The sequence below is a fragment of the Ylistrum balloti genome, unplaced genomic scaffold (genome assembly GCF_031769215.1).
Source record: "Ylistrum balloti isolate Yb309-2 unplaced genomic scaffold, AGI_CSIRO_Ybal_v1 Utg369674, whole genome shotgun sequence".
In the NCBI taxonomy this organism is placed as follows: domain Eukaryota; kingdom Metazoa; phylum Mollusca; class Bivalvia; order Pectinida; family Pectinidae; genus Ylistrum; species Ylistrum balloti.
In genome coordinates this window covers 382,518-670,875 of record NW_026781918.1, presented here as the reverse complement: position 1 = coordinate 670,875, position 288,358 = coordinate 382,518, and the positions used below count along the sequence as shown (strand labels likewise).

Sequence of the window (288,358 nt, the reverse complement as noted above, 5' to 3'; positions counted from 1 at the left end):
GGAACCAATCGAAAAAGTACTTCCCTTGTGTCTTTACTTTTGCCATGACATGATCCAGGGGTGGAGAGAGCAAAAGGGATCGTAACCCCTGGATTATCGAGGATGGACATAACCTAGAAACTTTCTTTATCATCTGTTTATTCAATATTCGCTATGGTTTATCGGCTTAACGAAAGTTTGAATACAATAAAAACTGAAGACTTTGTTTTGCTAAATTGTAGAATCTTTCGTTAACGTGATGTCTGGATTTAACGTATCCTCATCAGTTATAATCGACAATTTGGGCGAAATATATTAAATACTTTGACTCCGCTTCACGGATAAGATAGTTTCTTGTGATTAATGTGTTTTTGTCTAAATCTAGTTTTAATTTTCGCAGAAAAAGCGATGTAGAATGTAAATATACATTGTACCTTTTTTTGTTATGGCATTTATGAGCGTTATAAATGACAAAGTTTTGTAAGCAAACATACCATATTGCTCTAGCAATGCCAGTTCTCAAACAAGGTTCTGTCATTTATATTGATATTCATCACTGCATCACAATAACAATAAAGTTCAATGCTGATATATCTCCGTCAGCCATGCTGGTGAGGTACAATGCACATGCGGTATGTTTATGTTATTGGTTAAGTACGGGAAGCAACGTCGGCTACGGACAGGAGTTGTCTCGCTTGACATAATCTTTACAATATCTTTCATTCAGTGCATTTTTTAAATACCAGTTCTGTTTAAATTCACATTAAAAAGCAAGCTGCAATACTAACCATAAAATTAGGAAACTTCTACATTCCTACACTGATTAAAATATTCATATTTAAAATATCGACTTACACACCGTTAGTACTATTGTAAGGTAGTCCATAACTTTAGATTGGTATTGGATTAGAGTCGTTAAAAGGATTTTTAATTTAACGGTAGATCTACTTTCACCATAATAAACACATAAAACACATATGTTACCACATTACCGCTATTACCAAATTCACTTTTATAGATGCATATTTCCGATCTGCTGATTTGAATTTTGATAATTTTTAAGGAATTAATTATTTTGTTCAGTTAAATCCCTTATAAAACATAATAAATACAAACATATCGTAAAATATATTTGAAATGCATAATATAAATCATAAGTATTCCAAAGAATTTTTATGTTTTGGTTATGAAAATCTGTTTCAGTTTTACTGTTTCCGGCTTTTTCAGTTTTATTGAGACAACCATTTTGTTCAATTTCTGTTAAGTTAATGACAAAAATACATAAACAAATGAATAAATAAACAAATAAAAAAAACATACCACGCTGTACTTTTATTGCGATTACAATCGGTTAAATTTCTGATACTTCATTTACAAACTTTAACATCATTTAAGAATTTTGAGATTGTAAAGAGATATAAAAAAGTTATGGAAAGCATTGTCAATTATTGTACATTTGTAAAACACAACGATTGGGCGATGATATTTGATGGTTTGCTATATAGGTTATAGTTAATGTATATATTAATATCCAGGACATATGTAATCCAATAAGTATTTGTTTACATCTCTAAGGTTTTGTTCTGCTTTGATCTACATGTATACGATATATATACAGAGAGCCGGGGATGCAGACATCTTACACACTGTTAATGCTGATGTCTGTTAACGTTTCTGTAAATGTTACGTAATTAACAACCCCAACAACATATTTTATGATGCTGTTTTTGTTTGTGTTTCTTTTTTCGGTGTGTCTAGCAGTATATATCTACTCGTAATGGCAGATATGGACGCTATTGCCGACGTAGAGAGGGTCTTAAACAGACAGAAAGAATTATTTATTCATTGTTTGTCTGTTGGTCAGTATCTCATTTATTTCTTTCATACAGCTGTTTGTATATGTTTGTATTTACGTACAAAGAGAATGCAGACAAAACATTGTTGGGGAAGGCGGTGTAATTTAAGGACAGACGAATGAGGATAAGCAATGAGTTTGTAGGTAAGATGAATGAGTTGACAGACTCTGTATTTCACTGAGTGATGAGTGTCTGACTGTATTGGGGGTGGGGATAGACTTAGCAATTGAGGGACGGTAGTAAGAGATACAACCACACTCAATGCTATGCTGTTTACGTTTCTTTGTGACTGAAGAAACACGTAGATATGTCTTTCATCAGATTGTGACGTAAAGGGCCCGTGCATATATTCTCCGAACTACGGAAGCGTATAAGTGCAACTTCAAAACCTTTTTATTTTATGTTTTACATACATTAATCTGTAAGTTTTACACTTTTATCTGGATTTTTTTTACTTTAGGATAGGGTTATGGTTAATGTGTGAAATTTACAAACAATTTTTACAGATTAAAGAAATAAATTCAGATTAAGGGATAAAATTTACAGATTAATGGGTAAAATTTATAGACTTAAATGTAAAATTTATAGATTAAAGTGTAAATTGTATAGATTAAGGTGTAAAGTTTACAGATTAAAATTTAAAATTTACAAATTAAAGAGTAAAACTTAATGATTGATGTGTGTAAAACATATCATTGCACTAATACGCTTCCATATCCGAATCGCTACACACTGACGCTTCATGGGAAAAGATGTGGTATGATACATGACAACATAGGTTTTTCTGCATTCCACGTCACTTGGTATAAATGCAACAAACACGACATTTGGTAAACATATCCATTAAGTGGTACAGATAGGTCGTCTTACCGATCTAGTTATACATAGACAATGGTGAAAATTCGGTCAACCAATGAATCTGTTTCTTTGGCGGATACTTTCATCATCTTAATGAAGATCTACAAAGTTTTTATTTATCTGTGTTATTTTTTTTATTTCGTTTAACACAGCTATTACGATGCCATGAATTCTGTGTAGTGCATCTCCCCGTTTGGAATTTTATATTTCTTTCCGATTACATTGGAGTTTTCCTTACTCGCCTCCTAGGTTTCAACGTTTAATCCTTTCGAATCACTGACGAGTTCTAGAAGGACGAAACATCTGTATGATGTAACATCACTGACGAGTTCTAGAAGGAAGAAACAGCTGTATGATGTAACATCACTGACGAGTTCTAGAAGGACGAAAATGCTGTATGATGTAGCATCACTGACGAGTTCTAGAAGGACGAAACAGCTGTATGATGTAGCATCACTGACGAGTTCTAGAAGGCCGAAAATGCTGTATGATGTAGCATCACTGACGAGTCCTAGAAGAACGAAACAGCTGTATGATGTAACATCACTGACGAGTTCTAGAAGGACGAAAATGCTGTATGATGTAGCATCACTGACGAGTTCTAGAAGGATGAAACAGCTGTATGATGTAACATCATTGACGGGTCCTAGAAGGACGAAACAGCTGTATGATATAGCATCACTGACGAGTTCTAGAAGGACGAAACAGCTGTATGATGTAGCATCACTGACGAGTCCTAGAAGAACGAAACAGCTGTATGATGTAACATCACTGACGAGTTCTAGAAGGACGAAAATGCGGTATGATGCAGCATCACTGACGAGTCCTAGAAGGATGAAACAGCTGTATGATGTAACATCACTGACGAGTTCTAGAAGGACGAAACAGCTGTATGATATAGCATCACTGACGAGTCCTAGAAGGATGAAACAGCTGTATGCTGTAGCATCACTGACGAGTCCTAGAAGAACGAAACAGCTGTATGATGTAACATCACTGACGAGTTCTAGAAGGATGAAACAGTTATATGATGTAGCATCACTGACGAGTCCTAGAAGAACGAAACAGCTGTATGATGTAACATCACTGACGAGTTCTAGAAGGATGAAACAGCTATATTATGTTACATCACTGACGATTCCTAGAAGGACGAAACAGCTGTATGATGTAGCATCACTGACGAGTCCTAGAAGGATGAAACAGCTGTATGCTGTAGCATCACTGACGAGTCCTAGAAAAATGAAACAGCTGTATGCTGTAGCATCACTGACGAGATCTAGAAGAATGAAAAAGCTGTATGATATAGCATCACTTACAAGTACTAGATGACGAAAGCTAAAACGGCTGACGGAGAATTAATTGAAGGACTGGAGAATAAGAAAACAGAAAAATTTAGATAATTGTTTGAAGAAATGATATTTTGTTGAAGGACGAACGAACGAATAAGAAGACAGTTGTGGTATCAAATGAATGGTTAAAAAGAAAGCAAACATTACAGTTTGAAAGAAGGGAGTGGGAGACTGGTGAGGAGACGAAGATATTTTATGGACGGACGGATGAGAAGACAACGATATTTTATGAACGGTGTCAGAGGTATTGCAGAATGCAATGGATGGAGAAAAAATGTTCATTCATGCAGGAGTTTTTTTTTTTCGTCTAATGTAGTGACCTAATTATTGTATATCATTAAGCGACGCTGCAAGGCGACGCTTGAAAACAATAAATATGACGTCAGACCGTAAAGTGTATCAACGCACGAGTCGCCAGAACACGATGAGACGATACCCGGACACGGGAGGAGTCTCGGAGACGGAAAACCTGTCAACCAATCAACAGTTGACCGAACACTGACGTTCGTCGGTGAGACGATGAGGACTCGTGGAGACGGAAACCCTGTCAACCAACCAACCAACCAACAAACCACGTCATACAGATAGCTCATTCGATTTAGTTAGCTTCGCGTTTATGCAATTTACCGCGTGCTCTACTGGATTTATTACCTCATAAACAAAGAAAAAATAAAAGATAATACTTTTATTTACAATTTTTACTTTCAAAAATAATCCAGTTAAACACTTTCAGTTTCGACATTTCCAAGTTATTAAATACGAAAGCGAAAGTGACGTTCCATTCCGTTGAATTCCGGGAACAGCTGCCAAGACAGCTAGACTCCGCCCACTTTTTTCTCCTTGGAAACCAAACAAATAGTTCGTCGATTTCAACTATTTTATTCAATCATCATCAAAGTCAAAATCGGAAAGATCCATATTTTCTTTGTCATCCGGTAGCGAGAGATCCGGTAACGAAAGGTTAAAATTCCCAAATCCAGCCATTCTTACCGGCACCCGTTGAGCAGACGATCATCTCCGCGTGCAGCGATATTTATTTCATTTCATTAAATCAAATTATTTTTATGGCGTTTGAGATCTTTTAAGACCTTTTCAAAGATAAATTACAAAACCAATATTTTATAAAATTTAATCACCGTTTATTTAAAAGTCTCGTTTGGTCGTAACTAGCAATACGTGGTGTTTGTTTTTAAATATAAATGGGCAGCAACCTTTGACTTCTGTGTAAATGTATTCCTACGCCAATATTGTTACGTCATCGTCTAGCACGTTCTGGACTAAATTTATTGGAACACAGTCGATATTCTTATGTTTTATCAGCGGAAAACACCGCAATTGTAAATAATTGCATATACATATTCTACTGGTATGTAGTGGCCGAGTGGGTGTTGATCATAACAACCTTGTCAATAAAAAATCTTACTTCATTTCTGAAATTTATTTTTGTTTTAAATGTGTAGGGGTTGCTTTTATAAAATCTTTTGTTATTGTTTTCTGTTTCATTTGTCCTCTTTGATTTTCAGAAAAAAATATAGAATAATGGCTCCCAGTGATATAATTTTAACACTAATATACGGAGTAAATCTTTGTACGAATCTGGAACTATGCGTCTCTGTCATATTTTGCTGTTTGGTGAAATACAGGATAAAAACAACCGACCCATGACCAGTACATGACTTCTCCATGTAAGCCTCGAACCCATGACCTCGAGGTAGATAAAACGGTCAACCACTTTAACTTTTCGGCCTAATATCTAATATCTAATGATATTTCACAGAAATATGATATAAAGATGGAGATGTATATATTTATTGTTTTTTATGTCAATTTTTATCTACTTTTTTTTTCATCACTTATGATCATAAATACCAATAGCCGTATGTGAAGACATAATGGAAATGCACTGTTAAGGTACACACACACTAATTTTAATGTCTTGAAGTCAAATGCATGTGCATAACGTCTGACAGTAAATTTTATTTAGTAAGGTTCTGTGTGTGTGGTCGAGAACATTTTAAGATATATGATGCGCATGAAGGGTTCTACAATATTCACTCGATTAAATTGCCCCTTATTCTATTTTTAATGTTGATTAAAAATTACCATAAAACTTATTAGTCATTCTAGACAGATATTCAAAACCAGAAAAGTAAAAAGTCTCCCTTTGACTGGTTGTTTGTGTCAGATGTAACATGCTGTATCGGTACGGATTCGAATATAAAATTCGTCACGAATGGAAATTTAATGAATGTTACATCAATATATTAACATATTACAGTTTTAAAAATTGTTAAACAATAAAATGAACAACATGTGAGGTTGGAGGGGGGGGGAGGAGGGGGGGGGAGGAGAGCAATTTTGAAAAAAATGTTTTGTTCTTTCTTTCTTTCTATCTATCTATCTTTCTTTCTTTCTGTTTTTCTTTCTTCTGTCTTTCTATCTATCTTTCTTACTTTTTATCTTTCTTTTTTTTTCTTCCTTCCTTCTATCTGTCTGTCTGTCTGTCTTTCTTTTCTGTCTTTCTTTCCTTGTCAAGTGTTACCTCTATACGTAACGGTAACACTAGCATAAAAAAAGTTCTGCTAAGGCTTCAGTAGATGATTGGAAAACAGTGAACGAATGTTGCTGAACAACAAAGACAACAAATGCGTTATAATTCTGTCTGTCTGGAATTACTTCATTGACGCGTCTAGGTGAGTACATATATTCTACCATTTTTGTACAAGCCATACTTACATTGAAACACAGTCGTGGTCATTCTGTGACTATAGTGAATGGACGAATCCTATGATAATTTATAATAACAAGTAAATTGTCTCCATATACATATCTGCTGTAAGAATTTTCTGTGGTACGAAAACAAAATGCCTTAGCAGTGTGTGCAATACACAACACAGACTGTCTGAAGCCGTGTGTATATCACTGGTTTGAATATTACGTGATGGAGAATTCCTCTTAATTGTTACAACGATGACCGTCGGATCTGACAAGCCGCCACGGGCTGTAAATGTGAAGACAGATTTTAGTGCCAACTCCAAAAAAGAGTTTTAGAGGTTAAGAAATGTCTCCCTATGCAGTTAAGTCTTCAGAAAGAATTAATCATAACAGATATCATATTTTGTCATGCTCCAAAACTGAATTAACAGCTGTTTACTCATCCAGGGAACCGAATGATATCAGAAATTAACAATAGCTAATGATCAATGACGAAACATCACAAACGAAATAAAATACGCGTTGTTGTATCAAAGGTCAATAATGATAATAGTACAGGGCGTAACGTATAAAATGGCTTAATATTGTGAAATATTTTACATACGGCATTATGCGATTTCGCCGTAAAATTCATAACTTCCTAGATTTTTATCGGCAAAGTGATCATTCACAGACATTATCTTAAGTATATTTCTTCAGTGATTTGCTGTAATACCTAGTTACATGTAGTTAACCACGTGATGTCTCACCCTGTGTCCCATTGGACATGACCATTACACTACACAGATACAAGTGTATCCCTCACATTGGACACGGAACACATACAAACCACAAGCTAGATCCAGAACTCATTCACACTACACATTGGGCCCGAAAAATATACACAACACACATTGGACAGGGAACACATACACAACACAGATTGGACACGGAACACAGACACAACACTCATTGGACCCGGAACACATACACAACACACATGGGACCCGGAACACAAACACAACACAGATCGGACCCGGAACACATAAACAACACACATAGAATCCGGAACACATACACAACACACATTGGACCCGGAACACATACACAACACAAACAGGACCGGAACACATACACGACAATTCATTGAAGCCTGAACACAAACACAACACACATTGATCCCGGAACACAGACACAACACACATGGGACCCGGAACACATACACAACACACATTGAACCCGGAACACATACACAACACACATAGAATTCGAAACACATACACAACACTCATGGGACCTGGAACACATACACGACAATTCATTGGAGCCGGAACGCAAACTCAACAGACATTGATCCCGGAACACATACACAACACAAACAGGACCGGAACACATACACGACAATTCATTGAAGCCTGAACACAAACACAACACACATTGATCCCGGAACACAGACACAACACACATGGGACCCGGAACACAAACACAACACACATCGGACCCGGAACACATAAACAACACACATAGAATCCGGAACACATACACAACACACATTGGACCCGGAACACATACACAACACTCACTGGACCCGAAACATCAACACTAAACACATTGAACCCGGAACACATACACAACACAAACAGGACCGGAACACATACACGACAATTCATTGGAGCCGGAACGCAAACACAACAGACATTGAACCCGGAACACATACACAACTCACATGGCACCCGGCACACATACACAACACACATTGGACCCGGAACACATGCACGACATTACATTGAACCCGGAACACATACACAGCACAAAGAAGATCCGGGACAAAAACACGCCACACATGGGACCCGGAACACATACACAACACACATTGAACCCGGAACACATACACAACACAAAATGGACCCGGAACACATACACGACAATTCATTGGAGCCAGAACACATGCACGACATTACATTGAACCCGGAACACATACACAACACATATTGAACCCGGAACACATACACAACACACATGGGACCCGGAACACATACACAACACACATTGAACCCGGAACACATACACAACACAAAATGGACCCGGAACACATACACGACAATTCATTGGAGCCGGAACACAAACACAACAGACATTGAACCCGGAACACATACACAACACACATGGGACCCGAAACACATATATAACACATTGGACCCAGAACACATTGCCCTCGGAACGCATATACAACACTCAATGCACATGGAACACATACACAGCACAAAGAAGATCCGGGACAAAAACACGCCACACATGGGACCCGGAACACATATACCACACGTTCTGCTAAAATCACGTACATACCACACACTGGGCTAAAATCACGTACACACCACACACTGGGCTAAAATCACGTACACTCCTCACATTGGGCTAAAATCACGTACACACCACACATTAGGATAAAATCACGTACACACCACACATTGGGCTAACATCAAGTACACACCACACTTTGGGCTAAAATCACGTACATACCACACATTGGGCTAAAATCACGTACATACCACACATTGGGATCAAATCACGTACACACCACACATTGGGCTAAAATCAAGTACACACCACACATTGGGATAAAATCACGTTCACACCACACATTGGGCTAAAATCACGTACACACCACACATTGGGCTAATATCAAGTAAACACCACACATTGGGCTAATATCAAGTAAACACCACACATTGGGCTAAAATCACGTACATACCACACATTGGGCTAAAATCACGTACACACCACACATTGGGCTAAAATCAAGTACACACCACACATTGGGCTAAAATCAAGTACACACCACACATAGGGCTAAAGTCAAGTACACACCACACATTGGGCTAAAATCAAGTACACACCACACATTGGGCTAAAGTCAAGTACACACCACACATTGGGCTAAAATCAAGTACACACCACACATTGGGCTAAAATTAAGTACACACCACACATTGGGCTAAAATCAAGTACACACCACACATTGGGCTAAAATCAGGTACAAGCCAAAAATTCGACCCAAAACACACTACACATTCGACCTGGATCAAATACACGCCACATGTTCGACACAAACACGCAACAGACTTCACGTTCGACCAAGAATACAAACACAACACACATTCGACCAAGAACACGTACACACCACACGTTCGACCCAAAACACATACATGCCAAATATTCGTCCAGAACACACACAAAGCACATATTCTACCCAAAACACATTCACTCTACACATTCGACCAAGAACACACTGTCCTCGGAACGCATACCCAACCACGCATTGCCTCCGGAACACGTGCATACCACTAATTAGACCAGGGACAATGATTGTTAAACACTATACGTTAGAGGTATGTTGTGTTTTGTATTTTGGAGTCGCGCCAGGAGAAAGAGCTAATCAGAATTATCATTTTAAACTCTCGTTTAAAAAAAACATTAATAAATATAATTAATAATATATATGGCACTTAGATATGTAAACATGGTTGATGTGATGACGACACAGGAGGGTTCCAAACAGAAAGATGTACGTTAGGTACAGACCATATCGTACATTACGCGATAGTGAAGTGTGAAGTGCTTTTATGCCAGACATCACATATACTATTATTACTGATATAATTTCACTCGTCAAATAACACCATTGTTTAGAGGCTCTTCAAAACATAATTATTATTATCACAATAAAATACAAAATGATATTGTTCCGTTTATTAATTTGAAATTAAACGTAATAGGCATGTAACTGACTCATAATTACAGCTGTTTTGCGCTTTTGAACTGCAGCCAGTCGGCAGGGAGCAAAAGGTATTTGAAGTACATACACACTTGTGTAAATCGACTTTCAACCACAGTTCTGACATTATTATAGCAATCCAAGGCCAATGATAGAACATATGTCTAACTTCCTGGTCGTTGATCGTATCAAGTATTGACGCTGTTCTATGTAAATCGTACAACCGTTGGGGAAAGTATCCTTTGTGGCAAAGATGACAGACGATTTAGTTTTACATAACTGTAGCAAATTATAGTACTTAAGTACTTAAAATTTACCCAGTCAAACTTCATGAAAACACTTTATTTTGAAGACGAGAATTTAAGGAATGTCTTGATATAAGTTAAGTTTGATCTCCAGTTACAAAGATCCAATATAATATAATATATATTTATGGTATATTAAATACAAATTTTATATCGAAGGCGACTCCGTAAGTAATAAAGACTAAGTACTGTATAAGGGAAACCTTTCTTCAGATAGTGCGGAATTGACGTCATGTCAGGCCACTATGACAATTACAAGCTGTGAATTGGTTTTACTTATCTAATAAACGAGATCAGCTTATTATGTTAACTTCTATGCCCTCGAATAGTAGTGGTACTTCGAAGAAGGTAGCTTATCTGTAGCGAGACATGAGTCCGGTGATGTTTTTACACTGTACAAATAACGCTTTTGAGAGTATTTATCATATATAGATAAAAGAAAGACGTTAATCAAATGATAAATAAGAACCCGGATAATAAGGTGGTGTGTGTGTGTAGAAGGGGCGGGGCACGAGGGGGGCGGGGGCCATTTTTCACAATGAAATACTAACCTTTACTGAATTTAAGAATAAGAGGACAACAAAACCATAGATTAAGATCTGTCATAATCACCAAAGTTCCATTTCAGTGTTAAGTTTCTAAATAATAGGTACAACTTATCATATCCCCATGCATCACTTATTTTGGTGTGGCGTTAAATACCGTTACTGTAACATAGGGCGTGTCGTCACTAAACCTGTGTGGGTACGGCATCTTTTTCCTCTGTCCCCTTACCAATCTAATGATGATTGATTGGCCAAGAGACAAGACAGACCGCCAGCAGCAAAAGGTCAACATTCGGCTTGAAATGTAACATAAACACCGTGCTTTTGTCTTCAGATATGATTTTTTATGTGAATCCAACCTCTCTTCTGAAAAAAATGGAGATGTCATAACATGGATTGTTTAGGTAATTCTATACCAAGCATTCCTATACTCGATGGAAACAAAATAGGCCTCCATTGTGTAAAGAGGAATTTCATTTTTAACAAGTATGTATCAATTCATTTTAATATGTACTTAGGTTTTGTGACCAAATTGTGTGTTTGTGAATGGTTATAGATCACCAGCCCAACCTCGGATAAAGTTAATTAGACAGTTACACACTGTAACGACAAGATAACACCAAGAACACATTTTCAATCAAGACATTGTCCTCAGGACAGAAGGACATCAGATATCGGTCAGTGATGGTCATTGTTGTCTAGATTAGTTCAAAATACCTAATAACGAAAATATTTCCAAGTCATCACAATCAGTTATGTGAAAATCCTAAAGATATCGTTCGCATATGGCAGTCAAATTAATACGGTGCTGTTGTATTTGTCTCCTAGAAGACCATATTCCTTTACAAGCATCAATAATTGTCTATTTAGAATCGATTGACACAGTCTGTGGATTATACCGTGGCAATTGTAAGATGAAATTAGAGTGGATTTCGCCTTGTTCCTGTGGTACAAGCTCAGGGATGTTTGTAATGGTCATCCTCGATATACAAGTGAAGAATAACTGAAATGTTTCCGATTGTTACGCATGGTTTGATACTGAAAGACAACTTTATATCTCTATAATCTAGAAGAAAAAATGATCAATGTGCCATGACGAAATTGTCGGCCGATAAAAATGACACTAATTCATAACATATATTATCTACCACGGTAAGTAAGTCTAGATATAATTAGGTTTATTTCTCATGTCTTCAGAGCCAGGCAATAGCAACGGTTTAATGACGTAAGATATTTGTCTTCATGCTTTAAGTGCTTCTTATATACATCAACACTGATAGAGAGGAATCTGGCTACTTCAAAAGGGAGGGGGTGGCGATTATTTCCTATCAGCAATGGTTGCTATTTCGTCTACTAACGTAACTTTATGATATTTAACACTGAAATAGTTTGATATAAACCTCGAGTCCCTTACAGAACGCAATATTATCTGTCAATTTGTCTATCATTGTTTTGTTTTTCTTCTCCGTGTTCGCCTTGCCTAAATCGTCTTATCTCCACGTAACATAATCCTATGTGTGTTACCCAATTCTGTCTTGCTTTGACCTCCTTCTCGATGTAAACATTGGTATTGAAGTGTGTCTCTCATCTATCGTCCTTCATCGTTTGACCCTTCGTCCTTTACAAGGTAATCTTGTCACTATATGTACAACCGACATGTCTCGTGACGTAGCACGTGTTTATCGAGCATAATTCTCCTTTTCTTGTATGAACTACATGTGTATCTCAGCACATCACATTTACCATAAATGCTAATAACTTAAAACGTAAAAACCAGATTGTTATTTTCTAATTTCCAAAATAAATTTAGGGCCCTTTACAAACAGTCAGAACAGTTTGATTTACTTAGCCATAGCTTTACGTCCTATTAACAGCCGGGGTTATTTAGGGATGCGCCAGGTTTGGGGTAGTGGAAGAAACCCGGAGTTTCTGGAGGGGAAAAAACCACCGACCATTAGAATTTACGAAAGGAATAGTTGGATAGCATATTTGACAGTCCACATCAACTCCTGTATGTACTTGGCCTATTGGAACCAAGCGTTAAATAAGAGCGATGGATAATTAGTTTAATTGGCGAGACGTTCCGCAAGAGCAATAGAATTGCTTTGATGGGAGGTAAGGATTGCTATTAACAGGAGATGATGCTAAAAACAGACACCAGGATAAAGTAGTGTTGAATATCTGAAAGATGATCTGCTGCTTTGTTGTTTTTTCATAAATATTTGTACCTGGTAGTATATAAGGTAATTATTTGTGTAAATACACAGAATGTTTGTATAAGTGCCTTGTTTTAGCTGGAGGACGCTTGAGCCTGATCAGCTACTACAAAAACAGTATTTACAATATCGCAGAACGCGTTGTCTTATTTACATCAATATACCAATTTACAGCAATTTGCAATTGCAACATAATCTTGATTAATGTGCATAACCAGCAACATACCATCTGGTTATGATGATAAATGATGATTTACTAGGACAACAGGTACGTGCATTGTATACAAAGAGAGGTGTAGCTGTGATGAGGTTGGGGCGGTCAGGCGCACGAAGGACGATAGCTATAGAATTCCTCGATACAAGGCAAATTAATCATCCGGGTTTTTTAAATTAGGTTTAGTTTTTTCCTTTCTTCCCCTACAATTCTAAACGTACCTTCGAGAATTGCATTTACTTGCATGCCACGATCAAATTCATTCGAATAGTGGCACGGCTTGAAATATACACATATACTTGGCATTGTTCTGAAACCATCAGATATATGAACATTTATTATTTGAATTAAACCATTTTTTTGCTAGTGCACGGTTTTTGAGCAAGTCATGTTCATTAAGATTATTGGCTAATTCAATAAGTTTAAACTGAGGGTAACAAATAAAGAATTTATTACATAACACAATGACCTGCACCGTATTGTTCAATGAATGACAAACACTAAAATGCATACTTTGTCGTTTTATTTCTCACTAACAATGTAGATCATTATCGTTTCAGAAACGGGTCTAAATGCGCTTGCGTAAATAGACAAAACATGCAAGAGACCTTCGTGTCATACTACACAAGTGATATCATTGTGGCTCTGTCTGTCGTATTCACATGTGCGTGTATGATGTCAATAGTTCAGTTTTTTACGTAGTCTGAATGCCGTCGATACCTAGGAGCCAGACGACGCGGCATTTACCAAAGAACACTACATATTCTAAGGTAAACACATAACGACGAAGTTTGCGCTTAGTAAATAGAATGATAATTACGTAAATAAGAGGCCGTGACATTGTTCTATATTGAGTTATACAATTCGGGTTCATAACCCTATCGCCATGACGACCAACGTGTGTACCCGATCAAAGTCCTGAATACCTGAAAACAGATTGCATGACAGATTAATGTAAACACAATTATAAAACTTTAAAACAATATTACTTAAGCTTCAAAAAGAGTCTTCCTGGCATTTGTATTGAGCTATCATTTATCCATCCACTGCTTTTAGCTGTTTTCAAAGTATGAACCGGATGATTTGTGTGAAAACAAATATTGCAATTTAAAGATATAAATACAAAACAGCTGATTAGGCTAGGAATGGTAAGGAACGTTGCTTTGATTCGCGAAACTGGATATTCTGTCATTCTCATAAATTTACCATTGAATCTTAATCATCGGCTCCAAATAGTCTACTACAAAACGTTCAAAGTGTATTTGTCTTGTATCTTAAATTATATGCTATCGTTTCGTGTCATGTTTCAGTTGTCGTTCTATCAAGTCTAATTTTGATTTCTTTGAAGTGAACGTCTGACGTATTCTAAATAAGAGTAACATGTGGTATTGTGATGTAGATCTATGAATACTTATTGTTTAAAAATATTAAAGAAATATTATGATTAGAAGGATTATCAATCATCAAGTATTTCTCATCAAAGTGACATCCTCATATGAACTGATATTCGTATTTACCGGGTTGGACTTATCTAATGATAATCAAAGTGATACCGGATTGGAGGTACGTAGTGTGTGGCATTTCAAAAACCAACATCCGGGGTCTTATCCTACCAATTTTGACACTTGTCTTGTTTGAAAATTGATCATACACATGCCTAACCGACTAATAGAACAAATAGTCACGTTACCAACCACGTGAAGTAAAGCTTGTTATCATGTGATACTAAGTGCAGCCAGTTGTTTCATTTTTCTTCTGAAAATAAAATAGGTGGTAGAAAAAAACAACTGTTAATGAAATTCGAACTGTATTTTCTGATATAACACCAATTTACTTATTCTGTTTCAGTTATACACGCAGCCATTTCACTGTTACATCACAATTCTTTATATCAAAGGTGCTCTTCATTTGCCTAATGAATTTTTAATGTACTTGTCCATCTTGATGTTTTACTTATATTGCAATTAATTTCGAATATTTTCCTCAGGCGCCTCCTAGGATTCAATAATTAAGACCCGTATTATCTCTGATGAGTCCTATTGATGACGATGTATAGGAAGCCACCAGTTTGCTCTACTGTATGCACTGTAACTTATATAAATTTTGGTTGATGTGTGCAATTAACTTTTATGACTTTTGTACAATCTTCATAAATGTAATATAGACAAATACATCTGAAGTTAAAAGTCCTCCCAAATTAACTGAAATTTATTTCATTCTTTAGTCCCTTTATAAGATAATATATATGTTTTGGACATCCATGATGTTGTAATATCAAGTACTACTTTCAATTACATGTTTCTAGGCACGTGTTAGAGACTGTTGTTCCCATGTATGTGAATTATTGATGAGGAACTGACGGTATAGATTCGGAGGCTAGCCACTTGTTAAATATTTACAACAGATATTTGAAACCCGTACAGCGAGCCAAGAGTAACGGTGATGTTTGTCTATTATTTACTCTCCGTCGTCATAATCAGGTCTCCTTTAGCACCGTTACAGCGTAAAATTGCTCTAGGGTCAGCAACGAAAGCAGCATGTTTACAAAAAAGAAAACTGACAGATTGCAGAAGTTATCTAGATATAGACCACGCACATTTCACAAACAACAAATGAACTACTGAACCGTCAATATATCTAGAATCGTGATTCCAACTTATTTCTACCAAAAGCAAATGACAAATCTAAGATTTTCACGGAGACAACTGAAGTCCATCCAAGGAAATAATAGCACTTTCCCAAATCACTTTTAAAATAGAGTTTTCCCTCAAGAGAGTAAAATATGGCAGCTCATGATCGCAATAGTGGTCCATCTTGTGTTTGAAACAAAATACAACATCAGATAAATTCTAACTTGTTTCACAAACAAGAATTTGACACAGTTTTGTAAACATGACCGATATGTGTTACTTATTTTAGAATAATTTTTGAAACCTCAATAAATTTATATTTTGTTAGTAAGATGATTCTCATGTGAGAATGTGAAATAACAATGCTTAAATGAAAAAAAGCACAAACAAGAAACAGAAGACGCTTAACCTTCCCGAACACCAGGTCTTATTTTCCTCCTACTTTTTCAAGAGTGATCTATTTGTAAGGTTCTCGACCTTGTAGCGATAGTTATTAGTGGTTCCAATGACATATTGGTAAGAGAATGATATTTTGTATGATACTGAGTGGAACACTAGTAAATAAAGGAGCTCTACTTTATTTACTCCATATCGAAGTAAATGGTGAACTCCATTCATTCCCGTTTTGCCTTGGGCTATCATACAAAATACACCCGGAGAATGAAAAAAAACAACAATATTTACTATTCAATGTTTAGGTGGTTGTTCAACGCCCGGCAAAGTTTGTGTTTTAGAAGTATTTCCGTATCTAAACCGTTTTGTATTTGCATATGAAAGCAGTTTAAGGATAGACTTAAAGGTATAGCAAGTTTCTGGTTTCTCTCTACAAGACACCTGCAATATCCTCCTATCCTTAACTTCAACTGTATACCAATTTCCTACTAGATAGAATGTCATTACTTTACACTCTGGTGAGTATTGTCGTGATTAGACTAATTTATTTAACACCTGTGTGTTAATCCTAGATTGCAGAGGAGAAGTATTAAATATATCAAATATCCTCCATCAAATGTTGACTTATCTTCTACTTGTACTGGTCATTTAAGATAGAAAGTCATTGGAGAAGTGTCCCTGATTGTGTTGATTTACTGACAGTAAGAAAACAAAAGATAGAATAATTGTCACTTTGATATTTCGCGTAATTCAAATGAACGAAAAGCAATTGCCCTCGTGAGCACGTGTGTCGGAATATAGAACCTCTTTCAAATGAAATCTCACTTTTATAAGCCAAAATCAGCTAATGTTTTGATTCATTTTTGTGCACCTTTGATCTTCGAAAATTAAAATATTGTACAAAACTGAAAATTGAGTCCCTAATGAACGTGAAAGATGAGGAAGTCTATTGCATTCCTTGCATTCACGAAAATTGAGAATGGATCTATCAAGTGTGAGAACTGAGGAAATCAAATGTGAGAATTGAGAAACGGTCTAATTTGGTGTGAAAATCCAGAAAGGCCCTTCCTGATGAGAACTGATAAAAGTCCATACCTGGTATGCGGATTGAGAAGGTCCATATCTGTTGTGGAAATTATAATACAACCTATAAAGTGTGAGAATTGAGGAAATCCCTTCATGGTGTGAGAATTGAGAAAGTCCCTACCTGATACGAAAACTGAGATAGTCCTTATCTGGTGTGATAATTGAGAAACGCCCTTCATTTTGTGAGAATTGAGAAACTCACTACTTGGTATGAGGACCGAGAAATTCCCTATCTAATATGAAGATTGTGAAAGTCCTTATCTGGTGTGAAAATTGAGAAACGCCCTTCATGGCGTAAGAAATGAGAAAGTCACTTCTTGGTATCACGATTGAGAAAGTCCATGTCTGGTATTGCATGAATTTTGCCATTATTGATGAGATACAGTATCAACTGAAAAAAAATGATCAGAGTATAAGCTGCAATGTTTCTGTGTATTAATGGAATAAAAAAAAACAACAACCTGTTTTTATCAAAACACTTTTTTCATTTGAGTAAAATATTTGTAACATTGATGTTTAAACATCAAAATGAGCGACACAGAAATATTATATTTGACAACGTCCTGTATTATAGAAAAATCTAAAAAAAATACGTATTTTTTACACTGGCCTTCTTTTTACATTGTTTACAAATTCTGCTAAATGTGATCTCAGCAACAAAGGCATGTATAAACAGTGAGACTACAATCTTGTTAACAACAGGAAAATTCCATTGTATTCCATGCATGACTATATTTGTAAAGGCTTGTTATGTCCTGTGGTTCTTTCTTAGCGTAAAACCTTCTCAAAAGTATTTATCTCTTTTAAGATCATTTTAAGAAGTCAATTTTAAACGATCTAGTAACTTTGTTCTACCGGTTACTTGTCAGATCTGGTCAAGTATGTAGAACATTTATCACTGACAAGGATTATAATAGTTACACACCAGCTAAGAACGTCCCAGCTAGCGCTTTGAACATAATATCTTTGAAACTTTCGAATAGTAAATTATTTCAGTAGTATTCGAATGTGTCGATAATTGAGACTAAATTGATACTTGGTAGTGATCAGAGACGTAGTTGGAGCATCTGATCTTTAGCCATGAATGTCTTCGTTACAGTGAACATTTTTTACTTCATCGATCGCACATAGTACGCCATTACTGTTCTCTGGGGAACTTATTTCCGCTGTACAATATTGATTAAATGACCGTTTAGGCTAGTCAAGACAAACCTAATTCTACGATCAATTTATAGACATATTAAACATAATTGATGAATGCCTGCTCAGTATAACGTAGATCATTACATAGTAGTTGAGTAGAAAAGATTAAAACTCTGTTTAGACTAAATATAAGTTATAAAACTGTCTAGTGTTGATTGTTTCACATAAATTATATATGATAGTTCTACAGATAGAGTGGTTCAGTTTAAGTGTCTCCTGACAGGACACAAAGAAACCTTGTAACGAGTAACTCAAAGGTTTACAATTATGACATACGGGGATTACAGGACGAAGATATTTTTTATATAAAAACCTACATGGTCAGGACCGAAATCGATACTCGTATCTAGAAAACCCGACCGTGTTGTAATCACTAATTCCATCTGAATGGAATACCTAATCTTGTCTAACCCTCAGGATGGGATGTAGAAAGTGTTGGTCAGTATCATTAACGACTAGTGCCAGTGCTAGATTATATCATTCAGCTTTTCCAGTCAGTAATATCTTTTCCGGTCTGACATATCTGAGTACCAACGTTAATGGAGAGGAAATAGTTGTGAACGTACATATAACAAATATCGATTGATTTGACCGTCAGCTGCAACATGTACAACGTGTATATTTCCTTCTAAATAAAAATGACCATCCTTACGTGTATCTTATTTATTTACTTTTAGTTTCAATCGCTTGGATAGGTATTCTGAGACTAGTTTCCTGCTTTAATTCAAGACACGTTACTGATTTGCTTACGTAATAATGGCTATGGAATACGAATGTGAACATCTAAATTATTTATAGCGTAAAACAAGCCTTGCTAGATTCCTCTGTCATAGTCTTTAAAACAGAATTATTGGTAAAAGTCCAATGGGACGAGCCAACACTAAGTAACCGCCCTTATATTTCCATATTGTGGTTTCGTCGCCCGCTATCAGTGGGAAGCTTTTGTGAGAAAAAATGTTCCGTTATTTATGTCCTTTTTGTTATTGAAAACTGTTCTCTTATGAAAATAGGATACAAGTCTTGTCTCAGCATTATTTGTGTCTTTTATCAGCCAAAACGAATTCTTGTCTCTTCTCTGAGGTAGATTTTTACTTTTCCACCAACACTAGTCCCTTTGTTATCAATACAGAAGTATTTTTGACTGGAAACAGCGTTAGCGGTAGTCTAGAGGTTAATGCGTTTGGCCGGCGTTGTGCAGTCGTCAGGTACAGACCGTAGATCGATGTCCACAACCAACACCTAGCACGTCCGTAAATTATGCCGGCTGTTAAAACGACGTAAAGCAACCAATAGAGCTATCACGTAACTAAAAAGATTAATGCAGCAAATCCTCGGCTTCCATATACATCACAACGTTCTCGTGTCAACAACTTTAACACAGATACGTTTGTACACATCACATCAGTCTCATATTAGTAACTTTAACACATTGGTTTTTCGTACACTAGGGAGGAGGGGGGTAGGTAGCTTTCGTCACAAAGGACTTTAACACGGGGTTTTGCAGCCAACATGAACGTCTTGCGACAGCAACTCTAACACCAGTCATAATCTTTTACACGGCGTGAAAGGGGAAGAGTAGGGGTAGCAAACACCACAAATGTTTTGTGTCAGCAACTTCTAGAGTTTTTTTACAAAATGAAAGTCTAGTTACAGCCAGCTAGAGTCTAGAGTCTTAAGCAATTTGTTTTGTAGACAACACAACAGTCACCGTCCACCTCGACTTTAACACGGAGGTTTTCGTAGACAATAAAACATGTCAGCACCTTGAACGTCCTTTCATCAACAAAAGCCTCATGTTTGGAACATAGACGTTTGCTTTTTGTACACAACATAGACGTTTATTTAACTGTGCATAAATAAGTAAATGTTCCATCCAACTCGCTACTCGATACCACGTAATAACGATTAGCTGTCGTCCATTTTCTTGTGACCTTGGAAGTCGACCGCCATATCGATTTTCCGGTGTTGGGCTGACAAAGCGCGTTCTGTTATTGACATGACCGTCAACTCCACCACGCCACTGATACTACTAACCGATATCCTTTTTGAGTATGTCCTCAATCTCGTGATGGAATCCGATTTCCACTCCCGGAACGAATTGCATTAGATTATCTATCTCTAACTATGCCCTCAATCATCCGACACATATTCATTATCTCATCTATGATATCACTTTCCAAGCAAAAAAAATATAACGCATTACTTATTTGGGCAATAGAAAATGTCTCGGTATTTTCCATCACAACTTCTTCCACAGATGATTAGTTGATGGATCTGATAGTATTACGTATTATTTAAAAAAAATGTCAGTATGTCCTCGAAAATATATTAGTACCATTTAAGTTTATTTATTTATCTATTTATTGTTGTTGTTTTTTTCATTTTTTTGTGTGTGTATGTTTTGTATCTATATATAATTCAAATAATGATTTTGTTTTATTGACTTGCGGATGAATGTGTTGAGGTAGGATTCCACTTCTTGAAAAACAATTTACTATCATTTCCAAAAGCAGACTCTTCTTGACGCTTCAAGCAATAAAAAGGAGAATTTTCAATTCGGTTGAATTTATTCTCTTTCACAGGAGAAGAAAATAATTACACAACTATTTTCAAAGGAACATGTAAAAAGTTCGTCGGTGGGTTTTCTTAACAAAAATGGAAACTCACCAGCATCGGGATTATTTTAGGCGTTTTTCCATCGATCGCAAAACAAATGTTTCTGTGATCACAAAATCAACCTAAATGCAATCAAACTGATATTTTTTTTCAACCTAATATTATTGGCAGTAGGCCAGCGCTATATAAATATACTTATCTTACTGACGTCACTTTGGCTTGTTTACATGTAAAGTGTCCCGTAAATTATGTGGGTGTTTGTATCAATTGTAGGGTATTTTTCTCAGGGGTATTTTGTAACAAGATTATATTCTGATGTTTTAACGAGATAGAATGTCGAGAAACTTAATTCTTTACGACAAACAAACATGTTATGCACTTACATAACAGGCATTAATGCACTTACATAACAGGCATTAAACTACCTTTTACAATGGCAATACTGGTGTCATGTTTATCAAAACACCTTAATTTGATCCTTGAGGCTCAAATTTAATTATATGACTAGCCTATTTCTTTTTGCATTTTTTGTGTTTTCTGAAATTTTGTTATATACCAAATGAATTAGGAAACGCCCAAAAAGAAGTATTCTTCAAATCGTTGAAGCAATAGAAATATTAATTATATCAAGCAAAATATATGCTGGATGCGTCACTGAATTTGGCCCCGGAGGTTGTATAAATCTGCATCCCAGTGGAGGCATGCCTTTATTAATGGCACCCTATTCAATTTTAATATATACAGTGTATACAGGCGTCTCAAGCTTCATCTGTACCTTTTAAATCTTGGTCAAATTCAGAAAACATCACTAATTCAGATTTGTGAAACAACTAGTTACCTTATATACATTAAACCTTATGATATTGCTTATCCTAACAATCCATCTGCAAAAGTTCACCTTGGTGATTGTGATGGTGACACCAAACCCTTTGATATCTTTTACGAAAGCCGTGATATTTGAAGAATTATTTAATGTCTTTGAATGTCAAATGATGTGATAAATGTGGAGTTGTAGATATATGGTAAATGCAATATACTATCAAGAAATGGAAAGTTCATGATCGAGTAAGGGATATTCATATCAATAGACATCTTAGTAAATCGTCTCTGATGCTCATGCTTTAAGGTCAACAAATGTGCAGATAAATATATGAAGAAGGATGTATGAAATCCATGCCATAAATAGATCATTTCGTTTAAATTGGTAACACAGCAACAATATATGTTAAAACTTGCGCATGAAATACACAATGTTTGAATTTCAACATATTCTAAAATAATTGTTATGTATTGTATCTTTTTATTGGATAATGGTCTTATCCCCGATATACTCAAGAATTCTGACTGTAGCCCAAAGTGAGTTCTTAGTTCATCTCAGAATGCCGTTAAACGTTGTGATATTCTTAATCCGGGGATCAACTTCAGTTATTTTATCACAACTAAATATAGTAACGACACACAATATATTACTGATAATGATATAGAGAACAATACATTAATCCCTATCTCCATAGGAAATAAACATACTGGCTACTTCAGACGAGTTTAACTCCATGATGCTTGTTGATAGCCGACCGTTATTTTATCATCCTACTTCAGTGAACAAATGCATTTCCTTCCAACAAACCTTCGGTATACCTTTGGGAACTGTCTATACTCCAATGCTGGCTGACTTGTTTTTGCTTTCATATGAGGCTGAATTTATCAAAGAACTTATAAAAACAGGCCACAAGGACCTTGCAAAGTCGTTTTATTTCACTTTCAGATATATTTGTGACTTCTTGTTTAACAAGAAATTGATAGCAACACCCCTGCATCCCCAACATATTGTGTTTACATGTAACAATTATGGTTTTACGATAAGTTAAAACAATTATGGTTTTACGATAAGTTAAATTTTACGATTTAACGTGATAGTGACCACAACAAAAAATATACTATTCCTGTATGCGTTATTACGCTGAAAGCTTGCCTCTTGGTTCCGTTGTTGTATACCTTGTTTTCATTTGCAAATGTTTCATAACCTACTTGGATCGACCAATGTTTACATGACCGGTCAAGCAGAAGACGTTTACTCTTCCGGAATACCTGGTCTTATTCTCATTCTACTTTTTACAGGAGTCTCCGTGTAAATCTTTCTTTTATTCATACTTTGTCCTAGTTTTATTCAAACTGAGTTTGGATTATTACTATGTTGACATATTTGTATTCTCTGCTTTTTTTTTTCTTTACCATTCAGAAATAGACAGGACGAATGACAGGTATGTACACGTGCAATCAATATAAAAATATTAGATAGATTATCCAGGCAGAGAAACATTTTGAGTTTCTTTTTTAGAAATGCTTCGAGCTACATCCTGAACCGAATCTATCGACAACTTGACTGGAAAGTGTTCAGAACATCTATGTCATCAATTGTTGAAAGAAGTGTTTTGATTGGCATTGTGAAGTACCGTTTAGAAAGAAAAAAACTGTGCAGGTCTTAATTTTTGTTGAATTCGGTTGATATTGCGATAATAACAACACTTTTAGACTCAAATTATTTCAGAATGTGAATAGAATGCATGTTTATGCATACACCGGATAAAAGATAATGAATTTGTGATTTAACACGAGACGCAACATTTTATTCACTAAATATGCAAAGAAGTATAACATATAATATTTGTATTACAAAATAATATACAAAAACTTATTACATTGAGTAATTCTTTTACAACATAATATACAGGGATCACAACAATGTATTAATTACAACGGTACACAAAGAACATATAGACAACATCATAATATTAAACGATTTTATGTTAAACGTAGGCAAGACACAATAATTATTTAAAGTTTTGGAATATACTTCAATCGTTGTACCTTTCACAGTCATCTCGATCTGACAATATATACTTCTATGAAAGTAATTTTAATATATATAGCTTCAGATCACGGTTATTTTTCTTTGTGTAATACGTTTTTCCCATCAATATATTACATTAGTGATGCGTTTAGTAATTAGTGCATATGGGTCTGCTATTTCGAACACCGATATAAAGGTGAGTCTATCTTTTTTTCGTAGAGGGGGGGTGTTTTGTTTGTTTTTTTATCAATTCTTTATTCAAGGAAAGGTTATTATCCTTCTTTATACTCCACTAGAATAAACGTTTACATAATATACAGATTTCCCGAGTGACGTCTCCAAGTATTTCTGACCTGTTAGTGCAGACAGTTTTAAAATTTATATCTATGTTTTGAGTGACCACAAATGAGTTAAATATCTAAAACACTTCACCATACTATTGCTGCAACAATAGCTTTCTTTTTGTTAACAAAACTGATTTATCAGAAACCTTCATCTCCTGTACACTGTTATGTAATCGCTAGCATTCTTTATCTTTAAACGGCTGAGTCACATGTACTGTTCTTTGTTTTCAATGTTGAGTCGATGTAGCTACTCTTCGTTTTACTGTTTCAATGCTGAGGTAAAGAACATAGTTTTTATCTTTACAATATTGAGCCAGTTTTATGTTCTCTATAATATTAATTGTATTTACAACAACAAACAACAATACATTTGTTATATTTCATATTTCCATAATACTTAATCATGACAAATTTCTTTACTAGAATCATATTCTACACCAAACGGCGTATTAATGGTAGCGTGATGTAATTTGACATGTCCCCGCCACCGACAACCGAACCCCTACCTTAACCTCCCTACCGCCTCCCTGAAAAATGGCTCACAGATCAATGTGACACCACAGATCATGATCTTTTACAGTCTGGTCGATAACAGCAAAGTCATATATCAATAACATGGCACAAAACCAAAGTCCCTGGTAAACAGAAACGAGTGTTCCTAATGTAAAACTACCTCGGAAATGAAGGTCATTGCCATGGAGTGAGTTTTGTAATCGAATCGAGACCAGAACCTAGTTAATGTTGTTAATGTACACATGCCCTGTTATGAAATATATGACAAGACTGCTTACTGTCGTGAAATGTAAAACCAGTTTGTTGTTAAATCCCATTTGCGTGTTTATGAAAAGAAAACCATTGCAGCTGTATTCATTCGTATAAAGGATATTGCGCTAATTATAAAAGAAATATTCTTCTTTATTCAAATAAGAATTTATTGGAAAAGTTCAGATTTTAATTTTCTTGTTATGACAATAAAGCAGTCAAGCATGTAATCGTACTACCACCTTACAACGCGATGTTTACCTCTGAAGATCTGTCATTTATAACGACCAAACTATTATTAATTACATTCTACACACCCTTATCACCCTATCTTATGTAACTTAATTATGAAACAAATTAGTTGTTCCTTACGAACACTGTCCAGGTGTACAGCCTTTAAGACGGTGCATGCTTCGTTGCCATTTCTATGTCAACAGCAGTATGGACGTCAAAATGGTCACATACTTGGTGTATTTTAAGGTACTTTAGATACATATCTGTCTATCAGTCAAAAGCTTGGAGTATATATATACATGCAATACTAGCAGGCGCTGATCTGAGATAACTATCTATAGAAATAGCATTGTCTTACAGTAGGTCTCATTTGCTCAAAACTTTGTAAGACTTAACCAGTATTTAGTGGACATTTTTTAGTATTACCAGTGAATAAAAAGGACCTTCAAAGAAAAAAATGGCACACATGATATCAATCTATCCAGCATTTTTCATAGTCTACAGATGTGAAAAGATGAATAATGTTTTCAATTTTGTTCGATTCAAATTGAATTTTTTAATACTAACAACTCGTTAACGGTAATAAAGCTTCATTAATGACGTCTTCAAACAAATTTATTGACCACGTGCATCGTGTATATCGATCAGAATTGGAAATCAATAACAGGATAGATACACTTACATCAGATGCTTATCTCGATCTTTTCCTACGAACGTGATGATTTCTATTTTCCAAAAGTGAGTTTTTCCTTTCTGGATAGCAATATCCCACACCTATGGTATTTACATCTCACAGTTGATGCGATATTCAAGGGCCTATCCCTATAATCACAATTTCCGTGCTAGAATTCGTCAACTGACAGACAAACTCGTAACACAGATGCCGGTTGTCGAAAATTATGGGGAGAGTTTATGGTCGCTATAGAAATTTTATTTGGAAATATTCTATTTCTTTGTTTGATATGGAGCTGGGAGTGTTTGATGCTCGTTAGTTTGCCTGTTCGTTCCATGTTGTCATACTTTGTTCTCATTTGAGAACGTGAAATTACTTACTTCGACTGACCTAGATTTACATAGCTGGTGTCGTTGATGAAGCAGATGACGCTTACTCTTCAAGAACACACGGTCTTATTCTTCTGTATTTTTTCAGGAGTCTTCGTGTACATATTTCTTTTGTTAATATTTTGCTAGCCTTATTGAATTTGAGTTTGGATAATGATTATGTTGCCATGTTGGTATTTTTTTTATATTTCTTGGACTACTTGTCCAATTACTCAAAAGAAAGTTTTACCCGCAAATTAGTGAAATATTAGTGTAATTTTACACAAAACTAGGGACATCCTTTTTAATTTCACAGCTGTAGATTTGTCGATACAATTAAGCCTAACATTTTTTAGTTCTAATTTGTTTTAAAAGTCCTGTTTTCTTCAATGGCAGCAACTAATTTTTTTCATAAACCATTCGTTATTTCTAACCAAGCTTTTAAGCAACTGTCTCCTGGGGTCTGATTGGCAGCTGATGTTTGATCTAAATTGTCTATGTGATAAGCTATTAAAATAATTGTTCACATGAACTTAATGTCGAGGTTGCGTTACAATATCTACAAAGTCACATTTGTATACAGAGGGGCGTGAGAGAGTCTCTAGTCCGTGTAATAAACAGGATATTTTTGGTATATTGTTTAGTTGTTTATCTCCATTTTAGGACTACATGATAAATCAGTAAATATAATATTGTCGTCCGATTAAAGCAATCAGAGCAGCAAGTTAAAGTACGCTATACATTAAGTACATTCACGTTTCCCTTTGAAATTGCATAAAAATTATATCTGAAATAGCTATTTATATATTATTTTTCCTTTAAAAATATCTTTTCTGATGCTATGAGATTATCATGTAAATAAACAACATGTGAATAGAATTATAATTCAAACTTAGATGCAATACAGCTAGGTAATATCTACACAGAGAATCCTAAAAAAAGTACAACTAGATTAAGACCGGGCCCCGGGATCTCGAAACTTCTTAAATCCGTTTTCAGTGCTTAACTTTCAGAATATGCATAGAATTTGGAGTTGAGTATGGGGATCTTAGAAGTTCCATGATCCCAGACCCAGGTGTCCCGGAAGAACATCAGGGAGATGATCAATAGTCAGCTACTACCATAGCTTTCCGTTGTTCGTTTTTTTATTTTAAACAGATGTCAAAATCTATTTCGACGACGTTGTTACTGAGGAATCGTTGAGTCAACAATAAATAAATGATGATGTGTACAGTGTTTTTTTATTATCTGTAACATCATTGTTAATTTGTTTTTCAATTGATATTTCTTGCGATTTAAGAAATCTATGTCAGGCCATATGAAACACAAGGTCATCAAATCGAGACTTTACTTAATACAATTATATCATCAACTGAGTATCTATTTACGTAGAAGCAGGTGCTTAAACTGTGTTTTTATTGTACATAAAAATATCATTTGTATTAGTCACCAAAACAATGTTAGATTAATATTTTAGTTTGCCTTATCTATTTCCTATATTCCTATTTCGAGGTATAAAGACGAAGTTTGCAAGCAACGTATCCTCTTAAGCAATTGATGAACAGTCAAAGTATTGGCGATAGATATGTAAATATCAGTAGATTACGCAGAGAGTCGAGCTATCATGATAAAAGCTAGTCCAACGTTTTGAATATCTGTCATAACAAAAACCAATCGATCAGAAGAAATTGGTTACAACTGAACATAGGAACAGTCTAAATGTAGCTACCATATAAACAGAAAAAGAAAAAAAGGAAATATGAAAATGAACGAAGTGATGAAAATGTCAAACATTATAGACAATTTTTAACGTTACAAAGAATGTTTTTTACAATGAAGACTCGCCAGCAAGAAATCACATGACTTTCTTATGGTTTGATTTCTTGTTTGCACATGTATCTGTCTGGAAAGACTACCCAGGACATGTTTAATTAAATGGAATTTTTTTCCTTCTTCGTTTTAATGAAAACATTTAATGAAATATATGATTTACCGAGCTGTCAATATCGTTATTAGATGTGTGTAGGTCCGTGACCATGAGAGTTAATGAATGAGCCCTAAGCCAAAATCCTTTCAGAATTTTTTGCAATGTTCAAAAAAATACCAGGAACCACTTCACTGCTTACCTGAGTTTATGCAAATAATGATTTCTCTGATGTTATGTAATTGCTTTCTAATGGATGTCATCGACTTACCAGGACCTAGGACACAAAGCCTTTTTTATCAAGTTTGATCAAAGTTTTGATCAATGAGTTTTAAGTTTCAAAATTTAAGGGATATACAAAGGTAAATCTTATAATGAACTTAATATTTGACATTTTTCGTGTCAGAAATGTAAGACTTATCATTTTATTTATAAGGTTTACAAGGGTTGTCATGATGCCAATCATTAAATGCGTATATCTGTCCAATATTATGTCTATAGGATGAAATAAGAATTGAGATCCGATTTCAAAATGTTGATGGGGATGTTTAAGTAGATCTAAATACGTTTTACATTACGGCTAAGTCCCATTTCAGGAAATCATGAAGTCTTTTCAATTTTTATCTGTGTCACTCCGAATTTCTGTCATCTCTAAACCTGCTTTATTTTTTAACCCGCTGAGATAAAAAAAGATAAGGATTGTTTTATTTCGTTTACGCAAGTGTACGCACATAATTATAAAATATTAAAAATGAAGCGCTACCAATTTTGTATGCCAAAAATGCCACAGACTCAGTACTTAGCACGGCATTGAAAACAAAACCAGGACGAGTTTTCCCTTGGGCTATACTTCATATAACAAGATTTATTGTCTCTATTCAGATCGATTAGATTGTGGAGCCTTTCACATTGCCCAGACAATCTCTAGGGAAGGGCCTCCGAAGATGTGTATATATTTTCTTATCTATGTCCAATGATGCCGTATACAACGGCTCCAAGACAGACCATTGGTTTCTCTTGAGGAATGACATTCATTCTAAAAACAGCAATGAAACGGATAAAGGACATTTCACTCAAAACGAGACAGTGAAGCGATTTTTATTTTTGTCTAAGTACTCACGAAAGGAAAAACAGAACAACAACTGATTTTTCTTTAACAGAAAGAGGTCATGTATCTAAATATTTTCCTGAACAGGGACACATCACAACCAATCATTCCCTTTTTATCAAATAAAGTGTAGTTTAATCAGCAAATTACTCACTCGAACAATTTTTTCCCGTTGTACTCGCAGGCTACTTGGGATGGTCGGCTCTCGCCTTTTACCAAGCCGTTTGGGGTTCGATTCCCCAAATGGATGTGAAAAGGTATGGGGTCACATGCCCGACCACGTGGGTTTTCCTTGGCTAATCTGGTTTCCTCCCACGGTATAACCACTCGCGCGCTTGCATTCGGGCAAACAAGAGTTAATATAAGTTGAAAAAACCTGTGTCGCAGTTGTTGTAAATATTTTAAGTTTATTCATATTACTTAGATATTTTAAATCGTTCTTTTAGCTAATTTCTGTGCTTGGTATCACCGATGAGAGTGCATTTGTTTTTTTGACTGCCATGTTTTTTATCATCGATAGTCCACTCGGATATTTACAACAAGTATTTTATATCTATAAGATTACCCGAAGTATCCAAGGTAAGAACATGTCGACTTACCGGGATCACCTGAGTTAGGACGACCTCCAAGAATGACTCGAGGTTAGAATATCACGTTCTACCGAAATATCCCGAGGTGAGAGCTAACGACTTACCGGAATAATCCGAGATAAGGATATTACGACCTACCGCAAAGACCCGAGTTCAGAACATAACGACTTACTGAAATGACCCGAGGTAAAACGACATGCCGGAATAACCCGAGGTTAGAACATTACGACCTACTGGAATGACTCGAAGTAATAACATTACGACCTACTGGAATGAGGTTAGAATATTAACGACATAACGGAATAACCTGAGGTTAAAATATTATATCTGAACACCCCGTGAGTTAAGCATTACGACCTAGCAGTTTAATTGGAGGAAATGATATAACGACCTTCCGGAATGACGGGAGGTTAGGATATTACTATCTACCAGAATGTCTCGAGGTTAGAATATTAACGATATACCGAAATGACCTTAGGTTATGATATGAACGACCTACCTGAATAACCCGAATTTAGAACATTACGACTTCCGGAACAACCCGAGTTTAGGACACTACTACCTGTCGGAATGACTGAAATAAGAACATCAGGACTCAAGGTCAGATCATTAACGATATGCCGGAATGACCCGATTTTAGGACCGGAATGATTCAATGTACGAATATTACGTCCTACCTGAATGACCCGATATTAGAATATTATATCCTACCTACCGAAATTAACTATTTTGGAACTATAAGACCTACCGGACAGACTCGAAGTTAGAATATCGTAAATTGATTTAGTAGGTAACATTTCACCTCTTTCTCTGTGTGGTACTTGAAAAATAAACCTATTTAATAACATTTGTATATCCAATGACCTCTGATACCTGTGTGGTTACATGATTTGTTTTGTCAAATTTCAAAGGTTTCCTATTTCCTGTGTGGTTACCAGACTTTTTTTTTCAAATTCCAAAGGTTTCATGTTACCTGTGTGGTTACAAGATCTTTTTGTTTCAAATTGCCAAGGTGTCCTGCTACCTATATGGTAACAAAATAGATCTCCCAAATTTCCAAGGTTTCCTAATACCTTTTTTTCAAATTTCAAAAGTTTCATATTTCCTGTGTGGTTACAAGATATTTTTTTCAATTTTCTAAGGTTTCCTATTTCCGGTGTGGTTACAAGACAATTTTTTTCTCAAATTTTTGAGGTTTCCTGCTACACGTGTAGTTACAAGATCTTTTTTTCTTTCTAATTTCAAAGATTTCTTGTAACCTGTGTGGTTACAAATTCTTTTTGTTTCAAATTCCCAATGTTTCACAATACCTGTGCGTTAACAATGTCTTTTTCAGTCATATTTCCTGATAAACATAGCATGAAGTTGACCTTCCGTATATGTACAAAAAGCTAAAAATGTCATTCGTGTTATCAAAATAGGCCCAGCTGTGCTTGTCACTCTGGACGTGTAAACCATCATTGTGCCTACATATAAATGTACAGTTAAGTATAACCTAAACCACTCTACTTTTAGCAAAATATTCCTTTAAAATTAAAATCCCTTTATTAAATTGGACAAAATTTGCTGGTTTTCCAATCCTGTAAGTATACACACATGAGATGTACTGATTGATTGGTATTCAGCATAGAAAGAAATCTGTATCGGATAGATGATATCTTTGTAAGCCTTGTCAGCAATGATCTGCGTCTGAAATATCGAAAATGGAGGACAAATTAGGACTTCAACGAGTTGAACTATTGTTCCCGAGGTCAACTTACCCAATAATTTCATAATTTTCACAATGCTTTATACTATGTTAGTTTTAAAAGAACATAAAGTATACACGTTATGTCATTGAGATAAAGATTAACATTTATATTTCATTATATTCAGATAATTCTCATTATCAAGCTCTGTCTGATATATCTGAAAAAAAAACACCATTCCTTTCAAAGCATGTAATTTGCAATCAATTATCGAGATATATTAATTTAATTTCTCTGAATACGAGACGCTACAACCAAAAGCCTGAATAATTTATTACTCAATTTCGTCAATTTTCTTTACAAAAGTCTTATGTAATTCACACCAACAACACTACACACGTTGCACATTATGCACAATACATCTGCTTCACACGCATACGCAATGCACACGTGAATCGGCCTGGCAATCATCATGAAAAACAAGTGCCGATAGATATACTGGCTCTTCTACCTTACACACCTTACAAACATGCACATAAATCATTTGAGCAGGGAGGATTAAAGGGTTATTGACCATGTTTGCAACCTTGCAAATTTTCTTAAAATTCACTTTCAGATATATTGAGGTTTTGTATTGAAATAACAAGAGAATCATTAACCATGTTTCATTGTATATATCATCTAGGATTGGAAAAGGACATCAATGTAGCCGCTTAGCTCTATATTTTCCTGTAACGAAACAAGCACGGACAACTTTTATAAAGCTGTATGATAGCCGTAATGATTTCAATTTTCCTATTGTTAAGTTTCCATTTCTGAAGTTTATCATGCATGTCGTAGTTGATTCGATATTCTAAGGCTTGTTTTTTTTTGAGAGATGCAGATTTATGAAGATTATGGGGAAGGTTTATGGTCGTCATAATGATGTCTGATGTTCGTTGATATACCTAGAGGTTCCGTTGATGTATACTTTGATCTCACTTTGGAACCTGACACTACTTTGATTATCAAGATTTTCACAGCGGATGTTGCCGATGAAGCGAAAGACGCCTACCCTTCCTGAAAACCTGGTCTTTTTGGAGAATCTCCGCGTAAATCTCTCTTTTGTTCATATTTTGCACCGATTTATCATTCAAATCTGTGTTTGAAAGTTGATTACATAACAGCTGTTTCGACCTTTCAGGACTCATCAGTGATGTTAAGGGCCTAACTTAAAAACCTAGAAGACGACTATGGAAAATACAAAACGATCAGAATATCAGAATCTACATGGCGAGGTGCACTTGCCCCATAATTCCGTAAATTTCGTAAATTTCACATAATTTTAGAAGATTGCCGGGTTAATGTGTATATCCTGTATATTCTAGACTATGCCAATGTTCATATGAATGAAAACGTGGTATACACGTTACTTTAATACACACATAAAGAATGGATAAGTTCACAAACCAGTAGCATTAGTGTAATATGCAAAACAACGCCAATTTGACACTGTAACTTTCGCCATGATACAATGCGTTATGATTCTTAAGTCAGACACTCTCATAATTTTGCCCAGACGAAGCCTGACTGTGTGTCAGAAGAAATAGGAAAAACACTGTTTTAGGATACAAAATTACCATTCTGTATGCCGAGCAATATCATGAAGAAAAGTTGCAGTGCCACCTGCACGATTTGGTACCAGGTAAAATCCCACACCCTAACTCCAGTCCGATACAATTCAGGCTACCAAGAATGATTGATAATAGCTGATAACTTGTTTATTGTAAAATAAATAAAGTTTAACTACAACTACAAATTACTTTAAAGAAATGAAATGAATGAAGATAAGCCTAGTACCTGCTCACAAAGGACTATGTAGGCCGATAGTTGATTGATGACCCTGATGTATTACTGATGATTAAGTCAAACAAACTTGATAACAATTGTATATATAACCGTATGTGTAACTAACACTGCCTCTTGGTTTAAACAATATTTTATTTTCAGATTTTCATTTACAACATACACATACTTAAATTATAACTTGAAAATGGATCTGGCAACAAGATTATAAATAATCTTATATTAAGACATCTCCAAACACTGCCTCTTGTAAGTACTGTATTAATGGAATATATCCTATTATAAAAGAAACGTCAGTTGATAATTGGGAGTTCTTGGAGACAGGAAAGGCATAGAATAAAGGTTTTCTAACAATAGAAGCAAAGAGAGTTAGCCATACCTATAGTTGTGTTTTATTGTTTTTATGTTAACTGGAGGTTTGGGATACGAATGTCGACACCTACAACCAACGCCAAGTAAAGTAATCATAGGTGATAGCTAACATACTACAATTAATACCACTTCATAGAAAATTTTCGATTCAACTTTTTTTTTCATCCAACTGTAAAAGAAATGGGCACAAGTTTCGAATTTATTTCTTCTAATTGGAGGAAGGTAGTCAACTATAGCAAAAGAATAGGCTTGATTTGTTTAATATTAGTTCAATATGTCCATGGAACTGTCCGAAAATGAGTTAAAACTGATTATCTTTTCAAATTCAGTTAAGGGACCCTACCATCTGGCCTGAATCTTCTCACAATACAACTAAACATCAACTTTTACTTCAATTTGAAAATGAGAAAATGAGAGTAAACTGATCATTTATTTAAATTTTCCTATTTTCTGTGTCATAAATATGGTTAACAATATTGCAGATACCCATCCTATCATCGCAGATTAATAATTTCATCAAAGTTTCATGGAAACAAAAATCAGTTGACCAGAACTAAGATTTAAATAGATACGATTTTTCCTAGATGATGTAAGGATTAAGTTGCGAGTGAGGTAACAATAAAAACTGACAACGTTTTTGACGAATTTCCTGGCAGAATCTTCCTAAAGATTGTTAGAATACCAAAAGTAAAAAACGTCCCTCTCTCGCTTGCTTTTACTTTGATAGGAAGCCAGATGTTCCACATAATTCATTGATCAGAACACTAAAGACCATGCCAAGTCTTCCAGTTTCATTTTTGAGCTGGATTTATGATGATTTCAAATAACAAGAACTTTATTTACCGTGCCAGTTGGAATTATCCTATAAACTTTAATTGAATTACACAACATGTTCGGTCGGATGTTACAGCAGAACCATCAGACAGTAGAAACTTTCAGTTTTCTTCAAGCGGATAATATGATTTGATAAACCAAAGACCAATTACTGATTCTGGCGTAAGCGATCAAAGACATCAGAACGGATATTTCTATGAATATCCTGACTCCAGAGGATGTCTGATTGGAGAATGACAAATGATGTGACATGTACTTTTTACTATGGTCCAATAAATAATTTATTTTTCCCAGTTTCTTTGACTTCTTAGACTACATAATAATGGTGTTTAATTTGCCCTGAAAAATGTCAATGTTTTTATAAAAATAAATATAACCTTAGAACTGTTCTTGCACAAATGTTGTCATACTGATATCATTTAGGAATCACTTCCCTATTAGATATAGACGTGTCCGATGCTCGCTAGGATATATGAAAGTTCCATTGTTGACATTAGTCTTCATTGAAGAACATGACATTACAAGGTATTTGCTTGTTTTGAACAAGGTATACATGGTGGCGTCGTCGATGAAGCAACGAGAGTTTACCTTCCACAACACTTGTATTCCTTCTTAGTTTTCAGAGGTCTCCTTGTTTGCTTAGTTTTCTTTTTGTTTCGCTCTACATCCATCGATTTAGGATTGGTATTCAGATTCTGTCGGTTTGTCGATATTTCCTATGTTGGTTTTGCATTACTAGATATACCGCCACCCAGTTTTATATACACAGTTACATACACAAGATTGTCAGCTTGGAATGCTTACTTGGTGAATTTTGTTTTGTCTATTTTTGTTACAGTAAATATTTCAGACAATGATAAGTCCGCTGCTGATAAAATCGACAATAGGTTTCTTTTCTGCCTGTTCGTCTGTCCATTCGTCCGTCTCTCCGATCTCACTTATACTATACTTGTGGGTCGCATTCACTGTTTGTTCCGTACTCAAGTTTAATATGGGTTCCATTCATTTGATAGAAATCTTCCTTCCATACACCTGTTTATTTCTATTTTATTATCCACTGCCCATCATTAAACTAAAGTGTTCATATGTTTTAGCGAGGGAATTAACGGAAATTTTAACGATGATGTGTGGTGCAACCCTCCCAGAAAAAAACACTCGTCCTTCTGTCTGCTATTTTGTCAGTCCCATATAATGATGTTCGTTTTAATGTCTTCAGATAATGAGTTGAAAATTCAGGTATCGTGTTACAGATCAAGTAGTAAGCAGGAAGCCATCGTACCGATGTTTGGATATCTAAACAATGCCGATTATGAGCTATAAGCTGTAAGTAAGTTTTTATTGACAATTAGTAAATGACAAGAAAATAAACTATTGGTTCCATGTACTATTTTTTGAACAGAGCAAACATTTGAAATGTTGGAAAGTATTCGTTGTTCAGTAGAATTTTCTTACCATATTTACAGATAATGAGATAATGAACTGGAATTCTCTTTTGATATCAACTTACAAACCAAGTTTATGGATTATTCCATTGTCATCCATTGTAAATAATTTGAAACTAAAAAAGAATACTTACATGCCATTTGATAACGACATGAAGTTTAGTAATAACAAGCTACAGGTCAGATTGATAGTATTTTCTTAATTCCCTTTTTGAACCAGAGTTATGACCTTTTGAACATAAACAAATAAAAAAAAACAAAAACAAAAACAAAAATTTCTTTTTTTCCGAGGACTTTTCTTCATATCAACAGATAATGACCTGAATTTTGATTCGTGTCCTTAGATAAGTAGCCACTGCTCACGTTAATTTTTCAGCTCTATAATTTTACAGATTTAATTTTTGGATTTGTTGATTTTATTTCTGGTTATGCTTATGTTTATGATTGTGTAGAAATAGGTTTCAAGCATTTAGTAAATATAGAGACCTTGTTTCATACTTAACCAATCCCATTTTATATCCGATATTCATATCTTATGTCATACTGTTCACCTATCATATCACTCTGTTTGGGTAGCGGAATAAGCACTGGAGGTATAATACTACAATACTGTTTTATATTGGTGACCATGCAGAGGCCAGTTTCCTGACATGCTTTGAACTTATTCATAACATAATTTCTTTATTTGAGATACAGATTGAGGGAATCGAAAACGAAAAATATTAACAATTTTAGAACGAATCAATACTTTAATGTCTTATTTAAATGTACATCTCTCGGGAAGAAGATCAGCGTTTTTTTCTTTAACCAGGAAGAGATATTTGGAGGCCACTTGAAGGGGATAGTTTTAGAATATGTATTTTACAACATGATTCGTACAGACTGCTTCGCATGACAACGAAAATACACCAAATTTTAATTCTCCGTATTCCCTGCATTGTACCAAACTGGACACCATTGTCTCTGAAAGTGACTTTACTGGACAAGTCTTAATCATTTCGTTGTCTTTAAGATCTCCAACCGCCGGTATGGAAAGTCTGTGCTCTGGTTCTAACTTAAACCTTCCCCTTGCCTGCTTTATCTAATTGATTTATGCATGACCTTTATAAAGTTCACTTTGCTGTCGAACATAAGTTTGATTCATTTATCAGAGTTCAATGGTGATTTTAACGTCTGTATTATTGACAAATTTATTTCATTTGAGGTCATATCTAAAGGAATCTTTCTATTGACAATGTTAACAAATTTTACAGAAGTGAAGTGTAGAGACAACATGAAATGGCGAGGAGAAGATGGATAGAGTGGAGCAATGCGATATGACTATTCTGATTTAAACTAACAATTGACTTTTAAAAACAGTGATATTACATGTTGATTTACTTGAAATTCTATCATGAATGTTCGCCCTTGATGATAGCGTTGTAGAGGTAAAAGTGTTGAATTTATTGTCCATAAAGCTGTTGTCTAGTCCAGTCGTCACCGACTGATTTACATGAAAATATGAAATATCTTGCATATCAACACCTAATTAAAAATAAAGGGTCCTTTACTAAAAGTGAACATTCATATTTACATATGTCAACAGTCCTGGGCAAAATGTCTGGTTGGAAACTCTCCAGCTTCCGGTATAGAGGTATTAAAAGGTACTTGTTGGGTGTTGAGAGAGGAATTGTCTACACACGACATCTTTTGATGTTTGGTGTGTCAGGAGGTAGAACATCTTTGGCTCTTCGGTGTGTCACAACGCACGACAACTATTGGTAAGATTTATCACCAGGCACGACATCTTTTTGATGTTGAGTGTGTTACGAGGTATGATATCTTTTGCTGTTCGGTGTGTCACAAGGCACGACAACTCTTGGTAAGATTTATCTCGAGGCATGACATCTTTTTGATGTTGAGTGTGTCACGAGGTATGATATCTTTTGCTGTTCGGTGTGTCACAAGGCACGACAACTATTGGTAAGATTTATCTCGAGGCACGACATCTTTTTTATGGGTGTGTCAAGATGCACCAGGTCTTTTGGTTTTGTGTGGGTCAATCGGCAGGATGCACGACATCTGTTGGTGAAGGCCACTATTTTTGTTTTTGTTGAGAGTGTTACTGGGCACGCCTATTGGTGTTGAGTGTGGCATGAGCCATCTCTGTTGTTGTATTTGTTAGGTCACGTTGATAGTCTCTTCCGTTTTGGTTATGCATTCAGGTTGTGTTGGGGTAAAGGGTATTAAATATACATGCTTGAGCAATTAATATGTTAAAGATTGTTTAATTCCTACCTTGTTAATCACCCTGCCTGTAATTGCGTTTACCAAGTTGTCGTTTGTTCTCACTTCTTTCTCCTCCAATGTCCTCTTCACACTATTCAAAGTCTAAACACTTGATGCAGATGTGAATATAAAATATGTATGAAATATAATATGTTAAATGAAAGATTCACTACCGATGTCATACTTATCTTTTAAGTAAAAATGACTTTTCATTCATTCAATCTACAAACATTCTCTATCAAGGTTTGATCTGCATGACAACTTTCTGGACCAGGCACAGAATTGTACTAGCTTATGGACAGATTGAGTCTGTAAATGCCTCCACTTAAAGGGACATTTAGTGCACGTGCACTCATTGATGATAACAACTAATGGTAGTGTTTCTTTCACTCGTTCTCATTTAAACCTACATTATATATCTATTCTGATTGTCAAGTTTCGCAGGACCTTGATTGCAAAAATCGGGGAGAATGCATGACGTGATGTTGATCTGCTTGAGACACGAGTAAATTGTATACAAATACCTGTTAGAGAAAGGAGCGTGTTTTTAGATCAAGGATCTTTCTTTACACTCGAGATACACTCTTAGATTGTCATCAGGACGGACGGGTGCTATTTCATTTAAGTCAATGTTGATATTGTCTGAACCAATCTAGTAGCTGATTATTTTTAGTTTAATTGTGACAAACAGCTGGCAAACATCTGTTGCTTTTATGCATTTTAAAAATAACAATCTGATATAACGAGAGAATAATAAGAACGTCTAGTGTTGGTAATAAATATCTTGATCATCTCCGGAACAGTAACATTTTTGTAGGTATCAAGTCCTTCTCATACAAAAAGGAAACGTATCTGTGTGGCATCGTTCAAGGCAGAGACGGAGACAGGATACCTTCGGTTACTGTAATGAGGGTAAGAGTTAGGGTTAGGGTTAGGAGGTGATCACAATCAGCAACATATCATGGAGATGAAATGTAAATAGATATACACGCAATATCTCATTTAGCATAGGGAAAAGTCTCAGGTTTGTTTTATAATCCTAATGGTTGTCTTTGAAGGAAACATTTTGGATTGTTTCAGTCTGACTTGAGTTTTGGAAAACAGTGTTTTCCTGATGTTGCTTGGTAGAGGTAATTGACTGATCAAGTTTAATGTTGTTTTACTGGGAGGAGAGATGACAACTTGAGACATTCTACAGCCATTAAGTAACGTCTTGTCTTTCAATGACTAGAAATTAATTGTCATGTTTATTGTATATATCCATCAAAACTGGAAATCAAAGATACGACTGACTCTTTCCAGCAAGTTGTATGATAAATGTGATGATTTCAATTTCCCTATTGAGAATTTTCCATTTCTTGATAGGAAATCCCTGCATCTCCAACCTATGGTATTAACATGTCACAGCTGATTAAATATTCAAGGGCTTGTTCCCATTTTCACGACTTTCGTGCAAGAAGTCGTCAGCTGACTTCCAAACTCGTAACACAACGGTTCAAAAGATGCAGAAGGATGAAAATTATTAGGAAGTTTAATGGTCGGTATAGTGATCTCATTGAGAAATATTTCATCTCTTTGTGCGACATGCTCGTTAGTTTGCCTGTTGGTTCCGTTGTTGTATAGCTTGTTATCATTTGAGAACATTATATTACTTACTTGGATTGACCAAGATTTGCATGACGGGTGTCATCAATGAAGTACAAGATGCTTACTGTTTCGAAACCCCTGGTCTCTTCTCTTTGTACTTTTTTCAGAAGTATCCGTGTAAATATTTCTTTTGTACATGTTTTGCCATACCTTTATGGAAACTGAGTTTGAATTATGATTATGTTGCCATTTTGTCTTGCAGGGAGATATTTCAAGGTAAGTTACAAATAGTTTGTTGTTCGAAACATCAGATTTTGTGCAAGTTTTGTTCTTAACATAAAAGATTTCTGGTTAGTAGGAGATCTGTAAGTACTATCAGTGACAAAATCTTCTTTTAATTCACCTGATCCGAATTACCGATGAGTCAATGCAACGGCATGGCTTCCGGCGTGCCTTAGTCAACATTATCTAAAAATATCCACTAGTCATATCAAATTTGGTCAGAAGCGTCCTTAGTGGAAGGAGGCTCATTTTGTATAAACGTTGGGTCCTACCTCCTGTAGGAATCATTATTATTGCAAAAATTAGGTCAGAAGCAATCTTGAAAGAAGGGAAGTCAATTTTGTATAAATAGTGGGTATTGGCCCACGTGGGCCACAGGACTGTGACTAATTGGGGAAATACACCAAAGTCTTTAAAATTATTGTGGATAGGATTGGTTTCCCCAAAGCAGATTGTAACTGTAAATAGGATTGGTTTCCCCGAGACAGAGTGTGACTGTACATGGGATTGGTTTCCCCGAAACAGATTGTACCGGTACATAGGATTGGTTTCCCCGAGACAGAGTGTGACTGTACATAGGATTGGTTTCATCGAGACAGATTGTAACTGTACATAGGATTGGTTTCCCCGAGACAGAGTGTGACTGTACATAGGATTGGTTTCCCCGAGACAGAGTGTGACTGTACATAGGATTGGTTTCATCGAGACAGATTGTACCGGTACATAGGATTGGTTTCCCCTAGACAGATTGTACCGGTACATAGGGTTGGTTTCCCCTAGACAGATTGTACCGGTACATAGGGTTGGTTTCCCCTAGACAGATTGTACCGGTACATAGGGTTGGTTTCCCCGAGACAGATTGTACCGGTACATAGGATTGGTTTCCCCTAGACAGATTGTACCGGTACATAGGGTTGGTTTCCCCTAGACAGATTGTACCGGTACATAGGGTTGGTTTCCCCGAGACAGATTGTACCGGTACATAGGATTGGTTTCATCGAGACAGATTGTAAATGAACATAGGATTGGTTTCCCTGGGACAGATTTATCCGTACATATTATTGGTTTCCCCGAGGCAGACTGTACAGGTTGATAAGATTGGTTTCAACAACGTAGGAAATATAGGGATGTTAAAATAGCAAATGCTTACTTAAATTGTATTATAACTACTGGTAACTTCCATTTGAAGATGAAGATACTGCGTCAGTTCACGAAATTAGACCGGAGACTCAGTTATGTGCTATTTGTATATATGCGCTTGAGACATCTGTGCTGTTTAAAGGGACGCTGGAAACCTGTCCGTTGTTTTTAGAGACGTTTGAGACATATGTTTTGTTTTAAGAAATACTGTAGACATATGTTCTGTTTTAAGAGACGCTGGAGATATATGTGCTGGTTTTAGAGACGCTGGAGACATATGTGCTGGTTTTAGAAACACTGGAGACATATGTGATTTTTTTTGAGACGCTGGAGACATATGCTATGTTTTTAGAGACGCTGGAGACATATGTGATTTTTTTGAGACGATGGAGACATATGCTATGTTTTTAGAGACGCTGGAGACATATGTGATTTTTTTGAGACGCTGGAGACATATGCTATGTTTTTAGAGACGCTGGGGACATATGTGATGGTTTTAGAGACGCTGGAGACATATGTGATTTTTTTTGAGAAACTGGAGACATATGATCTGTGTATAGAGATGCTGGAGGCATATGTGATGGTTTTAGAGACGCTGGAGACATATTTGCTGGTTTAAGAGAAACTGGAGACATATGTTCTGTTTTAAGAGACGCTGGAGACATATGTGATGGTTTTAGAGACGCTGGAGACATATGTGATTTTTTTTGAGACGCTGGAGACATATGCTATGTTTTTAGAGACGCTGGAGACATATGTGATAGTTTTAGAGAAACTGGAGACATATGCTCTGTGTATAGAGACGCTGGAGGCATATGTGATGGTTTTAGAGACGCTGGAGACATATTTGCTGATTTAAGAGAAACTGGAGACATATGTGATGGTTTTAGAGACGCTGGAGACATATGTGATTTTTTTTTGAGAAACTGGAGACATATGCTCTGTGTATAGAGACGCTGGAGGCATATGTTATGGTTTTAGAGACGCTGGCGACACATGTGATTTTTTTTGGGACGCTGGAGACATATGCTATGTTTTAGAGACGCTGGAGACATATGTGATGGTTTAAGAGACGCTGGAGACATATGTGATTTTTTTGAGACGCTGGAGACATATGCTATGTTTTTAGAGACGCTGGAGACATATGTGCTGGTTTTAGAGAAACTGGAGACATGTTCTGTGTTTAGAGACATTGGAGACTTATGTGCTGGTTTAAGAGAAACTGGAGACATATGTTCTGTTTTAAGAGACGCTGGAGACATATGTGCTGGTTTAAGAGAAACTGGAGACATATGTTCTGTTTTAAGAGACGCTGGAGACATATGTGCTGGTTTTAGAGACGCTGGAGACATATGTGCTGGTTTTAGAGAAACTGGAGACATATGCTCTGTGTATAGAGACGCTGGAGGCATAGGCGATGGTTTTAGAGAAACTGGAGACATATGTGATGGTTTTAGAGACGCTGGAGACATATGTGATTTTTTTTGAGACGCTGGAGACATATGCTCTGTGTTTAGAGACGCTGGAGACATATGTGCTGGTTTTAGAGACGCTGGAGACATATGTGATTTTTTTTTGAGACGCTGGAGACATATGCTCTGTGTTTAGAGACGCTGGAGACATATGTGCCGGTTTTAGAGAAACTGGAAACATATTCTGTGTTTAGAGAAGCTGGAGACATATGTGCTGGCTTTAGAAACACTGGAGACATATGTGATGGTTTTAGAGACGTTGGAGACATATGCTCTGTTTTTAGAGACACTGGAGACATATGTGCTGGTTTTAGAGAAGCTTGAGACATGTGCGCTGTTTTTAGAGACATTGGAGACATATGTGCTGGTTTGAGAGAAGCTTGAGACATGTGTGCTTGTTTTAGAGAAGCTGGAGACATATGTGCTGTTTTTGTAGACACTGGAGACATATGTGCTTGTTTTAGAGAAGCTGGAGATATATGTGCTGTTTTTGTAGACACTGGAGACATATGTGCTGGTTTGAGAGAAGCTTGAGACATGTGTGCTTGTTTTAGAGAAGCTGGAGATATATGTGCTGTTTTTGTAGACACTGGAGACATATGTGCTTGTTTTAGAGAAGCTTGAGACATGTGTGCTTGTTTTAGAGAAGCTGGAGACATATGTGCTGTTTTTGTAGACACTGGAGACATATGTGCTTGTTTTAGAGAAGCTGGAGACATATGTGCTGTTTTTGTAGACACTGGAGACATATGTGCTGGTTTTAGAGACACTGGAGACATATGTGCTGGTTTTAGAGAAGCTGGAGACATACGCTCTGTTTTTAGAGACGCTGGGGACATGTGTGCTTGTTTTAGAGACGTTGGAGACATATGTTCTGCTTTTAGAGACGCTGGAGACATATGTGCTGATTTTAGAGACGCTGGAGACATATATTGATGTGAAGATCTAACCCATTTTGGGAAGCGTTCCATGTTGGTCTTTGTAGAGAGTATTTTTTATGGAAACAACTTAACACTTTTCGTTACATACCATTGACTTATCAGATGATGTATGCTTTTGAGGTTTTCGTTATCTTCGCAATAATAATTTTGTGGACATCGTTTAATGCCTTGTATAGCGACCAATTCACATGACTTATATTTGTCAATATGAATAGCTCTATGGAAACAAATTTAACACAGAGGTAGCATGACGTCCTTCTGTAGTTTTTTTTTCTAACAAATTCAGAGAGGAAACACTCCGTTGTGAATATATTCTACTCAATTGTAAACAGCACTTTGAGCGATAATAGAGAAATTGTCGGTCAATTGTCTTTATCAACTGCACAGAAGTTCCTGTTTCCTTTATACGTAATAAGTGATCACAAAGAAACAGACATTTTATTGTCACTATACATATTCAGATTTATCCCTAGCACAATAGCATTGTCACTCGGAATACAACAGGCGTGTGTATTTTAATAAAACCTGTGTAATGTTGAATGGAGAACAAATTGACGCCCAACGTTAAGCCATGTCCCCATTTTCCCTGTAATAGTCCTGTTCAACAGTGTACAAACCTAACAAAGGACGGCCTTTGTGTGAGAAATCGAACTTCACTAACGTGTATCTAAGTCCGCTCTTACTATAATGGATGTTGGTAATTTGTCAAATGGAGAACTACCTGGCTTAAGCAAATACACTAAATAGAAAGGACAGGTCCAATGGAGATATTTCAGGACCTTGATCCTAAACAGCAAGTACAGGTATTTATGTGTAATCGTGGTAAACAGCACACCGAGCTGTTTTGTAGACACATTGCATGTAATTGATCGTACTGACATACGTGAAGATAAATATTCGGGAGTATTAAAAATCAGTCATAGTCACAGCCGTAGTTACAGTCGTAGTCACAGTCTTAGTCATTGTAGTAGTCACAGTCGTAGTCAAATTAGTAGTCACAGTCATAGTCATTGTAGTAGTCACAGTCATAGTCACAGCCGTAGTCATTGTAGCAGTCACAGTCATAGTCACAGTCGTAGTCACAGATATAGTCACAGTCGTAGTCACAGATATAGTCACAGTCGTAGTCCCAGTCATAGTCATTGTCGTAGTCATTGTCGTAGTCACAGCCGTAGTCATTGTCGTAGTCACAGCCGTAGTCATTGTCGTAGTCACATCCGTAGTCATTGTCGTAGTCACAGTCGTAGTCATTGTCGTAGTCACAGTCATAGTCACAGCCGTAGTCACAGTCATAGTCATTGTCGTAGTCATTGTCGTAGTCACAGTCATAGTCATTGTCGTAGTCACAGTCGTAGTCACAGTCGTAGTCATTGTCGTAGTCACAGTCATTGTCATTGTCGTAGTCACAGTCGTAGTCACAGTCGTAGTCATTGTCGTAGTCATTGTCGTAGTCACAGTCATAGTCATTGTCGTAGTCATTGTCGTAGTCACAGTCATAGTCATTGTCGTAGTCACAGTCGTAGTCACAGTCGTAGTCATTGTCGTAGTCACGGTCATAGTCACAGCCGTAGTCATTGTCGTAGTCAAAGTCCTAGTCACAGTCGTAGTCATTCTCGTAGTCACGGTCATAGTCACAGTCGTAGTCATTGTCGTAGTCACAGTCATAGTCACAGTCGTAGTCATTGTCGTAGTCACGGTCATAGTCACAGTCGTAGTCATTGTCGTAGTCACAGTCGTAGTCACAGTCGTAGTCATTGTCGTAGTCACGGTCATAGTCACAGCCGTAGTCATTGTCGTAGTCACAGTCGTAGTCAAAGTCCTAGTCACAGTCGTAGTCATTCTCGTAGTCACGGTCATAGTCACAGTCGTAGTCATTGTCGTAGTCAAAGTCGTAGTCACAGTCATTCTTCTAGCTTCAGTAAAAGACATATCAATAGTCACAATAAAAATCACAGTCACAGTCATAGAAATAGTCAGTAACAGTTACAGTCACAACCGTAGTCACAGTCACAACCACAGTCACAATCACAGTCACAGCCAAAGTAATAGCCAGAGTCATAGTCACAGCCATAGTCACAGTCAGCCATCAACTAATTTAGCGGATTCGAACAGTTGAAGAAACAACTCATTTTCGTTTGAATTATTGATTACGTGAATGAATCATTGTGGTCATAACTTAATGTAAGATTTTTTTTTATATCCATATGTTGTTTCAAGCGTATTGGTATAATGGTGATACAGTTCCATTCCACGGTAATTTTACCTTCACCCATTAAGGAAGATGGCTTACTGTGTATTATCAGGGGAGTATGTATGGTCCGTAGCAGGTGTTGTGTAGGTGTGTCAGGAGGGAAATTGTGTATGACTAGGGTTGATATGGTCGGGATTGGTTGATATTTTATGGGATTGAGTGTATGAGTGATTACTTTGTGTGTATGGTCGGGAATAGGTATATATTTTGTAGGTGTGTGTGTGGTGCGGGGGGGGGATGTAGGGGGCGGATTTTTTTATTATGAGTGGAGAGTACGTTATGTGAAGGTGTATTGGGAGAGGGTTATTGTATGTTACTACGACGAGGAGTGTGTATGGCCAGGTTTCGGTTAATGTTGTGAAGGTGTTGTGGTGTTAAGGAGAGTTACTGTGTGTTATTTTGGGGATATACATCGTCGGGAATAGGTTATGAAGCTGGGGCGGTGTTGTATTATTATTTAAGGGGTATGTTAAGTTGTATAGTAGTATGTATCGTTGGCGGGAGGGGGTTACTATGTATCATTAGAGGGGACGTATGGTCGGGATTAAGGTTTATATTGTGTAGTGTGTTAGGTTTATATTGTGAAGGAGTGGGTGTGGGTGTGTGGTGTGTGGGTGTGTAGGTGTGTGGGTGTGTGGTGTGGGTGGGTGTGGTGTGTGTGTGGGCGAGGGGGGGTCAGTGTATTACTAGAGGAGCATGTAATGTCGGGAGTTGGATAAGGAGTTTATATTGTGTAGGTGAAGGTGTGTGGGTGTGGGTGGTGTATGGGTGTGAGGTGAGGGTGTGTGGTGTGTGGATGGCGTGTGGGTGTGTAGGTGAGGGTGGGTGGTGTATGTGGGGGGCCTGTGTATTACTAGAAGGGTATATATTGTCAGGAGTTGGATATGGAGTACATATTGTGTAGGTGAGGGTGTGTGGGTATGTGGGTGAATGGTGTGTGGGTGTGTGGGTGAATGGTGTGTGGGTGTTTCGGTGTGTGGTGTGTGGGAGGACTGTGTATTACTAGAGGGGGCACATATTGTCAGGAGTTGGGTAAGGAATACATATTGTGAAGGTGAGGGTGTGTAGGTGAGGTTGTGTTGGTGTGTGGGTGAGTTGGTGTGTGGGTGTGTGGTGTGTGGTTATGGGTGGTATGTGGGTGTGTGGTGTGGGGTGTATGGATGTGTGTGGTGTGTTAGGAGGGGAGGGCTGTGTATTACTAGAGGGGCATATATTGTCAGGAGTTGGATAAGGAGTACATATTGTGTAGGTTAGGGGGTGTGGGTGTGTGGGTGGTGTGTGGGTATGTGGGTGAATGGTGTTTGGATGGGTAGTGTATGGGTGTGCGATGTATGTGTGTGTGGTATGTGAGGGTGTGTATGTGATGTGTGGGTGTGTATGTGGTGTGGTGTGTTGTGTGAGGTGTATGGGTGTGTGGTGTGTGTGTGGAGGGGAGGGCTGTGTACTACTACAGGGGCATATATTGTCAGAGTTGGATAAGGAGTACATATTGTGTAGGTGTAGGTGAGGGTGTGTGGGTAAGTCGGGTGTGTGGGGGGGGGGGGGGGGGATGAATGGTGTGTGGGTGTTTCAGTGTGGTGTGTGTGTAGGGTGTGTGTGTGTGTATTACTAGAGAGGGCATATATTGTCAGGAGTTGGATTTTTGTGAGTGTGTGGGGTGAGTGGTGTGTGGGTGGGTGGTATTTCTGCAAATTGAAGAATAAGGAACACATATCACGTGGTAAATTCATTAGGTCAATAGTAAATATAGCTGTTGATAATATAAGTTGATGAGAGAGGAGAGGTCGGTGTAGAGTGGAAATGGGGTAGCTAGAGGTATGTGCATCTTCCAAAAAACCTACCAAATACTTGGGACGCCTCATAGTCCCTCCACTACATAATAATGATATTTAATTATTTATAGAGTTTTGTCATGCAAGGAATTTGTGTGTGTGTGTGTATGATGAACATATGGCTGGGATTCAATAACCGCCTGCCCTCGGTTTACAACCCGAGGTATTGTGCACGTGGATTCAATTGAATTGTATTGTGTGTTATAATCAAACCGTTATCGATAAGTCAGTGCTTCTAGATTCATTCATTGAGTCCAACAATAAAATCTAACATTTTGAACAACGAACGCTACTTTGAATTGATAATTTCCAGACGGTTTCCATAGTAACACGAAAGGGTTGTATATATTATCTAAATATATATATATCTATGTAAATCCTCCATGACCAGAAAGGTTTATATAAATACTTAGCTGATTACAAAATCGCCTTACAGTATAACGCTCATATATTTAACCTTTGACAGAGCAGCTAAAGCGCTTCATATTGAACCCCAAGCGTGCGTCGTTACTACACGTGTGCGCCTGCACGCCTGTCTCGACTACAAATACATAGTACCACGAGTGCCGGGCTCAGTTTAAACACGTGCTCCGTAGCAGCAGGTAACACATACAGTAGTGGAAAACCGCACTTATTTCTTCTTCTCGACTCGGCTTGTACTGTGAAAATATCGAGACTAATAACTTGGTGTTGTTTCCGCATAAGAAACATCGGCTGGGATATTGGAGTGTTTTATGTGGAGGTAAGTTGTAACGATTTTAATGTATTTCGTCGCAAAGCCATTGTGTTGGGAAATCGACAATGGCCTCTGGTTATACCGTTCATTGTGTGATACCGGGGATTTTAGCATGAATGAGTCAGGGGGATATCGGAGGTTTGAGTAAATCATAGTGTTTTTTCTTCTAGTGAGCTATGCGTCACAACCGTTACGTAACACATGCAATGCACGTCATGCATTTTTATCACGTACATGTACATGTCGTGTCAAAAAATTGTGTGCAGTATGTTAATTTATGTTAACAAGGCTTGTCCCTCCTTCGATTTAAACATATTGACATGTTTTGTAGCATATTATGATTCTCGTGCTATTTTTCTATAAAATTCACAGACGTCATTGTATCTAAAATAATTTATTGCAATATAGAATATTTCAGAAAATTGGATGATACATTTATTTTACTCGTAGGCATTTCTTTGTCTGTGTAGACATGGGAAAAAGTTTAAAGTTTCTTAGTTCATGTTTTTCTAGTACATCATTAGAGTAGTTCATGCTGTTGGTAATATTTGACCTTATTACAAGGTCATTGATAAGTGATAGATACTGTTTAGCCAGTTACTCGTGCAGTATAAATTAATTATCAAATACACATACGATATAATTATATAAAGTGCCCATGTTACAACGCTACTGTTTTCATGAATTTTAAGCAGAATTCTGCTAGATTTGTCAGTCTTCTTAAATGTGTGGACTGATTCTAATCCTTGAACACTTAAAGCGTAGGAGTCGCTAATGAATATAATTTAATCGGATCTTGATCCAAATTTGGTCGCAGAATTCATGGACATGAACTGGCTATGCTATTACACGTACATTGTTGTATCCTTTCGAAGGTGTGGCCGAATCCCATTGGTCATTTCAAGAGTAAATGTCAATTATTGAGTCGGGCTAAACATAAGCGGTATTCTTACTATTTCCGCCCAACTTCTTACTATTTTTATCATAAATACACGCAGATCAGTACTATATACACTGGTACAGTGGCATCGCTCGGCAAGTCTGTGAGTGTATATATTAGAAGCTGGAATAGGCAGCTTTCGTGAGGTCTTTATACGTAGTAAAAACAGTAATTTTAAGGTTCCGGGAACACTCCATAATAAGGAAGCAAAATTTCCATCCTTGGTTAAATCGGTTGCCGATAAGCAGATGTCGTTGTGATTGACGTTGTCTGGATTCAGATCTGCTTTCAGAGAAATAAATAAGCATGTCTGGCACTAAATACATAGTTTAGAGTTACAACGAGTTGAGTCTGACAGTATTTGATGGGATATCTCGGAAAGATGGAGTCGGTGCTATTTCGTTTTTCTGTGTAGGAAGTTTGGTGGAAGGTTCTGTGTCAATCCTGGTGAAGTCATATATATATATATATATATGTTTATGTCTTCGTTCTTTTGGAATCTTTTGTATAGGGAACGACAAACGTAAAGCACTCTCAACGCAGTGTTTTCCAATGTTAACTTAAAACAATGTCAATTTGTAATGATCTTTCTCATTTTGAGATCATTAGTGATCGTGTCACGTCAGTCAATTGGTGGTCATCAACGCCATGTTTACTGTTGTCTAATAAAAGGTCACTCCCTGAAGTACAATATTTCTCACGATCTATAACTGGCTTCTTGCCAACTTGATGGAAAGGATAACAATATGCTTTCTGGAATTTCTGTCCATTTTTATTCACCACCACTTCGTTTGCCAGACCAAGAACAGCCCCTGCTTAATTGTCATTTTGTCAAGATGCATGCATCATTGTTCATTTATATATATAATGTTACAGCTGTGATGTACTGCTCATCTACAAAACCACTAATTCAATGTTTCTACGTCATCGTTTGTAAAACCTCAACGTCAACATTCATTTCCATAGATAATGGAAACTTAAGACGATAACATTGATAGGACTGACTCATGAAAGATCACGTACCTCGGGACATATTTGAAGTTCGCTCTTATTAGTGTTCAACTTGGTGTATAAATGAGAATTTTCAAATCGTAGGGAAAAGTCATTTTGTTGCATTTCGTTTCAGAATTTTTTTTTCGTGGTAACTAGCTTTTTTTCACTCTGTAGAAGCTCGGGTCTAAACAATGATAACATCTTTTGGACAAAAGTATCTTAAGTTTAAATTATTTACCTGCAAAGAATGACACGCAGGATTGTTATTTCTAAGCGACTGAATGTTGGCCACCACACATTATCCAATGCAGCTTTTCAACGTACCATTACTATCGCTCCACTCATTACTCGTGGGGACATTTCCAACGTAGTTTCAGATAAATGGTAAAAAAAATCACCTTTGCAAATTGCACCCAACTTAACTTGATAAGGTTCGAGCTAAACGCCGTTCAAATTTATCCAAAGACCAATTTCATATTACAATTAATTCCAAAATGTATATAGTTTAGAGGTGGCTTTTCGCCCAGACCTGCTTATCGGATCAATATTTACGGTCAAGGAAAGGGGTAATCTTTATAATGAGCGCAATACCAAGAATAATTTGCGATGCATATGTTAAGATATTTTGATTTCCGAAACAGAAATGAGACGAATGTTTGTATAAAAGGTCCATATTGATTTGATGAGTCAAATATTTTACATATAATTATTAGAGAACAATTAAACTTAATTAAATCAATTATTTTATTTACAAACGCACGGCTTGAGTAACTGACCTTCAAAGCGGATCGATAAAGTCAAGTTTTTTTATTTCTAGTACACTTAATTCCCTCGAATTCAGGCGTCAAAGAAAATAATTCCTATTTGTGATATCGTAAATGACGTGACCTCAAAAGGTCAATTAAATCCCTGCTTCACTTCAGTGCTACTGGCATTACAAGTCAAAGACATGATAACTCTGATATATATATATATATATTTTTTTTTTTTTACCAACACATAATATGCCGTTAGTAACACAGATATCCGATACCCGAACGTTTACTATGTAAATCGCATTATTCTATTGACGGCTTAACTTCATGCCTTCAAACATATATTGTGTTTAATTATTTCCGTTACCTAGTGGGAGGTTACTGTGATAACAGTATCTTCGATTTATCACTATGGGGCATTAACCTTTAGTTAAAGAAAACCACGTGCGCAGTGCGGCGAGCTCACCTGCATACAAAGCTATAGTTAATGTGTTTTTAGCCACCTTTTTATGGTTAAAATAAATCTTTAAACTGTCGAATTCGACGTGGAAAAAAGGAAATTATTCAGGGCATAGGATTCAAGAGCAATAAATTACTGTTGTGTAAAACAACAGGGACTTGACACGAATTCCCAGCCCATGGTCCATATGCATGTATTATAATGACAGGGGTTGTAACTCCCGAGAAAAGAAATATGAAAATTGATTTTTTTCTGTTTATTATGTGTATACAGTCACAAGCGCAGATTTTATCGGAGTAGTTATTGATGTTCGCATCAGAGACAGGAAGATGTTTCAACGGGGCTAGATATGTCTGCCAAGCAATATCTACATATAATTCCGATTTCGTCAGGTCCTAACTTAGTTAATACTTGGTCAATCTCATTAATCAAATACCCATTTGAAAGATAAACCATTCCTCTTAAAAGTAATTATGTATTACTAAAATTTACGACCCATAGGAAAAAAATCCAAACAGCTTAATAAGGAAAAAACATGTTCAGTTGTCCCTTTTATGGAGTTATATCCCTTGTCACTATATTCATGTAATTATGGAGGACGGGTATTTAGACTTTGTGCCAAGTCCTTCCCTGTGTGTATACAGCTGTCCTATTGAGGAAGTTAAAAATATAATTTAAGCTGTTATTGAATACTTTAACAGCGCGTCCATTCACGTTCGTCTCGATCAAGGTATATCCGATTTCCTTATCATGCTAACAAGCTGTATTTTTGTCATAAAGGACTGTTTCCGTTATATCTAGGTTAATGAGATAATCTTTGTCAGGATAGATAATGCTCTATATTGAAGTCAGTGTGTTTTCGATTCATTGAAATTTTAAGCTCGCGTGAATGGTCTCGCCGAGTCGGTTTGAACCTGCTAAGAGATTAATCTCAGCTCTTTTGTTCCATTATTTTGCGCTGTTACAAATCTTTAAAACCCAACGAGTGTCTTAGATCAATCTTTTTCGTCGTCATTGTGGTTTATTTTGTAACGGTTGCCGGGCATGTAAACAGAAGGAATCCTTTTAATGATCTAAACAGATTGTTTGAAGATTAATATCTATACAGTTTCTGATTTATCGAGGCTAATAGATTCACAAGATTGACCGGGTTGGTTGAACTTTAAAGTCTTCCCCAGTACCGCTCATTGTGACATTTGTAATTACTAATTGATCAGTACAGCACAAACAGTCACGTGTTATATACGTCACATATACCGTTTGATAAATGTCGCGTGCGTTGTTAGCGTAACGCGCTCTGTTAACATCGCGTATAGCGTTTACTACGCACGAAATAATGACGTCACGACTTCCTGTTTATGTAATATGATATCATTTCGTGACAACAGCTTTAAGACTTTCAGCGGGCCATACATACTTCCTTCTCCATGTCTTTCGAGTTTTTTGTACAATAAAGTGTGTTTATTTCGGTAATTACAAAACACAAACAAATAAGTGTTATGCTCTACCTTTCCACTGAAAATATGCGCTGTCAATGAAAACGGATATCGTTTAAGTAATAGGGTACCTGTCAGCGGGTATCATTAAAGATCTTTTCCTTAGGTACATATATATATATTTATTTATACTTTTGAATGATCCTGGGATGTCTGAATTCTTTGATGACGATTTGCTAAGTGATGCATTTTATATATTAAAGTAGCATTTACAATTTGAATAGTTTTAAAAGTGTTGCGCTTGGGCTGTTTTGAAATGGGGTTGTTTTATGGAAGGGTTCAGTTATTTATGTAGAAAATCCATCTCGTGTACACGAATGATGCCGACATACGTTAATATTAATTGGTGATATCTCAATTATTATTATTAGCGTGGGGACACCAGGGAAATACTTGCAATAACACTAAAATCTTCCTGCACAACAGTCCGTTTTTATTTGCAATGCTAATCCACTTGAGCGTGTTCTGTAACTATACAGTGTTCAGTGTACCGGCTATAAAGCGATAGTACAAAAATAAAGTCCGTCACATGTCGAGGTGATACGTCTACAGTTGATAGAACAACTTACTTATAGCACAACAATCATATTCATATGTTATCCTTAGTCCCTGTATTCTGTTACTTTGTTGTTCCAGACCTAAAAATAGTTTGCCAGTCTGCCGGTACCGTCACTACGGTGATACTAAACGTGACCGCCTCTGTAACGACAATATAAAATGACCATACAGTGGTCCCATCATCACTGGATACAGTTTCTATCTCCGAAACATATGAACCAGTCTCACCTTATTGGCTTTGGGCCACGTGACATGAAATAGGCATGTTGGCGGAGCGATTGGCTGATGACCTTTTTTAACAGGGAACTCTCCACGAACTACGACCTTGTGAAATGAGTTTGGGAGATAACATCTATAAGCTGTCTGAACAGTAGTGTACGGTACCAGTATAGTCTAATGAAATTAGTTTTTGCTTTCTTTTAGAATGCTTATTCCACTAGTAGAGTTTTTAAATGTACAAATTCGTTTCCGAGAACTACCAAAAGTCATTATCAAGTTTTTATCGTCTCGGCTTCGCGATCGATAACACCTTTCGCTTCTCATCTTATTGCCTGGGAGATTTAAAAAAAAAATGGAAAAATCCGAGGATGTAAGTTTAAACTTTTGATTTTAAAACACATGAGAGATAGGGGACGAAATAGGACAGAAATAAATATAGCGTCTCTGTCTGAAAATATTTAAACAGGCAATTAACTACTTGGTCTAGAGAGACTTGAAAGAAAATAAAATTTTAAAAAATCGCCAATGGCTTCTCTTCCAGATCAGATTTCAAACACCTTTAGATATATCACACGGACATAGCATGTTTAACATAAGGAAGTCTTCAGATATTGGTGTAGAAGTGATATGATCAAAAGTCATGGTAGCTGTGTCAGATTTGTGTAACAAAACCAAGACTTAGCCCAAACAGGAAAAGCATTTCACACATTATAATACAGAATATATTTGTCTGTGTATTAAGTAGCAATGAATGATATTGATCTAAAGCAAAGGTCTACATTATTTTCTTTTTTTTCCCCATTTTTTGGAAGTGTTAATTCTTCCGAGCTGGCGTTCCGAGAATTCCTCTCGTTTCCATTCGGTAGGCTTTCCCATGTCTTAAGCCGATGTCATCCTTCACTGTGTGTTTCGACCCAATAATCAATATGATAGGGTTACAGCGGTGATCAATCACTTTGTGGTGATGTTCCTTTTACATCTGCAGTACATACATAGAGATGTTTTTTTTCTCTCTTTTATCGGGTTTGCTTGCCAGCACAGACCTTTTTATAGGTTCATATTTGCCATCCTCAAAAATTTATCAGCAGGATACACGATTCTTTTTTCGTGAAGTCTCTCATTTGCATCTGCCTTTCGATCTAGCTTGAGATTGGCTGATACTAATAACTCGAGAAAGTTAACACCATGGATAAACAGCTAGGAATCTCTACAAGGTTTCATCGGCGTTAGTTTACAGATTTTGGTAACGTGACGAATACATATCCGGTAATAACCTGAAGCTTGAATCATTCTATCACCAGGTGTCAAATGATTGTCTCCCCTTCACATTTTCCATTCATCCTAACAACTAATTCGGGAATTTCCCTTACCTTTTTGTAATTGTATGACTCGATTTATTTGTAAACTTTTGATATTTTTCCTTGACAGCATTGTTATACCCCAATTTTCATCCCAACCTGAAAATCAAGCGACCGTCAAATAAGGCGTTATTACAAGTATTTATGTATTTTTATCATTGGAGTTTTTTAAGATATTCTTAGATTGATCCAAATTATTGAGACCAGACCTAAATGATGTTTTCTCACAAACCTATGTGGTACCAGAATACCGACACATATATATGGCGTCACAGTTGTCCCTTAAATATGGAGTAACCTATACCACGGCAAGCCATCTATGTCAGGTACCGTGCAATATTATGTTTACTGGTTGGTTCCCTGTTTGACATTTGTTGTAAACTATCCCCCTGATACGATAAATACCACGAGTGTATGTTTATCATCCTGTGTTTATACACACGATATCAGTATTGTTTCCTCACGGCGTGTCAGTTTCGGCAACCGGAAATAGAAGGATCAAATTAAATACCGTAAGTACTGGCTAAGGGTTTGAATCACAAGATATACATTACATACATTGCATTGTGTTTTTCTTGCTTTTAATTTTTTATCTCTCTTACATATATATATATATATATATATGGGGGGGGGGGGGGGGGGGGGGGGGGGGGGGGGCAAATTTCGATATTCAGCTTTTTCCTGCCACCAAATATTGAAATTCTCTCGTTAAAAATTTTATGTTCTTCCGTCTTGAAGCAGCAAATAATCAGCATCGGTCACAAACTCATCAAAGAGAGCATTAACTTTCTACAATGATGGAGCGTGTAATTAAAACAATCTTAGATTTGTGTAAGAAACATGTGTAAATTGACAGCAGCAGTAAGATAAAGGGGTAACCAAAGGGGTTGAATTAGTATCTGTTTATTCAATAAGGAAGGAATTTAATTCATGATATACAAAGAACAGTTAAAAGACAGTTTTTCACGATGGTTGAAATACTGCTATTTTTGACACGGTGCCACAAAAAATGACATTGGAACAGATTTAAACTTGCTTTACAAACGGCTACAATATCAACAACATTAGTGTGAGAGAAAATAGGGCATTGTCAGACCAACAATCATGCAAAAAATGTTCAATCTCTCAGAGTAGTGAAAAGCCGTGGCACCAATTGCACATTTCACATCTGCTGAACATGAGGTGCTGAATATAACATCAAGAGTAGAAAATCTTTTTCAAGGTCTTTTCCTTGGCATACCAAGATAGAATTAGGATCATTTTCGAGTCTGACCAGGATTCTTCTCAACTTGACAGTTATTAGTAACTTGATATCATTTGCACCGAGTCCATTCAAACATTGATTGCAGGGATTTTAATTTTCACCTACTTAACGAGAGACAGTCTGCTTACTTACAATTGCATGTACCACCATAGAGAATATGATCCAATGTTTATCAGTCATTTAAAAAAAATATTCCTTGACGAAGGAACCCCAAGACATTGAATAGAACCCCAAGACGAATTGCTGAGCGACGGGCATGATTGGGCAGTACTACCACGTGTGAATGAGATGGTTGATAATGTCGCACCTGTTGCCCTTGTACCCATGCACTAAGACTCAACGTCAAGTGTCGCTGTGTGAAATCGATTTACACACTATTTTATCCAGATGATAAAGATAAGTTTTGTCTAATTCCGTAGCTTCTCCGGATTATTGAAACCACGAAACATCACATCTGATATCGAACTTTTTTTTTCGAGATCCAATTTACCAATCCTTGAATTCCAACGGTGACTAGTTTAGCCGAGCATCGCTGTTCAGAACATTATGTGTGTGGACATGCTGAAAGGATTGGTTAAGGAGGCAAATCCGATATATCACACCTTAATCTCTCAGTCTCTACAAGGTATAAATTTATTTTATATCTGTGTATAGGATTATCAAAAGACCAACATCGTTAAGTCGAACTCGACCTATGAAATTGGTATTATTTAGTCACCTTTCTGGAAAGTACTCGTGTATAATCACGTGTTTGCTTGTGACATGTACAGATTATTCTGTTTATGTTTATTTATACCCGATGTTTTGCACAAACAACCACGCGTATATACACAATGTAAACATAAGTGAAACATAAGGCATCATGATCCTGGAATATACGTACTTATGTACTCAGCGTCGTGGATGAACGTGTTTCGTGTCATTCATCTGCGCCGGCAGTTTCTCCACTGCTCCAGCTACAGGACAGTTTGTAGTTTGGAACTTGTCTACACTCATTATTACACACTAAAGTAACACTACACTTATGCCACTGCACCCTTCATCTCCCCCGCTAATCTTTGCACCTGTAAACGCAATATGTGAAGAAAGCATATAGTTATGTAAATAATAATGTATTTCCACACCGTAATTAAATTTAAATATTAAAAAATCACTGTCTTTAGTGTTTGTTGATATTCCTGAATACCTGTATTTTTACATGCTTTGAATACCATTTGCTTGACAATGTTTACATATTTAAATGCATGCTGGTATCGATTTCCACTGAAGTATGTGATATAATTACATCTCCCACCATTATACAATGTCACTGAACCACTATCGTGTGATACCTGGTGGAAAATTTCAAAAAGAAAATTATGGTTAAAAATTTTAAAACATGTGCACACCAGTGGAGTGCTGTAGGTACAAGCAGTGCAAATGGTTCTTACAATATGTCGTTGCATGGTCAACTTAGACCAATGGAAAAAGAACCCGCCAGGTTGATCATTGATGACTGATATTTTTGTTGGCTTTTAGAACCGATCAACTATAGTTTTTTTAAATATATGATATTTAGTTTGATGTTTGCCGATTTTATTTTAGTTTTAAAATAATGGCGATAAGCTAACTGAAATGCAGTAACTCCATATTCATGACCATGTTAGTATGAATGCCGGCCATGTTGGCGTGTTGCTAGGATACGCAGGTTGTATCAATTGTTCTATATTTAAATCCTAAGCAAAAGAACAATATGAACGATTAATTTATCGCTACACCATTGACACTGAAATAACAGAAACATGTTCGTGAGACACAGAATATCTGTTATATATAGACACAATTCCTATGTTCGCTACGTCAGAGGGATTATTCACAGCCTCTTAAGCTAGTGTGTGTCTTATTTTACTGAAATATATTCAATTTATTTGAAGTTCAAAATGAATATAATTTATTTGTATTTGTAGACATTGAATCTTCAAAATGACCTCACCAGATGAACGAGAAAATTATAAACTGGAACAAGAACACTTAACGAATGGACATCGAGAACATGGATGCTGCCCTGACGCGATCTCTTCGGATACATCCGGATCTTCCACAGAAAGCGACAACCCCAAAAAGGAGTTGTACCAACGGGAGGTTTGGACCCGGAAAATTGACTTTCTGTTGGCCTGTGTTGGATTTTCTGTCGGTCTTGGAAATGTCTGGAGATTCCCTTTCCTGTGTTATAAGAACGGTGGAGGTAAGTCAAAGACTTGAATCAAATATACTGTATGGAGAATTTCCCCCATGAACTACTCACCAGTCTTGGAATGGGACAAAGTAATTACAATTGTATTTATGTCAAAAATGTTTCAGAACACTGTAATGTTACAGAAAGTAAAGAAAAAAGGAAGTTTTAAAAACCAATAAAAACTGTTTTAGCAATATTTCAATAAATTCCGCAACTTGATTACAACCAACATCTTAGATCAACAATCATTCATGACCTTTCGTTGATAAATAGCTCAGAGAGAATGGCTTCACATTTAATTACAGCTTTTCATCTTGAAATACTTAAGAAAAGTAACAGTATATTGTCATCGTTATCTTTTATGATATCTATTTATATATATTTTTATTGAATTGTAAGAAGATGGACCACAGTTAGAAGTATTCCAAAAAAATATTTGTTAACGGTTTGATGAACACACAATATTACGGAAGGTCATTTTGTATAAAAATAACAAACGGACTCTGCCTACAACAAATAAATACAACAACATCACATAAAGCACTTGGTTAATACATAGACAAAACATTCCCAGCAGATAGTTATTAGGGTGACAGGGCCTAGATCTAGTTTTAACAATGTATTTGCTAATTCTTAAACAGACAATGTATACTGGAATTTAAATGTTTCAAAATGATGGCTATATTTCTTAACTATGAAGTATTAATATAGTTAAGTAAGTACAATAACATTCAAAGTACAATGGACTTTTAAATAAACAAAGGAAGATTCATATATACACTAATGCTACAAAACCCCATTACTGTGTTTCTTCCATTTTAGTCTTCAGGTAAAATTTACGCTAGCATGAATCAAAGACGTTCAAAATAAAACTGATGAAATCATTGAGATCATTTGAGTTTGATCAAACATACTAAATGTCTACTCCCTCAAGCAATACTCATGTTGTATCCTATCTCTATTACTTCAGCCCTTCATACACAAATATTTTACAGTCTGTGTGGAATTCAGTTAATCGTTACACAACATAAATATAGGTCATGGAACCTATCTTGAATGCACATACCTATAAGTGATGTGAATTAGGTAGGTAAATTTGATTTTTAAATCCTAAACTTAGACATGTGAACATTTTCATTATACGACATGTTATGGTCAGGGTGTTTTGTAGACGTCCAGGGTGGTCTAGGGTACCGTCTGTCGGTAATCCATCGCCACAGAATGCAATTACGTAACGTCACGCTTTTCCTGTTTGTATCCATTAAGTCTATAACCAGCAATTAAATTTCTGCCGGCTTTCGCCCCTATTACTAAGTCAGATTGTAGGGTTCAATAACAAAATGTCTATGGTATGACCTTCAGTTAAGCAAGTTAACCTGTCAACCGAATCTTCCTTTGATAAGTTTCCTATTGAAAGGCTGGATTTCTGAGCATCAAATTGTCTAGTAAAAGAGTGCATCCATGAATGTCACGGTGCCAAGAACATGCCAGAAACGAAGGGAGGAGTCTTTTGATCTCGCTGTAGAATGTTTGTTCGACACTGCCACTTATCCGTCACTTCCTTGCCAACCAACGCCGGCTATTTATACAAATTAGATAAACACCTAATGTCAGAAATGTATTCGAGGTCTTCAGTCGCTAAACATAGACGTAACTGCCGGTCCGTGTACTTTTTGATAACATTTATGTGTGCTTATTATCGGATTTTTTACGGTGAAGAATTTAAAAACAGATGTGGATCCAAGTAGACAGTAAATCCTTCCGATTGGAATAAATGTCTGGTAATCAACCAAAATCGACATCCACTTATTTTCTGTGGAGGTTTGTTTTCAGAAAAAGTCAATAAATTTCACCGTATAGGTCTGCTCTTTGTATATTTAATGAGGGAGCTGTAAACTACCCAGCCTCTGTTTTATATAGTGTGATTTTCACACCAAGGACAGAGAAGGCAAATTTTCATCAGAAACAAAACACATTGCAAAAATGATCAACAAGACTTATTTGTTATAGGTTTCGAATTCTATAACACGTCTTCTGTAAGCAGCTTATATTACAACCGTATACCGTAGACTGTAGATATGAGACACGCAATTGTCGCTCTCTCTGAACATGCGACGGCGATTTGTGTCCTCGTGGCATTGTTTTGATTCCGGTCCAAATCTTGTTGTTGATTGCCAACATGTTTTATCCGAAATAATTCTAATTTAAGAGCATCAAGATACATAGGTATATTGGCAGATATCTGATATGTTATCGAGAAAGGTCGACTGTTCGGAACTTGCGATGCTTTGTGATCGCCATATTGTCATACATTTGGACGAAAGCACACATACATGTATTATACGGATACATAGTCTTGGTTCACTGTGATGTGTTGTTTTCTAAAACTAGTGTCCGAGAACATATGTCAGTTCATGTGATGTTTTTATCATAACAAACATGGAAAGTGGTCATGTTCACAATTTTAAAATTTCGAATATTTTTTGTTATTCAAACATGTTAGTTTGTTTACGATAATAAACATTCTGGGATAGCCCTACGCTTAACTTTCCATCCATTTCAAATTTGCTATCTCCACCAAAGGTATTTTGGGTAACCAAATTATATGGATTTTCGTTGTATTGCATGAAGTATTCCTCACATATTAGTAACCGAAAATAACAAACCACGTGACTCGCATCGTTATGGCGATGTTGCCCTATACCAAGTACAGTAGTGTTATCGTTAGAAAGAGGCAATGGCTTCTTAGTTTGTTAATGCCACGGAAAATCGATAAGATTGTCGTCTGCTAAAGTGTCGAATTCTGTCTAGAACGGATTTCCATTGATAGCAGTACTGATGTAAGAGCTTATTTACATTTAGAAGCAATACAAACACAGGTATTCTGTTATTGTGATAACTAACAGGTTATGCTCATATTAGCGTTACGTTGTTGGTTTAGCTATGGTGTTATTTTTCCGCTGGCAAAGACCTTATTGTGTTTTGGTATTTCATCGATGACCCGAAAGGAGTGTCGGGTTGGCCCGATGTCGACATAGCACGAACAACATGACTGGCTTTAATTAGTCGTCAAACAGTCCAGCACACATTCAAAATGGAATGAAAAACGCTTGTAGAATAGGCATATTGCCAAAGATTGAAAATGTAATCTCGGTATACATGTGCTTCTTTCATTCTACCAGAGCGTGATCAGTAAATATCCTGTGACGAGCATGTGCAAATGATATGTCCTTTGATGATACATTTAGACAAAGAGTATCAATGTCATTCTAGTGAAAACACGAAGTAAATGGCTTATCAAGTACTATCCATAGACACACAAAAAAGCATAATCTGTATTTAGAATCTAGTTATCTGGTTATTTTCCTATCTCATCTTACTAAGACAAAGACAATAAGGTATAGTTTCCATATGCTCTTGCTACACATCAGTATTTGTAAATACTTTTATGATCCCTTCCTAATGATTTTTTTCTTTAAGCAATCCATCAATGCCATCATCAAGCAATATTAGTAAATATTCTTTTTGTCAATTCTTTATTTAATTATACTGTTCGAAGTAGTGTGAACACACGAACAGCCGCCGGTTAACATGAGAAAAGCATGCCGTGCGGAGGTGACCGCGGTGTGTTGTTTTCTGACTGCTTACATTGATCTTCATCTCTACCAGCTGTGTGAGGGTCTAATGCACTTGGAGGATATCAGATGAGTTAGGCATGACCATGCGTTTTCGCACAAGACATCATACTTACTAATAACAAAAACTAACAACGATTTATAGTCACCAATTCGTATGAAATCCTTGTTTATGTAATATATCAAAATGCGGGAAGGCCCAGTAGTATCATTTCACCTCTAGTGACCCCCTAGAGTGGCCACAGACTACACGCGTGAACTCAGATACAGGATAGCCATTTTCGTGTCTTAGTATAGAGTATCGGGAGAAGAAGGTAAAACGTATGTGACGTCTGGTGCTATCGCAGCCCAGCTGTCTCCGTATTGTAGTGTATGTCGACAAATAGTCCCTGTATCACGTTAGTACACAACATACACTCCTATCAAGATAGCCGAACAACAATTTCTAAGCTGGATAACTACGGATTTGTTTTTACACATTTTACACGTGGAAGGCAAACATATAATTGTGCGAAATATCTCCAGTATCATAGGTTCAAGATAAGTATACTAAGGAGCAGATTTTCCCTAGTTTAACCTTTAAAAAGAGAAATTTATTATAGAGCGGAATTGTTAGCAAGTCTGAACGAAATTTCTCCCACATCACCGATAAAAGCAAACCTCGTAATCATCATGTTGTGGTAACGCTGGATATCGTGTGTTTTGTTCATTGACATTAGGCCTAACGAACATCTGGACAGAAATCGAACTCTGCTTATAAAATTATATATTTTTTTTGAAATTCAAACCAAAACTGTATTATATATTTTGAAACTGAATAATGATATAGATATAGATGTTTACATTTTTACTGTAATGTGTGTTAATATTTCGGTCTGTATTCTCAGACATTGATTTACTTTATGTAAACAAATACGACATCAACATACTCTGCAGGAATTACGCTTCACTCCTGTTTGGACGAGGACCTATAAAAGTATGACCTCCCATTGAAGTATTCAGTTAAGTTAAAACTATGACACGTGTAAAAAGGATCAAAAGGATATTAAGAATTAAGTTGTAAGAGTCATCAACGCATTTATAAGTCATCGCCATTGTTGCAATGTCAAGCATAGCTTCAGTACAGTCAGCGTCGATGGTTTTATGACAACACAGTCAGCTGGAAACGTCATACTATTTGATGCTGAAATAGTTTCCATTGCCACCGCAGTACTCATTTCTCAAATAGTGTAAACGGTAATAAAATTGAGAAAATGGATGAAGAGTTTGACATAATTATTACATGATGATAATTATGACGATTACAACAGAAGAGATAATAAAGTTTGAAATAAGTGTTTATGACATGAACTTTCGGGATATTTTTTTCACCAGGCTATCAAGTTCTCGTCACAGAAACGTTAAAAAAACTCCGAATGATCCATTTTAACATTCAAAATGTTCTTGGCGAATATTTTTATCATCTTGGTGTCTAAAACAAACCAGGATGGCATTATGAATATTTTAATGTATGTGGTAATTTATTAAAGCTTTCAGACTGGACATCAAGAAATTCTAGTCTGTGCATAGTGTGTGATATGTCATTACCGCTGTCATTTCTGGTTACCTGTGCAAACTTGGTAATTCCAACGTCGTACTTTATACGCCGATTTATTCGATTTTTTTTTTTCTGTAGGTAGAAAGATAATCGGATCTCGACTGAGAGAACGATTATATGATGATTAATGTGGGTGATTTAGGCTTTGTGATTGCCAGCCCGTCTTACAGAAGACGCCGACAGAGGCAAGCATTGTACTCGTTACACTGCACTAAGCACGCACTCGCATACAATTAAATCAACAAAGAGGAGTCATACATTTTATTGATAGCCAGTAGACCAACGAAGAATACTTGTTAAATTCTGGATAGTCTTTCATGGAATATATTGGCAATAAAGAAGAAAAACACACAAAAAATACACTTACAACAACAACAACCCTTAAAACATGTAATTTCAAACAGATATTCCTTTAAGAGAGATAACTGAATGTAAATTGAGTGTCATAAGATTTATGACATGCTCGGCGAAATGCTGATGGAGTTATTAAAGGGTGGCTATAAATTTCATAACAATGTAGGTGATTCGCATCATTTGTGTGTTATTATAGATATCAAATGATAACACACTCGTGTCACATTCACTATTTGTAATTATAAGCGTTATTGAGCTTTTGAACTATTGGTATTTGGATAAAGTTCTGTTCGTCCTGGTTACTTTAATGATCCTTCTCTAGATTCCTTTTGGTGCATCACTTCAATATTATTGAAAATTTTAGGTCAAATCGCACACCATATCATATTTGTATACCTAAACAAGTGGTAACATGATCACTATTGATCGTAAAGATAAGTCATATGTAAGTAAAACATGGATAAACTAACTAGGCTTCGAAGTAAAGCCCCGTATCACAAATGATAATAAAGCCCCGCATTGGACAGTCTACTAGATACGTTTGTCATTTGTCAAGATAAGTGGCGTGTTTTGTTTCGTATTTTGTTACGATCCTATGATATGAACAGCCATTGTGAGAGGAGTGTGGAATAACGATCCGAGTATTTGCCCCATTTAATTTGTTAGTTGTGTTTTAAACATATCTATTAAATCAAGTGCGATACTTCGAAATTAGTACTACAACTTGTAAACAAACACTTCAGAACATACGTGAACTTTGTGTACAATCTGAGTGATATCAGCAAACAAAAATCTAATAATTGATATAATGGTTGTCCTAAACGTTACATGTTTGTAATACATATTATTTGAAAATAGCACAGTAAATGTCAACGACAGAACGAACAAAAACGTGCTTCTAGCGTACAAATAAGTGCATCACTGTGCTTTTTAATAAACACTTATCAAATTACTAATTGATTTGCTGACGTCATTATTGTGAAGTTATTACTAAGATGTATTGCATAATGATCTCGTAACAAGCTTTTTAAAACCATAAACCGTGATCAGCAACAATACCTCAAGCCTCCTTTTGATGTCTGTAAGAGGTCATTACAGATGTATCCACAATTATCAATAAAAAAATCGCCCTCAAAATCACTATACCACTATTTACAGCATGTGAATGCAGTTTGGCGGTGTTTTAGTTAATTCATGACATGTTCCGGACATTAGGGATACATAGAGACTTCCGTTCTTTTTCTGTAACATGGAGCCTGACATTTACATTTCAATATACCAATACAGTTGCATGTTACTTGCGCAAACAAGCCCTCACCTTGACAGACATGTCAGTCAATAGGAATGAATTATGTACAAAGCTGACAGTAAAATTGTTTTCGTTGATGCTATGTTTGGCTTAGTAAATGTGTTCGGTAATGTACACATCGGGTCTCCATCAACAGGTCATTGATGTTGTTGTAGTTTCATTTCCTTCGCTTTTTAGCTTTTGATGTGGAAACTGAAATTGAATGACTTGTATAAGCATTTTTTGTCTACAAAAGTAAGAAATGGCCGCTTGTAATGCTTCTATGTTGTTCTGCTCATATACTTTCTACTTTAGTAAATGGAAAAATCTATGCATCATCAATGCACAAAATGTCAAATTATTTCATATGTTTTTAATTATTAATTACTCTGCAGCTATATGTCTGCTTTTGAAACAGTTACTGATGTGAGGCGCTTGGTGTGAAGAAAATGTCCATGTTTCACTAACGTTTTTAGCACTTGATGAAGACGATGTAAAAATATGCACTTATCTAGTTACCTGAACTGACGATTTACCCAGGCAGTTTACTAACCAAATAAACAGTTCTAACGAAATATAAGTGACAACCAAACTGAAATATGAAAAATCAAGAAATAAGATCTGAATTAGACTGTGGAAAATAGACCAGTGAAGCTGTTATCAATGTTGATCTCACATAGCGAGCTTTCTACAGCACAAAAGTGACATAAACGACATATTTCAGGGCCATAGTGACGCCCTTGTGTCGACTCAGAACTCTTGCTTTGTTTGAGACATTGTAAATTATGAAACATCTGGTTCAGATAAGCACATAGTAGTATTGACATAGTAAAATACACACGTGTTCGGCAGTGTCGGACGACAGTCGTTTTTTTATTGGAATAGTTTGGGATTTAATATCCTGTGGATTCCATGCAACGACAAAATAATAAACGCCCATTTCCACATGTATCTGACATTTCAAAACAAGAGAAATGAAAAAAAAAAAATTATATCGGTCAGGTAAACTCTTGGTGCGTGTTGAAAAACTCTTGACATTATTCCCTGTCGGAGTAGGAGTAACACGTGGACGTAATTCTCTGTCCGTGTAGGAGTAACACGTGATCTGGAGAAGCACAGTTCTGAACGATTGGTTTCCAGATCAATCAGATGCTTTCTTTCAAAATGTTTCGTGTTTGTTTCCTTCAGTGGGTAGATGTCTAAATGATACCACAATGTGACAAGTCTTATTATGTTTAATGGTTGACACAAGTAGTTTATTTTAACAATTTGATTCATTTTGGTCACCGCAAGGATCACAAATCGTATCATTGTTATGGTCACAATAAAGATGAATTACATTTAAAACCCCAAGTAGAAACATACTGGACAATAGTTCCCTTGGTAATTAACAGCATTGTCATCTAAACAAATTGAGCATGAAAGACATGTAAATTAATATCACTGAAACTTAACGTATGATATAACTTACTTTGACCAAGATTTACATCGATGAACCAAAAGATACTCACTCTCTTCCGGAACACCTGGTCTTATTCTCCTTGACTTTCTTATGAGCCTCCGTGTAAATCTATCTTTCGTCCAAATTTTGCCCTAGTTGTATTATGAGTTTGGATTATGATAATGTTGACATGTTGGTATTTTCTTCTTTTTCTTATTAAAGAACAAATGACGGGCACATCCGTTAAATCTACGATGACGTCTCTTTTTATAAAGTCTTTACAGGATACAGTAAACAATCCTGTTATGTAAGAATGTATAAATTATCAAAAGAAGTTTCTTTTCGGATACAAAAATTCAACGAACAGTGAATTCGCGAGAAATGGGCTCTATGAAAAACGTATTCCTAATGGTCATACAACAGGAAATATTTTATCATGCACATTTGATACAAGGGATTTTCATATCCAGTTGTGGTATTTTTTATCATGTATTTGATACATAGGGTTGTTTTAAACAGTTAGGGTATATTTTATGTTGCAGGTGCGTTTTTGATACCGTATTTCATAGCTGTTTTACTGGGAGGAATACCAACGTTTTTCCTCGAAGTAAGCCTTGGCCAGTTCATGTCTGAAGGAGGTGTAGGGTGCTGGAAGATCGCTCCATTGTTTCAAGGTTAGTTTGTTATCCATACCTCAGGATACAGTGGAGTCAAATGTTAACATTCTATATCATACTTGGAATATTTGTCTTCATAGATTTTGTATGGTATCATGAGATATGACTTATAGAATATCTATTGATCCTAAAAAGTTCTCTACACCCAAGTAGTCCGACTATACCGGAATACAGTTTATTAGGTGTCATTTTTGGTATCCTGATTAACATATTTGTTTGTCCATGCAGGTATTGGGTACGCATGCGCCATTATCGTTTTTTTGCTGAACTGCGAGTACAACATCATCCTAACTTGGGCTTTGTACTACCTTTTCTCATCGTTTACGGCTGTCCTTCCGTGGTCACATGGCGATAACGAATGGAATTCCCCTGAATGCAGACAAATGTACTCTGAACAGCCCACTAACTCCTCTACAGTCAATCTGACCGGCATAACCACCACCGTCGCCACATTTGTGACCAGACTGGTCGACAACGTCTCTTATCTAACGGACAATACTACCATGGAGACTGCCAAACCACCAGCGTGCGACCCCGTTACAGAGTTTTGGGAGTAAGTAGGGTTTTCATCCTTAAGTGACGGAGATGTTCTTCCGGCGACGTTAACTGTACATCATGTATGCTTTTTTTGAAGATTTGTTACAGGTTTTCCCTCTCCGGACAACGCCCTCCCAAACCCTTCAACGACTTGCCCGCGACATTGTACGGTAACTTAGAGCCTTCCATTATATAGACACCTATCAGCAAACATGCCCGCCCTAACAGACCTTTCCTTGTATCATCAGCCGAAATTAGCCCATCCTTCAACATTTGCAAGAAATCCAACGCAAATCTTAATGCGTTTGATAAAGAAGAGCTATATCGTAGACATTTGGGAAAAATCAAATCAATACAAAAAAGAATCATTAGCCGGCCCTATTCCCCTTTCCCTTTTTTCTAGAAATTTTATGGGATTAAGAATTAGTTGAACTGATAGAAATGAGATAGAGTGTGATGAGTTTAAAGTGGATAAGCTGTAGACAGACTATGATTCAATGCCTGTGATTTCTCTTTCAATTTTAAGCATGCAATTGTGTGTTACGTCATTACCTGTTGGTTAATGCTGCTCAACATTGGTCGACTAAATATGCCTACACCTATCCTTAATGGAAATATATTTGAGTTAAGCATTGTCACAGTGAAGATTGTATGTTTTGATTTTGAAGACATGTTTCCTAGAAATAAGGAAGCAGGAAGCATCATAATAATGGTTAGATTTATAAAAGCTTACAAAAGTGTTATGCAAAACTCAAAACTGTTTTCATTTTGGAGATGTGTTCGATTACTCAACATTCATGTGAAGTTCATCTTAAGCTGGAGGTAACTAATGTGTAATCGTATAAATGCATTTAGCTGACAAATCACAATGATAGTTAGATCAGTAACGATAAAAAAGTGCAAAATCGATCATTTTCCTGTTCTCTGGTAAGCTCGTTGTTATCATACGAACTAGGATCACTGGCTTGATTGGAATATTTTCTGTATTCTGCTGAATAATCCTCTGAGGAAGATTTTTGAAGCGGAATTTTGTCAGCTAAATGCCAATGAATATTAATGTGTGAGCATATGAAGTGTTTTATTCTTTAACTGAAGTAAGCCCAATAAATATTATGTTATCTATCCAGGAATTTCTGAGGACATATCATAAGCTCACATACTAATAACTCATTCAGTGCCACGTGATTAAACGTTGACTTTAATCTCAAAGATAAATAAATTGAAATTGAATTGATGGATAACGAAAAAATTAACAATGATAATTATCTGAATGTACTTTGATATCGTTCTATCTTTATCCACGTTTTATTCCCAGTTGAATAGTCCAGGCAGATACAAGCTGTCCACGAATTTCGCACCTGCTAACGATCATTCTGTTTCTTTTCACCAGGTCGTTTCCACCCATGAAGTTGTCGCTGAATCAATGAGATCTAAACATTTCTTATTCATGTGTGTGCATTTTGATAATTTCCACCACTTATTCACTTTCTGAGACATAACCAATTATATAGTCGTTTAACTGAAATTTCAAAAAGATTTTATGTTTAAATAAATGATTTCATAAAAAGACATAATACACATGAGGGTGACAGTAAATGTATACTTAAAACCTGTAAGTATATGGTTATGTCGAAGAAACCTTTTATACAAAGCAATTTATGGAAAGTCATGAAATGATTTAAATCCTCACAAATGTACCCGCAACATCATAAAGTCCTTTACCCATAGGTGCATGAAAATTGGATTAAATAATAATATTGCGTATTTCAGGTTTTTCTGTAAACATCTAGACGAAACATGCATTGCTTTGTATTGTATGACTTCATGTTAAAGTTATTTATATGGAAATGACGTAGTGCTATTTGATATGTATCACACATTTATAGTTATCTTGTATATAGTACTATGCAAGTGTCTCTCCTGCCCTGGCGCCGACCCTGGTATAGCTTATAGAAGTTATATGTTGATATATGCACATTGCAGTTCCAATTCTGTGGCATTACTAAGACGATAGCATTATGTGTTACTAGCAATAAGTAAGGAAAGTGGATTTCAGTAAAAACTGATGGTTGATTGCACAAAACATTTACACACTAATATATTTTTGATTATGCAATACCTTGTAAACAAAATGTTTTGGTGAAAATAATTTGCGAGTAATGTTTACATAAAAGGAATGACCATCACTCGCCGTTGACTCGTTGAATAATTAATGTCTCTTTGGCTAGTGGTGTATGCGAAACTGTGAACATCTGCCTCCTAAAATAGAACTCACCATGACGGTGAAGCCGTAGCCATAGCTACGTTGTCAAGGAAAATAACCACATTAGGGAAAATTTCCATCACACAGAAACCATACAGTGCAGTCCGCGGCAGTTTTTGTCTGATAGACACAATAATTATAGCTTATAAACAACCAATCCCTTTCTTCATCGTTTTTCCTGAAGGGTGAAACGAAAAACGAAGGAATGAAACGTTATTTATGTTTTTCATTCGAATCTATATAAACTATATTTGACAAATTATTTATTGAAAACAAAAAGTATTCAGACGTTTCAACAAAAATGCATAAAGCTTATATGTAACAAATGTAATGTGCATGACGTTTTAATACAAGTGTTTTTGAGTTAAACTTCAGATGGCCCTGAGTTTTTAATACCCCAAATTAAATCAAATCATTCTACTGGAATGTTGTAATAACATAATGCATCCTCCTGATTGCTGTTCTTTCAAACAAATTTTTGTAATCGATCGAATTAATTATTCGCATTTTCTCTCTTTTTCCATGCAACAATCTTGATACGTTCCAAGCTTACTAGTCTAGTTCTTGTCCCCGATACAGAAGGAGATGAGTTTGAAAGCCACATCTTAAGACGTTGTGCTAAAAAATGATACTGTTGCCAAATGTGTATATTTGGTGAAAGTTGTAAGCATTAGATTGTAGCTGGAAAACTTGTAAAACACCCATAAATAATTTCTGTTGCGTTTTACTTTACTGTGAATAGCCTGCCTTGCGAGATTGTGGTTAGCACACTGGTCTCCTCCGCACATCTTCTGTATGCTTTTAGTCAAGACGGGCTATCGATTGACGGTTATCAGACTGTCTAGTTTTATGCATGCTAGAATTCTTTGGAATTTCTCTTGTGGGAAATTGAATATTAGAAATGGTAAGTGGAAAGCTTGTTGACTTTCCAGACCCATATCCTTTGTTTCTCCATTGCACCTGCTTCATGTCGGCGCCAGTAAGGATTGAAACTTAATTTTGAGCAGCATTAACCACAGGTTTTCAAAATTTAATGAAAAATAGAATACAGATTTTATATAATGGTATTTATACACCTTCAAGTAACAAATATTACCAACTAAGGCTTAAAAAACTATTCTGCCACGTCATTTCCGGTTTGCACAGTCTCATTCTGGCAAAACTGATTGACTAGAAAGTGGTAAGTGTCAATGATTGGACGACCTAACACCTCGTGGCACACGTTGTTTGATTCATGATATGCAATAGCCAGGATCACATCGCATGAGTTTCTCTTTGCGACGTGAAATGGTTCCAATACTCTATCGCCTAAACTTTCTACAGGCGGAAAGTCCTGCAGCTCTCCGACGGGGTGGACCACCCTGGCAACATCAAGTGGGACCTCGCCCTGTGCCTCTTACTAGCATGGATCATCATCTATTTCTGCATATGGAAAGGCATTAAATCATCCGGAAAGGTGATATTTCGGGCTGAGGCATACGACCCTGAATTAGAGGGAAGCAACCCAGCCTCATATTTTAAAATTTAGATTTAAAAAAGAAAAGAAAAAAAATCCTATTTAGCACTCGATCAGTCCAAGGAGGGTTACTCATCCAACAGGTCCTATCAACGCTTAAAGGATATCTTCTAAATAAAGCCCCGAGGATCCCGTCCTAACCACTTTCTTTGCACAGCTCAACGTGGGATCTTGACTGCAAATTGTAGTTGCCTTTCGCTATAAATTTCAGATGTTAAAAATAAAACAGTTAAGCTGAAACATAGGAATCATTTGATTCATCGTCCAGATTTATAAATGTAAATGTTTATGAGTAAGTGAACCTGCACTCATTTGTAGTCTGCATTTGGTCTGCCCAGCTCACGTTCAGCGTTATGCATTCTCCCTGTATGATTGGTACTTGGTTGTATACTTACCTATCCATTCCCGTTCCCGTGCAGGTGATGTACTTCACGGCCACCAGCCCCTACGTGCTCATGTTCGTCTTGCTTATTCGTGGTGTCACACTGGATGGAGCTATTGACGGAATACGTTACTACCTGATCCCTGACTGGGAGAGGCTCCAGGACCCGCAGGTATGCCAAATAATTTCACTATCGGGCATGCGAATGCCAATAAAATTTTAGCTTTGTTCAGTTCAGGGAAGATGGACACAGGAAAGTTTTTTTCTGTCCTTTAATTAGAATTTGAATTATCTATATATATGGACGCCTGAAGGCGCCATTGCGCAAAGTCCATTCGTCTGATGTTTCTTTGAACGACTCCCCAAAAGTCGATTTGCTTAGGTACATTATCTTTTGTAATAGCGCTCTAGAGGCAACGCATGAAAAAAGTTTGCCAAAGACAATGACCTTAAACCTGTATTAAGTTGACATGGGGTAATTTGTTATACCACTAAAAACACTTGCCTCACGTAACCTTAGAATCTTAATACCTAGCGCAACGTTTACTAGCATTAGGTAGCAATTACATTAAAGACGTTGAACCATATTAAAGTTAGCTAGATTTGATTATTTGCTCAACTAATTTATCCAGAAGCTTGATGAGATCAGATCAAACAGCAATGGCTTCTCCCCATATCGTGAACAGGGTAATCGGTGGGTGGAATGTTCAAAGTAGTTTGGTGATACCATGTGCTTCAAAAATTTTTTAGACAAATTTTCTAGTTCCACACTCATGGTTACAAAGGTCATGTGTTTGAAACCGTTCATAAATGTCCCCTTAATAAGGCAGATTTGCTTAGTTTGAGAAATGCTCTTGCCCGTATTGAAACAAACACTAGTTTCTCTCTCAGTTGTACCCATTTAATTTAAACATAATGACTGACAGGTGACATAATGGCTGACAGGTGACCATCTTGTTATTGGTGAAGGAATATTTTTCAGGCATATTGTGTATGTTTCTCTCTGTTCCTTGTGTCCATTCAATTTTGAGTCCGATGAGTAGTTATTCCCGTCTAATTTTGAGACTGATCAGTGAACAAATGACTAACAGGCGACCATCTTGAATTAGAAATTTGAACATTGTTATCGCTATTTCTTAAGCAAAATGCCGCAGGTATGTTTCTCAAACTCCCTGCGTATGTTCCCCGTGGTCCTTAGTTGTGCCCATTTAATGTTTCAACAAATCACTGAAAGACACGAGTCAACAAGAAACCATGTCGGAATATGACAATTGCTGATTGTTTGAGAACTACTTGACAATCAGTTCTCAAAATCGATATATATATTTCTGATGGTCCCTAGTTGTGCCAATTTAATTTTGCGACTATGAATGAAAAAATTATTTGACAACTGATATTCGTTATCGATTTTTTTTTTTGTGGAATACTAGAGGGATATTTCTCGAACTTAATTTATAGATTTCTCAGTCCCTAGTTTGCCTGTTTAATTTTGAGTCTGACATGTGAAACTAAATGGTCGACAGACGGCCACCTTGTATGTTAAACTTTGAAATTATCGTTATTGTTATTTCTAGAGAAGTACAGAAGATATATTTGTCAAACTTGTGTGTATGTTCCCTATGGTCCGACGTTTTACCCATTTAATGTTGCTACTGATCAGTGAAAAATGACAGACAGACGACCAAAGTGGCTTTGATAGCTGACGTTTGTTATCGCTGTTTCAGGAGAACCACATGAACGATATTTCTTGATTTTGTACATATTCAATCGTGTGTCTTCTCAAGAAAACAAAAAATGGCTGACTCCAGACCCTAATGGAGTTTGATAGTTAATGTTTGTTGTCACTATTTCTCAGAAAATTCGTTTTAACTATTTTTCTTATATTTTATCTATAATGTTCCTATGTTTTCAAATTATTAAGAAGAAGAGAGTAACAAGGAAAAGGTAGAGAAATGATCAGTTTGCATAAAGCAATAAAGATCATTCAATGATGGCGCCAATCCCACTGTGGTATTTTATTCACCTTCAAGCTTTGGTTCATGATATACTGCAGTATTTTATTCTTGCTATCTTTTTTGTCAATCTTGTTGTGTCAGTTTACGGTATTGAAATCTGTTGTTTCAAATCCATGGAATTTAGCCATGAAAAAACGTGTATCAAAGATCGATTAAAGAAGCTCGGCTTTACCCCTTCTCGGAGGTCAGTGTTATTACCGGTATTTGCATTGAAGTAAACTAAGCAAGGGTTAGCATCAACCCCTTAGTTTACAGAGTTATTGTCCTTTGTTGAATGTTGGTGTTCGGAGCAAACCTTTTCATTTAAGTTTGGATATGGAACATACTAAAATGATGCGCAGTGTACCAAATTCAGTGTCCGAAAACCCCTTAGGGAATTATTGCCTTTAAAAGTTGTTTTTGGGGAGCATTTATTAGTTTCACTGATGCTCATTTTTGTAATAAAAGAAAATGGCGTTATAGTCATTCATTAATTCCTTTTCTTTAACTACATGAAAGAGTCTTGATAAATAAAATCCGTTCTTGAGTAGAAAAAGAGCATGTCTGTACTTCACTGCATGTCGTAAGAGGCGACTAGTTGTCTGAGTATTCTAGAATAAGGTTTGCCTTACATCGTCTGCTAAAGGGATATGCCCACAAACTGTAAATTTCTAGCTGTTCTGTACGTTTTAAGAACTCTTTATTATGATTGTTCGATGTGTTGTCAACATCGAAAAATCTTTCCTGTGGTCAACTCAGTTCGTTCAAACAAACTTGATTTAAATACCCTGGTCAATTCAAATTTCGACCACCAAAATAGAGCTAGAAGTACTGCGTCAATACAAGGAAAAACAATATCTGAAGTTTGAATCTGTGCAGCAAATAGATACGGAAATTCATGAAACATTACATGTAGCTATATAATCATACTGATTGAGATCCAACAAGTCATGATATTTGTTTACAGTGCATTGCGTAAATGCTATCGTGTTATGACGCAATCAGGGTCGGGATCATGCTGGATCTAGCTGAATTTCTACAAATTAGATAGCATAAATGTTTTGTGTTGGATTGCGGTGTACGATTTTCTCTTAATTATTATCTTGAATATTCCTTGAAAGTATAAGGGGATTCTAGAATGTTTAGGAGAATCAGGAATATTCTCCTTTGCCTTCTGATGAAGGGACATTGAGGAGATAGGATATGATAACTTCCTGTCCTGTCTGCTTTTTCAGTGCCTTCGGTGCTCATTTGTTGGCAGTTTCTCTAAAAAAAATCCCAGTTTGTGTATCGCTTCTTTTGGATACTCAACCTTTCAATTATTAACGTCGATCTTTCTGATCTTTGTTGTGTAGCAAGAAAACTTATGCTATCATTTTACAATGTGTTATATGTGCATGTTACGATGTTAAAAGCCTGTTGCGAAATGAAAAAAAACATTGGACTGCGGACGAAGCCCGTTAAAATTCTTATTTTTAAAAAGTCCAGTCAGAATAACTTTATTACATTGGTAATGCATGAACATGGTTTAATCAGGAAATCATGGCCACGAGACAATTGTGTGATATATTGTTCAAGTGCATTCATTGGATTGATTCTGATGTATCTGGTGTTTTCATACCTCGTCTGAATGCGATGTTGCACATTAATGTTAGGTTCGTAGTCTCAAGGGGACTCAGCCATTTTATTTCCGTAGTGACAACGTTCATCAGTGTATGAGTACAATGGTCTCAAAAAGGCGTTAGTCGGGTCAGAATCTGTCTGAAATGTATCGATTTTCCATAAACTCAGCGCGAACGCGATTCAAGATTATTTGAGATTAGGAAAAACAAATTTGATGGGGCGCGCCGATTTGGGTTGTCGTCTATACGAGTCGTTGGTATGGAAACCAATCAATTGCGGTTAAGATGCGATGGTAACAAAAGCTGATGTCAGGCTGCACTGATCCCCATCAATCGCAGTATAGTGTTTATGCTAAATATAACGGATACAGCTCTTCGGTAGCCCCCGCAATGCTAGTGTAGAAGTTATTAGGATGAAACATGGCGGATAACGGATAAAGAATGTTGACTCACACCGATTCAATGTAAGGGTATATTCATAATCTTACCATCACGGCGAAGTGCCGTGAATCCCATCTCTGGTTCGATTTTCAACCCACATGAGTTATATAAGTTCACACTTCTCAAATTATGAGGTCAAAAACAGTGTCGCCGTTACATATATGAAACTCGGGTGTTAGCTTTGAACATATTTCAGTTCAGACTAAGAACGTCATCCGGACTTCACCACATTTACAAATTTGGTTTCATGCCGTCTTGTGTTTAAACAAGGTCATCATGACAACATATAGACCATCCCTGAAAATTTCTAAAACCAAACGTACAAAAACTCTTATCTCGCCAAATGTCTCTTACTGACTTTACAGTTCATGAATAATAATCATTCTAGTGACTTACAACGTACAGACATCTGTATAAATTTAAATATAAATAAGGCAAATAAAAATACGACGTACAGACATAATTAAAAATGTAAGTATAATTGATGTAATATAAATATACTAGGTATAATCATATCTATCATGTAAAAAAAAATCTGCTATGTGCAGCCATATGTATAAATTTATATCTAAAGATTGCACATAAATAAAGAATATATAGACATATGTATACATGTAAATAAGACATGAAAATCCGCAGTATACAGGCATGTGTAAATATACATTTCAATAAAGCATACACATCTAAAATGTACAAAAAATCTGTATAAACGTAATTATAAATAAGTCATATAAATATACATTGTACAGACATCTGTATAAATGTAAATTTAAATAAGATATATAAATATACATTGTACAGACATCTGTATAAACGTAAATTTAAATAAGATATATAAATATACATTGTACAGACATCTGTATAAACGTAAATTTAAATAAGATATATAAATATACATTGTACAGACATCTGTATAAACGTAAATATAAATAAGTCATATAAATATACAATGTATAGACATACATATACATGTAAATAAGACATGTATGTATATATATGTATATAGACATTACTTGAAAAGGCTTCTGAATCTACGATGTGCATTAATATTTATATGAAAGACCTCTATTCATCTAAGTAATTTATTGCCGTGTATGAATGATTTTTGTCTCCTGAAAGATAGACAGCTGTTACTTTTTCGACGGCGGTGGCATATTTAACATTTCATTATTGCATCACAAAATCTAACTGAAACCAAACTTTGTATATACTTGGGTCACAGAGTGTACATCCCAGTGCATCTGTCACTTATAAAATACCTACCACATTTTGCGGTGGAGGATCTCTGAGATATGAGAAGCTGAATGTTTTGCGTTAAGCTCAGTTTCTCATAAATCGCAAGTGCATGTCCAGTCATCTGGTATTTATTTTTCATGCCTTTCACTAACCACTCTCTGAGACTTGATTGCCTCTGCGAATTGTATATGTTAGTGAATCGTCACATTCCAAAACTTTATAAACATTACATTAATTTTCTACCATTCAACCTTCAGTCACTCTATACAGTACTAGATCACATACAACCACAAGGGTATATCCCCCTTAAACTAAATGTAGAAACTGATGTTAGTTGAAAATCAACATCCTTTGAAATCGCTAAACGCAGCAATTAATAATAATGCGAAAAATTGAAATATGCAATGAAATATGGAAAATGTGATGAAATTTTGTTCTCTGTGATGAATTACCGTACATTTTTTTTCTAATTTCATTTTGCTACAGGTGTGGGTGGACGCAGGAACTCAAATATTCTTCAGCTACTCCATCAGTTTGGGAACTCTAACAGCCTTGGGAAGTTACAACAGATTCCATCACAATTCTTTTAGGTAAAAAATTACATGCATTTGGTTTTTTGCATCACACCTTCATAAATTTTTTCTGACCTATTGAGGAATAGCATAAGATCATGAGGAAAATGTGTGTATTTTGCAGGGACAGCATTGGCTTTGCTGCAGTCAACAGCTTCACAAGCGTGTTGGCGGGATTTGTTATATTTTCCGTCTTGGGTTTCATGGCTAAACAGCAAGGCACGACTGTGGATAAGGTTGCCGAATCCGGTGAGCAAGATATCTCCAATTCAAGAGAGACAACTCTCTGGCAGTAAAAACATACACAATACTATTTTGTGTATTATTATGATATGGTCGAAAATATAATTCGGCAGAATTAAGTATAAGAACGGTTACTTTTTCGATAACTGTGCTCATAACAAAACATATTTCAAATTTGTTTTACATACACCATACAGTGCCATAGGTTTTGAATAGTGAAGAAGCGTTTTATGTCATTCAAGCTTCAGAAAGGATTTGAGCAGTGTTTTGTGTATACCTTATGTATCTTCTCATTCCAGTAGAATAGCAACGATAATTTAATAAAAGCACAATCACCGTCTACATTTTTATTTTAATCTCATTACGAAACATTCGGAACCGTGCAAGTCATTGCTAGTAAGCCATGAACAAGCTGCTAAGAATGAAAATAAAATAAAATTGGGTTTTTTAGCACATATGTACAGTACATAAATTCATGTGTTTTTTAATTATTATTTAGGACCTGGATTGGCGTTCATCGCATACCCGGAGGCAGTCAGACAGATGCCAGTCGCGCCCCTTTGGGCTGTTCTTTTCTTTGCAATGGTACTGTTGTTGGGTCTAGATAGTCAGGTATGTAAATATTAAATGACAATGTCAATAAGTCATTTCCCTTTTATTCTTAATGTGGCCTTAATATGTCTTATGAGCCTGGGGAAGATAACAACGTCTTTGTGAATCCACTCGGTAAATGTGGAAAGAAAATTAAAGCTGCGTTTTCGAAATTAAACATTTTAACCAAACCTTGTCCATCCTAAGATTGTTATGATATGCTTTAACGAAAACTAAATGGGAAAATGGAGCAATATCTGAATTAGATATATGGACCAAATCCAGAATATGATTTGTTATCTTTGAAATTTCTTTGAAATCTCACTAATTTCATCATGATTCTGTTTACAGTTTGTAGGTGTGGAAGGTTTTGTGACCGCCGTAGTGGACGGTTATCCACAACATCTAAGGGTCGGTCGGAGGAGAGAAATATTTATTGCCATTGTTTGTGTTATATGTTTCTTCATCGGCTTGTCCATGGTGACAGAGGTAAGAAAACGACGTACTTTGTTTGCATGTACTCAATCATTATCTCAAGGGTTATAGTGCTTTTGTTAGACATTATTACTTATGGTGCATACATAGTGTAGCATAGGGGGATGGGGAAGGGATTTACCAGTTTTTGAATAGGGAAATACTAGGGATGGGAATTCTACTTATACGCGATAGGCGCAATATGGGGAGTCTGGTACGCTATAGATAATGGCGTATTGGCGCAGTGGTACACAATATCGTTAAATACTAATCTGCTCTGTGCGGAAATGCTAGCGGACTATTAGGCGAACATAGAATAAAAGATAAAGATACATGAAATATTTATGTTGTGTTTAACTAAAGGATGACTCCGTCCCACAGGGCGGAATGTATGTATTTCAGTTATTCGACTACTACTCTGCGAGCCGAATTGTTCTCGTTGTTGCCTTCTTCGAGTGCATCGTGGTAGCTTACATCTACGGTATGTTGTACCCCTAGGAGATTCATTTGGTTAAAACAATGTGTGTGGCATGCCAAAGAAATAAAGCAACATTCTTACTATTCAAAAACAGCTTTCCAAAAGCAATATTTGAATTCTTTGAAAATTCAATGAGTGTTAAGAAATACCATCTTAAGTCAAAATACTAATATCAGCTTTTGTTCTGTTGTATTGATGACAACAAAGCATTAACCACATGGATCTCCCAAACAATGACGGCACCATCTATTTTTGGCCCCAAAACAATTCCCCATTTCGCCTGCCGTCGTGCCTGTTAGGTTCCTCTTTGTTTACCCATTTCGCCTATAGACAAGTGAGCCTCTCAGGGTTAGTATTAACACGGAAACAATTGAGCCAAGAATGTTCCAAAGAACCCAATTTCTGCAGAATTTGATGTACTAACGACGAACATGGGTAGCCATTGCTTTACTAACTACAATTAGGACTCTTTTACCTAATTATATCACAGTGTTGATTGGCACAATATTGATTTTTTTATTATCATTTACACGCTGTCATGAAGTGCCTAATACTTTGGATTTTCGCCTCCAGAGTTTGTAAAGCCGATTCACATATTGTCTGATAATTCTAAACTCCTATTACAGTCTACACTTAATACTCCCTTAATCATACAACTGCTACTGCTACTGGACTTAATGCGTATTAAATTTATATTGAACGAGACGTTTTACAGTGGATGAAACTTTCTTTGTAATAAAATTGACATTTCTTTCTAATTAACTATGCTATTTTTGTACTGGTTATTGCACAGATAATTGACGAGGTGTAATTACTCAGGATAAAAAGGTTTTTTTTTCTTAAATACACGCGGTGTATAATCAGTGAAACGTTTAAATGGATGTTTAGATTCTCCCTATAATATCCATCGGTAATAACGCCACTCGGTACAGGCCAGTGCTGTCTGTGTTGTTGCTATTGTTAAGTATGTTCGAACTTCAGTAATGTTGACTGAATGGCCGCACCACTTTGATTCAGCGGGGGTAACCCATGCATTGAACATGTTACCCCTAAGGGAACTGGTGAAAAGCTGTTTTATCCACCCAACTAATGTTAACTCGCACTTGCTAAATATCACCTTGACATTATTTAAATTTATGACGTCGTTGGCTTGATGGATTATCATCATTATTCATTTACTAATAAATCTAATGATTTCTGTAAATATGTAATTATAACGTATGGTATCATTCAATTGCAATTTCATGTAATCAGTAAACTACGTTCCTATTTTTCATTTTATTTTATTTTTTTTTTGTGTGTTTGGGAGAAATTTGAAAACCTAACATGACTTTATACATATCTCTGTGTGCATATTATATGTTTATGTGTGCATTTTTTTATGAACACAATTACAATAAAGTTTGTACTGAACTACTCGTTTCTTCATGTTATGCAACATCATGCTTCTTACGGTTTTGAATTAGTTTTGTATCGGATAAATAGGGAAACACATTTGTAATAAGTACTACATTTAGCTACTGTACAATATATATATATTATCACTACAAAGGATATTTCGCGTTTTTACAAATGTTTTTAAACGATGATCAGTGCTTTTTTATAATTCACGTGCATGTAGATTTCTCTCGTTATTGGTCGATATTGGGGACCAGATATTGCATGATAAATAACTAAAATGTTATTATTTCATTTAGACCAAATCTCTTCGCACGGGGTAAGTATATAACACTATTTAAGTAGACCTTGATAGAAGCAGAAATATAGGAAATATTCGTACTTGTGTGTAGATATAATATGATACCATTGTCGGAGGACGTGTTTGCTTTTATAAGCATCTTTTTTTATTGTATTTAACAGGCATTGATCGATTCTATGACAACATAAAGATGATGTTTGGGTTCGGATTACCATCATGGACCAAAGTTGTCTGGATGTTCATCACACCTGCATTTACAATGGTAAGTTTAGTGGAATAACAAAAGAATACCAAAGTGAAATAAAACAGTGATTCAAACTAACTATTGTCGAAGAGTATTTAACCGAGAAAAACTCAGTAAAAGAACAACAAAAAACAGAAGTTCAAAGTCAAAAATAGATAACCAAAGGACATAGATAGGTATAAACAGTATTTACAATATGTCATGAAGACTGGAATTAGCATTAGCAGAAAAAATTGTCCATATTATTTCCGTCCGTGAGAACTTGATATCTATAACGGAGTCTTATTATCCAAAAACATCTAATTTTTCTAGGTGAAAGTTCAATTTATATATGATCACTTTGAATGAAAGAATTTTGGCGTGTTTAATCAAGCAAAGAAAATATAGTCGGGGAAAAAAGAAAAGTCACGTTTGTCATACATTAAAGTTGTTTGGTGGTGATGTTGGTTTCAAATTTTGATTATTATTAGCAGAAAAGTTTGAAAATTTTGAAACAAATATCTTTCTTTCTGGGACCACTAAGACTTAGTAACTATGTTTTAAATGTGTTAGTCTTCCATATTCAGTTCGATGATTATATCTCTACTCAGTTCGTAATGTGAAACAATTTTTTTTTCTGGTTATGACAGAGCATCTTCATCATGGGAGCCGTCAGTTACTCTGAATTAGACTATAAGAGGAAGCACATAACATACAACTATCCATCATGGGCAATCGGCATCGGTTGGATGCTTGCTATGATATCTGTCGTCTGGATTCCAATCATTATGGTTAAGCGTCTTTATGATGCTGATGGCACGATACAACAGGTAGGATACGTGTAATATGGAACAAAATCCGTTTCCATTAACCAGTAGGTTTTTTCCTGCACTCTTATTCCAAATGTATTTGTTAAATATCAAACTCCATAGTAACAGCCTGTAAATATTACGACTTTAATTGCGATAAAATAGCATACACTGAAACACAAATTTCAACTAAGAGCCCAAAGACATATATGGCAATACATATATATTATACAACATAATGCAAGAGTTTGCTTTTGTTTCCAGAGATTCATTGCGTGCACAACACCACAGCTGAAGGAAAATCAGATACGTGACGGGGAAGACCTAAGTAAAATAAAATGTATTACCAATCACCTGAATATCAAAGAAACCTCCTCGCCAAGGGACAATCTCCTGCCTACATATGCCTCTAGTAGTGGAAGTGTAAATTTTGATAAAACAGGAAACAAGCTATAGAAGCAACACACTGGCCCCACGCTGTCAACACGGGGTCGTTATTCTTTATATGTAGATAACAAATCTCGACTTAGTTCTCGATTCAACGTTAAATCAATTTTGAAATATTTCAGCACTGGTTACGAGCCACAGGCTGATAACCAGTGTAGCTGTAATTGGTATACTTAATATAAACTTAAAAACGACTAATTGAATTTATCATCCACATACACCGTGGATGTAGCCATGACTATGGTAGAGTGGACATTCCAGCCCAATACGTTAAACGCAGCTGCTAGAGAACATCCTGGAGCTGTTACAAAAGACGGTGTTAATGAGAACAATTCACCAATTTTCCCCTTTTCCAGAAATGGTTAAAAAAATATGGACATTCGAATATCGTTATTTGTTGTAGTTTATAATTTTGAAATCGTTCGTTTGGCAATATCTGTATAAAATAAGACTATAACATCACATTTAAATATTTCATTTAAATAAACGTATTTGCGCTCCTTTGTTTCTTTACTATCAGTGGTTTTGGATGAAATGTCCTCTACACACCGTCTGCGTCAATTGTCATTTGTGATTTAAAACCTTACCAGAAGGCGAGTACCTGATGAGGGGCATACCAAGCGCCGGTAAGGGAGTTAAATGTGTTCAGTGGAGTGACACGATTGCCATTTCATGTAATATAATAGCAACATGAATATGTGTAGTATAGCACAAGAACATTCACAGAATGTTGTGTAGTCACAAAGCTAAAGCTTATAATGTCACTACGAAAGCACAACATAGTGAACCTGTGATTGATATAGAATTATTGTTTTATTCCAGGTGTATGAGAACAAATACTTAATCGTTTTAGTTGTGTTTTTATTTAGTGTAGCAAACATGTCATGTTATTGGAGGTTTTTGTCCTCATATTCCTTTACCAAATATTCGTATTGTGTTTAAATGAAAATGCTTCGATGAAATATGCGATCATTAAAAGAAAAATGTCTTTCATGATAACCATGAAACAGTATTTGTAGAAAATGACAATCAAAACTGTATCAGTTTTTATAATGTGTATGGATAAATTTGAACAAAACTTTCTAAAATCTTAGGTTTCTTACTATTTCATTTCGTTCGTGGCGGCGGTTAAAGACTTAAAAGGGTACGACAATTGACAACGAAGGATATGATATTACAACAAATGCATTATTATAAAAATCCAAAGAATGTTTTAAGGCTATGAAAACTAACGTTTAATGGAACAGGGTATTGACCTGCATGTATTATTCAATATTAAAGTAAACCACAACTGTATTTCAGAATTAATCGATCTTTTGTTTAATTGGTGTAATATATTTACAAGATCTGATGTTGTTTATCAACAATTTCAGTCCTTTAGGTATGTTGACCTTCAATGTTGTATGTAGACTAATATTTTCTCAGTGTTGAGAACATCTTTAGTGCATATCAGTACAATTGTTGTTGTTTATCTTCAATGTATCATATACACAATATGCAAAACATCTTTCATACGGAATTTTTATATAGCAATTAATGTTGACATCCTGATCTCTAATCATGTCTAACACAGTCACATTTTAACTTTGTCAACACAGCATACACGACAGGTCACATACCGAAAAATCAACGCGTAAAATTTTTATTATTACATTCTTAACATAAATATAAAATGTACGATAGTGAAAATGTAAATAATATCAAAAATGCATAAATTAAAATCAAACACAAAGTAGGATCATACAGCTACAATTATGCTACACTTATGTGTTGATTATTGTTAGAATATAGAAACAATACAAATAGTATTCAAAACATAAACAATTGATTGAGGATGTTTACAAATATTGAAAATTGAAACGTACACAGAGAAGACTATAAACTGTAAACAATGTGAGCAAACATGAAATATTATCCAATGTTAAAATATTTCAACATCATCAAATTCCATTTCCTTTCATGGTCAGATATACATTTGTGGTAAACGTAATTAAACAACAAAATCCATCAAAATAAACCAAATTACATTCGGATAAACCGAGTTCTTGAAATGTATTTAGATAAAATAAATTCTCAAAGTACTTTACGGTAAACCAAATTCACAGAAAGCATGAAGGTTAACCAGATTTGATGCAAATTTTCAGTTGCCCTAAAACGTCTCCCATGTGAAGCGTTCTAGCTTGCACATTGAGAACACTATTTAAACTGTTCCAGTTCTTGGCTGTTGATTTATGTTCGTATTTCATTGATGTAGCCAGTGTACTGATACATTTCCTTTCATTGGTTTGTATTTAAATGTATTCTACTGATGTAAAAAGCAAGGTATATATGATGCAGCGTTCTTATTTTATATTCTGACGGGAACAACGTTAAACATGTATATTATTGTATATTATAATGGAACTTAGGTTGCGTTAAGACTTTTTAAAAACTTTTTTATATAGACATTGTTTAAGTATGGTACCAAGTTGTCTCGTTTTATATTGAATTTGCTTAATTTTATTAGAAAACCATAACGGTAATTTTTATGATTTAAACAGATTTTATTGTCACCTGGCAGATGGATTAGATCATGTAGTTATCTCGTTCAAGGTATTCATTCACAAATATACTTGCGTAGGTAAATCAGTACCTGTCCATTTGCGTAGGCGTTGTAAGTCAGTTAAGACTCACATGAGGGTTGTGTAATTAATCATTAATCAGATAAAGTTCAACCTAACAATGCAATTATGTATCTTGGTCACCGAATCTGTTGCGTGATAATCACTTTATCCATTCAAAATATAATGTCTCCCACTTCAAACGATCTCCTCTCAAAGCATGCTCTTTGTTAAACCCGAACCAATAATCAAAACAATGTTTTTGAATTTCTTGCCATTTAGTAAAGCAGAACAGAGAAAGCGATTCCACTCTTTATTTTGAATTGTTTCCTGAAACAATAATCATTTTCATCCGTTTTTCTTTTCATAAATAATCTATCGTTTGATTCACAATGAAGTTATTTTCACAAGTAGTTTTTTTTTCAAGCTTACTGTGTTGATATGAAATTAGTTGAAAATTAGAAAGGTTGCCTTATTATTTTTTAAGTTAAATTAAAAACTTGTCTTTTTTTTATTTGTTTTTTTTTTTATTTTGTTGTTCGTGAAAATCGTGTTTTACGTTTTGTTTAACATGATATAGAACGCATTCAAAGCACTTTGGCTTCTCAAAGTTATGACAGTTTTGTAGATTTATAAGTTCCTTACAAAAGATTGTGTTATATCAGATTTACACCTAACATTTGTGTTTATAACAAAGAAAAGATAGTTAAAGTTAATTGTATTTCAAATTTCCTACGGAAAATAAAGGAGATTTTAACAAGGAAACACGAGTTTATTGTCAACAGTGTTATTTACCTGTGAAATTGTCAATGTTTATTTTGTTTTAAACCTTTCAAGAAATAAAACATGATGATCAGTAAATAAGGTTGTACTAGTTGTCAATAGCTCAACACGATGCAGTTTGCAAAAAAAAAAAATAAAAGGGACTAGTTTCAGCATAATCTACTCCTATGTTATGAAAACATTATACAATCCTTCCTACACCAGGCACCAACATGAACACTTGTTTACCACTGAAGTATATTCTGTGGAATAAAAAGTCGGGTGTTGAGTATATTCAAAGTTATGGTGGAAACAGTATTCTAAATAAGCTCATCTTTATCTGTGAGTAAAAAGTAAACATCTACACGTCAGTGGCTTCCTCAAAACAACAAAATATGCCAACAAAATGCGTACTCAAACTCGCTGAAACGAAGGCAAATACAAATAGATATACATTGAAACTCTGGAAAAAAGGTCAAAGAGCAAGCGTCTTTGGCTTCATCGACGACAACAGTCATGTAAATAAAGGTCAGTCCAAATAATGCCGCGTCCTCAAATGAGAACAATTTTAACCACAACAAAATCACCAAGCACACTAACGGGCATTGAAAAATCTTCATACCGCACAAGGCCGTTTTGTTTTCATAACTTTTCATTGAAGGAGTGAAAACGTACAAGGTTTACGTCAATAATCAACACTTAAAATGTTACTCTTAGAACGAGTTCCGAAATGCCAAAGAAAAATGCAAGTTACGAAACAGAGTTGTCAGTTCCTTGTAGCATTGGGCAATCTGCAAAACGTGAAAAAAATTCACCTGTAGTGTGACAAAAGTTAACATTGAGCAAGAGTGATACATATAGTTCAGAGAAACGTGTTAAACTTACTTTTTCCTAAACATTTGGTGACGTCTTGGGTATGAAGTTTTGTTAAGAAACGACATGACGCGTCTGTGCTGTAGACATTACCATGGTATAATTATACTGTATTCCTAATTACTTAGTTTTTTAGGTTCGGCAGGGCATCACTTGGTATGATAACCCCTCTATAAATTATGACTATGTCCACGTATGGCTATATGCTTGTAGTACTGGTGCTAAATCGTACATAGGTGAGAAAGAATTCCGGGTATTCTAAAAAGAACTTTTTTTTTTAAATAAAAATAATAGTATTCATTTGGTAGTTCAATCTGAACTCGACCGACTTAAAAATGATTCTTATTGAAAAAATACTGACACTAGAACATATCGACACATGTTCATGTCGAAATATTGACAACAGCCACGATTTTCAAGTGTCTTTAATATCATCCATCAGGATAGACACGTTTTACAAACAGTTAGAGCGAGACGTGAACTTCGCTTCGTTCCTTGAGTGTTGTCTAGAAGTCTTTCTTATTGTTTGTCCTCGTGACCAGCCCCCGGTCCTTTCTTAGACAAGGAAAGGATGCACCTTGTGTATAAGACGAGAAGACTTGTTTGATCCTTTGATATACATCAAACGAATTCCAAGGGTGCATAACGCTTTATTGTACTGCCTGTGAAGTTGGGTGATGTTAATCTTCAAATGAGCGCGTCAGTCTTTGGTCAGTTTTTCTTCTACAGAAACACTCTTTAGATCAGTTAAAATTACTTCTTCGCTTGTGCTAAATTGTTGCGGTGAAAAGTTCCGGGGGTGCAGGGGGAAATTTATCATAACTCCCAAGTATCGAGGATGGATAACGAGTATATTGTAAACGGACAGATCCCAAGTGCTGTAATAGAGGGAGTACAATACGTTTTCTTCAACCCCAAGGGTATAGAGAGGGAACGCGGTTGAAACCCCAGAGTACTGAGGATGGATGACGGGTGTACTGTAACGGTCAGATCTCACGTGCATTCCATATGTTCACATCCATAACGATAGTGCGAGAGGGAAAGTGACCGCAACCCCGGGAGCATCGAGGATGGAAGACGAATGTATTGTAACGGACAGATATCAAGGGCATTTATTATGTTCTCGTCCATTCCGATGGTGCAGAAGTGCCCGCAACCCCGGGAACATCGAGGATGGAGGAAGAGTGTACTGAAACAGGACAGATCCCAAGTGTTATATTATGGGCTTTTTACATTTTCTCTTCAATGTCCTCACAATTTAAAACAAACTAATGTAAGGATTTCATTGATCAACTCATTTGATCGCGTGCTTGTGAAATTCAACCTGTTTGAGTTATTCCGTTTACCGTCCAAATTCTGCAAAAAAGCATATACACTGTTCATTGTAATTCAGTTAATTAATTTCCAAATACACCTCGCATTTACCGATAAAACGTGCATCAAAGTACTAACGAAGTATATGGTTATATACTCTCTTACAAAACAAAAGAACAAAGACGAAAATAGATTGAAACACGTAAATAATGTATTGTTACCGGGGATAATGTTATTTAAAAGCATTCAGATTCCTGTGGTTTATTGGTAAACAACCACTCCGACAACTCTCTCGGTGAATACCTTCTGGATTTTTTTTTTTTTTTTTTTTGTCAAATTCAACAAATCTGGAAACATATTTTCATTATACAAACAGTCGAAATCTCACTTGAACCATGGTGTTTATCACTTAATTAAATGCAATCCGACGCTGACGCCGATACTTATTTTTTCAGTAATATGAACATTTCTCGCACGATTCTCGCTGATTATAAACTTATAATTACCGAACAAATGCCACCAGCTAAAGGGTAGACAACTCTTCCCAATAATCTGTAAGCTAAATTTTACTCGAAGAGATTGCAATCTGTATTACCACAGTGGTTAGAAGATATTTCTCTTTTTATCAAACTATATATGCATTTTGCGCGATAGGAATTGATGTTGGTAGATGGATGGTTTGTATCAGAACAAGTTAATCAGCTTTCCTCATTGCTGAGCATCGAAAGTAAAGAAGACCAACTAAAGTCATTATTTAATATTGTAAGATTTACTATAAAACATAATTGAAAATCAACAATCATCAATTTGTATGTATACATACATACCGTTACATCTGTTTCCGAATCCGGTGTGATGTGGTTGACTCTATAACTTAAGGTAACTAATTAATTCTTGGTCAGTGTTGTGGTGCAATGCCTCATTTCAATGCTATCCCTTAGTTCATGGACAATGTTGGTATGGCGTGACCCCTTAATTCAGTGTGACCCTTTAGTTCATGGACTGTGCTGATGTGGCGTGACCCCTTTATTCAGTGTGACCCCTTAGTTCATGGAATGTGTTGATGTGGCGTGACCCCTTAATTCAGTGTGACCCCTTAGTTCATGGACTGTGTTGATGTGGCTTGACCCCTTTATTCAGTGTGACCCCTTAGTTCATGGATTGTGTTGATGTAGCTTGACCCCTTTATTCCGTGTGACCCCTTAGTTCATGGACTGTGTTGATGTGGCTTGACCCCTTTTCGACTCCACAATTCAATGCGACCCCTTAGTTCAATTAACTTGGTTGATTGGGTGAAACTCTGCAACTAAACGTGATCCTTTAGCTCTTGGGCTGTGTTGATGTGGTATGACACACAAATCTAATGTGACCCCTTTGTCCTTGGTCAATACTAATGTGTTGTGACTTCCTCAATACAACTTGATCTCTTAACTCGAGATATAATTCTTGGGCTGTGTTGATATCAGTTTTACAAATTTTATTAAAAGTCATAATATTAATAAATGTATGTTGTCTGTCAATTGTCGGTGGTTTTGATAAATACTTGTATGCCTTTTGTCTTATATGACTCACTGGCTACATGTAGCTCAGCAAAATCTATTACATTTGAAGTTGAATTCTGTAAGGATTTTATTACTTATCATATTAAGGTAGGTTTAATGGAGGATAATCAGTGTGATGCCTTAAGATGACATGTCTTATGACTGGAGTGAGTGGATGATGACATAGCTCATTACTCAGACATATCTGATCAGAGTATTGGAATGTGATCCATTTACTCCTGGTCAGTGGTAATGTGATTTTCTCCACTATAGCCTTGGCATTGGGAAACACTGAGATATTGTGATGCTAGATTTGTGTAGTAGGCATAGAGGGATGATATGGACAAGTTTTCAGGAGGTTCCATATCATGTAAATGTTTATTCAAAACACTGTCTACCTGCGGCAGATTAAGACTGGGAGGTTCCATCTGAGTCATTGTGTAGCGGGCATCTGACACCATACTAATAGCATGCTGAGAGCAAGTCATGGGAAAGTGGTACCTACTAGTGTCCACGTGACTGGAGAGTGGAGGGTTTAGGTAGTGTGGATGGTGAAAACCATTGTTAGGTGTTGCCTCTACTCCCAAACTAGTACCATGGGGATATAGTTGTGAGGGGAGAGGCAAAGTGCGACTATAGTCATTGGTGATAAATGATTGGGGATCAGAGAGATATCTTGGCTCATCTGTCCCCTGTAGTAAGTTTGGAGATGGGGACTCATGTGTTGGAGATGTGGTGAATGTCTCGAGATTATCCGAGTCACCTTGAGGTTGCACAGTTGTACCACCATCTTCCTGATATTTTGGGCAAGGAATGCTTGATTGATTAGTTTCAGTGTCTACATGTTCAATAGTCTTACGTTTTTCTGGTTCATGTGATTTTTTCTTGCTCTGCTCAAAATTTTCAATTAAATCTGCACCAATGCCATTCTCCTTGGTGATTCTCTGACTTTCTTCTTCAGGGTCTTTTCGACCCTTCTCAACAATATCTTCCCTCCAAGATTTGGCATCTTTATTGATTTTATGTACCATTATCAAATGACGACGAATGATTCCTGAATCACCAAAGAATCGGCCACACACTTTACAGGAGAATGGCTTTTCCCCTTTATGTGATCGCTCGTGTCTCTGCAGAGACTGTTTCTGTATAAAAGCACGTCCACAATCTTTACACTCAAAGGCCTTCTTCTCGTCATGAATCTTTGCATGCATTTGTAATCCAGATCTTTGCTGAAATGCTTTATTGCAAATTTTACACTCAAAGTTTTTTTTACCTGAATGAATCAATTTGTGATCTCTGAGAGCCGAGTCATATGTAAAAGATTTTCCACAAATTTTACAAGTAAAAGGACGACTTCCTGAATGGACATTCTGGTGCATATTCAGAGAGTGTTTCGTGGTAAAACATTTGCCACACACTGGACACAAATATGTACGATTTTCTCCAAAGTGTATAGACTTCATGTGACATTTTAGAACATGATTAGAAGAGAATATCTTTTCACACATATGACAAGGAAAGTCAGGTTTAACATAGCCAACTCTGTGAGATTTCAAATGGCCTTCAAGAGTTTGCAGAAACTTGTATGTCTTACCACAGACATCACAGCAGTATTGTGAGTCCCTGTGTACCAAACGACAGTGTCGCTTAGCATATCTCTTACTTGGGAAGAGTTTTTGGCAGACATTACATTTGGTTGGCTCCACTCGATGCATACGTGAAAAGTGTTGTCTTACAGCAGTATGATTTTTGTGGGTAAAGTTACATTCTACACATTGATATCTCAATTCTTCTTGTGATCCAAGATTGTCTACCAAATTTCCGTGCCTATCAGCTTCACATTTATCCATTTTGATTCGTTTATAACACTTTTTAATTGAAACTGACGTTTTGTCAGGTTGTTCCACTATTTCTCTCTGTTTTGAAGACACAGATGAAATTTTATCACAGTTTTTCTCTCCAGATAAAGATTTATTGCTAGTTGTACAGCAATTATTTATTTTTAATGTTGAAAGTGCGAATTTGTCATTGAAACTATTAACCCGGCAACTTTCAATGAACGTAAGATTTTTCTTCACTAGTGGTAAATGTTTATCTTCTTCCAATACAACTATGTCTTTCATCTTTTGAACGTCATTTTGGGCATTATTGTGATGATTAGTGGTGATGCCTTCCCCCTCTGTGACAAGTGATGTGTAAATGTCAGATATGGTGTTTTTCAGCGAGTTAAATTTGTGATTTTCATCGCCACAATCATCATCACGGTCCATATCCTTAACATTCACATCGGGTCCCTTGTCCGTCTTTGCATCTGATTCCAACTGTGACTCAACTTTGGTATTCAACTCAATCCGTGAAGTGGGCGAATCCGTAATTCTGGAGTTTTTGGCATTACATCGTTCCGTGGTATTGTCAGCTCGTATCGTTCCCGACGCCTCATACATAGCAAGTGTTTTGGTCAATGCTTCATGAATTTGGCCTATCGGTAACCACTGACCCTCCAAACGATAAAAACCGGATCCTTTTATCACACTGACACCAAAATCCTCACCGATACGACACAACATGCCGGTAAAATCAAAATGTTCGGGAAATCTCAATACAAAATCTTTAGCAACATCTGCTCGAACTTTAGAGAAAATAAGTGTCATAACGGTACTACAGGGTACTCTTCCTGAATTCAAAGACCCCAAACTATACACTACACTATATAATGGTGACTACATATCTATATAACGAAAACAATCTGTTTTGTGTGTACCTCACGACCATTTTGTTTGTTTTCTTCCTCTTTTCCTGAGATTTCCATTAAAAGGGAGGTTACTCTAGTCCATATTAATTAAGGAAGAATGAACCGCAATTTTAAAATAATTTTGTCATCAACAAAAAAACTCAAAGAATGTCAAATAAATACCAAAGCCTCATAATTCTTTAAGTTAGTCAGTAAAACTCAAGTTATAGAGTCAAAATGAATTTTCCAATTTGTAACCTTGACCTATATTACATTTTAACTTGAAAAGCAATCTCAAATTAGCAAATGGTAATTTGTACCAATTTTCCATTTAAAGTTCGTGGCTTTGACATTTGACCTTATAACCTCCAAAGCAATACAAAGCAAGCACTTCCATTAAAAAAGGTTTGATTGGTCCACTTGAATTTTCATTATAGTCCACATGTATGCTGACGAACTGAATGGAATGGTGTACATACATCAGAATTACAATATTCCATCCAACCTTCGATCAAGGAGATAAGTCCAAATCCATGCAAGTGAGAGTACATGTATGCATTTCTACCCTTTGCATAGTTCAGTGTGGAAGTAATAGTAATACTCTGCCCCGAAACTGTATAATAGGATGAAGTTCAGTCATGACCTACTGAGCATGTCTCCATCAGGGCTTATCCTATAGGCATGTATAACGTATTTGTATATCGGCTTGTGCAATCCATTCAAATGGAGTGAGGATCTCTATGTTTCTACTCCAGGGTGGATGTTCCAAATAGAGCAAATCTTTTCACCATTCAAAAAGCTAAGTATAAGCCAAAAAATTGAACTAAAATTCTAACTTAATCTGTGACAGAGAAAATATAGGTTTTTGTGACATATCTTCAATGTCAAAATATGGGTCACATTTGTCAAAACAGTGCTAATTTCCTTAAAGCTTAACTATCCATATTACTTTGATTACTACTGGACTTGTAGCATTTAACTAATGGGCTAACTGGAACTTCCATCTCTAACAAAGATATTAATATATAACAACCAAAAGATATCAAGGCAAAAAGCTAACAATACGGTCTTCACTATGTGCTTTTGGCTTCAAAATTGCTGAAATGGTATTGTTTTATGTAAAACGAAAAAAAAAAAAAAATCACAGAAATGAGTTTTCTTCATTGATTTTATTTCTCAGTTCTACTTTTTATATAAAATGCATGTTACGCTATGTAGTCTATTTCAAACCAAACCTTGGATTATCAAAAGCGTATACACATATGTATGTACAAAATACATAAAGATGTACAGCTACATTTTCATAATGTATATAAGTATTAACAAACATTTATAAACATTTTGTCAACTTGCTGACAACAACATTCACACCAATTATAATTAATGGTTCAGTATCATACTTGTAAGTACATTGAGTAACATTGTAATACTTAACAGTATAGGACAGTTAATTATACAAGACCCATAAATGGAGGCTTCATATAAAAGAATTTGGGAAAAAGTCTGTATAAGTTAATTTACAGATGTTAAACCTGCATGAATACATGATTAAAAGGACCTAGAAATGTGTAACCTGTATCCATTCAAAAATCTCCTTACAGCATCCATACTGATGCAGTCATCACTTTACCTAATACCAAAAGCACCCCTTTATGTAGCAAAGAATGTATTGATGTTATCTTTCTCTGGGGTGAGGTATAGATACTACAAGGTTATTCAAGTCTAAAGACACCCTTATTTATAATTATTTATACTATATCTTAATATCTCATTAATGGATTTTTAACCTTCAAATCAACTATTGTATTTCTTTCATACTTTCATCATCAATAAACAGTAACTGTCAAATCACAGATAGGTTTCTTTTGGTCTATTGCATTTCATATACATCATTCCTTACATTGTTGATTTACGGGGACACAACAGTGATTGAGAATCAAGAAAGGATCTTAAAATACATGTACCAGTATATATTGTCACCAGTGATAAAGAAACAAATGTGATGCTTGGTGACATTGGTAAGAACTAGGAGGCTACTGCAACATGTACAACTATACAACAATAAACAGACAATAACTGAAAACATCAAAATCTATGCCTACAATTATTATAGATGTATAAAAAGAAATGTATATCTATTACAGTTGTATAATGAGAAAGGTTTGTTCTGATGTTTCAATAAAAACCAGAATATTTTTAATATTAAAGGACAAAAATCATCTGAATCCTATTTCAATCATTTGTAAAGTTTTTTACTTCATACAATATCTTATAGGTCTATGTAAATTAATATTATATGTCAATAAATGTGATATGGAAATGTTAAAAACAAAATTTCATCTTGGATTATCATTTTAGATACAAAATATGTGTGTTGTTTTGCTGAAGAGCCTTATGATCTGGCTTCTAAAAACTTAGTAGAGGCAGTTATTATGGGTACAATTATACACTCGAGTATATCAAGGTAAATTTGCTTGAGAAGTTATATCGTGGGGTTTTCTCAAAAGATATCAAAATCCTTTTTTTTAATCAATTTTCATATGCATTCCCACAAAAGACACTCTATTCCACAGAGTTGTTTCTCAAGACAAAATGAAACTGCATTATGGCTATTACAGCAGCAAATGAAAGAACTACAAACATCAAACTTCCTTAAAATAAAAAACCAGCACTGTCCCAACTGGTAAGCAACTGTGATGCTACATACATAGAGATCTTTAATCACCCGTGTCAATACTGCATCGGTGTCAGACACACCACAACTTGGACATTTGTGATTTTACAGAGTTAAATCAGGGGTGGCTACAGAAATCCAGCATAAATCTGACCCCAATTGGGAGATGTACTAAATTGGAGATAACGACTTTAAGCTGGTGATTTTCTGAAGCTACCCCGCAGAATGCAGGATAATTGATACCTATGTTAAATATGAGATTTTGTACTACAAGTCATAGAAATGTTTTATCATTGTGTACCTTGGCGAGCAAAACTGGAAACTTTCAGAAAAGTTTCATAAAAAAATCAATATTAAATGACAACAAATTTAAGATAATTCTTATCACAAAAAAAATCAGAAAAGTTCCATTTTGACAGGTTTTGAGGTCAAAATATGAAGGACAAAAATCAAAGGGAGGTAGACATTTTGTTGCACCACTTTCAATTCATAACATAATCTCATAGTCCAACTTATGAAATTTCAATCAATTTCTGACGGGTGCAGTCAATGACAAATAATCCAGTGTATATTACACTGGTAATTAACACATGCAAAAATATAACATGGCTGAATTTGCTGGATAAAAGGCCAATTATGTGATGAATATATGTAGATGAAGAAATTGTTATAATATGCATAATCAAGCCATTGCGAGGTCAGAATTCAACATGTGACCTTAAAAATTATTGAAATATTATAGTTTTACATGTAGGTTACAAGTTTTCTCTTATCTGTAAATCAAGAGTGCTAAACACAAACAAATAGAACAACAAATAACAAAATAATAAATCAGATGTACACAATATGTTAATTGCATAGAATTAACAATTAATTCACAAATACCAAAGTAGTCAAAATATCTTTTCTCAAAAACAGAGCTAGATAAGACTTTAATTTCAATACTGGTACATGCGGAAAAGGTGGCATGAGTTTTTACCACAGAACTAGGACGACTTAGTTGAATTCAATAATGAAATTAATTTAAATCAGGCATACAAAAGGTACCAGATTTGTTAAAATATTGAATCTAATTCCTGTAATGTATTTTTCGTGTAATAAGCCCAAAGGGATCGAAACATTACTTATGACACAAAGTTGGGAGTGAACTTATTACAAGATAAAAAAAATAACATTGGTTAGCAAATTAACTAGCAGCAATATATAAATGTTTCATCATAATACAAAGCATATTGGGCTTATTGTCGGATAAATACAGTAATGACAATTGATGTGCACTGTACATATTGAAATGAAGATGACCGAAGTAAAAATCTACAGACCTCTATCATGGTGTGATGTAGAGTGGTCTGTATATTGTTACTTTGGTGGCTTACATTCTCGACATATACAAGTGTTTGTGTTTACACCTATGTATATTAATTCCCATCAAAGGAAAATTAGTGTACACATTTGTAAAGTAGCCCATATCGCACTACAGAGGCTAATGAAAATTGTCCACATAATGTTAGCTATATACTCAAGCAGAGATTAAATTTTAGGTTACGTCTTGATACTGGCAAGAAGTTCTGTGTCCACATTTATATCCTCGCGCCACACACTAGAATCTTTTTGAAGCTTGTGTACAAGGATGACATGACGACGTATGGTGGATATAGAATTAAAGGCCTGACCACAAAGCTTACACGAGTATGGTTTCTCTCCACGGTGTATGATTTCATGGCGTCGAAGTGATTGCCGCTGAGTAAAACCACGCCCACAGTGTCCACAAAGGAACTTCTTCTCCATGTGGATAGCTTGGTGGATAGTCATGCAAGATTTCTGCTTGAAAGCTTTTCCACAGATTTTGCATACAAAGTTCTTTGCTGAGGAGTGGATGAGTTTGTGTGTAGCTAGAGATTTCTCATATCCAAACACCTTACCACACTGATCACACTGGTGGTCGTAGATTCTCATATGGATAATTTTGGTGTGTTCTTGTAATGCTGCTTTGGAGGAAAATGTTTTATGGCAGATATAACAGAAGTGCTTCACCTCTCTCACCTCCCGTTCAAACTCAGACTCAGGTTCATGTTTACGTCGAGTGTGTGTTCGGAGAAGACTGGGGTTAGCAAACGACTTATCACAGGATGAGCAAGGGTATACAGGTTTTACATAGTTTGGTTCATGCGATTTTACATGAAGTTTTAAACTTGTATTGACTTTATAACGCTTTCCACAGATATCACAACAATACTTTGGGGGATTATGAATCAATATACGATGTCGTTTCATATCAAAAAGACTGGGATATAACTTCCCACAGATATTGCAGTTAGTTGCAACATTCAGGTGAGCCCTTCGATTATGAGCGTACAAGCTTTTTCTATCCTTTGCTATGAAATCACAGTCAGGACACTTTATATTACTATCGGGGCCTGTGTTCTTTCTCGGACGACCACGCTTTCTCTTGCCCTCAACAGGTGTTTCTTTAGATAAAGCCTTTTTACCTTTTTTCTTTTTGGTATATCGTTTTGGTGGCCTTTCGACCCTCCTCTTCTTGTATTTCCTTTTTTTCACCTTCACAGAGGCTATACTATCTTTTGACCCCTCAGAATCGAAATTCTCAACACCTTCAGAGTGTTCTGTGTCAGAATCTAAATGGTAGTCTGGATCAGCATAGTGAGACTGATCAACTTCATCATTTGCCTCTTCATCTTCATCATCTCTGTCATTCTTATTTTGTGCATCACTTGTTTCCTGAGATTCAATGATTGGTTCCTTAGCTGATTCTGATGTTCTTTCATGCCTTTCATCGTGATGAGCTTCCAAAGATTTCTTTGCTACTCCTTCTTCTTGTTCCTCTTCTACTTTCACTTCTGTCTGTGCCACCTCTTTTTCAGTAACTACAAGATCTGCAGAAGATGTTCTGTGATGGTCAGAGTCTTCCTGAACCCCACTTATCTGGCTCAATATATTTGTCTCTAATTGTTTTCCTGAAAATCCATGACTTGCCTGAGTTGCCTCCCCTTGTTGAGTGAGACTTCCTGCTGCAATGTTAGCTGTTGATTCCAATCTATTGATTGTCCCTTCTATACTTCCACCTGTTGGTGTAGAACTAGCAGCAAGTGGAGGCAGCTCTAAGCTATTTGTCACATTCAATGGATTTTTATCATTCATATTAGTGGATTGCAGTCCTATATTTGAATTATATGGTCTATCTGCTATATTACCTGGTGTGTAAGATCTTTCTCTGTTGTCAAAGTGTCTATCCATCATGTTGTTTTGTGTGTATGGTCCCATTCTTGGGTCATAATGCCTTTCTGCACTGTACCCATGTGTGTAAGGACCACTTCTGGAATCATAAAACTTATCTCCATTATTTGTTGGCATGTATGACGCTGCCCTTGGATCATGTACTCTGTCCGTCATATTACCAGGGTAAAAATACCAACCCCGATTGTCAAAAGTCCTATTTCCTGTTGTGCTTGGTGTATAATGGCTGCCTCTACTGTCAAAGAAACGATCACCATTATTGCCTGCTGGGTAAGGCCCAACTCTGGAGTCATAGTAACGGTTAGCTTGGTTCCCTGATGTGTAAGAATTATCCCCCATGTCGGTTTGGTCACGCATTCCGCCGTGACCATCCCGCACAATTGGATCATTGGTGTCAGGAGTCATGCGTTTGTTGTGAGCTATCTTTAGGTCCTTAGCCGGTGGATAAGCACTGGATACCATGGCAACAGCACCATATATAGCCATAGTATTTTCGAGCATACTATGGACAAAAGTCATTTGTGACCAGTCACCAACTATCTCAAAGTTGTTGTTTCCTGAAACAAACAGAACATCATGTTACAAATTATAAAACAACTGTAATGTGAGTGGGAAAAAACAGCCATGTATAGGTCAAACTTGGGACCCTCCAAACTTCAAACCGATAATCTACCAATTGAGCTACTTGGTCATTGACAATCGACCCAGTCCAGTTCTTTTTCCATATTCCTCCCTCCTTTTTCTAAGTAATTATATCCACAAACACAAGTATTTACAACCCAGGTTCTGATATCCTATTGTCAAGCATTCGTTTACATAAAGCAGGGTTGGTCACATGCAACAAATTTAATCTGAACAGAAAATCCAATGCCACACTAGGGTTCAAATCTGGGACCTTCATATCTACATAGAAGTTCTACTAATAGAGCCACATCCCTAGTCAATTTTGTCCAGTTCTGCTACACCACTAGATATATGATCATTTTTGATAAGTTGGTTTTCACAATTGTTTTGGCTATCATAGCATGTACATGTGTGCGACAACGATATAACTTTGTGGTTTGGTATTGCAAGACATGGCACAGTATTGAATCCTGCTGAAATAATTTGTTTCAGAGAGGAATTTCTAGACTTAAGCTTATCAGTTATATTAACTATCAGTTCTTCTCCATGGAGATGACACAATGAGTATTGAACGTCCATCAATTCTTTATATGAATGTGACAGTGAAAGAAGGCTCTTTAATTGCATGTTATATTGTACAATCCGTTCAGTAGGAAAGTTTTAACTGTTAAATACACCAACCCGCTACTGTGACGCTAGCTGTATATTACAAAGCATGCACGATATCAAGATACAGGCCCCCACACGTACCCTGGTTCATAATTCGTGTGCCTGTCTCTTCACAGACAGATTCTAGCATTTCTATGAAGTTGAAGTGCTGTGGAAACTTGGCAACAAAGTCACTGGATATAGCTCCAGTCACTCTGGAGAAGATGACCATGTTGGTTTTGACGTGACGGTTCTTTCCATAAAACGGGAAACCTCCTGCCTCAACAGTCGAAAAGTAATTACAAGCAAGGGAGATAACTCATGCTTCTAACGAAGACTTTAAAGAGGCAAGCACCGTGTTTTCTACTAGAGCGTTAGTAGATATTAGAAATGTGTTAAAAACACCAAATAATCATCCTGAGTGAAAACAAAACACTTGCAAGGAGATTTAAGTTATCGCCCTTCAGTTTCTGTTGAAAAGCAGTTTTGAATCAAAAACGTAAAGGTACATATACTGCATAAAAAGATGCAAAGTGGGTTTAATTATCTTATCATTTTACTTATGCTTTAATTGGGACTAAATTTGGATGAAAGGCGTGTCTTTGTACAAAGTGATATGAGAGGCTTGAATAGAGGAAATAAATGTTAAAAAAGAAAAAATCTTCTCATTTTTTTGTGTAAGAATAGCAGGATTTTGTCCAAAAATTGTCTGAAGCATCCTTGGATGATGAAACTTGGTTTTGCATGATTGGTAGGCTTAGGCAGAGGGACGAGGTCAAATTTTGAAAATAAAGGTAAAGCTTTTCAAAGATATTCTTATGTAAGGATGCATGACCTAAAATTGGTTTAAAGTCTTCTTGCTGTTGACTTCATGTTTGTCATTGTAAAGCTAATTGATGTATATTTTCGCAAACCCATCATCAGCAGTTAGACTACGCAAATCATTCCCTGTTGGCCCGTTTGTTGACATTTCCTTATTTAACAATTACTGTTGTAGCTTCTCAATGGTTTGTATTGTATTTGCTGGATCTGATCTCTAATATGATGATTGGATTAAATAATTTTGACTCTCACTCTCAACTATTCAGACTGACATTATATTGACGCCCATCAAACATCCAGCTGTCCAGGTTGGTATCATGTTAACTCCCACTAAACCCCCAGATATCCAGACTGACATTATATTGACACCCATTAAACATCCAGCTGTCCAGGTTGGTATCATGTTAACTCCCACTAAACCTCCAGATATCCAGACTGACATTATATCGACACCCATTAAACATCCAGCTGTCCAGGTTGGTATCATGTTAACTCCCACTAAACCTCCAGATATCCAGACTGACATTATATTACCACCCGTTAAACATCCAGCTGTCCAGGTTGGTATCATGTTAACTCCCACTAAACCTCCAGATATCCAGACTGACATTATATTACTGCCCATTAAACATCCAGCTGTCCAGGTTGGTATCATGTTAACTCCCACTAAACCTCCAGATATCCAGACTGACATTATATCGATATCCAGCTGTCCAGGTTGGTATCATGACCCCACTAAACCATTAAACATTCAGATGTCCAGGTTGGTATCATGTTAACTCCCACTAAACCTCCAGATATCCAGACTGACATTATATTGACATCCATTAAACATCCAGCTGTCCAGGTTGGTATCATGTTAACTGCCACTAAACCTCCAGATATCCAGACTGACATTATATTGATGCCCATTAAACATCCAGCTGTCCAGGTTGGTATCATGTTAACTCCAACTAACCCTCCAGATGCAAGCATTGAAACAGTGATTAGTTTTTAATCAAAAGGAAGAAAATTGTGGCAATACTATTTGTAGATAACAAGTACGATATTTCCGTTGACTTGACCAAGGATGGATGAATTTCTAAGTTTGCAGTATTTCAATATGCTCAGTATGTAAAATTCCTGTCAAGAATGTTTGATAAAATGAATGATTTTGACCCATTTTCAAGGTCACAGGAATAAATGTTTAATAATCTTTAAATGATTTCTTCTCAATATCCAAAAAGTTCTGATAACCTGTAGTATGCTGAAATGAATTACCAATTATGTTCATGTTATTTATATTTTCACTTTTTAAAGGTCACAAGGGTCAAATTTGTTAAAATCTTTGATGACTTCTTGTCAATAACAAAAAGGTCAAGGCTGTTGAAATTGGTTTTTCAATAAGCAATAGGTTCGGAATAATGGCATTTGCGTAGTAGCATGTATAAAGAATATGATTTTAAGTTTGCAGAAAATGTTTTTATGACCAAACAGTATCTTCTGTATGCTGTAGAGTAGTTGAGCAGTTTGTCTTAGGCTTATTTGTCCTCTTTCATATATAGGTCTATATATTCAGATGACTGTTAAGGCCCATGGGCCTCCTGTTTATAAAACATTGGCCGGGTAGTTATTACTTAAATTAAACAGCATTTCATACTAGATAGTAAAGAGTTGTAAAGAATTTCTTCCATTTTGCCCATCTTTTGTAAAACAATATACTTTTTTTATTTCTTTTGAAAACCCCTGAGCCAATTTTAGTGAAATTTGGTAGATATTTTTATGCCCAATGGAAAGAAGTACTATGTCTACGACCTAGGGGACTTTGGCAGTGTCGAATTGAATCAAATTTTCAAAAATCTCCACAACACTCGGATATGGAAGAATCAAATACTTTTCATAGATGGAAGGGTTTTTGAGATGCTTTAACCCAAATTATGAATTTCATGATCCTTGCATTTTCCCTTGGGGAGTGGTATTAAGTCAGAAGCTTATAAAGAATTTTTTTTCTCTCTTATTCAAAATCTATGAGAATCCATAATATAGGATGACCGTTAACTATGTAAACAAGATGTTTTATGCGATATATATAACACACCACAAACAATGTTTATGGAATTTAGGTGACTGTTAAGACCATTGGGCCTTTTCTTTTGTCAAGACACTATCATGCAGTGTTGAAATTTTGGTTGAAGAATTAGAGGATTTAATATATGAGTTAGGCTGCTACCAAATAATTCTACCTTTTTTGAAATTCTTTTATGGTGTCCCGATCTGGAAAAATAAGTTTTCAATTTTTTCCATTTTTAGATCATCTGACTGTGGGTAAGGTTTTGTAGTCAGATGACCTTATGGCCCATGGGTCTCCTGTTTATGTTGAAAATTTGAATTTACAATTATGTAAGAATACCTTTGTTTATGTATGGTCATGAGTATAATTTGATCTTCCTGTTCACACTCTGAACCTGTTTTGTATTATTGAAACTTCAACCAAAGTGTTATTTTCTTTGTGTCATGATTAAAAATGGACCATTTACAAAACAGTTTTTTTTCTTCATTTGTATGTTTGATGACTGATATTTTATGATCATTATAGCAGATATATCTGAGGTATTTTTGTCCATTTGGCAATACCTGAGTTTAATACGTAAATTATTGGAAGACTTATCCATAATTGTGGGCTTCAACCACTGTTGCATTCCAGAAAATGACGGTCAGGAATATCTGAGATGATTTGTCAGGTTATCAATATCTGAGGCGATTCATCCATGACGTCTAGGTTGACTTGTCCATAATTCTGGGCTTAAAATACTATCAAATTCAGGAAGTTGCCAACTGATATATCTGAAGTGAATCGTCCGGTTGACTATCGGGTGATTCATCTGTGACGTTTGGGATGACTTGTACCTAATTTTGAGCATTATACATTGCCTAACAGCAAGCAGTCGTGATGCGTGGCGGAAAAACCCCGATCTCAGTTGCATGGAACTTGACCAATCATCTATTACAACCAGCAACATGTCATCAAATAGTACATGATTTTATCCATGAATTCTATTTTTGAAATAGGTTTCACTCGTATTTTAGGAGTTTCCTTAGGTAGTTTTCATACCGGTGTAAACGGAATGAAGCATCAACCAAATTGAAAAATGTGAACAGCGAATTACTTTCATTTCATTGCATTTAATACTGATAAAACGAATACCTTTCAGGCATTTCAACAAATAAAATAATTATTTTTTTTTAAATAATGAATAATAATAAAAAATACATATAACAAACGAAAAATAAAAAGTAAAAAATACAGACATTTGTAAGTTAGATAGATGTAAATTGAGAACTTTTTCAAGCTCTTGTATCTAACGGACATTTTTGTGCAAATAATCTATTTAATATACATCTAGATTTCAAACATTTTTTTCAAGATACCCTAAGCTTTCAGAGTTATATTGCTTGAGGAAAGCAAAAACAAAAATGTGTTTCACCTTTTTATAATTTCATGTAACGAGAGAAAAGGGGTCTTTTCTAAATAAATGATCACAATATTGTGAACCATAAATGTGTATACTGGTAAATGTGAGAAGTGCCTCTGAAAAACTGCTTTGTTACAATGTCGTTGAGCTTTTCTAAGCCCTGCTGGCTGTACATATCGGACAATAGCACCATGTTTTCTGAGGAGTTCACCTAAGTGATACCTAGCATATGAATGTATGGGGTGACATCTTTGGCTGGATAACAACTTAAGTACAAGTCACACCACAACTTTGCTTTGTATTCTATGTCATCAGCATCTGGGGTGTCAGATTTAATACACATGTTCAGCTCTCTTAACCCATCCCACAACTTCTGAATCTGAACGGCTTTATTTCGGTCATCAAAAAACTCAGCTGCATCAAAATGTTTAAGCAGCAAAAGTTTCTCTGGACCAGTAAGCTCACGATACTCTTACTTTATACTATCAACATTTACACCAAGTTCAAAATGTATTCCCAACATTTGCAACACATTTTCGAGCTTCAAGACCGTCTTTATCTTATCTTTATCTTGCACTGTAGAGGTAAAAGTTGCATTTTCTGTTATGTTTTCAATGCATCTAAGATCAGCGACAAGAAGGTTAAATAATTTGCCAGTAATGCTTAAAAACATGTGAAGGTGATCAATCACAACATGGTGGGGTGAAATTGTTGGGAATAAAGGTTTGTATGACACAGAGAAACAATTATTGGCATTTTTTCTCATTTTTCCGTTGGACATATTTCCCCCTTGTACCTCATTGTACTTGTATTCAAGTCTAGCCCCTTGTGTAGTATCATCCATAGACCAAGTTTTTGACAGGTCTAATTTCTCAGTTTTGCTACATTTGCAGTAAAGGCAATAGTATTGGCAAGCAATTGAAGGCATTCCACAAACTACCAATAGAAATTTGTAATGACCCCCAAACATTATTTCAACTTTGAAATTTCTTTGATTGACTGTCAGTGTAGTTCCCTGTAACTGACCTACTTCTTTTCGGAGGTCATCTAGACCAATTTCAAGGTCTTGATATTTCTCTTTTGTTCTAATAATAGCTAATGGGTAGTTACCCTGCACAGAAGCACTCTTGTTCTCATTGATAATGGTAAAAGTCACATTTACAACATGAACTCTCTTTCCCACATTAGTGCCATCCCCAGAAATATTAATTCTGATTTATCCATCTGGTGGGAAGTTTTTGTTCATATCTTTTATATTACACAACACATTTACCAAGTGTTTTTTCAGAGGTTGTTGAACAAAGACCATTTGGAGTAATTTCAATTGAACTTAGAATTTAATTCAGCCACAATCTTACTGATAGCATAACTTCTTGGAAGTGCTTTAAATAACATACTCAATCCATGGTATGCTTCATTACTAATATTGAAAGTATCCATGATGTATATGAGGGTATTTATGTCATCAACATTTTGATTCAACTCTGAATTTTCTTTAGACTCGTAATCAAAAAGTTTCAAAACCTCTTCTTTGTTATTTCTCATAACAGTAACTGAAATAGGAGTAACCCCATTTTATGTCAGAAAACTCAATGCTGTTCTACACTTATCTGTGTCTAGTTTCCTAAGTTTTGATTGATACCCAGGCATGTGTTTTTTTTTCATTTTTTGAGTTTCTGTTGCTAAACTAAACTTACATAACTTTTTTCTTAAGTCATTGTTTTCTTTTTCCTTTCCTTATAACTGCTTCTGACTGACTGCTTTTATTGTCTCAACCATTAACTGGTTCTCTTCCTTGTGAACCATGACATCCCAGCTATATTTAGAAAACCTGAGTCCCTCCTTAAACTTCTTGATCTGATTCCCACCCTTTACTTTAGATATCAAAGCCTTTGTCTTTAATCTGAAAAGCTCCGCTCTTAAATATTTAAGACTAAGGTCATCTGGCAAAAGTTTGTGTACAATGCTCTTGCACTGCTAAAGCAATTTGTTCTTTGGGTTATTTAAAGTAAGGGGTCATTAAGGAGATGTGGCACATGTGATATATACGTCTCTGGTTTAGGCAAATCTTTTACTATCAACAATGAAGTTCTGAACATGCTTACAAATAACTAATAATTCTAGTAGATTCCTACTGAATATTTCAAATAGCTTCTGTATTTTTTCATTACTATTATCCCAAAGTCCACAAGAATCGACTACAGGAATCGCATTTCTGTCAAAATTAAAGTTTTGTTCATAGGATAATAAATTAATTTGATCTTAACGAGAAACTCAGAGAAGCAATCTTACGGACGACACTCATTGCTTAAAGGTAGGTTATTCTAAACATGATCAGTGTCTATTGGAAGGCGAAAGGTAACACATTCATGATTAGTTTACCCTATCAGTGTTATCTTATAATAAACAGTTGCAAGTGATATCCTATCAAATTGTTTCAACGCATTTGTCTTAACAAAGTCATGTTTAAACTTCCAGTGTAAATATATCTTGCCCATGTTATGAGCCAAATGTATTGGGCTGGCATCGCATATTATTTTCTTGAACGTGTGTTATGTCAGAGACGTATATACGTCTCTGCCTAATCACAGGTTGATATATATTTTCATCTGTCTAATTGACCTCTCGTAACCTTTTCCTCTTGATTCTGACTCCCTTTTCTAATTTTCTGTTTCTTCTTCTGTTTTAAAACCTTTTAAAATAAATTATGCATGTACTTATGCAGAAAAGGGGTTTATAAAAACAGCTAGGCTAGTTCACTTGAATTTCTTCGCTACTGCTTTACCAAGAGATATAGGCAGTTTCTAATCCCTCGTCCTCAATTGGCAATGTCGCCAAATTACAGTTGAGCCATTACATTTGTTGCGACAAACAATCGCTGTGATTCGCTAATTCAAGTTCCGGTTGATGATAATTCTTTAGTTATATCACAAAAAAGACGGAATAACTTAAGTGGCTAAAGGGAGATAATTCTGTGTTCAGATGTCCATTTATCGATATTTAGTGTGGGACAAGATTATGAAGTATGAATCAGAGTCAAAATGTGCATAAAATATCATACAAATTCTCTGAATTTAGGCCGCGTTCCACTCAATATCGGTTAACCCTATACAGAGGTGTATATAACGTTATATGCGTCTCTGTATTATCAAAAGTACAATTAGCGATATATCTAATTCAGATTCGTTGCATTACAAATAGTTATATAAGTAGCGAAAAATAATACCGATAGCTGGTGTCGAACTTTAAAAGATCGTCGAAAGTAATTAAACAATGTCAAATAATACCAAACCATCGTTCCCGGTTGTTCAATGACCAGTTATAAGTATAATTAACAAGTGGTTTGTAAAAGTTTTTCAATCATTGATTAAACAAAATTGAGAATAATTCTTATCGTTTCAACACTCTTGTATCTTTCTGTAATAACAGAGACATATATAACATATATGTGTTATATATGTCTCTGGTAAGAACAAGTTGATTTTTTCACTAACCGCCGGTTACCGGGAGCCTCAAAGACCAGTCCACATTCTACATCATGCCTGCTTAATGTTATGGTAGAACTCTTCAATGAAAAGGTAGAAAAATTATTCCGCCATATTCAAAATAATCTAAACTTGTTTCGGCATGCACAATAAAATCACAACACCAATGGATTTTTTCTGAAATTGGATTATAGAAGATATGGGAAGCATTTAATTGCTTCCCTATAAGCTGCTGTGAACTGAAGATAATATCGTGGGTAGTATCAGGTAAAACGATGCGGATGATTTGAACGAAAAATATGTCTTTTAAGTCGTGTTTACATGTTTACAGATAAGTCAATGTTCTATAGACTATAAAATGTACACTTGCGATGTCAGCTAAATTATATTACTACGGTCAATTTTGAAATGGAAAATGTTTAGAATTCTGATTGTCGTATTTCAAATTGTTTAACAGACACTTACTCTATAGTTTTCAGATTTTTTCCATTGATGTATTTGATAACTGAACACGCAGCAAACCGAATGATTAATTTTAAGTGTATTCCTTACAAGTATTTGCAAATGTACATGTGTAATTGTGGAAGATGTTAAAGTATAATATTTACCCCTAAGCTGAAGGTGTAGATGCAGTTCGCCTTCCGGAATGCATAAATAGAAGGTGCATGAAAGTCACAATCACTTTAACCTAACTTATATTGCCAGTCACATCCCGCCAATCACCAACCCCTTGCAACTGATGACCATGAATATTATATTTTTTTGTTTGCAAGCTTATTACTTTTAATACTTCATTGCCAATATTTGATGTAAACATTTAGTATTTTGAAGTGAGCATTTGATGAGGATGAATGTTTGATACCACAATACCTATTTGATACAGTTTGCCCCATTGGTAATTCTGAATAAATGATGTTTCACCTCCACTTCCAAAATTGAAGTGTAATATATAAACAAACAAAACAAGCCTAACAAATGACAATATCAATTTAATATATAAACAAATCATCTGTAGTTTTCAACTGTCATCAAGTCTCAGATATGTCTGAAACAGCATACTGTACCTGAATTTGTTCAAGAGAAATCTATTTTTGAGTGTATTCCTTAAATATTACATTCTGTTGTCATTATGCTTTGCAAGTTAACACTTATTGTTTTGGTTATATCCATTAATAAGTGATCATGATGACACACATACATGCATGTTTAGGCCCACTGACCATAAAACTGAGACAGTCCAATATTTAATTCATTTCAGGCTATTTGCTAGTCTAGTTACAATCAGTGTGTGTTGTTCACACAGATAATATCCACTATGTTTTAATGAAAACAATAATCAGAGAAAAAACAGGAAATTAAAGGTGGTTCTTTTTAAAGTGTATTCTGCATACTCTAAGAAACCAAAGACAAAGCTCACAAAATTAAACAGTTTCAAACAAATTGGACAACAGCTTATTTATTTAAACACAAACCTGGTATAAATTACAAATGGTGTTTAGTCTGTAATGAGGTAGCAAATTAGTTAGGTTGGGTGCGAAATATCACAATGCTATTAAGGACAACCAACCAAATTATTATTTATTTTTTTTTTTTTACATAGGATTGTAGTACAGCTGAAAATGTTGGTTGATTAAGTTCCATCTCATACACTACATACTCTACATACTACAGCTCTAGTATGCTACACACTGATTATTTGTCTGATGAAAGTGATCATGCAGTCATTGAAATGTCACACTCTAAAATACTACCGATTGTGTTATAAGAACTTCTCTTCTACTACCAAATTATCATTTATTTAATCATAATCCGGCTGATTTACACTTTCAGGATGCAGTTCTATCTAGATCTAATTTTTAAAGTAAATTTTTATTTTTACTTTTATTGGTAAATATTTAGATTGGCCCCTATCTCTTGAATAAATTATGTGGAAAAAAAAACCTGAAAAAAATAAGTATTATAGCTTTCTGATCTTTGAGATTGCTCTGATCGTAAGTTTTACTGGAAAAGGAGGTAAGCTAGTTGACAAAAACAGAGAGGTATTTATTCACATAAATTAGTTTGGTAATCATCCTAGGTCTTGTTAGATAAAAAAATAAAACGATACACTTGACTGAGCCTTTCCAACCAGTAGATAATAAATAAGGATAAATTTGTCACAGGACTGATTTTTCAGAAACATAACTGTCATCAATTTTGTTTGCATGCAAGCTAAAATAAATTTGAAATCATAACTATTTAACTTATCCTTTAATGTTGTTCATGATCTGTTTACAAATTTATGAGAAATGAATTGGTTACCTTCCTTCACATCTCAGCAATAAAGATAAAAAACAATAATAAAAAATGGTAAATTTCGGAACTGTATTGGGTTGTATGATAGTATAGATTCTAATGGTAACTGAATGTGAAAATAAATTACCATATATTATGTGGTTGGTTGATCATTAGCTAACAAAACTAAAAAAAAAGAAAAACAAGTCTGTTTTGCTTCTTCAGTTTTTGTTTTGTTCTCATTTATTTCAACTCTTATTTTTTTTTATTGAATTTTAGAAAGAGACAAAATGGCAGACAAGACAACAAAACAAGCCCAACAGAAGTTTTCAAACCTGAGGAAACGTTTGGACCAACTTGGGTACAGGCAAACACTAGGATTAGAATCACTTCCATTGGCTGAAAAGTTGTTTTCAGACCTCGTGCACACAACTGAGAGTCTAAAACATGCAAAACTTGAATTAGGAAAACAGGATACTGAACACAAAGACTTTGATACTGCAGTTGAACCATATAAAAGTGATAATGCCAAACTTGTGAAGGAAAACAATGACCTACATCAACAATTGATCAAACACAAGGAAGACTCTGATGCAGTAATAAGAGGTATGATGGTGAACCATACAAGTAATGAATTGTTACTTTCTTTTTTAGGATGATACCTATATACACTGTCATGGAAAATCGCAGGTACTTAGAGCAGTTGGCCGTTCAAAACTATTTATCAGTCAAATGTCAAAACCAAAATGGTCAATCCTTTATAGAATTAAAAGAAACTGGAAAAATGAAGGGGTCAGTTTCAATTTTGAGGGACCCATGGCCTCTCGTCCCCTTCAGGATTATATATCTGATACACATGTTTGTTTATGTGCTTTGATCCAAATTCTGGAAGCTCTGGCTGTATGGTGTGTGGTCACGATACGATACTATGTTACAATACAATGTGATTCAATATACACATTCCTTCAGTGATTAAATTATATTTGTAGTAAATCCACTAAAATGAGCAGATCAGAAGGACCAATTATATATGCGTCATGCATTACCTGATTTTTTTTGCCTTATACATGTATATATGAATTTCGTGTGCAGATTTTTTACAATACATATAAGTTTGCATTTAGGTGCAAAATACTACATGTACATTGTAGTAGATCGAAATTACAAGAATGTATTTTCTGAATGAAATCTGAAGAATAAGGAGTTTATAGTATTAGTTGTGAATACCAAATGTATATTATAACACATTTTAAACTATATACCATCCTGTTCACTTTGTGCTGTTCTTTGGAAGCCCTATATGTATTCTAGTCATTACTTTATACTGTAGATAAGTTTCATGTGACACAAAAAGGTCTAGAGTACACTTGTGATAGCTTTTGTTAGATTTTAAATTGATTTTAATTTCACCTGATTGCAGAATGTCAGACAATTCTTATTAAATATTATCAAATAGAGTCTTTATCCACCAAAATGACTCAGTAATAGGGTAATTGGCAGGCCTGGGCTGATAATTTTTTGTGTCGAATATTTACAAATATTTACTCTATTTATTCATAGAACTGAAGGCCTCACTACGCAAACTAGAACATGAGAATGCTGACCTCAAGTTTCTCAGCAATCAATATGTTCATAAGGTTAGACAGCTGGAGAAAGAATCAAAGGCCAAGTCGGAGCGTATCCTTCATCTACAGGAGAAAAACTTCCATGCTGTTGTACAAACACCAGGTACACTTTAAGTTAACAACATATGAAGACAAGCATTTAACATACTAATAGACTCTTAAAAACATGATGTTCAAAATACTTTGTGGAATATTCAAAAGAGCTGTCACTGTATATAACTGTAACCTAGTAAAAAGACACAAAGTTTCATTTATTTAAGTGTCACTAAGGTCTTAAGGAAAATGGGTGTGAAAAGATAAACTTAGTAATTGATGTTATAGATCTTAAGGAAAATGGGTATAATAAAGATATACCATGTAATTGATGTGGAGAAATTGATATGAATCAAGTTTGAATAAAAAAAGATGGAAATTAAAAAGATGGCATAAACAAGGTTTAGAGGTAGGGACAGTCTTTTTTTAGTTTGTTACTAAGTAGTATTGCCTGTCATTGTACGTTTTGTGCTGTAGGTGGTAAGAAGAAGAGCATTCCCTTTAGGAGACAACGCATGGAGATTGACACTGCTGTGCCCGAGTTTGAGGGCCCAAGTAAGCCCTTTGTGCTGCCCACTGATGATCCTTATGTGGCTGACCTCCTCCAGGTAGCAGATACGCGGATATCAGAACTTGAGCAGCAACTCTCTGTCTTTAAAGATGAGAAGGATGTGATAGATAGAAAACTAAAGAACTTCAGACAGCAGGTAAGGTGATAGAAATATTCTCATTATATTACGGAGGTCAGTGTCCTCCGACTATTTAAACAGGAGGTAAGGTTAGATGTCGTCTCAGTATTTACCAAGAAGATAAAATTATACCATTTGTGTCTAAATTTTTACACTGTAGGTAAAATTATAGAGATAACCTCATATATTAACATAGTAAAGTTATAGAGATATACACTTCATATTTTTACCAGTAGGTAAAATTAAAGTTTTTGTGTTTTAATATTTCCACTGGAGGTAAAATTATAGAGGTTGTGTCTCAATATTTACACTGGAGGTAAAATTATAGAGGTTGTGTCTCAATATTTACACTGGAGGTAAAATTATAGAGGTTGTGTCTCTGATTACACTGGAGGTAAAATTATAGAGGTTGTGTCTCAATATTTACACTGGAGGTAAAATTATAGAGGTTGTGTCTCAATATTCACACTGGAGGTAAAATTATAGAGGTTGTGTCTCAATATTAACACTGGCGATAAAATTATAATTATAGAATTATTACAGTTGAAGCTTGACTCAAATTATTAATAGTTATACATAAAACAGCTATAGGCACAACATTATTTTAATGGTTGCAGTCATTCAATGGTTATACATGCACTCTAGCTTTCCACTTGTGTGACAAGGGTAGGATTGAACATTAAAAGGTATATCTAACTTAATTCTCCTGGTAGTCCAGTTTCTTCTTGCAGTTATAAAACTTTTTGCACACTTCCATCCATCCAACAAGAATGATAACCTTTATATATAAGTTTATAGAAGTTTTTACAGTTGCTTTGTCACTGTTTATTAATATATCAATATGAAATATATTTCTTCGATGAGGTCTTCATGATAAGGCCTCCAAAGTTTAATGTCAGGAAAATCTTCTGAAAGGAACGGCATTGGATACCTTTTTCCCCACACTCTAAAATTCTACAGAAACAAAAGGAAGAATGAAAATATTCTGATGAACAAATTGTTTATTGTTGAAATGTTTAAAGTACATACCATCATACTATAGTGATTTTACTTTTTTGATCATCCAAGATTCTGGAAATGGACTGAAAACTTGTGTAAATGAAAATTGTACAGACATTTTCCCCTTGTTTGATATGTATCTATCAAAATTGTAAAGGGAGCTAACTCTTTTGATTTTCTTTATTTCCAAAAGACAAGTCACATGATGTGCATTTGTTAATTTGGAATTACACACAGGCGAATGTGTAATAAATTTGTATGGTTGATGGTATAAATAGTTTTTAACCATAGCATGTTCAGTTGATTCAAGCATATTATCTATAATTTACCAGACTGTGGCTTTTGAACTTTTAAAGCATATGTTATGTAACTTGACGTAGTGATAGAAAAAGTGGGTGTGATCATAGAAAGGAATGAAACACATAGCTATATAGAAATAACATATTAGGTTTTAATGTAACACGCCAATTGGATTTTTTAAAAAAAAATCAGCTTTGATTAATTTTATCAACACACATCCAAAACTGACATATGCTTTAAATTTCAACAAAAATGAAACGTAGAAAAAAGATAGTCTTGTGAACAGATTGTTTGTTGTTATTTCAAGATCATACAACCATACTTTAGTCTTCATTATTTTTTCATCAAATTTGTGTTAAAAAAATGGTACCAACATTCTGTACACATTTGATTTATATATATATATATTCTAAACTTTATGAACATTATCAAGGGAGCTAACTCTTGTGACTTTCAAAAGACAAGTCACATGATCTGCATTTGCTCTTTCCAGTTCCACACTGGCAAATGTGCAACATATTTTGAACATGTTTTGGAGGTAAACATAGTATCCAGCCTTTTCATAAACATCTAGTTGATGTGATAAGCTAATCTATAATTTAACAGAATTGAGACTGTGGTATATTTTGTAATTCAACTATTGAAGCTTTATGTCATTTAAGTGCACCTGTAGCTGCTGTCGTATAATTGTTGGTGATAAAAAAAAATCACAGACGATCACTTTTTCTTAGAAAGGAACTTAATATATAGCCACATAAGAAATTAGAATGCAACAAATTAAAAATGATTGAAGTTTTCTATAATGATAATGTTTAATTGAGTTCGTCAATACACATCCACAACTGATATATGACAAATTCTTATCTATCTTAATATGATATCTTTTGACAGCTTACTTCAAAGTGATTTCAACTGATGTCACTTGATTGTATACAAACCTTTAATAGCTGTCAGCAAAGTGATGCCTTTAATATAATAAGTAAAAGTTTTAGTTATTATTTGTCTGTAACTCACAACGTCAGCTCAATTGAGATTTTAATAATCACGTGACGGATTTTTTACTGCTTTTAGTAAAAACTAAAATCATCATGTTATTTTCAGTTATATCTGTAACATTGCTAAAATTTGTACCAAACATCACACAATGTCAGTTTCCCAAGTGGTTGGAAGTACTGATAGAATTTTTTAAAAGAACGATAGCTGATAGTGTTCACTCATAGAATTAGAACTGAATAAACTGATTAGCAGGACTTTGGTCAGAAACTGTTGATCATTATTTACAAAAACAGTTTTTATAAATTCTATCCTTAACAAATGAAAAAGTACAGAATCTCTGGAAAATGAAATTGAATTTAATTTTTTTTCCTGTATACAATGTGAATGATGGATATGATGGTCACATTCTTAAACAAAGTTACATTTATGATGTTATGGATTGCAGTTAGTAGGGAGTGTCCCCAAGAGTCTCCTGCGTAATTTTTGTGAAATATTCTTGCTAAGTTATTAATATATATGATAATACTGTAATCTGGCTTGTCAATTCTTTATTCTTAGAAGACTGACATCTGCTCAGCTGTGGCAGAAATCTTTTTGTGTGTAATTATATCACAATTTTATCAAGGCTGTAATTTTATCAACTCTCCTTCCGAAGGACGGAAGAATCTAAATACAAAGATATGGGGATGTGTAGCACCCTATATTACCCCTCCAGTATGAGTAGGAACTGACTCTTGGGACCCCTATATACAATTTATATATATGAAATCAGAACACAAACTTCATCGATGAGGCGTCATAAGATATAAAGAGGCGTGGAGATGAAAAACCTGTAACCAACCAAAATATTTGCAGTGTAGCTGGTTTTATGGGATTAGACAAAAGACAATCATATCAGTTATAATTTTGTCTAAACAAAACTTAATTGTTTAGATATACATATATTTATCACATTGCATACTTTAATGTATGTCACTAGTGTAATATACTTTGGAGGATTTTTCATGGGCTGCACCAATCATAAATTGATTGTGATGTCATAATATGAACAATGATGTCATGTCATGAATTGAAAATGTTTCCACATTTTGACTTGAAAATCTGTCAAAATGTAACTTTTCAGGGGCATATTATAAATCGTATCTTCAATATTGATTTTCGTTTATAGAAGATTTTATGAAACTTGTCTCACATTTTTTATTTTGCTCACCAATGATCACTAAAATAAAAAAAAAACTTTGTAAGAATCATTTTACAAAATCTCTCAATGAAATGAAAACTCATTTATCCATTTAGATGCTATACAGAATGAAATCTCCCCATCATATTTTCAATGTCAGTTTATCAGCTCACTTTTTAATCTGTTTCAGTAAGATTAGGTCCCAACTTTTGCAAGGAGAATATACCATACAAATGTAATCATTATTGAAGCGTTTAATTTTTTGCTATTTTATTCAGACAGAATAGGTTCATGAAAAACAAATTTATAATAAAATGAAATTAGTAGAAGACCATATCAGGTAGTCATGGTTTAAAATACAACGTAAATCCTTTTTGCCTTAATATTTTGATAAATTATGAAATTTGAAAACATAAGAAAAGACAACCTTTACAGTTTTTATAGGTTAACCCAATTCACAGGTATAGATACTGGTGCAGAAGACATTTTTACTCTATCAAATTGACATAGAATTAGAACATAGCTAGCGAGACCTATATAATATTGATTGATTTATGTTTTGAAAGATCAAATAAACTTTTCCTAGTCACTAACTTAAGCATGACAAGAAATTGGAACCAAAAAATCTTTTAAATGATTTGAGTTTCTAAAGCGAGCTACCTCTACACTGTTTGATTAGTATACCCTACATACTTACAGATACATTTGACGTAATGTGTGTACACATTAGTACTGTGTATATATATGCTCGGATTCCCAATGTGAAACCCAGTCAATGATAGTTGCCAAGTAAGCAGATTCACTGATTAAGGCCTATATGTGTATCAATACAAGTTATTCTCAGGAAAAATAGTGTTCTAGGGGTGTGAGATACTTCTCAGGGGCTGGTTGATAGGGGGCACCAAGGGAATGCAATTTAATGTAGTTGTTTGAGCAGGTAATGCTGTCCTACAGGTGTGAGTTACTTTAAGGGGCAGGGTGGAAGGGGATATCAGAGGGATAAGAGACTTTGCAGCGTTGTTTGAGCAAGTGATGCTGTCTTAGGGGTGTGAAATACTTTACGGGGCAGGATGGAAGGGAATATCAGAGGGATAAGAGACTTTGCAGCGTTGTCTGAGCAGGTGATGCTGTCTCAGGGGTGTGAAATACTTTACGGGGCAGGGTGGAAGGGGATATCAGAGGGATAAGAGACTTTGCAGCGTTGTCTGAGCAGGTGATGCTGTCTCAGGGGTGTGAAATACTTTACGGGGCAGGATGCAATATCAAGGGATAAGAGACTTTGCAGCGTTGTTTGAGCAGGTGATGCTGTCTCAGGGGTGTGAAATACTTTAAGGGGCAGGGTGGAAGGGGGCAGGCACCAAGGGAATGCAATTTAATGGTTGTTTGAGCATATGATGCTGTCCTAGAGGTGTGAGTTACTTTACAGGGCAGGATGGAAGGGGGCAGGCACCAAGAGAATGCAATTAAATGTAGTTGTTTGAGCAGGTGTTGCTATACTAGAGGTGTGAAATATTTCAAGGGGCAGGATGGAAGGGGGCAGGCACCACGGGAATGCAATTTAATGTAGTTGTTTGAGCAGGTGATGCTGTCCTAGAGGTGTGAGTTACTTTAAGGGGCAGGATGGAAGTGCAATTTAATGTAGTTGTTTGAACAGGTGATGCTGTCTTAGGGGTGTGATATACTTTAAGGGGCAGGGTGGAAGGGGGCAGGCACCAAGGGAATGCAATTTAATGTAGTTGTTTGAGCAGGTGATGCTGTCCTAGAGGTGTAAGTTACTTTAAGGGGCAGGGTGGAAGGGACACCAAAGGGATGAAATGTGATGGGGTTGTCTGATCAAGTTATACTGTCCTAGAGGTTTTAGTTACTTTAAGGGGCAGGGTGGAAGATGTCAGATGCAGGCTTAGTGTTGTTGTAGAATTGATACAATTGTTATATTGTATAAGGTCAGAAAGGAAGAACTTTGCACTGAAGGACACCAAGTGGGTATGTTGTGGTATGATCAACAGATCACATTATGATTTAGAATAGTTATGTGGAGAAATCTGGGTTGAGGGGCACTATAGTTTGTGTGGTAGAAATGGCAATCCACTTAATGATTTAATATTTACCTGGTATATATTGGACATTGTAACACATCTGATATGGATAGACAATTTTTGACTTGTGCCCTATGTAGGCCCCGAACTCACAATCTACAGCACCAAACTGACTAGCCAAGAAATTCCAAACACCTTATACCATCACACCTCCAAGAGATCCCCCCAAAATAGGATATTTGAAAAATTGTACTGATAAAGAGCTGGAAATTATTATCATGATCATAATGGCATATATAAAGAATTTTGGGTCAAGGACACCAAGGGGTCATCATTCGACCTAGTATAGGAACTTAGAGTAAGCTAAGGTAAAAGATATAAAAATGGCCTTAGTTGGAGAGGCCATTTCTTAGCTTAAGAGGTTAACTGTGGTTTGATAGTAGTAAAGCTTGGGAGGGAGTCCTAGGTGTAGAAGGTGGAATTTTAATAAGGCAAAGATAGAGCAACATCATAGAGAAATGTTGACAGTGTGGGTAGTAGCAGGAATTTTAGGTCGGTAATTCAGCCATTAGTACTAGGGACGTAATGTTTTTACAGGTTCATTACTACTGTGTACTGACTGTGGCTTAATAAGCTTAAGTCCTTACATATCTGGGTATTAGTGTTCTGGTGTGTGTACCATCGATTAGGGGCACACCGTAGGGATATTGAAAGTATGCATGTAATTACAACCTTCACTGAAACAGTATTATACTTCCTCAAACAGGAATAGGTTTTTTATATACCAGATAACACAACTGAAGTTGATTTATCTGAGATTATTTCATTTTCCACATTATTGAACGGTTTGTAAACAGAGGTCTTGCCAAATTTTCAAAATATTTCTTTCCAACATGTGTTATGGTGTACTTGCAGATTTTGTTTGATCATCGCTGGCTTCATTTATGAATTCATCAAATAAAGTTAGAAAATCCTGTTAACCACTATATTAACTTTAGTAAGTAACATGGATGTCAACTAAATAACTAAATACATTGAAATATTCATGGATATTGATCATTTGGGCTATAATCATTATGAGATATGGTTGTTTGTTCTTTATGGAGCATATATAGTATAGTGTGTGTGAAGGGATTAATTGGTCTATAATCCTCCCCATATAGATATCTTTTTGGTTGGTCTGGGGTGGGGGGTGGGGGGTGGGGGGACGCAGTGGTAACTTGCTCGCCTTTTACCTAGCCATCCAGGGACGTGAAAAGGTATTGGTTTTCCCCGAGTATTCCAGTTTCCTCCCACAATAAGACCCCCTCGCACGCTTACATCCGGACCAACAAGAGTGATTTGTATAAGTTGAAATAACTTGTTTCACAATTCTTGTAAAATAAATATGGTTTTTATCTTTTGACAAACAATTTGTGATTATAAAAGGTGAACAGGATCAACCTTCAGTGTTGACAGAGTTAAAGGTTACATTAACACACATCTGTCTACTTGATATATATATTTATTATATTGCTATTATAAACAGGACATATACACTTCAGTTAGTCACATTATATTTTGAAAGAAGCACATATCTGACTCTGTTTACGTTTCCACTCTGATAAGAGGCCCTGAGGATTCAATATTTTAAGCAAACATTAACCACATCTAAAATGAAAGTATATGCATGCATGCAATTTTGTATGAGCAATGGTGACAGCATACGCCCACAGACAAGTAAAGGTAGTAAAAGGATTGTAACTCTGTAACATCATTAATTAGACAACTATGCTAATGAGATCCTATTTTTCTGCAAGTGCTGGAGTAAACATTTTACCTATGCCATTCCTGGAGGCTGTTTTGGCACTAACTTCCATAAGACATGATGTGGAAACTGTTTTCATGATTAGATGATATTCTACCCCATAACTTTTTTGAGTTTATACAAATACCTTTAGTTATTCCTGTTTTTGGCACACAAATGGTCAATTTGTAAAACTCTTGTAAAACTCTCACATTTTCTGAGTGGAACATGATATAATCATGGCTTGAGGACAATGTTTTTTCTGTTATTAGTAAAAAAGAAAAAATATGTTGATACTTGAAATTCTGTCTATCACATAACACTGATTGGAATTATGCCTATAGAGTTTTGTAACATAAGTGAAAAATCCTATGACTGGCATGATTAAATCGGGGAAAAAGTTTATTTTTGGATCTTACTCAACAGATAGTTAGCTATTTCTATAATATAGTGTGATTTCAAATGTATTTTCTGAGAGTATATTGTCATTGAAGTTTAGTACATTGCAAATTTTTGTTTAGTTTTAGTTTAACAATGTACTAGTTTTAGTCTTTTCAATTTCCTTAGTTTCACTTATTTGAAAATTTATTGTAAAACCCAATATTGATACATCTTAATATGGTGTCAGTATATTAAAGTCTGTGTACAAGGATATTCTTTATATATATATATATATATATTATAATTTCAAATTATTATTTAAGCCCTGTTAGACATAGATAACTCTAAGGCTACTAAATTTATTGAAAGTGATTAAATGTACAAGTAAAATATTTGCTAACCATAATGTTGGATGTTATGTTACTCTGATAAAACTTGTTGACGTTAAAGCTGATCTGATGACAAATTTTATATCCAAGGTGTTTAAATAGATTTCCTTTCGACTTTAAACTTTTACCTAGCTTTGGCTATCTCAAGTTGTTTGGACCTTTTATGTACACATACATATACATATTCCTTTTACATCCCCGGTAAGGCAATCACTCAATCCAGTTCAATAACGCTATCAATCGAGGCCTGTCATGGGGTTCAGACATGACATGGTGATAGGTATACATTTAAAATTTAATTTCACCTGCTTAAAAAATTGCTGTAAGTATTTTTGCTAAAAGAATATCGTGTTGTAATACAAAAGTAGGTCAGAAAATGAGTAATTTGTATGGAGACTAATTTGGTTTTTACCTGAAATTCTATTGTGTAAACTTATTGATTTCCCTTGTGGGCCCCATGACTTGCTGATAATATTGAATGAGGCATGCTGCAACATGCTTCTCTTGTAGTAAATATAGTAAAATGTAGCTAGAGCGGGAACACACATTCCCTACTGCCTCTGTAATCTGCTAGGGGACGGGACTGTAAACGTACCAACACCTTCCCTCATTTCGGTCATTTGAGGTGGAGATTGTGCATTTGGACATTGACTCCTAACCATCTTTCTTTACTGGTGAGTAGAAATACAGTGTTAGAGCTCATCAGACAATAGGTTTACACCTGTCACAGGTAGAACTGTAAACAAACGGGTGAGTGGCTGGTACTCACTCATTCCGACTAAAGCTGTCACAATAGGTATGGCACATAAAAGTCCCCTGAAAGGGCATTTAACACTAAAACATGTTTTGTACCTTATAGATAGTGGAATCAAAGTCTCATTGGAATACTTACTGATGTATAGATATATATTGTTGTGTAGGTAACCTTAACATATATATATGTGTGTGTGACATCTGAAAATAGTAATGATCAATTATTGATTGTGACTCTGCAGCCTTAAATTGAGCAGGATCAGATAGCTGGTGAATTAACTATTAATGAACGGTACTGGTGTCACTCGACAAGTACTAGCTGTGTCCCCTTGATCCATTGTCTGTTTCTTGTGTGTGCAATTAATACATGTGTAATTGTATAAAGGATTATTTTGTAACCAAAGTTTTCAGATATTTTACCTCAGCACACTTGTGTGACACACACTTAATGTGTAAGCCAAACAATTTATCTGGCTGTATGATTTCACAGTGTGTAATACTAATTTCATCTTCAGTTAGACAGCTGCATTTGTTTGTACTCAATACATGTGAAAGCCATGTAAAGGTTAACAGGCTTGTAAAATGAGGGTGGGGATGGGGGAGAGGAGGGAGGGGGTGTAGATTTATACACACACTGATCTAAATTGTGATTTTTAATATCCCTATCCATGTTCCCCATGTTTTTCACTGTAAAGCAACAAGAAATATTTTAACAGGATGCAAATACTTCTAATGACCCTGAAAAATTGCTAATTGAAATGATATGCCTCGATTAACACAAATGACTGGTAATTATGTATAAAGTGCCATCAACAATATGAACAGGGCTAGATAATGACATTTAATTTAGGTTTGGATTCATAATTAAATGCCAAAGGTTTAATATGTTGTTTATTTTCAATTATAAACCGAGAATTATTGCTAGCAGTAAAAACAGATTAAATATCCACACCATTATAGATCTTGGATGGTTCCCAAAACCATACAACTGATATCTCATCAAAATATTTCATATGGAGTACTCTGATCTGTTATGGGCTTATCAGTAAAGCTGTCTGTATATGATTATATGCATACCACTTCAATTTCATTTGGATGAAATATTTTGAATGGCGAGTCATCGATCATTTAAAATTTTAAAAAAGCACCAAAACTACTGTTCATTTATGATCAGCTATTTCAAATTTTGAAAAGAAAAAATTATGCAAGGAACCTTTCAAGGGTAATATGAGAATAATATATTACCTCCTTATGGACCACATGATCTAGGCATGGATGATGTCGTGCTCTTCATTGATATCACTCACTATATTAAATCTGTGTCAGATCAAATGGTAATGTCAGATCCTCAAAGTGAGAATTGTGGCAGTCGCAGTATATTTCCCAATGAGAGTGAAATGTATTTTTTGTATAATACATGATGATACATGAAGCTCAGACCTGATTGCGATTACAATATTTGGATTCTGTATTTCTATGAACTGCCCTTCAGCATGAACAGGAATGACAAAAGATGAGAGTTATTGGGTTTAATTATACATGGAAAATTTTGTCACAGCTTTCACCTGTTTCATTTTTTTGCTAATTGGGTGAAAATATCAGCTAGGATAAAGTCTGCTGTTTAGAAGAATATGATTTATTGTTCCAGAGGATGAATTTATCACTGGATTTTTATGTGGGTAGAAATAAGATGAAATGACCTTGGGTGAATGATCTCCCTTGTATAAACACTGTTGCTGTTTTACTGCTATGCAATTGTCTTCAGAGTTTTTTTTTTTTTTTAATTTAATAAAGTATGTTGTGTTTGATTATATATTTCTATGATGGCCTGAAACCTTCATTCTATGCTCACAACATTCTGGTTTTCAGTGTCCTAATCTTGCTTTCATTTTAAAAATTTTGAAGATTTCAGGATTATATATAGAAAATGATATGTGTCACTGGAATTCTGCTTTTCTTTGAATGCTACTGGCATTAGCTAACCTAGGCTGAGTGAGTTGGAATTCTGGAAAAAAAACACAGAACCTTGTGTTTATGTTTTGACATGGAAAATTCTAATGAACTAGAATAGAGATAGCCTCATTGTGTTTTAAAATTTGTGGCAGTATACATTGATTATTTTGTCCCAGGTTAAGTTTTACAGGCAATTTGTGTAATGCAACTGTTGTAGGTGTAGTAAAATTGTACATTAAGGTTAAAAGCACTATGATTAATTATCTCCTTGAAAAGTGCTGCACAATTCTTTGCTAAAAATATCCTTTAGTTAAACTTTTTTATTTGTGTTTTAAATGTAAGCTGGAAAATCTGCTTCTCTATAACTGTCATGCATAAAAGTAATACATATTTTGTTTGCATCACCCGACTCAAGTGTCAATATTTTGATAGTGCTGGAAGGCCTGATCTTGTTTCAAAAGTTAACAAACCAGTCTATATGCTCAGGGGTTCTACACAGTGTCAAAGGGTGGACTACTTAATACTTATTGTGGAACAAGGAAAAAGCATTTGTTGGTAGTTTTACTAAATGGAAGTAGGTATTGACAGGTTAATCACCACCAATTACCATTACCACGCATGGGCTTTTACCAGGCATGTCCCAGGCATGGGCTTTTACCAGGCATGCCCCAGACATGGTCTTTTACGAGACATATCCCAGGCATGGGCTTTTACCAGGCATGGTCTTATAATGGTACCAAGCATGGTCTTATTTATGATGGTACCAGGCATGGGCTTTTACCAGGCATGGTCTAATAACCATACCAGGCATGGTCTTATAATGGTACCAAGCTTGGTCTTATACATGATGGTACCAGGCATGGGATTTTACCAGTTATGCCCCAGGCATGGTCTTTTACGAGACATATCCCAGGCATGGGCTTTTACCAGGCATGGTCTTATGATGGTACCAAGCATGGTCTTATACATGATGGTACCAGGCATGGGCTTTTACCAGCAATTTTTTTTATTTAATTGTGATATAGGCTTTTTACTGAAAATTGTATTATTATCAGGGATCTGCTTATTAGCCGTTTGAACATATTACCAGACATTGGCTTAGTACAAAGCATGAGTTCCAGAATCCTTACCACATATAGGCTTATCTTATTACTAGAAATGGTCTTATTTATCAGGCTTAGGCTAAAAATTACCCATCATGATCTTGTTACCAGGCACAGTCTTGTTATACATAATGGTAAACACTTTTGAAACAATTGAACTTGTATCAATTGTAGCAGCTTCTGTCGTATTTCAGTCAACATAAAATCCTTTGTCGAGAGACGCACATCAGTAGATCCTCTTGTTTCCAAATAATATATGTAACATTTAAAAGATATGTATAACATGACCCCACTTTTGATATATCAAACAGCTTTCATTTCTCCTGGAAAACTTCTTTTTTATGACATTGGTTTTAAGTATTTGTCACACAGGTACACAAGTATGTTCCACTCCCAAGAATTTATTTCTTGTGTAAGGTCAGCCATAAATTGGATCAATTTTTAGGTGGGATGATGTATATCGCACCTTGGCATTCCAGGACAGAACACTTAAGCCTAGTTTTAGTACATACTGGTGACGCAGTGTTAGGCATACTTCTTGTCACGGAATCGACTGTCCATTGTTACGTGTTTAAAGTTTAGTCAGATTTATTGAATAATGCCTGTTCTGAATACAGTCAGGCCATTGTAGTTCTCTCCAAGCCGTTAATATTAAATGATTCAACAATGACTGTTCTAGTCCTAACTGTCTTGATAGTAACTGGAAAACGGAAAAGAACTCCTGAAGCCTGGTAGGCCAATATCATGCTTTGCTTTCTTCTACAACTTGTCGGTGACATGTTTTTCGGCTGTAAAGACAGGCTTTCAACAGACATAGCTTACATGTTATACATGTATTTAGAAGTGACGTTTTGATTTTTCTGTTGTTTACTATTTGGAAATTTCTCCAACTGGATATTTTACTTGTCTGTGTTGATATCAATTTGCAGTGTAATGTTACGGTTATAATTCTATTTCACGGCAAGGAAAGTGTCAAAAGTAGGATTTAGCAATCTCTGTGCTACTGTTTATTAAAGCTCTGTTTTGTAGAACTTTCCTAGAGGTTCATTGATGGGAATAAGCAGTTTCAGGTAGGGTCAGTTCTGATTGAGGAGTATGTGCTGTCCAGTTGGGTCAGTTAAGAGTTAGGAATAAGTTCTTACCTGCAGGGTCAGTTCATAGTTAAGAACTTTCCATGAGATTTGTATTATTGGGAATAGTACAGTCAGTGCAGTGATTTACTAAATAAGCAAACTTAGGCCAGTCTAAGTGTTGATTTGAATATAGAAAGAGTGAATTATAGAGAGAAAACACAGAAACAGTATGGCATCTACATTTTCTGCCTATATCATTTTTCATCTTTCAATAATATCAAACCAAATATCGCACAACCATCAAGACATGTGTAATAAAAAAACTGCTAATATTACATGACTGACGTGAAATATAAAAAGTTAATTAAATACCCCCCTTAGCAACATTTTAGAGGTCTAGTTAAGGTATGATGGAAGGAAAGTTCCAGATTTTTCACTGGAGGGTTAAGCTGGTAGGTGAAGTTGACCAGTTCTGTATGTGTGTTCACAAGCCCCTGTGTATACGTTTACTTGTACTGTAATCTCTTTACCTGTTGATTGGGGAGTTATATCAGGTAAGGCATGCCACATTGCCAGTGTGACATACTGCCTTGTTAATTTATTAAAGTTCTCCACAATGAATTGGTAAAGAGATTCGATAAAAATGGTGCTTGATCAAGTCCCTTTAAATGTTCCAGGCCTGTGTACAGTGCATAGGTATGTATGGTACATGATAAAACTGCGGCTTGATCGGTTGAGTTAGTTTTAAAGCTCCAGGGACTGTATTTGGTGTTTAGGATATAGAAGGCATGTTCTGCCTTGTCCGGGCATGTCAAGGTACCAATGCTTTCCCTACTCAGTGCACTGTGCTGTACACTGACATAAGTCAGCCAAGGTTATCTCTATGGAGAATGCCGGGGAATATTAACATCATTTGGATGCAGGGTAAAACATTTCTAATACTATTCATGTAAATCATTCACGAGGAAAGAAAGATACGATATCTAAGATTTTCATATTTGAGATAGTGATGTTGGACTGGTGAATTCATTAGCTGTAATATCATGTCTTCTTGGTGTCACAAACACAGTATAAGATATGCTCTAGATATATATTATGATTACATATTGATTTTGATTATATCACCAGCTGTCACCAAATTGATTAAAAATTATTATTACATCTAATAACTGATTGTCATCAGACATTCAAGTACATGTATTGTTCCTGTATGTGTGTGGGATGCCCCGGTCTTTAACACTGGTTTTTCACATGGTTGATCACTACAGTCCTGTTTAGAAGGCTGACTGTTCAGGCCATTGTGTCATATACACAGTTAGTTGTCTAAATGAATTGGAGGATGCAGTACATATTTTATCTGTTATGCTTTACTATATAACTACTGTAGCTGAACAATTTGAAATAACAGACAACTAATGGCACATCTCCTAGAACTCAATAATTTATAAGTCCATGTATCAAGTTTATGTTACAGTTTAAAAAAAAATCAATATGCAAGTTACCATTGTTTAATTGTTTTGTAATGTATCAAATGAATATTTCATATGACAACAATAATAACAGTAAGTTTGAATAAACATGTGTTCCTTCACACAGGGTAGAGGGGTACCACATGTATGGTAGTCTACAGGGGAGGTGGAAAGTGGTTTATACCATTGGGGTCATATCAGTTACATAGGTGGGTCAATTTACAACACAACGATTGTTCAATTCACACCGCAATTAAGTCATGAAAGGAAACAACATAATTTTCAGTATAATAACTTTTTTAGCTATCGTTTTACTTACAAATGGTGTACTTTTAAATGCTATTACTTTACACCACACAGAACAGAGGAGGTTTGTTTACACTTTTACCTAAACACTTATGTGTGTCATTTCTGTAGTTAATTACTTGACAATCTTTGAAGGTGGCTGATGCCAAATTGAGGAATGTTTAAATATGTTTGGCTTATTGTCTGTATTTACACACCACCATTAATTCAGTATTTAAGGGCATGTGAACAAAGTCACAATTCCAGCAGTAGGTCTCAACTGCTGATCACAATACCATACATACCGGGTTTCGAGAGATGCAGGTGGATGAAGATTTTGGGGAAGTTGTATCATCACAATCGTGATCTTGTTTGACTTTGTTATAAGATTTGACAAGTTTGATGTTAAACTTGATAGATTCAATGTTGCTACCCCAGTTCTGATTTTGAGAACATGACATTATTGGGGTTGGACCAGTTACCTTGCTTAGATTTACATAAAAGAAGCTGTGGATGAAACACAATACTTTAACAGATACACTCATCAAGCACAGTCTGTGTTGTTCCTTGTTAGAATTATGATTTAGAAGGCTCATGGGTATCTCATTATTGTCTGTATTGTGTTTTTGTAGACATGTGAGTTTTCTGTTACTGTTTTTGATGACACATAGCTACATAGGTATACCGTAATGGTTGTTGTCACACATGTACATGTGTATTCTGTGACTCTTCATGGACACTAGGGTTCTGTTAGCTGTTTTTACTGACATGTTGGTGTGTTCAATGCCTCTCTGAAACATGTATGTACATTTTAAACATTTCATTTGTTGCCAAGTATTAGTTTGAAATGAATATATATGGTATCAGGAGAGATTTAAACTGCCAAATTTATTCCAGAAGTAAAATTGTTAAAATTTTGAGCATGTGAAAGTGAAATTCTAAACAGTTATTTTCACCATCAGTGTAGACTGTATAATGATGGCAGTGGTTTATTGCCTTTTGAGTACAGGATTGTAAAAATATCTGTTGTAGGTATAATTGCTATATCAAATCGTCCCGAGAATTCTAGTCATAAACACATCACTTTGGAAAGTTTGCAGGTGACACCCCATTACAGAATTAACTTTCATGCCCACCATCCTCTTCATATTCAAGTGTTAGCAAATTAAATTCTAAACTTGCTTTTAGTACACTCTTTAGATGTATTTAAGTCAACATATAGTGTATACACATGTTTCCTGTTTTCAATGACTTAGTTAATTGGAGTTGAAGTAAATAAACTGGCACATCTCGTCCTAACTCTGTTTCAGACACCTTAGTTAGGCTACTAGTTCATACAAGATTCTACAGTGTAGTTGGATGATAGGAGAACTGATGAAAATATTACAAGATGTGATTTTAAACATATTTTACTGACTTCAATATCCTAGAAAGATAAGACGCAAATTGTATTTTGTTTTAATTTATGATATCCAGTACATTTCAAAGACATACATTTTCTGTAATGAAGTACTAACCATGACCTCCTGACATTTGTGTTTCTGTCTACTTAATGACCTTGACCTCCTTACAATTTGTGTTTTTGTGTCCTAAATACTGACCTTGACCTCTTGACATCAATGCTTTTCCATCCTGTTGACCTTGGCTTCCTGACATCTTTGTTTCTTTGTGCTAGAGAAGATACTATAACATGACCTCTAGATATGTGTCATTTACATAGTGTGAAACTGACCTTGACCTCCAGATATCTATGATTACTATAGAGCGATACTGACCTTGACTTTCAGACATCTGTTTTTCTGTGTCCTAAAGTATAGACACTCTAACCTTGACCTAATATATGTGACTGTTAAGGTTGTCTTATGACTGACACATTTTTCATGGTATAATTAATCTAAAGTTGTGTGCTATTGTGAAATTATTTTGTATTTGTTTTGTGCTTTGTAGGTTGAAGGTCGTGATGACGAGATAGAACGCCTTACCAAAATGTTAGACGGAGGAAGACCCTCAGACGTGGTGGCCCTGGAGGCCAGAAACCGCGCCAATGAGAGGATGATATCGCACCTCAACATCCAGGTAATAACAGAAAATTCTTAAGGCTTTTACATATAGATAATATAAAGTAGAGCATTACATCTATAAACAAATAAAAACTGAACACTCCATGTATTCTGTTGCCGAACAATCTGTCTGGTAATCTGACACTTAGCTTACAAGTAATTCCTCATCACTCATCATAAGGTCTGGGGTAATGTGACACTTTACTTACAGGTTATCTCTCACTACTCCATATAAACTCTCAGGTAATCTGACACTAAACTTACAGATAATCTCTCATTACTATAAACTCTCACACTTAACTTACAAGTAATTCCTCATCACTCTTCATAAGGTCTGGGGTAATGTGACACTTTACATACAGGTTATCTCTCACTACTCCATATAAACTCTCAGGTAATCTGACACTAAACTTACAGATAATCTCTCATTACTCCATATAAACTCTCAGGTAATCTGACACTTTACATACAGGTAATCTCTCACTACTCCATATAAACTCTCAGGTAATCTGACACTTTACATACAGGTAATCTCTCACTACTCCATATAAACTCTCAGGTAATCTGACACATTACATACAGGTAATCTCTCATTACTCCATATAAACTCTCAGGTAATCTGACACTTTACATACAGGTAATCTCTCACTACTCCATATAAACTCTCAGGTAATCTGACACTTTACATACAGGTAATCTCTCACTACTCCATATAAACTCTCAGGTAATGTGACACTTACAGGTAATCTATCATTACACCATGTAAACTCAGGTAGTCAGTCACCAAACTCCAGTTACAGGTGGTCTTTCCCCAATGTGTACAATAAGACAGATACCAATTAGCTATATATCTTACAGCTTTTCACAATACTTGAAATTATTTTACATAATTTTTTTTGTCAGATTGACTTCCTTCAGCAGAAGACTAGAGAATTTGAGAGGAAGTTGCATGACTCCAACAGCGAGCGTGATGACTGCGAGTCTCAACTTTCTAAACTCCAACTCAAGAATCGGGAGTTGGAATCTCGTAACAGAGAGCTGGAGTATGACCTGAAGGACGTTGACTTGATGGCTAAACGTCTCCAAGTAGACAAAGAGGATGTTGTCAAAACAGCCGACCGTGAAATGGGCGAGGCAAAGGTAAGAAAACAGAGAAATAGTAATATATGACTTTATTGTGGCTTTAAATACTATTATACATAAAATAAAGTATCAAAAGACTATAAGTATGATTCAGATATCTTGAGAGGATTGCAGTTAGCATTATCAATCAAGAAGTCTTACTTAGTACTTCTGCTGTGGAGAGTAAATTGACACAAGGCAGAAATGATTTTACCACAGAATAAAGAAAATTGACCAGAAAAAAATATTTCTAAGCAAATTAATAATCTTTGTCATTTAAAGTGAATATGAACTTTTAAAAGACATACTTTATTTTAACCTTACGATTGTAACATCTGGTTGTGTTGAGAAAATTAATTGAATTCACATATTTTTTTTCGCAGGACGAACTAGAAAAGTCAAGACATGAATTAGAGGACCTGGACTTAAACTTAGCTCAATTTAAGGCTGTAAGTGATTCAAATCATTGTAGAAATGTTTCAGATTTTTCTTTTAATTGACGTTGTTTCTGAAGCTTTCAATCCATTTTATTCCTATGGTGTTTAATTATATGGGATATTTAAGAACGAGTAGCAGAAATCTGGGTACTAGCTCCTTGTTTGACAGAATGTGAATTATAGTAGACACTACCGATGAAATGTGATAATATTCTCTGTTCCCGTCAAGAATATTATCAAATCTAAGTCACTATATAATCTACACAGTTACTGACAGCCGCTGAAATTTATTTAAGAAAAAGAAATAACGACAAGTAAATTTTTGATTTACAGGAGAACCAGCGACTTGTCAAGGACTTGAATGAATCACAAGCACAACTTTCCATTAAAAAAGGTGACTTGTTGCGCCTGGAAGAATTGCTCGATCGTGTCTCTGAAGACAAGAAGAGGCTGAGCCATCGTGTTAACAAACTTATGTCAAATGGTAAGAAAACTTTTACACCAAGGATTCAGTGTAAGTAGTTCTCAGTAAGAGGATGGATCAGATGGGAAATGTTTGTGTTTATTGTGTCTGATGTAAAAAAAATAAATTGCACATAAAATGTTGACAATGATAAGGGAGATGAAATCCAAAACAAATCAAGAGATGGAGGGTAAAGATGAGAGAGGCTCTGATCTGTTGAAACACATCATTAACTTAACAGTAGAGGGTGAAGATGAGGAAGGCTCTGATCTCTTGAAACACAACCTTAACGTAACAATAGAGGATGAAGAGAAGGAAGGCTCTGAGTCTGTTCAAAATTTAATACACAATGATAGATATGAAAGACGATAAATAAAGCACTGAATTTGTTAAAGCAAGTTCAGTAATGTTTAAAATTTCTTAGCCAAGGTATTTCTGATGTGTAATTGTGAACAAGCAAGCAATCAGTGTTCTTTCTATTAACCTACAGAGAAAGAATTAGTTCTTGAAATTGAGAAACTCAAGAGAAAGAATGGTCCTGGTGTTGGAGGCAAGAAGACTAAGACACCAAGCAAACTGGATGCATTTATCCGCAGCCTGGAGGAAGAAAGGAACTACTATCGTGATCAGTCAGATGCCCTCCAAAAAATGTTACGTGGTGAAATTCCTTCACGAGCACGTAGTCCATCCCATTCTCGTTCTTCTTCACGTGCTGCCAGTCCTGTCAGAGAGGTTACCTCATCCAAGTCCGACAAAAAGGTAACGTCAATATCAGCAGGGTAGAGGTGTTAAAGCTTTCAGAAAGGTTGAACTGTTTAGGAAAAGTTGTGTTATTATTTGAAAAAAGAAAAAGAAAAGAGTTACTGTAGCCTAGTTTTGGTTGTTGTAGACGGTAGCTCAGTATGAGACGATTTTGCGGGTTCTTGAGGAGGAAAAGGACTATTACAAGAAAGAATATGAGGTACTGAAGGCACTCAAAAAGTCCTCTTCCTCAGCCAGAGCCACACCCACAAAGGTAAGAGACCCCCACCTCCTACACTCTTGTCTGTAGCCATGAGATATCCTTCCAAGGTCTACTACTTCATCATGCCGAGTTAGGACTGTCTTGTTAGGTTTCTAATAGTGTCTTAAGTAGTCAGAGATATTCTTTGTAGCTTACTGTGCAAAACAATCACCTGCAATCTCTGATATTATTATCGATGTAAAGAAGATGTAAAATTGCTATAATGCTGCTGCATGTGCTTGTGCCTTCCCAAGAAGTAACAGAATAATTGTTTGGTCCCCATTTTCTCTTTCTGTACAGTGTCATTGTTAATGTTTTTGCAGTAACAGCTGACTCAGTGCCCTTGTTATTCATCGTGTAAATCAACTGATAATATCAACTTATATTTTGTGTACACTAACTAGTGACATAATATTCATGGTTAACCTACTGTGAAAACTGAAAAATTCTATTTCTTGGAACTTCCTGTGTAAAATGACCAATGATCTTCCATGTTACTTGATTTTTAATACAGGGAGTGTCAGATGACCCTGAGGTTTCCAAGTTGGTGAGGGAGCGAGATGAGATGAGGGCGTTGTTAGATAAATTTGAACGCCACATGGCAGAGGTTGGTGTCAAAAAAAAAAAAAAAAAAAATTAAAATGAAAGAAACGAAAATTTATCAAAGAAAGTTGAGTATAATTTATGAGTGGTATTGCTTGAATATAGTGACCGAAATTATTTCTAACGCCCATAACATGATGATTCATGTTCTTACATTTTGAATACATTGCTATTAATATCACATCAGTTTGTTGCAACATTCGTAAATTCCTGAAAGGGTTTTAGACATTGATCATGTTACCCAGTACAGGGTGATAAAACACAAAAAGTCGAAGAATTTTGTTTGGTGTTATTCTGGTTACTTGATGTACTGTCTTGTTGATCTGTCCATGACTGTATTGTCACATTTGTTTTGTAGATCCAGGCCAATGTGAAGGTACTGACTGCTGAACGAGACAAGCTCAACACTATGTATGAAGAGGTTAGTGTCATTGTGTCTTGATACCAAAAATTGTTTAGAAAATATTGAAATTGTTGGCAAATTGTGAAATGATGAAGAAACTAACCAAAAATAGATATTACTAATAATTCTAATAGTTCTAACAGTCCTTTCTTACTTTGTTTACAGTCTAAAGATGAGCTTCATAGGGTGAGGAGGGAAATGGTGCGTTCACCAAAATCTCCAAAAACATCTCTAGCAGCACAGGCAGTGCTACGTCGTGTGGAATGTGAGCGTGACGATGCTCTCTCTGACCTCCGACGCATGACAACAGAAAGAGACAGTCTGAGAGAGAGGTTAAAGGTGAGGATTAGAGACCAATAGGTTATTTGTATAATTTGTGACCGGTATACATACACTTGACCTCACGCGGTAAAAACATACGTTTTTCAGTATTGGAAATTCAAGGATATTGTCAGACCTTGCTTTGTTAATCTGGACACTCAGAGTCTGGAAGAATTTCCCTCTCCACAAGGGACAAGTCCAGACTACTTGATAAATTGATAATTAATAAGCAAATCGGCCCTAGCTTCTAACACATGGACTTTGGGTCTGAAGATAATTTTTAGAACTTTAGATTGTTGAATGCAACATTCATTTCTTTTGGAAATACAATCAAGATTGACTATCAGACGGACTGGATATCTGAATTCAACAAATTTAGGAGAGATTTCTGAACTAGATTTAACTGTAGATATTACCTTACCAATTTTACTGGAATTTGTGTTAACTTCCCTTCAAATGTGTCATATATTTTTTAATAAATCAAATGATATGTACACAGATTCAACTGGGGCAAACCCATGAAAACCAAATAGAAAAGCATAATGCAAAAATAGAAATGTATTTTTTGGATTATTGTCAGTCTGTCAAATTAATCACTTTCATCAGTACTAGATATGGTGATTCTGTTGTAGATTGCCACTGAGACATCCCTGTCTGATAGGGCCAAGCTGGAACAAAGGATTGAGGATCTGGAGTCCACCATCTCCACAGTGAGTATGCTCTGCTTGATAGGGAAAGAAAACACTTGCAGTGTCTATTTGAGTGTAAAACAAATTATTTCCTTAGTGAAGAAGTATAACACCTATTAAAAGAGGTTTTTGTCGATACTGCTGGTTAAAACATGTGTTGGTAAATGTTGAACTGTGAAAAATAGTTATATAAGGGCAGTGGATGAACATTTGACTGTGAGTAGAAATATTGTAGTTAAGTAACTTCACTCAGAAAGTGTAGATTTCATGAACCTGCCAGCAAGGGGATCCTGTTGACATTTGTTTTGAAAACAGGACTTTAAGATTTGATGTTTTTATTTGTGGGTTGTTAGAAAAAGCATGAACTGGCAAATTTTATGTTTGGTTTTCCATATATATGTACTATACAATATTTGATTAAAAAAATGATTGCCTGGATGCATGTACATGTATACGGCTGAAGGAGGGTGGGTCATAATATCATTTCTTGTAAGTTGGTGTTTTACTTAAGAATCTTTGCGTATGTGGAGATGCATATACTGGGCAGGTCTAAATGAAAGAGAAATTTATACATAGCATTAGTACTGACAATACTTCTGACCAGAGGTTTGGTTCTGATTAGGTGGATGTTGAGAAGAGAGAGTTTGTGCTCCGAATTTCCACCCTGAAGGAGGACCTTAGAAGCTACGAGGAACAGGTGCGAGATCAGGCCATTCGACTAACCCAGGTTCAGGATGAGGCTTCTCAGGCACGTTCGACTGCAGCACAGATGAAGTAAGTCCTGCCATTGTAAACCTGATAAAACACTTGTAGAAGAAGAATGTACCGCATTTACTACATATACTATAAAGACATTCTTCAAAATTGATGCTCTGTTAATAGTAGCAATATATGCATTGTGCTTTTCAGAAAATTCATATCTATTCTGGGAAAAAGTAAATATGTTCTTATCTAATTCTGGGTGATAGTGCTTGTCAGAATATTCTTATGTATTGTGGGAAGATACTTCTTGTCACAACACAATGTTCTTATTTATTCTGGACAACTAGTACTTGTAGAATGTTCTTTATATACTGCAGAAATACTACTTGTCAAGATGTTTTTTTTTCAATTTATGATATTGTCTGAATATCCTTATCTATTCAAGATGGATAGTACTTGTTTGAATATTACCTAAATTCTGCAAAGATTCTACATCTCAGAGTATTTTGTTGAGTTCTGAAGAGTTAAGAAACAAGGGTTGAAAAAGGGATATTTTGATAACTCAAAACACTTAATATTGCTTTGTATATTCTTCAGTTCACACAATTCTTCAATTCATATCTCGAATGTTTCACTTCAGGATGTTGGCAGAGGAGACTGAAAAATCACTGGAGGAGACACAAAAACGCCTCAACAACAATGAAAAGAACCTCCACACACAGGAGCAGCATAATGCTGAAATGGATAATCGTAATGCAGATTTGTCGCGGACCAACCAGCTGTCACGTGAGGAGATAGCCCAACTCAGAACCACCATCAGTGCACTGGACCGTGAAAAGGACTCACTGCAGCTTGCCGTTGATGACAAGACAGAACGAATGGCCAGATTGACTGATGACCTCTTACACAAGGTACAATTCACAGTTTTACCACAGTGTGTAATAGTAGCCCTGTATTATGTGGTCTGAAACCTTCCTCTATCACTGTCTGACAGTGTGTAACAGTAATCCTATATTATGTGGTCTGAAACCTTCCTGTATCACTGTCTGACAGTGTGTAACAGTAATCCTGTATTATGTGGTCTGAAACCTTCCTGTATCACTGTCTGACAGTGTGTAACAGTAATCCTGTATTATGTGGTCTGAAACCTTCCTGTATCACTGTCTGACAGTGTGTAACAGTAATCCTGTATTATGTGGTCTGAAACCTTCCTGTATCACTGTCTGACAGTGTGTAACAGTAATCCTATACTACGTAGTCTGAAATCTTCCCGTATAAGTATCAGCATTGGTATAATATATGCTATGATTTCCTCTACAGGAAAAGGTGGTTGGTGATCTGAAGATTCGAGTTAGTGAGCTGGAGGCTCAGAGAGAGTAAGTATCAGAAAATGCTATATACATTTAATACAGTGTTACAACTCGATACATAACAAGTTTATTATTACCCCTGATGGAATATTGGGAAGGAAATATTTCAATGCCACTGTTTGTCATTCTATCATGCTTGAAGGGAGTGTTTGCTTGGGATTCCTTTTGGGTGTCAAAGGGTCATATGTCAAGGTCACTCTAACTATTGATAAAAATAAATATTGGTCAGGATTACTATTTATAGACAATAATGCAAGTTCAAGTGAGTCAATCAAACTCAAACTTTACTCACTGCTTTTCTATTAGATATGCTTGCATATGATTGATTTTAGGGTTAACTCTTGTGATTACTGCTATTATTTTGTATTTGCTCAAGCACATGAATTCTCTAGGGCCGTTCAAACTCAAACTTCACATACTAGTTTCTTAAATGACTGTGCTTCCTAGTTTTGGATTGCTTTTCCAGTACAGTCATTAAAATTCAAGGTCATTGTAATTATGAATAGAAAAATCATTTTAGCACAGTAACTCAAATTTATCTGGGCTGAATTTCAAAACAGTCTGCAGACAATCAAATGAACAGGTAAAGAAGTAAGTCTCAGTGATACCTTATTTATTGCTGAAACATTAAGGAAAGGTATTAACTTCCGTGGCAAATTAAGACCCTCTTTACTTTCTTTCAATGATGGTTTTATTGAAGTTTCGTGTTTAGATCATGATAACGTTAAAGCCATTGCTATGTACATGTGAACTTGGCTCTCCAGACATTCCAACGAGACCCACAATATGAAGGACCGAGAGTTGAAGAGCATGCGTCGACAGTTAGACTCTACAGGCGAGGATTTGAGCGAGACAAGTCGCAGCAAGGACATTGCACTTAGGGAAAATAGGCGCCTTCAGGATGATCTTGCTATAATGACAAGAGAAAACCAGGTCAGTCCAGGTTAACCCATCATACATAGAACTTTTTCAGTGTTTGAATTGATTTGAAGTGTTAGTTGAACAAATTTTATTGAGTTGAATTACCAAATTTGTATCTTTTTTATTACAGAAATTAAACCAGGAATTACAGGACGCCCTAGATGAGAAGGAAACACTGAAGGGCCAAGCTCAAGATTATATGCTGGAGGTGAAGCGCACAGAGGAACACCTGTCCAAAAAGGTTTGTCTCTTCCTACGAGAATCTGAATAACATTGTAGAGGATGTATTGTCATTACATAGTAAAAATCTTGATACATTGTTTGTGACAGGAATTATTCTTTGTCAAAAAATGTCTCTGAATAAAGTAAAGACAGTGAATAAAACCATTACTGGTAAATTACCTATTGGAGAAGACCTTTAATATTATCATAATGCAAATGGCAAATTTTTTACCAATCTGTGTCTTTTCTGAGGGGTGTTATTTGATGTATGATCAGTGTCTGTATTATTTGTCTTGTAGGAACAAGAGCGGTCCGACCTGCTTGACCAGTACAGGGCCCTCTCTGTTGAGGCAGAGCAGTACCAGACATCAACTCACCAACTGGAGAGTGAGGGCTCTAACCTTCGCCTGGAGATCATGACGAAGGACTCTGAGCTTCGACGCGTCAGGGACAGGCTAGATAATTTAGAACGTGAAGTTCAGGAGGTACATATTCTGGGGAACTGAAGGAATATCTAATCAAATGGGGACATCCTATTAATGAATATACTTGTGAAGAAAGTCTAATGAATTTCATTGCATAAATGTTATATGATCTAGCAAAACTGTGCAGAGAATTTCTTCTATCCACAGAACAGATATCTTCTCTTTGTGAATTTGAAATCCACTGATATTAAGATACAGTGGTAAAGATAAGTGAGTTTACTAATGATATGTACATAAATACTGTTGTTGTATGTTTCCAGCATTTGAATGCCCAGCAGGCTTATGAGCTTCAAATTTCCAGTCTAACAAGGTCAGTAGCAAACCTGGAGGAAAATCTTCGTCAGGCAGAAGAAGACAAACAGAACTTACTGGTGGATCTGGCAGCCGTAAGGGAACTGTGTGCCAAACTGGAGTCAACCAAAGATTCACTTCAACGTCAACTCACGTCGGCCAGTCTGGATAAAGAGCAGGTAAAGATAATACATGCCAACATCATGTAGTGAACCTTAGATTTTCCTTCTGAATACACATTTGTTTCACTTGTTGATTTTAAATTGTCCCGTGGACCTCTGTAAATGTCTTTCTTACTGGTCTCCAACTTTATCATTGTGGTTGACCTCAGATTGTCCTGCAAGTCTGACACTTTCTGAAATTAGATTGTCCCTTGACTCTCTCCCCCTGTCAGTGTCATGCTTGTTGATCTTAGATTGTCACACTGCCCTCTCTCTGTCTTTGTCACACTTGTTGTCCTTGGATTATCCCACTGCCCTTTCTTTGTAATTGATGCACTTTTTATCCTTGAATAGTCCCACTGCCCTCTCTTTGTAATTGATGCACTTGTTCGATTAATAAATAGTACAACAGCGTTTTTTGGTATAAACTGAAAGGAGGAGCAGTTTATAATCCTACAGTCTTCTGACAAAGTTTTTCTGCTTATAGCTGCAGACGATAATGGAGGATATGCGTCAGGAGACGGAGCTGCTGAAGAGCCAGATGACATCGGAGCGGACGTCGGTGAAGAGTTTAGAGGGAATACTTCAGTCTAACCGAGAGAAAGAGTTCCAGTCACAACTGTCAGCTCAGGAGAAATGTGCCGAGATACAGATGCTAAAGGATCGACTCTCTCTCAATGAGAGCAAGATGTAAGCACTCAGGGAAGATCAAGTAGCCTTGTTTTAAAAGCCATTTACCATATTCATCCCATAAAATGATTAAAAATTAATTGGTCATCAAGATTGAAAGTGGAAAGAAAATATTCTTTTTTAATTACATTACCGCCAATTGTACAAGATTTCATTTCTTTTTGCTGGAATTAATCAATAATATTACAGTGTTTTACTTAATTAACAGAACAATTGTGTGATTGAGTTGAATTGAAACTGATGTAACTCTACACTCAGGCAAAGTTGTTTACTTTTTTCCTAGTATGTTTTAGTATACCTGTGTTTCATTTTTACTTCAGCCAAAGTTCAGGTCGTGAAATTGCCAGTCTACGAACCAGAAATGTTGAGCTAGAAGGAGATGTGGAGCGCCTTCGGAGGTCACTTACAAGTGAAAAGTTTGAGCGGTAGGTGCAAGTCCAACTGTATGGACAATATGAAGGGGACTCTATATGTTGTATCCTTACTTACCCTAATACTGAGGGATTCTATATGTTTTTTCTAATATCTGGCAATAACCCCACTTACACTTATTTCATTACTCTAAAAATAGTAAGATGCTGTATTTGGTGTCAGAAAATATGCTCAATCTCTCTCTACAAGTCAGAATTATGCCTCGGCACCATGGGCTTATTGCAGGATAAATACAGGTCTTACTTTAACACTGTGTGTCCCATTCCTATATATCCCTAACATTAATTACTCTCTGATACTGAAGGATGCTTTTGGTGTGTCTGACAATACACTTTAATCAGATTTCATCACATGTCACTGGTCCTACCAGAGGGAACATTTGTATTGCAATGTATTCATAAATACTAGGATCAGCTACAATTACCACATTTAGCATGTCAAAATTTCTGGATAGCCGAATGTCACATTCTAAATTCAGATCTTGATTTTCTGTATATACAGAGTTATTGCCCATTGTTCAAGGTAAATTACTTCCTCTTTGGCTACTTTCCCATGCTCAGCCACCTACAATTGCCATGGTTTATTTTAAGACTTTTTCATATGGTTAGTGTTGAGGCTCATGCCTTGCTATTTATAGAATTATCACCAAACGTCTAATATAACTTGAAATTGGTGACTTTGCAATGTTCTTATGCAATGAAAATTAATTTCCTTTAACTGACGATGAAAGTAATAAAATTGTTCAAAGACTTTAGTTGTTCTCAAAAGTTGAGAAATCATATTGATTTAGATTGAAGACTTTTTAGTAGCAATTTAGTGCATTGACATTTTATAAATTTGTAAAGAAATGTACTAAATACTAAACTTCACTAAACTAATGCATCTAATTATTGGCCATCTTAATTTTCAGGGAGAGAGCCATTCAGGAACTGAGGAGACATGGCCTGACACCCCCAATACCTACAATGGAATACTCTTCATCTTATTCTTATACAAAAACCACAACCCATAATAGTCTGACAACTTCAAGGTCAAGGTCAAGGTCAAGATCTCCTAGCCCTAGAAGGTCATTATCCCATAGAATATGCTATTGATATGGATGAAACTGATATAGCAACTACTGATATTAACAGCTTATTTACAATCATAGCCAAACTAATCTATGAAGATGTTCTGAAATACGGTGTAATTGAAATTTATTTTGGATTTTTTTTCTCCGATCATGATTTTGTATTATCACATATTTGAATTAAAATAGAAATTAAATGTCATTTATTTATGTTAAAAAGTACTTTTACAATGGGAAAGAAATGATTTAAGTTAACAGGTAGGAGTCCAGACACTCTCAATCTCTGATTACGTTTCTCTCTCTGACAGGAGCCTGAGTCCAGACATGTACCGCAGTTCTTCAGGAAGGCGTAACCTCACACCAGAGCGTCCCAGCTATCTAGAAGATCCACTGGATACTTCAGTTAAAAGTATTGGTCAGGACTATTCCTGATCCTAAGAAGACACGTAGTTCCTCAAGGATGCTGTGATGTCTTCAACACTTAGAAATATCAATACCTTCGAAGAGAAAATTAGCTGTATTATTAATCATAATAGACACAAATATTGTAAAATGCAAAGTAATTTCAAAAGATTTTCTCGCTCACTTTATAAGATATTTTGTATAAGAAAATGAATGGCGAGGTTGTAGTGTAGTTGTACGTCAATCTTTTATTGAAAGGCAAGTTTGGGTACGGTAATTGGGCATTGTTGGTTAGTTGTCGTTACACCCAGGGAGAAAGAAATTCATTTTGTGCAAACTTCAACCCAGTTAAATGAGTAATGTTGTGGTATGTTCTGTAGTGGGATTGGTTTTATCTAAAGATGATTCAATATGTAGGTCTATTTCATATTAAATCCCTATCTTTACATCTCAAAATTTGTATAACATACTCATAAAAGTGCAGCAAAAACTATAGCAAAGCGATATATATATATACATTCCAGTCAGTGCAACATGGATTTTGATTTGCCTTCTAGAGTAGACATTATCAATTGTCATTCATTGTAATTAACTTATGAAAATTAAATATTACAACTGATACTATGCTAATTGTTAGCAATCTCATGCATATTCAAAATCCACTGCCGAAAGATCAACACAACCAAATGAGATCCATTTTCCATATCTGTGATATTGAGACCTGATCTTAGTCATACAAGTGCTTGTAAATGGCATGCTAGCCATGGAATGATGAAAATCTGGAGTATATAAATGTTTTGTGTGAAGTTGTATGTAAGACTCCTGGTGGAGGGGAACAATTATAGTAAATGTTACATGTTGGTTTCTGTACCTCAACAATATCCTGATACGATGGTGTTAGGTCATGTTTAATAGCGTCACATTCGGAGTTCATAAGTTGTGTGTAGCAAAAGTCTACCGAAGATGTGGCTGTCTCCGAAACACAACACACAATGATCTATACATTGGACTGCATCATTGGGGTGCGTGTGTTAGGGGAGAACACGGCATGTGAGTTTAACTGAAATGAGAGTATCATTCATAAAATCTTGCAGTGGACTTGCCCTTTTGTCAACATAAGCTCAACCAAAGTATATGAAGGAGTTTGAAGAGCTGGTGATTTAGTTTGTCAATATTATTGATCTGACCAGGTGATACACTCATCAGAACTGTGAGTTATCTCCCCATGTTTACGGTATCTTCCAGCCACCAGCATTATATATAATATAAGCAACTGTGATAGATCTGGGTGTAAGTAACTTGTTGGGTTTTTTTTCCTTTAAATTTGTTTGATTACTAAAATGAAATCTAGGTATAAACATTTTGCATCATTCCTGTTCAGGTCACATGCTACCTTAAACACTCTACCTGAGACGGGCTTTACTTGTCTCACGATTGAATATTTTTATTTAGCATGATGTAATAAATCAGCATTATGTAATTAGCCCAGAATTGCTGGAGTGTTGTAAATTGACTTAATACAGACTAATTAAATATTGCATATTTAGAAAGAATTTGAATAAGGGAGCATGTCTCCAACAGATCGCAACAATATTTTCGGTTGAATTATGTTTTTTCAGCAACTTGAATTACCTCATTATTAAATACAAATATAATTTAATACTGTTTTTGTTTGATGTACTCAAAACTCCTTGCTTTGGTTTGCAGTTTGTTTACATGTAATATTGCACTTTTTTTTCTTTTTTTTTTTTTTTTGAAAATTTGATTTTGATATGTTAAGAATACTGAGAATCATAATTAAGAAATAGCTAAACATATTTTGACATGTGAGTTGGTTAAAAAGATCTTCACAAAATGTTGTCAAGTTGTCAAAATCTTTCCAGTTGCTTTTAAATGTAATCTTATTTTTATTTTTTTTCATTGTGTTGGCATTCTGCATGAGCCTTGAGGCTAATGGGGCCTTAGATATTGTTGTATTGGCAGGAATATATGACAGGACATTCGGTTCTACTTAAGAATGTGTCTTCTTTATTGGATTTTGTCCTTTAAATAGTCCTTAGATTTATAATTTTAAAAATCCGTCCATTTCATATAATTTATTATTATCTGTACATTTCTGTTTGTTATGTACACAATATTTATCTTGAATATATTTTTTTTTAATATTAAAATCTTTTTGATCTGTAACCATACAATGTAAGTTTCACTTGATTTTCTCTGATCTGAATTATGCACACTTTGATAATTGTATGTTAAAATGATTTATTGTGGTGTGTGATAACTGTAGAATGACCTCAATATTCCAATGTGTACCACTGGGAATAGCAGGCAAGATTTGATTTCTCAATCTAGTAGTAGTTACACTGGAATATATTTTTTAATCATGGCATTCACTAAATGATCGATACACAAAATAAATAATCATATATTTTAGATAACAGATGTGTATCAAACACATAAACACTACGAAGAGGATTTAAAAAAAAACATTTGGTAAATTTTTTTTTGTCTTGTTTTCTTCGAAATTTTCAAAAAGTAAACCATTTCCAAGTATAGCGGAATGCCGTGGAGTGTGTCACGGCTCATCAATATCAAACAGCAATAGGTGATTAATGATTTATTAAATTTAATACTGGAAAATGTCCATAATAAGTTCAAACCATGTTGGTTATTAAGATAATATTGTTGCATTGTTACAAACCTGTATTGATGGACTTGTACATGTTTAGTTTACATCATTGAGAGCATCGCTACAAACCCCTATAAATGGTACGGAGGATTTATTAAACTATTTCTACAGATACATACTGTTTTATGTATAACTTAGGTCTGAGCCATAGTCAATAAATTGTGCATAGCCAGAAAATTTGTGTTGTATTGTTTGTTGCAACCAGCTCTAGTAGAACAAGAATATACTGATGGCAAACCTGGATTCAGGAGTTGCTCCTCATCTTTTTTATTTGTTTTGGGGTTAATAGCTCTTTAGAACATTCAATAAACTGAAAGACAACACCCTTTGCAGTGGAAGTCCAGTTCTCATGTCAATGGAAGTCCAATCTTCATGTCAATGGAAGTCCAGTTCTCATGCCAATGGAAGTCCAATTCTCATGTCAATGGAAGTTCAATATTCATGCCCTCGTAGTCCAATTTTCATGTCGAGTGAAGTCCAATTTTCATGTCCCTGGAAGTCCAGTTTTCATGTCAAGTGAAGTCCAATTTTTATGCCAATGGAAATCCAATTTTCATGCCAATGGAAGTCCAGTTCTCATGCCAATGGAAGTCCAGTTCTAGTTTTCGTGTCAATGTGTGAATCGCCAGAGCCACATGTCAAAACATGGAACTTCTGTGAGTGTGTTTGTTGTGATAGAAAAGGCTTGTGTAATCTATCACACACACCCCTCAGTTATATTGTTTCATATACTCACACTTACTGGAAATATCTTTGGTTCTAGACAGCAACAGCAAATAAACAGCAAATTTCATGTAAAAATATAGTGTGACATCTATTAAAAAAAGACCAACTTTTGCTGGTTTTAGTTAAGCATGAATACTGAGTAAATATGACATTAAACTAAAGTATTTTATGTGTCTACCAAATTAAGTCATATACCACAGCCTTACTTTCCTTAATACTGCAAGAAGGTTAATGACACACTTGCGTATGAAAATTAGACATTTGTCCAATATAACTTCAACATGCTTTCAGTCAAGGTCATTGTTAAACAACACTTATGTATTCTTACATGTATGTTGAATATAACTGATGTATCATATTATTTTCTTTAATTTCAAAAACTTGAGGTAATACAGATTTACACATTGAATACAAGGGATCAACGTTACTGTATATTTTTAGACTTGTGATAGTGTTAATCTTGACTAAACAGTGAAATTAGGCTACAGCTATTTTGGTGTATGTAAATTGCACTAGTTGCAAAACTTTCGCTCAAGAACATCCTAGATATGTACTAAACAGTTACGAAGTGCGAATGACAGAAACCTGACAGAATTGAAATACTGCACTTCAGTAATATTCAACATGAACGTTAATGAAAATTTGGACCTAAATATGAAGTAAAGTTCTTGCAGTTTCTGGCCTTTCTTCAGTTTATTTCAATTTAGATTATATGATTTCATCTTAAAACTAAATGAATTTTCTTCTGTCTTATATAGGACAGTGAAATTTTGCTCATGGAAGTGCACCTATTGCAACTATATTATATATTATGTTTGTAATATATATACATTTATATATATATTTATAACAGAAAATGATATCCAGTGACTATACACAGTTAAGTGGGATAAATCTTCACCTCTGACTCAATCAAGTACACTAGTTCATAACATCAAACAGTATTTGTTTTTCACGATAATGTTACTGAACAGGAATAAAAAAAAAAAAAAACCAGAAAAAAACACCACTGTGGGCTTATTATCATGCATCAATTCCTGTTTGATAAATATTGTAGGACCTTGTAAAAGGAGATTTCTTGATGAATATAGCTGCAGTCAGCCTAATCACCCAGAGTTACTTCCCTTCTTTTCACTCAACCAATACGGCATAGCAGTCGTCTTTGACGGTCAGTGGGAGCCAAGAAAGATATGCACTATAAATACTAATATGTACCTGTTTTTCATTTGTTTTGCCAAACTTGTGAGCTATACGTGAAATTGAAGTAAAAAAACTTTTGAATAACTTGTCTACTTAAGATCATCATGTGCAAAAATGCCATAGAAGGAGCCGAGCACATTCCTGAAAGAAGATCATGCACATGGAGGGATATTTCGGGACGATATCAAAAAATGAACAAATATGTCAAGCCTTATGCCCGAGTGGCCTGCGTTTTTTCTGAGAGACTAATCACTAATTCCTGTGTTGCGGAAGAGGGAAATAAGAAGACATGATGTTCAGTGTATGTTTTGACAACACAAGTATCACATCATTCAAAAAAGTGACTACATACATACATCTAATAAAAGACAGGAGTTGAATATGAGTATAGAGGCATAAAGGCTTGCATTCAGAATCTACAAAGTAAGACTTAATGAGTAAGTAAAATTACTTCTGTGGATATCCACGTCTCTACCAACTGAAAAAAAAAACCCACAGTAGCAGCCTAGTTCAAGCCTCATAAATCTGTAAATTTTACATTTGTAAGATCATCCGGAACAAAGCTGAATTTGCCAAAAAAACAAATGTTTGTGTCTTTTTTCACGTCGAAACCCACGATTCTTACATCAGAGCAGTACATATTTTACAGTATGCCATACACATAATTTTTATGTTCTCTAATACCACATATTATGAATTTTAACTTTAACTTAGTTGCAGTTTAATCTTTCATTGCAATTAAAAGAAAAGTTGATACTTCAGAATTATTGTGTTATTGTTTTAAAACACTGACTTCCTAACTTATGATGTTATGCTAAATAAATTTGTGAAAGACTTTCGGGTACCTTTGCTTTTACCACTGTGTCAGGCCTATCTATCATAAAACGTAAATAAATTCACGGTACTCGCTCTGTGGTATTGCATATAGAGGTAATATGTAAACAATAACGTTTAATGCATCAGGGTTATTTAGAGAGTTCCGAAAAGAAATAAATCGTCAGCTGGTACTTCCGGATAGAGGGCGGTTTGGATGTCGACTGAAGTACTATCTCTCTCTGAAATGTCTAACTGAAGATCCTCGCTGCCACCGAGAGTTTCTACAACTAGCACATCATGGACTTGATAAAGACGCCAAAGGTAAGGTTATACTGTTGTGTATGCACGAGAATTTCTTGTTAAGGAATTAAGTTTTGTCTGGTGGTCACTGTCTATGCGATTTTGTATAACATTGTAATCTTTGGTAAGCTTACAATACAGTACATGGGTACAAAAACAGACACAAACAGCTCTAAGATCTCGAGTGTCTGGTTACAACTGAGTTGTCTTTGCAGAAATATTGAGCAGTACTTCAGATGAAGTTTTCGAGGGCAACATCATTATTTAAATTAAACCAGACAAGAGAACTAAAAAAAATTGTATTCCACAGTTTTTTGCCCACAAGCACTGCCAACGAAAGTTAGCACCATTATGAGAGATAAACAGGTTAGACTGGAAACCTTGAGAAACAAGGAAAATTAATTATAAATACAGTGCAGGTGTTCCAATCAGAAAAAAATATTAGTTTAATCATGTTTATTAGTACAAATAATGATTACATACTGTAAGTCTTTACATTCATCCTTGATGTTCTGTGGGTGCAGAGAGTGCAAGTAATTGTAACCCCTGGAGTATCGACATTGCTTTATATTATGCATGTAGCTATAAGCTGCAGCACTGTGCCAAAGGTATTCTGTTTGTGATTTTTGCAAAATGGTGATGTCTTAGTTGTTAATTTGGTGCAGTTTAAATGGAATGGCTTGTAGGTGAAGCCAGGTTTCCTTTTGAGATTTCTGCTAATGGTTTCTCATGATGTAAGTGATGTCATCTGCCAAGTAAACTTGTCAGCATTCCCATTACGAAAAGCCTAATATTGAAATGGGCAGGAAAACTGTTGAAATTAACGAACTTGTGAAAGAAATTATTGTAAAATTGAAGACAGAAGGTCATAATACTTGGGAGTTGGTGAAATCACTCAAACATACCAGAAAGTTGTTACAGAGAGACAAAAATTGTCTGTTTTGGTGTGCTTAAATAAATGGCAGAATCATTTGAAAACACATAATGAATGTTTTTAAAGACAGAATCCAAAGGAAGTTGTTAATTCATAAAAAATGATATGAAATGGCAGGTAGTGAGAAAGAACATAGTGGTATTGGAAATAACACTCACAGAAAAAAAATATTTAGCAAAGAGCTTGGAGAAAACTAAATGTCTGGGACCAGTACTGTAAAACTCTATAACATTTCATGATGACATTCAGGAGGTTATTGATGACAATTAGTCTGTTTATATATGGAAAACAGATTTTGAATAAATTTTCCTGAATGAATGTATCCTCTTGGCAAAACTTTTTGAAACTTTTGGTTCAGCACTGTACAGAGTACCTTCATACAAACCAGCACTGGTGAGTCAATTCATGAGAGTTGTGTCCACATCATGGACTATAATTTCACAGCTAATTTGTGTTCAATAATGTGCAGTTGGCTGAGATGTGCAGTTGGCTGTCAGTCAAGAAATCTGGTGGTGGAACTAGAAGAATCCCTGCCTAGTGGCAGTAGCTTATAAAACTGCTGAATTCTTTATCAAACCTTCAAATACACTGAGATATACTGAAATAATCAAATAAATGGAATTGTTACCGCTTTTTAAATGTAAATCAAGCATTGCCATTTGTTTCCCAAATTGCTGAAAATGTCATAACAATCGGCTTGACAGTTATGCAAGCCGGTCAATTTTGAGTTAGAACTGTTGATCGGTCAACAGTTTAGGAGAGGTACATATGCATCCACATTCAAATGATTCTGATCAAGTGACTTTCTGATAAGGATTGTCAATGTCAGTCGATGACTGTTTTCCTTATTCTTGGTACAACATCTGACATGTGTCAAGACAGAGAAGTTGATTTATTTCTCAAAATGAATGACATGTTATGTCAGGTTACATATATAATTCAAACCTATTACTGCTTGGTGTTGTCGGCCAGTCTGTAGAACTGTATCCCTCTGTCTGCTGATAAGGCATGAAACAAGGTACAGTGCTGAATAGTGTAAAACATAACTTTATGAACATTACATACTAAAGTTTGTTCCCACAAAATGTTTCACCTATGAATTAATATTCTTATCATCTCCTTGATACAAAACTTCTATGAAATTTTGGTGTATATTATTTTGGGAGACATTTCTTCCTCATCCTTGTGAACTTGTGCATAAATTCACAAGGCCAACTGTTCACTATATTTTTTTTTAAATGCTCTTGATTATTTGCATTACAGGCACGTAGTTAAATGACAGGAAGTGTCAAAAGGTTTTGTTTTTTTTAAATTTATATTGATTACTGCTAATTATGCTCTTAACATCTGCCATCTTTGACAGTTTAGTAGTTCAGGGATTTTCAAACAGTAGAGTACCTAAGGTTTTATGAGCCTGATAAAAGGGTCTCCAAAGGATTATGTAATATTTTATGGGTGACGATAATGGAAGAGTGGCTGGTTTTAGAATTTTTTAGTATTATTCAAGGAGTATTCTTACTCAAATTACCTAATTTTGACTAATTGAAATTAAGAACACTCATATATGTGAGGCATAAAAATAATCATTATCCAAGATATTGACTATTGGTTTTCCTATCACACTGGATTAATGCCAGCCAACAATAACAAGGTGCTTGTGTAACAAGCGAGGTCTATACACATATACTTTTCTGATCTCATTTCTGAAACAAGATTTGTCATCCATATTTTGTATGAGAATGTTGAAAACAAAATATAAAAATTTCCATAGAATTAGGAGTGCTTCTTGAATTCATATATTAAAAAACAAAGATGATATTTGGTGCTGACTGCAAATTTCTTTAGAATAGAAACAAGTGAAACACAGATTTAACATTAGACATTCTTTCTTTCATGTAAATGGTGTGATATTGGTATCACTTCCTGAAAGTGAAAATTTAGTGAAATTTTCATTGGCTATTTTTTACTGTGTTAGATATTCTTTTATAAAACCTATTGATGCTGTATATGAACTTTGCATTTAAATATGATAATGCAGGATGTCACTAACTGTCTGGCTAGACAATGAGTGTCATGTTTACAAGCAATAACTGTGCTGTTGCCTACTAAAGCCAAGGTGAGATGGAACTTCACAAATTGGTAATTCCACTGTACTAGTTATCTTTGTGGTACTTTCCTGACAATGCCTAACTCATCAACACATGCCAGTGAATTACTTTACACAAGTTGCTAGCTCTATAGATTGAGTAGGAGACCTTGTTGTTATTGATGGAGTATGAACATATTTCTGTAGCCTTTAGGTGAGGTCTTCATTTGTGCACAGACTTCCATACAGATTAAAAGCAAGTTGTAATAATGAACATACAGTATTTTCTGGATTATAAGCCACAGCCTTTTCCCTTGGTGGTCAGGCATGTGTTGCTTATATGTGGAAGGAAAAAACAATTGGCAGAAGCGTACTAGTACTCCGGTATCAGATGGGATCTTGTTTTTTATGAGCAACTGTCCATCACATGTTTGTGATTGAAACAGATTGTCTAGAATGGTCATTTGAAGTCGTATACAGGATGATTTTAAGATTGAAATAAAAATAACATTCTTGTGGATTTAATTAATCATACCTTTTAACATGAATCACATATCTTCTGAACTTTTGTGGTTGCTTGGGAAGCCATAGTAGAAGTGTACAATAGACTGTTGCATCCTGGGATTGATAGGTCATCACGTCAAATTCTAGAACGATCACCATACTTGTTTACGATAAGAATGGCTTCATGCAGTCTTTAAGAAATGATATTAGATTATAAGAATTTTGTCAGCATGCAAAGGTCTTCGCTAATTTTTAAAAGTACAGACACTGATGGAGATATTGTTAAGTTAACCCTGCATAACACCAGGCCCTATATCTGTGCATAGGCAATCTTTGAAGGTTCACAAGCCAAACAAATTTGATAATTGCTAATTTACGTTTTTTTAAAAACACATTAATAGAATATAGGATTATCTGTGTATAATTCATTGCAAACTTATAACATTGTAAGAAAGGGTGTGGCTTATATTCCAGTGAGGCTAATATGTGGATCAAATTGAAAAATTATTAAAAATTGGCTCTGTGGCTTATGACCCAGAAAATACAATATCAGTTACTTTTATAGAACTCAAACCATGACACACGTAACTCTTCATTTGTAATTTGTATGTGAATATGAGTTTTGTATCATCATGGTTTCAGTACTTGATGTTACATTGTATACTTATCTCCATGCAACTTCATGAGAAATAAACTCACCATTGCGGACAGGTCTACCATGTGTACTTATCTCATTCACAGCTATAGAAACTTTTATTAATAAGAGATATATCTCATTAGTAAATGGTCTATTTTGAATGTGTTGCTTGATCTACAATGTAATTATCCCTTAGATAAATACATGGTAGTGTCAGCAGTTCATTTTGTTTTTAGAGAGTTATCTCCCTTCAGTTATAGTTAGATGTTCACCATGTTTTGAAAAAAAAAGTGACTCAGTTTTGTGATTGAAAACAGGAAGAAATCATCACTGAATTTATTCAGAAAATAGCAATTTGATGTGTATTGTAAGCTTTCACGTGACTGTTAGGCTGGAATATAGCACATGTTGGTTGATTCTGTTTTATCAGTGGGGAAACACTTTAAAAATCCTGATTAGAATAATACACAGGTCTATATATTGAAATAAAAAATGTCTGAACTAGGATAGTTACAACTGAATACATAATATTTCATTATCAATTATTATCAGTTTTAACGATGTGTTAACTGCAAAATCATATATATATATATATATATATTGTAAATGTTTTAACTGATTGTTTTTTTAGAAGTTGTTACTTATAAATATGATACTTGTATATTATACTGAGAGAATACCATTGATAAAAGCTTTTATAGGCTGTTGATCCATCTAAATTAACAACTGTGCATGAGAATTACTTTTATAATTATATCAGAATTTCTGAGATCTCTTGGGTCAGTTTTAAACTGCACCAATAAATCTTCTTTGTAATAGATTTATTGGTTTTATTTTCTGTATTGACTAAATTTTGATTAGTATAGATTATCAGCCAATCACTTTTGGTAATATATATATATCATGTTTATCCTATACATGTACTATTTCACTCAAAGTCAGAAGCTAGCGCATTACACCTCACAAAAAGTCAGAAGCTAACACATTACACCTCACACAAAGTCAGAAGCTAGCACATTACATCTCACACAAAGTCAGAAGCTAGCACATTACATCTCACACAAAGTCAGAAGCTAGCACATTACATCTCACACAAAGTCAGAAGCTAGTACATTACATCTCACACAAAGTCAGAAGCTAGCACATTACATCTCACACAAAGTCAGAAGCTAGTACATTACATCTCACACAAAGTCAGGAGCTAGCACATTACATCTCACACAAAGTCAGAAGCTAGCACATTACATCTCACACAAAGTCAGAAGCTAGCACATTACATCTCTCTCAAAGTCAGAAGCTAGCACATTACATCTCACGCAAAGTCAGAAGCTAGCACATTACATCTCTCTCAAAGTCAGAAGCTAGCACATTACATCTCACACAAAGTCAGAAGCTAGCACATTACATCTCACACAAAGTCAGAAGCTAGCACATTACATCTCACACAAAGTCAGAAGCTAGCACATTACATCTCACACAAAGTCAGAAGCTAGCACATAACATCTCACACAAAGTCAGAAGCTAGCACATTACATCTCTCAAAGTCAGAAGCTAACACATTACACCTCACAAAAAGTCAGAAGCTAGCACATTACATCTCGCACAAAGTCAGAAGCTAGCACATAACATCTCTCAAAGTCAGAAGCTAACACATTACACCTCACAAAAAGTCAGAAGCTAGCACATTACACCTCACAAAAAGTCAGAAGCTAGCACATTACATCTCACACAAAGTCAGAAGCTAGCACATTACACCTCACAAAAAGTCAGAAGCTAGCACATTACATCTCACACAAAGTCAGAAGCTAGCACATTACACCTCACACAAAGTCAGAAGCTAGCACATTACATCTCACACAAAGTCAGAAGCTAGCACATTACATCTCACACAAAGTCAGAAGCTAGCACATTACATCTCACACAAAGTCAGAAGCTAGCACATTACATCTCACACAAAGCCAGAAGCTAGCACATAACATCTCTCTCAAAGTCAGAAGCTAGCACATTACATCTCACACAAAGTCAGAAGCTAGCTCATTACATCTCACACAAAGTCAGAAGCTAGCACATTACATCTCACACAAAGTCAGAAGCTAGCACATTACATCTCACGCAAAGTCAGAAGCTAGCACATTACATCTCTCTCAAAGTCAGAAGCTAGCACATTACATCTCACACAAAGTCAGAAGCTAGCACATTACATCTCACACAAAGTCAGAAGCTAGCACATTACATCTCACACAAAGTCAGAAGCTAGCACATTACATCTCACGCAAAGTCAGAAGCTAGCACATTACATCTCTCTCAAAGTCAGAAGCTAGCACATTACCTCTCACACAAAGTCAGAAGCTAGCACATTACATCTCACACAAAGTCAGAAGCTAGCACATTACATCTCACACAAAGTCAGAAGCTAGCACATTACATCTCACACAAAGTCAGAAGCTAGCACATTACATCTCACACAAAGTCAGAAGCTAGCACATAACATCTCACACAAATTCAGAAGCTAGCACATTACATCTCTCAAAGTCAGAAGCTAACACATTACACCTCACAAAAAGTCAGAAGCTAGCACATTACACCTCACACAAAGTCAGAAGCTAGCACATTACATCTCACACAAAGTCAGAAGCTAGCACATTACATCTCTCTCAAAGTCAGAAGCTAGCACATTACACCTCACAAAAAGTCAGAAGCTAGCACATTACACCTCACACAAAGTCAGAAGCTAACACATTACATCTCTCTCAAAGTCAGAAGCTAGCACATTACATCTCACACAAAGTCAGAAGCTAGCACATTACATCTCTCTCAAAGTCAGAAGCTAGCACATTACACCTCACAAAAAATCAGAAGCTAACACATTACACCTCACACAAAGTCAGAAGGTAGCACATTACATCTCACACAAAGTCAGAAGCTAGCACATTACATCTCACACAAAGTCAGAAGCTAGCTCATTACATCTCACACAAAGTCAAAAGCAAGCACATTACATCTCATTCAAAGTCAAAAGCTAGCACATGTATGGTGTTGCATAATTAAAAAAATATCTGTATACATATACTTATTTCTTTAAAAAATACAATTTTTTTTCCACATTCCCTTCTGAATCTATGAAAAGTTGCAAATTTCATTTTAAGTATTTAAAATTCAATAAGAATTGTTGCTTTAATTTAAAAATTTGAAAAATTGAAACAGCAATGAGAAAAGTCTTTTATAAATGACACTGGTGGACATCAATGTCACAGTGGGACAGAGTAGATATTGACACATAGCAGGAAGTTTTTTGGTCAGGTATGAACATCACCTGGATAGTCGATCCAGATATACATTTGATCTAGTCACATAAACAGTTGATTTAGTCGTCATAACATTAGCAATGTCTGATACAGCAGTTTTTTTTTTAAAAAGCGCAGAAGAGAGAGAAATTGCTGACAGCCTGAGACCTTATATTGTTTATATACATATTACTTCTAACTATGGTTGTGACCTGGATTACAATTGTTGACCATTCAAAAAACCACAATAAGTGGTAAGATTTGATAGGATGGTGTACTTATAATTTTGTCCAGTCAGTCTTTATCATTTTTGTCGTTCATGGAAAAAGTGATACCCTTTACAATGATGGTGATCTTTTATTACGATTGGGTATTCAAAGTGAAGTCAACTTTTAACGTCAGTCGTGAACCTGCAGCTGATAATATGGGAAATATATGTAAAAAGGAGAGGAGACAGGACAGGGAACCTTTCAAGGTAATAAAAGGCTTAATATCACACACATAAAGCATTGTTGTGATGTATTCTGTGGTAAAAAAAAATAAAGTGCTACCTATTATTTTAAGAAGATTGAACATTTGTATGGGCTGGGCATAAACTTTTGAATTTTTGCTTCTTTTTATATTTAATCAATTTGTGTTCTCTTTGAAAAGAGAATAAATTCCAACATAGGTCATAAAATCGTGAATTTTGGAAGAGCTTAGGTTTAAAAAATATATTGAAATTTACCATACTATGATTTGACTTTTTGCATTACCTCTTAAACAGTTACAGGATATTGTTTAAAGAAAGCAATACAAAATCTGAATTGTATATATTGAGAGTGTGTAAACATGAGTATATATAGTGAATTTGAGATTATAGAAATAAGTTTTTGTGTCTTTCGTCCTGTAAGATTTGTAAATTTAGTGTGTCACTTACATAAATGTAGCATTTAATTTGGGGTATCTCTGCGTGACTTATCATATTTAGATCAGTGTAAAGGTAGCAGGAAACAGTTAATTTGCATTTTTCCTGAAATTATTGGTTATATTTGAGATATACAGGTACAAAATACATCATTACATGTATATATATTTTATAAACTATATAACAATTACATTAATAGTAGAGAGATAAAATTTGTGTAAATAAAAAAAGTTCCCTCTAATTTCTGACATGTGATTGCCATGGTTACCTTTTGAAAACATGCTAAAAAGCAAAAATACTGCTTATTCCAACCTAACACTACAACTTTATAGAAGAAATTTATTTCTAAACACCTCTTAAAATCAGCAACACTGTCATGGTAACAAAGTACTTACATTTCAGCAAATTCCAACCCGGAAATCTTTCATAACATGACCACATGTAAGCACTATGAAAATTTCACTTCCTGTAAAGCTAGTTTTTGGTGCGTAGGCACAGATTCGAGACTTTGCAAATAGTAATCTTCAACACAAAACTAAAATATTATTCTGAAAAAATTAAACCCCACATTGTCCACTTCAACATGACAAGACCAATTTTAGCAAGGATTTATTTTTCAAATTGTAATGAAAACCTTTATAATGGGGTAATCTAATGAACAAAAAAATCACCCATGGTCACACCGAGAAACTGTGTACTGCTACCTATATATGCAATATATGTTTTTGTTTACAAAGCTATTAACCAAATGAGATAGGTCCATAGATAATTGAAAGATGGTCAAATTCCAAATGTGGGAGACTGACTAGTTAAAACACTTAAGCATGTGAACACCATAGATTATTCTCTGAAGTACTTAACAACTTGTTTCATGTTGTTTGATACACTGAGACACTAGTTACCATATTTTACATGAGTATCAAAATTCGTTGTTCATGTTATGTTTTAAGATATTGAGGTAAGGGGAGACAACTACGACATGACTGTGGGACTAATTGTTAATAATTCATCAGTTTGATGCACCAACTCTGAGTAAAAATGTACCAGCATTGTAAACTGGAGACAAGACAGTCACTCTACAAAAAGGAAACCTTGCAGTATTGACAATATTTGTCCATCATGATACTGAAAATTATTTTAGAAATTCAGATTTTGAGTAGGTCTTGTACAAAGCTGATATCCCAATGATAAGATCTTGGAAAGTAAAATCAAAGCCAGACATAACCTGGTCTTGTTTTCTACTGTTCTCACATCCATATCAATGTATACATATTGGAGATTGTTTAACCACCATTTCACTAAAATTACATGACTGTTTCCTTGTTACTCAAGCTTGATCTGTTCCTATCTGTTCTCATAGTTTTTGCTAATGAATTAAAGAGAGAGAATAATGGCTTAAATAGACTTCTTTGAAAATTGCCAAAGAAATGTTAAGGAAGATTTGAAAATATAGGGTACATTATGTCTGTTGGGTTATGGGAAACACAAGAATTACTGGGTTTATTTCGATTAATTGGAAATTAGCCAAGGGGGCAGCATATTTTTAACATCTTACTCAAAATCAGCAGGATGGCTTAATATAGAATATTGAAACAACATTATATATATTATACATATAAGTAAGCTTGTTAACAGAAATGAGTTTATTGTTGGATAAATATATAACAGTGTAGGTTGGTAGATGTTGGGGGTAGATAGTATGAACAAAGAACTTAACTGATGTCAGCACAATGAGGAAGTGTTGATTTTTGAAAATCCGTGACCTACATTTACAGTGTATGTATCTGTTTGTTAGGTCATGTTCTGTAATTAGCGGTCTTGTTCTGTGCTTCAGTGTAACAAAATCTCATTATAGGATTCCTGTATAGATCGAACTATACGCCATTGAATTTATACAGAACATTGGGGCAGTATGTATAAGACTGTAATACAGGTTTTAAATTGATCATAGTGGATTCTCTGTGGACCATTTTGGTTTCCATGTCACAGTGACTCTGGCGGCATATTCTGTGAGAACCAGACAATATTTGTGCATTTGGTCTGTACACAGAGATTTCCCCATGTGGACGTTAATGTGCCTGATAATGGTACACATTTATCTGACCAAGGTGCTGCAGGAGATTTCATTGATTTAAGAGTTTGAATTAGCAATAAAGAATGATAGAACAGATAGGTATTGATTAAGATGGGACGTTTCCTCAGCAGTATTCGGCCCCGTGTTACTTAATGTGGAATAGGAACTTATAGTGTTAAGGCTTCTCTCTGCTATTGCATAATCCTGTACCGTTGTACACAGCATACAAATATCAAACTGTTGTTACAGTGGTACAATAGTGGTACAATACAGTTTTGAAAAGTAAAAATAAATTAAAAAAGATATCATTGTCGAAAAAATTTATAAAATGGAATGAAGAAAAAAAGAAATGAAAACCCACAAAAAAAAAATCATATTCATAAAAATATGTATATTAATGAATAGAAATGAGATAAAGTATATTAGTGAATAGAAATAAGATAAAGTATATTAGTGAATAGAAATAAGATAAATTTTATTAGTGAATAGAAATGAGATAAAGTTTATTAGTGAATAGAAATGAGATAAAGTATATTAGTGAATAGAAATAAGATAAAGTATATTAGTGAAAAGAAATGAGATAAAGTATATTAGTGAATAGAAATGAAATAAACTTTATTAGTGAATAGAAATGAGATAAAGTATATTAGTGAATAGAAATGAAATAAAGTTTATTAGTGAATAGAAATGAGATAAAGTATATTAGTGAAAAGAAATAAGATAAAGTATATTAGTGAATAGAAATGAAATAAAGTTTATTAGTGAATAGAAATGAGATAAAGTATATTAGTGAAAAGAAATAAGATAAAGTATTAGTGAATAGAAATGAAATAAAGTATTTATTAGTGAATAGAAAGAAGATAAAGTATATTATGAATAGAAATAAGATAAAGTTTATTAGTGAATAGAAAGAAGAAATAAAGTTTATTAGTGAATAGAAATGAGATAAAGTATATTAGTGAATAGAAATAAGATAAAGTATTATTAGTGAATAGAAATAAGATAAAGTATATTAGTGAAAAGAAATGAAGATAAAGTATATTAGTGAATAGAAATGAAATAAAGTTTATTAGTGAATAGAAATAAGATAAAGTATATTAGTGAATAGAAATGAAGATAAAGTATATTAGTGAATAGAAATGAGATAAAGTTTATTAGTGAATAGAAAGAAGATAAAGTTTATTAGTGAATAGAAATAAGATAAAGTATATTAGTGAAAAGAAATAAGATAAAGTATATTAGTGAATAGAAATAAATAAAGTTTATCAGTGAATAGAAATGAGATAAAGTATATTAGTGTGTACAAATGTTGAAATAAAGTTTATTAGTGAATAGAAATGAGATAAAGTATATTAGTGAAAAGATATAAGTGTATATTAGTGAATATGTTTATTATAATAGAAGAAGATAAAGTATATTAAATAGAAATGTAAATGAAATTTACATACTGTATGAGTTTATTATATATTTCTTTTACAGAAAACTTATTATTAAATGTCACTGGGCTTGGTTTAAACCTGTTTCAAGATAATTCATGATAAATTATAGATGACGACATCTTTTGTAGCTTTAATTGTCAAATAAAAACAAAACAAAGGTGAATACTTTACAGTTTCTGCAAACCGTAGTAAATCATTGACAGAAATAAATGAAGTAGAGGTGTGAAATTTTCTATATAATTCCTCTAAAGATAAAAAAACCGGTGATAAGTAAGCTTAGCTTGTCATGTAGCATTCTTAGCTTAAGATACAAGTCGAATAATGTTGTATTCATTATGTCTCGGAAACAGCTTACTGACTTATTGATCTCCTTTCCCAAGAGAGCTCGCAGGTTCTTAACATTCAGATGTACATCATACCCTATAGTGCTGATGTAAATGTTTCTGGCGGATTCTCAATCCGTCAATGTCAGAATTGGACATAAAAGCTAAGATACGATAAGGACTTGTTTTGTTGGTTAATGCAAACATGCATAATATTGATAATGTCGGCTAAAGTTCAAGGTGAAAATTCAAGAGCAAATGAAGGTCAAAATGTCAAGGTGATGCAAAGTAAGAATCAAAATGGAAGGGTTTCAAAATTCTGTACAAGGTTCAGTTGTCGCTTGTTATTGTCGTTAAACATCACATTGGACATGAAAACAAATTAGAAATGTGCAAAAGTAAATATAATCCACGAATCAACATTGAGACCAATTAAGATATAGAAATCAGAATCATAAATAGAAGCTTCATGTCAAAAATAGTTTTACGAACATTTCTACAAGCCAATGCAATGTTCATCAGACCAAAAAAAAATAATGATATATATTACTTTAAATGTGGTTATTTCCGTGGGAGCGATTAATATAGTTATTACAAGAGGCAAACTTTACTTGCGTGGTTAGTTTTCCTGATCTATTAACCTTTGCTTATCTGATGTATGTCACGAATTCATATTCGTAGGTGAAATTGATGACGCCCAATAAGTTTTACAGATTTAGTGTAAATTGCATAATATTGATAATGTCCCCCCCCCCATAAAGCCACATGCGTAAATTTCATGTATCATAATGTATAATTGTAAGATGGTAATTAAAGAAGTGAACTTTTTGTACTCAAACAATTTATTAATTTATGTAAGGATATAGTTGCTGGACTGGAATTCTCTGATTGTGTCTATTTGGAAATGTGCAAAAGTAAATATAATAGTGTCCTCATGGTTTATGTGTATATCAGAATCATAAATAGAAGTTCATGTCATGGTTTATGTGTATATCTACAAGCCAATGCAGGTGTTCCACATGGTTTATGTGTATATTAGTGAAATGTAGGTGTTTCCTCAGGTTTATGTAGTATATCTACAAGAGGCAAACTTTACTCATGGTTTATGTGTATATCTAGTAGGGGACCTTTCCTATCTGGTTTATGTGTATATCTAGTGAGGGGAAGGAGGTGTTCCTCATGGTTTATGTGTATATCTAGTGAGGGGAAGGAGGTGTTCCCACATGGTTTATGTGTATATCTAGTGAGGGGAAGGAGGTGTTCCTCATGGTTTATGTGTATACCTAGTGAGGGGAAGGAGGTGTTCCTCATGGTTTATGTGTATATCTAGTGAGGGGAAGGAGGTGTTCCACATGGTTTATGTGTATATCTAGTGAGGGGAAGGAGGTGTTCCTCATGGTTTATGTGTATATCTAGTGAGGGGAAGGAGGTGTTCCACATGGTTTATGTGTATATCTAGTGAGGGGAAGGAGGTGTTCCTCATGGTTTATGTGTATATCTAGTGAGGGGAAGGAGGTGTTCCTCATGGTTTATGTGTATACCTTGTGAGGGGAAGGAGGTGTTCCTCATGGTTTATGTGTATATCTAGTGAGGGGAAGGAGGTGTTCCTCATGGTTTATGTGTATATCTAGTGAGGGGAAGGAGGTGTTCCTCATGGTTTATGTGTATATCTAGTGAGGGGAAGGAGGTGTTCCTCATGGTTTATGTGTATATGTAGTGAGGGGAAGGAGGTGTTCCTCATGGTTTATGTGTATATCTAGTGAGGGGAAGGAGGTGTTCCTCATGGTTTATGTGTATATGTAGTGAGGGGAAGGAGGTGTTCCTCATGGTTTATGTGTATATCTAGTGAGGGGAAGGAGGTGTTCCTCATGGTTTATGTGTATATCTAGTGAGGGGAAGGAGGTGTTCCTCATGGTTTATGTGTATATGTAGTGAGGGGAAGGAGGTGTTCCTCATGGTTTATGTGTATATGTAGTGAGGGGAAGGAGGTGTTCCTCATGGTTTATGTGTATATGTAGTGAGGGGAAGGAGGTGTTCCTCATGGTTTATGTGTATATCTAGTGAGGGGAAGGAGGTGTTCCTCATGGTTTATGTGGATATGTAGTGAGGTAAGGTTTCAATATTGATTTTATTATTTCTAATTTCTTCCTCTTACTTTGTATGTTCTCATTGATCATCTCAAAAAATAAAGTCAAGGACTGGTCGAGATACCTAGTCTGTTGTGTGTTGGGGGAAGGGATAGGGGTCACTATATTTGTTTGTGTGTGTTTGGGAGGGAGAGGGGAGGTTGTAGGGGCCAACTTAGTCAGATGTCACACTGTTGTAGTTTGGATTAGGGGCCACTGTATCATTGTGAGTGTGGGTCAGGTGTCATGCTGTTGTAGATTGGATTAGGGGCCACTGTATCAGTGTGGGTGTGGGTCAGATGTCATGCTGTTGTAGTTTGGATTAGGGGCCACTGTATCATTGTGGATGTAGGTCAGGTGTGACACTGTTGTAGTTTGGATTAGGGGCCACTTTATCATTGTGGATGTAGGTCAGGTGTCACACTGTTGTATTTTGGATTAGGGGCCACTGTATCAGTGTGGGTGTGGGTCAGGTGTCACACTGTTGTAGTTTGGATTAGGGGCCACTGTATCATTGTGAGTGTGGGTCAGGTGTCATGCTGTTGTAGATTGGATTAGGGGCCACTGTATCAGTGTGGGTGTGGGTCAGATGTCATGCTGTTGTAGTTTGGATTAGGGGCCACTGTATCATTGTGGATGTAGGTCAGGTGTGACACTGTTGTAGTTTGGATTAGGGGCCACTTTATCATTGTGGATGTAGGTCAGGTGTGACATTGTTGTATTTTGGATTAGGGGCCACTGTATCAGTGTGGGTGTGGGTCAGGTGTCACACTGTTGTATTTTGGATTAGGGGCCACTGTATCAGTGTGGGTGTGGGTCAGGTGTCACACTGTTGTAGTTTGGATTAGGGGTCACTGTATCAGTGTGAGTGTGGGTCAGGTGTCACACTGTTGTAGTTTGGATTAGGGGCCACTGTATCAGTGTGGGTGGGTGTGAAATATAAGCTTTTTAGCTGTTCAGGAAATGGTGTGTGTGGTTGGGTTAGTGCATGTATTGTGTCCGTGTGTGTAAGTTAAGGGACCATTATGTTAATGTGGATTAGGGGCTGCAGTATCATTGTTGGTTAACTGGGATTAGGGACCAATATATGAGTGTGGGTGTGTGTGGATTATGGGCATTTACTATACATGTAATAATGGATAAGAGGGAGGGTCAGGCCAGGTGACAATGTCCTAGTCTGTATACAGGTTAGGGGGCTGCGGTGTGTCAGTGTAGGTTAGGGAATTTGGTATCATTGTGGGTGTGTATGGACTAGCTAGGGGCTGCTGTGTTATTGTGTGGCTAGGGACCACTGTATTAATGGTGATGTGTTTAGATAGGGGCCACAGTAGGTTCGTGTGTAGGTGAGGGTAAGGGGACCATGTATGTATGTGGGAGGGTTAACACAGAGTATATACATCATTCTGATCTACCGGGATCTCAATAACAGCACCAATCAGCTGTGTCAACATTATCACACAATATGATACCTGATCACATCTAAAGCACAACACAATACAGTCCACTGGGTTAGAGAGTGTTTTATTTGATTTCTGATCTTTGATCTATTGGACATGGAGCTGTTCATACTATGTTACAGACTGAAATCCTTTTCATGTGTGGTCTATGGTGATCTGCCTTATATAGCTGTATGCTAATTGATACATCACAGACTTTGTTCTAGTAATCAACAATTCCTAGGTTCCTCTACAGTTTTACAATTACAACGTAGTACACAAATTTTCTTTCTGATGTCTTCTTCAATTCAAGTTAGAATAATTGACTGATGGGTGAAACAGAATTGTAATTACTGATTGCGCTGTATAAAAAGTTAAATTTAGAAAATGTTCAATTTTCTATAAAATGGTTTGAGCTAGAATGTGTCAGAATGAAGGTGTAATCATTGATTTACTTTACAAAGCCAGTTCGATGTAGGTTAGACCACTACACAATTATCAATTGACAGTTGATTGGAATAGCTATCTGATTAAAATCTATCATCAGTGTTGAAATGTTCACAGTCTCTATCACTGTTTTCAATCTCTTAGACCTCAGCTGTACTGTATATACCATGTTGAGCACACACTCGCTGCCAATACTGGTTTTATTAGGTCACCTGAGACAAACTCTCAGGGTGACCTAATGCCATCCCCTTTTGTCTGGCATCGTGGGTCGTAAACTTTAAACATTTTCAGCTTCTTCTGAAAATCTCCTTAACTGATTTTAATGAAATTTTACAGAAATCTTCCATGCTGAAGATGTACCATAATTGTAAATTATATGGGCCCCAACCCCAAGGGGCCGGAGAGGCAGGGCCAAAAATGGGTCAAATGAACTGAAATTTCAAAAGTCTTCTTCTCATTGGGGTGGGGGTAAAGTTTACTTGAGGTTATATTGGAAAATCACATGTTTGAACATTATTTGTTTATTTTCTATTGAAAACAGTTCAAACCTGGATATATTTATTAGTTCTAGAATCACAGGTGTGGGAGAATCAAGTACTCTTCGTGGATGGAAAGGCCTCCAGATGCTTTACCGAAATTGTAAATTTCTTGACCTCAGGGTCTCACATTTCCCCTGGGGAGGGGGATAAAATTTACTTTCGTTCATAAATAAAAATTACATTTTTAGCATAATTTGTTTATTTTTTCCAGAAATAGTTCAGACCTGGTTAGAATTTATTCATTTATTAAAGTGGGTCAAATTGACTGAAATTACAAACATGTCCTCCTGTTCTTGGATGGAAGATTTTGTACAGGAAAATTCAAATCTTGAGTGAAATTTCTGTTCATTCAAGTTTGATTAGAAGCCTTAGCTTGGAACAGCAGTTAATGTATACACAATTTACATTTGCATTACATGTATAATAAAGTTAAAATGATATTACTTTTTTTTAACGAAATCATTTCTATGACATGTTACAAGAACCATTGTGACTCAGGTGACCGTTAAGGCCCCTTGGGCCTCTTGTTTTTCCAAAACAGCGAAAAATCAATAGGATACTGAGCATTTTTGTATAATTTTTCTTATTTTAAGAAATTTACCTATATGTTTATATAGCCACAGTAATGCCACTTTACAAACTAACCAGAGAGATGTGTGATAAAATACATTAAATGCCACTCTGTACTTCACCGTTTTGACATCAGTCTTCTGGAAACAGGGACAATGATGGCATGCCATCAACATGACCGTTCCTCTTGACAGATTACACTGTCAATCTCAAATAATTTATTTTAGTTTATATTAAGTTATAACCGGCATAAGACAATAAAACGGGCAAGGGATCACAAAAAAGCACTGGCCTGCAATGTGCTGGCATTTATACTGACCGTAAATACCACAAGAAGACAGTTCAGTGCTTAAATAAATGCTGGTCATAGACACAGTTAACAACACTCTTTCCAAAATTGCAGTTTTTATATGATTTATAAAAAAAGGCTTAAATATTTGTTTGTAAATATTAAAGTAGAGCTTGATGCAAGTAAATACAGGACATTTAGTGTGTTATTTATGGTAAGGTTCTGTAATTACTACTTAGGTTGAATATCATGTCTGCAATCTTATCTTTGTGATATATGGTGATCAGATTGTTTACTAAGTAGAAATGGTTTTAATGTAAAGAAAATATCTTGTTTGATTGACACCTGACTCTGTTTAATGACGAGAACAGATGCCATTAATGCCATCTACAAGTCAACCTATAATAACCTGTTGCCATGGTGATATTTTTTCAAATAAAATATCTTGTTTCACTGAAAATGGAGTCTCAGAGCACCTTGTCTCTCAGTGCTTTATAAGGTCATTGTGAAAAGAGGACATGTGCTGCCTATGATTGCTATGGTTATCGTAATTTGCCTAAAAATATTAACAAGGAAAGTCATTAAGGTTTTAATGTTTAAGTTCAGGACACACACAACATAATTAATTGTCAAATATGAGTTACAACTGTATACAAAATACAAGTAAAAAACCATTACTGATGGGCTCAGATAATCTAGTATCACTGCAGCATCACAACAGTATCTGGGTGGACAAGTGACATTATGTTTTTACTGGGTGACTGGTGACTATAAGGTATTTCTAGTTGACAGGAGACTGTCAGATGTTTACTGGGTGACTGGTGACTATTAGGTATTTGTAGTTGACAGGAGACTGTCAGATGTTTACTGGGTGACTGGTAACTACTAGGTATTTCTAGTTGACTGGAGACTGTCAGATGTTTACTGGGTGACTATAAGGTGTTTCTAGTCGACAGGAGACTGTCAGATGTTTACTGGGTGACTGGTGACTATTAAGTATTTCTAGTTGACAGGAGACTGTCAGATGTTTACTGGGTGACTGGTGACTATTAAGTATTTCTAGTTGACAGGAGACTGTCAGATGTTACTGGGTGACTGGTGACTATTAGGTATTTCTAGTTGACAGGAGACTGTCAGATGTTTACTGGGTGACTTTTAGGCGTTTCTAGTTGACAGGAGACTGTCAGATGTTTACTGGGTGACTTTTAGGCGTTTCTAGTTGACAGGAGACTGTCAGATGTTTACTGGGTGACTGGTGACTATTAGGTATTTCTAGTTGACAGGAGACTGTCAGATGTTTACTGGGTGACAGGTAACTACTAGGTATTTCTAGTTGACTGGAGACTGTCAGATGTTTACTGGGTGACTGGTAACTACTAGGTATTTCTAGTTGACAGGAGACTGTCAGATGTTTACTGGGTGACTGGTGACTATTAGGTATTTCTAGTTGACAGGAGACTGTCAGATGTTTACTGGGTAACTGGTAACTACTAGGTATTTCTAGTTGACAGGAGACTGTCAGATGTTTACTGGGTGACTATTAGGTGTTTCTAGTTGACAGGAGACTGTCAGATGTTTACTGGGTGACTTTTAGGTGTTTCTAGTTGACAGGAGACTGTCAGATGTTTACTGGGTGACTGGTAACTACTAGGTATTTCTAGTTGACAGAAGACTGTCAGATGTTTACTGGGTGACTATTAGGTGTTTCTAGTTGACAGGAGACTGTCAGATGTTTACTGGGTGACATTCCACTATCAGGTGTTTACTGTGAGTGACAGGTCACTTATTAAGTGGTTTACCAAGTGACAGGTAACCTTTAGGTGTTTACTATGACAGGCAGACTATTGGGCATTTACTGGATGACATGTGATGTTAAAAGATGTTTAGTAGAGGACAGATGACAGTTAGATGTTAAGGAAGTGACAGGTGACTCTCAAGTGTATACTGGGTGACAGGTCACTATTAGGCATTTAGTAGGTGACATGTGACGTTAAAAGATGTTTATTGGAGGACAGGTGACAGTTAGATGTTAAGGAAGTGACAAATGACTATCAAGTGTATACTGGGTGACAGGTCACTATTAGGCATTTAGTAGGTGACAGGTGACGTTAAAAAGTGTTTACTGGATGTCAAGTGACAGTTTGATATTAAGAGAGTGACAAGTGACTATAAGGTGTTTTTACGTGGTCACACTATTAAGTGTTTGCTGTTTTTTTAATTTAGTTCAATGTACCAGGTTATTAGCATGCCCAGAGCCACTTTAATACTATTTATGAGACATAGACCCTGCATAAAGGTCGTGTGGGTTTGAAATGACGGGGGAGATAGCTATTGTGTTTCATAGAATGTTCACAAAATGGATCAATAACCATTAAACAAATGAAGCTCTTTAATTTGCTGGATTGTGACATTGGACCTGTCTGTGTTTACAAAGAGATATCATTATGGTAGTGTACAAGTTTAATTGTATTTATACAAATATTGATGCACCATGCCATACTGTTTATACTGCTGTTGAATGTCACTTGATCATGTTCTGAACCTTCAGACATTGTCGTTTGACCAGGTGTATCAGGCATCAGATAAGGTTACAGCACCGTTATACTGCCAGGCATTATCCTATATCTATGTACGTCCAGCCGCTTTCTTTTCAAATCCAGTTCATGATTATGAGATAGAAATTGTTCTCAATGCTATTGGGATTTTAAAGTAACATTACAAATGATTAAGCGATGAAGCTACAACCCATTGGTATTTTAGAAATATGCAGCTGTATGTAATTTTGTATCAACCATGTTGATATGGAAATTAAAAATCCTTTACAAAACCTGTCGATGTTTCCATTAACTTGTTTTTCATGGTATTGGATTCCCAATGCGTATCCAAGTTCAACTTCAGCAATAAATGTATATTTTAATATTCCTATATATTTATATTGATTTTATCCAAATCTAAAGCATGAAACATTTAACATAAAGAGTTTTTACGGAGCCCGTTAACTGACATGCTTCATACTTATTTTAAACGAAATATTATTTCGAAAAAACGAATTATTATTTAGAAAAAACGAAATAAAATATTATTTCGATAAAACGAATTATTATTTTGAAAAAACGAAATAATATTTCGAAAAAACGAATTAATATTTCGAAAAAACGAAATAAAATAAGTATGCAGCATGTCAGTTAACGGGCTCCGTAAGTTTGCCTACAAAAAAAATTAATTACGCTTTTTTATAAGTCCCCTGCTTGGAACTAGGGTTCAGGAGGGAAGGGAGAGGACTACAGTTTTGCATTTTTCTGTCTGTCCTTTTATCCACTATTTTTTCCAGGCTCAATCTCCTGCACTTTTTGTCACAAGCACTTCATACTTTGGTTATTGGTGAATTTTTATGAGGCAGTGTCTTAAGTATCAAAAGATCACTATGACCTACATTTTTGCCTTTGACCTACATTTAAGAAAACATTTGTCTGCATGCACATGGGCTCTGTCTCCTAGTCTGATCTACATTTAGAGTGATCTACATTGTGACCTCAGTTAGGTACATAACTTGCTGAATTGTTTCCTTTCTAACATCAATTTGTATCATACACTCTGTTGTTTTTTTACTATTGTTTTGCCATGATAAAAGAACAGTAGTCAAGGGAGACTGAAATTTTCCATATACATGAGTCATAATCTGCCTTTGTATTGCTTACAAGAAAGTGTGTGTTCTTCAGCCACCAAATGTGGGAAAGTTAATATTTCATACAGTAGACAATCTATAGGTTTTTAGAATTTGTTATTATATTTTTTCAATGGTTTCTGGATAAATTCAATATACTTTCAATTAACCATATACTTCATTCCTTTAAACAGATTTTTGGGTTCAGAAAAATGTTTTCTGTTTTTGTGTATATTTTGGAACTTTAATAGAGTCAAAGTGTGGATAGTGAGGTCTATAATTCCAATTACATGTATAAGTAACTTTTCTTATTGTCTGAAGCAAATACAACATATTTTACTGCAAATTCTCAGTCTACCACACAAGTATAAGAAACGTGCTCTGTATACCTGGGAGAGTGTGTCAGGAAGGTGTAAATTCTACAGCTCCCAGCTGTAAATGACTCCAATGTAAATACATGTATTAGTAAATCTAATTTTTTGTCCTCTTTCTTATATATGTATAAATACACTTTTCCCACTCTGCCTGACCAAAGTATGGAAAAAAATCAAGTTACAATACAGCTTTGAAAGGCTGTGATTGCTGAATTTTTCAGATGCTTGCACCTTTGCAAATGCAGGTAATGACATATATAACAGCGCCATAACAGCGTTGTTGTAACACATAGGAGAAGACACTACATAGAATATTTTGGTTTTGACTTTTAAGATGCAATGAAAAGATAATTTAATAAAATATGTTTATGGTCTCCTTCCTTTCAGGAAATTTAAGAGTCAATGCATCATACAAAAAGTAATTAGATTGAATTTCTGTAGTTTACCTAATATCCAAATATCTATCTAGTTTCATTTCCCTATACTCTAGGGTATATTTCTGTCCAAATTATACACAAACTTTTAATTAGTTCCCTGTTTCTCCAACATAATCTTCTTGTTATCGCCAGCAGGTGTTGACATTAATTTTGTGTTGTATAAAGAACATTGGTGAATCATAAGTATTTTAAAGTACCTCCTGGGGAAGTTGTACAAATACTTTAGCTACCACTTCATGTGTGTAAATTAGTTGTAATTCTCGTAACTTTTGTGTTCATATTTATCAGACTGTATCTAAGATTTTTAGGATTCATTTTGTTGTTTCATGACTTTTTTATCATTTAATTTCATAATTAAACTGAGGTGAAATGTTTTTACCGTTAGGCAAGTATTGGGACTTGGAATGGACAAAATGGAAGACATATTTTTTGTATTCTGTAAACTGTAAACAGAAAACTAGCTATACAAAAGGTAGGGAACCTTTATAATACAACACAAACTCCAAAACAGTATTTTTCATTTGAATAAAAATGAAAAAAAAATGTAAAGGGTAAATTTCCTTCATAAACATAAAGAAAGCCACACATATAAGAAGGATTCTTCTGAAGCCAAATGAAAGATAAAATTAAAAAGGATGTCATTCAAAAATGCCAATCTTACACAATTAGCAAGAATATTACAAAGGTAAAATCCTTAAGGATTAAAAGCAAGACTTTCTACTGAAAACTAAAACAAACAAAAAAAACCCTAAACTTTGAAAAAAAGAATTAAGGAACCTTTAAAAACTCAAAACATTTTCAAACCTTTACAAACATAGATTGAGATGTATATGGTACATAGATTGAGATGTATATGGTACATAGATTGAGATGTATATGGTACATAGATTGAGATGTATATGGTACATAGATTGAGATGTATATGGTACATAGATTGAGATGTATATGGTACATAGATTGAGATGTATATGGTACATAGATTGAGATGTATATGGTACATAGATTGAGATGTATATGGTACATAGATTGAGATGTATATGGTACATAGATTGAGATGTATATGGTACATAGATTGAGATGTATATGGTACATAGATTGAGATGTACATAGATTGAGATGTATATGGTACATAGATTGAGATGTACATAGATTGAGATGTATATGGTACATAGATTGAGATGTACATAGATTGAGATGTATATGGTACATAGATTGAGATGTACATAGATTGAGATGTATATGGTACATAGATTGAGATGTATATGGTACATAGATTGAGATGTATATGGTACATAGATTGAGATGTACATAGATTGAGATGTATATGGTACATAGATTGAGATGTACATAGATTGAGATGTATATGGTACATAGATTGAGATGTATATGGTACATAGATTGAGATGTACATAGATTGAGATGTACATAGATTGAGATGTATATGGTACATAGATTGAGATGTATATGGTACATAGATTGAGATGTATATGGTACATAGATTGAGATGTACATAGATTGAGATGTATATGGTACATAGATTGAGATGTATATGGTACATAGATTGAGATGTACATAGATTGAGATGTATATGGTACATAGATTGAGATGTACATAGATTGAGATGTATATGGTACATAGATTGAGATGTATATGGTATATGTAACCTTTCTCTGGCTTCCCTGAATGTACAGATTCCTGTAATTTGTAAAAGTACAATATTCGTTTCCTTGATTGATTATCATTGAGGATATAGGCACATGATGTCTGTCTGGCTTGTTGTATTCTTGTCTCACTTTGGTGCCAATATAGATGGCTATGTTAAGGGGCCAATTCCTCTGTGTGTCTCCCGTAATGTTACATTTACCCTGTTGCTCTTGGAAGACCAATGCTATTAAAAGCATCTTCTGATTTCTGAGAAGAGACAAATCAAAAACATAGAAGATCGATGTTAACAAGAAGTTGTTGTCATCACTCTCCTATATGAAAAGGTGTGTTTCCTTCCTGAATCAGACGAGTTACTATGGATGAATGGGATGATGGATGAACGTACTTTGGTAATGTGCAGCCATGCATGAAATATTATCAGGGGTATCTGCCTATCAGACTGTGTGTGGGACAGATCACAAGCGTCCGGCTCAGTCTTGACAGCTCTATTGCTTATTCCTTAACCTCATTATTAAAATCAATTCTTAAAAAATGAATGATTGATTCAGATGTCTGTGTAAACGGATAACATTGCTTGATTTATACTAACCGATTTAAGCTTATGATTTACATGATAGTTTGGTTGGTGTTATCTAACACTGGAGTAAGCTGCAGGAGTTTTCACTAGGTTTTGACTTTTATCTTGTATTAAGTTCCTGGAACTGCGCTGGAGAATTCATCTCCAGCAATGTTACAGCAGTCTTTCAGCAGTATTTCAGTGTAGATGAGCAGTAGTGCTGCTACGGTTGGCAGCGTGATTCAGTAACATAGAGTTGGATTCAATAAGATTTCTTTTTGCTCACAACCAAGTAAAATCAATGGGTAGTGTGGGGACCTGACAATCAATAGAGAAAACCCACTCCACGAAACAATCGCACGAGGACGGGGCCTCCACTGTTGTAACAGACTAGGGGGCTAAGTGTTTTACTGAAGGCAGTGTGGAGGATCCCGCCATTCCTGGTCAGTTTTTCTGATCTCTGTGTAGTTTACGGGAATGTTCGCCAGTAATGGAAATGTGGAATTGTGTTACATATCATGGAGGATTCCCATTGGAAATATTCTCCAGGAATTGGCATACAACGTTCTACTCGGAAACTAAATGATAATTTATTGCATGTACGTCAGAGTTGATGTTTTTCTTTGGGTTTTAGCCAGAAGGATTAGCTAGGCTAAGCTTGAATCTTCAGGGTTATATTGTTGTAATATCTAAACACACATACACAAACACACTCAAATGTGGAATGGTTACAGTGTCTTGGAAATCTGTGCTTTTGCCTTAATGTGTTCATCTTTTCCTGGATTTGTGTTAGATTAAATGATATCCTTTCATCTTCTCCATGTTTTACAAAATGTGTGAATTCCAATTTAGAATTTTTGTTGCAGAAACACTTTCCTCTGTGATTTGACATCACACTTTCACTATCAGATCAAACACAATCAGTCACACCCGGCTTATCATGAATTAATAACTCAGACCAACGATTTCTAGTTATCAATCTTGATTTGATGATTCATGGTCGACTGAATTTTGGCTGCGACTTTGGTTTAATAAATTTATCAATGTGCCGAGACAAATGAATCTTAACAGTTTGTATTTACACTCCATAAAGCTTAATTCATTCTTCAATCTTCACCGATAGATTTTATTTGTGATTTAGCAGATCTGATGATTTGTACGGAGTTGATTAAAATTGCAGTGACAAGTGGGCTTATTAGATATTGTAAATTGGTAGATGACCCATTCAGAAGGAGCATAGATACAGAACAGGTGATTATCTGTCAGAACCAGGTTTTCACCTCTGCAATGACGAGTAACGGGAACATTGTAGCAGCGATATTCTGAATCAATTACAGTGGAGAATCGGTAATATGGAGCTGGCTGGAGTTCAAGTGAAGTATTAACCAAATAATGGCTGAAACAGGTATTGATTTATAGGAAAATAGTTCTACAGTAATTCCAAAAAAAAGTTTGAATAATTTGTAATATAAACGTAAGGACGAGGGTCAGCCATACTCGGTAATCAATTAATTAGCTTCCTTGAGGATTTATACAAACATAGAAGTTAGGAGCCACGTGTGTTGAACTGTGACTTGAATCAGCTGGTGTGTGTAATAATAGTATGTATCATTACAAGTCAACAAATCGTCTGTATTGATTCCTTCATTCATTTCTCCATTAATAATTGGTGAATGACTGTTGAGACACATGGTGTATATGTACCCGAGTTCACCCTCCCGGGAACCCTGACTAATCACAACTGATGCTACATTGATTGAACGACAATCTCCGCTCATCCATGACCCGAAGGGTGTGTGACCTCATCTGTCTTTCTTTGCCATTCTGTGTTGGACACCACGAGTTGAGGTTGTCCTAGACACAGATACAAGGATTTCATCCTGTATATCTCAGACACAAGGTACCTAAGTCAAGGATTGAGGCCGTGGATGCCAGAGTGACACAGGGTTGAGGATTGAGGCCGTGAATGCTTAAGTCGCAGGGTTACGGATTTATGTCACTAGTGTCAAAATCTCTGGTCAAGGATTTATGCGTGGCATCTTGGGTAGAAACTTGGATTCTGGCCTAGGGTGCCCAGGTCAAGGATTGAGTCCCAGGGTGACCAGGCCAAGGATTGAGTCCCAGGGTGACCCAGCCACCAGCCAAGAATTTAGACCAGGGCGTCCTGCACAGAGGGCAGTGATATAAATCACATTCGTCCAAGGGGGGACGTGTGCAATCAGGGTGTCGACCACAACCATTTTAGGCCAGGTGTTGTCCTGGGGGTCGCAGCACTATAGATTACCCATGAATGTGCTGGAATGGACCCATGACAAGATCGAGTCCCTGGCAAACACCTGGATACATGAGATGGGAAATGTTCTGGATATCCGACTTCTGTCGGATTCCTCTGTCGATAAGGTATGTATGTAGAAACATGTCAATGTTATTGTCTTTAAGAAAAAAATCAGATGTCCTTTTATGACCATGGGTGGCTTGTTAATTTTGACTTTCACCCAAATAAAATGTCCCGTTTGTATATCTTCCAAAGTGAGAGTAAGGCCTTCTGATATGGTAACTCATAAGCTTGACCAGACCTTCTTCTTGAATTTGTTTGAATTGAAAATTTATGTTTGAATCTTAGATATATGTCATAGTGTATCTCCCTGATTGAAGCTTAATGCTTTCAGCGAACTCTTATTGTTTGAACCAACAATTATTAAAGGTATATTTTAGGCAATAACAGAGTTGTACAACAAGGTAGTACTTTGGAATTTGCAACTACATGTGATGTTCACACAGATAAATGTGATATGTGGTTCCTACCTGTCATGGTCAGGTGAATGTGATATGTGGTTCCTACCTGTCATGGTCAGGTGAATGTGATATGTGGTTCCTACCTGTCATGGTCAGGTGAATGTGATATGTGGTTCCTACCTGTCATGGTCAGGTGAATGTGATATGTGGTTCCTACCTGTCATGGTCAGGTGAATGTGATATGTGGTTCCTACCTGTCATGGTCAGGTGAATGTGATATGTGGTTCCTACCTAACATGGTCAGGTGAATGTGATATGTGGTTCCTACCTGTCATGGTCAGGTGAATGTGATATGTGGTTCCTACCTGTCATGGTCAGGTGAATGTGATATGTGGTTCCTACCTGTCATGGTCAGGTGAATGTGATATGTGGTTCCTACCTGTCATGGTCAGGTGAATGTGATATGTGGTTCCTACCTGTCATGGTCAGGTGAATGTGATATGTGGTTCCTACCTGTCACAGTCAGGTGAATGTGATATGTGGTTCCTACCTAACATGGTCAGGTGAATGTGATATGTGGTTCCTACCAAATATGGTCATGTGAATGTGCCGTAATCATTATGAAATTTTTTCATATCATCACTAGTGATGATGAAATCACTTTTTGAGTGTTGATATAATTTCGGATTTTTCGTCTGACCAGAGTGGTGCTTTCTAGTCACTGTATCAGAGATTGACGACTTTCCTGTTTAGACACAAATGAAGCAAAGGTTGAATAAATTAGTTTTCCATCAAATAATTCTGTTGTGTACATTTCTGGTATATAAAAACAGTTTTGTAAGCATTTCTTTCTAGGTAACAGCATAAATGGCAGAATTCCACATACAGCAAACCCATCAAACTGTCTGACATTAAAGATCGTGATAACATTTCTTGAACTTTTGAGCACTGCTTTATTGCATGTTTGGATCCGCAATTTTGATCTGCTTTTTTCTTTAATAAGAAGAAAATTAAAAATTTTCACTATTAATATCCTATAGATTTCTCTTGTAATATATTTACATTTTTTACTATTTCTTTATACTTTTGAAATAGAAATGTTATGTCATACTCATGAATTATGCATGATGTTAAACAGGAAACCTCTCTAATTATTCTGTATTGATATGACAACTCAACTGTGAACAATTTACAGTAAAATAAAACCACCTTTATCACCAGTCATTATATAGAGAATGACTTAACACGTTCTACTGATGATCATCATTATACAGTTAGTGTGCTCGGCAAAAGGATTTAGGTCAAGTTTTATCAGTCAAAAATCACTTTGATTTGCCCTCGATCGTCAGTATATATTGAAGTTATGGCCTAGAAACTCTCTTTCATCAGGATAATTTCAAAAAGGAATAAACCAAAGTACACTAATTTGATTACACAGAGTTACGCCTGCTTGACTATAGCTAAGTGTAATTCAATATAACTATCAGAAGTCATAGTCATTTGTACTTGTTTGGGATTACAGAGATCTGACAGCTGCTAATCAGCGTTTTCATATCTCCCAAGGGATACCTACTTGGAGCAATACTTTTTATGTGTGTATGGGGAGTGTTGATGTAGGAATGGGTTTATAGGTTTGTAGGCAACCATAAACTTACCACCACATAAGATACGCTGTAGTTTATTGATGAACTAATCTTCTTTGATAGGTACTGTCATGAAGGTATGTGTTCTTCAGTGTTATACCTGCCAATTATTGCAATTCAGGTAATACACTAAATATCAGATGGAAGAGTTTGTTGTTTATCCTTTCATATACTGCCTGTCATAATAGGGTAAAGATATGTATTTGTCCTTCCATATACTGCCTGTCATAATAGAGTAAAGATAGATGTTTGTCCTTCCATATACTGCCTGTCATACTGAGGGTATAGATAGATGTTTGTCCTTCCATATACTGCCTGTCATACTGAGGGTAAAGATAGATGTTTGTCTTTCCATATACTGCCTGTCATACTGGGGGTAAAGATAGATGTTTGTCCTTCCATATACTACCTGTCATACTGGAGGTAAAGATAGATATTTGTCCTTCCATATACTGCCTGTCATACTGGGGGTAAAGATAGGTGTTTGTCCTTCCATATATTGCCTGTCGTACTGGGGGTAAAGATAGATGTTTGTCCTTCCATATATTGCCTGTTGTACTGGGGGTAAGGATAGATGTTTGTCCTTCCATATACTGCCTGTCATACTAGGGGTACAGATAGATGTTTGTCTTTCCATATACTGCCTGTCATACTTGGGGTAAAGATATGTATTTGTCCTTCCATATACTGCCTGTCATAATAGAGTATAGATAGATATTTGTCCTTCTATATACTGCCTGTCATACTGGGGATAAAGATAGATGTTTGTCCTTCCATATACTGCCTGTCATACTGGGGGTAAAGATAGATGTTTGTCCTTCCATATACTGCCTGTCATACTGAGGGTATAGATAGATGTTTGTCCTTCCATATACTGCCTGTCATACTGGGGGTACAGATAGATGTTTGTCCTTCCATATACTGCCTGTCATACTTGGGGTAAAGATATGTATTTGTCCTTCCATATACTGCCTGTCATAATAGAGTATAGATAGATATTTGTCCTTCCATATACTGCCTGTCATACTGGGGGTACAGATAGATGTTTGTCCTTCCATATACTGCCTGTCATACTGGTGATAAAGATAGGTGTTTGTCCTTCCATATACTGCCTGTCATACTGGTGGTTTGAATTTTGATATATGGCTATGTTGTGTCTTCCTTCTATTTTACACTGATTGTTTAACATTGCTAAGAATTCAGCAGTCTATTTCTTCAAACTAGCATCCTGTTTTAACACTTCATGGAAACCGTGAGCTCATAGAAATATCTTCTGTGTCTTTATTTGTTTGGGCAGATATCAATTTAGGATTGGTCTGGAGTTTATTTGGAGTGTTGCATGTCCATCACTATAAGTAGGTACAATGGTAACACAGTGGAGTAGTGTGGTATTATCAGGCAAACAGTAAAGAAGGTTAATTGTTATATTTCATGTTATTATGTCATTCAAGAATGCATAGAAGGGCAGACAGATCCTGGAACGTAACAAGTTATACTCCACACAGTGGCTGTAAATCAGACAGTTTGGACTTGGCAGATGTGTATGTTTCTATTATTTTCGGTTGTGGTTGGAAGAAACAGATGTTAACAGTGTATATAATGCAAGTCATGGTTTCATTTAAGGGTGATAAATTTTTTTGGTTTCGGAACACTTATCTCTGAGTTAAGAAATACGAAATTCCTATAATTTCATATTAAGATAAAATATTTCAAGTGTATATAGGATATAAAAGCTCTTTTGTTCACTTTTTAATGATAAAACATAAGGGAGGTTGTTTAAAAGTTTATTTCAGCAATTATTCCAGCAGGGTTAGAATAAAACATTATTAAGGCATACTAACTGAGCAGTTAATTTGCATACAGCCCCACAGTACTGAGTAAGTCTGTAATGTAGTGATGTGAACAGCTATAAAGATGAAAAATTATTCAACAATTTTTTTTTTCTAGCAGATGGAGATCTACATTGTCGAGTAGTAGAATTTGATGTATTATTGATAATTGAAGCAGCAACAGTAGTGATCAATGTTGTGATTAGGATGTTGACAATTCCGTTAATGGAGTGCTCTGTACAAATGGGCTGCAACACTGGGATTTCGGTTGTGGCTCATTTTATATGGATATGGTCAGGTGATGTAGTGGTAACACACACTCGACTTTCAACTAGACATCTGGGGTTAGATTCCCAGAATGGATATGAAAATGTATGGGGTCACCTGCCCAACCATGTTTTTTTTTTTTTTTTCTAGGATATTCCGGTTTTCTCCCACAGTAAGACCCCTTGTACTCTTCCATCCGGACCAACAAAAGCGATTTTACACACTGATAGCTTGTTTCATGATTGCTATAATCTAAATGAAGTTTATATTATATGGCTATGGCACAGAGGCCTCAAAGTGTTAACACAGACTATAGTTTTTGAAACAGATTCAGACTTTTCGTTTGACTCAGTTGTCGGGGAAGTCATTGGTGATGTAGAAACTCTGATACAATTCCTGATTCAAGGCCCTGAAGACTGTTAACATTTGAGCCATTAAATATTGTGATTTAAATAAATGAGGATAGGACACAAGGGATTGGCTTATGATGCAGGGGCATGGGTTGTGACATTGTGAACCTACGGTGTGGGCTTTGTTGCACAGACATCAGTTTGTGACAGACCAGGGATGTGATACAGGAAAATGGGTTTTAGCATTGACCAGTTTGGAGTAATGATAATCTAAGAGATTTATATGTAAATAATTCAGCAGAGCTTTTTATGGTCTTTGTAAGCATTGCTGTACATGTAAACCAAGGGATAATAAGTCATGCTTTGGTCCACTAGGCCATTGTAGGTCAAAGGATGAGCTCATAAGCCATGGTTTGCTCTACTGTATATTTAGGACTAAAGCTTATAAATCAAGATTAGCAGCTGTATGTGAAGGCCAAGAGCTTAAAAGTCTTGCAAGACCTGGCAGAAGCAGCAATCATCTGTTGGACAAGTGACCTGGCTAAAAGTACACATCAGGATGAGGAATTCACTAGCTGAGGCAATTAGTGTAGGAAATTTCCAAAACAATGCATAGAGCACTCAAACATTATGTATCAAGCTTAAATTCAATTGTGAATGACTTGATGATATCTGACAAACACTTTGCTAAAACTTGCATGTTAATTTGCTAAACTAGACAAAATTTAAAGAACATTCAATAAAGCAGCTATGGTAAACATCACTGAGCTGGTGATATTCGTGACGAACTGGGATATATTTTTTTGTCAACGAACCTATTGATAACATTACACTAACATCAGGAGGTATTCGCTGAAGATCGTTTTAATTACGATGTCATCAGATGTCTCATGGCAACTTTCTTTTCTTGACTTAGGCTGACTGGTAAAAAAAACACATGTATCTTTTGCTAAGCCATTTTGATTCAGATAACCTTGAACATTCCCCTCATACTTCAGATAACTCTGAACACTATCAAAGAAGTATAATATCGCAATAAAGGTCGATGGATCACATGAATCATCAGTTTTAGTTATCATGGTAGGAGATGCAAATTTAATTTTGAAATTTTAAGATTTTGAGCAGCAATGTCTCTCAAAAGGAATGCAAAATGATAATTTTATTTTATAAGTGCATGGAATTTCATTTTGCCAATAAAAATCATCCCTCCCTTTGCAAAATCTTCACTTCAGAATAAGCGGAATCGGATGAGTGCTTTTGCTGGGCCCTGTCATAGCTTGCTTTGCTGTATTTGAGCCAAGATCTTATGAGTCATGGTTCACTTAGCTGAAAGGTCATGACCTTAGAAATCAGAGTTTGTTCTACTGTATATGTAGGCCAAGATCTTATAAGTCATGGTTCACTTAGCTGAAAGGCCATGACCTTAGAAATCAGAGTTTGTTTTACTGTATATGTAGGCCAAGATCTTATAAGTCATGGTTCACTTAACTGAAAGGTCATGACCTTAGAAATCAGAGTTTGTTCTACTGTATATGTAGGCCAAGATCTTATAAGTCATGGTTCACTTAACTGAAAGGCCATGACCTTAGAAATCAAAGTTTGTTCTACTGTATATGTAGGCCAAGAGCTCGGAAGTCATTGATGGTTCACTGTGCTTTACGTAGTTTGAGCTTACTTAACTGGTGGAGTTATTGACATTTTAATGGCACGTCTAATTTTCTGGTCCTAATCTACAGGTCATTATGTGGTAGATTTGGTGATCAAAGTACTTACCAGCAGGGAAGCAGGAAATATATAATCAATATGAAGTATTTTGAGGATGGAGGAGAAGTTTGTACAAGAGAACATGTCATTACACAATTACACAGAATTGTCATATGTATTATGGCACAAAAATCCCGCAAAGTTGGCGCAGCTTTTCTGTACATTGTATCTGTTTTCCAGAGAAAGCTGGGCCAAGGAATTTCCGGATCTATGATAACGTAACTGTGAGATTAATTGCTACAATCACCAAACTGAAAATAGCATAACGATTACGTATGTGTTCTATGTTAGCGTCTATGAATAATTAATCTTCATTTTCTGCGAGAAAACGAACACCAGAATACAATTATCCACATAACTGAGAGAACTGTTTTAATTTGATATTTAGTATTGGTTGGTATTTTGAAACCCAAATTTGTTGACCCTTCATGACTTAAGTTAATTGTTACTAGAAGTATGGCAGATCAGACTAGTTTTGGCCTAAATATTTATGATGCATTCCTCGGAGATTAGAAACCAACCTTTTATAGCAGCTCCTGACTTCACGCAATGCTTTACATTTACCATATGGGGTTGTTAGGGTTGGGCTAAGCTATGTATAGCCAGTTACTTCAACTTACTGGACGTATTGTGTCAATAATTTACAAGGTAAGTAATAAAGGTCACAGATTGTTGGAAGACATTTACATAATGGCCTTGGGCATCTCAGTCATCACTGTTTTTACAACTTTCCCATACATGTATGTCTGCAATATTGTCATCAGTCTTTTCTGGTGTTAATAAGAAACTTTCCCTGGCATGTGTTAAGATTCTCTTATAAAAGATCACATTTTGATATTATGGTTCAGAACTAGGTCAAAATTAGTATTTATAGATTGTTTTTTCTCTGCTCTTTGGGCAATATTAACTTCATAAATGATTTTCATGAAAGAGAGAGAGAGAGAGAGAGAGAGAGAGAGAGAGAGAGAGAGAGAGAGAGAGAGAGAGAGAGAGATTTCAACACTTCACAACAACCAAACCATAACAGAAATATACCAGCTATGATTATAAGACTTGTTATTTATTGAACCAAAGAGTCAGGGGAACCAAAACGAGGTAAAATAAACAGAGTTGGATGCCATTTTCTATTGTCTTTAAACTTTACATTTAGGTTCTGTATCCATACGTTAGAAATGTTTCACTCTTTTATTGTGTTTACTAGATCACAGCTTACTAGATCACTGTTTAAGGTGACAGAATTTGTTGTCGACTCTCAACATATATTTTTTTTACATCTGACATGGTACTCACATCCAGGGTCACAAATTGTAATGCTTGAGTGTGCACATCAGAAATAATGAAAACTTTTGGTACCATTACTGTTTAGACTACATTGCTTAATTCCCTGACTGTGATGAAACATGTGTTCATCAATAATTTAAAAAGACACATTTAATTTTTTTTCTGCCTATACACCTAGCATTTCAGTTCCCTTTCAATCAGCCTTGTAGTAGTTTTAGTGGTACCCACCATCAACTTTTTCCTTTAAACAACTTCTTCTCAATAATCAATAGACGAAATGCTTTGATATTTGGGTGGTATATTCTTAGGATGACTTATATTCAAGGTCACAAAAGTCAGACTTGTTCAAATGTTTAAATGACTTCTTCTCATGAACAGAAAGGCTTAGAGGCATGATATTTGGCTGGAATGTTCCTATGATAAAAGCTGACAAAGTTTGTGAAAATAAATGACCTTGACTTATATGTAAGGTGAAAGGTATCAAATTTGTTAAAACTTTTAAATGACGTCTTCTCATGAACTGAAAGGCTTAAAGGCATGATATTTAGCTGGAATGAATATTTGGATGGTTTATAAATACCAGATAAGTACTGCAGGCCCATTGGGCCTCTTGTCTACTATAACTCTGTCCTCCCTTCTTAAATAATCTGTACTGTGAGTATGTGTTCTCCCTTGGTAAATAATCAGTACTGTTAGTATGTGTTCTCCCTTGGTAAATAACCAGTACTGTGAGTATGTGTCCTCCCTTGGTAAATAATCAGTACTGTTAGTATGTGTTCTCCCTTGGTAAATAACCAGTACTGTGAGTATGTGATCTCCCTCGGTAAATAACCAGTACTGTGAGTATGTGTTCTCCCTTGGTAAATAACCAGTACTGTGAGTATGTGTTCTCCCTCGGTAAATAATCTGTACTGTGAGTATGTGTTCTCCCTTGGTAAATAATCAGTACTGTTAGTATGTGTTCTCCCTTGGTAAATAATCTGTACTGTGAGTATGTGTTCTCCCTTGGTAAATAACCAGTACTGTGAGTATGTGTCCTCCATTGGTAAATAATCTGTACTGTGAGTATGTGATCTCCCTCGGTAAATAACCAGTACTGTGAGTATGTGTTCTCCCTCGGTAAATAACCAGTACTGTGAGTATGTGTTCTCCCTTGGTAAATAATCTGTACTGTGAGTATGTGTTCTCCCTTGGTAAATAATCTGTACTGTGAGTATGTGTTCTCCCTTGGTAAATAATCAGTACTGTATGTGTTCTCGCTTGGTAAATAATCAGTACTGTGAGTATGTGTTCTCCCTTGGTAAATAATCAGTACTGTATGTGTTCTCCCTTGGTAAATAACCAGTACTGTGAGTATGTGTCCTCCCTTGGTAAATAATCAGTACTGTTAGTATGTGTTCTCCCTCGGTAAATAATCAGTACTGTATGTGTTCTCCCTTGGTAAAATCTGTACTGTGAGTATGTGTTCTCCCTTGGTAAATAATCAGTACTGTATGTGTTCTCCCTTGGTAAATAATCAGTACTGTATGTGTTCTCCCTTGGTAAATAATCTTTACTGTGAGTATGTGTTCTCCCTTGGTAAATAACCAGTACTGTGAGTATGTGTCCTCCCTTGGTAAATAATCAGTACTGTTAGTATGTGTCCTCCCTTGGTAAATAATCAGTACTGTTAGTATGTGTTCTCCCTCGGTAAATAACCAGTACTGTGAGTATGTGTTCTCCCAATGTATATATCTTGATTTAACAAAAATCAAAATTATTGAAAATCAAACATAAGTCCATTATTGCATGACAAAAAATGTTATTTAAACCTGTTGTGGTAAAGGTCATTGTGATTTGTGGTGGAAGACTGAGGCTAGGCTATATAGGCTTCCAGCAGGATGGTGAGCAGTGTCTACAGATGTCTTAGTGTTGTGTCAGCTAGCATAGCTCCAACACCCGAGGGAATGGCAGGCAGTTTGATGTCAGTTTGAAAATCAATTTCAGGATTGTAAGAACATCATTTATATATGATAATTTGCTTTGTTTGGCTTGAGGCAGATATCGTTTGATTAATGAAACAAAGCATTTGTGTCAAATTTGCATATATATCGAGATCTCTTTCTTGTACCCGAAACAGACAAGAGCTGTTTATGGCAGCTACTTTATGACAAGTATGGAAATCCAACAAAGGTCGTTGATGGTCAGCTGTAAAAACAAAACCCAGATAGAGTTCAGAAACAGTTAACCGCAAGACAAAAAAACAGTATATGATGTGATGTAGCAAACTGTTTTTGCAGTTTGTATCAATCTGATCGGGTAATATCTAAAATCTACATAGAATAGAACTGAAGTGGAACATAATGATGGTGATGTACAGATGCAAGGCTGGAAATAACCAGGTCAGCGTTTCCAAAAAGCACAAGCAATTGAACTGAAAATGGATTATATGTATCAGTTTGTTGAGTGAGTTCCAGATTTAGACCATTGTTGTCAGAAATCTGAGAACACCTTATCTTTTAATGTATCCCTCCATTTATTTTAGAATAACCATTAAGTTGATTCCGCCAGCACGACTGTTCAATATATTGGGTTAGTCCCTACTGTCAAGGACACCGAATCCTACTCCCTGTAAGCCTTGTCTACCAGTAAGTGAAGCTTTTCAGTGACCAAGACAAGTTTTACAATCAGTAAGAGATTCACTTACATAGTTGGTGCTTCTTAGTAACCAGTAGATGAGTGTCACTGTCTTTTAAGAAATTCCCTTGTAATTCATAATAGCCTAGATGAATGTCACAAAGTAAGAGATTCCCACAGTAAGAGCTTCTAAGCCATCTAGATGAGTGTTACCATCATTAGGAGATTCCCTTTAAGTAAAAGCTCCACAGTGACCAAGATGAATGTCACAAAGTAAGAGATTCCCACAGTAAGAGCTTCTAAGTGATCTAGATGAGTATCACTTGTCATTAAGAGAATCCTTTTAGTCAAAAGCTCCACAGTGATCAAGATGAATGTCATAGTCTGTAAGAGATTTCTGAAGTCAGAGTGTCTCAGTGACATAGATCAGTGTGACTTTCAATTAGAGATTCCTATAGTGGGAGGCTTTGGGTCTTTGGAACATTTTTAATGTAAATTTATTACTAGTTCTGTAAAAGAAATGGCATCATGGTGTAAAAGCTGGCTTTATAATGGGAATCACAGCGTTAAGATAAAACTGGTCGCCTATCTCGTAATCCATTGTGCTGTATATCAAACTGTGTGGCTATAGATTTTACCTCACCCTGGATTATTGACTGGTTACATAAAACACATTATCTAATAGTTAGTGTGCCTGAGGCAAAAAATACCACACTGAAGTATTTAATATTCAGCAAAATATTGTCACACAAGACAAATTGATAGTCGTAATCGTCTAGAAGCTGAGTTAGCTGAAGTATGCTGAGACTGACGCACGAACCAAGTAGATTGAATATTGGACCCGGTAGATATTAATCATTGGTATAATAAATGACACAAGTTAGGTAGCTTGTTCACCTCAGCCACTGACACTATCACAATATGTCTAGAAGTTCTGATTGATGAAGCTTTCCCCCAGAGAGAATGAATGACGTGACAAGTTGACTAGTCATTGAAATTGTCACCTATTGGTCTAGGACATGAATCTCAACTACCGACATTGATGGTACAATTTTAACAAATGTTGAAGCTGTGATCAACCAGCCATATGTGTACTGTAGCAGTCTGTCTAGAACCTGAGGCGTCTTAGCAAATTACTTCCTAGAGACTACCCATTGACTTTCAATCTTGAGAGAGTGTTTTGTCAGACGGTTAATTACTTAAGAATATCCATAGAACTCTTTGTAATGATCTCACAGTTTCGGACATTTGTAAAATGAAGGAAAATCAAATTTTCGGTAAAGGTACTGTAAGAAAAAATATTATTATATATCTGCAACTTCTTAAGTAGGTGTTCACGTCTTCTGTGTTACGGTCATTATGGACAGTGTTTTATGGGGATTGTAGAAGTAATTAGCTTCTGGCAGCAAGAGATTGTGATAATACCACATGGTGGAGAGAGAAATGTGGGAGTAATCCCACTTCTAGAAATTGTAAAAGCATATTCCCAAGTACAGATTGTGGGAATATGTGACTAGTGGACCCTGTGGGAGTTTGCCCTCTTGTAGAAATTGTAAAAGCATATTCCCCAGTACAGATTGTGGGAATATGTGACTAGTGGACCCTGTGGGAGTTTGCCCACTTCTAGAAATTGTAAAAGCATATTCCCAGGTACAGATTGTGGGAATATGTGATTAGTGGACCCTGTGGGAGTTTGCCTTCTTGTAGAAATTGTAAAAGCATATTCCCCAGTACAGATTGTGGGAATATGTGACTAGTGGACCCTGTGGGAGTTTGCCTTCTTGTAGAAATTGTAAAAGCATATTCCCCAGTACAGATTGTGGGAATATGTGACTAGTGGACCCATTGGGAGTATGCCCACTTGTTGAGATTGTGGGAGTATGCCCAGGGGTGTAGATTGTTAGAGTTTGCCCAGGGGTGGATATCGTGAGAGTTTGCCCAGGGTTGGAGATCATGAGAGTTTGCCCAGGGGTGGAGATCGTGGGAGTTTGGCCAAGGGTGGAGATTATGGGAGTTTGCCAATGGGTTGGGATTGCGGGAGTTTGCCCACATGTGGAAATTATGAGAGTTTGCCCACAGGTGACAATTTTGGGAATTTGCCCACAGCTGAAGATTGTGGGAGTTTGCCCACCAGTGGGGATTGTGGGAGTTTGCCCACATGTGGAGATTGTGGGAGTTTGCCCACGGGTGGCAATTTTTGGAGTTTTCCCACAGCTGGAGATTGTTGGAGTTTGCCCACATGTGGAGATTGTGGGAGTTTGCCCACGGGTGGCAATTTTTGGAGTTTTCCCACAGCTGGAGATTGTTGGAGTTTGCCCACATGTGGAGATTGTGGGAGTTTGCCCACCAGTGGAAATTGTGAGAGTTTGCCCTCGGGTGGCAATTTAGGGAGTTTGCTCATAGATGGAGATTGTGGGAGTTTGCCCCCTGATGCTGATGGAGACTGTGGTGCTTGCTAAATGTAAACATTGTTTTGTGTTTAAATGATACTGCTTGTTACATATGCAGAAGAATGGTATTTGACTGACAGGTTCCTTAGATGAAGCCTTAGGAATTTGGAAAAAGAAATTACTTTAATCTTTATTCAAAGTCACAGGGGTCAAATTTGTTATAAAACTTTTAATGACTTCATTTGACTAACCAAAAGAGCCAGAAACATGATATTTGACTGACAGGTTCCTAGTATGATCCCTAGATCCCTAGATCACAGGAAAAATGGCATACTAGATCCCAAAATCTCAGAAGAAAAAAAAGTTCAGTTGTTATTCATTTTATCTAAAAAGATATTTAAAAGTATGTTGTAGTTTGCAGTTTCCTGTAATGATATCAAGATATAAGCTTTCATTAAAGTAAACACCTACATTTGACTGAGTTAGTATCTTTCCAGGAGTTACCAACATATTTGACAAGTGATTTGGAAATGTTATATTTAATGAAATATAAAGATCAGTGTTTTACTCTATTTACAGGTTGACAATGTCAAGTTGGTTGAACGCTACAAAGCGCGACAGTCTTCAGCGGGCACACTTTATCTGACTACCACACATCTCATCTTTGTGGATGCTGCTGGGAAACGGGAAGTATGGGTATGTTGTCGTGTATAAACAATCTGATTCATAAAAAAGTTTGACAAAGTCACAAAGAAAAAATTTATCAAATAGGAATTAAGAAATGATTATAACATCTAGTTATTCTGTCTGCTCATCGACATTTTAAGTTTCAGCCTGTCCGATGATGGGATCCAAAGATGAAGTGTCGTAAAATCTCTTGGTCGTTAAGGTATATTTAGGTGTAGATTGTCTAACAGCGAACGTGAGTCTGAATTAATAATGACTTGTTGTGATACTAGGTTTTGTATGATATTGCACCGTCCTCACAATTCGATATGTGACGGGGCAGGTTAGTAGTGATAGTGATGAAGATTAGGGTTCATTAGGGATCTGTTTTCAGCGATTTAGGTAGATCTCAATAAATCTTAAGACATTTTTGTTAAGAGAATAAAATTTAGTAAGGCTGAATTCCAGTAGTTCACAAGACATGAAGGTGTTCTTCAGTTTATACGTAGAATAAGAACACAACAAAATGTACATTATCGAAAGCATCTTGAAATCGTAGAAATTTATTTAATTCCTTGTCCCACCTGAAACCATGGTCGTTTACGCTAATAAATTGGCTGTCTGTAAGAATTAGTCCTCAGAGAGCTCGACAGACAAAATGTTTTAAGAATCATTACTGCTGTATGTAATATAGAGATAATAACCTCCGCTGGAAGTCATACAAAATTGATTTTTTGAGAATTCTTTTTTTTTTCCTTCTGTAGTTACCTCAAAGAGTTTTGTACTGAAATGACATTCTCAACTCGTGATGGAATGTCCGTAAAAAACTGCATAGTGGCTCAGTTGTCTGTTTGATACAACACAATCCCCTGGCAGGAGATCAATGCTGAAGAATATTGAATCAATGTAGCATTGAGAAAGTGGCTCCATGCATGCTACAGGTGTAGCAATTATGGTGCTAAATACTTTGATGTTACACACAGTCAATTGATTAAAGTTGAAAATCAATGAAAGAATCATTCTATAATGATGAGCCATTTTGGCGCAAGATTGTCACGATTAAATTGAACAATTATCTCTGAAAGAGTGTCATTATCCCCACTGCAAGTGTCATTTTTCATTGTCTTTTCTTTAATCAAGGATTAACAGGAAAGGTTTGGTTTGATTAGTATTGGAAGAAAAGTATGGGGAAAAGGGGTGAATGGTTTAGATAAGGGATCAGAAGGGAAAGGCAATGTTGTGTTTGGGTAGGGTTGAGCATGGTTTTTTTTAGGGGTTATCAAGGGATGAAGACAATGATTGTTATGTTGAGTTTCAGCTTGGAGGTATATTCAAAATAATTGACTAGCAAATACAGAGTGTAATGTGTGAGAGTATGTAGTGGAGGGCTGGTATATACAGAGTGTAATGTGTGAGAGTATACAGTGGAGGGCTGGTAAATACAGAGTGTAATGTGTGAGAGTATACAGTGGAGGGCTGGTAAATACAGAGTGTAATGTGTGAGAGTATACAGTGGAGGGCTGGTAAATACAGAGTGTAATGTGTGAGAGGATATAGTGGAGGGCTGGTAAATACAGAGTGTAATGTGTGAGAGTATATAGTGGAGGGCTGGTAAATACAGAGTGTAATGTATGAGAGTATATAGTGGAGGGCTGGTAAATACAGAGTGTAATGTGTGGGAGGATGTAGTGGAGGGCTGGTAAATACAGAGTGTAATGTGTGAGAGTATACAGTGGAGGGCTGGTAAATACAGAGTGTAATGTGTGAGAGTATATAGTGGAGGGCTGGTAAATACAGAGTGTAATGTGTGAGAGGATATAGTGGAGGGCTGGTAAATACAGAGTGTAATGTGTGAGAGTATAAAGTGGAGGGCTGGTAGATACAGAGTGTAATGTGTGAGAGTATATAGTGGAGGGCTGGTAAATACAGAGTGTAATGTATGAGAGTATATAGTGGAGGGCTGGTAAATACAGAGTGTAATGTGTGAGAGTATAAAGTGGAGGGCTGGTAAATACAGAGTGTAATGTGTGAGAGTATACAGTGGAGGGCTGGTAAATACAGAGTGTAATGTGTGAGAGTATACAGTGGAGGGCTGGTAAATACAGAGTGTAATGTGTGAGAGTATGTAGTGGAGGGCTGGTAAATACAGAGTGTAATGTGTGAGAGTATATAGTGGAGGGCTGGTAAATACAGAGTGTAATGTGTGAGAGTATGTAGTGGAGGGCTGGTAAATACAGAGTGTAATGTGTGAGAGTATGTAGTGGAGGGTTGGTAAATACAGAGTGTAATGTGTGAGAGTATGTAGTGGAGGGCTGGTAAATACAGAGTGTAATGTGTGAGAGTATGTAGTGGAGGGCTGGTAAATACAGAGTGTAATGTGTGAGAGTATGTAGTGGAGGGCTGGTAAATACAGAGTGTAATGTGTGAGAGTATGTAGTGGAGGGCTGGTAAATACAGAGTGTAATGTGTGAGAGTGTATAGTTGAGGGCTGATGATGTCAAAAGGAAGTTTTAATTCATTGTTCGTTGTTAACAAGAGCTTTGGAATGTTTGATGCTTGATGTTGAGTGTGTAAGGCTTGGGGTTATCCTGCTTCACATCAGCATTCATCAGATGTTCAGTATGAAATACCAAAGTTGAAATCTTGTTTTACCTTTATCTTTGACTTGTGATTTAAGTTGATCCAAATTTTTACTATTTCAGATTTTACATATGCACATAGCAGCTATTGATCGGCTGCCATTGACGACAGGTGGATCACCTTTACAGTTGCGATGTAAAGACTTCCGCTGTGTGACGTTTGTTATACCTAAAGATAGAGAATGTCAGGACATATACGAATCACTGGTGAATCTCTCCCGTCCAGGTCAGCAAAATATCACGTATAATGACATAATAAGCCTACAGAGCCGTAACCAGTAAACTGTTAATACATTACACTTTGGTTAGACTTTGTGATTAAGTTCTTCGTAATTCATGCATCGTTTCATAACTACTGACAGTTATTGATGTAAGAAACCTATTGTCAGTTTGTTTATTGATTGTTAGAAAATTGAAGTATTAAAAAATATTGTTCAGACCAAAATTTTTATTATTATTGAATTATTCTGAAAATTTTGTTTGGAGTTTTGATTTTTTTCTTTTCATGAAATCACATTAACATCAAAGAAAGAACAAATGTACATATTATTCATTAATTTTTTCTTTATTGAATAACTGTAAAAAATATATATTTAAAAAAAAATATGACCAGAAAAACAAAATAAAATAACATCAGGTAGAATTATTTTACTGAAAATGCAAGTCACTGATTGGAAAATATATTTCAATAACTTAATATTTCCTTTGATGTCTCTGTAATATAAGATTTTTCTGTCATTTTCAGCAAGTATAGATGCATTATATGCTTTCCACTTCTCTCTGCCGACGGTGCAGAAGTCGTATGGATGGGACATGTATGACACACAGACTGAGTACTTAAGGATGGGAATTCCTAATGAGTTGTGGGTACTCACAAATATGAACAAGGAGTATGAGGTGAGCATTACAACCTCTTAAAAGGAGGTCAGTAATTTTGAGAGGGAAAAACTACTTCAGTAACATTTGGAACATGGATTGGAGTCTTTGATTCTCTTCTTTCCTATGGGACTCCTTCTCGGAAAATCTGTTTTATTTTAGAATATCTGGTGCTCACTAGACCTGACATTACAATACAATGTACATCCATTTTGCCAAGTACCCAGTGACACATTTGTCTCCTTTCTCTCCACAGTTGTGCGACACGTACCCCAGAGATCTTTATGTTCCTGTCACAGCCACCACACCTATCCTGGTAGGCAGCTCCAAGTTCAGAAGTAGAGGACGATTACCAGCTCTCTCCTACCTACATCGAGACAATCAGGTCATCTTCCTTATACAATTTTTAAAAAAATCTAATTTAGAGTTGTGACCCATTAATGTTAATAAAAACTGGCTCTCTGCTCTGTTTCAATCTACAATGTAGATACAACATCGTGTAATGTATTACTGATATGGATACCAATCATTGCGCTCTTAATCATTCCTGGATTACTACTAGTTATTGAGGGAATCCTCGTACTACATTTTACAGTTATAGTGGCTGTGATAATGTCACTAAGTGGCTTACACCACTCTTGGATGAAAATCTGAGGTGTGTCGTTGGATGCTCCTTGTGGGCGGTAATATGTTTCTCAAGAAGCTAAGAAATGGACTGGTCTGTGGTGTTGTGGTTGTATGATTAAGTAGGGCATTTTATTGCAATTACACTAGATGGCATGTTTCAGACCTTCTGTATGTTGTTCAGTGGAGTGGCCACCAGCAAGTCACTCAAAAATGATCATGATAGGATGATAAACCAGACCAATACTTGATTTGATTATCTATATGTACATGAGTGTGTTTTGATGATTGTGATGTCTGTTACTCCAGGCGGCTATATGTCGATGTAGCCAGCCACTCTCTGGCTTTAGTGCACGATGTGTTGAAGATGAACAGATGCTCCATGCGATTTTGAGGGCAAATCCATCCTCTAAGTTCCTGTATGTTGTGGATACACGACCTAAGGTTAGTTAATAAAGGATGCTATGTGATTTAAATGTTAGTCAAAACCTGCCTTTCAATATCAATTTTTATACTCTCCTAAATCTATAAGGTCATTTGCAAACTCTTTTCAAAGTCACTCAAAACACTAATAATCAACTACAAATTTTATTTGAAGGTCAATCACTTTCCTCCTCAAAGGTCAATTGCTATTCATTTCCAAGGTCAAGCATTTAATGGTCAGGGTTAACTGTAAATTTCAAACTATTTTAGGTAGATTATATTTTGATATTAATGAAGAATTAATGATCATGATATCCTTTGTACAGTTTTTATTTCTATAGAATGTTTTGATATAAATAGTCTTACTTAGCATTTCATGGTTTTCCCCACAGATCAACGCTATGGCAAATAAGGCTGCCGGGAAGGGTTACGAGAATGAGAACTTTTACTCCGACATCAAGTTCCAGTTTTTGGGCATTGAAAACATTCACGTGATGAGGAATGGTTTACAGAAATTAATAGATGGTAGAGTATTTCAAATGTTTAAACGTGATTAAGCTTTAAAGTTTTCTCAGGTAAAAATATATAAATAGATGATAGTTTTATCAGGTTGAAATATACACTGTAAATCACTTAAATTTCATGAGAATTTTATTTTAAGAACTTACCTCTTCAGACATATTTGTGAATACATGATTTTGAGAATGGTGATCTAGAAATGACTTTAAATTCACAAAAGATGGACTATTATATATATTGAGTCTGATATTGGTAACAGAATCCAAATGGATGTCATCAACATTTAATTTCATTCAAATGATTTTGAGGGATTTGAATTCGTGATTGTCTCTGCTCATGTATTTAAGCAAAAAGAAAACCAACACGAAATAAAGGTGATTTACAGTAAACAGGTGGCAGACTTTACTAAAAGATAAAGTTTTATCAGGATAAAATCTATAAATAAATGGCAGAGTTTACTAGTTTAATCAGAAATATATAAAAATATATAAAGATTTTCTGTTTCTTTGCAGTTTGTGAGCTAAAGAATCCATCAATGAATTCATTCCTTTCAAGTATAGAGGCTAGTGGATGGCTGAAACACATCAAATCTGTCATCGATACCTCTGTGTTTATCGTCAATGTAAGTCATCATAATCATGTTCCTGTCCCATGGAGCTACTTTTGTGTAGTCATTCATCAATTATTTTATTTCTTTAAAAAAATTGAAATTTGAACATGTCAGTATTGAAATGATTGTATAAAATTCTGCATTCATGGAGCGATTTCCCATTACAATTTTTTTTCTACCTATCTGTCGGTAAACATTTCTTTAGTTTCAAAGTATACTGTTTATCTCAAAATAGAAATATCTGCTACATGAAAATAGGTCTGCTGTAGCATTTGAATAATTTGATTCATAGTAGTGACTCAACCTACTTGAATAAGTAAATTGTACATAAATCCTTTGTGGATAGTATTAGAAAGCCTGTTACAGATGTACTTAGACAGTTAGCCCTAAAGATGTGTGTATAAAGATGCCAGGAGCACCCTTACATGTACAGCTTTTTTTTTTGGTTGTAGGCGGTACGTAACGGCATCAGTGTTCTAGTGCACTGTTCAGATGGATGGGATAGAACAGCTCAGACTTGCTCTCTCGCTTCCCTGATGTTGGATCCATATTATCGCACTATACAAGGCTTCCAGGTAAAGTGTGCAATTGCCAGGTAAAAAATAATATTTTCCAGGTAAAGTGTGCAATTGCCAGGTAAAAAATAATATTTTCCAGGTAAAGTGTGCAATTGCCAGGTAAAAAATAATATTTTCCAGGTAAACAATACAAAATTTTTCAGGTAAATCTTACAATTTACAGTAAAGCGTTACAATATATATATAGTTTTGAGTGTTTTAAGACTTTTGGGTAAATCATACAGACTTACAGGTAACTTACAGGTAAATTTTATATGGCTTACAGGTAATCACATGATTTCCAGATAATCCCTGTAGTTAATAGTACAATAGATATTTCTTCATAATCCTGTATGTAATTAACAAATACCAGTACACCATACTAATGTACCAGGCAGATAATACAACTAATCACTTGTACAATGTCGGGTTGTAGGGTAAATGTTACTGAGGGGATAAATTGTAGGGTAAATGTTACTGAGGGGATACATTGTAGGGTAAATGTTACTGAGGGGATAAATTGTAGGGTAAATGTTACTGAGGGGATAAATTGTAGGGTAAATGTTACTGAGGGGATAAATTGTAGGGTAAATGTTACTGAGGGGATAAATTGTAGAGTAAATGTTACTGAGGGGATAAATTGTAGGGTAAATGTTACTGAGGGGATAGATTGTAGGATAAATGTTACTGAGGGGATAAAATGTTTTGTAAATGTTACTGAGGGGATAAATTGTAGGGTAAATGTTACTGAGGGGATAAATTGTAGGGTAAATGTTACTGAGGGGATAAATTGTAGGGTAAATGTTACTGAGGGGATAAATTGTAGAGTAAATGTTACTGAGGGGATAAATTGTAGGGTAAATGTTACTGAGGGGATACATTGTAGGGTAAATGTTACTGAGGGGATAAATTGTAGGGTAAATGTTACTGAGGGGATAAATTGTAGGGTAAATGTTACTGAGGGGATAAATTGTAGGGTAAATGTTACTGAGGGGATAAATTGTAGGGTAAATGTTACTGAGGGGATAAATTGTAGGGTAGGGGATAAAATGTTACTGAGGGGATAAATTGTAGGGTAAATGTTACTGAGGGGATAAATGTTACTGAGGGGATAAATTGTAGGGTAAATGTTACTGAGGGGATAAATTGTAGGGTAAATGTTACTGAGGGGATAAATTGTAGGGTAAATGTTACTGAGGGGATAAATTGTAGGGTAAATGTTACTGAGGGGATAAATTGTAGGGTAAATGTTACTGAGGGGATACATTGTAGGGTAAATGTTACTGAGGGGATACATTGTAGGGTAAATGTTACTGAGGGGATAAATTGTAGGGTAAATGTTACTGAGGGGATAAATTGTAGGGTAAATGTTACTGAGGGGATAAATTGTTTTGTAAATGTTACTGAGGGGATAAATTGTTTTGTAAATGTTACTGAGGGGATAAATTGTAGGGTAAATGTTACTGAGGGGATAAATTGTAGGGTAAATGTTACTGAGGGGATAAATTGTAGGGTAAATGTTACTGAGGGGATAAATTGTAGGGTAAATGTTACTGAGGGGATAAATTGTAGGGTAAAAGTTACTGAGGGGATAAATTGTAGTGTAAAAGTTACTGAGGGGATAAAATGTAGGGTAAATGTTACTGAGGGGATAAATTGTAGGGTAAATGTTACTGAGGGGATAAATTGTAGGGTAAATGTTACTGAGGGGATAAATTGTAGGGTAAATGTTACTGAGGGGATAAATTGTAGGGTAAATGTTACTGAGGGGATAAATTGTAGGGTAAATGTTACTGAGGGGATAAATTGTAGGGTAAATGTTACTGAGGGGATAAATTGTAGGGTAAATGTTACTGAGGGGATAAATTGTAGGGTAAATGTTACTGAGGGGATAAATTGTAGGGTAAATGTTACTGAGGGGATAAATTGTAGGGTAAATGTTACTGAGGGGATAAATTGTAGGGTAAATGTTACTGAGGGATAAATTGTAGGGTAAATGTTACTGAGGGGATACATTGTAGGGTAAATGTTACTGAGGGGATAAATTGTAGGGTAAATGTTACTGAGGGGATACATTGTAGGGTAAATGTTACTGAGGGGATAGATTTTCAAGCAAATGCCTTATGAAATATCTTTTGATAATTGAAACTGTTGATAGATTTTATCCAAAGAGGTTTTATTATCTGAATATTTTTACACAAAATATGCTTACATCTGTACATATATCTGATAGTTCTAGCATTTATGGTAACACTTGTTACAGAGATTTTTGCACATATAACACTGAGTGGTTTTGTGATCATTATTTTCCCAGGCTCTGATTGAAAAGGAATGGTTGTCCTTTGGCCACAAATTCACGGACAGGTGTGGGTTCCTCGGAACAGGTGATCCAAAGGAAGTGTCACCAGTCTTCACCCAGTTCATTGAGTGTGTGTGGCAGATCATGCAGCAGTTTCCATGTGCTTTCCAATTCAATGAGCGCTTTCTCATCACCATACATGACCACTCATTCTCCTGTCAGTTTGGTACATTTATAGGCAACTGTGAAAAAGACCGCATAGATTTAAGGTGAGGCAAGACATTTCACGTGTGGATTGTATTCGACATAACATCTTTTTCACACTATGAATCAATTTTCAATTTGTTTTCTTTTATGCGATGTGGAAAGAAATTATGCAAATATTATTTTTATAGTCATATTTCCATGCGTGTTTATGAAAGGATTATTCCTCCATTATTCTATCATTATCATATATTTCTGTTGCAGACTGTCAGAAAGGACATACTCTCTGTGGGGTTACATCTCACGACATATGACAGAGTTTCTAAACCCTCTGTATAAGAAGGAATATGAAATACAACACCCTGTGGTTGTACCAGATACAAGTCCTCAGTGTGTGAGGTATGTCTTTTTCAATGGTAGGCAAACCAGCCCTCGATGTGTGAGGTCTGAGTCTGCAATGGTAGGCAAACCAAACATCGATGTGTGAGGTCTGAGTTTGCAATGGTAGGCAAACCAGCCCTCAATGTGTGAGGTCTGAGTCTGCAATGGTAGGCAAACCAGCCCTCGATGTGTGAGGTCTGAGTCTGCAATGGTAGGCAAACCAGCCCTAAGTGTAAGAGATGTTCATTCAAATGGTAGGCAAATAAACCAGTCCCCCTAGCATGAATTTTACCTTGTTTACAACAGATATAAGACAACTGACTCCTAATTGTTTAAATATGTTTTGTTTAATTTTAACATACCCAGGTTGATGATGTAGGTTGAAACTTACTGCTATACATAAGTATCTGTAAAAAAGGTAGGTTGTAGGCAAACCATTTCTCAGTTTATCAGTTATGCTCTGTTATTTGGCATGTAAACTGTCACAGTGAGATGTGTCCTGTGTAGAGAAACCTGTAAACTGTCGGTTTTTGTAAAAGAACTGCAAATCTTTGATCAAAATATACATTTATGATTAATTCCCAAGAAAAACTATATGAAACCGTTATTATACAAACAAATTGATGTGTTGTTCTGAAAAGTTATATAGCAATTATGAACCATAAGGACACTGTTTGTTAATAACATATGTCCTTATCTGACTTTACGTACCTGCTTGGCTCCTAATCAGACTTTACGTACCTGCTTGACTCCTTATCAGACTTTATGTACCTGCTCAGACTTTATGTACCTGCTTAGGTTCTAATTAAACTTTACGTACCTGCTTAGCTTCTAATTAGACTTTACGTACCTGCTTGGCTCCTAATAAGACTTTACGTACCTGCTTGGCCCCTAATTAGACTTTACGTACCTCCTTGTCCCTAATTAGACTTTACATACCTCCTTTGTAGATTTGTTTTGTAATGCATCCATAAATGACAATTGAATTCCTTTACCCAGGTTTTGGAAAGGGATGTACAATCGTTATGAGACTGGAATCCATTCAAGGGAACACATAACTGACATCCTAGGGGCAGCAAAGGACCACAGTGACTCACTGGAGGATCACATCAGGCTCCTGGAGAAGGTAAATATAGTGAAAGGTGGATAGGATTGGGAAGGGCAGATAATCTTTGAAACTATTTTTGAATATAAGGCTTGGGGAAGATCACCATTATGAATGATGGAAAAGGGAGAAGATAAGGATAGGAAAGGTAAGACAACCATGGTGACGATATGGAAGTGAAGATAATTTTGTAAACTATTCATTAACATAAGACTTAAGAAGAAACCTATGATAAAAAATGGAAAAGGGAGATAACAATGGTGAGGACTAGCAGAAGATAAGGATTGGGAAGGGGAGGTAACCATGGTGAGGATATGGAAGTGAAGATAATTATGTAAACTATTGATAAATGTAAGGTTTACGGAGATAACCATGAGGAAGAATGGAAAAGGGAGATAACCATTGTAAGGATTGGGAATGGAACATCAAGGAGATAATTTTGGTAATAACTGGGAATAGAAGATATTGATATTGGAGGGAAGATAACCATGATGAGGGTAGCGAAGAGAAGATAATTCTGTAAACTATTGTTAGATATATGGCTCAGGGAGATAACCATGATGAAGAACGGAAAAGAGTGATAACCATGGAGAGGATTGGGAAGAGAAGATGATTCTGTAAACTGTTGTGAAATATAAGGCTTCGAAGGTAACGAAGAAGTAGAATAAAAAGGGGAGGTAACCATGGTGAGAACTTGGAAGAAAAGATAAGGATTGGAAAGGGGAGATAACCATGGTGAGGATATTGAAGGCAAGATAAGCCTGTAAAAATGCTGAATACAAGGATTGGGAGGGGAGATGAATATCATGATAAAAATGTGACAAAGGGTATATTTATGTTAGGAGCATGGAAAGGGAGGTAACCATGGTTGTGTTAGGAGTGGGACATTATATATAATAAGGAGGATGAGATAACTGTTTTCTATCCAAAAGGATAGAAATTTCACTTACCCTAAAAAAAAATTGGACAAAGGGAAATTTAGTTCATGTAATATGATGAAGGAACAAAAGGGGATTTAATACTATGGTGATTGAATTTTTTTGTTTGCAGAGAATTACCCAGATCTGCAAAGTTTTGGGGAAATCTGAAGAAACAATACAGAAAAAACTGGATGGGTTCTTGTCAATGGAGTCTCTAGATGGCTATCTGGCTGGTCACATAGAAGGGCCTCCTCCACAAAAGGTGTCCAAGGTAGGGCCTAACAATACAACAGTCCGAGATAGGGACATTTTCTATTTAGTTTCAAGGTAAGCCTTTATATAAAAGGTTTTGAAGGATACCTGATAAATTGTTGAATGTATGGACCTTCTGACAAAAGATGTCGTAGGTATTGGCTTTTTTATCAAAGATGTCTTGTAGTAGGAGCATATATATATGTATTTGTATAGAGTACAGAACAAAGATTTGTAGTTTTCAGCTATCAAAATAATATCTGTGAACTAGCATATTATTAACATACAGTTTAATGGATAATGTAAGGTTAAACTGATGTCTGGGTGTATAAATGCTTTTTGTGACTCTTTGTTGAAGAATCAGGCAATAAATGGGTCCTTACAGACATCGCCTGATAACTCTCCACAACGCTCAGACGATTCAACACAACAGTCAGATGGATCACCACACAAAGACCAGAAGGACAAGATGAACCACATCATGAGCGACCATGAGTCAGGGTTCGATGAGGTCAGCTCAACCATGTCACAGTCAGGCGTGGACGAGGTCGCCTCCCAGATGTCAAAGTCAGGTATAGAGGAGGGCGTGGGTACCATGGAGTCAAGCATGCTGTCTGGGGGTACTGAGACTCTTTCTCTGGACCAGCTCCTCTTGGAGCTTCAAAGCGTGGCTGTTGACTGGAAGTCCTTTCGCCATGTCCACACCTGCACGTGCGCTACCCCCTTTGATTGCTTCACTAAAAAGGCAAGCGCCCCACTAAATAGATCTTATATCCTGTATAGTATAGATGTCTGCTGCCATATAGATCTATATCTAATATAATTGCATCGATAAAGAAAATTTGCTCAGAAACATGGTCATACACTTATTATAATCAAGGCAATACTGGCATTTCTAGGTCTTGTTTAATTGAATCTTTTATGAATGTGCAGCTTTAAGGTTTTTAGCTTTTAAGCTTTATGCAATGCTGAAGTTTTCTTTTTTAGTTTCCTTATATGGTTAATATGATCAAACTAAAATTGTGAATAATTTCGATTTTTTTAACTTCATTAAATATAAGATTTTCCGTATCGAAATTACGGAAATGATTATGCTTTATGAAATGTTCTGCAAAATTCTGAAGGTTTGAAGTCATTAAGATGTCTCTTGGCAGTTTTATAATAATACCTGATAGCTGAAAAAAAAGTACTGCATACAAAGTCAAAATAGAACACTGTATTGAAAATTGATACCGTGGATATATCCAAAATTCTTCCTGCTCAAAATTTATTTCTCTCAGTTCCATAAACGGTTTAATAAATTGCTTATGAATCATAAAGTTTTCCCACTTTTTAGTTTTGATGCACGTAATATTTACATCTATATGCAACTTGGCATTGAAATATACTTCACTATACTGTGTACACTGACACCTGTATACCCCTGTTTTTTTGGTGATGGAGGCATGTCTGTGTAATGGATTATAACCAGTGATTACTCAGTATGGTAGTGTACAATATCTAGCATCTTACATGAGTTTCTGTTTGATTTGTGACTTAAAAAACAAATCTATGAATTTTTAATTTCAGCGAGCCTTTAGCAAGCTAAGATAAAAAAATTGGTAAATAGTTCTATAAATTACCGGTATGTTGAATGGAAACAAATTTAAGATTCTTTTTATCACATGATTTATTACTCATTCACAAACTGTCAAAATGTAATAGAAAATGAATATTTCCAGGTCAGATTTGAAGTCAGTTTGGTTTTATATGATAGGTCTCTGTTATTAAGTCACTATATAATCTTTAATGTATAATGTCATTTCATAATGAATGCCCAAGGTCGTAACAGGTCAAATTACACATGTGATATTATGTAATATTGTATTGGCTGAATTCAGCCCTGAGATAAACAGCTGTAACTACCTGTTTGTATGTATATGCATGTTCTGACGGGATTGTATATCAGGTTCCTGTTATGTGTGTAATGTATATATACATCATAATAGACAGTATGGATGCAACTTACTCAGAATTAATATTTCTTTTATTTCTTTAACTTAGTAGTAGTATGGTATACTAATGAGAAAAGATAAGAAAAAATGGAGATATTACACTTGATTTTCTAAAATAAAAGTAATTTCATTTCCAATGGAGACGGATTTATCATTCAAAAATAAGTTAACTAGAAATCTCTGAAATTTCCAAAACTTGACCATGGCTTGTACGTCTTTGTAGACAAACCAGTTTGTTGGCACTTTAAATGTTTAAAAACTTAAACATTACAAGCATAAACCAGCAGAAAGTAATACAGACATTGAAAGACTTAGTCAAAGCTCATTAGAAAAAAATGTAAAATCAGTAGGGCCACTTTTACTTAAAAAAAATAAACAATCCAGGACCTACTGGTCAAACAGATCTATGAAAATGGCTTATACCTAATCAATGCTGACAATGTGACAGTTGTTAGAACTCGGGGGAAACTTTGTATATCATTAAGTACTTAATCACATGACTGCACTTTGTTATTTATAGTTTATGTTTAAGACAGCGGAATGAAAGACATTTAAGATAGTCCTTGAGCCTTGCTGCCATTTGAATTATATCACGTATTTTTTTAAATGCAGGATTTGGAAATAGATTTTGACGGTTATAGAGCCAGTATCTAACATGTAACAAGACTGTGGTTTTATATGCTGTAACAAGACTGTTGTTTTATATGCTGTAGCAAGACTGGTGTTTTATATGCTGTAACAAGACTGGTGTTTTATATGCTGTAGCAAGACTGGTGTTTTATATGCTGTAACAAGACTGGTGTTTTATATGCTGTAACAAGACTGGTGTTTTATATGCTGTAACAAGACTGGTGTTTTATATGCTGTAACTAGACTGGTGTTTTATATGCTGTAGCGAGACTGGTGTTTTATATCCTGTAACAAGACTGGTGTTTTATATGCTGTAGCAAGACTGGTGTTTTATATGCTGTAGCAAGACTGGTGTTTTATATGCTGTAACAAGACTGTTGTTTTATATGCTGTAGCAAGACTGGTGTTTTATATGCTGTAACAAGACTGGTGTTTTATATGCTGTAACAAGACTGGTGTTTTATATGCTGTAGCAAGACTGATGTTTATATGCTGTAACAAGACTGGTGTTCTATATGCTGTAACAAGACTTTTTATATGCTGTAACAAGACTGTTGATTTCACAAGACATAATGAGACTGTTGTTTTATATGCTGTAACAAGACTGTTGTTTTATATGCTGTAACAAGACTGGTGTTTTATATGCTGTAACAAGAGAGTTTTATATGTAGTAAGGAGACTGGTGTTTTATATGCTGTAATGAGACTTTTTTTATGCTTGCAGTTTCACTGTTGGAAGTGTGGTGAGGTATTTTGTATGAGATGTATAGCTAAGAGTATCCCTCTGCCTGGTCATTACTCTCGCCGACCAGTCCCTGTCTGCCGACCCTGCTACAAGGAGGTACGACATTCACCGTCAATGGAGTTTCCACCAGGATACACACCCCCTACCAACTCTAGCTGATGAAGGGAGATAACTGTTGTGACTTAATCTAGCATAGCTGAAGATGACAAGTGCTGTTGTGATGTTGTGTAGATATGTCATTGTTTTGTAACCTCTCACACATAATATCTCAAATCACATTGCCCATTCAAAAAGACTGGAACATTCCATTGTAGATTTAGGTAAGAACAGGTGTATTCTGTGTTATATAGACTTAGGGCCTTGAAGAATATGGACCCCGTTTTGCTGCATGATCAAAAAAGCTTTTGCAATTTCTATAATGTTGTACAGTGATTTTATTTGAACTGTTCAGCCTACAGCCATTATAATAGTCTCAAGAGATTTGTCACAAGATATCGCGCGTGTGGAAGTTGTTACCATAGTGACATGTTTCTGGAGAAAGGCAACCAGGATTCCTCTTGGTGACCCTTGTCATCATTTCAGCTTGCCTTGAGATACTCCATACAATGTGTTAGTAATGACAGACTCAGAAATGGCTTGAAAGCGGATCATGCATGTATATAGAATACTCAAATATTTATCTACTTGAGGATGCAACTTGTTGAGATAAAGCAGGAGGTGAAAAAGAAAGTGAGAAATTGAGGATGTAAACTCACTGATTTTGTGATATTGACATACCATATGTATGCTGCCACTTAATGTACTACAACCAGTAAGCTTGGCAGTTATTATTGGATATAGGAGTACTTGTAAATGTTGTAGCATGGCATTAGTTATCAGAATATACAGGGAGATCTTGTAAATGCCGATGAACGGCATTAATTGTCAGGATATGCAGGGAGATCTTGTTAATGTCGAATAACGGCATTAGTTTTCAGGATATACAGGGAGGTATTGTAAATGTCATGATAGAATCAAAGTTATCGGATAATCTATTTATTTATCTATATGCTGTGTCAGTTGCTGCAGCCACCAGTTTGCTATAGAGTGAGGGATATTGTTGATGTTTGTTGACCAATGTCGCCCTCTTAAATGACCAACTGTACTGACTTGTCCAATGTAAGGGAAGCTCGGTCCCAAGAGACTTTCTGAAACAAAGTAAAAAACTGAACTGGAAAACTTTAAGAGCCATTATTGGTAATATTTTATTTGATAAAGAAACAAGAATTGCTATGGTTACCCTTTCTTTTGGCTTTAACCGTCTTGATAATTTTTTTTATTTAATCTGTGATGGGTGATTTTTTTTTTTTTACATTTTTAACTTCTTAATTACAATAGAATGGATCATGTTCATGAGTGATGTTTTGTGGAGGAAAAAGAAAAGGAGGTGGGTGGGGTGAATGGCTGGAGGATACAAGCTTGGCTGATTTGTACTGGCTTTAGATACAATAGAGGACAAGAAATATAACTGGTACAAGACAATATCAGTGGTTTCAAGGGAGGCCTGGAATTAAATTGCATTAACCTTATTGCCCTTTTTAGATGTATAGAAATGATGGGTTTGTTTTGTTTATTATGTCTGAGGTATTTCCATGTCTAGGTAATCATTTATATAGAGTTTAGTAAAGAGATTAAAAAAATAAAATACTCGTCTTCACCCAAGTAATTTCAAAGCTTTCTTTCCTAAATTTACCAGAAAAATTATGCTACTGCTGTTTTCATGTTCATAAAAATCTTGTCTACTTGGTATTTTCAAACCTGAAAGAGGGACTGAAACATGTCTTGCATTTTAGTTCCTTTGTTTCAGTAGTGAATAACTGGGGTTTTGGTCTGTTCCTGTGTTTACATTTAAAACAACAAATAACAAAGTATGTATTTTATCTTTCACATTAGCTTTGGGTCTTGATAAAGACGTTTTAAAGATTTTAACCCCAGTGTCAAGTCAGCCATTTTTGAAAAACGAAGTTGTGCTTCCTAAGGTTATCTGCTTTAAGAGGCAATTAATGTCAGTGAGAAAATATTCTCACAAAAAATAATTCCTTTATGATATATAAACTTTATTTATTTTACAACAATTACGAAACATGTTATTTCAACTTATGCTAATCACTCTTGTTGGCCGGGATGTTAGCGCGGGAGGGGTCTTCTTGTGGGAGGAAACCGGAGTACCCGGGGAAAACCAACGTGGTCGGACAGGTGACCCGTTACCTTTACATGTCCTTTCCGGGAATCGAACCCCGGTCGGCTAGGTGAAAGGCGAGTGCGTTACCACTGCGCCACCCGACCACCTTTATGATACCATAAAACAAGTGGTCCCCTGTGATGGTAAAGATCAGAACTGTTTCCATTCGGAAAACATTTACATGCTCTTCATGTCACTGGTTTATATTAGGTTGGTAGCTTTATCTAAAGACTTGAGAGTGAAAATTGGGCATTTACCTTCTCCTTAAACCTCTGAGTGACTAGTAAAGTGAACACATTTTCTAACATTCTCTACCTTGGGAGAACACTTCCCTGTTCATGTTGTTTCACGTTAATTATATGTCCGATGCCTTTGAAGTATTATTTAATTGTAACTTGTTTTGTTATTTTGTCAGCTCGTTGTATGCAATGCAATTAATTTTGTATGAAATATCTATGTTTAATTTATAATCTTATGTCAAGGTCATGACCTTACTTCAATATATAAAAGTATGCATGTTTTTACAAAGGATACAGTTTTTCAGGATCTTGACAAAGGTCGTTACATTTAAGTAATGTGTGAAGATACTACACAAGATATAAAACACATTTGACCTAGTTAATGTTACTGTTGTTAATGACCTTTGATCCTTTGTATTGTTACCTGTGTCATGAACTTTGAACCCAGGTATTGTTATCTAGTCCTGCCCTTCAATTTCTGTGATGTGAATTTAGTGGCGCTCCTTAAACTATTGACAAAGTTGATGTGGATTAAAGGTAGGATGAGGTTCCAGGCAATTTGAAATGATTCTTGATTACAGTAGCAATCTCATTGTCTCCACAAAGAGGTCAGCCTTTGTTATGGTGGACTTGCTTCACTCTACAGTACATATGTTGTATCATGATTGTGCCATACCATTAGATTGATGTTCTATAAGAGAAAACACATATCACCACTTAATTGATAGTTATATATATATATATATATATATATAGCATATTACGTAGATATTGAAATACATGTATAGGTATTCTTCATTTTACACTAGTTGCTAATTCATCTAAACCACAAAAAAAAAAAATTCTTACGTATTGATTATTTTTTTTTATTATTTGCGGTTTTGTTTTATTTTTATTTGGGTAAAAACATCATAATTTTTAAATCATCTTGCCAAAAGTTTTGTCATCAATGAGGGATGTGTTTTATAATCATGATTCACACAGTGTACAGAATTGTAAGTACAGGATGAACAATTTCACTTTTCCATTGAAGTGAGTTTTTATTTTATTCTATGAAAAGCTGTACAAGTCATTATATTGTTGGTGGTCTGACATTAAAAATATTTTGTTTCTCATATAAACGAGTCGTAGCAGAGGCCAACTTTGATTGCAAATAGATCGTGATTTGCACGATGGCTACCAATAAGTATATGCAAATTATTATATTTATTTCCTAGAATACAATGGGAAGATCTTATTTGATTTGTGAGTTTCTATTGCTTGTTAATTTGGAGACTGATAGACAGAAGAAAATATTACCACCTGATTCCTCGGCTGTCAATGTAGCAGAAAACAAATAGGAAAGAGAAGGGATAAAACAAACTTGATGTAGAACCAACAAACACTACAATGATAGGCACGATCTCTTTTAGATTCTCAGGTTTTTGTGATGGAACCAATGATTCAACAGATTTACAAAGTCCCAGTCAGTATTTGTACATCTTCCAAAACCACCCTGTATATAACTCACAAGGTCATGTACAATCTCTCAAGGTCACTCCAAATGTCTCACAGGGTGGTTCTTATTGACTGTTGAAAGAAGCGTTATGAAGGAAATATTTGTTTTATTTATTAAATTGTACACTTTATAACATGTTTTGATAGTTTGACCTTTGACCTTACTGATCATCAAGGTTCTGACTGGCTACTCCATTAAACAACTTGTGCAATATTATCGTCCTTTTTTTTTTTATTTTGAATTAGAAGCATATAAACATAAGAAGTTTTACTATGTTGCTTGTTTAAAAATGATTTAAAGCTGAGTTAACTTTGTCAGATATATAAGTCTATTAATGAAATTATCTAGTTACATCTCCCCCATTTATGTTAGCTTACATACATTAAAGTGTATATACTATAAATACAAAAAGCAGACTTGTTTGTTGGATGTTTTCACCCCACACAGAATATTATAAATGATGATAACAACAAACAACTCAGCTATAAACTTAATCATTAATTTTGTAAGTTTTTTGAAAATAAAGAATACATGGTCAGTGTCTTGAAATATATTTTTGCAAGGGTTAAGAGTGGCGAGTCCCTGGCAAAAAACTTTTGTCTTTTTGTGCCAAGCCAAAATGCAACTTATATTTCAAGACACTCTTCATGTATTCTATTTATCCTGCAACATGCATCGAAAATTCAGGCTGTCAAAATGTAGACAGTTTATTGGATAACCTGATGTTGAAATTATGTGGAGTTTTGTTTTATGACGTACAGCAAAATAATTGCTCTGCATGGAAACATATAAGAGTGGTTCAAAACATTTTGTGAACTTTTGAAAATAGGTTTGTTTTTTACAACATACATAAATAGTTATTATACTTTCATTTAATTTTAAAGTAAATTTAGAGAGTAAGATTGTCAAATTAATGTACACGCTAAATAACAGCTATTTTCCGGCATTACCGACTCCAGCAAAACTATGTGGCAGATGTAGTCTAACAATTGTAGTGCTGTCGCAGGATAAATATATGAACAATAATCACAGTAGTATTTACTGATTGTGTAATTATGGTCAGAACCATCATACTAAACTATATGCTTTGACAATAATTACAAACCAAGTTATCAGCTTGTGTTAATCTTAATGACTTAGAAAGAAGTGGTGAGTTGAAGTCTAAAACATTTTGGGGTCTGCGGCCACCTTAATATCAGTGCATTGTTCTCTATGTGTCATGACTGCTTGAGGTTGTCGTAGTGTCAAACATCTTACTTTTTGTACTGAATCAACAGCTCAGTGTATGTCTGACTTCCTGTACAAGAGAAAATCATTCTAATCTAGTAATATTACAACCGAACAATTAATCTGTATCAATGTTGTTCACTGCTGGCTGGCATTAGTTATCATGTAAATGTTCAGTCTCTTGTTCTTGTTCAGGAACATAGCCAACACTGTTTGATCAGCCTGAATTCTTCCACTTTCTTAATGAGGGAATTTTTTTTTTTTGGCAATGATGCTGACTTGTGCCCAGTAGAGTTGATTTTGTGGCTAATGGTTTGTAGTGTTTGCCAGTGATAGGTAAATCTCCAAAATGACGGCTTAGATTCAATGACGCACTTTCATTTCTCCCTTTTCATGGACCCCATATTAACAATCTGTTGATCCTACAAGATTTTCTCAAAATAAATTTAGATTAAGAGAATGCTTATCATGTGCTATTTGTTCAATTTTTGAATAAATCTATCGAGATTTGCAAGTTAACACTGCCCCCCCCCCCTTCCCCCCACTACTCTTCCCCTCCTCTAAATAAAACATATGAAATAGAGGTGCCCTATATACTGTCATGTAAATTGGATGTATTCACACTCTTTATGATTTTCAACGGGTCTAGTTTCAGTCGCTGGTTAAACGTTTGTTTTAGCGATGATTTCAGACCATCACTCTGGATAAACATCAGTCATGTGTCACGTCATATCTGTGATTTGGTGACAGACAGCAGTGAATATCACTGAAGATGAAGACAAAATTATTTGGTCGTGATATGCCACTCCAAACTGTTAGTTCTTGTCTGTGAATCATATTTGTATTATTCACCAGAGTTGGGTTGATTTGAGCTTAAAACTTGTGGCAACATCTCATTGTATATAATTATTGATTGATGTTCCTGCAGGCGAGACTAAAACCATGCTGTATATATACACACATAGATCACTTCATCTGCTGGTGCTTTTTGTTGGACTGAGTGTGTCGGTGTCCCACTTGAAAATATTTGAATTGTTAATATGTATCTTAACTTAGGATCGGTTGTAGAATTCCATTTTCCATAAATAGAACTTTGAGTGGTTTAATGTTACATAACTGGTCCTAATGACATTTGCTTGTTAACTTGTCGTTGTGTTTGTTACTTGTAGTTATGCATTAACTTTTAACACAACTACCTGTACTCAGTGTAACTGTGTACCTAACATGTAAAAGTGTACTCGGTGACCTGTGGTACAGGTAAACCTGCACTTGATGACCTGTTATATGTGTAAACTTGTACCCAGTGACCTGTGGTATTTGTAAACTTGTACCCAGTGACCTGTGGTATTTGTAAACTTGTACCCAGTGACATGTGGTATGTGTAAACTTGTACCCAGTGACCTGTGGTATGTGTAAACTTGTACTCAATGACTTGTGATGTAAGTAAACCTGTACTTGGTGACCTAAAGTATGGTATGTCTTACCTTGTACTTTGTGACCTGTGTTACAGGTAAACTTGCTTTTGGTGACCTATGCTACAGGTAAACCTATTTTTGGGGACGTGTGGTATGTGCAAACTTGCACTTGATGACCTGTAGAATGTGTAAACTTATATTTGGTGACCTATGGTGTGTTTAACCTTGTACTCTGTGACCTGTAGCATAGGTAAACCAGCACTTGGTTACCTGTGGTGTGTGTAAACATGCACCTGGTGACCTTTTGTGTAACTTGTTATCAATGACCCATGGAACAAGTTAACATGTACTTGGTGACCTATGTTATGTGTAAACTTATACTTGATGACCTGTGGTACAGGTAAACTTGTACTTGGACTTGGTGACCTGTGGTACAGGTAAACTTGTACTTGATGACCTGTGGTACAGGTAAACTTGTACTTGGTGACCTATGTTATGTGTAAACTTGTACTTGATGACCTGTGGTACAGGTAAACTTGTATTTGGTGACCTAAGGTGTAAACATGTACTAAGTCACCTGTAGTATGTTTGAACTTGTATTCTGTGACCTGTGGTGGATGAATACTTGTACTTGATGACCTATGGTAAGTGTTGTATGTTGAAATCCAGTAAATAGGTCATTGTAAAGTGTAAAGGTATTTAATTCATCTTTTAACAGGAACCAAATAGAATCTGTGGTTTGTGTAGCTTGTCTGAAGTCCAGCTGATTTGGACACTGTGTGACACTACATACATTATAAATGTTAGTGAAGCGGTATGTACAACACGGTTATGTTGCTGACATCTATCAATAAAATAAGAACGGTGACAATAAGTACTTGTTTTCTTTGGCACCCCAAATAAACTGGACTGATACACGTATACGAACAGCAGCCAAATCAAAAACAGAAAACACAAATACTTGTTAAACATTTCGTCATTTATTTTGTAGGTCAACAGGGACTCTCTCCAGGGAACATAAAGTTTAGATCCAAAATGTCTTTCCCTGATCAGAGGATTTTACATTCAGATCTAAAAAGGTCATCTGATCAGTGGAAATATTGACCAGATTGAATCAATGTTTTGATAACAATGGACAGGTCATGTACAATTGACATATAGACTAACCACATCCTCTATGGCATCATTACATTATCACAAGACAGTGACATCATTAGCAGCTATAACCACACTGTATACATGATGTAGACATGATTATAAAGACATCTGGTTTTATAACCAGCAGCACTAATACAATATACTTGCCATTTTGTACAAAGTGCCATTACATATGATATAGAAAAATTCAAATCCGTTACACGACATGTGTCATGACTGATAAATATTTATACATAAGTGCTGTTTTGGCTGAATTGGTTAATTTTACAAACTTTGTGACAGCTCACACTTAGATTATAATAACTTATAAATTGTTGTAAAATCCGAACTGGAGGGAGGAGTAAGCTTTCTAATTTCCTTGGGAAAATAACAAGGAAACCAATATTTCAAAGTCTTATCACACGTTCTATTGGTGGAAATCCATATAAATCCAGTTGTATGGTTTCTAAGGCTACCTTTGGGTAAAACCATGCTTTCTTTAGTCATAAAATACAAATATATTTTCAACATCAGCATATTGTCAGCATCATTTGCTGCAAAGTGTCATCTAAGCTATCAGTTATCTTGGCATTGAGGAAGACATTTCAGATTCCAGTTTGGTTACATCATACAACATAGATTTCTTCAAGAGTTTATTTCCTGGGTTTTTGATCTCCCCATAAACAGCCAAGGTCTTCTGGAGGGGCTTGGTTTACATTTCTAATTCAAATCCACAAAATTACATTGACCTTAATTCATACACCCTTATTTGGTAAATAGAAGAAACAATTTTGATAAAAAATAAATATAACAAAAAATAGCTTTAAAAAGATGCACAGATCTCCTAATAAATGACATGGCAATACAATATATTTACAGTAACAGATAAAAAAATAAGTTATTAGTAAGGAATTAGTTTGAATACAGTGCGTGCCCCACACGTATAATAAGAGTATACAGTATATGTCAGCATTAGCAGTTCCATCAATATTTCCACCCACATTCAATAATCAAGTTAGCGATAACGGGAATATGTATAATAGTTACTAATATTTCAAAGGTTCACACAAAAATCAAAGAAAATGATCCTGCTCAAAGAAATCCTCACCAAAAGGCAGGGAATATTAATTACTATTTGAATTAAAAAAAAGAGAAGTCAACGACAGATTGAAGTAGAACAAGACTCTCTTCCTTTGGTCAGCTACAGATTGAAATATGACACGACTACAATTTCTTCTTATGGTCAGCTAAAGATTGATATATGAAAAGCCTACCTCTTCCTTTAACCAAATACAGGCTGAAGCATGACAGGAATATCTCTTCCTTAAGTAAACTACAGACGGAATCATGAGGACTTTCTGTTCACCTATGTGGACAAAAGGCCAAAGTATGACAAATATTCTTTTAGCATACCTAACAACTTAACATTGATCAAATACCTCTTCTTGATTTAGCCGAAGTAAGAAATGTCATGTTCACAAAGAACATGGTAACAAAAACAGAACTGCCAGACATCCTAATGAACATCCAACATGTCCAATTTCTTATCGCATAAAGAAACCTAATATTTCCTGATGTATGATATCAACATTTCTGCCACAAAAACTCAATTCAGGTCCTGATCTAACAGCTGCAGTTTTTTTGTTATTCGTGTAACACATAGGTAGAGTCTCTGTTCCATGGAATAAAAGTAAATAGAAATTTGATCAATTTAAAGCCGATAAAAACAAATATTCATTTCTTCTAAAATAAAACGTCCGCTACAATGATTAGCTATTAAAACAATATCAACAATAAAACATGTAATTGAAGAACACATCTATAAAAAGATCTCAATATTGATCACCAACTTAATTCTACAATTATATCAACATAAAGTTTTAATCTAGATGTTTCAGCACAAAACTTAGGATGTCACATTCCTATTTAAAACGTTTCATCGTCGTGTTTGAAATGACATACAAAATGTTTCCTATTAATTTGAGATTTGTACATTTACGTACCTTTTTTAAAAACATATTATCATTTATGTATCACTGAAAGCATCAAACATATTCTAATAATTTTCAAAATGCTTTGTTAAAAATTTTCTGTCATAAAAATCTAGGTTAGAGTTATTTCCCTTGCCAAGGAATCCGTCTCTCTTGAGGTCCTATGTAGTTAGTGCTGGTAGAACAACATACATATATGTCCAGAGTTTTCAAAAATTTATTTTTGTTTCCAAAATCTAGAATTTTTTTTAACTATACTGCAATAACTTGGTGGCATTATATTATATCTTATATTCAAATGTTTAAAGTCCAAGCATTTTGCATGGTACAATGTGAAAGCTAAATAAGATACACAATGAATGATGATGACAAAATGTGACAAAAACAATTTGTAAGTGACACCTGTATAATTGGCACAAAATTTGACATAATTTGAAGGGAATCAAAAAACAAGTGATACCCAAATTGATGAAAGATTTAAAAATTTGTAACTAATACTGAATTATTGCACTATTAGTATGATTCTGATTGGGAATTCATTGTAGAAATGGAATTACACACTCTAATTTAGGACATTCGTAACATGTTTTTACAAGATGTCCTCTATAGCAAGCAGTATCAACATGTCACCTCAATAATTTGACAGAAAATCCAGCAGTTTAGAGCTAAGTGGACACATGATCAAGTGATTAGAGGTATCACCTAGTTACCATAGTGATCACATTCAGTATGTATATTATCCACTGATGAAGCATACCGCAGTCACCGATAACTCCCTCGGTGAACATAATCAGGTGCAATACCTTAGAACCTTGGAGATGACCTTGGTATGCTGCATTTGAACAGTAGCACATTTTCTGATTATAAAATTCAATATTCTTAAATCCGTTTTCCCCAAAATCAGAAAATTCAATATTCACTCATCAATTTTCCCATAATCAGAGATACAGATAATTTGAAACAACTTTCTTTGAGTCTAGAACTTTGAAGTGTAATCGAGAACGTTTCATTTGTTTATTGTTTCTGTATTGAAAGCCGTTCCTTGGGAATATAATTTCAATACAACATGATATATATATTAATGAACTGAATACTATATGGAATATAAAACAGAGGTGGTTAACATATAATCTATCATCCATAATTGTGACATTTCTAATTTACAAATTAGTGATATAATTCACACACACAACATCAGAGGGAATTGAATTATCAGTTACTAGAATTCATCGTGTGGGAGGAAAGTTATGGCCCCTTACTGTTCAAAGTTTATAACACAAATGAACATCAATGATAACCCTGAAATATGACTAAGTTGGAGCTGAATTGTGACTTGTTTGGAACATACATCTTTCCTGTTTCTGAAATGGTGGATGACATATTTGTGATAAAGTTTGTGACATGTTGATGTCTTTATTCTTGAGTAGGAATCCCTCACTTCACATGTAAATACACTTGTAACTAGACTGTATTGTGGAGTAGGAACCCCACAGTTTACATGTAAATACACTTGTAACTAGACTGTATTGTGAAGTAGATACCCCTCACTTTACATGTAAATACACTTGTAACTAGACTGTATTGTGGAGTAGGAACCCCGCACTTTACATGTAAATACACTTGTAACTAGACTGTATTGTGGAGTAGGAGCCCTGCACTTTATATGTAAATACACTTGTAACTAGACTGTATTGTGAAGTAGATACCCCTCACTTTACATGTAAATACACTTGTAACTAGACTGTATTGTGGAGTAGGAACCCCGCACTTTACATGTAAATACACTTGTAACTAGACTGTATTGTGGAGTAGGAGCCCTGCACTTTACATGTAAATACACTTGTAACTAGACTGTATTGTAAATACACTTGTAACTAGACTGTATTGTGGACCCCGCACTTTACATGTAAATACACTTGTAACTAGACTGTATTGTGGAGTAGGAACCCCGCACTTTACATGTAAATACACTTGTAACTAGACTGTATTGTGGAGTAGGAGCCCTGCACTTTACATGTAAATACACTTGTAACTAGACTGTATTGTGGAGTAGGAACCCCGCACTTTACATGTAAATACACTTGTAACTAGACTGTATTGTGGAGTAGGAGCCCTGCACTTTATATGTAAATACACTTGTAACTAGACTGTATTGTGGAGTAGGAGCCCTGCACTTTATATGTAAATACACTTGTAACTAGACTGTGTTTTGAAGTAGATACCCCGCACTTTATATGTAAATACGCTTGTAACTAGACTGTATTGTGAAGTAGATACCCCGCACTTTACATGTAAATACACTTGTAACTAGACTGTATTGTGGAGTAGGAACCCCGCACTTTACATGTAAATACACTTGTAACTAGACTGGAGTAGGAACCCTGCACTTTACATGTAAATACACTTGTAACTAGACTGGAGTAGGAACCCCACACTTTATATGTAAATACACTTGTAACTAGACTGGAGTAGGAACCCCGCACTTTACATATAAATACACTTGTAACTAGACTGTATTGTGAAGTAGGAATCCTGCACTTTACATGTAAATACACTGGTAACTACATCGTATTGTTGAGTAGGAACCCCGCACTTTACATGTAAATACACTTGTAACTAGACTGTATTGTGGAGTAGGAACCCCGCACTTTACATGTAAATACACTGGTAACTACACTGTATTGTGAAGTAGATATCCCTCAGTTTACATGTAAATACACTTGTTACTAGACTGTATTGTTGAGTAGGAACCCCGCACTTTATATGTAAATACACTTGTAACTAGACTGGAGTAGGAGCCCTGCACTTTATATGTAAATACACTTGTTACTAGACTGTATTGTTGAGAAGGAACCCCGCACTTTATATGTAAATACACTGGTAACTACATCGTATTGTTGAGTAGGAGCCCTGCACTTTATATGTAAATACACCGGTAACTACATCGTATTGTTGAGTAGGAGCCCTGCACTTTATATGTAAATACACTTGTTACTAGACTGTATTGTGAAGTAGATACCCCTCACTTTACATGTAAATACACTTGTAACTAGACTGTATTGTGGAGTAGGAACCCCGCACTTTACATGTAAATACACTTGTAACTAGACTGGAGTAGGAACCCCACAGTTTACATGTAAATACACTTGTAACTAGACTGGAGTAGGAACCCCACAGTTTACATGTAAATACACTTGTAACTAGACTGGAGTAGGAACCCCACAGTTTACATGTAAATACACTTGTAACTAGACTGGAGTAGGAACCCCACAGTTTACATGTAAATACACTTGTAACTAGACTGGAGTAGGAACCCCACAGTTTACATGTAAATACACTTGTAACTAGACTGGAGTAGGAACCCCACAGTTTACATGTAAATACACTTGTAACTAGACTGTATTGTGAAATAGATACCCCACACTTTACATGTAAATACACTTGTAACTAGACTGTATTGTGAAGTAGGAATCCTGCACTTTATATGTAAATACACTGGTATTATCCTCTTTTTATGCAGTGTGAAACACTCTGATACAGGTACCAGTGTTTTCTAGTCTGGTGAGTATTAGTATAAACCTGCATCTGACATCAAAGAACACTTTCTGATATTTGATAACACTGATGAGTGTGCAACAGAGAGAACCTTCTTTGACTGCCCATCAGTCAATAATTAGCCAGCATCATCATGTAGAAAGCATAACAGTTTCATAATGACACAAAACAGAATTAGCCAACACAAGTGTAACAGTTCTGATTTCATCCTCTCTGAAACATAAACAGCATAATCCCTCAGTTTAAAAGTCCTCTTGCCGTTACACCAGAGGTTACAGGCAGAGGTCATTGGTCATCATGTTTACGCTGATTGTCAACAGTCTTTTTGACATCACTTAGTGCCTGTGTTTTCACAAAGTCTATCTCACGGTACTCTGTGGGTGTGGAATGTCCGGTGTGGCTGTGCGGTGATCGCATGGCTTCCTTGTCTGATGTGTCATCGAGAGCGAGGTCAAGGTATTGAAGCTCTGCCTCTTGTTGCTTTGGTGCCGGGGGTGTACTGCTCCACAGACTTGAACTCTGCAATACATCAGATAAGATATTAAAAAAATCCTAAGAAGTTCTAGAATTACAAATCTAAATAAGGCAGAAGCTTTTAAAAGATCCCAAGACAAAATACATAACTCTTTAAGCAAAACTTCAGTGTAACAGTTTAACGACAAACAGCCAAATTATTGTGCATGGTATGGTTTAATTTCTAAAGTGTTATTTTGTTGCATTGATCTTGACATGTTAAGAGAAAATAAAGATATTTATTTCATTTCATTTTATGTACTATTAAAGGAAATAAAAAGCATTTAATAACAAATTGGATTCTCAATACTAAACACAAGACAAAAATTCACACAAAAGGTAAAACATTGTGTTATATGATACTGTGTAGTGTGACATTTACATATCTAGTGTTAAATGTGGTACATCATGTATACAGTGTGGGTACATGTCCTGTATACAGTGTGGGTACATGTCCTGTATACATACAGTGTGGGTACATGACCTGTATACAGCGTGGGTACATGTCCTGTATACAGTGTGGGTACATGTCCTGTATACAGTGTGGGTATATGACCTGTATATAGTGTGGGTACATGTCCTGTATACAGTGTGGGTACATGTCCTGTATACAGTGTGGGTATATGTCCTGTATACAGTGTGGGTACATGTCCTGTATACAGTGTGGTACATGTCCTGTATATAGTGTGGGTATATGACCTGTATATAATGAGGGTACATGTCCTGTATACAGTGTGGTACATGTCCTGTATACATTGTGGGTATATGACCTGTATATAATGAGGGTACATGTCCTGTATACAGTGTGGTACATGTCCTGTATATAGTGTGGGTACATGTCCTGTATACATTGTGGGTATATGACCTGTATATAATGAGGGTACATGTCCTGTATACATTGTGGGTATATGACCTGTATATAATGAGGGTACATGTCCTGTATACATTGTGGGTATATGACCTGTATATAATGAGGGTACATGTCCTGTATACATTGTGGGTATATGACCTGTATATAATGAGGGTACATGTCCTGTATACAGTGTGGGTATATGACCTGTATATAGTGTGGGTACATGTCCTGTATACAGTGTGGTACATGTCCTGTATACAGTGTGGGTACATGTCCTGTACACAGTGTGGGTATATGACCTGTATACAGTGTGGGTACATGTCCTGTATACAGTGTGGGTATATGTCCTGTTTATCCTATAAGTATACATCCTATATAAGTATACATACATGTCCTCCTTGGCCAGTCAGAACACTATAAGGCATCATTACTTGGGAAGGGTCCCCTAGTACTGGCTCATCTTCTTCTTCTGAACTAGTCGAAAAATCTGGGTGACGGTTATTTGACATGTAGGGCAACTGGACTCGAAGCGTTGTAGGAGCATCTACTCTGCCACTGACAACATAAACCAATAGATCATTTATCTATCTATCTAATAACAACAACCAGACCAGGACATTAACTGAGAGGATTCCTGAGGATGTCTCAAGCGCATTCCAAGTACAGTTTTTTCTGATCTATTAATGACATCTTTGAGTAAGGAGGAACTGTTAGCCAGGTTTGAACCCACTAACAAGTTGTATGGACTAGACTTAAAAATGAACAGACAAGGCATAATGCACCACAGCATAAGCTCATCAGGGCTGTTTGGTCTTGGTAATCTTAATACTGGTGAACCAGTGAAACGCTGTCTTAAAAGACAAAAAAAAATAAAAAAGTGAAAGCTGAAATATATGTTACATCTATAATATACTACAAAATTTACAACAAAACTAGAGGTTCATCTGCATAAATATACCATCTGGTCTTCATTTAATCTTATTCTCTAAATTACAACAAAATGATAAAATAATGATTTCGTGTTTATATTCATAATAATCAATTAGTGTTCATCCAATGAAAAATAATGATAACATTACTATGTGTACGTATTAACATCATAGCTTATATCCTAATTGGTGGATTGAATAAATGATGTATCTGCAGGTCAAAACAAAATAGTTGGGTGAATAAATGATGTATCCTGAAGATGACAAGTTCATCATAGCTTATATCCTAAACGGTTGGGTGAAAAGATGACATATCCAAGTCTAAATCAATAAAATCATAGCTTATATCAAATATTAGGTGTTTAGATTCATAGATTAAGTAAGTCAGAACCAATACATCCTAGCTAATATCCTAAAATCCCATCCAGGTAACATATATACATCAACACCTGTAGGCATACAAGACAGTAGGAGTGGGCTGTGAGCTCTAGCTACAGAACAAGCAGGCTGTGCTGTGTTTACCTGTGGTCGATACAGTTGTTACGCTTGAAGCTGCGTGTTCGCGCATTACTAAATATTGTGTAGGTGTCACCTTCTGAAACAGCAAAAACATTCAAGAATATTAAATACCGAAGCAAATACCAACAACCATACACTGAAAGTTTGGGTTTGATAGAGACTGATTTGAGTCAGTGAGTCTATATCTTAATGAACCAAACAGGAAATCTGCTTCCTTACAGATAATTTTTATTTGTCTGGAATTTAAATATTTTGGTGAATGATGATGTAAACAATACATATTTACAAAACTAAGCAGAAGTAGTGTCAATTAAACATATTAAAAAAAAAACCAAATATCTCACAGGGTAACGTGATAAAATTTATGTTAATTCAAAACAGTCTTTGTCCATCTGTTGACTGCATGTCAGGTATTTATGAACCACATTCCATCATACTGTAAATCAAGGAGTGGCTTTTTCATAATTCATAATCATTTGAAAAGAAAAGTAGCATATTTGAAAGGTAAACTATCACAATCACCTAAATTAAACAGTTTTACTGGGCATATTTAGGGCTGAACTGGTGCTATTAATACTGGAAAAAATAGCACCATATATTCAGCTGACAATTACTAGGGAAGGGACATAACTGTCACATTGTAACTAAGAAAGGGGACATAACTGCCAGACAGTTGCTAAGTTCTGGGACACAACTATCAACAATCAGATGGTGTAATTAATTGTGTGATATGATAAATAAACTTAACAATTTCAATATTTTCTGCTTGCTAAGGTACTTCTCTTGAGTATAACTCCGGAAATCTTTGGTAGATTTAATTTTGCAGGAATTACTACCACCAACCAAATCATAATTCTGCCTTGGTGCACATTTTTATCTGAACTTTAGGACCCAAAAGTTAATATTTCCATTTGTTTCTTGATCTTGGAAAACTGGCTATTTGGGTGAAAATTACAAAAATTAAAGCACAGAGACCACCCCTTTTTATCAAATCATGAAAACTGTTCTTGAAAATTTCTCTGCCGAAGAATGAGGTCTTTAATAAAGTTAAAACTAAATGATGGTCAAATAATGAATTTCAGTTATATTTCAAAGTTTCTTTTTTATATCTTGATATGCAGTTTTAATCTTGTTAAATCAAATGAAATTTTCACATTATATTGTTTTATTTTCTTAATATCAAAGTATCATACTATAACATTTAAATCAAGGCAAAAATTTATTTAAAAAAAGTTGCTAAAAAAAATAACAAAGATTTCTGTTATTCAGGAAATAATTAAGAGTAATATGTAACACATGTTCTACTAAGCCGTGAGACAGAATTTGAGTTTAAAACACAGGAGATCTTTCTCTCTGTTCATGTATATGATTATACTGACCTGTCCGTGTCATCCCTTCATGGGCGTGGTCATTGTTAGTCCGAGGGGATATCCTTGGAGGGAGGCCAGGTTTGGGTGGAGTATCATAATCTGGCGACAATGCTGACATGTCTGTATAATTCATATTCACTGGAGACGTGGGTATTCGTGACATGTCAGAGTATGCACTATGGTCTAAAGAGTCACTTGGAGGGAAGGCACGCTCCATAGGCAGGTAGGCATCCTCCACTTTGTCTTTCTGGATGGGAACATAGCTACGGCCAGCATTGATATAACTATGGGATGACATGCCAGAAGAAGAATGTGGAGGAGGGGGAATAGCCAATAGACTTGAGTCTTTTTTGGGTACACCATTCTGTTGTGGTTTTGGCATGTCATAAAGAGACAGGTTGCGAACAGCATTCTGTGCCCGTGGTACATCATAACTCTGACCCACTGGGGCTCCATCTGACATTGTGGGTGGTACAACAACATTTAAATCCATACTGGTTTGTGTGTGTTCCTTTACAACAACACTGTTGGAGGGCAAGTTCTGATAGGGCTCTTGGTTCAGAGTAGAGGCTTTGGGTGGTCGAGGAGGGGGCACGTCTGACTGAGAGTGTATCATCTGTGGGTTGGGCGGTGGGAAGTCATACACTTCATCAGATACAGGCCCCCGGTCAGGGTGGGAAGGGGGGTAGTCATAGGTGAGGCCTGTCAAGGCAGATTGGGAGGAATATGCAGAGTCCTTCTGGCTTTCACTGCTGGAGGAACGAGGAGTACTTGGGGACTGACGTGCTGGAGGTGGGATGTCATACACCTCCAGGGTGGACCCTTCCTCTCTCCGTGGTGGAGGCACTTTGTACACAAATGCAGAGTCAGAGTCATCCTCTATGACACGCTGTTTGGGTGTGTCATAAGGTTGTTGAAACACATTGTCATCCCCCTCTGGGAGAGGGGCAGGAGCCTTAGGAGCTTTCTGTGGAGGTGGAGGCGCCACCTCGTCCGGTATGCTGGAACGTCGAGACTTTTCACTAAGGCAATCTGAGAGTGGTATATAGTGAGAACCAGATTTAGAGTTAGTTCTTCCAATAGATCGTCCTCTCATCTTCACCAGATCTGACTGTGGCTGGGATATCATTGTCTGGGACCTATGTGGACGGGGTGGCACCACAGCCACAGGTGCTGCCATGGCACTGCTACTGTCATGGTCTGGTTTTTCTGGGGGCAAATCTGGACCTGAAAAACATGTAGACAACATCACAGCTTGCTTGCCAGTACAAATTTACAAATAACAAATATTTTTATCCATCGATCTCTAATGTTAACATATCATGACAGCATTATATTTTGCAACATCCTGTTCGCTTCTGTGGGAAAATTCAAAGATCCTGTTTAGTTATATTGAGACAGATGTCATGTACTTACTCTCCTCTGGCTTGAGGCCACAAACACTACACAAGTTGCGGACCCAAGTGGTCATCTCATCTTCTGTATCCGTAGACAAAAAGTAAGTCCGTTCCCTGCCCTTGTGGAAAGTCTTTAATGCCAGGAGAAAGGGAAATATGTCAAGGTCGAGAGATTCAATCACTTGCTCACAATGCTCAAGGTCTATACATCCCTTGAGTTTCTTACAGTGCTCATCTGTGTAGTAATTGAGGAGGTACTGGTGAGGAAGGCTACTTGCTGGCTTGAACAATACGAAGAAACGTCGCTTCCACTTCTGTCAACAAGATCAAGACAGCATTAAAACAGAATCTTAAATCTGAAACTGTGACAACTGAATCATCCATATTACACATGTACAATGATGTACCACTAACTGCTATAACTACACTGAGGTTTAACCATGTTACACATGTACAATAAATGTACCACTAACTACTATGACTACAAAAAGGTTTAACCATGTTTAACATGTACAACGCTGTACCACCAACTACTATAACTACACTGAGGTTTAACCATGTAACACATGTACAATTAATGTACCACTAACTGCTATAACTACACAAAGGTTTAACCATGTTTAACATGTACAATGCTGTACCACTAACTGCTATAACTACACTGAGGTTTAACCATATAACACATGTACAATTAATGTACCACTAACTGCTATAACTACACAAAGGTTTAACCATGTTTAACATGTACAATGCTGTACCACTAACTACTATAACTACACTGAGGTTTAACCATGTTACACATGTACAATGATGTACCACTAACTACTATAACTACACAAAGGTTTAACCATGTTTAACATGTACAATGCTGTACCACTAACTACTATAACTACACTGAGGTTTAACCATGTTAAACATATACAATGATGTATCACTTACTGCTTTAACTACATAGAGGATTAACCATGTTTAACATGTACAATAATGTACCACTAACTGCTACAACTACACTGAGGTTTAACCATGTTACACATGTACAATGATGTGCCACTAACTGATATAACTACACTGAGGTTTCACCATGACACACATGTACAATAAATGTACCACTAAATACTATAACTACACAGAGGTTTAACCATGTTAAACATGTACAATGATGTATCACTAACTACTATAACTACACAGAGGTTTAATTATGTTAAACATGTACAATGATGTATCACTAACTGCTTTAACTACATAGAGGATTAACCATGTTTAACATGTACAATAATGTACCACTAACTGCTACAACTACACTGAGGTTTAACCATGTTACACATGTACAATGATGTGCCACTGACTGATATAACTACACTGAGGTTTAACCATGTTACACATAATGATGTACTACTAACTGCTACAACTACACCAGAGTTTAACCATGTTAAACATGTGAAATGATGTACCACTAACTGATATAACTACACAGAAGTTTAACCATGTTACACATGTACAATGATAAACCACTAACTGCTATAACTACACATGAGTTTAACCATGTTACACATGTACAATGATAAACCACTAACTGCTATAACTACACATGAGTTTAACCATGTTACACTTGTACAATGATGTGCCACAACTGCTTTAACTACACTGGGGATTAACTATGTTACACATGTAAAATTATGTACAAATTTTGTGAATCGATTATAATTCTTTGTAACAGAACTCATCAAAATGTTAGATATTGTGGTAGGAATTCACAAGAAAGAATTCTACAAAAATTGCTGATATGAATTACATTGTAAAAGTGTTCAATATTGCACAATCATGTACAACAAATTAAAGTACACTGAAACTGATATTACATTACCATACTATATATTTACAACTTAATCTTATATGATGATAAACAGGATTCACATACCTGTAATCTATATTATAATTTTTACAATTTTTGTGAAACAAGCTACCAGCTTATATTAACCACTCTTGTCTGCCAGAACTAAACTGGAGAAGGGTTCTACTGATGGGAGGAAACTGGAGTACTGAGGTGAGAACAAAATGTATATCAAAATCCTTTGATATTGTTATATGTATGTAAAATAGGTAAAGAATAGGACAGGACTGATAGGTGACCTAAGTGAGTGAGGGAGTAAGATAAAGAAAATGAAGGTAATCACTACAAATAATAGGAGAAAAGAGAAAATGTTAACACTAACAGCTACTCAAACTACACATGGTTAGCAGCTTAACTCTCCCCTCTATCTTACCGGATCCTCGGTTGTGTATTGTCATGGTGAATACAACTTAATACAGACTTTATAAACACTGACAGACTCCGGACATTCATCTCACTAGATTCTTCTCCGAGGCTTGTTATTGGTACATCCCAACCAGACAGACCTCACTCTCAACAGTAGGTCCTGCCAAGGCATGAGGTACCCATGGACAGAATTTTCCCTACTATACTTTACATGAATAACAGTGTAATATATATCCTACGGACGAAGCTGATATATATACATTCACAAAGACACAACAATGAAGATATATTGTATTACCATCAACACCTCAGTTAAAATTTCCTGACCTATCACCAACCTTTCAGTGCATCCTCATCTCACGGAATCAAACGTGCCTAGTCATAAAATCAAGCTTTCCAGTGATGACAACATCATGATATAGTGAGGGTTTTTTTTTCACTATATATTCCTTCTATCATAAGAAATACATTTCAGTAATGTAATTCCGCCAGCACATTCTCCGCCACATTCTCTGTGTGTGTGTCCTGTTACTGTGATCTACAGCTGATGATACCTAGTGTTAATTATACAGCCCAACACATAGTGACACACACCCATCTCACACTGTAAATGTGTAAACACACGCTCCCACAAATCACCAGTCCCAGCACCCCTCATCAACAGTCACTCTGTTGTGTCAGTAATGACATCACAGGCCTGGTATTGTCTCTCTAACCATCATTACAAACTTCTCATTTCTGGCTTCCATCTACACAGGTGTGTCTGATACACCTTGGTGTTTATGTCTAATCTAACCAGGTGATTCTACTTTACCTGAGTAAACATTCCCATTTCCTTGTTCCTTATGGTACAAACAACTTACAGCTTCCTCCTGTCACAAATCCCCTGGGGTGTTCTTACCACCGTATTTTTTCCCGATAATGAGTATTTTGGGAGCACAAATATACTGTTCCTTCTAACAACAAAGCTAACTGTACAATTAAAAACAAAATACCAAATTTATAGGAAGAAGAAATTTAAGTATAGTAATTACATTTTGGGGATTGAAAGCAAGATTAATTTAGGAAGATAGAGCAATGACTGTAAAATGAAGAAAGGGAAATGTATATAGCTTAATGTACGGGGAAGGAAGAAGAACCAAGTGCAGAGATAGCAACTGAAAGAAAAGATCAAAAGATCAATTGTAAAAAGAATGGGGACAAGTAAGGAAATCCCAGAGGATACTACCTAATTAAAGAGTGTGGTAGACACCAACCATATACAATGAGTGTGGGAGACAAACCATATACAATGAGTGTGGGAGACACTAACCATATACAATGAGTGTGGGAGACAAACCATATACAATGAGTGGGGGAGACAAACCATATACAATGAGTGGGGGAGACAAACCATATACAATGAGTGTGGGAGACAAACCATATACAATGAGTGTGGGAGACACTAACCATATACAATGAATGGAGGAGACACTAACCATATACAATGAATGGAGGAGACACTAACCATATACAATGAGTGTGGGAGACAAACCATATACAATGAGTGTGGGAGACACTAACCATATACAATGAGTGTGGGAGACAAACCATATACAATGAGTGGGGGAGACAAACCATATACAATGAGTGGGGGAGACAAACCATATACAATGAGTGTGGGAGACAAACCATATACAATGAGTGTGGGAGACAAACCATATACAATGAGTGTGGGAGACAAACCATATACAATGAGTGGGGGAGACAAACCATATACAATGAGTGGGGGAGACAAACCATATACAATGAGTGTGGGAGACAAACCATATACAATGAGTGGGGGAGACAAACCATATACAATGAGTGGGGGAGACAAACCATATACAATGAGTGTGGTAGACACCAACCATATACAATGAGTGTGGGAGACACTAACCATATACAATGAGTGTGGGAGACAAACCATATACAATGAGTGGGGGAGACAAACCATATACAATGAGTGTGGGAGACAAACCATATACAATGAGTGTGGGAGACAAACCATATACAATGAGTGTGGGAGACAAACCATATACAATGAGTGTGGGAGACAAACCATATACAATGAGTGGGGGAGACAAACCATATACAATGAGTGGGGGAGACAAACCATATACAATGAGTGTGGGAGACAAACCATATACAATGAGTGTGGGAGACTAACCATATACAATGAGTGTGGGAGACAAACCATATACAATGAGTGGTGGAGACACTAACCATATACAATGAGTGGGGGAGACAAACCATATACAATGAGTGTGGGAGACACTAACCATATTAAATGAGTGGTGGAGACACCAACCATATACAATGAGTGGAGGAGACAAACCATATACAATGAGTGGGGGAGACAAACCATATACAATGAGTGGGGGAGACAAACCATATACAATGAGTGGGGGAGACAAACCATATACAATGAGTGGGGGAGACAAACCATATACAATGAATGGAGGAGATACTAACCATATACAATGAGTGGGGGAGACAAACCATATACAATGAGTGGGGGAGACAAACCATATACAATGAGTGTGGGAGACAAACCATATACAATGAGTGTGGGAGACAAACCATATACAATGAGTGGTGGAGACAAACCATATACAATGAGTGGGGGAGACAAACCATATACAATGAGTGTGGGAGACACTAACCATATACAATGAGTGTGGGAGACAAACCATATACAATGAGTGGGGGAGACAAACCATATACAATGAGTGTGGTAGACACCAACCATATACAATGAGTGTGGGAGACAAACCATATACAATGAGTGTGGGAGACAAACCATATACAATGAGTGTGGGAGACAAACCATATACAATGAGTGGGGGAGACAAACCATATACAATGAGTGGGGGAGACAAACCATATACAATGAGTGTGGGAGACAAACCATATACAATGAGTGTGGTAGACACCAACCATATACAATGAGTGTGGGAGACAAACCATATACAATGAGTGTGGGAGACAAACCATATACAATGAGTGTGGGAGACAAACCATATACAATGAGTGGTGGAGACACTAACCATATACAATGAGTGGGGGAGACAAACCATATACAATGAGTGTGGGAGACACTAACCATATTAAATGAGTGGTGGAGACACCAACCATATACAATGAGTGGAGGAGACAAACCATATACAATGAGTGTGGGAGACAAACCATATACAATGAGTGTGGTAGACACCAACCATATACAATGAGTGTGGGAGACAAACCATATACAATGAGTGTGGGAGACAAACCATATACAATGAGTGGGGGAGACAAACCATATACAATGAGTGTGGGAGACAAACCATATACAATGAGTGGGGGAGACAAACCATATACAATGAGTGTGGGAGACAAACCATATACAATGAGTGTGGGAGACAAACCATATACAATGAGTGTGGGAGACAAACCATATACAATGAGTGGGGGAGACAAACCATATACAATGAGTGTGGGAGACAAACCATATACAATGAGTGTGGGAGACACTAACCATATTAAATGAGTGGTGGAGACACCAACCATATACAATGAGTGTGGGAGACAAACCATATACAATGAGTGGGGGAGACAAACCATATACAATGAGTGTGGGAGACAAACCATATACAATGAGTGTGGGAGACAAACCATATACAATGAGTGTGGGAGACAAACCATATACAATGAGTGGGGGAGACAAACCATATACAATGAGTGTGGGAGACAAACCATATACAATGAGTGTGGGAGACAAACCATATACAATGAGTGTGGGAGACAAACCATATACAATGAGTGGGGGAGACAAACCATATACAATGAGTGGGGGAGACAAACCATATACAATGAGTGTGGGAGACACTAACCATATTAAATGAGTGGTGGAGACACCAACCATATACAATGAGTGTGGGAGACAAACCATATACAATGAGTGGGGGAGACAAACCATATACAATGAGTGTGGGAGACAAACCATATACAATGAGTGTGGGAGACAAACCATATACAATGAGTGTGGGAGACAAACCATATACAATGAGTGGGGGAGACAAACCATATACAATGAGTGGGGGAGACAAACCATATACAATGAGTGTGGGAGACAAACCATATACAATGAGTGTGGTAGACACCAACCATATACAATGAGTGTGGGAGACAAACCATATACAATGAGTGTGGGAGACAAACCATATACAATGAGTGGGGGAGACAAACCATATACAATGAGTGTGGGAGACAAACCATATACAATGAGTGTGGGAGACAAACCATATACAATGAGTGGGGGAGACAAACCATATACAATGAGTGGGGGAGACAAACCATATACAATGAGTGTGGGAGACAAACCATATACAATGAGTGTGGGAGACAAACCATATACAATGAGTGTGGGAGACAAACCATATACAATGAGTGTGGGAGACAAACCATATACAATGAGTGTGGGAGACAAACCATATACAATGAGTGTGGGAGACACTAACCATATTAAATGAGTGGTGGAGACACCAACCATATACAATGAGTGGGGGAGACAAACCATATACAATGAGTGGGGGAGACAAACCATATACAATGAGTGTGGGAGACAAACCATATACAATGAGTGTGGGAGACAAACCATATACAATGAGTGTGGGAGACAAACCATATACAATGAGTGTGGGAGACACTAACCATATTAAATGAGTGGTGGAGACACCAACCATATACAATGAGTGGGGGAGACAAACCATATACAATGAGTGGGGGAGACAAACCATATACAATGAGTGGGGGAGACAAACCATATACAATGAGTGTGGGAGACACTAACCATATTAAATGAGTGGTGGAGACACCAACCATATACAATGAGAGGGGGAGACACTTACCATATACAATGAGTGGGTGAGACACCAACCATATACAATGAGTGGGGGAGACACAAACAATATACAATGAGAGGGGGAGACACTAACCATATATAATGAGTAGGGGAGACACTAACCATATACAATGAGTGGGGGAGACACTAACCATATACAACGAGTGGGGGAGACACTAACCATATACAATGAGTGGAGAAGACACTAACCATATATAATGAGTGGGGGAGACACTAACCATATACAATGAGTGGGAGAGACACTAACCATATACAATGGGTGGGGGAGACAATAACCATATACAATGAATGGGGAGACACTTACCATATTAAATGAGAGGTGGAGACACCAACCATATACAATGAGTGGGGGAGACATGAACCATATACAATGAATGGGGGAGACACTAACCATATACAATAAGTGAGGGAGACACTAACCAGATACAATGAGTGGGGGAGACACTAACCATATACAATGAGTGGGGGAGACACTAATCATATACAATGAGTGGGGGAGACACTAACCATATACAATGAGTGGAGGAGACACTAACCATATACAATGGGTGGGGGAGACAATAACCATATACAATGAATGGGGAGACACTTACCATATTAAATGAGAGGTGGAGACACCAACCATATACAATGAGTGGGGGAGACATTAACCATATACAATGAGTGGGGGAGACACTAACCATATACAATGGGTGGGAGAGACACTAACCATATACAATGGGTGGGGGAGACAATAACCATATACAATGAATGGGGAGACACTTACCATATTAAATGAGTGGTTGAGACACTAACTATATACAATGAGTGGGGGAGACATGAACCATATACAATGAATGGGGGAGACACTAACCATATACAATAAGTGAGGGAGACACTAACCATATACAATGAGTGGGGGAGACTAACCATATACAATGAGTGGGGGAGACACTAATCATATACAATGAGTGGGGGAGACACTAACCATATACAATGAGTGGGGGAGACACTAACCATATACAATGAGTGGAGAAGACACTAACCATATATAATGAGTGGGGGAGACACTAACCATATACAATGAGTGGAGGAGACACTAACCATATACAATGAATGGAGGAGATACTAACCATATACACTGAGTGGAGGAGACACTAACCATATACACCGAGTGGAGGAGACACTAACCATATACAATAAGTGAGGGAGACACTAACCATATACAATAAGTGAGGGAGACACTTACCATATACAATGAGAGGGGGAGACACTAACCATATACAATGGGTGGGGGAGACACTAACCATATACAACGAGTGGGGGAGACATTAACCATATACAATGAGTGGAGGAGACACCAACCATATACAATGGGTGGGGGAGACACTACCATGTACAATGAGTGGGTAAGACACTAACCATATACAACGAGTGGGGGAGACATTAACCATATACAATGAGTGGAGGAGACACTAACCATATACAATGGGTGGGGGAGACACTACCATGTACAATGAGTGGGGGAGACACTAACCATATATCAACCATAACTAACAGTTTACATCCAGAGACACAATGAGTGATTATCTGTACAGGTTTACTAGTTCTAAAACAATTCAATTACAACATACAATGTGTGTACAAAAAATCTACACAATTTGTGCAAGTGGAGCTCGACCATTTCCAATCTGTTATATAAAACAAGACAAACCTGAAATTTATTTTTAAATTCACTAACAAACTATTGAATCTATGTTTAAAGTACACAATTCATCCCTTTGTATTTGTAGAATATTTAAGAACAGCAATATGTATAAACATTTTTCATCTAAAAAATTATAAAAAAAAACAAATTTTATTGCACAACATATTATGACGTAAAGCTGGTAAAATGAACAATATCCCTTGAACAGCTTTTACATCATACATGATAAATGATAAAATCTAATAAATTCCCATTTAATCCGAACACAAGGAAATGATTACTGGAACGCGCTATACAGGTGTAAGGACACATGGGAGTGACCTAAGACATGTAACAACAGGATGGTTATTATGGATGTGTAAATTTAGATATAAGTTTTCACGGTACAACAAATTATACACAAACATTATTGTTTAAAACACATTTACAATATTTCTATATTTTATTAGCAAAATAACATTTCATAGAATGATTACTTTTTTCAATATTGAATCTTCATAAAAAAATAATGGTGGTATTTATCTTCTCAAGATCTCAAGAGAGGATGACAAATTTTGAAAAAATCTGAGACATGCTTTGCAATTGAACTCAATCCTTAAAATAATTCTTTGATCTGGTTTGAAAGATCAAAAATAGCAAATGACCTCATCATTAGATCACATTCAAATATTATTAAAGATGGAGCCTTTGAAAAATACAATCTGTTCTGAATTTTAAATCTTTTTCATATGTGACCTTTTACATAACCAGGAAGTCATATCTCTAAATGAAATCAGATATTTTGTCAATAGTGTGTTTTCATACTTGAACTTAAATACAAGTATGTACTATATTTAAATCTATTCAAATAACACTTGTAATCCACTTGTATGTACATACTGCTTTCAAGCATCTCCCTAATTCCTGGAACCATGAAGAATGAAAACGCAAATTTAAACATAAATTTTCAGAAAAGAATGTCACTAATTGAAACAATAAACAAAACTCTAAAACATATCACAAAAATGACAGTGATAAATTAAACAGAAAACCAAACAAGAAGGACATGCACTATTAGAATTGTTGTCCATCAGGCCAGGCCACATCATCATGCTTCTTCATCATCAGTCACTGAATAGGACATGCATATGTTACAAACTTTTTACTGAGCATGTTCTCAACACCAGCCATCGTTATAAACTAGATATTTTGTACAGGATTAGTAGTACTTGAAAAGTGTGTATTTACACTAGATTTTCTCGTGACATCTCCATAACATGATCTGTATTTGTTTCTTTGTTTTGTATATAAAACACATAACTTCATTTAAAACACATAACTTCATTTTAATTAAAGCTTAAAATTAAACCAGGCTAATTTACCAGTTGATATTGAATTAATCCAAGAGCTGATTATTGGAAACTTACAAATAAAAGGTTTCTTCTTAAAAATATCAAAAATGGAATATAAATCATGTTGATATTACAACTTGGTCATTAATTATTTTAATCAGAAGTTATATCAATCTTAGGTTTCATATTCTGCATGGTTTAGTAAACATGGTATCATAATTGAGTTATAAATATCCAATATATATATGTATAAATATACAGAGCTGAGGCTAACATTATACATAGGACGTGCAACTATGAGCATTCCACGTAACAGGCTGATGGTGCGTACAGTGCTCGCATAAAGCTTGCAAATACACTTTCCAGGAGGTGAAAATTAAAACCAACAAAACCAAATTGCCATGCAGTATTTGTAAAAAAGGAGAAGTGTGCTACACCAAGGGAACACTCCACTCAATCCTAAAACCAATCCAAAAATACAATTCTTACACAAAATTCATACACTTACGTTGGTGTCAGTAGCATCTTGGGCAAACTGTCAATTTGAAGAAAAAAACAGAAACGGACATGAGAACTTTGTATGAAATAATAAGAATCATTGTGGTAAATGTGACACTACAACCACAAACACGTTGGCTTTCTAGATACAACAGCCGAGAAAAAAGAGCCCTGGCAAAGACCGAATTTCATCCTAATACGCAAGAAAACAGGTTTAAATTTTAGGAGATATAATGGATAGCTGCCATGCTAAAATACTGTGTCTTCACATCATTTATCATCAGTGGCATCGAAAATGGGGACCAGTATCAGAAAGATGGTAAGGGAGAATGCAAGGTTATTCAGGGTAGGTAACTCCAAATGTAGAAGGATTGTAATACCAAAAGATGAGAACATGGTTGTGAAATGCGATGCATTGATAAGTATCAGTGTTTTAACAGACACAGATGTTAGTATACCAGATACATGGACTGCCCTTCTGATTAAAAGTCTGACAAAATAAAATGGTTGACCAGATAAACTCATAAAGAGGCAGTCAAATGTTCATTACTTATCTGACTAGGTATATATCTTATACATACATGTATGTTGATTAGCCAAGAAAAAAATGTCCCATAACATGAAGCAAATATCAAATTTATTTTTGTATGTGAAATTTTACACACAATATTTTCATCAGCTTTGACAGAATTTATAATGTGAGTCTAAATGTTACATAAGGTTTTTACCATTCAGTCCTTGCCCATCAAAAATGATATCAACATCACCTTGAATGGCACATGAAATTATGTTCAAAGAATCTTAAAGTCCGTAATTTTACGAATAACAAATACATTTGTCCTTAATCTAGAGATTCATATTAAACAATAACTATGATCAATAATGATCATTTTCAATATTCATTCAATTGGAATTTCGAACCAAACTATAAAATAAATGGAAAAATAAATGCTCCCGTCAGCAACCAAGAAGAAGTTTGGATATTTTTAGTGTTATTGAGGTGTACTCATGACTTGTGAAATAAAATCTCTGTCCTGCATGTAAAATATATGGTAAAAGTCTTAAAAATTGAATGGCTATGACTTTGGGAAAAAAAAAAATTATGACCAAATTAAAAAAACTTAATTTGCGTATTAGTATTGCACAAAAACAAACCAAAGTATAGTTTTATATCTATATCTGTTGAACAGTAAACAAGCAGAACTGAAATTTTGGCAGACAATTAAAAATAACAACACTACCAAACAGAATAACCAAACTTTCAAATGTAATGAAAATTTAAGATTAATTTTGCTTACCAATTAACAGTAATTCAATCAAAAAATCCTTCATCCATAAAACCATTTATCTCCCATATGTTTAATCTACGGGTAATAATCATAGCCACTTCCTACACACAGAACATGTTTACTTTCCCAAGCTGGCACAGAATCTCATGTACTGATCACAAATGTTATCTATATATATGAAGGTGCATCCCTTCAAATTTCAATTCTTGACACCTAGTCAATGTATGGCATATTTGATAGGAATTTAACAGGGGTACAAGCAAAGTCCTCGATTGCCACATGTCATTTTCCAATCATCGGTAAACCAATGATAGGCAGATGTGCGTTTCTACTTGCAACCTACTGATTTACTAATTTTCCTGTCAATATGACTCCAATGTGTTTCTTTGACAATCATCAGTTAAAATCAAGGTTCTTCATCACACAAAAATAAAGACGATTTTACATAAACAACAGGTGACAGACGCGTATGTGGAGTAACGGATAGGGAACACCTTTTGTTAAGTATTATCTGAGAAAGATCCCCTGGTGTTTAGTCTGCTTGGGTTAAACTAATCGATATAAAAAGCATGGCCATGTACACCAAACATAACATCAAACTGATGGCAGCAATTGTCTTTCATAATTAGGTCACCACATTTATTACGTGACCAAAAGAAAATAATTTTAGGAGAAAAACATTCTTGAATTTACTAATTCAATATAACAAGACTTCACACATTTATTTGTAGAGAAAATTTTGAGCTAAACCTTCACAGGTAAACAGTGGCCAGGTGAGCGTATCCAGAATAGCTCACCTGGTCTCATGTGACAGATTGCAGACGAGAAGTTCTAAACACTGAAATGGAAGGTAAAACTGTGACATAAAAGCCAACGCTCCAACACACACAATCAAAAGTCACCAGTGTATGTAACAGTTGTGGCAAAAAACACTACAAAGAAGTCGGATCTGTAAAAGTAAAGGTTTCTACTCAAATAAATAGATGCCTTCCCTGATTACACATTTTTTATTGTGTTAAAATTCACATCAAACTTAAGACATTTCTTTTGTCTTTTAACATTTAAATTGTAATGGCACAAGGGTTTTTTTCTGTTTTGAAGATCAAAATTTTTCTCAATCTGTCCACAGCAAATATCACTGCTAAAACTTTTGGCGGTATATGGCATATTTAAACAGTTGCCACTGAAATAAATTTTTTAAATTTTGATTACTAAAAATCAAATTTTCAAGCAAAAATAGGTGTGTGATGTAGTGAAATTGTAAATGAATTTGTTAAATTCTTAGAAATATATAATAAGGTGAAATGAAAAATACACCCCCGCCACCCGCCCCCACAAACTCCCTGACCAAAAAAAATTTACTAGTGAGGGGAAAGTGCAAATGTAGTTTTCAACCTATTGAAGAATAAGAAGCAGTGAAAAAAAATATGTTATAACTCATTATTCATTTGTTACCTGTACACAAATGGAGCTTAATTCAACGATTCTGTATATCACAACACTTATTTGGATTAAATGTTTCCCATAGAATAAAAAAAATATATTGATTTTACTTTCATGTCTTACCTATAAGATCTAATCACTACTTAGGAGGATCTTACCATCAATCAATTCTGAATTTGATTGTGTAACCAATTCAGACTACGATAACATATCAGTTCTTCCATCAGGTAAGTAATTCACAACCAGGATATGTCACCATAATTACAAGTACAGATCTTACACTGAAATTTTTGTGAAAGGTTCGGTTATACATTGTATACGAATTTGCATCGTAAATTTGAACACAATGTAACACAAATACTCTAGTCCCCTTTAAAAAAAGATGAAATTAAGTCTGCATTCACACAAGGGTTATTTCTTTATCAAGTTTCTCTAGCACACTGAGTTATCATAGGCCTCTACATTTTAACTTACAGCACCATTCCTATTTAATTGGCACATTAAGTATGATACATACCAGGTACCTGCCAACGTTTCAAAATTCTCATGGGGGTGAAAAGTGTGTGACTCGTCACGATACCTTGTGCATCGCAACATTTGTCACAAAGATGAAATTAATTAATGTATATTTAATCTAAACATCTTAACATCTAGTTAACTTTAAATTGATAAAGTGCATGCAATGAAAAAAATATATCTGCGTTTTTCGTAAGTAAGGTTCAAGATGGAATTTATTCATTTCACATTCTCAGTATTCACAGAGCTCAGACAATATAACAGATATTAAGATTGGTGATTGTCTGTTTGGTTGTTAGTATGAATATGCATTTCTGGATAAGATGCTTCTGAAAAAATATGTTTAATTGAAATAAGGAAAAATAATGTTAATAATTTCATGAAATTTTAAGGTGGCATTTTATTAAAATGTTAGAGAAAGAGGTAAAAAAGATAAATGAAATAAATTCTGTCATAAAATTCAAAATGTTTTGATCTAGATCTAATGGTCCGTGATATTTGAAGTTTTGTATTTACTGTGAAATATGAATTTAGAAAATATCTATAGACCGATACAAATCAGGAAATCTGATCCAGATCTGTTCCTGTTTTACAAAGTTGTAGCTACTTTCTGTTTAACCATTATCACATTTTTGTCGAGAACTAAACATGCTTGAAATTCAAGAAGATCGTTTTTCAAACAATTTTCTTGTTGAATTTGTTGTTTGACCAAATAAGCAGTATGACCATGGTACTGCTTAATTAACTGTAAAATTACCTCATCTTGACCAAAAATTTACCATGGCCCAAGGGTAGGGAGCAATCAGCCGTGTACAAGTGCATGGAATGCACCCATACCGACATAATGTATAAAAAAAAGTATGGGAAAAAAAACACTCAAAAAAGTACAAAAAAGTATACTTTTTTGGACTCAATTTGGAACCAAAAGTTTAACATGATTCCAAATTGTGTCAAAAAAAGGTTAATAAAACAATACTTTTGGTACATTTGATAATTTTCACAAGCACAGATCTAGCATATAGATAGTACAAAAATAATAGAAAGTACTAAAAAAGTACATACGACCAAAATTATTTAAACTTATACTTATTTTGTACTTGTATATACTGTTAATGGTACTTTACAGGTAATTTAAAAAAAAGTACAAAAATAGTAAAAAATGGGTATATTGTATAAGCAGTAAAAAAAAATACAGACTGTGTGTGGGACAATTACTAGAATAGTACTTCTGTTGTATTTTAATTGTACTTTTACAACAGTATCCAAAAAATTTGCAAAAACTAGGAAAAAGTTAAATATATGTCATAAATAGCATTTATAAAGGTCAATAAAAATACAGAAATAAACTTTTATCCAGCTTGTTCTCAGAGAAGTACTGAAAGTGTACTTTTTTGTACTTTACCTATACTTTTTGAGATAAAAAAAAAAGTACTTAAAAAAAAACAAAAGTACTCAAAAGTACATAAATATGTCACAAAAAGTACATCTGAAGAACTCAAAAACCACAGAATTTTACCATTTTTTACTTTATAATGTAGCATTTTTACTTCATTTAATAAAAACACTTTTGAAAATCTAAAAATTAAAGTTCAATAACTCCAACAATGAAGCTTTCAAATTAACAGATTTCTGGAGTAACAATAAATCAAATTGATATGGCCTTTAATCTGTCAGTTTATCATTTTCTATAGCTATATCATATACTGTATAAACTCTGTAATGATTGTAATGAAAAATAAATATCTCAAACAAATCAATGTTGCAAAAATTAAATTATTTCAATGTAAATGTGTATTAATTAACCTGATTAAAGGTTAGATTTTTATGATGCCAATTCTCAACCACCAGATGAAAATTAATTACCACTCATATTTGAAATAAATTTTCTTTTTTGTTGTCCCTCGCTTGTCTAAGTCTGCTCTACATGAGATCAGTCAGTTGTATATCACAATATGAACCACTACAAGTTTTGACTCAAATAAACATATCTGACCATTGTCAGTATATTATTTACGATCGAAACATAAAGTGATTTTCTTTCCTCTGTGTGTTATTTCCCAAAACGAAGAAAAATATCCCAAAATGTTGTTACAATTAAGACAAAAGCACTTCTGAATTTATTCATGAACAAGATGTTGTAAAACTGCAGAAGAAAACATTGTGTAAAATCTATAAACACTTAGTAATAGTTGATAAGTTTTGACATCCAAGTTTTTTTACAAGTACGAGGACAGCAGTTCTCCCCATGTCTGCACTTGCAGAAGCAAATTCTTCAACAATTTCGTCGAACCTTTTCATTGAATCATGAAAGCACCATTCGTTTTCCAGTGAAAAATATCAGAAGATCGTGAGTCAAGACTGAATCTAAATTTAAAACACGTGGATCAAGTTGATGTAGTTTGGATTTTGCAAGCTAATATATTTTGTGGGATTGAACTAACCAGTTTTGCTACATGACATATGACGTCAAACACTGCAAAGTGCAAGATTCAAGATGTGGCATGATAGCCGAAAAAAAAAAAAAAAAAATGTAAACAACGAAGACTTGCTCAAGTCTGCAGTTTGGTAAACAGCAACATATCTCGAGATTTCTGTGCACTTAATTCACAAAATTCTGTTTTGCTAATAAACTGACATACATTTACATATATCGTTTATTGGAATTCGGAGATTCTTTGAACTAAAACCATCTGGCGGGTTAAATTTGTTCTGACTTGTACATTCTGTCCTGTGATGCTTGTGAACTGAATGTGTATGCACGGTCTGCCAATCACTGCTGTTGCGGATTAGATCTCAGTTACATCAACAGGTTTCCAAATAAAATGGAACATTTTCTCTCTTCCCAACTCTTTCCTCTCAATGATAACGATGATAATATAATTCCAAAATAAAATTTAAAACATTATTTTGCTCTTTAACAGAAATTTAAATTATTCTTAATTTGAAAAGTTAACAAAATAAAGACAAATATATGTTTTAGATATTTTTGGAGTCTTTGTGGGAAAGGTTATTTAGATATAAGTAGGAAAAATATTTGTCAACATATCCTAAGTTAGAATTTAGTACAGAAAAAGTACACAGTGTTTCACAATATTTGTCAACATATCCTAAGTTAGAATTTAGTACAGAAAAAGTACACTGTGTTTCACAACATTTGTCAACATATCCTAAGTTAGAATTTAGTACAGAAAAAGTACATAGTGTTTCACAATATTTGTCAACATATCCTAAGTTAGAATTTAGTACAGAAAAAGTACACTGTGTTTCACAATATTTGTCAACATATCCTAAGTTAGAATTTAGTACAGAAAAAGTACACAGTGTTTCACAATATTTGTCAACATATCCTAAGTTAGAATTTAGTACAGAAAAAGTACATAGTGTTTCACAATATTTGTCAACTTATCCTAAGTTAGAATTTAGTACAGAAAAAGTACACTGTGTTTCACAATATTTGTCAACATATCCTAAGTTAGAATTTAGTGCAGAAAAAGTACATAGTGTTTCACAATATTTGTCAACTTATCCTAAGTTAGAATTTAGTGTAGAAAAAGTACATAGTGTTTCACAATATTTGTCAACTTATCCTAAGTTAGAATTTAGTACAGAAAAAGTACACAGTGTTTCACAATATTTGTCAACTTATCCTAAGTTAGAATTTAGTGCAGAAAAAGTACAGCTGAAAAATCCTAAGTTCTACAAAAGTGGGAAAAAGCACTACTTCAGTTATGAGCATTGTTGAGAAATTTATAAGTCAGAATTACGTACATAAAAGTACACTGGAAAAATGACAAACTCAAATAGATATAAGTACAAAAAAAAAGTAACCTGGAAAGTCCAGTGAAGTAGGAAAAAAGTACACTAAAAAATGACAAAGTCAGATGTAAGCACAAAAATGTAATCTGGAAAATTTCTAAGTCCAGTGAAGTAGGAAAAAATTACATTGTCCAAATTTAGTACAAAAAATTAAACTAGTGATGATAGCTTGCTTTGAAAAGTACAAAAAAAGTATACTTTTTTTTTGGACTTTTCAGAAAAAGTAAACAAAAGTTGACAAATATAGCAAGGTTACTTATGACCTACCTAGCAGGACCTCTGAAATTGGGAGATTACCCAAAATTTGATCAATCTGATCGGGAGGCGGGGCGGGGGAGTGAAAATCGAGAAACTCCTGACTGAATCGGAAAAGTTGGCAGTTATGGAAATGAACACTAAATGAAATGTACAAATCAACACTATAATCAATACATTACAACAACTTATCACTACAAAACAAAGATAATATTTCTAATTTGGTTGTTTCAACAATAGTTATATGATAACTACTAACCAGGGCATGTCATTCAACTCAAACGGTCTATCTAAATTGTATAACACTGCTATCATAGGCGGTATATATTCATACATTTTTAAAAAAATATATGACCTCATATCTCATTCACAGGAGACCGATTGTACGAAAGACAATAAACTGAGTCTATTTTTTTTATTTTAGTGAGAGCATATCCTAGGTAGGAAGGCTCAGAAATAATTAACTGGATAAGATCTCTCTGATAATTCCTGATAGCAGAATAACAAAACTTGCCACTGATTAAAATGCAGTATATATGTGTATGCACACTATTAAAAACCATACCAAACTTGCCATGATGATCCAGGTTGTCTACCAGTGTCAAAGATCATACTGTTTGAAATTAAACACAGAATCATGATAAGGATATAGCAACACGCTGAATAGCATGGCAACTATGTGAAAGTTAAGTTATCAATATATATAATGAGTTCACGACATTTGTGTACAGTGTAATGATATTAACCATACAGTGTAGGAATTCTATATATACTAGTTAGTCCTTTATCTTAGATTATGTAATGATGTAAAATGAGACTAGTTATGTACAGAGGTATCCGTCATGATGAGATATTATTGGAGTAATTAATATTCATATATAACCTTATTTCTAAGTCAAGTACATCACGTCACGTATTGTGTCTGACTTTTTCTTCTTCATTGTGTAACACTTAAACAATGGTGATATAGAAGTACTTTTACTTGTACATTCTGGCAGTATTTTCCTTCACAAGTTACTGTGTCTCCCCTGTAGTAATGATTAATTACACACATACAGTAGGAACTCCCTCCCCAACACACTAGTATATACATGCACTAAGTTATGAAGTCTCATTTAAATGAGGCACATTTTCATGTAAAATAAAGTTTGAAATAAAGATAGTAAAAGATATATGTCAAGTAAAATATGTCAACTTGGTAACATCTGTTTGTAGAGGAAACTGATTTCGTAGCTCTACATCCTGGCATGCTACAGGCCTAATAAAAGCACCCTGGGCATTTTGGTTATTAAGAATTAGTCGTTTAAATGTTTTAACATATTTGATTTCTATGACCTAGAAAGTAAGTCAAGGTCATTCATTTTAACAAACTTGGTAGCCCCTCGTTCCAGCATGCAACAGCTCAATATCAGCATCCTTGGCCTTTAGGTTATTGAGAAGAATTTGTTTAAAGACTTTGACATATTTGACACCTATGACCTTGAAAGCATTACAAGGTCATTTATAGTGACAAACTTGGTAGACCTACATTCTAGAATGCTAACAGCCTAATAATGGCACCCTGCGCCTTTTGTTTATTATGAAGACATCATTGAAATATTTTAACTTATTTGACCACTGTGACCTTGAAAGTGAGTAAAGGTCATTCATATAATAAACAGCACCCTGGGCTTTTTGGTTATTGTGAAGACATCATTTAAATATTTAAACTTATTTATTCCCTGTGACCTTGAAAGTGAGTCAAGGTCATTCATATCATAAACTTGGTAACCATTCATCCTATCATGCTCCATGCTGAATATCAGCAACCTAGGACTTCTGGTAATTGAGAAGAAGTAATTTAAATGGAAAGTTTACCCACAGTGCATGATGCACGACGCAGTGTGCATGACGACGGACGAAACATGATGGATATTGGTCATCCTAACCCTTCGGGTCTGATGACCTAATAAACAAATTATGCTAAAAGATTTATTTTCTTTCTAAAACGTTAGTAAATTTAACCCCCTCTCCTAAAGGAAATTGCAAGATCCTGGGATCATGAAACTTACCATTTTGGTAAAGCACTGTAAAACACTTCCATACATGAAGAATATTTTGGTTTCAACATATCTGTGTTTGGAGAAGAAGATTTTAAAATTTGACCCATTTTTGGCCGCACCCAACAGCCTCTGGGAGTCAGCCGAGATCAATATGAGCATCTCATCAATCTTTCATCTTATACTAGTAGTTCTAATAAAGTTTAAACTATTTCCAAGAGAAAATAAACAAATTGTGTTCATAAATGTATTTATTCTATATGACCTGTAGTAAACTCTATTCCATCCCCAGGAAGAAAAGTGAGACACTGGGGTCATGAATTTTACAATTTTGGTAAAATATCTGCAAGTCATTCAATCCATGAAGAAGATTTGATTCTCCCATACATGGGATTTGAGAAGATTTTTAAAGTTTCAATCAATTTGACCTTTTAGACCCCACCCCTCAGGCCCCTGGGGGAGAACCTTTAGTCATGGAAGGTTTTTGTAAAATTTAATTCAAAATCAGTACAGGATTTTTCAAGAAGTCAAAAATGTTAAAAGTTTACGACTCACAATCCACTGCGTGGGACAAAAGGGGATTGCAATAGGTCACCCTGGTACTTAGTCTTAGGTGTCTTAAAAATGTAGAATATATATAGGGGAAAATAACCAAAGTCATAGATTAGAGCAAGGAATATGGATGTTATCTACTTACAAATATTTTATTACAGGAAGCCCATTGGCCTTAAGAGTCATCTGACTATAAATCTTATCGATGATATAATTGTAGTTGAGGAAGTGGGAACATTTATCAAGTGATTCAAACGTATCCTTATTAAACAGTTAAGGTAACAAAAACAACAACACTCGATTTCAATTTCTCAGCATTCTCAACAAGCTTCATGCAGTAGCTATGGAGTGCTTGAAGACCTGTCTGTATCCATTGTGTGATGACAAAGACTAGAATTATTTTGACCGGACTAAAAAAGCAACGACAAATTTAAAAGCACAGAGGCATCCCCCGATAGTTTCTACAACATTGTATCTTAAAACCAGGAGCTTAGACCCTTGTAGTTAATTTTAATAATGTACAAATTTCTCTAGAGGATTACCAGAGATATTTTCAAATTGAGGCCCTCTGTCATTTTCAATCAGATCACCTCCATGACCTCATTGTGGTCTACACTGATTTCTCTATACACTCTCTGTCCTCTTGCTACAGATTAAGCTGAGAACAATAATGCTTATAGAACAAGGCATGTGATTACGAGACAAATTATCTTATCAATTATATTCATTTGATAATAACTGAATTACTGTGATATGATTGGCAACATATATTTATCCCATATAATGTCAGATTGAGAGGACTATTAAACGCAAGTGTTATCACTAATTATGTTACATTTAACATTATCACTTACAGATTCTCTACAACATACATACTAGTCCACCATTTTACTGCCACCTTCTGTCCCATGCCAATTTGGATTTTCAAGGACAGTAATACAAGTGGGTTCCATTCCAAAAATCGAAAGATACAACTTATGTGCAGTAAAACAATGAATGTAACGAAACAGAAACTAAACACTATGAACATAGACACGGTATCAATTCTTGCTTTAATTCAGTGTTATTCAATAAATTTTAAATATTATCAATTACATCAATAAAATTAACAGAATTTATACGGTAGTAAGTTTATTGTTTACTTTCCAGGATGCAGTACGTCAACACAGAAACATTTACGATGTAACATAAATCATGTTCTTGTCGAGCTTTGATCAGAAACATGCATGTCTATTGAATCCTTATTTGACTGGTCTGTGAGAACTAGTCTGTCGTTCAGTGTATTCAAACATTGAATGTTGTGTTAATACTGAAGGAGCAGGACGTAAACAGACCCATCCAACCTATCAATCTCATCAAAATAATAACATAAATCTAATTTGAATGCTTTTTAAATAACATGATCTTCCTGTAATCCTTAATCAATATCCAGACCTAAATTAGTACAATACAGGTGGAAATATTTGGAAAGTGGTATATATGTAGAGTACATACTAATATATATAAATGTTATTAAAGTATGCTTAAGCACAAATGCTGAAAGTATCTCAACTGTTAATTTGCTACTACCGGTATATGTATAGTCAAGATAACTTACCATATTTCCTTTATCCTATGTATGACCCATACAAACACAGTCAGGTCAATTTTTAGCCCTAAAGCTTTGGACTGGGTTAAAAAATGTGCTAAAGCAATGGATACATAACATAAAATGATTTATAGTTAAGCCAAATTAATCACTTCGGAACCAAGCTTTTCTTTCCTGACAAATTCCATAATATGATGATCCTGTGATATTCAGGCCAATACAGTTATAAAAAGCTATGAAACTCATGCATTTTGTTACCAAAAGCTGTCCCCAAAAACTTTATAGCAAAAACCCTTTAATGTGCCATACCCAAAACACCTTTTGAAAAGCTTGCCTTCTTCTTTTTCTTTGAGTGGGGTTGCTCAATTAGCTCAACTAAATGAGGTAACTTTAATAGATAGTTTGCTCACTTGTTCTGCTATTTTTTTGCAGGGTTTAATTTATCATTACATGGTAAATTGCCAGGGCCATTTTAGGCAGGATCTCCTTGTAGTAGCTGGTGGTTACCTCATTGAATAACAGAAGACCTGCTGTATGACATTTAATTTCCAAAGCAATTGGGGAACTGAAGTATCTTGCCCTATGACACAATGACAACAGCATTGGAAAGTCCTATTTATCTGGTCCAGCTTCCAGAAACAATAATTTATTTTCAGAAAGAATCAACAAATCTTTACACACTTCAGATCTTCACTTGTTTTGAAGTTTAAGTCCAATGCTCTATGGGCTGAGCTACCTAGTCTACCTCACACACACACTAAAACTAATATACTCCAATTTAGTGTAGTCAGACACTGGAAATAAAAAGATATAACTTACTTATACAACACTGAATATACATATGATTCCATCGTCAAGTGTTATACATTAGGTTTATCAAGTTTAAATCATTTACTACATTATCAAAACAGTATGTGATAGTACCAGTTGATGGGTGGGGCACAGTTTTATCAAATTAAACAATATTGCATAGCCTTTGAACTAAGTACGTGTTTCACATGTCTATTGATAGCGAATGCGTTTATAACGCCGTAACTGAAAATGTTTTAGTAAACTGTCAATCGTAATAACAAGACTGACGAGAGCAAATATTTCAGTAATTAAGGGCTCCGCAATGGTAACGTTGTTTACATCACACGGCCATATCTGAAGCCAGAAAACTTCATAAAGCCAGTGTTAATTCCCTTTGAAGCGAATCAGATGCAAACAAATAAAACTTCGCTGTCAATTTTGCATGCAATAATGTATTTAAACAAACTGACTTGACTTACAGCTCGGAATATTTTCCATGGACCAGTCAGGCGATACTTCTTTTCTGGTGGAGACTTAACCATCCAACCCGAATACACAACGTTCGATATCTTGTTCATGGCTGTGGGTTTGAAATAGGTCGATTAATTTAACTGCGTCTTCTGGTTACAAAAAACGTATTTCCACAACATATTGTTGTTAGATTGCGAGAATGCAACATTCAGGAAGCTTAATCCCGATCAATTCGACCATAGAGCGATGATTTCTGGGGGCCATTTCCGGAAATCTGACGTTCTTGTAGCTTCTTAGTATCCAGGTTTCTGATTGGAAGATACTACTTTCGTTGACGAATGAAAATCCCCGTATCATCAAGAAAATCTGTGTTTATTTTGTCTTGTCGAGAAAAAAGTAGTGACAAAGGGAAAGGAGAAATTTAGGTAAATATGGCTTTCATCTTTTTCGACAGTCTATTTAGGCTATGTGTGAAAACTGTTTCAAAATCCATGGAAGGAGTTGCGAGGTATATGTACATTATTGAAGTTACTTATATTAGACTATCTTCTCTGATCCTGAATGTCTCTTCTTCTAACGCCCGATTAAGATGCGGTGTCTCTTGTAGTCCTCATGTAGATATTTATAATGACTGTTTATACTACTCATTTACTTCATCTGAAATATATGATGTGATTTTTTTCTACTAATGAGTGAAATGTCACTCAATTCATACTGCCGCACAGGCCAGCTTCCACACAATCAGCTGACTACCCCCTCCAATAGCAAACCCACGTGTATCCTCGTGTATCATTCTTCATTATAACCTCTCTATTACAGTCCCCCTGTGATATACTGTATCACCTCTCTACTACAGTACCCCTGTGTTATACTGTATCACCTCTCTACTACAGTCCCCCTGTGTTATACTGTATCACCTCTCTACTACAGTACCCTGTGGTATACTACATCACCTCTCTACTACAGTCCCCCTGTGTTATACTGTATCACCTCTCTACTATAGTCCTCCTGTGTTATACTGTATCACCTCTCTACTACAGTCCCCCTGTGTTATACTGTATCACCTCTCTACTACAGTCCCCTGTGTTATACTGTATCACCTCTCTACTACAGTCCCATGTCTTATACTACATCACCTCTCTACTACAGTCCCCTTGTGTTATACTGTATCACCTCTCTACTACAGCCCCCTCTCACCTCTCTACTACAGTCCCTCTGTGTTATACTACATCACCTCTCTACTACAGTCCCGTGTTATACTGTATCACCTCTCTACTACAGTCCCCCTGTGTTATACTGTATCACCTCTCTACTACAGTCCCCTGTGTTATACTGTATCACCTCTCTACTACAGTCCCATGTCTTATACTACATCACCTCTCTACTACAGTCCCCCTGTGTTATACTGTATCACCTCTCTTCTACAGCCCCCTATGTTATACTTTATCACCTCTCTACTACAGTCCCTCTGTGTTATACTACATCACCTCTCTACTACAGTCCTGTGTTATACTGTATCACCTCTCTACTACAGTCCCCCTGTGTTATACTGTATCACCTCTCTACTACAGTCCCCCTGTGTTATACTGTATCACCTCTCTACTACAGTCCCTCTGTGTTATACTGTATCACCTCTCTACTATAGCCCCCTGTGTTATACTGTATCACCTCTCTTCTACAGCCCCCTGTGTTATACTTTATCACCTCTCTACTACAGTCCCTCTGTGTTATACTACATCACCTCTCTACTACAGTCCCTCTGTGTTATACTACATCACCTCTCTGCTACAGTCCCCCTGTGTTATACTGTATCACCTCTCTACTACAGTCCCCCTGTGTTATACTGTATCACCTCTCTACTACAGTCCTGTGTTATACTGTATCACCTCTACTTCAGTCCCCCTGTGTTATACTGTATCACCTCTCTACTACAGTCCCCCTGTGTTATACTCTATCATCTCTCTACTACAGTCCTGTGTTATACTGTATCACCTCTCTACTACAGTCCCCCTGTGTTATACTGTATCACTTCTCTACTACAGTCCTGTGTTATACTGTATCATCTCTCTACTACAGTCCCCCTATGATATACTGTATCACCTCTCTACTACAGCCCCCTGTGTTATACTGTATCACCTCTCTACTACAGTCCCCCTATGTTATACTTTATCACCTCTCTACTACAGCCCCCTTTGTTATACTGTATCACCTCTCTACTACAGTCCCCCTGTGTTATACTCTATCATCTCTCTACTACAGTCCTGTGTTATACTGTATCACCTCTCAGTCCCCCTGTGTTATACTGTATCACCTCTCTACTACACCTGTGTTATACTGTAACACCTCTACATACTGTATCACCTCTCTACTACAGTCCCCCTGTGTTATATCATTTCTCTACTACAGTCCTGTGTTATACTGTATCACCTCTCTACTACAGTCCCCCTGTGTTATACTGTATCACTTCTCTACTACAGTCCTGTGTTATACTGTATCATCTCTCTACTACAGTCCCCCTATGATATACTGTATCACCTCTCTACTACAGCCCCCTGTGTTATACTGTATCACCTCTCTACTACAGTCCCCCTATGTTATACTTTATCACCTCTCTACTACAGCCCCCTTTGTTATACTGTATCACCTCTCTACTACAGTCCCCCTGTGTTATACTCTATCATCTCTCTACTACAGTCCTGTGTTATACTGTATCACCTCTCTCAGTCCCCCTGTGTTATACTGTATCACCTCTCTACTACAGTCCTGTGTTATACTGTATCATCTCTCTACTACATTCCCCCTATGATATACTGTATCACCTCTCTACTACAGCCCCCTGTGTTATACTGTATCACCTCTCTACTACAGTCCCCCTATGTTATACTTTATCACCTCTCTACTACAGCCCCCTTTGTTATACTGTATCACCTCTCTACTACAGTCCCCCTGTGTTATACTGTATCACTTCTCTACTACAGTCCTGTGTTATACTGTATCACCTCTCTACTACAGTCCTGTGTTATACTGTATCACCTCTCTACTACAGTCCCCCTATGTTATACTTTATTACCTCTCTACTACAGCCCCCTTTGTTATACTGTATCACCTCTCTACTACAGTCCCCCTGTGTTATACTCTATCATCTCTCTACTACAGTCCTGTGTTATACTGTATCACCTCTCTACTACAGTCCCCCTGTGTTATACTGTATCACCTCTCTACTACAGTCCTGTGTTATACTGTATCACCTCTACTACAGTCCCCCTGTGTTATACTGTATCACCTCTCTACTACAGTCCCCCTGTGTTATACTCTATCATTTCTCTACTACAGTCCTGTGTTATACTGTATCACCTCTCTACTACAGTCCCCCTGTGTTATACTGTATCACTTCTCTACTACAGTCCTGTGTTATACTGTATCATCTCTCTACTACAGTCCCCCTATGATATACTGTATCACCTCTCTACTACAGCCCCCTGTGTTATACTGTATCACCTCTCTACTACAGTCCCCCTATGTTATACTTTATCACCTCTCTACTACAGCCCCCTTTGTTATACTGTATCACCTCTCTACTACAGTCCCCCTGTGTTATACTCTATCATCTCTCTACTACAGTCCTGTGTTATACTGTATCACCTCTCTACTACAGTCCCCCTGTGTTATACTGTATCACCTCTCTACTACAGTCCTGTGTTATACTGTATCATCTCTCTACTACAGTCCCCCTATGATATACTGTATCACCTCTCTACTACAGCCCCCTGTGTTATACTGTATCACCTCTCTACTACAGCCCCCTTTGTTATACTGTATCACCTCTCTACTACAGTCCTGTGTTATACTGTATCACCTCTCTACTACAGTCCTGTGTTATACTGTATCACCTCTCTACTACAGTCCTGTGTTATACTGTATCAACTCTCTACTACAGTCCTCCTGTGTTATACTGTATCACCTCTCTACTAGATTCCCCCTGTGTTATACTACGGCACTTCTCTACTACTGTCCCTTGTGTTATACTGTGTCAACCCTCTGCTGCAGTCCTGCTGTGTTTTATGGTCTTACATAGCTAGTTTCTTTACAATCCTCTAATCATGTAGAACCTATTACACTGTGCCCCCTCCCTTTACTAAAGCTAATTTTCCTAAATTTATGCCACAGAGTATCATGTCTGTATCACCCCTTCTTCTACAATCTTTCTGTGTTTTACTTTATATACTGAAAGGATAAAGAAACGCAGGGTAATATTTATTCCGATATTTTGAAAACGCGTTCTCCAAATAATGTGAAACTTTGTGGATTGTCATGTATCGAAAATTTAGTCATGGTACAGTGCGCAGCTCTGGTAAATTGAGGAAGGAAAAAACAAGAATCTCGTGCATCATGTTGTTCTGGTCTCATGCAGCGTTGGTCAAGTCACTCTTCATTAGTCTTTATACAGACCAACTGCTTCCTTAAAATTAATTGAGTATTTGATTCGTTTTAAGAATGGCACAACTCACAGAAGTTCAGAGGGTCAGGCCATTCATTTGCTGATGCAAGGACAGCTGCAAAATCAGGTTGTTAGGCACTTTGGTGTTAATGTTTCCACCATAGAACGTCTTCGGGAAACTGGGCGATTGGCCGATCGACCTAGGTCAGGACGTCCGCACGTAACGTCACGACGTCAGGATCGCAATATTGTCGTCTCTCATGTGTGTAATCGGCGCCTTACTGCTGTTGAGAGTGCACTTAATGTTCGTGAAAATACTGGGCGTCCTATAAGTTCAAAAACTGTAAGGAATCGATTACGAGAAGTTGGTGTAAGAGCACGTCGCCCCTATGTAGGTCCACAGCTTACCCCTGTATGGCCTGGGTCGCTACGCATACTCAACGACGGTTTCCACTGAGGCAGTAGAGACAAGTTTTCTTCACGGACGAGTCTCGATTCTGTCTTTATCGATCTGACGGCCGTCAACGTGTCTACCAACGTCGTGGCGAACGTTTTTCGAACGCTTGTGTTGTAGAGAGGGATAGGTTTGGGGGCGGTTCAGTAATGGTGTGGGGAGGAATCTCACACGGGTTAAAATCACAATGGGTTGTTATTGATGGCAATTTAACAGCAGCTAAGTATAGAGATGAAATCCTCCGACCCCATGTTATCCCTTTCTTACAGCAGCATAATCTAACCCTCCAGCAGGATAATGCTAGGCCCCACGTAGCAAGGATTTGCCAAGTCTTTCTGGCCAACAACAACATTCAACCACTAGATTGGCCGCCATATAGCCCTGATTTGTCCCCGATCGAGCATCTTTGGGACCAGTTGGATAGACAGGTTCGAAAGCGCCAGCCAGCCCCTGCTACTCGAGAGCAGTTGACCAGAGCTCTGATTGAAGAGTGGGACAACATCCCCATAAGACGGATTAACGCTCTCATGAACTCTATGACCAGAAGAATAAGGGCCGTGACCACAGCAAACGGCAGACACACAAGATATTGATGACTCAGTTCAATTTCAATTTCAAAATCCTATGGGTCCATTCAATTTAATCGTTAGAACCTCTAAACCAATTGTCAGGTGCAAAATACAGAATTTGGACATTTTTAAGCTTTAATTTATCTGTAAGTATACAAAATTTCGTTTTAAATGAAGCCCAATATCATACTTAATTTCTGGTTTAAAGTTCACCCTGAGTTTCTTTATCCTTTTAGTATATATCACCGCTCAATATTTGTAGACTTTCCTGTGGTAATGATTAACAAGTGTCATGTTAAGAGGTTTGACCATGACATCAAAGTCCCTGTAGATGTTATTTTTCATGACTGTTTACATTTATGTTTACATGGTGTATCATGAGTAAACAAACCATTATGATTATAGTTATTACATCTATATAAAGATCAACACTGCTATGAAAAATACTAGCAATTAAGACTTTACTAAGTTATTAATGGGTCATTAAACACTTACACATGTGTGTGTATTATTTATATATATATGTGTTGGGAGTCAGAAAGTTTTCTTTTTTGTCCAAAGCTTACATGTTTCTGTATGTGTGATCAGTGAGGCATAATGGTAATAAAAGGCAGTGTGCTGGTGTTTTCACGCTCCAATGTTTACAATTTATGGGAGAGTGATCATGATGAGAGAACACACAGGATGAGTCAGACTTTGTAAGGGTATACACATATACCTGGTACATACATATACCTGGCTACATGTCTCTACCGGTTAAAATGTAGTATACATAGCTTTAAGCAGGTAGCTGTACAGCGCTGGGATCTACAGTTTGTTTATATGACACCAGCCATGAAATTTAATACAATTAATTCGTACAGGTAAGAAAAACAGTGCTTTCCCACCAAATACTGTGCATACCTGTAGAGATGTTTCTACTTCCTGTACTGAACAGGCAGAATGTGTATGTAGGATTGTCTGGTTAGTAAACAATACATATACACACGTGTCTGGTTTTATAGAAGATTAGAACTTGTGGTGAATAATTCAGTCTTCTTTTTTTCCTCTCTTATATTACCAAGTACTGGCTTTTGGATTTAAATTGATGTGTTGGGTATCATTTTCCTCGAGTATATACTAGCATAATTCTGTACCCCTATATTTACATTGTAATGGGCTATGATACAAATAAATAAATGTGATTTTAAATTGTTCCAATTGAACAAATTTGTATCTATTTAGTGTCACAATTACTAGATCACCTGGCAAAGTACTTATAAAAATATTATACTTTGAGTATTGTACAACGAAAGCAAATTAATATGAATTGTAACACAGCCATGAATAGATTGTAACAAAAAACTTGTTTAATTTTCATAGTAATATGTTTTTGAATAAATATGAAAAACCTATACAAACTCAAAAGTAAATAAAAAAATATCTGGTGATTAGATTACAGAGATCACTCTGACCTACATTTTGACCTTTGACTCGCATCTAACAAAATTTTTGTTGACTCTACCTCCTACACTACTTGTCACTAGAACTTCATACCTGGGGTTTGCCTGATTCACCTTGGTGAGGCAATGTGTTAATGTAAGGGACTGTAATTCTCAGGAGGATCTTATTTCAAAATTTGCTTTATTGAGTTAAAATAATAAACAACAGTAATTATTCTATTAATGTTTTATAAACTAATAAAATAAAAACTCCAAATTAGCCAAACACACATATTAGTACCTTTTCTTTCTTGTCAACCCAACTTAAGTTATGACACTTTTGTTCATAGTATATGTATGAATCAATCCGGATCAAATAAATCTTTTCAAATATAATTTGTTTTATTCAAAGCAAATAATACAATTCCATTTTTTTCAGAATAAAAGGTTTTGAGAATTCTCATCTGTTCTGGGGACATTGCCTGCAGTTACCATGGTTATCCCTGGCCCCTGAGGATGGAGTATGAAGTGCCCGAGCAGCTGTGGACCTGTGATTCCTGTACCCTTACCAATGGTGAGGGAAGAGATACATGTACAGTCTGTGGGAGGGAAAGACAGCTGTTTCCTGGACAACACTGTCCCCCTCTGGAGCCCCGCAATATCAGAGATGGGGCAACTAGTCATACAAGTCCTCTCTCACCGCAGGGAGGAGTCAGACCAAAAGTTTTGACAAGTAATTCTAAAGTTCCTCCCCCTAGACCCTCCCCTCTTGGAGGTCCAACTGATCCTATCACTGTTGACATGGAGACTACACAGGGACAACTTTGGGATTGTGACAATTGTGCAATGAAAAATGTAAGGGGCTCTGATAACTGTGTGAATTGTCGGACACACAAGGAGGAGGAAGTAATTATCATTAATGATGACGATGAGTATGTTGTCCGATACAACCATATCTCTTCCCCAACTGTTTTGGAGCCTGCAAATTCCATGGCTCCAACAAGGAAATCTGAACCAACATTGGAGAAGGCTAGCAAGGAAAAACCTGCACCACAGGAATGGGCTTGTAAACGCTGCACATTGACAAATGCTCCTGGTAACAAAAAGTGTTCGTTATGCGAAACTCCAAAGGAAATTAAGATGCCAACCTTAGCTTATGATAGAACTGATGAGTTTCCTACTTCAAGTAAACGAGGTGTCCCAGACGGTATGGAGTCTGAGTCCCATAAAAATAAAAACGGTGTCCAAAGGCAGGTGAAAACTACGAAAGGAAATGAATCCGGTGTAATGCCCAAAACACGTGATAATGCTGGAATATCACGGAGGTCAAAATCTGACACTCTAGTTGCTATGACAGATGAATGGGTGTGTAAGTCATGCAGTTTTTCATGTAATCCTTCTTGGAGTGCAAAGTGCACGTGCTGCTTGGTGTCAAGACAGACAACTCCTGCTGGTAGTTCAAGTCCTGCCCATCAAAGAGCAAGCAGTATTCCTGTCTCCCCACCAGACAGGCTTTTGATGATCAGTCAGTCCTCAAATAGAGCAGAAACAGGTCACTCAGAAAAACAATCCCCCAGACTGAATCATAATCCCTTAGGTAAACGTTCAGTAACTAAGTTAAAATCAGAAGATGTGAGTTCCCCACCTAAAAGTAAGACAAAATTTTGGAATTGCCCTTTATGTACTTTTCAGAATCCAAAAACAGTTCTAGCATGTGGTATGTGTGGTACTGAAAAGGCAATGCCATCCGATTTACATTGGAACTGTCCCAAATGTACTTTAAGAAATCGAAAAGAAGTGACTGTCTGCAAAGCATGTGGAAGCAAAATGAAAAGTGAAACGGAAAACAGCACAGGAAGTAGAGACGGTGATGAGATAGGTATTGATGTCCATGCTGGTGTTACGGGCAGTGAAAAGGATAGCAGTATTCAAACGCCAAGGCAATCTCCAGGCGGAAAAAAAATCGGACGAGAATCAGGTGTCTCGGAAGATACATGTACACAAAAGATAACTCCAGCTAGAAAGCAACCAGAAAGGAAATCAAATTTCCTGGAAGATTTACAGAGATTAACATCGCCTAAAGAGGAGTCATCTGCGGCAAGTGCTTCTCATAAATCCAGTCAAGGAAAGGACAAAACAGACAAAAGTTCTATAGGAAAAGACAAAAAACTGAAAGGTTCTTTAGGTAAAGACAAACCTGACAAAGGTTCTTTAGGTAAAGACAAACCTGACAAAGGTTCTTTAGGTAAAGACAATAGTTTAGATAAGGTTAAAAGTGTATGGTCTTGTTCTGAATGTACCTATAAGAACTCACTAAATAACACTCAGTGCAAAGTTTGTAGAACACTCCACACAAAGACAGACGTTTCGTCTAGCATGTCATTACAACGACAGCAGAGCACACTCATGGATGATATACGAAAGACAGAAGAAAGCGATGCTCTGGAGTTGTGGCAGCATATTACTTTCTTTTGTCGCCAGGTAAATATAACCATCACCATAGAAACAATTAAGGTCTGTGCCATCAGAGAGTTATCTCATGTAAGGTGCCTTTTGCTTGTAAGAGTTCAGGTATGTTATTCTATAAATCTACTGGAGTCAAAAACAGAATTAGTTCTTAAAAACTTCAGATGATTTTTGCAATCTCTTAGTTATGTGAACTTTTCTGTGTTTTAAGTCTATAGAATCATTGTTTACTTCTGCTAGCATTTTGTTGATTTGTTTCAATACAGCTAAACAAATGTGAGTTACATTCAAACAGATGGTGTGTGTATACATGTAATTTAAAAATGTTTTTATTCAAACATGGCCTTTGATAAAGTTGTAGCTCATAGATCCTTGTGAAAGAGTATATTTAAGTAAGTAAGCTATTTCAAAAATTTGGAAACACACCACTAACATAGTTATTTCATCAGTTGTGTTGTATTTTCCTTTGTAGCAGAAGGAACCATTTATAGATGACGCTTTCCCTCCTGCTGTTAAATCCCTGTTTTATGATAGTTCTGCACCATTCACGTCCACAACTGTAAATTGGTGTCGGCCTGATGACATCACAATGGACCAAGTGGGTGAGGATGAAATACCTTGGGCAGTGTACAGGACACCAATGCCAGAGGACATTTCACAAGGACTTCTGGGTAACTGTTGGTATGTACATCACAAGGACTTCTGGGTAACTGTTGGTATGTACAACACAAGGACTTCTGGGTAACTGTTGGTATATACATTGTACAACACAAGGACTTCTGGGTAACTGTTGGTATGTACAACACAAGGACTTCTGGGTAACTGTTGGTATATACATTGTACAACACAAGGACTTCTGGGTAACTGTTGGTATGTACAACACAAGGACTTCTGGGTAACTTTAGGTATATACATTGTACAACACAAGGACTTCTGGGTAACTGTTGGTATATACATTGTACAACACAAGGATTTCTGGGTAACTGTTGGTATATACAATGTACAACGCAAGGACTTCTGGGTAACTGTTGGTATATACAGTGTACAACACAAGGACTTCTGGGTAACTGTAGGTATGTACAACACAAGGACTTCTGGGTAACTGTAGGTATATACATTGTACAACACAAGGACTTCTGGGTAACTGTTGGTATATACAATGTACATCACAAGGTCTTCTGGGTAACTGTTGGTATATACAATGTACATCACAAGGTCTTCTGGGTAACTGTTGGTATATACATTGTAAACCACATGGACGTCTGGGTAATTGTTGGTTTGTACATCACAAGGACTTCTGGGTAACTGTTGGTATGTACATCACAAGGACCTCTGGGTAACTGTTGGTATGTACAACACAAGGACTTCTGGGTAACTGTAGGTATATACGTTGTACAACACAAGGATTTCTGGGTAACTGTTGGTATATACAATGTACATCACAAGGTCTTCTGGGTAACTGTTGGTATATACATTGTAAACCACAAGGACGTTTGGGTAACTGTTGGTATATACATTGTAAACCACATGGACTTCTGGGTAATTGTTGGTTTGTACATCACAAGGACTTCTGGGTAACTGTTGGTATATACAGTGTACACCACAAGGACCTCTGGGTAACTGTTGGTATATACAGTGTACACCACAAGGACTTCTGGGTAACTGTAGGTATATATATTGTACAACACAAGGACTTCTGGGTAACTGTTGGTATATACAGTGTACAACACAAGGACTTCTGGGTAACTGTAGGTATGTACAACACAAGGACTTCTGGGTAACTCTAGGTATATATTGTACAACACAAGGACTTCTTGGTAACTGTTGGTATATACAATGTACACCACAAGGACTTCTGGGTAACTGTTGGTATATACAATGTACACCACAAGGACTTCTGGGTAACTGTTCATATGTATGTCACAGGAACTTCTAGGTAACCGTTGGTATGTACATCTATAAACATTACAGGAAATTCTAGGTAACCGTTGGTGTGTACATCTATACACATTACAGGAAATTCTAGGTAACCGTTGGTGTGTACATCTATACACATTACAGGAAATTCTAGGTAACCGTTGGTGTGTACATCTATACACATTACAGGAAATTCTAGGTAACCGTTGGTGTGTACATCTATACACATTACAGGAAATTCTAGGTAACCGTTGGTGTGTACATCTATACACATTACAGGAAATTCTAGGTAACCGTTGGTGTGTACATCTATACACATTACAGGAAATTCTAGGTAACCGTTGGTGTGTACATCTATACACATTACAGGAAATTCTAGGTAACCGTTGGTGTGTACATCTATACACATTACAGGAAATTCTAGGTAACCGTTGGTGTGTACAGCTATACACATTACAGGAAATTCTAGGTAACCGTTGGTGTGTACATCTATACACATTACAGGAAATTCTAGGTAACCGTTGGTGTGTACATCTATACACATTACAGGAAATTCTAGGTAACCGTTGGTGTGTACATCTATACACATTACAGGAAATTCTAGGTAACCGTTGGTGTGTACATCTATACACATTACAGGAAATTCTAGGTAACCGTTGGTGTGTACAGCTATACACATTACAGGAAATTCTAGGTAACCGTTGGTGTGTACATCTATACACATTACAGGAAATTCTAGGTAACCGTTGGTGTGTACATCTATACACATTACAGGAAATTCTAGGTAACCGTTGGTGTGTACATCTATACACATTACAGGAAATTCTAGGTAACCGTTGGTGTGTACATCACAGGAAATTTGTATACACAACAAAGATCATTCTGTATAATTGTTAGTATATGCATCACTGTGAATTCTTGCAGGAATAACTCTTGGCACTACACAACACATGGAATTAAGGTAACTGTTGGCATGTACAAAACACAGACTTATGGGTAACAATATTTAAAAAGTAAAATTTAGAAAAATCTTTGTAACAAGTTACACATTAGTTATTTCAGGGTGCATATAGTTGGGGAAATATGAAATGCAATGAACATGTTGGAGAATTTTGGATTAGTGTTGCAGGAAAATGTGGGTAAAGGTTTTGTTCTTGAAATATGGATTGTTCTGGTGATTGTTTTTGTGTTTACCTTGTGAATTTATTTATCATTGTCCAGACAATAATGATGTAGTAATACATGTAGATACTAACAAAAACAAAAAGTATAAGACAACACATAGATAACCTAACCTTAGTCTTTGAATCCGAAGTGGTGTTCAAGGTCAGAATATTTGGAAAAGTGTGTTGAAATTAACAAAAGTTTGATAAGTTCAAAAGAAAGAAAAAGAAATTCTTTTAAATCTACTCGAGTAAGAAATAATTAGAAATTATTGTAAATTTATGTTAAAGATGTTTAAATGAAAACTCTATTTAGACCTGTAATTATGAATACAGGTTCCTGAGTGCATTAGCAGTGTTGGCAGAGCGTCCAGAACTTGTAGAGAAGATCATTCTGACAAAAGACTACTGTCCTCAGGGAGTTTACCAGGTTCGACTGTGTAAGGATGGTAACTGGCAGATTGTCCTTATTGATGACCTTCTGCCTTGTGACCCAAGGAACAAACTCATGTTCTCACAGGTAATTTCTGATCAGCTCCTCAGTTTCTGTAGGATAACATGTCCCCTTATAGAGCGTTATTGTGAAAATGGATCTTTAATTAACACATTAATGAATTTAATGCATTTTGTAATTATTTGAACTCAATAATTTCTTGATGAATGAAACCCATTTTGTCTGGATACTTTGTAGCCAGTGTGATAATGAGATTTTCAGTACCATAGGTAATTTGTTCATGCATGCCAATAGCAGTATACCACATAATGGATTTAATACCTCCTAAATTACTCCATTAGGTGTTACAAAAAAAGCTTGAATATATTTTTACCTTATTTCACCATGTCAGACTTTCACTATTGAGGAGCTGGGCTAAAACTACATTATTTAACTTCAAGTAATTTAATATTCACAAGTTCAATATTTGTCATACATCCATATGGCAAAAATTAGACACTGTGAAAATATGCTTTATGGTATTAGACTGTTACAAATACATATTTGTATGTATTTCTGGTGCTGCAGGCCAAGAGAAAACAACTGTGGGTGCCCCTGATTGAGAAAGCTATGGCCAAGCTTCATGGCTGCTATGAGGCATTGATTGCTGGAAAGTCAATAGAAGGCCTTGCCACCTTGACAGGTGCCCCATGTGAGAATATTGACCTTCAAGGTATGTAAATAACACTAACACTCCTGGCAGATCTTTCATACCCTCAGCTTGGTACCTATCATTTACTACTACCATTTTCCCAGGTTTGTCAAATCACATCTACATATAGGGTCTCATTAAGGTTATCCTATTCCAAAACTGTTAAATGTCAAACTTAATGGGGGAAAAAAAAGTAATGTTATTTTATTCATAACTCAGCGTTATGTTTCCAATTCAAATTTCTGCATGGTAAATTGCCACATATTTTCTTTTGCTAAACCTCCTTCAAAACGACTCTTTTATTGAACAGATATATATTGCAAGGAGTATAATTCTTCTCTCTTTGCCACCTTTTTATACAAGAAGCAGGTTTCTATGTACCTTTTTATTGTGTTTGGTAATTCCCTGAAGTTCCATTCAATATATTACTAAGACATAAGTATTATCTTGTAGATAACCAGCAAAGAGAAGAAGATATTGACCCAGACTTTATCTGGGCTCGCCTGCTGAGTTCACGAGATGCTGGGTAAATATTAATATCTGTTTCAGTCTTGCTAAAATATACATCACAAGATGTCAGACAATCTAACAATGTTTTTCAGGCATTTAAAGAGTAACCTTTGACCCTTCAATGTACACTGGCTATAAATGTCTTGAAAGGAAAGTACTTGAATATCATAAAAACGTTTCTGAAGTACAATGTTATATAGTTTTGATGACAGACTCTGAAATGTTATTGAAGTACAATGTTATATAGTTTTGATGACAGACACTGAAGTGTTGTTGAAGTACAATGTTATATAGTTTTGATGACAGACTCTGAAGTGTTGTTGAAGTACAATGTTATATAGTTTTAATGACAGACACTGAAGTGTTGTTGAAGTACAATGTTATATAGTTTTGATGACAGACACTGAAGTGTTGTTGAAGTACAATGTTTTATAGTTTTGATGACAGACTCTGAAGTGTTGTTGAAGTACAATGTTTTATAGTTTTGATGACAGACACTGAAATGTTATCGAAATACAATGTTTTATAGTTTTGATGACAGACACTGAAGTGTTGTTGAAGTACAATGTTTTATAGTTTTGATGACAGACTCTGAAATGTTATCGAAATACAATGTTTTATAGTTTTGATGACAGGCACTGAAGTGTTGTTGAAGTACAATGTTTTATAGTTTTGATGACAGAATCTGAAGTGTTGTTGAAGTACAATGTTTTATAGTTTTGATGACAGACTCTGAAGTGTTGTTGAAGTACAATGTTTTATAGTTTTGATGACAGACTCTGAAGTGTTGTTGAAGTACAATGTTTTATAGTTTTGATGACAGACTCTGAAGTGTTGTTGAAGTACAATATTTTATAGTTTTGATGACAGACTTTGAAGTGTTGTTGAAGTACAATGTTTTATAGTTTTGATGACAGACACTGAAGTGTTATTGAAGTACAATGTTATATAGTTTTGATGACAGACACTGAAGTGTTGTTGAAGTACAATGTTATATAGTTTTGATGACAGACACTGAAACGATATTGAAGTACAATGTTATATAGTTTTGATGTCAGACTTTGAAATGATATCTATTGTTTCTTTTCTACTTTTTCTGTTAAACATTATCAACTTCTTTATTTGTCTGTTTTAACCTATAGGTTCCTGATGGGAGGGTCCTGTGGAGGGGGCAACATGAAGGTAGATGAAGAGCGTTATGAGTCTGTAGGTCTGAGACCAAGACATTCTTACTCCATCTTGGATGTCAAGGATGTAGAGGGAAACAGGTGAGTAGTTCCTTATTTCATAAAAAATTTAGGTAACACTGGGTTTGTAGGTCAAGGACACATATAATACAAACTTGCAAAGTTGCAATGCTTGGTTTGTAAGGAGTCATAGACTTCAAATAATACTCAGCTTGTCAAGGTCAAGGACACAATGGTATCTAGGTCAGAAGTGAAGTATTTTCTACAGACTTAGGGTAATACTTGACCAGTGAGTAAATGACCAAGCAATATACCTGTCAGTTAAGTCACACAAATTTCAGGTAACAGTTGGTTTGTAGGTCAAGGACATTGAAGTATTTAGGTTTTATCTAAAAACTTTTAACAGCTCTTATGTAATTTGGTCAGTTGATGAAAGACAATACTGGTTATTAAGATAGGAATATGTAGATTAAGCTTTCTCCACCTTTTTTTTGTCAACAGGTTAATACGACTTCGGAATCCATGGGGAAGGTTCTCATGGAAAGGTGACTGGTATGATAACTCGCCTTGTTGGGACACAATTAGCTATCATGCCAAAGAGGATCTCATGCTACATGGTGACAATGCAGGCATCTTCTGGATGTCCCTCAGTGACCTCATGATGTAAGCCAACTTGTTCTATGCCTTTATAAAGGCCATCTGGTTCAAACAAAAGCAAACAAAGTTGAATTCAGCAAGTCCCCAATATTTTATGGGGGCTGTAGTTTTACCCCAACCAATCATGACCCAATGTCATCACTCGATTGCCTTTATTTTCTTGAGAGATTTCAATCAAATTTTATACTAAGTTCAACTATGACAATTTCTTATGTATTTCAGTGTCAGGGTTTCAAGGCCATTTTTATGTGTTGTGGCAATTTGCCATACATTGGTACTTATCTGAATGGGTGTGGGGACTTTTTTCATCCATATGTCTAACAGGCATATTCTTGTTTATGGTAAATTTTGCTGTTGATGAAGTACTTTTGGATAGTATCATAGATATTATTGCAAAAAATTGTGAAAAAAAAAATGTTATAAGACAAATATAAAATACAAATACAAGATCTAAATTGGGGCAATATTCTCATTTAATATCTCTTACTTTGATGACATCACACTGCATATGATGTTATGATGTCATGATGTCACATTGGAGCCAATGGGAACCTTTAGCCAATCAAATCATTGCTAGGTCATATTACACATGTGTGATAGCACAAAGTTATATAATGGGTATTGTTTCACTGATGATAGAGTAGTTATGTGATAAATGACATATCATGAAAGAGCAATGTGCCATATACAGTGTTATCCTTATCAGTGTCATCAAGGTCAAAGCAAAGCATTGTATACAATTTGCCCAAATCATAGTTTGATATATATTTTTAGTTTTTCAAAAACTTCACTGAAGGAAATAAAATAAATGGCTGTTTTATCTTTTATACAATACTTGTGTCTTAAGAAGCCTTAAGTTAAGGACCTAAGGGTGGAAGCTTTTCTAAGTCTTTATGTAAAGACTGAATATTATGTGTGAAAATTTTCTAAAGAATGTCTTATCATAGTACAGCTCTGGGGTGTTGAATGTTTATAAAACTGTTTTGGTCTGTTCTACGATGGCATTATCAAATACAGCTCTGGGATATTGAATGTTTACAATACTGTTTTGGTCTGTTCTACAATGACAATACAAAAATACAGCTCTGGGATGTTAAATGTTTACAATACTGTTTTGGTCTGTTCTACAATGACAATACAAAAATACAGCTCTGGGATGTTGAATGTTTACAATACTGTTTTGGTCTGTTCTACAATGACAATACAAAAATACAGCTCTGGGATGTTAAATGCATTAAGATTTTCATTTATTGAAAAATAAATCTAAAATTATTGATTTTTCAATAATTTGTTTGTAATTTGAAATAGATATTAGGGGATCCCTTGCTTCCATCTGACTGGAAATTTTATAAATACTGATGCATTTGTTTGTTTTCCGATTTTTGTTTTCAATAAAAAAAATGCTTCCGATTTGTTTTGTAGATATTTTGACAGCATTGACATTTGTAAGGTGCGACCTGATTGGAGGGAAACTAGGATCAATGGGACTTTGCCATCCAATGCCAGAGAGTCTTTCAAAATGGTGAAGCTAACAGTGTTCTATACATCTGAAGTGGAGATTTGTCTGTTCCAGGAAGGAATGAGGTAAGTACACATATCTACTGTAAAATTTCCAAGTCATGTCACGATTTGACCTTTCATCAATACTGGAGTCAATTATTCTCCTGGCAATTTTATTCAGAGATTTTGCATACTTAATCTTAAAGTTGGTTTGTTTCAAATAAAGTTGTGATTAGGTGATCTCTAAGAAATAGTGCAAAAAACTAACTTTGTATTATGATAAGAACAAGAACCAGGTGTTTATAAATCCAGTTTGAAGTAATACAGCACAATATCCATTTACATCAGTAATATATTATTGAAGTTATTGTGCCCATGAGTACACACAGCGCATGTATGTCTAGTAGCTGAAGAAAAACAAGGCTCAGGTCAGAGAGTAGTTGACCTTTAACTTTTTTGCCTGGTTAAAGTTTGAGGTCAGTGTAGTTTATCTTTAACCTTTGCCAGGTTAAAGTTCCATGACAAAGAGCAGCTGACGTTAAATTCTTTGCATTGTCAAAATTCCAGAGCAATTTGTAATTCATCTTTCACCTTTTTATTATAAAAGGTCAAGGACAGAGTAATTGACCTTATACCTTTGCCCATCCTCGATACTCCAAGGGTTACAATCACTTTCGCACATCCTCGATACTCCAGGGGTTACAATCACTTTTGCCCGTCCTCGATACTCCAGGGGTTACAATCACTTTTGCCCGTCCTCGATACTCCAGGGGTTACAATCACTTTTGCCCATCCTCGATACTCCAAGGGTTACAATCACTTTCGCACATCCTCGATACTCCAGGGGTTACAATCACTTTCGCACATCCTCGATACTCCAGGGGTTACAATCACTTTTGCCTGTCCTCGATACTCCAGGGGTTACAATCACTTTTGCCCGTCCTTGATACTCCAGGGGTTACAATCACTTTTGCCCATCCTCGATACTCCAGGGGTTACAATCACTTTTTGCTCTCTGCACCCCTGGAACATGTCATGGCAAAATCAAAGTAATTTGATTGATTCCAGGAGAAAAATCCTGACAAATCATAGCCTGATATGCTCCTTGTGAAGATTACAGAGGAGCGACACCCAACGTCAAAGCTATTACAATATACTGTTATGCAACATCGAAATTTGTTTGATGTACATCAAAGGATTAAACTTGTCTTTTCGTCTTGTCCACAAGGTGTCACACATGGAACCTTCAATTTTGCCATGTCTAGTTAAAGTTCCATGTCCTTATTGAGACAACTTACACTTTTCCTTGTTTAAGTTTCAGTATATATGGTAATTTAACATTTGCCTTGTAGGAGTACTAAGACAGAGAGTAAGAACCCAGCTGACCTCTGTGTGCTGATACTAAGAGACTCGTCAAACACCACCCAGGCGTTTGGTCCCCTGGTGGAGAGTAGCCAGAGACAGATCCGGAGTTTTGTTGGCTGTAGTAAGATGCTGGAGCCTGGGGAGTATATTCTTGTCCCTTTGGCCTTCAACCAATGGACTCTCAGTAAGAATGAACTGAAGTAACATATAATAGTAACAAAACAATTTGTTCTTCCTTACCTATTCTTCTTGGTAAATGAAGCATATTGAAAATATAGTATATCAAGACTTAGATTAGCTGAATCATTTTTCAATGCTTTATTGATAATTAAGATCAGTATAATTTTGTTTTACAGCTAACTTTAACAAAACTTTAATCATACTGAAATGTCCTCGATAAAAATAGTTGGGTTTGTAATGTTACTTGATTGGTCACTAAGATGAATACTCATATTCATCATATTACAAAAATTGCCCTGTGTTAAAGAGGCAATAGGCCATGCATATTTGTGGTTTACAAGGTATGTACGGCAGCATTTGCTGAAAAATTAATTTTGTCGTCAAATCAAGGTCTGATTTATCACATTTCTCAAAACTTCATTGAAAATTGAAATTCAGTCTTAAATTTGAATTCAAAATTTATGAACATTTTTCATTTCACAGGTACAAAGCCAGTAGTGAAACATGAATTTGTGCTGACAGTTCATAGCTCTAAAGCTCTGATGGTGGAAGAACTGGATACAAAACCTGATAAGTATCAGTATGCTATGGCTAGTGCAGTAATGGAGCTTGCTGTGGCCAAGGGCAAACGTGAGGGTGTAAGTATCAGTATATACTAGTATATTATTATGAAACATATGAATACAATTGAACCTATCCACTTGATACTGGCTTTGGAAACCTTCCACTGTGACTCAGTATAGTATAGATATTACCTAGATGTTGAGTAGTGATGTAACTTAAATTTTTTTTTTAAATTCACAGACATTAATATTGATGTTTAAGAAGTAAAATGGGGATTCTCTATGGGCCCAAATTTGATGGAATTTATTGTTACAAGAAACACTGAGATGTGGCAATAGGTTGAAGGTATTCAATTTGAACTAAATATGAAACATCAGTGAACCTGAAAATTGCAAAAAAATAAAAAGGATGCTGCATTTTGCCTGCTGTAATTTGTGATGGCTCTTTATCTTGCCCTGTCTGTATATCACAGGTGAGAGAGACTGTGACGGTTTACTCTCTCATGCACGGCTGGTCTGGAGGATTTTTTGTCGTGGAAAATCGAAATGCTGACCGATGTCTCCACATCAAGTGTGATTGTACAGAGAGTTCTAATGTTGTGTCAACTCGAGGGGTGCTCAAAACTGCTGATTGTATTCCACCACTGCACAGGTATAAACAATGCTTTCCCTTACCCTGGACAGGTAAATCCATGCTTTTTACTGGTGTGAGATTTCCTTGTCTCTTACCCTGGACAGGTAAATCTACACTTTTTACTGTTGTGAGATTTCCTTGTCTCTTACCCTGGACAGGTAAATCCACACTTTTTACCGGTGTGAGCTTTCCTTGCCCCTTACCCAGGACAGGTAAATCCACACTTTTTACTGTTGTGAGATTTCCTTGTCTCTTACCCTGGACAGGTAAATCCACACTTTTTAATGATGTGAGATTTCCTTGTCTCTTACCCTGGACAGGTAAATCCACACTTTTTACTGGTGTGAGATTTCCTTGTCTCTTACCCTGAACAGGTAAATCCACACTTTTTACAGTTGTGAGATTTCCTTGTCTCTTACCCTGGACAGGTAAATCCACACTTTTTACTGGTGTGAGATTTCCTTGTCTCTTACCCTGAACAGGTAAATCCGCACTTTTTACTGGTGTGAGATTTCCTTGTCTCTTACCCTGGACAGGTAAATCCACACTTTTTACTGGTGTGAGATTTCCTTGTCTCTTACCCTGGACAGGTAAATCCACACTTTTTACTGTTGTGAGATTTCCTTGTCTCTTACCCTGGACAGGTAAATCCACACTTTTTACTGTTGTGAGATTTCCTTGTCTCTTACCCTGGACAGGTAAATCCACACTTTTTACTGTTGTGAGATTTCCTTGTCTCTTACCCTGGACAGGTAAATCCATGCTCTTTACTGTTGTGAGATTTCCTCGTCTCACCTGAGAGGTGAGATGAGGGGATTCTTCTGTCATTCAGTGATATGATGTCACAGTAACAATTTAATGACTTGTCATTAACAATTAAATCATTTAAATGATGCAAAGCGCTGGGACACCAAAACATTTACTAGTACATAATGGGGGTCAGAAAGGTAAGCAAAAACTATTCATTCACCCCCTTGTTTGTGAGATAGTGGGGGACCCTAGGGAAAACCCCTCATCCCTCGGGAAAAGATGATTAAGTTGCGAACTCTCAGTAAGTCTCCTGTTTGCTAACTTAGTCGTCTTTCCCCTCAGGTTGAGATCCACCTATTCCACGTTCAAGGGGTTGAAAGATTCTTTAAACCTCTCACCTACTGATTCAACCTCATAAGAACACTTGGGATTAATATATCAATCGATTTTTCAAAGAATATTGAAAAAAAAATCTGAGAAATAAGTTGTAACATTTTAATGGTTTTATTCTGATAGGAAAAATTCTTTGATGAGATACAGAATTATCAAATGGGCTTATTCTCTAGTGTACTATACAGGTCTATGGTCCTCTTATTGAATATGATGAACTGTGCCTTTGATTGTGTTTTTAATATTGTTAATAGACAGGTGTTGATGATACTGAGTCAGCTGGAGCGCAGTGCCCCCTACCATCTGTCTCGTCGACTTCTACATCGTATGGATCGTGTACCAACTGGACTTGGGGACTGGGCGTCACCTGGTGTGAATCATGATCCTCTACTCACAGCTCATGTGATGGGCCTCCATACACCACGACCCCTGTAACCTGTCAATCATTTCAAACCTCGATCTCATGTCTGTCTATCTATCGGTCAATGAAATGTAAAGATAGGACAAATATGAAGCAAGGGTCAACCAACACCACACTTTAATTGAAATACCTGGAAATCTCTTCAAGGATGTTGTTGAGTATTTGTTTTAGAACACAGCAAACTGATATGATCATACTCCTCTTTGAATATTTTGAAGCACTTTGATATTAAAATTTAAAGAAAAAATTCTTTAATTTAATTTAAGTTTAATTCTACAACATATAAGTTAGTGGAAGCCTGACTCAGTGAAAGGTAACAACTTCGGCAGGGATAAAATTGAGTTATTGAAATCAGGTAGTTAGAGTGGTCAATTTTCATAGGTGCAGCCATCCAAAAAAGGCACTAGTCATATTTAATGGGTAGAGTGAATTCCAGTGGAAAGAGTTCTGTTTATTAGGTAGAGTCATTTCCTATCTGGAGGATTAAATTTTTTTAAAGTCATATTGGGATGAGAAGATTTTAATAGGTCGAGTCCATCCATGACAAGGAGATTCTATTTTAATTTTAATGAGTCAGTTTACAGTTGGAAGATTTCATTTTAACTTTTAGAGTCCATTCACATTGCATGATCTTGACATAAGTTAAATAAGTCAAATCTCAATTCTAAGAGTTTGAGTTAATTAGTCACATTAGTGTAGGAGAAGTATGTTTCAAGTCAAAATGGGAGGAGACATTTTATCTAGAGGTCAATACATGTATGTCAAGTCACAGCAGAGGGATTCAAATTTAATGGGAGAATGTACAAGTAATTCAGAGTCTTTTCATCCCCCAATCCCCCCTAAACCCCAACCGCACCCTCACTCCTGCTTCAAACAATGACAATGAGCCTTTGTTTAGAATGTATGAGGGATAGACTAAATCGATGGAGTAGTCAGTGTACATTGTAAGATGTATGAATAACAATGAGTTTGATTTATGAATACATTCTTGCTGAAATGAAGATAATTTTAGTATCAATTATTGACATGTTTTAGTGTACAAATTAAGCCATGTTTTAGTTTACAAATTAAGCCATGTTTTAGTTTAGTATCACAATCACTTGCCTGTTTAAACACGACCACACATTTAAGTAGAAATAGTGACACAATTTAGTAAAGAGACATTTTTTAATTTGCCTGGTGATATGAACTGCAGCATTTTTGTTGTTGACAAATTTTCCTTATTTTTATAGTTAAGCACAGAAGGTCTGCAGGTGCCTTTTTGATACTTTTAATTGTTGTTATCAGTCTTATCTTGTAGTAATGTGAACAATCAATAGGTAGATAAAACTGTGGAGGGTATGATACAACTTTAATGTAATTCTGACCTGCTGAAGTTTTAATCAATTTTTTGATAAATACTGAGTATGTATTATACCAATTATAGACACACCAAGTGCTTTCCAAGATCAGAGAGATGCTGGGAATACACTATTAAGTTTCAGACAAGCTATTCTGTACTTAATGTTTTTATTTAGGGACAAATAAATGCTGATAATGTCATTCTAACTATATGAAATCTAGCATCATTCTATCGATTCAATTGTTAATCTATCATTTCATGAGAGAAATCTATGTTAGGAGCTGAATATATGTAAAATCACAGGGACTCTAGTAATTTGGTTTAGTATTTCAACTTATTTGCTTTTGTATCTTATTTCTGCAAATGTTGCTTTTGGAAAGCTCATAACTTTTCTGATACTAGTAATAATACATTGAGTAATATCAAACTAAATACCTGTGGTTATCTGTTAATGGAAAACTCATAACTTTTCTGATACTAGTAATAATACATTGAGTATTATCTAGCTAAATACCTGTGGTTAACTGTTGATGGAAAGCTCATAACTTTTCTTACACTAGTAATAATGCATTGAGTAATATCAAACTAAATACCTGTGGTTATCTGTTGATGGAAAACTCATAACTTTTCAGATACTAGTAATAATACATTGAGTATTGTCTGGCTAAATACTTGTGGTTATCTGTTGATGGAAAGCTCATAACTTTCAGATACTAGTAATAATACATTGAGTAATATCAAACTAAATACTTGTGGTTATCTGTTGATGGAAAGCTCATAACTTTTCTGATACTTGTAATAATACATTGAGTAATATTTAGCTAAATACTTGTGGTTATCTGTTGATGGAAAGCTCATAACTTTTCTGATACTAGTAATAATACATTGAGTATTGTCTGGCTAAATACTTGTGGTTATCTGTTGATGGAAAGCTCATAACTTTTCTGATACTTGTAATGACACATTGAGTATTATCTAGCTAAATACCTGTTGTTATCTGCAGAGATGTGTTGTATCATATGACCACAATATGACTGACTTCACTGTATAGTGATATTGAAATACATTACTTGCATTCCTCTTTTTTTAGAAATTGTTTACAAAATGTTATCAGTTTCACTTGATTTTTTATGTTTATAATTACGGCATTCAGTGTTTCATTATTAATTTTTGTAATTAATTGTTACCATGTTAAACTGCAATGACCACAGGTGGTCAGCACATTTCCTTGGCTGGTCAGTAGTCAGGAATGGGCTTATTAATACTGGTACAGGAAAATAAAAAAGCATTTACTCTCATCTGTTAAAAATATAGATTAGACACTGTATGATAATTTTGTATGTTTTATATTTTTGTTGATTTTCTAGGTATTTTAATCCGTGAATTTATTGTCCCTGAGATGATAAAACAGTTAAAAATTAACACAATTGTTTTGTACAAATGAATATAGTGATTACTTTTGATCCTCAAAAAACAAGAGCCAACAAAGTCATAAATTTTGAAGAATCATGAAATTTAAACCTTACAGATATCTTTTGATTTTACGGTATGGATCGGCTTCTTGCTGTTTAAATATGTAAAGTGATATTTCTTGCCAGGTAAAGTTTTATCCTACCTGTTGTTATCAATATCATGAGGTTGTTATCAAAGTTGCAATGTGATTACTGCATAGTTGGAAATTTTTGCGGGTTTACATTGTTGATTTTTTTTATCGGAGATGTCTGATTTTTCAGAAATGTTAATCTTTGCTGGTTCTCCATGAGCATATTTTCGTTTTAAAGGTCCCAGAGTCGAGCCTGAACAATAACACAGCTTTTCTTGTACTTTTAGTTTTTATTTCTAACAATATTTCTGGTTCCTCTCGCACCAGCACTTATGTTGTTTAGCTGCTGAAAGGAACACTCACTGAATGCAGTCTGGATAGAAAAAATGCAGATGAAATTAATGATACATTTATTATATAAATTTTTTTTTTTTTGTCATACCAGGTCTGCATTCAGCAAAACATTCTTGTAAAGGCTTCCCTTTTGTACAGCACATATAAGTATTACTATCACAACATTGTTATTAACCTTTTTGTGTTTAACAAGTATTTGTGTTCATTTTAACATGTTCTTTAATTTGAAATGTGTTACAAAATGATATTGATGAATTCAGTCCCCTTTACTGCCCTCTGTTGGTGACTGTTTAATTACAAGATTAGAGATTTCATTATAATTAAAATTATATAAAATACTGCCAAACAAACTTAGATACTGACTGTATCTGGTTCCATTTGACCATACTCAGAAATAATTATTTTAAAACACTCCATTACTACCTCCATTTTCCAGGTGTTTCAGTCATACATATCGGAAATCATTCATCTGATACTGCATGTAATTACACACAAGTTATATGGATGTGTAAATTGTTATCATTTTCAAATCTTTAATTTCCATTACGTAAAAACTTGCCAGAACTTTGTTTCTCTTATGGAGATATGGAACGAAATAAAATCGGGGAGAGCTTATGTTTTATTTCATTTGATGGTGTTTTTTTCATGCTTTAAAACACTAACCAAGAACATTTCATTCAGGAGTGGTTTATTTAGAAATTACACATCATAATTTTGTGTTGTGGTTCCATGATATTAAGCTTCAGGATACCTTGAATGAGACCTGTGATTTTTATTGTTAAAAAATTCTTTCTTGAGAAATTTGTTCACAGCTTTAAATACCAAATTATGTAATAACAGATAAAGAGAATTTATTTCTTTTTAAGAGACGGAAGAATTCTGCCACAAGAAACGGTTGTTGATATTACAAATGAGATTGAATTATGCTTTTTGGTCATTATGGAAATAAGCCTTATTTTTAAAGCATGGTGGACCAAATGAACTGCTGGTGAAATTGTGTACAATTTTTATGGTGGTCAGAGCTTGTCCATGGGAGACCCCTGTCATCAGTAATTGTTGACATTAGGATTCGTATCGGAAGTGCATAATAATGTTTTATTAAAGGCATCTTTAGTGATGACAAGTAAGATTGCATTGGATTAGTTCCATTTACTTTGTAGTGCCTGCTTGTAAAGCATGGATGTGGGATATGTACGCTTCATCATGTTTCGGTACTGTTTACCAATGTTTAAGGTAGATACGTTTTTGGTGATATACATGTGTTACATGTATGTGATAAGCATTATTTTTTCAAAATAAAATTTCTTTTAAAATATTTGTTGTTTGAATATCACTGCAGTACAATATACTGTAGGACAGTTCTAATTTTATCATTAAATACCTTTCTCTCTCCATGTTTCCTATCAATTGTCAAATGCAAATATATATATATTTGAAAAGAATAAAATCAACACAGCAAATGTATTCCGATGACGTTTTCAGGCCTAAATGCCATCTTCAGGTGATACATTTATTATAACGTCTTGGTAAAGACATTGTCACGTCATACATAATACATAAGATATATATATTTATATATATATATACAAACAACATTTTCCATTCAAAGTCTCCACTAGAAATATATGCTTTAACATATTCTACCTACAGTTACAATAATAACAAAAAGACATTGTCTTCAAAATCCCCTTGGTACCACACTACATTGCAATGCTGTAGTGGTTTACAAATGCATCAAGCAATATCACAGCAGCGCTGTAGAACAACATTACCTGAATAACATCAGGCAAGAATAAGCTCTGTAGCACATAAAGTTTCCCTCGTACAATGTATGAACTATGATATCTTTCTTAATTGAAGTTTAGTTAAATCACTGAAGTTTCCCACATACAAAGTATGAACAATGCTTTTCTCTGAACTGAAGTTTAGTTAAATTACTGAAGTTTCCCACATACAAAGTATGAACAATGCTTTCTTCTGAACTGAAGTTTCCCACATACAAAGTATGAACAATGCTTTCTTCTGAACTGAAGTTTAGTTAAGTCACTGAAGTTTCGACATACAAAGTAAAAAATGCTTTCCTTCTGAATTGAAGTTTAGTTAAATCACTGAAGTTTCCCACATACAAAGTATGAACAATGCTTTCCTTCTGAACTAAATTTTAGTTAAGTCACTGATATGTGAGAAATAGGTCATGGAGGTGGCTGAACACAGACCATAATGTTTATTATATTGAAGAAAAAAACTTAAAACAAAAGAAAGTGTACAGTTATATGGTGTTGAGAAATGGTTCTATCCTTGAAATTATTTTCTAGGTATAAACCACGGAAAAATTGCCCACAGATATTTCCTGTTATACAGTATGCCACCTACTTCCTTGTGTGGGGACTAAAAACTCTAATCTAAGACATTGGTATGTTTTTATCTCACCTGCTGTATGGGAACTTATCTTATGCGGTGGTGTGGTATCTGTTATCAATTTCTCCCTGAAAATGACTTTCAATAAATGAGAGGCTTACAGTCCAAATATTTTTGCCAAAATTCTGGCATTAATGAAATTGACTTAAAAATCACAGCTAGGTTTGAAAAGTGATTTTTTTTAAAAACTTCTCAATACCAAAAACAAATAATGAAATAAAAAGTTATTACAAAAATTATAATATTCAATCAATAGTAGGTTAAAATCAATGTCTTGGTCCACTTTTTTAGTTCATTGGGACAAAATATTTTGAATGACCAAAATGCTCAGGGATATGGTATTTGTCCAGTAGCTATGTTGGAAAAGAAAGGTATCAATAGTTACTTACCTGTTTCAACAATGTCTCCTTTCTATAGGCCTGTTGAGTTCGCTGTTAGTACATAAAATTTGGTTTCACTAAAATAAGTATGTTTACAGTACATGGTTAAAAACATGAAACAGACACTTGAAAGTGACATCAGCTCAGAAAAACAACACTATAAACACCTTTCATGGTAAATGATATCTCCGTCTATGAAGAGTTATCCAGGATATCTGGGACCTGGAGGAATGAGATATTTAAGATTTACTATGCTTTTGTACATTCTGTCCATGAGAAGTTTAACTCTAGCATACCATAACAATTTGAAGATGTTGAAATTATAACCAATTTAACCTTTGACCCTGAGGAGTATGGAATAAATTGTCCATTATTTTGGTTCACCTTTGACCATCTATAGAAGATTCCCAGCAATATATAAACTTTATCAAAATTAGATTTTGGCCTTATGAGAAGAAGTTTAAAATGACCATTGTTTACCAACAAATGATGCATGACAAAGACACATAACAATGGACCAATAGGCGATTAAAACAGCTAGTCACACGAGAGTTGATCTCAAAATTCTTTGTGATCATGACATTGCACCCGGACAGAAAGCCATCATCGGGATAATCATTGGATTTTGTGATGGTGATATACAGATCAATGTTGTAAAAAGTATTTTTGAAAAAAAATCACATTTGTAAAGAGACCAGCTATTCCAAGAGGCATATGGGGCCTGTGTTACCAGCCTGATGTACATACCAGGTACCACCAGTATAACAGAAGTTTGTAAGTATACTCTAACTGTAGTGATCATTACCAGTTTTTATTGATTTATGGTATAGAAATTTAACAAAACTAAGGGCACTGAAAGGGAGTTTTGGTATTGAAGTTGTATTCAAATTCAATCATATGTCACAGTGACCCATTACTTATGTCAATCATGAGATTATACCCATTATACAGTGGAAGTCAACACAAAGTCAATCTGGATATCTGGGGGTTTAGTGGGAGTAAACATTATACCAACCTGGACAGCTGGATGTTTAATGGGTGTCGATATAATGTCAGTCTGGATATCTGGAGGTTTAGTGGGAGTTAACATGATACCAACCTGGACAGCTGGATGTTTAATGGGTGTCGATATAATGTCAGTCTGGATATCTAGAGGTTTAGTGGGAGTTAACATGATACCAACCTGGACAGCTGGATGTTTAATGGGTGTCAATATAATGTCAGTCTGGATATCTGGAGGTTTAGTTGGAGTTAACATGATACCAACCTGGACAGCTGGATGTTTAATGGGGCGTCAATATACTGTCAGTCTGGATATCTGGAGGTTTAGTTGGAGTTAACATGATACCAACCTGGACAGCTGGATGTTTAACGGGCGGTAATATAATGTCAGTCTGGATATCTGGAGGTTTAGTGGGAGTTAACATGATACCAACCTGGACAGCTGGATGTTTAACAGGTGGTAATATATAATGTCAGTCTGGATATCTGGAGGTTTAGTGGGAGTTAACATGATACCAACCTGGACAGCTGGATGTTTAATGGGCGTCGATATAATGTCAGTCTGGATATCTAGAGGTTTAGTGGGAGTTAACATGATACCAACCTGGACAGCTGGATGTTTAATGGGCGGTAATATAATGTCAGTCTGGATATCTACAGGTTTAGTGGGAGTTAACATGATACCAACCTGGACAGCTGGATGTTTAACGGGTGGTAATATAATGTCAGTCTGGATATCTGGAGGTTTAGTGGGAGTTAACATGATACCAACCTGGACAGCTGGATGTTTAATGGGGCGTCAATATACTGTCAGTCTGGATATCTGGAGGTTTAGTTGGAGTTAACATGATACCAACCTGGACAGCTGGATGTTTAATGGGCAGTAATATAATGTCAGTCTGGATATCTGGAGGTTTAGTGGGAGTTAACATGATACCAACCTTGACAGCTGGATGTTTAATGGGCGGTAATATAATGTCAGTCTGGATATCTGGAGGTTTAGTGGGAGTTAACATGATACCAACCTGGACAGCTGGATGTTTAATGGGTGTCAATATAATGTCAGTCTGGATATCTAGAGGTTTAGTGGGAGTTAACATGATACCAACCTGGACAGCTGGATGTTTAATGGGCATCAATATACTGTCAGTCTGGATATCTGGAGGTTTAGTTGGAGTTAACATGATACCAACCTGGACAGCTGGATGTTTAACGGGCGGTAATATAATGTCAGTCTGGATATCTGGAGGTTTAGTGGGAGTTAACATGATACCAACCTGAACAGCTGGATGTTTAACAGGTGGTAATATATAATGTCAGTCTGGATATCTGGAGGTTTAGTGGGAGTTAACATGATACCAACCTGGACAGCTGGATGTTTAATGGGCGTCGATATAATGTCAGTCTGGATATCTGGAGGTTTAGTGGGAGTTAACATGATACCAATGAACAACTCTTAATGTGTGGGGTAAGGACAGTCGGGTGTGGGGTTGTGTTGACAAGGTAATGACAGCGAGTGTGGGGTTGCGTTGAGAAGGTAAGGACAGTGGGGTGTTGGGTTGTGTTGAGAAGGTAAGGACAGTGGGGTGTGGGGTTGTGTTGAGAAGGTAAGGACAGTGGGGTGTGGGGTTGTGTTGAGAAGGTATGGAGTCAGGTGTGAGGTTGTGTGGAGAAGGTAATGACAGTGGGGTGTGAGGTTGTGTTGAGAAGGTAAGGACAGTGGGGTGTGGGTTTGTGTTGAGAAGGTAAGGACAGTGGGGTGTGGGGTTGTGTTGAGAAGGTAAGGACAGTGGGGTTGTGTTGAGAAGGAAAGGACAGTGGGGTGTGGGGTTGTGTTGAGAAGGTAAGGAGAGTGGGTTGTGGGGTTGTGTTGAGAAGGTAAGGACAGTGGGGTGTGGGGTTGTGTTGAGAAGGTAAGGACAGTGGGGTGTGGGGTTGTGTTGAGAAGGTAATGACAGTGGGGTGTGGGGTTGTGTTGAGAAGGTAATGACAGTGGGGTGTGGGGTTGTGTTGAGAAGGTAATGACAGTGGGGTGTGGGGTTGTGTTGAGAAGGTAAGGACAGTGGGGTGTGGGGTTGTGTTGAGAAGGTAAGGACAGTGGGGTGTGGGGTTGTGTTGAGAAGGTAATGACAGTGGGGTGTGGGGTTGTGTTGAGAAGGTAATGACAGTGGGGTGTGGGTTTGTGTTGAGAAGGTAAGGACAGTGGGGTGTGGGGTTGTGTTGAGTAGGTAAGGACAGTGGGGTGTGGGTTTGTGTTGAGAAGGTAATGACAGTGGGGTGTGGGGTTGTGTTGAGAAGGTAAGGACAGTGGGGTTTGGGGTTGTGTTGAGAAGGTAAGGACAGAAAAATTGATCGTTTTACAAGCAAATTGGTCATTAAGATTTGTTACAGGCAAATCATTTGTTACAATGTTTGTTTTAAGACTTACAATCTGTTTATGTGTTGAAGGACTTGTACTTCATGGATTCAGAGAACTTGTGTATCATGTTTGCATCCATCACTAACTTTTCCGAGTTCTACATGGAGTTGGAGGAAAACAATGAGGTTGTAGAGTGTCTGCGTCTCCTCAATGAAATCATCGCTGACTTTGACAACGTTTACAATTGAAATTCACATATTGTTAAGAAAGTGTGCTAAAAATAACAATGTGTGTGTGCCTTTGCCTTTTATAGGGAAACGGGGGAGGCCTGTTCCTTTCCAAATAGATATGTTAATATTCTTGAAAATCTATGAATACATTTTGTTAGGTCATCTGACGATGTGTTTTGTCCATCTTTGTGCACCATCTACCATGTGCCATCTGCTGTTCATAATGTTTTAACATTATAAACTTATTCTCAGATTTCACCTGTGGGGTTGAACTGAAACTTGACTGAAATATGATCCAGACGAAATGTTGGTGACAAAGTGTTATTATTTCTTTGCCTTCTCAAAAGTTCAATATGGCTACCATGGCAGCTGTATTGTAACATAATTGCACAATCATGTATTCCCGGAACACCTATTTTAAACTTTTTTTTTTCAAATTCTACCAGTGCCATTGAGCTGAAAGTTGGTGGGAATGTTAAGGAAGAAAAGCTGAAAAAGATTTCGACCTTGTCAGAAGTCCAATATTGCAGCCATGGGGCCTCTTGTTAAGGTTTACTTCATACCATCATACCAACAGGTTCAACACCGTATTTTATTTAGGTGGTGATCAGTCAAGGGTAACGGGTCAAAGGTCAAATTTGACATCTCCTGCCAGTTCATTAAAATGTGATACATATATGCATGGGAGCAAGGGCAATCATATCAAAGAGACATTTTCTAAATTCAGCAAACCTATAAATCTATATTTCCTGTGTGATAGGTGACTGAGATTGTTGACCATACATTTAGTCTTATGGTTACATTTCCCAGGTACTTGGTGACGAGAAATTTGGGTGTATGGAGAAGATCAAGACCACTGGATCAACGTATATGGCTGCATCTGGACTCACGCCACAGACTAACTTCTCGGATATGTGCATTCGCTATTCAGGCACAACTGCACTTTGTCAATGAGCATTCCTTCAACAACTTCAAAATCAGAATCAGTCAGTGTTTTTACCAAAAAAAAAAAAAAAAAAAAGATTAAATTTATTTTATTTTTCAAAGCATTTTAAACATACAGATAAACAACCTTGCACACCTCACACGCCAAAGCAATTGTACACCTCATGCATCTTATTGTACAGTCTTCATCATCATAATCATCATCCTCATCATCATCCCATATACAAACATCATCATCATTCCTTATACAATCATTATCATGTCATGTACAATCATCATCATCATGTCATGTACAATCATCATCATGTCATGTCTTGTACAATCATCATCATCATCATGTCATGTACAATCATCATCATCATCGTGTCATGTACAATCATCATCATGTCATGTACAATCATTATCATGTCATGTACAATCATCATCATCATGTCATGTACAATCATCTTTATCATGTCATGTACAATCATCATCATCATCATCATGTCATGTACAATCATCATCATCATGTCATGTACAATCATCATCATCATCGTGTCATGTACAATCATCATCATGTCATGTACAATCATCATCATCATCATGTCATGTACAATCATTATCATGTCATGTACAATCATCATCATCATGTCATGTACAATCATCATCATGTCATGTACAATCATCATCATCCCATGTACAATCATCATCATGTCATGTACAATCATCATTATCATGTCATGTACAATCATCATTATCATGTCATGTACAATCATCATCATCATGTCACGTACAATCATCATCATGTCACGTACAATCATGTCATGTCATGTACAATCATCATTATCATGTAATGTACAATCATCATCATCATCATGTCATGTACAATCATTATCATGTCATGTACAATCATTATCATGTCATGTACAATCATCATCATCATGTCATGTACAATCATCATCATCATGTCATGTACAATCATTATCATCATGTCATGTACAATCATTATCATGTCATGTACAATCATTATCATCATGTCATGTACAATCATTATCATCATGTCATGTACAATCATTATCATGTCATGTACAATCATTATCATGTCATGTACAATCATTATCATGTCATGTACAATCATCATCATCATGTCATGTACAATCATTATCATCATGTCATGTACAATCATTATCATGTCATGTACAATCATTATCATGTCATGTACAATCATTATCATGTCATGTACAATCATTATCATGTCATGTACAATCATAATCATCATGTCATGTACAATCATTATCATCATGTCATGTACAATCATTATCATCATGTCATGTACAATCATTATCATCATGTCATGTACAATCATTATCATGTCATGTACAATCATTATCATGTCATGTACAATCATCATCATCATGTCATGTACAATCATTATCATCATGTCATGTACAATCATTATCATGTCATGTACAATCATTATCATGTCATGTACAATCATTATCATGTCATGTACAATCATCATCATCATCATGTCATGTACAATCATTATCATGTCATGTACAATCATTATCATGTCATGTACAATCATTATCATGTCATGTACAATCATTATCATGTCATGTACAATCATTATCATGTCATGTACAATCATTATCATGTCATGTACAATCATTATCATGTCATGTACAATCATTATCATGTCATGTACAATCATCATCATCATCATGTCATGTACAATCATTATCATGTCATGTACAATCATCATCATCATGTCATGTACAATCATCATCATCATGTCATGTACAATCATTATCATCATGTCATGTACAATCATTATCATGTCATGTACAATCATTATCATGTCATGTACAATCATTATCATGTCATGTACAATCATCATTATCATGTCATGTACAATCATCATTATCATGTCATGTACAATCATCATCATCATGTCATGTACAATCATCATCATCATCATCATGTCATGTACAATCATCATCATCATGTCATGTACAATCATCATGTCATGTACAATCATCATCATCATGTCATGTACAATCATCATCATCATGTCATGTACAATCATCTTTATCATGTCATGTACAATCATCATCATCATCATGTCATGTACAATCATCATCATCATGTCATGTACAATCATCATGTCATGTACAATCATCATCATCATGTCACGTACAATCATGTCATATACAAATTGTTTTGTTGTATTGTTGTTTTGCGGCAATCACCGACACTTCCTCCCTTACTCCTTGAATTTGGTTGACAATCTGTGATTGCATGTTGTTTACCACTTCATCGCATAGTTAAGTGATGGATAACATGTTTACAATGTCGGTGTCTGTTGTGCAGGCAGTTTTTTCTTTCGCCAAGTCTACTGCATGGCGAAGGTCCAAGAATGTCTTGAGCTCTTTCCGCAACACCTTTGACCTTAGTTTGGGTTGAAGTCCATTTATTGCCACTTGGACTTTATATGTTTCCACAATAGTATGCCCAAGGGCCAATTTCTCTGCTCGTTCAAGGTATTTCTCAGCTGTTTCATCTGAACCTTGCTTCAGGAAAAGAACTTGCTGTCTGTTGACTTTTGTTTGAACCTTTTTAGAAAGGCTTCTTTGAATTGCCCGAAATCGTTCCTTTCAGGATCTGTGAGTCCTTGCAGCCACAGTGCTGCTGGGCCCTCCATGTTGAAGGACATAGCTGCTAAAGTTCTGTCGTCCGGCACATTATGGAACTTTTGCCATGATTCCAGATTTGTGAACCATATGACCGGTGACTCGGTTCCACTGTACTTCTTCAGATTGATTCCTCCTGTAGCCATTTCAGGAATAGTATTTAGTTGTTGTTCAGCTGGTTGTGGAGGAGGTGGCGGAGGTAGGTCTGTTGTATCTACCTGTCGTTGTTGAGTCAAGAGGTGTATTTGAAGTTTAAGCTCTCTTATCTGTTCAGGATGCTCCTGTTGCTGACCTGGTTCCTGTTAGGGTGCGGGTTGTATTTGCTGTCGTGCTGGTGGTTGTTATAGTTGCAGAGGTTGTTCAGCTTCCTGAGGGGGTTATTGATTACTCTGTTGTGGTGCTGATTGCTTTGTGGTTGTTGCTCTGGATCTCTGACTTGTAGTTGCTGTTTTTTTGCTGCCTCCTCCCTTGCTACTGCTGCGCGAGTTCTGCCGTGGGGACGGTATTTCTGTCTTTGCCAGTCAGTCAGGATTTTTAGGATCTCCACCAATATATCGTACCGATTTTTTTTATTCTTTTTGTTTTTGTAACTGTAAAATATAGGCGGCCTAGTAAGTTTGTGTGTCGTGCGACACTACATACTCAAGTGCTCCCCGAATCAAGGTGAGGTACCAGGAGGGTTATTTACGGCATTACTATAATACAGAGTAGGTAATTTACTTGTAAGGGGCCTCATAAAAAACATATGTCCACTCTGACCTTAGCGCTGATTGGTCAAATGTTAGCGTGTGTTCGGGCAAAGAAATAGGAGAAAAACACCAATCTAACAGACCGGTTACGTAAGATTACCTGAGCACTAATTGACTCAAACACGCGCAATAATTCTTTAACAAAGAGCTGACGCCAGAGTAGGGGCCGGACCCAATTTCTTAATTGATGTAATAAAAGGGATTATGAGAAACTGACAAAGATGCCGAACTTGATCAAATAACTTCATTTTGGAAACCTAAATCTTGTTTGTTAAGTTGTGTAAGAGCTCAATTAACACAGCTCCAAAAACAGTTATTTGATTTGGGTATTATTGTATCCAAACCTGGTTTTTTCAAAAATATACAGAGAAATGTTAAAATAAAAGAAATATTACAATTTCAAGTATTTTGTTACTTAAGTTATAAAAACGTAAAATATCAGTATGATAGAAGCCTTGAATCCTTGACAGTTTACTGATAACAACTACAATGCATACAAATCTTGGCTAAACATTATTTCATGAACCAGTCTTTGGCTCATTAGAATACAAAACAGGAAGAAAAAAATCAGTCATTCTTATCATTTCATTTATTATGTCACATGTAGCAGAAAGCATCAAGCTTGTAGAATGTGTACAAAAACAAGAGGCCCATAAGGTCTGTAACGCTCTGGATCTGAAAGCCCACCAATGTCATACATGTCTATAGGTTGGATATTTTAAATATTTCCAAATTAAAGCTCTGTCACTTCAGCTCTTTGATGGGGCAGTACCAATGGGTAAGTTCTTATATCATTACTGTCTTTATCTCTTGATATCTGTTATTGCTATAATAACAGATAATATGATAAATATAAACCTCTTTTCCACTAGATATTTTTCTGACAACCATCATTATATGTATCCCTTATAGATAAATGATAAATCTTCAAACTGAATTTTACTGTTGGCATACGTAAGATACACAATATCACTACTGCACCATTGTCAACCTACTCAATTTCTATTTGACAACAGTAAATACGTACACCCGCTTGCGCCGACGCCCAGCAACAGCCAGAAGAGGTGTGACGTAAGCAGGTGTGGAAAAGCACTAAGCACGCAATGCAAGTGCATTTGATATTCTCTATTGTATTATTCAATAGGATAAACAACACAAAATACGAAAATGTATTTCACGGCGACAGAGGCATCGCGACTGATTTATTAAAACATGTAAATCATACACTAATCTGTTACACAATATACAATGTATGTATGTATATATATGTCACTCCTTTCATTAATAACTATTACATTTTACCGCAACAGAAACCCCACCCAGATGAACTTCTATTACATTTTACCGCAAAATAAAACCCCACACAGTTGAAAAAAATTGATAATGATGAATAAAAATTTCCACGTCCGTGTGTCCCTACCTGTGCCGCCTGAATGACACGTACAGATAACACGCAACAGTACGACCCTGGTCTTAATTTGCACATGCAAATCATACACATAGCGCCCACAACTGGCGACTCATACCACAGAGAAAATAATTTCACCCTAATTCCAACCCGTCAAACAGTTGAAATTATATAAATGCTGAGCCAGTCAAGTGAAGGAGTTATCTCCCCTACGTTGACGCCGGTATATCCTTCCCAGTACAGTACTATGACGTTCGCGATTTCTTGACATTTTGTTGTATATTATGATCTTCACCTGTATAAGGGGCTGGGCACGTTACCGTAAGGAACGTTGTTCTGACTACCTATAACTACATCGGAGTACAACTTCACACTATTCATTCCTGTAACAACGGTCGAGAAAATGCTTTGCAGTTCTGAAACGTTATCGCGAAGTCCTTTGTTTTCCATTCGCAGATCATCCAATATTTTCAACATCTAGCATTCATTTTTGTGGCTCTCTTTCAAAGAGGCCTCAACAGTTTTTAGTCGTTCACATATAGAATGAAGAACACTTCTGTTGTCTATATAGGAAAGTTTATTTACAGAAATATTTGGTCCTTTTGGTTCGTTTCTTTTGTGTTGGGTGGCATGCAGAGGAGTTCCCATTATCAGATTATCCGATAGTATTCCATCAGTCGACTCCGACGTCGTTTTACCCTTGCTACATACGCTTTCGATATCGGTCGAATCTCCAAGTATAAAAGCCTGTATTATGTAACAGTCTCTTCCATGTTTAACATGATTTTGGCTACTTGTTGTGATTTTCCTCGTTGCAAGCTTACCTTTGGGACAACCGGGGACATCTCCTCCTTTGACAGGTGTGTTACTGACAACATAATACTGAAGAGAAATTGATTGTTTCCAAAAATGATAATAAAATTTCTTAGTTATGAGAGGTAATCGCTACCTTGTTGACATCTCAGCTTTATAAGATGACCTACCAGTGTTAAAAAAAACCGGGAATTCTTTTTACTGGAATTAATTATTGTATTAATTACTCAGGTAAGATATAATTTCAGGTGAAATAAAGAACAGGAATGCCTGTTTTCTGGAATTAAGTCATTATAAACTTGTCAGGTGTGATTATCTCAGGTAAACTAAAGAAACTCGGGACACCTGCTTACTTGAATTAATTGCCGCATGAATTTCTAAGCTGAGATAATTGTAACAAAATAGGGTTTAAATATTTTGTCACAAAATGTGGTTTCGATATTAGTGTAACTCGGGTACATTAGTCAATAATCTTTGACTGATTGGTTGAAATAAGTTAGCTTAAACAATAGTTCGTTTAATGTTCAATAGTATATCAATATAACACATATAGGTAGTTCACAGGGGTGTGGATAATTACTTGCATATATACACTTAGGTTGGTGTAGTCTGGGTCCCGAGAATTTTATCAGTGGGTGTACAGCTTCGGCCAGTTAATTAATTATAGACTATCCCCACTTTCTTGATAATCAAACTTTACAATTTCCCGTTCGGACAGTGGCCACCTAGTGGTGGAGTAATTATTAGGGTCTATTTCAAGTAGCAAATTATCAGGGGGAATCTCAACCTTGCACCTCGAGTACAGGTGGATATACTTCAACAATCGTATCATCTAGCAACAAGTGAAGTCCACATTAGGGGATGGGCGGTCCAGAGTAAGATAAAAGGAGAGAGAGAGAGAGAGAGAGAGAGAGAGAGAGAGAGAGAGAGCACTGGGAAGAGAGCCTTATAGACAAGCTCTATGGACAGACGGGGAGATGTTTAGGTTCAATTCTATTCATTTGATTGACTTTTGGCCTTCCGACCCATCAGTACAATGCATATACATACAAATCATGAATATTGGCACGACACACAGTGCTACAGTGGAGAGAGTAGTATATTATTAGTATGAAAGAAGAAGACATCAATTTATCAACTTGTTAGCTTCAACAATGTATTTACCAAGCTGACACAGTACTTTTGTATTCCTAGTACTTAATGATTGTAAAAACTTAAACATTGATGGTATTTTCCAATAATATTTCTTTATATATAGTGTTCTTAAATTTCGATATGACTGACATATTAAAACAAAATGATACTCATCTTCAACGTTATTATTTGAATTACATGATGTACAATATCTCTGGGACCGATCAATATTTCGATATCTGCCTGTCTCGATCGCTAAGGAATGTGCAGACAAACGTAATTTTGTTAAATTTACTCTTAATTTCTTAGGAATATATCTTGTTAAGTAAAACTGTATGGATAAATTGTCTACAAGGTGTTTATAAAGGAAACATTTGGATGAAGCTTCTAGCAAGCCTCTTAAGTGTTGTTGGCCTTGATCAATAATTCTTTGACGAATAAGAGGTAAAATGAAATTAATATTGGATGGAGACTGGGCTAACCAAACATCACCAAAACCTAAGGAAAACAATTCATCTTTCACATAATGTAACCAATTAAAACAGGTACCTGTATTCATATGCACAATTCAAAATACAATTTTCGGTATCAAGCAACTTAAACCAATACTTGATAATTCTATATTTTCTCATGTACTCTAATGGCAGACGCCCAAGTTCACAATAAACCATAACATTGCATGTTGGGGTTTTTTTTTTACTTTAAGAACTTTCTTACAAAAATTAAGTGATTTTTTTTCTATATCTAGTGCCTTTATGGATCCCCATACTTCACATGCATTGAACAATATGCTACTTATATATGTGTCAAACAAACTTAACATAGTTGTACAGTTAAGGTTTAGAGTAGAACATTTCGACAACAAAGTAAACATTGCTTTACGACCTTGCTCAGATAAATATTTCTGAATAATATTAAACTTATTATTGTATTTGAATAACACACCCAGGTACGAGAACTGCTCGACACAATTAACTGGATTAACTTTATATGACCAAACTTCATTGTTGCGAATTTTCCCACTTTTTCGAAAAACAACAATTTTTGTCTTATCTATATTAAAAGATAGCTTCCATTGCTCAGTATAGCTAGCAAGATTGTCTAGTAGTTCCTGTAAACCCTCAACAGTCTCAGAGAACAGAACTAAATCATCTGCATATAACATAAGAAAAAGACTTAATTCACCAAAGTTATATTGGTTACTACAATTTGAGATAAAATAATATTCAAAATCATTTACATACATAGAAAATAGAATTGGGGACAAAATTTCCCCTTGCATCAAACCGATATCATTAGCAAAAAAACCTGATATGCGGCCATTGAATTTCAAACAAGACCTCACATTTTTATATATTGACTTAATAACACACAGAAGTTTACCCTTTATTCCTAACTTAGATAGTTTATACCATAAATTTATCCGGTCAACACAGTCGAATGCCTTCCTAAAATCTACAAAACAGCAGTAAAGGCGTTTATTTTCACTAAAAGACTTTGTTATTATAGAATGTAAGGCAAATACAGCATCAACTGTACTAAGCCCTGGGTGAAAAGCAAACTGCGCATCAGTAATAATTTCACAAGATTCTGACCATTTAACCAACCTAATATTCAATATAGATGTTAATAACTTTCCAAGGCAACTTTTTTTTTATTACAATAAATCTTTCACAAGAGTTTCACCAAAAATTTGATTTGCTTCACACTCGTTCATATTGTGAGGTACATCACAAAGTAGTAAATTAACAATTCATATCTTAAAGTATATCACATACATATTCATCAGGTATCAAAAATGTGCAGTAAGTCTTCAATAAAAGACATTTTTTTAACGTTTTTGCATTTCAAAGTTCAATTTTAAATAATTTATAATATTGTTCACTACACACTCTTTGTTTTCAATAATATTTTCAAATTTCATCTTATTTCTAGCTTTCCAAATACACCATTTTGTAGATAGAATTATTAAATTTGCAACAACGCATGACCTATAATTTAGACTATGGTACCCAAACATAACATCCAATTCAGATATTCTGTAAACTTCTGTTTGTTGAGAAACAACATTTATAGCTTTCTCTATGAAAGGAGCAATTATTCCCTATATTTCTTCTGAAAATTAACATTTGTAGAATAAATGAGATTGAGTTTCAAGATAATTATCACATAAATTACATTTTCCATCTGTGAAACCCATTTTCAACAGCTTATAATTTGTAGATACTATGTTATGTAAACATTTCCACTGGAATTCTTTACACTTCCTGTCTGCGATAGATTTTTTTGTTAATTCCCAAATGTTTTTCCAGTTTAAGTGTTCATTTTCATATGTAGATTCCCATTTCTGTTGTGCTTTAGGTTGATACTTTTCATCTAATAAGATATCAAGCAATATTTTGTTTGATAATTTATTTGGTTCTATGTCTTTATTTTGGTATTGGAGCGTAAAGTTTTCCGTTAATATTAGGTTTTTATTATCAGCAGAATCGTCTGTCTTTAGTTTTTCTAACCAATCTTTGGGTATTGATTTTTGTACTTTGGAGAACTCTGATATCCAATTTTCCTTTTGTATCAATTTTCGTATCAATATGTCAGATGAAATAAATTTATTGTGTGGTTCGTCCCATATGTCTTCAATCCTAGTTATTCCTGATTTAGTCCAGTTTTTTAAGAACAAAGGATTTTTTTTATCAATATTTTATCATTGCCGAAAATCATTTGTTTTTTAACACTATCTTTCGCTATAGTTCTTGGTATTTTTTTCAAAAAGTGCTGCCACTCCAAAATCTGAGATCTATAGAACTCTGGTATTTTACTTAAATCAAGAGATTTTGTACTACTACATTTACATGAAAAAAACTCTATACCAAACTTGTCATCGTATTTTTTAATCCAATATTTGCCTAAGGCATTCCAAGTTTGTAATTCAGAATTTATAAGCTTATAAATATTTTTTATACTTTTTGGTCTACAGATCATATCAACATCTATCATATTTATCCCACCCTTGGAGTGATCTCTATAGCAAGTTTCTTTTGATACTTTGTTGACCTTGCCTTTCCATAGAAAGGAGTAAATGAGTTTATTGATTATTTGTTTGTATTTTACAGGTATTAATGTTTGAGCTATCTCATATGTTATTGTAGATAGTAAGAGTGATTTTATGATTAACACTTTCCCTTGTACGGTAAGATTTCGTTTTTCCCATCTGCCTATAAGTGTTTTAATTTTCTGTAGCTTTGCTTCCCAGATTATTTCTTTGTTAATATTACTCCCATGTGTTATCCCTAATGCTTTAATATTTTCAACCCACTTAATTTGATCGTGACGTGGGGGTGTTTGTTTCCAAACTCCAATGTACATTCCTTTTGTTTTAACATAATTAATTTTTGCACCAGACGCTTTTTCATACCTTACAAGTAATTTGAAGGTTTCTATTATACTCTTTCTTGAGCTAACATATAATTGAGAGTCATCTGCAAACATACTTATTTTTGCTTCAATATTTTCATTATTTAAACATGGAACAGATATACCTGAAATATTTGTATTTTTCGTATAGAACAAGCTAAGGGTTCTGCTTGTATTATGTAGATCAGAGGTACGAGAGGGCAACCTTGTTTTACAGAACGACTAAGCTTAAAGAATTTGGAAAGAAAGCCATTTGTTAATATTTGACTACATGAATTAATATATGTCATCTCAATCCACTGAATAAGTTTATGACCGAAACCAAATTTCACTAAACAATTTTGAATCCATTTCCATTCTACACGGTCAAAGGCTTTCTCTTGATCCAAAAAGATTATTCCACCCTCAATATTTTCTAGATCTGCATACTCTGCTATATCTTGAATTAAGCGTATATTTTCTTCAATATTCCTGCCTTTCACAAAACCTTTTTGGTCAGGATGTATGATACCTGGTAGAACAGTTTTTAGTCTTTCAGCTGATATTTTTGTGATTATTTTATCGTCATTATTTAGCAATGTGATTGGCCGCCAATTTTTTATTTCTTCACGTTCACCTTGTTTATATAGCAAGGTAATTACTCCTTTATTCTGACTCTCTGTCAATTTACTTGTTTGAAAATCATCTGTAATTAGATCTGTGAGCTCGTCCTTTATCAGATACCAATACTTTTTGTAAAATTCTGAAATTATGCCATCTGAACCTGGTGACTTATTACATTTAAGATTATCAATAGCTGTTTTTATCTCTTTCCTGGTCGGAAGGGCTTCTCCCATTCTTTTTCTCAACATCACTTAACTTTTTATCAACATTTATTAATAATTCATTTGCCTCTATTTCATTAAACCCCTCTGTTGTAAATAGTTTCTAATAAAAAAGAACTTGTTCCTTTAGTATGTCTTCTATATTTTGTTTATAAGTGCCATCTTTGGCTTTAATAGATGTCCATCTTTTATTTGACCCTCTGGTTTTTTCCAATCCAAAAAAAGTAATTGGTTTATGTTTCCCCTTCTTCATGCCATTTAACCCTTGATCTAATTCTTGCGGCTGTTGCCTTCTGTTGGTAGTAAGTTTTAATTTTTTGTTGTATATTATCATGATGTACTTAGTTATTAAAAGTTTTTGTTTGCAAGTCTTTTTTAATTTACGTATTT

The 288,358-nt window shown here is 35.7% G+C and overlaps 11 protein-coding genes across 14 annotated transcripts; 5 read left to right on the top strand and 6 right to left on the bottom strand.

The window, feature by feature from the left end:
* Positions 1-43,574: 43,574 nt before the first annotated feature.
* Positions 43,575-44,474, bottom strand: LOC132563546 (adhesive plaque matrix protein-like). The gene has a single exon (XM_060228291.1). The coding sequence runs from the start codon at positions 44,472-44,474 to the stop codon at positions 43,575-43,577; it is 900 nt and encodes a 299-aa protein (XP_060084274.1).
* Positions 44,475-45,432: 958 nt separating this feature from the next.
* LOC132563536 (keratin-associated protein 21-1-like) lies at positions 45,433-46,515 on the bottom strand. The gene is made up of 2 exons (XM_060228282.1): positions 46,432-46,515; positions 45,433-46,035 (listed from the first exon to the last, which is right to left on the bottom strand). The coding sequence occupies exons 1-2, from the start codon at positions 46,513-46,515 to the stop codon at positions 45,433-45,435; spliced, it is 687 nt and encodes a 228-aa protein (XP_060084265.1).
* Positions 46,516-49,142: 2,627 nt separating this feature from the next.
* Positions 49,143-87,504, top strand: LOC132563399 (sodium- and chloride-dependent taurine transporter-like). The gene is made up of 14 exons (XM_060228165.1): positions 49,143-49,269; positions 59,253-59,530; positions 68,379-68,510; positions 68,742-69,066; positions 72,637-72,769; positions 73,249-73,383; positions 78,991-79,094; positions 79,201-79,325; positions 79,819-79,931; positions 80,262-80,399; positions 80,766-80,865; positions 82,723-82,823; positions 83,435-83,614; positions 83,858-87,504. Exons 2-14 carry the CDS (start codon positions 59,269-59,271, stop codon positions 84,047-84,049), a joined length of 2,040 nt encoding a protein of 679 aa, XP_060084148.1. The 5' UTR covers positions 49,143-49,269; positions 59,253-59,268; the 3' UTR covers positions 84,050-87,504.
* Positions 87,505-91,363: 3,859 nt separating this feature from the next.
* LOC132563524 (zinc finger protein 93-like) lies at positions 91,364-93,781 on the bottom strand. The gene is made up of 2 exons (XM_060228271.1): positions 92,958-93,781; positions 91,364-92,912 (listed from the first exon to the last, which is right to left on the bottom strand). Exons 1-2 carry the CDS (start codon positions 93,779-93,781, stop codon positions 91,364-91,366), a joined length of 2,373 nt encoding a protein of 790 aa, XP_060084254.1.
* Positions 93,782-97,617: 3,836 nt separating this feature from the next.
* LOC132563321 (zinc finger protein 300-like) lies at positions 97,618-101,306 on the bottom strand. The gene is made up of 2 exons (XM_060228083.1): positions 101,165-101,306; positions 97,618-100,347 (listed from the first exon to the last, which is right to left on the bottom strand). Exons 1-2 carry the CDS (start codon positions 101,292-101,294, stop codon positions 98,078-98,080), a joined length of 2,400 nt encoding a protein of 799 aa, XP_060084066.1. The 5' UTR covers positions 101,295-101,306; the 3' UTR covers positions 97,618-98,077.
* Positions 101,307-102,201: 895 nt separating this feature from the next.
* Positions 102,202-104,902, top strand: LOC132563511 (uncharacterized). Its single transcript, XM_060228263.1, has 2 exons — positions 102,202-102,601; positions 104,802-104,902. The coding sequence occupies exons 1-2, from the start codon at positions 102,202-102,204 to the stop codon at positions 104,900-104,902; spliced, it is 501 nt and encodes a 166-aa protein (XP_060084246.1).
* Positions 104,903-111,385: 6,483 nt separating this feature from the next.
* Positions 111,386-143,715, top strand: LOC132563390 (centrosomal protein of 135 kDa-like). The gene is made up of 24 exons (XM_060228154.1): positions 111,386-111,701; positions 112,656-112,823; positions 113,231-113,460; positions 130,093-130,221; positions 131,109-131,345; positions 131,711-131,776; positions 132,098-132,248; positions 132,718-132,986; positions 133,117-133,242; positions 133,745-133,837; positions 134,192-134,254; positions 134,402-134,575; positions 135,190-135,267; positions 135,869-136,020; positions 136,589-136,859; positions 137,269-137,324; positions 138,083-138,251; positions 138,370-138,480; positions 138,761-138,946; positions 139,207-139,416; positions 139,886-140,088; positions 140,409-140,513; positions 141,431-141,586; positions 141,898-143,715. Exons 1-24 carry the CDS (start codon positions 111,386-111,388, stop codon positions 142,019-142,021), a joined length of 3,843 nt encoding a protein of 1,280 aa, XP_060084137.1. The 3' UTR covers positions 142,022-143,715.
* Positions 143,716-147,693: 3,978 nt separating this feature from the next.
* Positions 147,694-209,806, top strand: LOC132563231 (myotubularin-related protein 8-like). 2 transcript variants are annotated; one of them, XM_060227988.1, is made up of 15 exons: positions 147,694-147,743; positions 187,469-187,585; positions 190,258-190,420; positions 190,940-191,091; positions 191,327-191,455; positions 192,004-192,138; positions 192,510-192,642; positions 193,149-193,258; positions 193,699-193,821; positions 196,118-196,371; positions 196,571-196,705; positions 197,687-197,813; positions 198,843-198,983; positions 199,323-199,536; positions 202,312-209,806. In XM_060227988.1, exons 1-15 carry the CDS (start codon positions 147,720-147,722, stop codon positions 202,332-202,334), a joined length of 1,980 nt encoding a protein of 659 aa, XP_060083971.1. In that variant the 5' UTR covers positions 147,694-147,719; the 3' UTR covers positions 202,335-209,806. The 2 variants fall into 2 exon arrangements, with proteins under 2 accessions (XP_060083971.1, XP_060083978.1); XM_060227995.1 differs by having other exon boundaries at positions 199,323-199,709.
* Positions 209,807-213,957: 4,151 nt separating this feature from the next.
* Positions 213,958-244,873, bottom strand: LOC132563289 (GRB2-associated-binding protein 1-like). 3 transcript variants are annotated; one of them, XM_060228052.1, is made up of 7 exons: positions 244,651-244,873; positions 231,901-231,927; positions 221,216-221,510; positions 219,809-221,026; positions 218,433-218,505; positions 217,371-217,536; positions 213,958-216,134 (listed from the first exon to the last, which is right to left on the bottom strand). In XM_060228052.1, exons 1-7 carry the CDS (start codon positions 244,756-244,758, stop codon positions 215,901-215,903), a joined length of 2,121 nt encoding a protein of 706 aa, XP_060084035.1. In that variant the 5' UTR covers positions 244,759-244,873; the 3' UTR covers positions 213,958-215,900. The 3 variants fall into 3 exon arrangements, with proteins under 3 accessions (XP_060084035.1, XP_060084043.1, XP_060084049.1); XM_060228060.1 differs by having other exon boundaries at positions 244,660-244,873; XM_060228066.1 differs by lacking the exon at positions 231,901-231,927 and having other exon boundaries at positions 244,660-244,873.
* Positions 244,874-252,017: 7,144 nt separating this feature from the next.
* Positions 252,018-270,927, top strand: LOC132563498 (calpain-15-like). The gene is made up of 12 exons (XM_060228260.1): positions 252,018-254,014; positions 254,472-254,680; positions 257,416-257,599; positions 258,101-258,245; positions 258,678-258,750; positions 259,877-260,002; positions 260,423-260,584; positions 262,001-262,162; positions 263,431-263,627; positions 264,107-264,261; positions 264,660-264,838; positions 266,215-270,927. The coding sequence occupies exons 1-12, from the start codon at positions 252,050-252,052 to the stop codon at positions 266,393-266,395; spliced, it is 3,738 nt and encodes a 1,245-aa protein (XP_060084243.1). The 5' UTR covers positions 252,018-252,049; the 3' UTR covers positions 266,396-270,927.
* Positions 270,928-274,208: 3,281 nt separating this feature from the next.
* On the bottom strand, positions 274,209-274,688 carry LOC132563488 (uncharacterized). The gene has a single exon (XM_060228249.1). The coding sequence runs from the start codon at positions 274,686-274,688 to the stop codon at positions 274,209-274,211; it is 480 nt and encodes a 159-aa protein (XP_060084232.1).
* Between the last annotated feature and the right edge of the window lie 13,670 nt (positions 274,689-288,358).

Coding starts and splice junctions, on each gene's coding strand:
- LOC132563546 (XM_060228291.1), bottom strand. CDS start 44,474: ATGGAACGCTTCCCAAAATGGGTTAGATCTTCACATCAATATATGTCT.
- LOC132563536 (XM_060228282.1), bottom strand. CDS start 46,515: ATGGCTGTGACTATGACTCTGGCTATTACTTTGGCTGTGACTGTGATT. Junction 46,036..46,431: donor CTGTGACTACGGTTGTGACT/GTAACTGTTACT, acceptor GACTGTGACTAG/GACTTTGACTACGACAATGA.
- LOC132563399 (XM_060228165.1), top strand. CDS start 59,269: ATGACCTCACCAGATGAACGAGAAAATTATAAACTGGAACAAGAACAC. Junction 68,511..68,741: donor GATCGCTCCATTGTTTCAAG/GTTAGTTTGTTA, acceptor TTGTCCATGCAG/GTATTGGGTACGCATGCGCC. Junction 83,615..83,857: donor CTGATGGCACGATACAACAG/GTAGGATACGTG, acceptor TTTTGTTTCCAG/AGATTCATTGCGTGCACAAC.
- LOC132563524 (XM_060228271.1), bottom strand. CDS start 93,781: ATGACACTTATTTTCTCTAAAGTTCGAGCAGATGTTGCTAAAGATTTT. Junction 92,913..92,957: donor GATAAATGTGAAGCTGATAG/GCACGGAAATTT, acceptor AGAAGAATTGAG/ATATCAATGTGTAGAATGTA.
- LOC132563321 (XM_060228083.1), bottom strand. CDS start 101,294: ATGGTCATCTTCTCCAGAGTGACTGGAGCTATATCCAGTGACTTTGTT. Junction 100,348..101,164: donor CACACGAATTATGAACCAGG/GTACGTGTGGGG, acceptor TGTTTGTTTCAG/GAAACAACAACTTTGAGATA.
- LOC132563511 (XM_060228263.1), top strand. CDS start 102,202: ATGTTAACTCCCACTAAACCCCCAGATATCCAGACTGACATTATATTG. Junction 102,602..104,801: donor ATCGATATCCAGCTGTCCAG/GTTGGTATCATG, acceptor ATTGCCTAACAG/CAAGCAGTCGTGATGCGTGG.
- LOC132563390 (XM_060228154.1), top strand. CDS start 111,386: ATGGCAGACAAGACAACAAAACAAGCCCAACAGAAGTTTTCAAACCTG. Junction 138,252..138,369: donor TAATGACAAGAGAAAACCAG/GTCAGTCCAGGT, acceptor TTTTTATTACAG/AAATTAAACCAGGAATTACA. Junction 141,587..141,897: donor AGATCTCCTAGCCCTAGAAG/GTCATTATCCCA, acceptor TCTCTCTGACAG/GAGCCTGAGTCCAGACATGT.
- LOC132563231 (XM_060227995.1), top strand. CDS start 147,720: ATGGACTTGATAAAGACGCCAAAG. Junction 191,456..192,003: donor ACCTACATCGAGACAATCAG/GTCATCTTCCTT, acceptor CTGTTACTCCAG/GCGGCTATATGTCGATGTAG. Junction 193,822..196,117: donor GCACTATACAAGGCTTCCAG/GTAAAGTGTGCA, acceptor TTATTTTCCCAG/GCTCTGATTGAAAAGGAATG.
- LOC132563289 (XM_060228052.1), bottom strand. CDS start 244,758: ATGAACAAGATATCGAACGTTGTGTATTCGGGTTGGATGGTTAAGTCT. Junction 218,506..219,808: donor TGAAGGGATGACACGGACAG/GTCAGTATAATC, acceptor TTGCTGTTTCAG/AAGGTGACACCTACACAATA. Junction 216,135..217,370: donor TGACTGGCCAAGGAGGACAT/GTATGTATACTT, acceptor GATGTATTGCAG/AGTTCAAGTCTGTGGAGCAG.
- LOC132563498 (XM_060228260.1), top strand. CDS start 252,050: ATGGAGTATGAAGTGCCCGAGCAGCTGTGGACCTGTGATTCCTGTACC. Junction 260,003..260,422: donor AAGGATGTAGAGGGAAACAG/GTGAGTAGTTCC, acceptor TTTTGTCAACAG/GTTAATACGACTTCGGAATC. Junction 262,163..263,430: donor CTGTTCCAGGAAGGAATGAG/GTAAGTACACAT, acceptor TTTGCCTTGTAG/GAGTACTAAGACAGAGAGTA.
- LOC132563488 (XM_060228249.1), bottom strand. CDS start 274,688: ATGTTAACTCCCACTAAACCTCCAGATATCCAGACTGACATTATATTA.